Consider the following 288358-nt stretch of genomic DNA (forward strand, 5'->3'; position numbering starts at 1 on the left):
CAAGTATCAAAAACACAGAGCAATCTCTCTCCTTTTCGCTCTTGTTTCTAGCTGAGGGGTCCTATCTCTTCCCTTGCCCTTACTCTAGGCACTTACTGGAGCCAAATTCAATTCATTAACCCAGCAGACAGCTATCAGCAGCCTTTTTTCCGCAAGCGTGCTGCACCTGGATATGAGTGATTCAATGAGGAACAGAGCAAGCCACAGCACAGCAACTTGCAGACGCAGCCTGTATGACAGAGGGAAAGACCTGACAGGGCAATAGAGTCTTCCCCTTGTTAAGGGGGTTGGCTGTTAAATTGTCTCAATCTTTCTTTCAAATCTGAAAGCACAGACTTAGTAAGAGGGAAGCAGCTACACAATTCGGCAAGAGAGCTGGAGTGCACTTACAGCTCACCACAGCGCCATCATTTGATGTACTTGTCACACAAAAACTCCTTTCATTCACCTAAACACCAAATCTGGTTAACCTCTCTAAGAGGTCATGATATGTGCAGGAATACCAACTTGAGCACACGTTTAACTGGAGTCAGCAGGCAATGCAGACTTCTCCTGATTTTCAAGTGTGTGCACACAAACATTTAACACCTTTGAGCACAAGACAATAAATGCTCCAGAGTTGATAATTACTGCAGCCAGAGCAGAAAAAAAGCTGTATACAGAGCACTGCAAAAAGTCCTTGATGCCAAAGTTCATGGGTTTTTGTTTCCAATCCTTGTTAACCCGACCAACAAGAAAATCTGAAATATTACAGTCTAGAGACCAGAAGCGCTTACACCCTACATATCAGATCATACCTCAGACCTGTTCAAAGATGTTCAGCATAATTACAGTTGATCATCTCTTTTCCATTTTTTGTAAATAAGAACTTTCCAATAAGCAGCAGAATACCTAGTTTTCACACTTCAAGAGTTCTTGTTCTATAAATAAAACAGGATAAAGCTTTCAAAGATGCTAATAGTGTTCACTTAGGTTCCATGTTTCGTGAAGTCTTCCTGTTAGACTCTTCCCGTAACATTTACTCCACTAATGGTTTATCAGATGTCCACACACTATTAGATCTTGGCTACAATAACAGCAATTTCAGAACTAAGTTTTAAAAAGAAGATACCAAATACAACTTACATTAATTTCAGAAAGTTTATTGCACCAAATGCCGCAAAGAAATAGACCAAAATGATAGCATACATAAACCACTATAAGAAAAAAAAGCCATGTAGTTTGACACTGGTATTCAGTCATTCCAAAAAAAGCCTATGGTCTCCAAACATGCAATAGCAACACACTTTTTCTACTATGGAAAAACTGCTATGTATGTCAAAGTAGCCTACTTGACCTAATGAGGAAAAAAAGTCTAGAATATATTTAACAGTACAGACTCAATTTTGATTTGGGTCCTTTTAACTGAAGTAGAAGTCACACTTGAGGGATAAGTGACCATTTTGTGTAAACATTATACATATAACAGTTTGGTGTGTCTAAAAAAGGGGGTTTGACTTCAAGAGTAAAGATGCATATAGAAGGGAGCAGGGAGGGTCAGTCTATAACTCTGGAGGATGCCTTTCAAAGTGTGGATAAGAGAATTGGTGTCTAGTACTTTCTTTTGAGCAGAAGAAAGTTGTATACACTAGTTTAGAGAGTACCTACTTAAATTAAAATATTTAGAACTGGGTATTGTTTGGGGTTAAAGAATGCATTTAGATTAAGTACTACAATTTAGTTCATTCCTCCCCTCTGTGTATAAAGGTTTATCCTTGCCTGAAAAAAAAGTATACATTCTTTAAATCGCACTGTGTAAACTGCAATGTGGGATTTTGGAAAGACTGTGCACTCCCACTTAACCAAGAAAGTGTGTATTTAAGTTTACAAAACCCTATATAATACTGATAAACCCAACTTTGGAATATTTGAAAATTAAGCTACATTATCAATTCTAAACATATCTGTACATTCATATCACTTTTCATTCTATTAAAAACAGAAACATGCTCTAAAATCATCTAAGAACACATTTGTAAATATTTACTGCCCTGTCATGCCACACTAATTTACATAAACAGCAAGATGCTACCAAAAACAAGTTAAAGACTTAGAGTCAAAAAAAGCCCTAGAAGGTGGAATCCTGTCAACTGAGGTAGTACATTTGGTAGAGGGGAAAATATGTATTTAACTTTCTTTAGTCTAAAGCCTTTTAAAGGTAATAAATAGCTATCATTTTGGATTTTCTTTCTCCCAAAACTAAAACTGTGAGAACAGGGTAGTTCATTGTGTAATTTCCGAAGAGCAGCAAAATGTTAGAGAAAGCAGCAAGAACTATACAGTTTTAGCCTAGGCTGAAGAAAATCCAAGTGCTTTTGACTACTGGCTCACATGCCACCCCTAGGTTAATTTGATGTCTTGTCTAAAGCATCATTTTTTTGTGGTTTTTTTTTGTTTTGTTTTTTTTTAATAGTTGGTGTAGTGAAATTGGGTGTTACTGATCACGTTATTACTCTTGAAATCACTGAATGATGGTTGATCTTTGACTTCCTTAGTACACTCCATGACAGCAAAAGCACACGTTAGCACATATGTCTTTGAAGAATAGTCAGAATCTGTTCAGATAAAACCCCAACTAATACTTTAAGAGAACTGGAATTGACTTAATGAACTCAACTACAATTTAAGAGTGACATGAAATAGAGAAAGTACATAAGGACTTCTATATACACTTAGGGAAACAGTTAATCCTCCTACACATTCTCCATCACAGGGATAGTTTAGAAATATGTAACTTGCTCTATGCTTCTTTCTTTGTCTTAACCTTGTGGAATAGAGAGCTAACAGCTATATGCAGAGGTAAGTTTATTTCCCAGTAGATAGAAGAATTCAGACCAAAGGTATGAAAAGTTTGCTTACCTATAAGCAGTAGGAAAAAATCTGAACCACAGAGATTTTTGCCTTTTTAGGCAGAATACTAGGGACAAGTATGAAAATGTGATAAAAGAAACATCTGGAATGTTAGGTCAAACCCAGTATAAAAAGGAACAACTTTAGAAGATTGTAACAGAAGATTAAATATCCCTTCACTTGGAAACAACCTCTCTCTACAGTAGGTCAGTCTACCTATTTCCCTCAAAAAGCAACACAAGGTTAACCAAGACCCCATCACATTTAAACAACTCACAATGTGCACATCTCATTGTTTCAAATCATTGAAAATTTACTGTAGAAAAGTCCAAACATCAAGGTAGTAGGAAATAAAAACACTTTTATTAAAAGCTTGTCCCTTCAGTGTTAAAAATCTGTAATCACCAATGAGGAGAACTCACAACCAGTGACCTGGAGTTTCTTATTAGAATTCACTATTCCCAAGCAATTGTGTTGCTAGTAATTTGCTTGCAAGGTGACAATTTCAGACACCTCATTCCTGCTGGCTCACAACAGAATGGTCCAACATTGAGTTTTCCATTTCCTTAAGAATGTTTGGTTTAGATCCTTTGTTCTTTCATGTCTGGTCCACAGTTTCATATCCAGCTTAACAGTGCTTTAAGCAATAAAAGTAATTTCTTTTTTTACATTCATGTTATCAACCACATGAAAACGGTAAAATACAAAATTTTAGTTTGCTTTCTAGAAACATAGGAGGCCAGTATCAACTAGTGGAGAAGTAGTGTCTGGTCTCAGAGTAGTTAACCTATTGAGGAAAGGCACCCGGACGATAGTTCAAGATTCCTGTAGCATCAAAAAGGGAAACTGCAAACATTCATAGTGATATCAAGTATTGGGGTTTGCCCCCTACATTTCATTTTAGTTCAGACAATGTTCCTCTTTCCTTCCTACTGAGAGGGACAACAAGTACCTGAAAAAAAGTAATACTTTTGCTGAAGGTTTGGTGGCGGATTGTTTGTAGTCTTTTATTTCTCTGATAAGATTGTCTTCAGTTTGTGCCAACAGCTTGGTGCACGTGCGCACAGACACGCACTAACAGCACTGGTATCATGCAGAAGTTTGTCAAATTCATACTCCTTGGAGATAGTAACACGTGATGACAAGACACAGGTTTAGTTCCCAGGACTACAGTCAGATAGAAACTCAAAAGTTACTGAAGTTGCATCAGCAACAAATGTAAACTTGTAGCAGAAATTCCATAAGGCTTTCCCACAAAATCCCTGTCTCAGAAGTCCATTCCATTTCTAAGCATGGGCTCATTTGAATGCCTCCTCACTGAAACAGAAGCAGCCACAGCGTTCTTAAGCTCTTGTCCTTAAAGGGAAAAGTCACATCACCTCATGCACACCTTCATTCCCATATAACATTTGGCTGCTGAACTCAGGTTTCTTATTCCAAGCCCATCCCTTTTACTATAGAAAATCATGCATATCCTCTGCAAGAAAATCACGTTCCATCTAAACCACTTGTGTACAGGAACACTATATACATAGTTTACAGCTCCTCCTCCTCGCAGCAATGAAACATACACCACACCACACTCACAAGCATAGTATTACAAAATCCGTTCTAACCCACTTGTTCTTTTAACTGTTACTTCACGGTTTTGAGCAGCGTTGTGGATGGCAGCTTCTGATCTGCCACATAGTGTTACCCTTTGTCCTTAGAATAAAAATAAAATGCAAGGATGCAGTCACTTTAAGTCAGAAGTGAGATTGTAAGAAAAACCTGAATGCCTTTTACATTATGTAAACTGAAGTCCTCCGATAAAACATCTGGTTGAAATCAGAATCGGAAGGTGGTAGAATGTAAAGTCAACACTTGCTTTCCTCAGTGTTCCCCTTTTACCAGTGCTTGGCAACTCTGTTCTTCATTCAACATTCCCACTTTCTTTATTTTACTTTAAGGGAATGACAATCCTGAGTTTTTAATTTATAAGAGTATTTGAGCAACGTATGGGGAATGAGTACTTGCTATAGCAGCCAACAAAGGCAAGTCATTGGATTCAATCCTAGAAATTGGAAAAAAAAAGAAAAGAGACAGACTTTTAAATGTACAGTCACCTTCACAAAAGAGAAACACAAAAAGATGTTTTTAATTTACTTTAAAGAAATTGGAAGTGTCTTGCTATAACAGTGTTGTTTAACTATTATTGATTGCTATTACTCATAACATACTAGGAAAGGTAGGTAACAAGGTCTAAAACCAAGAAGTATGCTACTATTTAACTCAAAAGATAGCAGTACCACATTTTGTGGTATATAATCTTCTGTAGTTTAAACAACCATTTATTTATTTGTTAAACCATAAGCCTTAGCTCGTAGTCTTACGTAGGCACCAATAAACCCGGTTTAAGAAAGCACTAAACATCAGCTTATGGAAGACTGATTATTTCATGTTTTGAATATAACTGTGTTCACCATACAGTAGCACTTTCTTTCATAAAATGACCAAGATCTGAAGTTATTAATTATTCTACAATAACAATACTAGTAATGTCTCTCAAATGTAATGCTCATCTTCCAGCCATTTCCAATGTAAAGCTACTCAGAGGGCATGACATATGTGTATATTTATGTGTATTTATACACATATGCACACACACCAAGAAAAGTGCTTATATCGGGGTTTCACTATTTACAGGTACATTTCTCAATATTAAATCTTGAACAGTCTAGATAAAGATACATTGAGTTTCACCTACAGCAAGTGCTAAAAATCATCTTCTTGGGAATGTGTATTAACTTCTTTCCCTTCTCCCCCCCTTGCTGTCAGCAGGTGCATCCCTAAAGGTTGCACGCTAATCAAGTACTATTATTAGAAGACAGCTTCCAACCAGGACACCTGTCTATTTTCTTAAAACTGCTTTTTGAGAACCTCTCTTCCCTCAAGATACACCTGCATGACCTAACCTTCCAAAAATTCTCAAGTATTCACTGAGATGAATTTTTCACTAAGGAGATGGAGACAGAAAGAACACATATGAATGCGTGGATAACCTCCTAATGACCAAAATGCAAACTTTCTTCATTCTGAATATTTAAGAATGACAAGTGATTTGTTCTTGCTCTCAAACTGTGTCTCCTAATTTCCAGATGGCTCAGTAGAACATAATTTTACACTTTATGAAGCACAAAAAAGAGTGCTAAATACAAAGAAAAAAGCAAGTCCCTGGAAGAAAAGATACAAACACTCAGAAACTGAAAAGTTTTGCTACTGTTTAAGACAGATATCTGCAATACTCACCCCAATACAATTCCTAGTTCTTTTACGTGCACTCTTGTATGTCCTCGCAGATATTCTGACAGCATTTTGCTTTTGAGATACATCTCTTGTAGTCTATCTTCAAGATGCATTATACACTGTAAATACAGACCAAAAACCACAGAACAGCTTTAGCAATTGCATGCAAATTTCACAGAAATGTAGCCATACTATTTTAGCTTCTAATCTTAGCTGGAACATGTTCAAGACTAGCTCTCCACCCCAAAATTCTGAAGAGGCAATTGGTTACAGCTGTGCTAGCAACATTACGAAGTTACACTACGTTCTCAAAGAAGACTCCCTTCAAAGAACCACGGCATTCCAGCTTTCTTGGGCAGGTTTGTTGCACAAACTGCACATCCATTTCCCAATTATATCAGCCACAGTGTTTCTGCCGACTTACATAGTTATAACTAGGTTCAAAGACACTCAAGACATCTTATTAAGAATCAAACCAGAATAGTTGGACCGAGATGTCTTTGTTATAAGTCAGTACCATTTTTATCTTTTTATCTTGCTCATCATAAAATTAGAGCTCTTTTGCTTACTACTTTACTGGAGAAGCTAGATTACAAATCCTTTTCAGGTATTTGTTTTTATTAGTCCTAGGTACTTTTAGTTTAAAATGTTTTAAACATTTGATGCTGTTTGCAAAAGGTAATAGTTCAAGTTGAAATACCAATTTAATCGCTCCCCTTTCCTTTCAGCAGTAGCATGCTAGAAATGCAAGTTATTTTTAAATACAGTCATGTGGTATACGGTAATTTCTCATACACCAAATGCAGGAAAGTAGATGAACCTTAGCTTTGAAGAGACAGGGATTTTTTTGGTAAGACAAGGTGAGTAGGTAGGATGTCATATCAGGTATTTTGCTCTAGGACAAAAGGTACATTCCATTTGATATATTCCTTTTTTCCACAGAGATGACCACTTCAAAAAAGTTAAATTAGTTCAGCTCTCCAAACTCCAGGAGATGAAAGCAGGAAGCACATGCAGAACCTCACATTATCAAGTGTATAATCATCCAGCAGGCGCAGACAGCAATCAGAAACAGAGTAGCAGCAAATAGCTTCAGGCCATCGTCTTTTCAACTTGAATAAAAACCATAAGTATTAGAAATGAGATCCTGTGAAACCAGCTTTCCTAATTAAAAAATAATGAGGAAAAAAACACATTCCTGCTGATAGGTGGCCTACCATGTATTTTTCTGATGGTCTGGAGCAAGACAAAGATTTTTTTTTTTAAAAGATTCTCTGAGCTTATATTCTTAATTAAGGAAGATACAGAATCATTTTTAAAAACATGCTACACAGAAGTAGAATGAGACAACATCCAAGTTGGAAAGGCAAAAGCTTTTGAGAGCTGTTTGACCTATTTGTTTTCACTCAAGTCATTATAATCGCAATATCCCAATTCTTGCTGAAAGAGAAACATTCACAAAAAGCCTTTGAGCACTTTCTCACAAAGTAGTAGTTCAATAAATTCGAATTCCCATATACATGCTAAAGGATTATAAATTTGGGGTTTTTTTAACCCAAGTTGCGAAGGAGCAAGTAAGGAAGAATCCAACATTATTCTAAATTACAGATCCTTACATAAGATTATCTACTCCTCCTGAACACCAGTAAAGAATTTTTAAGAGAATCTTTAATTTAAAGAGAATCTTCCTCATAAGCTCAGTGCATTAATGTATTTTGTTAAAAAGGTCCACTTTAAGTTTTGGGTTTTTTTATGTTAGCTTCCTCCACAGTTTTTCTCACTGACTAAATGAAAAAAAAAAAAGTCAAGTAACTTCTAAAATTAGAAAAGTTGCTTAAAATTAGTTTAAAAGTGCAGGTAAGACTTTGGACATTGCTGACATGCAGTAGTTACACTCATCTCTTCCCTATAACTCTGGCACACTGCAAAGCTCTCTGCAGTGAACAGTCTGAAGTGCCACAAGATAGGTATCACCACTTGCCTTTCATCCCGTTTCAAGCTGAGTTTTGTTTTTTGTTGTACAACAAAAAAAAACAGATTATTCAAGTGAACAGTAACTGCATGTAAAAAAATGTACACTTAATAAAGGAAGCTTCAAACATACTGCATTATGTTCATCTCTGATGGGTATTTAGTACACATTTTTGTAAAAATTTAAATCAATAGAACCACTACAATAAAAAGTCACACTTCTCCCCCTAGAGTTTAGTGGAATACTTGACTTTCATGCACCTGTTTCTGTTTTACCAGAAAGCTGTAAAATCCTCCAACATAAGGACCAAAGTGTCCCTAAAGCGGATTATAGAAAATTTACAAACTACTAGCACTGTCACTTCACTGTTCCTTTTTGTAAGAAAAAGGAAATTAAAAATCCTGAGAAAGATTCCCCCTCCAAAATCCCCCCACAAAACACACAAATCAAGGCATACACAAAAATCAAGGCAACATTGAAAAGAACACTTCAGTTGAACTATTCAGTTTAGAAATGCCAGAATTTAAGCTGCTACTGTGCAAGCGTTAGGATATAATTTTATCTGAAATTGCATATTTTTAAATGTCCAGAATCCACAGACATTGACAAAAATATGTCATTAACATATTTTGCCTAGCCCTTGACTTAGTGTAACCGATACCACTATTTTTATCTAAAACAGTGCCAACTAATAATATTTCCAGCTGTTACTGTTTAGCTTTATCCTCCTCTTCCATTTCCCACAAAAGTCATTACACGGGTCTCCTATAAAGTTTCTCAAAGCTACCCGCTAAAAGACAAATCAACCCTGTTAATTGAAAAAGGGGCGACTACCAGAAAAAATACCCTATCTTTCCTCCTCTACAATTATGCATTAAAACTTGTACTATAATTACTGCTGTCAGACTTGCAGGTAGTTTTCTTGTAATCAGCAAAAACAGTATTACCAATTTGCTCTGATGAACGCCACTACTAATGAGAACAGGAAAGGATGCTGTGGGATAGGGAGTATGGGCTATCACAAATTAACATTCCTGCTGTAACCCACACATCCACAAGCATTTTCAAGTTTCAGTCTCCTCCCATCAAGCTTATAGAGACATTGGCAAAACTATCCGAGACAGCAGTTGCTGACAGCGTTGGCTGAAATATGCCTAAAACAGAAGGGTCAAGTAAACACACAAAGGCACAATTATCCGGGGAGGAGAAAGAAGAGGCATCCACTGCGTGGGGCTAGATAGAAGGCCTAAGAATATAAAGTTGCACGCTAGAAACAGGCCTGGGCAGACAGAAAGTTCAGCAGAGTAGAGGTGTATAGAAGTTATATAAACAAAAAAAGTTAAAGCTAAATTTAAGAACCCTAGTCAAACATGAGGACCATGCTAAAACTGCCTAAGTAATTTCAATTTTAGGGTATGCATTTTGGAGTAGTTAACTCTAATCTGATCTTAGATGCAAATTATAGATAAAACAGTATCTATTATTGGACTGCAGCACATATTCTTTTAAACATGTTATACCAGCTCTGCATTATTTCAGGTATTAGCTCATTGGTACAGCAATGCAGCATACAAAACTATCTGCTAAGATAAGCAATTTTTCATTAGCTTCAGTCTTCAGTAAAGAAATACTTACAAAGTCAGCCGGGACGTTGAGTTTGTAAAGCTGTAAAATAGACTGCAATAAACTGGATACTTGACTGGAAACCAAAACATCCTTGCCTAACTTCATGTTGTCCATCATCTTTCTCTGGCTCGTAGCTACTTGTACGTTCCATCTATCTGTGTCTGCAATAATGCAGACAGCTTCTGCAATGGGCTCATCCAGCACCGGATGCTGCAACAGACAGAATAAAAACATTGTGACACTTTCATATACATTTCCACAACTAAAAAGGTTCCACTTCTATTCGTACTAAGTCAGGGAATAAGAAAGTGATCCAGTTAATGTTTTTGTCCAGTAGGAAACCAAAGGCATCTCAAAAATAAGAAGGAATACCAACTTCAGTGACAGAGTTTACATTCAGTAATATTGGGTCAAGTCAAGTCTTAAGTGCCAATTTGATCAAGGCATTTGATTTTGTTTAATTAGAGCTTCAAAATCACTACTTTAATATTTTTTTCTTCAAGTATTTGGCAGCCTTCCCTGAAAAAATAATTTTCTTCCAAAATGAAGAGAAATAATTATATTGATTGGTGAAAATACATTTAAAGTTTCAGAGACATGCGAGGGATTTCACTATGCACAATCAAGGCAGGGTATGCATGAAGAGACAGTAGCATATTAGACCAATCTGATGTTGTTTAAAAGAAGTTATATACACATCACTGTTTCGGACAGTACATCAACTCATTTCACCAGGATGATTCTTAATTGCCATAGCGAAGTTGTTGACAATTAGTATGCAATTTTAGATGTTTATCTAGTAAGGTCACACAGTTATTTTAGTGAAAGTTCAGTTATAAGTTAATTATATAATTTAGGAGTACCTAAAGTAGAGTAAGAACATGACAATATTCTTAGATACAGACAACTACTTTCTGTAGTAATTTCTGCTACAGCCTTCTGTAATGTAGACCTCCATAAGACTTCATCTCACTTCATCTTAGTGAGAACACATGCCACTAAGAAGCAAAATAAGCCATTTCAACTTGCATATTATTTTATGAAATTAGATAATTGTCTGCTATTGTGACTGAAGACAAGCAGTTTGAGATTTTTTTTTCCTTGTTTGTAACTTCAAGTTGCAATTTTCCTTGTGTTTATCTTTGAAGAGAAAACTTAAGACAGCATAAAGGAAAGCATATGTGATTCTTCTATGAACAGGAATTGCACATAATGAATTAAGGGCTTATACTTTTCCAGAAGGAAGATTTCTGGTGTGGCCGTTAAGAACAGGCAAGTAGAAAGAAACACAACCTTTTCAAAGGACCTGGTTAAGAAGATTTTAGTAATACCACAACTCCTACTATAACTCAGAATAATACTTTAACTCACATGCACTGCATGAAGTAGGTCTGCTAGTAGACACTGCTTGAGTTTTTCATCATTATTTATTCCATGTAGCACTAGATCAGGTACATACGTATGACAGTAACCACCTAGAAGTGATCTTCCAAAATTTTTCACATATTGACTGCTGATTGTATTTGACCTGAAATACAGAAATACAAAGCAGGTAAGATTCTTTTTTGACAGACTGCATTCAGATTTTAAGGGAATGCTGTGTTTGGTTTATCACCCCTGCTTAAGCATCAGCAAGCTGCACACGTGCTTGTAAAGCTCAGAAGCTTTCAAACAGGACACCCCTATTTATTTCAAATCTGTCTTTGATTTGTCAAATACAAAGTTATCAGTTTAAGCAAAGATGACGTTTTGCCTGCCCTTAGATGTTCTGTCCACACACCTATATCAAATGTTTCAGGCAGTTTACGTAAAAAGATCTGACCACTTTGTTAGACATTTGAAGAACACCTTTGTCACAAAACTACCTAAACCTGCCTCATCTTGATTTTCTTTCTGCCAAGTATTTTTTACAAGAATGCTAACCACATCAATGTCTGTTATGGATTCATTTGCAACAAACTTAGTCAAGATCCTAGAGGATTTCAGACTTAAAACTCCACACATTTCTAAAAGTAGCAACAGCTTTTGACTCCATTTAGTTCTAAATCTATACTTTCTTACCTTGGTAAAGGAAGTTCCACCTCTGCAAACTCTTCAAGTTGTTTGTTGACACTACTATGATGCACTTCATCAGTGTAAGGGATACAGCAATCACCTTCTTCATCACTGGCTCCAAGAGCGCTGTCTGAACTCTCATTCCTTGGAATGTCCCCTTCAACTCTAAAGGGGATTTTCCTTCCAGCATCCCCATAGGGGACATCTTTAGCGCCTACTTTAGAGGGATCCCGTTTGACATCAGAACCTGCTTCTACACAGCCAGGGGAATAGCTGTCCAGATTGCCAGTACATAAAGACATCGTTTCTTTCAAGCTTGGCAATTTTACAGTTTCAATGTTATCCGTGGGCAAAAGTGGTTTACTAGATACTGTGTTCACTAAATTAATTTCAGTTCCTTTATTTTCCATATGTTGGTTAAGCATAGTGTCATTCCCCTCACAAGGTGGGACTTGTGCATAAAATCCACTGTGTTTACTGAAGGGTACAGAGGCAGCTTCACAACCTTCTTTTTGAGTCTGGGGAGAATCCACAGTCAGATTTGTGGAACTTGAAGCACAATGTATCACCTCTGGATTTTTTCTGAAAGCCTTCAGATTTTCTTCCATTTCCCTTCTGTGAGTTTCTAAATCTGACTCTGGTGACGTAGAACTTCCAATCTGAAAGGTGACCTTTTCTAAGTGTGAACTCCTGTGGCCAGACCTTTCAGGACAAGGTAAGGCAGACGACCTACTAGACAACTGCTTTTCTACTTTTCTCTCATTCTGGTTCTTAGTCTTCTTTATAGCCGTTAAATCCTCCAATTTAGATGGCTCTTCAAAGTGGTCAGATCTGATTCCTGTATCAGTGACAGTTCTTTTCCTACCATCAGCTGCTCCTTTGTGGAAACTGCTAGTTGGACAGTCAACAGATGCTTCGGAGTTCTGACTGCCTTTTCCTACTGCTTCTCTCTTTTCTTCTAAGGAGGCTGGGACAGTACGAGTGCTTTCTGGGTCATGTGCCCACTCTATAGTACTATTGTTCTTACTTCCATCGCTCTTTGGAGGTAGGATTGGTGGCACAAGGGCAGGCTCATTTTTAACAGTAACAACCACATAATCCGACTCCTCTATCTCTCCTTTTTCTAGTACAGTTGTGATCTTGCTTCCATTTAGCACTTGCTCTCCTTCCCCCGCCTTCTCACTCCATGTCAGATGATTTTCCTGCAGCTCAGAGCAGCGAATGAAGTAAGTTAGAACGTAGAGCAAGCGCTGCACCAACTCCTTATGTTTTCCAACAATAACAGTTCGAGTCAATCTAACTGGAGAGCCTATGGCACCATAGAGATCACCTAGATAGGAAAACAAATTTCACATTTGGTTGCAATATAAGATACACTGTTTAAATTCAACACATTTTGAAATATCACTTACTACAGACACACATCAGACAGTAAGTTTTTCATAGCAAGTTCATAAAACTTTAAAATAAAAAATAAAAGAAGTCCCTTACCACTTCTTACACCTGCTTGTGCCAGGTTTTGGTGGGTTTTTGGGAGGGATTAGTCACTAATACTTAGTTTTTTTCTGTTCAAAGCCACTAAGGTTTTTATTTATATTATGCTTACAAGACTTGGAAATTGACACAATAGGTGGTAAAGAGAATATGGATCTAAGCTTAGAAGCCAGCTATATTATTTTCTTTCTTGTTGTTTTTTTTTTTTTTTGACTTTTTTTTATAATCTGTTTAATTATGATCACTTTTTCTGTTAAACAGAAATTTTCACACAGATAAAATCTAAATTATATTTTCCAGGACCAAGATATCAAAAAAGCAAAAGGGATTCCATGATCAGCTTAGTAAATAAGGTTCTGAAAATAAAACTGGCATGTAACTAATTTATCAGGCACTTTCATGTACTTGGGAGTCAGCCCCACTAACTTGAGCATTTATGTTTGGCGGAGTGTTCACTACTAAAAATACAAGTACCACGTGATAGGTAGGTACTACAATATAATCTGAGTCCCACCAAGAACCGCTTATTTGCTACCTCATTTATCCTGAAGAAATGTTTTAACAGAACCAAAGGTCATATCCTACTTTCAACACATTTGTTTGGGAGAGTGGTAACTATCTTCCAGCTGCCTATAATCCTCTATCAGCTGAAGGGTTTCTACTCCAAGGTTCTGGTAGAAGTAAACATAGATAGCTAACAAGGGAACATTTACACGCTCTACCAGACCTAGGTGGGTTATTTCAAGAATAATGTCTATTAGGAGGTTGAGTTAACCCAGCTGTCTTTACCTGATACCCATTAGAGAACACCCACTATATACCTTTGACCAAACTGTGGCCACTATTACCAGCAGATGGGAGACAACCACCAAAAAGCTCATTTTCTCTAAGCACCATAAGTGTTCACCTCGAAAGTAGGCTTCTCTGGCTTGAGACTTTATCAACTACCTGCTAATCTACCAGATTGCTTTAGGTGTTAAATCCTTGCTTAGGGATGCTCAAATACTGCCACCAGGATTTTGCACTACACCTTAAGAAGCAACGCTAAGTTATAATCAGTTTCAGGAAAGTTTCTACCAAGGGCAAAGAAACCTCTAGTTTCAATATGAGGAGCAGCCAAAAAAAAACCCCTAAATTTCACATTCATGCCAGTCTCCTCTTTGCCATACAGAGCATAAAAGGAAGAAGGCTCCTAGACACATTCCTGCAAAATAAGGATCAATGAGACAGTGAGTGAGAACAGTGGAATTACTATCTCCCCTGCTAAGATCTGCTACCAGGTGATGCCAGCACTGCATTGGGGAGGCTGCTGTGTGGTGGCATCAGAGTCCTGTCTTCCCCTAGTTAAGAACAAACACCTCTGTAGTTTAACATTCCAGCAAAATCATTCCTCAGTAATAGAAAGCAGGCTTCAGGCTACTCAAATGGAATTAACCTCAATGCTTGGTGTGCCACAAGGGCTAGCATTTTGGAGAGGAAATGGAAAGATCTTTCTACTTTCAAGTTGAGCATAGTTGCTATGGAAATCAGATTCAGGCTTCATGTTCATTTGCACAACTGACTTTTATATAAAGCCATTACTAATAAGACAGTACAAAGTCAAAGTCTTGGTCTTCAGGACCTACTGTTAAGGCCAGTAGATTGAAGCTGATGTCTAACTGATGCTATCATGCCTTCCTGATAGCGGTACTTATAGCTGTATCAGTATGTAATTGTAATTTATATGTAATATGTCTGAACATAGTTCTGAAGGTGGGAAGACAGGTACGTTAGAATCCGTTCCTTAATAAAAAGTCATTTCCATTTCAAGGCACTAAGTCACATGAGTCTTTCCAAAGAAAGAAACGAATAAAATGTAAAAAATCTGTGACTTTCTAAAGAAAGAGACCAGCAGAGGGCAACCTCTTACTTTCACGATCAGTTACTGTAACCACCTAATAATGGCTTTTGGACTTTTTAAGAACAAAACCAAACTACAAAACATTTTGAGCTCAGGCACTTGCAGCTTGGCTAGGCAAATTCTGGTAGCAACATACAGCCTGGGAAGACATGAAGAGAAACAGATTCTTGATCAGTCCCACCAGTGGTGCCTCCTGAGAGAAACCACAAGAGTTACTGCCTACCTTATGCGTCATTTTTATATCCCCGGGCCTAGCTACGTCCTGAGCAAGCTTCTATTTTCCCCCCTCCAAGTCCAATCCATTACTTCTCTGCATAATGTTTTAAAGAGATCCTAAACCAGGAAACGCTTTACTACAACTACATTGCCAAGGCAGCAATTCTTGGTTTCATAGATTTCTAAGAACAAACACAATCACAACCAGCAGCACAGTGAAAGTCACATTATTGCTTTAGTGTGCATCTATGTTATATGGCAGTATAGTATATCAGTTAAAGTCAAGGCTGATCTGATGTCAGACCCACAGCTGATGCCAATAAGCGGAGGAACTTTCAAGGAAAGAAACAGAACACTCAGGCTATGCATACACTGCTCCAAATGCTCTGTTAAACCAGATGCAAGGCATCTGTTGGTAACTGCCCCAGCTTACAGCAAGGCAAATCAGCAAATGTGATCTGGATCACCAGTAGCTCTTAGACAAAAGGAGTGGATGCAGGAAGATGCTAGCTGTAGAGAAGTCTGAAGCTTTCCATTTCCTACTGACCAAGCTGTGCCCAGAGAGGGTTATATGGATGGGATTTTGCCAGCATGTTCACATCCTGTGATGTGCGCTTCTCAGAGAAGGCCTTTATGGGAGGATGGTCAACCGGCATTACTGTTGGGACCCAAGCCAGATGATATGTCAGCACCGCAGTTAACAAAGCAGCAAAGAACCTAGAAAAAAAGAATATGACCAAAGTATCATCAGCAAAAGAATATCCCATTAAATGTTCTAATATACCCACATGCACTGGGAAGCAGCCAAGCCTTTTTTTAAGAAAAAGGGCGTGGGGGAAGCTTACTGATTTTTGTTGATCTGTTCTATTAGAAACGTAAATTCTTTAAGAAAACGCTGGCATAGCTGATTCTTTTCTAGGGTGCTGGACATCATATTAAGCCACACAGGCTCTGCAATTCTTGGAACAGAATACAGGTTCCAGATGGTAACCCTGCACAAAGAAAATTCCCAAAAAGTAAGTGTTAATAGGCACGTTTCCATCTTGCAAATACAAGTAGCCCGTTTCCCCTTCTATTGTCCATAGCTTTTTATTTATTTGGTTTTTTTGAAAGATCTAAGAGACTAAACAAACCATAATAGTTTTCCGGATACAGTAATTACTAGTGCCCCAGAAACCTGGTCTGTTTAACTCATTGTACCAGTAACTTGGTGTCTTCATATGAATTACACTTGTTTTCCCTCTCTTGCATTCTCCTGTGTATTTGTATTCAGAGAAACAATTCAGTAATCATTTTGAGGGGGAACAGAACCCATTCTATTCACTGCAGTGATTTGATTCCACAGTCCAGACATTACAGAAACTCAACCCTACGAAAGCCTCGTCTCTCTCTCCTGGGCTGCCTTTCTTGGCCTCTGGCCATTCCTTCCTCTCTCTGGTACCAAAGAAGTGAGCCTCTGACAGCAGCTTTCTTGTCAGTTACACTGTTTGGCATCCATGACTAGAAGCAGACTAATCATCTACCCAAATACAACCACCAATCCTCTGGTTTGCACAGGCATCAGCAGAAGCCAACTCTTGATAAGATCATAAAGATTTTAATTGACAATCCCAGGTACAGGTGAGTGCAATAGAACTACGCTACGCTTACTCTCATTTCGAAAATGGCTGAGCTAGGTCTGTTAAAGTTTTGTAAAAATATTTACTTAATACCCAATACAGAAAATTCATTCACACTAAGTTACAAGACCCTCCTTCCAGCTCCTTGTAAATGGAAGTCACAAATCTTTAGATGGGCATGGGAAGAGCTCTCCTTGTAATACAAAATTTCACCAACTCACCTGAATTCTCCCAGGGCATCCATGACACGGCTGATATAAACCTGCACTCTTTGGCTGGATTCTGCTATTTTTCTACATGATATCATGGCCTTGATTAAAAGACACAAACAAGCTTTTTAAAGGATTCACATTTTTCATTTTTTCAAGGTTTCTTAACACAAAATAATGACGATCTAACTCCAGTGCTATACAGCCACTCAGGACAGCAACAGTTGCCAACCTCCCACCACCTCATGAGAGACCAATCCCTAAGACTGAACATGGGGAGAGAGAACATTTTTGAGAGAGTAAGGAGAAGACATCAACAGATATTTGTCTCTTTTAGTGATTGCATGAAAGGATATAAACCATCTCCACAGTCTCCAGGGAGTCAAGAAACCCTCAATAAAATACAAAAACCATCCTTAGAATAAAACTCTCCATTCTTCTGACTAGAAAGGAAACCACACCTTTTTTAGCAAATCCTGAATACCTACACTGGGCTCAGGCTCAAGATTACATATGTACAGAGGGAAGGAAGCTTGAAACCACGCATCTTCTCCCACTCTTCATCTATCAGATTCTAGATTACTTCACTCCATTTGACACTTATTCTTCCACATTAAGCCAAACTAATATTCTGTACCTTTTCTATCGCATACTTCAGCTTGTTCATGTGAGATTCAAAAAGAGGAAAGTGAGAGAAAAAGAAATCCTGGAAGTTTCTCTGTGCTTCTTCTTTTTCAGGCAGAGAAAAGATTATGCTGATTGCAATTTTTTTCCTCCGAACCATTGCAGGATTGGAGCTGCAGCTTTCATCAGCCATACTAAACATTTCTTCAGTGGACCTGTAAGATAGATTTATTAGGAGAGTGACCCGTGTACTGAGAGGTAATTCATCCTCCATCCAATTCTCTTTTAAGCTAGTTTGCTTAAAACATATTGCTTTTAAGCAACTTAGAAATTACAGGGGAGAAGGCTAAGAACACACAAGAAATAATATGGTAGAAGGTAATTATCCTTTAGGTCTACTTTGAATGACTACGTAAGACTTCGTTGTCACCTGTTTCTGAACAGAGGATATGCAATATTTTGATCGATAAGACTTACATTTCCTCAGTCAGGCAACCCCCAAAGAGGCCAGCTCCTAAACTAGCGTGAAGATTTTCCTCTGAAACAGAGCCACTACAAAATTTCTCCTTCTGGATTTATATTTCAGAAAAGGGAATAGAGATACACCACACCAAATCACTAGCAAATAAGTTAAAGGTAATTTCAGAGCTGTGAATGGCATCTAGCACTCAAGCTCCTGCCTAGGTGCTCAGCAGTAAGTTCGTGATTCTCTTCAATCTATACTGCTGTTCATGAGAGAAACTGGGAAACATCCTACCTATACTGTTCCAGCATCTTAAAATGGATGTTTTAAGGCACTTAACCATGGAAAATAAAACCTTCTATTTTAACTGAAGACAAAATGTCTCCATTTAGTAATTACTGTAAAAACACAATTTTAATGCCTACAAACGTGTGCCTAGCTCAAAGTTGGATATACATCAGTTTAAAATACTTCGTTTTCTGAACAAAAAAAGTAGCTATTTTACAAGCATTATTATTTCCCCAAGTTCTATTTATGAACTTGATAGTTCTGCCATATTTCTTTCAACAGTAATGCTGCTTTTCAGTATTACATACGGGTTGATACTGAGATCAATATTGCTCAATATCTTCAGTATCAGCCTGGCCTATGGATCAAAACACACTTTCAGCAAGTTTGCAGATGAAGATAAATGGGAGGAATATGATCAGTACACTGGAGGGCACTGTGTCGAGAGGCTGTGGAATCCCCATTCTTGGATATTTTCAAGACTCAGTTGGCCAAGCTCCACAGCAACCTGATCTAAATTCCAAACTAGCCCTTTGCACATCCAACTGATTTTGATGATCTCAGCCCAGCATAAGTTTCTTCTGTGATTATACAAAAGGGTGGCGATCCCTTCACCTTGTTTCTCCATAAATTCTTCCACCGCAGTGCTACATATTTATGTCACTGAATTTACAGAACTATTATTTTTTCCTTGCTTAAATTTTCCTCATGAATTTCAATAAAAAAAAGACATCTTTGAAAATTATATATAGCAAAATAGTACAGGTCAAATTTCTTTTGCAAGGAACTTCAACTGAAAAATTGTTTTTAAGCAACTTAGAAATTAGAGGGGAGAAGGCTAAGAACTCACAAGAAAAAGCCATTAGAATGCAAGTGGAGATATTCAGAGTAACAGCTCATACAGAAATAGTGTGATTTTCAAGTCTTTTTATAAGTTAAGACTGCAGTATCAGTGAATGGTACTTAAAAAGCTTGAAGGCTTTTCATATCAGAATTATCTGGAAATGGAGCTTGCAGCCTTTATGAACCACTATGAAGCAATTAACAAGAGGAAAGCCTGAATGCTAAGCATTCATTCTAAGTTCATTCTAAAAATAGTTTTACATTTTAATTGGTTTGACAAAGTTTCTCATCACAGAGGTAGAAGCCCAGAAATACAGGAGTAACTATACATAAAACCCTAGCAAAAAACAGTGTGTGGGAAAACAGAGTTCATAACAAAAACATAACCTCATTTGAACTTCAGGACCTTGCATGCACAGACAGAAGTTCCCAAGGAAGTTGGGAAAGGACAGTCAGCATCTCAGAAACATCACAAGCTTTGTACTGCTTCCCAGGAACAGAAATTGAAGAATTTAGGTCTGTGAGAGAACCCTTTTCAACAAAGCTGCTCATCTAGTTTGCCTGCCAATTGACTACATGGAGTTCCAACTAGACATCTAATTTTCTTTGAGCAATTGGCCTAAAGCATCAGTCACAGAGACTGTAGAATCTCGGCTGTACAAATAATAGTATTCAACCAGGACCTCACTGTTTCTCAAGAAAGTAATCAGAAAACAAGTATCTGAAGAGGCTTTTTGGCTTAAAAAGAATCCCAAATCAAGGGTAGTTCTAAATAGTAGAACTACTAACGTCCTGTTTGCATTATCTTTCTATAGCATAGATTCTCCAAAGTGGAATTAACACAGGCTACTCCCTGCAGCTCCAAAAGGCTACTTTCCAGTAAATGACTTGTTACTTTGTAACATTTTGAGGAACTTTATTTGTGAAACTTTCCTACTCCTTAAAGCAAAAGCGGGCTGAAATTACCTTTTTCACTTTAAATGTTTTAACTTTTTTCATGCGCTAATCCCAGCCTTATTTCTTTAAGGAACTACCCTAAAAAGTACTTCAATTTACTGAAAGCAAAATGTTTGCTAGCTTATTCTAAACTGCAAGCATGATTTAGAAAGCTTGACTGTTACATTACCACCACTGCATGATTCTTCATGTTAAAAATGATGTGGTAAGAATACCCAGGAAAAAGGTTTAAGTGTCGACAGTAGGGAAAGAAGTCTTTTCAAAAGTGTTTTGGTTTTTCTTCTTACTGACTACATATTTTAACTGACAACTTTATCTTAACTGAAAACAGCAAAGAGGGAGAGAAGCCAAACAGTAGGAATTCCTTGTAGCTCTCCCCTAATTTCATGCTATCCCTGTACGCAGGTACATATCCGCAGATAATCAAGAACCATTTGCTATAACATTTTGCAACTGACAAGGGAAGAATTTGCTTATTAGCTATGGAAAGTCTACTGCATTCCATGCTTTGTCATGCCATCGAGATACAAAAGCTAATAAAATTCCAAAACAGAAGCCAAGCTTTTTGATCACAGCTCTTTTTTTCAGTTCCTGTTTTGGCAGAAATCACACCAGGAACACCCTGTACTAGCCAAGAGAGCAGTCACAGGCTATTACTCCAAAATTTCAATAACTGCTCACAAGTCAGACTTCATCATATTATAACATAATTATAGCACCAGTGTTGTTACAGCCCCTTTTATCTCAACAGGATTCTCTGCTACTTTAAAAAAACCAATTTGCTTTTCAGAACTCGTCTTCAGACAGCCTATACATTCAATAAAAATATACTTTGAATCAGACTTTGCAGTTCAGTCAACCAAAACCTGATCTTTCTTCCTACTAGCAATCTTATATAACATGCACAGTTAGACTGAATTGAAAGTATTTAGTAACAGTACTTTTTAAAGAAAAGAGGCTTAAGCTGTTGTAAGCCAAACAGCAGTTGTAAGAAGAAAAATGTTGCACTCACCATCTTGGAATAATTCCATTCTCTAAACTGGTTGTCTGACTGCGGAGCCAGCGACGTTGATAGCTGCTAGAAGATGATGATGACGAGCTTGGAGATGGAAAAGGAGTAACCAGAAGACTGCTCAGAGATGCTATCAAGAAAGGAAGCAAACATACACTGAATTACATAAAGCATTAGTTAAATATCTTTCTATATAGTCTAACTAGAATCAAAACCCCACAAATATTGCTTTTGCTTGCTGATCTTTTTCACACAACATTTGCAACAGAAGAGAATTATTTTAATTAAATCTTGCCACCTGAGGACATTCTTTTCTTAAGGTAAGAGATTTCCCTACTACAACACACTAAAAGTCATCTTATTCTCATTAAAAGCATTCTGTCCTAAGAGGTGTTGCTGTCCCATTACAATAGACAGACTTCCTGGTCCCCTTTTGCTTTTCTGTGTAGAAGTGTTTTCTCTTCCCTTGCTTTAGTAAAGACTCCAGCCAGTTTCTTCTCCAAATTATATATAAATTGGTTAAGAACCCAGAAAACAATGACTGTAAACAAAGAATATCACTACAAATGTTGTTGCATAAAGGCTTGGGATAATAGCAGAAGTAAAATCGCTTAGCAGATCCAAAAACTGTGCTACTTGTGGATCATAAGGTGCCTGTATTTCAGGTGAATCACCAAAGAATTGTAACATATTACAGAATAATTACAGAAGCTGGCAAATAAGACAGATAGCAGATACCTGACCGAGCAATGCCACTGTCTCTGTCCTCATTTTGTCCTCTGCTAGGCATATCAACAGGTGTGCTGTGTGCTAAAACAAACAAATCAGATCATTACATAACTCATCATACTATTTGTCAGCATTTAAAAAAATGTTTAAGTTTAAAGGTCATAAAACAGCAAAGTTACATCCTGTACTGTTACTCCAAATAAGTAGTGTGGCGTGAGCAGAGGTGGCAGCAAAGAGTGTTTCCATACCGAGGATCATGTTACTAGAGGAATTTGGTTATTTGCCCCAATCTAAAAACATCTCTAAGAAGCTTAAAAATCTGAATGCAGTCTACATTATCAGAAATAAAATACGCTTTGAAAATGAGGCTGGCGGTGCCCCCATCTGTCACTCTTGACACTTCTTTGTGTGTTCAAGATTGTCATTTTACACAGGCTAACATTATAATGAAATAGTCAAATATGAGGTCCATTAAGTTTTTGATTCACTCCACAAGCACAGATTTACTATCCATAAAGCTTCACGGTAAGACCTATTCACAGAATCACAGAATCACAGAATCACAGAATCACAAGGTTGGAAAGGACCCATTGGATCATCGAGTCCAACCATTCCTAACACTCCCTAAACCATGTCCCTAAGCACTTCATCCACCCGTTCCTTAAACACCTCCAGGGAAGGCGACTCGACCACCTCCCTGGGCAGCCTGTTCCAGTACCCAATGACTCTTACTGTGAAGAATTTTTTTCTGATATCCAACCTGAACCTCCCCTGACGGAGCTTCAGGCCATTCCCTCTAGTCCTGTCCCCTGTCACTTGGGAGAAGAGGCCAGCTCCCTCCTCTCCACAACCTCCTTTCAGGTAGTTGTAGAGAGTAATAAGGTCTCCCCTCAGCCTCCTCTTCTCCAGGCTAAACAACCCCAGCTCTCTCAGCTGCTCCTCGTAAGACTTGTTCTCCAGCCCCCTCACCAGCTTCGTTGCTCTTCTCTGGACACACTCCAGAGCCTCAACATCCTTCTTGTGGTGAGGGGCCCAGACTATGTTGTATTACACTGAAGCATTAGTAGTGTAGAGTCACTCAAATTGTAGAGCATGCAAGATTTGCAAAGGCTGTGGAGAAACTGCATTGGAATTCCAGTTCATATTTTTACAATTAACAGAATAAATTAGGCCTAAGATCCACCCACCTGCATGGGTCATCAATACGCCTGTAAAAGGAGACTTTATGTAGTTTTAGGCTTTGAAAATTAAAGAAATTCATATTGTTAAAGAAAGAACCTTAAAGCCTCCCAGACTTAGCTCAAGAATTAATTTTGAATGTCTGCCAAATTACAAAGAAGTAGCAAGAGGTAAGAGAAGAAAAAGCTGTACACCAGCAAGACACCTGCACACCAGCAAGAAACCAGCTATAAGCCAGGAAACATAAGTTCTCTAAGAAACATAAGGGCTCATTTATTACTAAAAACGTCACAAAAAAATACTTTTAATATTCAACATAAGAATTGGAAATGAAATATGAACCAAAAGTAATTAATTTGGCTTTTTTTTTTTGGAAGAAAGAAGTTTAACTATAAGCCAGGTACATCTGTTGTCACTATTTTAGCCCTTTCTGTTTCCGGAGAGTAGTTATGTACATCCTGCAAGGATTCAGAAGGAGCTGGATTTGTGTGCGCATATGGATGGGTCACACTGTGGCTGGCATTCCACACAAACCTGCAAAGAAAGAAGCACTGCGGATGAGCCGGAGGGGACCTCCTTCAGACACACCCTGCAGCAGTTTGCTGCTACACAGCTGTAACACACCTAGGAAACAAAAGCAGTGTAGAGAAAATGCAATGAAAAAAAAAAAGAAAAGAAAAAAAAAAAAGGTGAGACACAGGACAAAAACAAATTAAATGAACAGATGGCCTCATGGTGTCAGAAAGACATAGAACCTAGAAATATTTACCTAAATTACTTCCACTGCGACAGGTTCCCAAACCATTCTGATTCGAGCTCAGCTTTCCCAGGCTGGGATCTTGGTTGATGTATTCAAAGCTATCTTGTAAACTAAAAAAAAGGGTTAAAGGGTAGTGTTTAAGGAAGTGATCAACGGGCATTACTATTGGCTTAAGAATTAGGCTCACTTTACAGAAAAATGGCAGCTGAAGATTAGCGTTACAATCAAACAAGTTTTCTGAAACTATAACGGAACAGGCATTTATTTTCTATATAAGCACCCTCTTTGAATTATTTTAAGTTTCTGTATGCCACGTTTGGGATTCGGTTTATTCACACTTGCTCATTTTTGAGACAAAGAAAAAGGGAACAGATCAGAAACAGTATATTCTGTCATTTTTTAAAAAAACAAAAGTAGAGTAGAGGGACAAAACGCCTCCTCAACGTATACCCCTTTTCATCATCCTCTGGTAGCAGAAAGAGAGAGGATTTGATTGTCCAAAGCACTTTATCTCTGAAGTTTATTGCATCCCCTAAACAAATTAGAAAGCAGAAAGTCAGAAAGATTTTGTTTTTAAAAAGCTTGAGTGGCCGGGTTGCGATTTATCAAGAGAATCCCTCTCCACAGCCACCATTCCTGATTTTCTGCTAGATTTTTCCACATCAGCTACAGCAAATTTAGAAGCAGTGACAGAAGGACTACAAAAGGAGAAAGGAGCAAAGACAGTTGCATTGGATGGGGAAGAAAACAAAAAAATCCTTACTTATTGTTGCTGCCACTGAAGCTTCCTACCCTGGCTGAGAAGACTTTACTTATCATCAGCTGTGGGGGAGAGCTGAAAGGATAAACAGTCATTACAGTGAGTCACCAATTCCAACTGCCTGACGAGACAGTGCATCACAGAAATGGACACTCACCGTATAAAGTGAATTTTCAAGGTGGAGCCTTTGTAACTCATTGCCACTGAGCCAAACATCATTTCTCCCAGCATGTTGACATCAGAGGCTGGTCTGGTGTACTAGACAGAAAACAAGATGGGTAAAGCAAAGTCAATAATAATTTAGCATACTGTTTCAATTTAATATAGTGCTACAGTGCTACATTTTGAATGAAGAATACAAGTAAGTTTTGCTTTGCCAGGACTAAAATCCTGTGTGGTTTATAACACACTGAGTGCAAGTACAAGAAGGTACAGTTGGAAGACTTATTTTGCTTGCTAGATAAGCATCGTTACCTGTGTTCCAGGGAGCCCTCCAAAGGCAAGAAAGATGAAAGAAAACTCACTGCAGCTCCAAAGAAATGGCTCTGTGCAGCAACATTGCCATATAACAGAGCATTTGGTGAAACCAGTAAGTGTCCACAAGATTTAGATTCTACAGTCTGGATCCCTGTGCATTAAACTCTCCTCCTAGTCCAAATGAGTAAGTTCTCCTTCTCCGCCCTTATAGGAAGCTTCTTGGAAACATTTTTGATTGGAAAATCATTTGTGAAGACTGTGTTTTTAAGCATAGTCAGACTGATTTCTTATCTTGTTTCAAAGATTAATCATCAGGAGCAAATATGGAGAGAAGTTCATTAATTCTAAAGGAAATCACTTGCCTTCTAGTTAAACACAAATTTTTTTCTACCTTAATCTTTACATGATTCAAATTACACTTTTCTAGATGAAACATTTATGCTTTTACTGAGAAACAGACAGACGTACTTAAAACATAGTTCTTTGAAAAATTTCACGTTATAGGAGGACAGACTAAATGAAGTCTTAATACACCAATTCTGAAGAAGCTGTTGAATGTGACCTGAGGCATAGGTAGACATCTTCTGAAACTAGATCAGAGAATGGTACAGTGCTTTTTATGACCTTCACAAATACTACCACTATTAAATATCTTTTGTAACTCTTTCCATGACAAGACCAAGATAGACCAAAATGTTAAGATGTACGCACGTTCTTACTCTACAACACTTTAAAGATACAGTAGGTGACTCAAGGTTCAGATTAATTTGCGACGTACTAGAAATACAACTAGTCATTCAGTGCACATAAGTTAAAGCTTTTACATAGAAACTTCTTCAGTAAAATGGATAAAAGCAAGAAAAGTAATAAACATTACCTGATATTTAGGTATCTGTTCTTTGATATGTTGCATACAGCTTGTTGAAGGACTATGGGTAGAAATATTGTTATTACCATTGCTTGCTTGGCAGTTCTTCACACAAGCCTTTACAGAGGCATCCTCTGCCATTTTCTGTGTCAAAACAGAGCAATGATAAAAAACATTAAAGCAAACATGAGAACTTCCATCTGTAAACATAACACATCAAGATTTTTCTTAAAATACAGGTAAGCAACAGAAATAAAAAACTCTTATGTGGTTCAAAAATTATGTATCGATTTTACAAGATTTTTTAAAAGACCAACATCAGAGAAAGCAAAAAACTATCTCATCATATCAGACAAGTTTTCATAGTATCACACACAGAGAAATCAGTCGAAGTTCTACTGAAAGATCACTTCCAATTGTTACGAATTGCTCTGCATAACATTTGCCAAAGTTTATGTACACAAAATCTCAGCTTATGAGTTGCTTACAAATTTCTGTAGTCATTCGCACAATCAACAACTCAAATTGTATATAACTTTTGTTCCCTGATTAACTGATTTCTTAAATAGAACTACAGCCAGCAAAAACAAGGGGTGAATAATGCATCACTTGGTAGAATTATCAGGTTATAAAATCTGTTTATCAAATGTGCAAAGGAGCTGTATTAGGAAAAGCTACCAAATGAATGCCTAAATCCAGATGACTAACTCAAAGTTTACTCTCAAGTCACTATGTTTAACGACACCTTACAACTGATCAAAAAGGTATATAGGAAGCCTTGGGAATATACCAATGACATTAATGCCATTCATATAGGCTTCATAGCTGCATTTAATCCATTGGGATTTGCTTAAGAGAGTTGTCTTGAACAAAACCTAACCAATTTGTATCAGCACAGTTTACCTCATTGGGAATGTGCATTGATCACTAATCAACTAATTTTCTTATTTTTAAAGTCAACAAGGTACATCTAGATAGTTTACAGAAAGGACAAGCAAGGAGGCAAAAATAATAATAACCTAGATGTTAGTAAAAAGCAACCATAGCCAAATTTACATCACATACCTTGGATTCAGCAAGGTGAGAAAGGAACCATAACAGGAAATTAAATGGAAATAAAACTAAAATCCAATATTTCACAAGAAAAAGAATGAGAGAACACATAGCATATTACAATGCAGTAACTGTAGCAAGTTTTAGAATAGTCAAGTCACAATGACAAGATGATGAAATGGGCAAAAAGAAAGATGAAAAAAAAATAGGTAGAGCAAGCCAAGAAAATTGGAGTAGATGATCTGTCACTTTTCTAAAGGTTGAGTTTAAACTACATTCATAGCACAGCTCCTTTACCAATTTAAAAATAATCCTAGTAGCATATTAAAAAGTGCAGTTTTTCCTGGTATAGTATTTAAGTGCTATTGCTAATCTAATCCCAATGGGACTGGGATTACGGGTTTTCGAAATGTGCCTACTGTTGGTAGTCATGCGTTTAATGAGCTATTAAAAAATGCCTAATAAATATGGTCTGATATACATTAGCTGCAGAAATAATTGAAGATTACATTGAGAACACTGAAAAGAAATGCAGTAAGTACATTAAACAGACAGATGGTTAAATGGAAGATAGATAAACTAGTTACCACAAATAAGTTTACTGCATGCTTTAAAGACAAACAACGTATTTGAATATTCAATGTGAATAAGCTTTACTGTATTTAAGGGTAATTGTACAGTATACACACTTTCTTAACTTCAGTTTAAACAGGACTAAGCTTCAGAGTAATTTTGCCTTAACTTCAAATAAAGTTTTAGGCTCTTTGTTTGATAACATACCAAACAGATGCAAATATTTAAGATCATTTTACACTTACATGTTGACAACACTCAAAGTACTTCGGCTTTTTTTAAAGGGTACCTAGATTAGCATCTGGCTAGGAAACAGATTACAGCCTGAGTCATGAGGGAGTTTGTAATCTGTCTTGTGTTACACAGAGTTTTTGATTGGACATCATGTAGTTAACTTCTAGTTTAAAGTATCCAAGCAAGTGGGATAATTTGACCATTTAAATGAAGCCAGAAATGCATTTCTTCCTCACATGCTCTGCCTTCTAAACCAACTTAGATACAAAGTAACAACCTTGAATGGGGATGGGGAAGAGAGCAAGCTTAAAGGACCAGTCTGAGCCATTTACCCTCTTAAGTAGATAATCAGTCACCAGCTGATGATGCACATCAGTCTTACAGATTTGGCACAATGGCGTATTTGCAGTGTGAGTGAAATAGAGACTGCTGTTTTATAAGCATCTTCATGAGTGATTTCTACAAGTCACAACTATTCCCATATCAGAATCATAGAATACTTTGGGTTGAAAGAGACTCTTTAAGGTCAGCTAGTGATACCTAGTGATTCTACAATAAACGATACCAGTCTGACAGGCTGGAGATCCTGATTGTAACAAAGGCTTCAAAACAAACAAACAAAAATCAAAATAACTCAATGTAGAGGAGAAACACAGCACTAGTAGAAAAAAACAAACAAACAAAAAAAACCAAACAAAAAAAAAACCCCAAACAACCACAAAACAGAAATTACTACTGTTTTACCTGTCTTAAAAATCACCAAAGTCTGCTCGAAGCATTACTTAGCGATTTGCGTGCCTGGAGAGCAGTACAAAGAATTTGCATCTTGACAGCACCTACCCTTGCTTCTATGTGGGTCACCAAAACTTACGTGGCCATATATTGCAATGTGTCAGTCTTACACAATACAGCATAGTTACCCGAAGTGGAATTGTTTTAATTGACATAGAGCCAAAAACTTCACTAATCCAAATGCTACAGGAAGACAAGCACATTTAGAGACATGCTAGATATCACTGGAACAATGGGACTGCACAACCAAAACTAACAACAAAAGAAAAGCAGTCCTGGTCAATATTAAAATGGCCAAGGAAATACTCAGTTTAAAGGGGTATCAATTGCTTGACTTGAAAGCAAAACCAGTCTAAGTTACTAAGTTTCAATACCATACTTATATTATCAATACTAAACATCAAGAGCATTCATAGGCTTTTTGCAATCTAACACATTCTCGTTATAGCTATCACAGGATTGAGAAGAAGTGAATGATCGCAAGTAAGATTAAGAAGTTAACTCTTATTGTATTAGAATTCTTGCTTTTGGGAAGGGAAACAAAAGAGCAGTAGATCAAAAGCAAAATTAGCATTTCCTACCTGAACCACAGCTTCATCACTTTTGCGGACTGCTTTGGAATCAAATAAGACCTGTCTGCCTCTCCTCTCACAGTCTTGGTAAACTATCAGGCGGATTTCATTCAAGTCAAACTCTGAAGAGGACCAGCTGCAGATTATAAACACAAGTTGTTAAAATAGCATGCTTACTTTGTAGGCTTATTTAAATGAAGAAACAGGTATCTGGCAAATGCATCTTTTACTCAGCATTCACAAGTATCGACTGTAATCGCAGAACTCCAGCCAAAAAAGGAACTCAAAGGAGCATCTAAGCCCAGCATTTCTGATACACAGGCAGGCACAGCCAGACGAATTTTCCTCAAAATTTTCCAAAAGCCCACATGTGACCTTGTCCTATCTACTCCAGGGCTTAACAACTCCAATTTACTCCCTTCTCTGTACAGTCTTGATCATCCTTATTGCAAGGAAGTGTACTATTTTGTGCAATTCCCTCAGTGGCAATACAGAACAATGGATTACCATCCTGTTTACTATAGCCTTTCACAAGTTCAAGGCTTACAAGCCTCCCTCATCCCTCTCTCCTCTAAACAACACAAACTCACTTTCTTTTGACCTATTCCTGTCAAAATAAGTTCCGATTTTTCTAAAGCATAGTTCTTGTAACTGAAAGACAAGGTTCGTGTTGCTCTGTTATTTTTCCCCTTTCTTTTCTGAGATATTTCAGGGTTTACAGAGCAAGCAGATTGATATTTGATCTCTGAATATGACCAAACTCAATTAGTAAATAAGACCAATACATCACTGCGATTCAACCTGAAGCAAAACAACTCTCAAGCCATAATCTGCCCGTTCCTCAGAGATACACCATGGCACATGACTTCCCTCTGTGGGCTACTTCAGGAGGCTGAGGAACACAATTTACCATGGCTGTGATGGCAAGAGACTATTTCCTAATTCCAAAGGGAGTCAGTCTACACATCAGAGCATGGAGGTTTGCTTGGCCTCAGGTTCAGCTACAGAAAATGTTTTTCATGTTATGTAGCTGAAAAACTGGAATTAATGGAAACAAACTACTGCTGCATAAAGCAGTGCCACACAGCACTGGTGCTCAGACATATTGCCTCATCCCTGACCTGGATGGACCGCATCTAGAGGGTAAGAGTACGACTGTTATAAATACTTGTTGGTTTAACAAATTGCGTAACAGATTTCAGTCAAGGCCACACTGATCTCCCACCCAAAAGGATGTTTCATTTAGGAATTTTCCCAAACTATGCCCTACAGAAAAGGAAGGTAAAGAATTCAGGGAAAAGCACTAAAACTCTATACAGCTCAGACAAGAACTTCTGAAGCTATTTCTTTTATTCCATACTGTGTTAGCAGCCATAAATCAATAGTGAGGAGAACACCATCAATCCCTGCTAGTCAGCAAGGTAACCATGGGCAACTACTTCAGGAGCACATTCCCTGCAAATTTAAAATAATTATAAGTAAAGCCACCTTAATTTCTTCTACGCAGTTAAGAGATCAGTGCCCCTTTCTATGTATCTAGAAAGAAAAATAAGCCTAAATAGGCACCTTTTTCAAAGCCAAAAGACCTCAGTTTGGAAGGTTTTATTATATTTCTAATACCTTGGGAAAGAATAAATTAGATACTTATCTCCACTGTAAGGTACTCTGATGGAAGTATACTTTATGTACATCGTATACGAGGGTCCACTACACAGCAAAGCCAGATCATGGAATAATTAAAGGCTGTTTTTCCACCATCAACAGTAATGAAACCTGTTGAACTGTTAGTAACATATTGCCTTCAAAATGCTAAGTGCCAGGAAGATTTCTTTTCAAGTCTCCCCTTTCAGAGGGAGTCACAGCATTAAGTTAACCTGCATAAATAAGACCAGATCTCATACCATTGTTGATAGTTGCCCAACAAAGATCCTGCTCACCTCATACAGACAGCTGCAGCTACACCATCTGTTTTAGAAGTATGTTACTACTTTCTCAGCCCACTGCTCGTGCCACAAATTACAAAAAAAATTACAAAATTCAGTTATACAGAATGCAAGAGAAGTCAGAGCCATCAACATACTTCATTCTAGCCTGCCGCATGAATCTGAAGCTCTTCAGTACCAGATACCAGATAACCTCTTCAGTTAGACTTATTTGCTTACATACTTTCTGCAACAGACAACACGTGAAGGAACTGCTTTTGTAAAAAGGCCACAGGTCTTTCCTCCAGGGCTGGCACAGCAAGATCCATAGTCAGACTACAAGACTGCAAGTCTAAACTGAGAAGGATTAATTTCAAGTACCGATTGAATCAATCCAGCCCTGTATCTGCCCACTGATGATAGAAGTATGGTCAATACCTGCATTGCATGAATTCAGGTTACATTACAAACAGGTGAGCTCTCATATTCTGCACTAAAGCAGACTTTGTTGTGTTGTGTCAACTTCTGTATAAATGTGAACTGGGTTTTTATAACAAACGCTGAAGTAGAAGCCAATTTAGCAGCCTGTTGAGGTGCCTTCCCCACACATCATGCTAGAATTAGAATGCTGCAGTCTTGCAGAGCTTCGAACAGATTCTAGTACTGGAAAGCAAAGCTAAGAAGTCACATAAAATCATACAGAGCTTTGTATGACTAATAGACTAAATCTAGGGAAGTAACTTCAGGTAATACTTCTTGCAGTACTAAGCAAACACCAAACTTCTGTTTTAATGAAATATTTGGTCTCAGGCTTTGATTTACCCAGAATGAAGATGCAGCTCCTACCCACTACAGAAGAGATCCATTCTACTAAAGCCTAATTGGATAAGATCAAGCATATCTATAGGCAAGCTATAAAGGCATATAAGCCCATAATCGTTACTTCCACATGGAATCTAGCATCAGGCACAAAATTAGTCACGTGACTGGGATGCTTTTCCCCATCACAAAAGCTGATGAGTAGATTGCTTACAGCACATCCACTCATTATTTAAGCCAGCTTACATAACACACAACCCCCAAAGCAGGGACAGTAGGAGCATTCAATTATTTCTTATAAGCAGAGTGTTGAAGAAGACAGACAGTACACAAACTCATCGGTCAGCTCAGTTTTCACATGCATAAAAACCAAAACCCCAAACCATTACTTAATCTCTGTATCAGCTTCTTGCTTATTTAGCAATGCTGAAAGGCATGCACTTTTTGTTTCTTCTTCACATAGTTTTTCAAAATTAGATAAGATTCTCTTGCACAAAATATCAGTTAATGAAAAAAAAAGAAACCGCCACATTTCTGCACTGTATATAGCTTAACATTCCTTTAGCTGGAGGGTTTGACTAAGAAGAACAACTTTTTCACTCTTTATCAGTTGTTTCTAAAAAGCAAGACCAAAATATCTGAAATACACAACAAACATTTTAGCCTGTTTTTTTCCTAAGGGCTCCTATGCTCACAGGCAACCTGTATATATACAGGTTCACCTTGACCAATTATTTGTTAATTCACTAATCAGTTTCAACCACCAAGTTTGAAGAAGGGATATGTGTTCCTAACCTCCAAAAATAAATAGTGAGGGAGGTAATACACTCCTCTTCTTCTCCTCCAAGCCCACAATACAAACTAACGTTAAATTTAAGGTGTCAAAAAAATCCTCATAATGCATTTGTAGGAGATACATAGAGAATAGGAAAAAAGATTCTTGAAGTGTTATGTGAAAAGCTTGCACCAGAGGTTGCACATTATTAGATTGAATTTTCTATTTTTCATCAACAATTCTGTAACAAAATTATTAATGCTTCTGCTTCAGGACTGAAAAGCAAACCCCCAATGCATTTACAAAAAACCATTATTTTCCAGCTGCACCATATTATGAGATTCTAACAGCCTCCCCCATGTCCAATTACAAGTACTGATGTTTAATTCATATCAAAAGTGCCCTTTTAGCTCTTCACCACCACTCCCAGCACTTTTCTACTTCATGTCTCAAGAATAACTTGTTTTCCTTATACTCATTTAGTAGAATCTGGACCCCTCACCACAAGAAGGATGTTGAGGCTCTGGAGCGTGTCCAGAGAAGAGCAACGAAGCTGGTGAAGAGGCTGGAGAACAAGTCATACGAGGAGCAGCTGAGAGAGCTGGGGTTGTTTAGCCTGGAGAAGAGGAGGCTGAGGGGAGACCTTATTACTCTCTACAACTACCTGAAAGGAGGTTGTGGAGAGGAAGGAGCTGGCCTCTTCTCCCAAGTGACAGGGGATAGGACAAGAGGGAATGGCCTGAAGCTCTGCCAGGGGAGGGTCAGGTTGGATATCAGAAAAAAATTCTTCACAGAAAGAGTCATTGGGTACTGGAACAGGCTGCCCAGGGAGGTGGTCGAGTCGCCTTCCCTGGAGGTGTTTAAGGAACGAGTGGATGAAGTGCTGAGGGAAATGGTTTAGGGAGTGTTAGGAATGGTTGGACTCGATGATCCAATGGGTCCTTTCCAACCTTGTGATTCTGTGAATCTACTATTGTTTCCTTTTTCTCCATTTGTCTGAAACAGATTACCCAACCACATCTAGGTACTGAAGGAACCTATGTGAAAGTTACATAACACGAGTATATCTGTATATATACCTACTGCTGAAAGTGTTACTTCTGGTAACAAAGCTACATAATCCCCAGGGTAAGCTTCCTATTTCTTATGAATGTTTAGCAAGAATAAGTGTGCTATGACCACTATTTTTGAGTAACAACTGTTGCTTCTTTCATTCCGCTAAAGAAAGGCTTCAATAATAAGCTTTGCTAAACACTAACTAAAATAACATTTGCCTAAGTCCTGTTTATACAAAAACTCTCATTCTCCTTATACAAGAAAAATCTTACATATTCAACTCCTATTTAAGAGCTACGTGAAAAATAGAATGATAAAAGAACCATGCTGAGGGGATAGATACTGCTAAGTGACTTGTAAAACAAATGCTTTTAAGAAAATGAACAAAATTATGAGAAGGGGAGAGGGTTCAGCCACCCAAGCATCAATGTACTTCAAAACAACAACGCAGGTTTCTGATAACTTTACAACTTAGAAAGGCAAAGAAATGAAGAGACTGACAGCTAAATTAAATGTGTCACTTTGGCTTAAAAACAATGCATTACACCCAGTCCTGCATATTCTTAAAAATTAGCCAAATTAAATTCATACAAGCTTGTGCGGATGTTCATATTTCAGGTTAAATGTGACTATTTTGACCAAACAATGTTTTCTTATTTGACCACAAAAATAAGAGCCCCACATAACCTTTCTCCCCTTTTTGTAACTACGTGACCCTTCCTGCTTCTCATGTCTGCTTTGGTAATTGCTAGCCTCTTCTGTAAAGTAACCAAATTCTCCACAGCAGCAGCTGTCTGTTCCAGCACTTGGAAGTTAATCAGAAACATAGCTGGAAAAAGGAAGGAAGAAAAAGGCAATGGAACCTCCACCTGTTGGTGGCAGCATGAGTTATATTAATTCACTTCATCCAGAGCTATATGCCTTTAGGAATGGGCAGAAAGAAAACGTTCTCTATACATTCTAAAAAGCCTTGAGACTGGTTAGAACATTAACTGAGTTTTCTTGTTCCCGAGTCAGTTTTCTGCCTGCTTAGTGAGCTGAACTAACTCCCTAAGGGATCCAGTTCCAGCACAAGGAGAATAAGACAAGAGCACGATGCTAGAAAGCAAAGGAGGAGGTAACATGATAACTCCCTTCAGCATCAGCAGTCTGTTTGAACAGCTCAGCTTATCTAGCTTCACCTTCAAAGGAAACTTTCCTGCATGCGGAAGATGCTGAACTAAACATAAACCTCAAGTCAAAAAAAAAAAAAAAAAAGAAAGAAAACCAAGCTGTGTATATTCATACAACATGAAAACCAGGTCTACTAAAGATACTAAAACACTACAGATATTTTTTTGTTGTTGAAAACAAGCCACAAGATTGGAACAGGTTACAAGATATCCTGGCAAGTTTTCTCCCCAGATCCCATATTAACCTATTAACCTTAAGTTTGCTTTATTTTCTCTTAAATTGGCATATAAGCTACTTTCTTTTGGCTTGTTCAACATTCCTTCCATTACAGACATGAGACACAGAGGCAAGATCTCTCTTGCTGGGGGAAAGCAGACTCATTGGTTTCTGGCAAAATGTCACAAAGTTGCCTCATTCTGCCCCAATTCAGAATTCTCAGTGAATACAGATCTCCAAATCTTGATCTTTACAAAGAAAGCTTTTGGTTCACCTTTAAAATCATCAGCATGTATGCAATAACTGAGGAGTCACCTATTAATCTATATTAAAAAACTACTTCAGCTGACCTTAAAATAGTTTTGAAAGCGACTAACCACACACTATTTCAGTGCAACAGCTATAGACTAGAGAAACAAGAAGGCTGAAATACATCTGTATACCTACATATCTATCTATATTTTCCTGCTTCTTAGATCAGCAATCCTGAATATATAATATTTTTTCTAACACCCTTGGGTGTTAGAATTTTGAAAAAGCTGCCCTGAACTGTATTTTCAACACAGGTACATAGCAATTGCGACTCAGACATTGAAGACATGCTGGTACGCATCTGAAAGAGACACCACAAAGAAGTCAAAGAAACACATTCATACTCCAGATTACTTTGATGTAATACTTGATGTAGAGGTCATTTACAAGTAAAGCGGAGTGTTTCCCTCTCATCCTTCCCCTCCTTCATAGCATTCTCTAATGTTTGCTCTGCACACTGTTACTACTTGACCCACTAACACAGGAGGAGGGAAGAAAAAAAAAAAGGAAACTAATTAGAAAACTAGAACAAGAAGGTAAGATTATTTAACCTTAACTGAAAAGAAAGGCAATTATCCCTCACGCCTCAGTCTGCACAAACATGTATCTCTACACATCAGAGTCAAAAAAGCAGATTCAGTTTCAAACAACAGGGAAAACTTTCTGGAGTATCAGTCACCATCATCAGTACTAATAAGCTTCTAATAGAATTGTTCCAATTATTTACAAAATAGCCTTCAAGGCACATGATTATAAATCTAATAGCAACTACAAATGTCCATTCTCTGTCAAAAATAACATATCAAAAAAAGTTCCATGCATACCTGTTTTGCAGCAGTCTAGTCAGTTTGCTCACACAGCTGATGCTTTTATTTCTCACAGATTTTCTAATCCTTTCATCCAATTTGTTGCAAGAGAGATTATTTCCAAGTGGCACATCGGTGCTGTTTCTTGCTCTTTCTATTTGTCCCCCTGTGCCATTTGTAGCTTTTGGTGTGCCCCCACACATTTTCTTTTGCTACAAATCCTCTGTAAGGCTCTCTCAAAGAAACTAAATACCCGCTGAAGAGATACAGCCTCAAGCCGATTTCTTTACTGTAGATCAACCATTAACGAAGGAAATTTACCATAAGCTTTCTTCCCTATACAGGAACACAGTCTGCTGAATTTCCTGTTAGGGGAAAAAAAGGTAAAAAGTTCTTCATATATTCTATAAGCCATTAATGCAGAACGACAGCTGCAGTTAATGCACTGCTGCAATTATTCCAAACAGAGGAGAAGGTATGAGTTTCAAAGCCATCGTAGACTTGCTCTTGCTGCTGCTAGAGTTTTTCCTACCAAGCTTGGTGCAAAGCTGTAGCAGATACAACAGCTAATATTGACTTTAACTATGTTTGTTTCCTGGTATGTGATTAGGTAGCTGGCAATTATGTAGTCACAAGACTGAACCATATGGCCTCTTAAAAAAAAAAAAAAGCATAGTTGCTTTTGTAGTGACTCGCCCTGAGTTGCAAGGTTGTGCTAACACGGGCTACAACACCCTGCTAATGGCTCTCATGTGAGCAAGTGTCATCTGACAACTCCTAGCAACCTCATACAGCTTAGGAGCAAGTAAGAATTTGTCGTCATTGCCATATGGTTATCAGTTAAAAAAAAATTACCAAGAAACGCACTAGGTATTTTACACTCAAATGCTTTTACTTTTAAGGACAAACAGAATTTAAATTTGGCCAAGAATCTATTTTGAAAAGCTTTGAAAGGGAAAACAACAACCAAAAAAAAGTTCGTCACAGACATCAAGTTGGTTGATGAGAACTTATAGTCACACACCTATTAAAACAATTTAAAGGCAGCACTGATGACAAAAATATCTAGTAATATACTTCTGACCAAGAAAATTTAAGTTTTTTTTTAAAAATGAAGGAACCTGATATTTTCTTCAGGCTAAGGCAATTCCACTGCAGAACAAAGCTCTCCTCTCTATTCCTGACTATAAAAGAAAAAGATTGTACAATTTGCTTATAATTTATGCCTTAGAGATTTCCCCTACTCTCTCAAAATATTAGACATTTTATAGGACAACAGCCATAGTGTTACTTTCAGATTAAAAAGGATAAAATAACTTCACCTGATGATCACCCAGAAATACAGCAGTGGAGTTAGAAGAGACAGTAAAATTTCAAAACCTAGTGATACATGCTACCTGCTCAATATCAGAGCACCCTTCTTAAAAGGATTTTGTAACATCAGTAAACCCCAACCTCTAAACACTAGACAAAAGTTAAGCAGAAAACTAGTGCAAGGTTAAGTTGGACAGCTTGCTTAGCTGTAGAGGGAAGCTGACAGCAATAAAAGCAGCTCAGTTTTGATTCCCAGAGTAGTGGCAAGTACTAGATCACAATCGCTCCTCCCAAGTGACAAAAACAAGAGAAAAGCTTTGGCCTGTTCTCAAGTTATTCAAATGTTCTAGGAGAGGACTCCTAGAACTCCTAGCCCTCACCTCATTGAGCAAGACTACACTAAACATCACTGTTTTGTCACCTTTGAAGTGAAAATAAAACAACCAAGAGATGGCCAAGCTCCTACACTTTGACTAAGACCACCTATTGATAGCCTTCCCTTCTGTCCTCTCTTGTCCACCAAAAAAAAAAAAGAAAAATCCAAACAGATTTCTGAAACATTCAGTTAAATGACAATAACACTGGATTCCCGTCAGACTGGAACTAGGAACTCCTGTAAGCTCACTAAATAGACATGCTTCACAACATCACCTCATCTATAGATGAAGTCATCTGCAGAATACTATAAATCCCAAAACACTCTGGGCAATTACCACAAAAAAAAAAAATCCACAGAATAGTTTCTGAACAAAAAAAAAAAGCAAACCCACACATGGAAAACACTGAGTACAAGAAGTCGGTAATATTGAACACGGAAGAAAGTGACATGCTCTGGAGATGTAATTCTCTGGGAAGCAGAGTTTAATCAGCTTTTCCAGCCTATGTGACAGTATGTCACCTGCTCTGTCCGAAGGTCGTTTCCCATACTTCACCTCCACTGTGAGACAATTGCCTAAATGATTTCAACTCAGGGTAATGCTTCAGCAAGAAAATTTGGGGTGGGAGAAAGAGGAGGTATATATGTAACGGTGGAGTTATCTAATTAAGAATAATTTTCCGTGTAAGTTACAGCTGTCCACTAAAACTTAAGCACTGTTTTCAAGTCTAACAGTGTATCTGCAGAACCCCCTGTAAGGTTTTATTTTCCAAACAACTTTTAGAAGCAGGCTTCTAAAAAGTGGAAGTGTAGGAAAACAGAAAACTGGAGTCATACCTGCTGTTTCAGTGAGCACTTGTTTTCGCAAAACCTACACTTAGCAAAATTGATACACAAAAATGCCTACGACTCAGACATTCAGGATGACTGCCAAAACATGTGTTTAAAGGTGAAGTGGAATCTATTTTGGATTGCTTAATGATGAATTTCCTCTTTTGGTCTGTTGAATAGCTTATGTAGAAGATGTAGGCTCCCTTCTTCCCTCACAACCCTATGTTGCTCCTCCTCTTTTTAAAACCTTGGATATAGAAGAGCTGTGTTGATGCCACACCACATTCTTTTTCCACAATGATTTAAGGTAGACCTAACATGGTAAAGAACTATTAACCTCAGATGAACCACCTTGTTCAAGCATGATACATAGTTACTAGTTTCATACAAGTTAGGCAGGATACATTGCAGATTAGTCACGCAACAAGCAAAGGAACATGTTATTTGCAGCACTTCTATCTCAGTTAAGGTCTTTCTATAGAAAGAGTTCTTATGGACAAAAATATTATATAGTCACCATATCAGATCACTGTAGAGACAGGTTGCTTTGTTTAAAGATAATACTATGTGAAAATCTGGATAAATTTGTTCACTGGAAAGCTAGAATTTCATAGACTCCCTGCTTAGGGAAGGAGAACATACTGGATTTTTTCAAGATTGGAAGCATTTTTCATTATCTTTGTCACTAGAAAGCAATACCATAAATATGCGATACCAATATGCCCCAAAAAATCACCACAAAAACCGCACACACTTGATAAAGGCTAATAGACCTGTATAAGTTCAAGTCACCATAAACTGTACGCATCAGCTTTCCACAAGCAGCAAGGACAGGCTATTAAACCAGTGTTTCACAACTCAGCCAACTTCTGTAAATTTGGATTCACTGTTTGTTGGCTTATCTACAAGCCAGAATTTTGGGAGCTAGATTTCATACAGTGTCTCAGTGATAATGTAAAAAAATCCAAGTAACTAACTGAACAAAAAAAACCAAAAACCCCAAAACCCCATGAGAACAATGTCCTCGAAGTAGTACTACAAACAGCACAGAGACAATGCTCTCAGTTGCTAGCTCCAGAAACGGAATCCTTCATTAGCAAAGAGGAAACCTCAAGACTTGTAATTGCATGGAAAAAGTGCATACATTACTTGTGTTTTACCATTAAGAAAAGTGTGTTTATTTTTGTTAAACTAGGACTTTCAACAAAGGTAAAATACGCATTAAAATTAGCACTCCAGATCTACCATCTAGTTTTTTTCCTCAGTACAGAAAGCCTTGCTTAGTCCTTAATCAACTTTCCCCCTTCCAGCCCATCTTCTTCCCTAACCCCCATAGCTTCTAACAGCTAAGAGAGCTCAGTTTACCTAAATTAAGTCAAATATTTTGCAGAAGTTTTTTTCAATCTTTATCATTAATAATCTTTATCAATTCAGAAAACTGAAGGTTTCCTTAGCAACTTAAAGATCTTTCTTTTTTTTTGTTGTTGTTTTGTAGGGTTTGGCTTTTTGGGGGCAAGGGGGCACATTGCAGTTTTGAAGGGGTTTTTTCTTTTTTTTTTTTTTAATTTCTCTCTTTCTTCTTTTCCATTTATCTTTTTAATGGCATCTCCAGTAATACATTTCCAGCTTTCACTAAAGCCAAACAGACTGAGCCAAACGGCAGCAGCAAGACAGGAGCAAGCAGTGCTTGGTCCAGCGTTTCTGTTGACCTTTGGGGCACAGGCCACCCGGCCAGCTGGGCCACCCCACCTCCTCTGGCACACACTGCTGGGGCTCAGCTAATGCATCATTCCCATGTCACTTGTTCCAGCAGCGCCATGTGACTGGGCCAGCATCCAGGAACACAGCTACTAAATACAGACACTGCCAAGGCACGTCTGAGAACTGCCTCTGCCAGAAAACAAGATGAATAGAAATCTCTTATCCTACCAGCTTTACTGCCTCTGCCATTGCCCACCTTCTCCCGAGCAGAAGGAAGTACTACACTTTGCACATCTGAAGGAGATTTTCGAGCAACAGCACAAGGCAGAATTTGGTATTTATAACACTGTACCATGTTGCATTTCAACATTGTATGAAAGTACTGACAGATCTCGGACCTTAATATCTCCTACGTAAATGAGAGCAGGCCAGCACAGACTTTACCACCACACCTTAAGACTAGTATCCTGAGGCATGGGTTTGGTTGCCTGCCTTTTCCTGTTCCTTCTCCTTCTTCTCTAAAATTCTATAAAGTTCTGTATGCTGCTTTCAAGCCTTTGTTCAAAGGAATAATTTTAGCATCTGAAAAATCATGACTAAGAAACAATATTTATTAGACATAAGTAAATACATATTAATGCCAGCTGATACAGAGATACGAACAATGTTTGACACCAAACATCCCCCTCTGTTTATTTCTAGACAGATGAAAAATACTCCTTTTGCTAAAACACAAGCACTTTCACTCAAAGTAACCGAAAACATCCACACACTAACAGAAACAGTTTCTTCATAAACTTCCTCCACTCCTGCTACGAAAAAGCTCCATTCTGAAGAGGGCTCTGTAAATTTCAGAGGATATAGCATTCTCTCTCTAACTTTATAACCAAATAAGTCTAGCATACCTTCTTCAGGAGTGCAGAAAGCATTGCAAATCTGCTCCTCATCCTTGTTCTGAACATGCACTCCCACCGCATAAGAGAATGCGCTCGAGCAGGTCTAGAGGCAAGCACTACCCAGCACTTCATTGCCCTTCTTCCAAGGGAAAAGGGTTCAGATGGGGTCAGATTCAACTAACCTAAAATTGCATATTCAGTAGTATGAATTCACAAAAACAAACAAACAACAAAACCAGTTACCTGGTTCTATGTGCATCCTCCCAAATTCATAACATACGAAACCAAAGATATCAGGTGTGGTGATCTAGCACTGCTGAGAGCTGAAAACAGCCCATGTTTCTTTGATCAGCTAATTTACAGTGGGCTTTCCAATATTATGTTAAACTGTTGTGAGAGCAAGATGTCTTTTAAAATAGGGATTGTAACTGAAAAGTTGGTCTGCAATAATCAGGAAGTGAATGAAGAAAAACTAAGCTTGTTGGATATTTATGAGAATTTACCAATTTATCCTAACAGCAAGGAGAGAGAAAACATCCACAAGAAGCCATGCTTGAGCGTCCAAAATCTGCTATATCATGAACAACAAAGTCCATTGCCTTTGTCTACATGAATGCCAGGAAATCCCGATTAAGATTGAATGAAGTGATAACAACAACGGATATAACATCAGCTCCGGCATTTTTCACCAGTTATAGCCAAAAATATGTTTTGTTCCTCTGTTGTTATGATATTTTGTCCATTCTATCCAAAACACTTTACTCAACCCTCCCTCATAAGCAGCGCATTAAAGGTAGCTTTCCAGTATCTAGCACTGAATCTTGAAGGCTTATGTGCATTTATGTTCAGGTTTCACTGGAAAGGGAAGGAGAATCCACATCTTATGACCCCATACAGAAGATCAGGGTAATTATATCACTCATACCATAATACCTTCTCAGTGAAAAACCTACACACAAAACCAAACAAACAAACCATAGTCGTGCAGCTGACAGGCAAGGGCAAACCTAACCTTGCTGCAAGACACTAGGCAAGAGAATTGCATTCCGTTTACCACCAATTGCGCAGGACTCTGAATGTCTAGTCATTAACTTATGAAATAGCTTCCTCCTTAAAGCAGGCCAACTGCTCTAAATACTCACATCAGATCCTAAATTTTTCTCAAAAATACTGGAATTCCATTAAACTTATAGGTTTATACAGCTAGGTTTATACATAATTATAGCCAAACACACCCAGTAGCATGTTAAGATACAGCTGCCAAGAAGCAGTCACTCTGTCAGTTATGAAAATGATGTCAAACAAAAAAATAGAAATCAGAGAAAGAGCCAGTTGCAACCTTGTCATGCAATAGGAAAATGCTTCACACATTGAAGATTCATAGAAACAAACTATAATTTCCAAAAGGTCCATCAACAAGCTTATGCAGTAATTACTTAGACAAATTAAAACATTTCTCAAGAGAAGGCAAGAATTGGTCAAGCTCCTTCAGTGCTCCCCAGTAAAACTTTGTGTCAGAAAGTCCTCTAAAACGGACTTGATTTTCTTCAGAGATTGAAGAAAGAGCCTTTGTAAAAACTACAGATTCAGGACAACTGAATTAAAGAAAAAAAAAACAACAAAAAAAACCAAAACAAACAAAAAAAACCCACAAAAAACCTCCAAAACTCTCACTTTCTTTTCTAGTCAAAAGAGGGCCCAAGGATACAACTCTAATGAAGTCTATATTCTACCCAACTTGCAGTGCCTTCAGTAATGCAAATCCACTGCTTCAGATTTCTAGTTCACCTGCCAGCACCACATTACAATACAAATATATACTTATTTTTTTAAACAGTAAACAAAGTTTAATTCAGAGGTTCAAGTTATCTTTAATGTTACACCCACGTATTTTTTTTCCTCTAAAACAAAGAAATCGGGCAGATGTAGTATCAACATATACACAGGTCCATTGAGTGGATCAGTTGTTTCAAAAAAAAAAAAAAAAAACCCTAAACCCACTTCCACTACAAAATAGTGTTCTCTTCTCATTTTCCTCTTAATTGCACACCTACCTCTGGCCCCATTATTTGGTCCAGTTATACAGAGGCATTTTTTACTTACCAAGCACCACCATAAAGTGCCAAATAGCAAAAGCTAGTTTTCAAATACACATTTTCCTAGTTCTACTGAAAAGCATTCCCAAATACATTCCTGTCCATAAGACTGCACATAAGAATTTCTGAACACAAAGATCTTCGTACTTGAAATTGTTTCTCAACTAAACTGTACTCTGACCTAGTCCACAGTGGCTGGCTGGCTGACATCCTTGAGTTTCCCAAATACTGAAGTAATCAGTTGTTATATACCCATTCTAGAAGTTTGAATCACATGTGAAATCATTTTAGTGTTTAGTAAGCATGCTTTATATCCATGGTCAGATGTCATAAATAATGCTTATAATCAGAGAGGGTTCATTTTTCTGACTCTAACTTGATGCGGTTTAGAAATTCTTTTAACAGTTGCTAAAGCAGAGGTTGGCACTCCTGAACCTGTTTCAACTGGCTGTCATGTGAGACCAACCTTCCTCCAGGCTAACAGCCAAGATCAAGAACTCTGATGCATGTCACCACAGTTGTCTGCCAAGCAAGCTGAAGTGGTTACCCATTCCCAGCTCTTTATTCCAACTTTCTCAACATAGCTGAGGACTAGAACATATAAACCCTCCATAACCATTTCTGCAGGAAGTCTGACAGCTTAACACAAACCACTGCAAGAGACTGTTATATCGCTGATCTTTACACAGCCATGACTGAGGAGGGCTCCAACACTCACTATTCTATCAACACTGCTGTGGATGTGACAGAAGTCCAGCAAATAATCAACATCAGCACAGCATGAGAGAATGTAATATCATCTTGTACCACTGCAGCCACCTGCCAAGACTGGAGCCTCACACACACAGCTTAACCCCGCTGCTGTACAGCTGGGCAAAGTGGTTTCTGCACCTAACTCACCTCTTTCCTTGTGCCTGCACTAGAGGTCACCAACTTTAATTTCCAGCATTTTAACAGGTTTCTGCCCAGCTTGTTTAACCAAATCACACATTGAAACAAGCCAAGACTTCAGGCACCACTGGGCTGTGACCAATGGCATGAGGTTTAACAAGGCCAAATGCTGGGTCCTGCACTTGGGGCACAACAACCCTATGCAGTGCTACAGACTGGGGGAAGAGTGGCTGGAAATCTGCACAGAGGAGAAGGACCTGGGAGTCTTGATTGACAGCTGACTGAACATGAGCCAGCAGTGTGCCCAGGTGGCCAAGAAGGCCAACGGCATCTTGGCCTGTATGAGAAATAGTGTGACTGGCAGGGAGGTTATTCTTCCCCTGTACTCGGCACTGGTGAGACCATACCCTGAATACTGTGTTCAGTTCTGGGCCCCTCGCTCCAAGAAGGATGGAAGGAGCCAAGAAGGCTCTGAAGCGTGTCCAGAGAAGACCAACAAAGCTGGTGAAGGGGCTGGAGAACAAGTCTTCGGAGGAGCGGCTGACGGAGCTGGGGTTGTTTAGCCTGGAGAAGAGGAGGCCGAGGGGAGACCTCATTGCTCTCTACAACTACCTGAAAGGAGGTTGCGGAGAGGAGGGAGCTGGCCTCTTCTCCCAAGTGACAGGGGACAGGACAAGGGGGAATGGCCTCAAGCTGCACCAGGGGAGGTTCAGGCTGGACATTAGAAAAAAAAAATGTGAAAAATAACAATAACATGTTTGTTCATCGAGAGTGGAAACTTGAATGCAGGAGGAACTATGTAAAGGCTAAACCATAAAATATGAAGGTAGACAAATACTGTAAAATAATAAAATGATTATATATGACATAAAGCTCTGCAGACTTAGCAGGAACTGACAACCACAAGGGAGAGGCCTATCACCCCACCTGCAAATTAGCATTACAGACTATAGTGAAAAAGGCCTGCTGGAGTGATTCGGAGCCTGAGTAAGGACCCCCTAGGGAGGCATGGAACAATAGCAGGAGACTGCGGATTAACTTGATAACGACCTGAAAGATACCTCGTGCAAGAAACCGAGTTCAAAGTACAGAAGTGAAGATAAGGAAAACGAAAAGGAGATCGCCACATGGACAATATCGACCTGCAGAATAATAGGAACTGAGAACTCGGACTTAGGTGTGAGCCGTTGGTGGAGCGCAGACCCCCCGGCTGCACCCAGCCCTGTTTGCTTGCTATCGCTTGCTGTAATTAATAAAATTGTGAATTGATCCTCAAAGGCTGAATCAATTATTCGCCTCCAACTTATAACAAAAATTTCACGGAAAGGGTCATTGGGCACTGGCAGAGGCTACCCAGGGAGGTGGTGGAGTCACTATCCCTGGAGGTATTTAAAAGATGGGTGGATGAGGTACTCAGGGGCATGGCTTAGTGGTTGATAGGAATGGTTGGACTCCATAATCCAGGAGGTCTTTTCCAACCTAGTGATTCTGCGAAAGGCAAGGAAGGGTAACAGAAGCAATCAAGTGATCAGCAATAGCTGATGAGCTCATGTGCCCACACAGAAAAAAATACACACAAAAATTTGTCTGAACATAAGCTAATTCCTTTGATCTGCATATTTAAAAAAGTTTCCATAACTGCCTTTTCCAGACAACTGAGAGCTTTAACATTACACTATACTAGATTCCATAAAATTAGTCACATTCAGTGAAAGAATATCAATTTAAGAATAACCTGTTTAGAACTACACATTCAACAGTTTGTAGATCAATCTCTCTGGGGTTTCCTCAAAAAAACCCACATTATGTATTCTGCTTAGATTTTCTGTACCCCTGAAGCTGTGCATTCACATACCCAGTCCCAAAGGTTGATCAATTTCAGGGGTTGGATAATACTCAAATTCAGAACTCAGTGCAAAGACTCTGCATGGAAATTCAGAGCATCAAGTTTATTCAAAGCACTGTGTTCTTTCACAAAAGTCAGTACACTTAAAGACAATAAAAGCTAAGAGCTACAATGAAGTCAAGAAGCTTCTTACAAAGTACTAGTCTCCAGATTTCTAATTGGAAAGCGCTAATATCAAATTGAGCCTATTAGCAGCTCTATTAGAAAGGTAAATAAATATTGTCAGATTGTTTACTTAATACAGCTGATTTCATTAGCACCTGTGCAATTCCACTGAGCCTCGTGGAGGAGAAAAGCTGAAGTGTAATTGCATCGAGGTGAGAACGTGCTGCAGAGAAAGCACCATACTGATTCAGTAATTACATCACATGCAGCTCAAGTTTCACTTCAGCACAGTCTAGGGAAGGAAAATCACGAGACAGTTAAGTGTGATGTTAAAACCTCACGCTCATTTACCAGCACAACTCTAAGAACCTCACTACCATCCAGGAAGCATGCTGACTGACTAAACAGATATTTTGGCTGTTGGTCATGTAAAAGCAACTGTACCTTCCCTAAATGTAGTGGGGGAAGCACAGGCACAGAAACTCCTAAGCCAGTCCTTTTGATGCCTTAGAAGAATGCTTTGTCTTGCAGTTTGTGCAGGAGCTGGTCTTGTGACCTCAATCTTGCATTTAAAAGCACGACATCGCTACAGTATTTGAGCCACAAATGCATACAAACAGGCCAAACAGAGTGAGGCAAGCAAGGTAGCAAGCACTGTTACGGTAAGAAGAAAAGACAACAGAGAAGAACCTGTGCCTGAGGATTAAGAAGCAGAGGCAAAGCACACACACAGAGGAGATAATTCACGACGGGCGAAGGTGAACAGCCACGCCTCTGCCTGTTATCAGATTAGTAATCTGACACTACCACAGGAAGTGAATGCAAAGGTGCAGACAGACACATCTGCTGTCTTCACAGTAGTACCGAATTCAAGTCCTCCTTTTCTTGCTTATTCTTTCTAGTAAGCCTGTTCACCACCACCCTACAGCACTGCTACTCCTCATCTTCTGCCTAACAAGTGTACTCACAGAAAATACTGATAATTAGGATATCAAAAGAGCATTCTTCTTACAACATTTCATCAAAATGGCATGCAAAATTTGCTGCTAATCAAGGTGTACTTAGTAGAAACAACTGTTGACAAATATAAACCACGAGACATGGCTCTAAAACTGAGTCTTCTCTTCAGAAACCATCCCTGAATGTCACTAAGGAGCAAAATAGATTAGAGATGAAATTACACAATTGTGTCAGAAGAAATACCTAAAGGAATAGGTATATCACCAAAGTCTGTAGCACACGTAGTCAGTAATAATCCAAAGACTTCTCTTTGCAAAAAAAAAGTCCTCAGCAGCTTCAATCTTACTGAAATGCCAGAAAAAAAATAATTGTTTCCTTAAAAGCAATTACTCCATTTTCTAGTCCCTCTGACTCGAGCTATTTTGTCACATCTGCTCTCTCTGGGCTTTCAGTCTTCTGTTACTCACTGTTCAGACCAAAGCTACAGCTAAAGGTATGCACCAGAAAATCCCACAGTGTCAAAGTACTATGACAAGAGGAATAACGATAACATTTTTGTGAAGCCTCTTTCATCTTCCTTTCCTCTCAGGTTTCAATAAAGCTCTTCTGGTACTTCAACTAATTTGACGTTAGAAAAGTTACGAAGTTTACTTAAGTTTACACAAAGCCAGCTTCTAATGGCAATAAAGCTCTGCATTGATTTTTAAAAAGGTTCTTTTTTCTTCAGCTTTCATGAATGTATATCCACATTTTTCAGTTCCAAGCAGCTCTGTTTTCTCACTCACATCAACCCATTTACATTAACAGACTAGTATTCCCCTACAGCATTAGCATCATTGCTTCAGATTGGAGTATATTCTCCTTGAAGTTCTGCTACCAACAACATAAGGCATGTCTAAGACTTTCTGTTGCTGCTACTTCACAAAACGCTTTCTCCTGAGCATAGTAGGTGGCAGAGTACTCACCTACCCAGTTTTGGACATGTAAACAGCAAAAGTACCCTAAAAATAAAGAACTGAACATCTGCTATCCAATTATGCATCAATTTAAGGGTCAGATGTGTAGGAAATGCACTACTAGCTAGTTAAGCCACATGAATAAGCTACTTGTAAATCAGAAATAAGATAACCTACTGGTAAAACCAATTTGATTATTCAGGCAAGTACTCACCTTTTCATGGAATTAAATTAAATAACCAAAGTACATTCACCCCTCACAGATCATCAGTAGCTTATGCATTTCTACATGGTTTTTAGCCATGTGCAAGAAAAAAAAAAAAAAAGAACGGGGTGTCTTCTTGCAACCTTAAGAGAGAGTGAGAGCAAAACTAGAGGAAACAGAGGTTATTCAGTGACAGAAGGCCTAGGGGATGGGAAATCCAAATAATTTAAAGAAGAATGGCCTTGGTTCCTGCAAAACTCAAAAGCAGGAGGACTTGGAGTTTGTTTGGTTTCCTTCAAAACAGCCCCAGGCTAGAAGCGTGGTTTCCATGTCAGAAGACCATACTTCAAATCACTTCTTCTCTAAGCTGTTTTCTTGAGTGAGACCACAATAAATCTTTCTGCAGAACTCACTCTTTAGTTCTTTCCTCTCATTACAGAGGAAAGTCTAATGCAAGAGCAGAAGTATAATAGTTCCTTAAAGTTCACCTTCAGCTGTACACCAGCATATGGGTACATCTCCCCGCTTGTTCAGGCCCTCCATGCCTGCCCACCTGCTCAGATCTGGTCCTGGGCTGCACTGCCCTTCCAAAAAGTACATAAAATAGTGATTTTCAAATGCTTTTTGAAGATGTAGCGAGATGTTTAATGATATTTCTATGTATGAAAAGTATGTGGGTGCTCAGTACTGTTATTGCTGTGTGGATGTCTCCAAAGCTGCAAGAAGCTCAAGACAAACTGAATAAGGCTTACAAGAATTTACTGGGGAATGTTTCATTTTAACAAAGATATAACAAACTGACATGCAAGCAGACTCAAAGCTCAGTACTGCTTTCTTTCCTTTTTCAGAAGGTGGAACGTTGCCAGGCTGGTAATAAATGCTCTGAAATAATGCTTAGTGAGTAGGATCTCACCAAGCTTTTCAGTGCTATGACCAAAGGAATTACTAGTATCAGCTGCCAAACAAATGATCTCATATACCAAAGCTAACAAACTGTTACCAGATAGATATCCTGCAGTTACAACATGACATCCGCTCCATTATAGACATCAGAAGGAGCAGCTGATACTTAAAGCTGAAGAAACAGCCTGTTTGCAAGTTTCAGGCACAGCTGAAATAACAACCTTTTTTTTTTTTTTACACAGAGAATCCACACAAAACATAATTATTCCGTTTTACAATATTCTTTCACTAAACATACTAGTATCAAAAAAATTTCATCAGAGATTGCAGTGCAGAACAGCAGTCTTCCAAAAATTCCAAGGCTTTTCCTTTTGTTCTTGCATCCCTGGATATAGGTAGTTCATCAGGAAAAAAAAATTAACATAACACACTATCAAAGACTGAAATTAGCATAAAACCTTAGCACTCAGTTTAAGGATAACCTCATTCTTTCATGTTGAAAAGTACAGAAAAAGCACTGATGTGAAATCCCATTCTAGAATCAGGTAAATACAATTACAGAGGAACTGCTACAAATTTAAGTACAATGAAGTTATCCGCAACCCATATACATTTCCTTAAGGCCATACCCCAATACATTAATCAAATATACACTCAGGACTTGAAACACTCTAGTGTCAAAAACACAAAATACTCTGCCTAATCCCTAAAATTTAAAATTCATGGGGAGTAGGATGCTTGGCTTTTGCAGTAACAGCTACCATTCTGCTGAGCACAAGACACTGGTAGCACTCAAAAGGTCTGTACAAAATACTCTAAATCAATCTTGTAAGGAAAGTAACATTTGATAAGGAAATAAGAAATATTAAGGGAATTTAGCCACATAAATACACATTTCTCACACACAAAGTAATTAGGATTTCCTCAGAGTGTTGCAGGCTAAAAAGGAATATATTGAACTACAGTCACCCAAATGCATCTCTTGAAAGAGTGTGTGTATACATGCGAGTTTGTATATATACACAGATTTTTATGTAAGCATATACAGAATCACATATATAGATTTTTTAGTTAAGGGAAGCACAAAGCGGTAGTAATAGAAACCAGAAGCTAAAGATCTGTGTATAAAACCGCTTTGAACAAATACAATATTATGTCACTAATTCCCTTTTCTCTGCAGCTGGTGTCCAATTACTGTTTTTAAAAAAGAATTAAGATATTCTACAATTTTTTAACTACTACCATTCTACCACTTCACATTTCCATTATTCCAAAGGGAGGTGCAGGACAGTAGAAAAGTCCTACTATGCTAATAGCTCTGCATTAACATCTTGCACCTCATGTTTACTTTCTCCTCGCCCAACAAGAAAGGGTTGTGTTTACATGAACGTGTAGGACCAGATCCACAGACTGAATTAAATGCTGCTAAGGCCTCAACACCCACACTAAACATGTTCTAGGGTTTTACTTTTGACCAGCTGTAGGCTGGTCCTAGGGACTGAATGTCCATTAGTGACAGGAGCACACTTCTAATTTCATTCAGTCCAAGAGGAACCGAGTTTATGCACCAAAGCCACTTGGCTACGTGAGCCAAAGTGCAGTAAGTGAAGATAATTGAGAGGTTTTCTTTAAAAGAGTACTCCTGATCCAAATTAAGATGTTAATGATCATGCACCCAAGAAACCATTTCCTGTGGCTCCACATTCAGCTACAGGCACCAGCTCTTTTTCTCTTTGAGGCTGTGCCAGCTCATCCTGGTAAGCAGCATGGACCTGGTAGCTTGCTGCTCTTTTCACAGCAAAAGAGAGGAAGCAGCAGTGATATTTTGTCACATTTTAGCTCCCATTAAAGGGGAGCAGAACAACAGTACACACACAGGCAGTACTTGATTACAGGCAAATCTTAAGCCTGGCTGAGGGCCTTCCGCAACAGAACTTCTCTTGGTGTTCCCTAGAAGACTAGAAAAATAGAAAGCTTCCTAATGGTGAATTTGAAACAAAGTTGTCACATTAAGTTAATCTGAGAATGTATTATCTAATACACAGATTTTTGGTGATTCTACTATTGCTTTGGGTGAGGAGGGTGCGTGAATACATTCAAGCTTTTGAGATACTCATAACAACTCACAGTCTAGGGATACAGATTGTTATTGGTCTCACAGGACCACTTAAGACAGCTAAACGCAGCAATACGTACTGAAAGCAGAGAAACCTTGCTAATGAAAACACAAAGTGGGAATAAAAATACCTAAAATGCTTGAAAATATAGGCTTGCCATCAGAAAAGAAAGTGATCCCACCACTTTGCCTCTAACGTTTAGCAGCAGCATATAGTCAATGCAGAGGCTACCAAAAGGCTGTCCTCCCTTTTACTTATACCCAACCACGTATCTCCAAACAAATTACCACTCAGCAGAAAACCTTTTGAAAAATGTTGTTAGTAGAGCTTCTAAGAGCCAATAATTACATTCCTGCACATCATCAAAAGATCACTGGAAAGAGCGAAAAAGCACTGTAGCACTGTTAAAAAGTCTTAAGGAAGAACCTTAGTGCAATATTAACAGGCAAAAAGACCCTCCATGTGCAAAATGCTTCAAATAACTTCATTAATTTTGTCTGCAAAAAACTATCAGACTACAAAAGAATGGGGGAAAGCAGGTGACAAAAAAAAGAGTGATAAGTACTTACAATAATATTTTAATGGTAACAATTTTTGTTTGAAGAGCCACATCATTTAAATGCTATTGAAGCAGAAAACTGAGTGTAGAATATCTGACCTAAGGAACACGAAGGAGAAGAAAACAATGGAAGCCTTAACCTCACAAAATACTCCAGATGGAGCAATCTTACTCATTTTGATGGTGGACATGCTGTGCAAGGAAAGAATCTACCTTCACGGAGATCCTTGATGAATCAAATATTGAAAGCAGAACTAATAACAATGGTCTCTAATACAGAATACTTGGCAAGATTTCAAGCCCAAGGCAAAATAACGCTACCTGGGAATTGCCACTCACTTTAAATATAGAAAATATATTTATTTTCTTTCAAAATAAAGGAGATACTTAATTTGTGAGGTGAATAAGTACTACAAGAAGTAACTATTAAGTACAGTATATAGACTTTACAGCTTCCTGAAATTCACTAACCCTTCTCCAATATGACTGTAGCACCAATACCGTGTCCTACTATTTTCAAAAGAATTGCATTAGAACCCAAATATCCTAATGCCATTTTGATGTTACTCTGTTTTTCACCATGATCTTGTAACTTCGGCCATGCACAGGGCCATGGCCCGCACAGCCAGCCTTTGAAACCAGAATCGTAGAAACATAGAATAGTTTGGGTTGGAAGGGACCCCAAAGATCATCCAGTTCCACCCCCCCTGCCACCTCCCACTGGATCAGGCTACCCAAGGCCCCATCCAACCTGGCCTTGAACACCTCCAGGGATGGGGCAGCCACAGCTTCCCTGGGCAACCTGTGCGAGCGCCTCACCACTCTCATGGTGAAGAAGTTCCTCCTTATGTCTAGTCTAAATCTGCCCCTCTCTAGTTTATACCCCTTCCCCCTCATCCCATCACTACAAGCCTTTATGAACAGTCCCTCCCCAACCTTCCTCCAGGTCCCCCTCAAGTACCGGAAAGCTGCCACAGTATCTCCTCAGATCCTTCTCCTTTCCAGGCCGAACAACACCAATTCTCTCAGCCTGTCCTTGTATGAGAGATGCTCCAGCCCTCTGATCATCTTTGTAGCCCTCCTCTGGACCCATTCCAACAGTTCCATATCCTTCTTATGTTGAGGATTCCAGAACTGGACACAACACTCCAGATGAGGTCTCAATGGCTCCATGATTGTGATCTTTCACATTTGGCACTATGGCACTTTATGAATGGAGATAATTTCCACCCCTCTCCCTTATCATTCTTAGTTTCAGTGGTGAAAGCCCAGGTTCCAATTCAATCCTGTATGTTATTCGATCACAAGACTAGTCAACTCAGGACAAACAAAAAAAGACACAGAGCTTACCGGACACCCATGTGACAGTCACTCTGCTCACCGGGACCAGCTGGTCTTGTGAGCAGAACAGATGCCCAAAGTAACAAAGCTTCAAACCACCAGCCTGAGCAAAACGCTGCTCCAAATGATTTAGAGAACGGTAATAATTCAACATCAGATAGAGATTATATTCAAGCCCTGAAGCAGCAATAACTACTAAATCTAACCTTCTAAGGATTTGCCATACTTGTGAAGAAAGTACAGTGAAAGGTCCCTGATGCTCAGGGGGTCACCAAACTGTGCACATGTATTTAGGTCATACAATCATAGAATACTTTGGGTTGGAAGGGACTTTAAAGATCATCTAGTTCCAACTCCCCTGCCATGGATCAGGCTGCCCAAGGCCCCATTCAACATGGCCTTGAACACCTCCAGGGATGGGGCAGCCACGGCTTCCCTGGGCAACCTGTGCCAGTGCCTCACCACTGTCATGGTGAAAAAATTCTTCCTTACGTCTAGTCTAAATCTGCCCCTCTCCAGTTTATACCCATTCCCCCTCGTCCTATCACCACAAACCTTTGTAAAAAGTCACAACCATTAATCCATTATTAATTTTTTTTAGTCTTCCTGCGCTGGTGAGACCCGAGCACGAGTTCTCGCAGCAGACTGGGGAAGGCCCGGCACCTCCCCCCGCGGCTGCCCCACGGCTCCCCAGACCCCTTCCCACTCGGACACAAAAAGCCTGAGGGACTTAATGAGAGGGAAAGGCGGGGAAGGAGCCCCCCGACCCGTCTCCCCCCTCCGCCGCTCACCTGAAGGCGGGCCCGTCCCCCGGGGTGCGGCCGTGCGGCCCCGCCGCGCCGCCGCCCCTTTTGTTGAAGAGCTTCTGGAGCAGGGTCGGGGCCATGCTGCCGCCCCCCCCGCCTCTCGCACCGGCTCAGCGGGCGGCGAGCGGCGGCGGCAGCATCCTTTCTCCCCCTTCCCCCTCTCCTCCCCACACGCCGCAGCTAAAGGACACGACGGCCCCTCCTGGCGGCCGCTCAGCGCGGGGCGCCCGCGCGACTGAAGGCGGAGGGGGGGGGGCAGGCACGCGCCGCACCACGCCCCTCCGCTGCTCCCCATTGGCTGCGGGAAGCACCGCCCCCGGCCGAGGCCGCGCCCACCTGGCACGTGGTCACGGGCGGTGGCGGTGGTGGTGGCGGGGAGGGGAGGGGAGGTTAGAGGGGGCGCGCGCCCTCACGGCGGGGTGGGTGGCACGTGCTCGCTCGCCCGTCCCCCGCACGTAGCTGATGCGTAATTTGTATTAATTATAGTGGTAACACGCGTATTAATAGCGTTTATTTTATGTCAGAGGGAGAGCCATGACAAGTGGTGTCCCTCGGGGGTCCATAATGGAACGGGGGCTGTTTAACATCTTCATCAATGATATAGATGGTGAGATCGAGCGCACCCTCAGTTTGCAGTTGACACCAAGCTGAGTGGTGAGGTGGTCACACCACAAGGGCAGGATGTCATCCAGAGGGACCTGGACACGCTGAAGTGGGCGTGTGAGAAACTCATGAGGTTCAACAAGGCCAAGTGCAAGGTCCTACACCTGGGCCAGGGAATCCCCGTTTTTCAGTACACGATAGGGGACGATGTGCTTAAGAGCAGCCCTGCAGAGAAGGACTCGGGGGTGCTGGTCGATGAGAAGCTCAACATGAGCCGGCAGTGTGCGCTCGCAGCCCAGAAGGCCAATGGTATCCTGGGCTGCATCAATAGAAGTGTGGCCAGCAGGGTGAGGGAGGTGACTCTGCCCTTCTATTCCTCTCTTGTGAGACCTCATCTGGAGTATTGTGTCCAGTTCTGGAATCCTCCACATAAGAAGGATATAGAGCTGTTGGATGGGTCTGGAGGAGGGCTACAAAGATGATTGGAGGGCTGGAGCACCTCTGCTATGAGGACAAGCTGAGAGATTTGGGCCTGTTCAGCCTGGAGAAGAGAAGGCTCTGAGGAGATCTTATAGCGACCCTCCAGTACCTGAAGGGGCTACAGGAAAGCTGGGGAGGGACTGTTCACAGAGGCTTGTGGTGATAGCATGAGGGGCAAAGGATATATACCGGAGAGGAACAAATTTACACTAGACATAAGGAAGAATTTCTTCACCATGAGAGTGGTGAGACACTAGCACAGGTTGCCCAGGGAAGCTGGGGATGTCCCATCCCTGGAAGTGATTAAGGCCAGGTTGGATGAGCCTTGAACAGCCTGATCTAGTGGGAGGTGTCCCTGCCCATGGCAGGGGGGTTAGAACTGGATGATCTATGGAGTCCCTTCCAACTCAAACTGTTTTATGACTATGATTTTACAGGACAGATTAACGATCTGGATGAGGGGATCGAGTTGCAGCCTTGGCACTCAGTGGACTCAAGCTGCCCCAGGGGAGGTTCAGACTGGACACGAGGAAAAAAAATTTTCACAGAGAAGGGTCATTGGGCACTGGAACAGGATTGAGTCACCATCCCTGGAGATATTTAAAAGACTAGTAGACGAGGTACTTAAGGACATGGTTTAGTGCAGATAGGAATGATTGCACTCAATGATCTAAGAAATCTTTTCCAACCTAGTGATTCTATGATTGGCAAGTTTGCAGATGACACTAAGCTGGGAGGAAGTGTTGATCTGCTGGAGGGCAGGGAGGCTCTACAGAGGGATCTGGACAGGCTGGATCGATGGGCTGAGGCCAAGAGGATACGTTTTAATAAAGTCAAGTGCAGCGTCCTGCACCTGGGACACAACAGTCCTGTGCAGCTCTACAGGCTTGGGGAAGAGTGGCTGGAAACCCGCCTGGCAGAGAAAGAACAGGGGGTGTTGGTCGACAGCCAATTGAACATGACCCAACAGAGTGCTCAGATGGCCAGAAAAGCCAATGGCATCTTGGCTTGTATCAGAAATAGTGTGGCCAGCAGGACCAGGGAAGTGATTCTGCCCTATAGTCAGCACTGGTGAGGCTGCACCTTGAATACTGTGTTCAGTTTTGGGTCACAGAATCACAGAATCACCAGGTTGGAAAGGACCCACTGGATCATCGAGTCCAGCCATTCCTAACACTCCCTAAACCATGTCCCTAAGCACTTCACGAGGGTCCCTCATTACAAGAAAGACATTGAGGTCCTAGAGCACACCCAGAGAAGAGTGATGACACTGGTGAAGAGGCTGGAGAACAAGTCTTACGAGGAGCAGCTGAGGGAACTAGGGTTGTTCAGCCTGGAGGAGAGGAGGCTGAGGGGAGACTTTATTGCTCTCTCCAACTACCTGAACGGAGGTTGTAGAGAGGTGGGTGTTGGTCTCTTGTGATAGGTGATAGGACAATAGGGAATGGCCTCAAGCTGTGTCAGGGGAAGTTTAGATTGTACATTAGGAAAAATTTCTTCACAGAAAGGGTTATCAGGCACTGGAACAGGCTGCCCAGGGAGGTGGTTGAGTCACCATCCCTGGAGGTGTTTAAAAGGCAGGTAGATGAGGTGTTTGGGGATATGATTTAATAATGGACAGTTATGGTTGGAGTTGATGATCTCAAAGGTCTTTTCCAACCTAATTATTCTATGATTCTATAGCTATATGTGTGCATACATATAAACATACATACGTACATATGCATCCCCTGTACATGCACACACATAGATTATGTATTTGTGATTTACGGCAATGTTTTTGCTTGCCAGCCACCTTTGTCAGGTGGGGCCATTCCCCAGTTTGGGCTGCTGGCAAAGCACCATGGTCACAGCCACCCCAGCATCCCCTCTTCCCTCATGGCAGCCAAGCTTGTGGCCTGGCAGAAGTCTGTTTGTTTTTTGGGAAACTCTCACCCCTCATTTTGCTCCATGCACAAATTCCAGTCACCAGTCCAGGAAGGTGTTAATCTGTCTTTTTTTCTAGTTCTGGTCTCTGTAACACAGAGACCCTTGGTGTAGATATGTAGAAGTACTGTGATTCTCTTCAAGAATATGAACTTTGACAAGGCAAGTGAGGACATTTTTGCAGAAAAGTAGTTCTGCTGAGACAGTGCCTATTTGCATTAATTTCTCTTTAATTGATCTACTTCATTGACAAAAAAATTAGAGAAGGAGGCCATTTGGATTTTCCATTTGCTTTTTTCATATGGGGAGAGGGGTGTTTGTGCAGTTTTGCCCATCAGCAGGATGACACCACTGTGCACCCACAAGAGAACACAACTTCGAGTGCTCCTTTCTAACCAGCAAGGTAGCTGCATAATATGCTGCAGCTAAGGAGAAAAAAAAAAAAAAAAAAAAAAAAAAAAGACAAAAAGAAGAGCTTCCTGCTCTTTTCAGGAAACCTGGAGATGAGACATGGAGAATGGTTGTCACTACAATAGTTGTAATGGATCATTTCAATAGTTGACTGAGGTGGGGGGCGTGCTGGTGCTTCAGATGGTGCTTCAGAGCCAGCCTTTCAGAGGCTGGAGAGGCTAATTTCTCTTTAAAATATCAAGAGATGACTGTCTACTGGCCTGATAGTCTGATCACCTGTGCTCGCTGTAATACCAGACTGTAATGCTCAGCTGGCCCTGTCTGGAGGTCTGTTCTCAGAAAGGATCACCGTTTTGAAGGCTCCCAACCACTTTACCCATGACACTGAATACCCAACATGTATCTTTCAGTTTGGATGTTTACTGCTTTTGATTCTTTACTTTCACCATCATCACCAAATGCCCCTGGTCATTAAGCTCAATCAAAGCTGAAGGACAGAAAACTAAGGGGATACTGATGACAGCACACTGAAGGGAAGGGAATAGCAGGGTGTGGCTGGAAAAGATGAAAGACACCACAGTTGACATAGTAATCATTGTGAATGACAATCTGGGCATACAGCTTCAAAAATAAGCACCGGACTGTATTTCTCACATAAGAGTTTCGAGAAACTTGAAGTTGCAAATACCATGGCTGCAACTCCATGGCTACATCAGCATTAGCAAGTAGTATTGACCAGTGGCGGCAGAATCGTAGACTAAATGAGTTGTCTTACACAGCCCGATGTCCACATCACAAACATTTTACTTGTTTGTAAAATATATTTTTTTGTACAATCTGTTCCTGTCAGCAGAATGACTCCCGGTAGTAGGAGCACACTGAATGTGTATCTGAAAAACATCTGATTTAGTTTCATCCAAAACCAATCCACTATGTATGCTCAGATGCCACTCCAAAATGTGAAGAAAGACAAAGATAGTGAGGACAACTGGGATACCCACTTCAAAAATGCACCTGGTCTGAGCAAAAATGGCAGTGTAAATGTACCCTACAAGCTGGCTGATGGTCAGTGCAAAATCAGTTCTCAATATTTTCTGTTCACGTGTGTGACAGTCACTATGGTCTGAGATTGATAACAAAACATTAGGAGACTAGTGATCTGAAGGTTATTTCTGAAAAAAATAATGCAGAAAACACAGCAGAACCAGCAAAGGACTATGAAATAAATTTCACAGTCAGTACACACTGTCCCATCCCAAACAGAATTTGGCTATAGAGAACACCTGGCAAAGCAAATGCAGTGATTTTTCACTAACTCAAGAATGCAAAATATGAGCAGATGTAAAGAAAAAAGCTATACCATCTGTCAGGCAAAGACCATTTGCAGGAAGATAGTGTTTCTACATCCCTCAGTCTTCTAGGAAATAAAATTGTGGCAAGTAAGAATCAAACCCTTATTTGTAATACTGTAAGGGTCAGACTCTTTATGTGCAGAGAAAGACAATGTAATTGATGAAACAACAGTCAGAAAAGGAGACAGGTTCTTAATGTAAAACTATATGGGACTTTGTTAGAAAGTTGTCAATACATAACAAGGATCATTCAAATCATGGAATAGCTGAATGCTTGGGTAAGTATTTCTGTGTTTCATAGAGCATAACTTTCCCTGAAGGTTCTCTCCTGAAACCGTAGGAACTAGGTTTTATAGCCTAGACAGACTGGGTTAAAAGGCAAGTTTCCTAAGTTACCCTTTGTCTCCCTGTCACTTAGACCTGGATGAAACTTTTGAGTTCTGTTACAAGTGCTTCCTTTCTATTCCTCTCAGTTCTGAACACACAAGTACAAAATGCTTCTAAGCCTTTCTTGTCAGAACTAGGCTTTGGAGCCAGAGGCCAAAACAAGTAAACTCCAAAGATTTAACAAAAAGTTGGTTAATCCAGGATGCTTGTTAATGACTCACTGCTTAGTGTGGTGACACATACTTCGTAAATTACCTGAATGCACCTAAATCTTGCTACACTTTGCAATGCATCAGCAACATTTTGGATTCTGTAAAATAAATAAAATCTTATTTTTGTTGCCACTTCAAACATGCCAAGTAAAATATGGTATCAAAAAATGTCTAGAATTATTCTCTGTTCATATACTTATTATTACTATTTAACACGTTAAGCCTAAATTACTCCACAAAGAATGTTAAAATCTATTATGAAATGTATTCTACTTTGCAAGCAGGAGCAGAAACCAACAGAAATGGAGAGCTTGGGATTGCAGCCCCCTGCAAACCAGTTTTCTCAGCCTCCACCAAATGGAGCATTACACAGCTTGCCCTGTTGCTGCAGCAACTTTTCCCAGGCCCAGAACAGTGCCACAAAGGTGCTGCCTTAACAGAGACAAGTAGTTTCACTGTCTTTTTACATAGAAGACACAGTCAGTTGAAATCTAACTCTGTAAAAATTACTGGGAAGTACTGATGTATGTACTGAAACATTTTATTTTCAACTTTCAAGTTTATTAGAGAGAAGGCCAGATAGGGGACATCTTCTTTCAATCACCACAATATAAATATCAAGTAATACAGTGAGAACTGGGATTGTCTGAAACCAATAGATATTTACAATCCTCTGAAATCACTACTGTTACATATTTATATTGTCAAACTTCCTAAAGCAAAAGGATGCTACGTTTTCCTCCAGAAGTGCCTGAAGATATACGTACCTGTGAATGTTGAAACCCTTGTTTAGAACCAGGTTTGGTTCCTCTCTACAACGGAGTTATTAGCATTTGTAGATTGTACTGCTAAGCCTCCTGCCAAGGACACCATCCAAAGCCTAGCTGGAAATCCTTGTGCCCCAGATTTTCAACAGTGAAATCCCTTGTGGGACTTACTATTTGCTGGTTGCACTCGTCTTTAAATCCATGCTGATGTAGTTCACCTTGGACTTCATCCTCCCCACATTAGATGCAGACCAAAAAGGTTTTCTACATAATAAAGAATACAGTCATCATAACTGATATTTTATTAGCTTTCGGTGACAACTAGAATAATTAGCATTATACATTTAGGTGAAATTGTAGTAATATATAGGACATATATTTGTATCAAAAGTGAGGGCAGGAATTCAGCAACAAAACTGACATCTCACATCAGCACTGTGGCAAGTGGCCAGAAGTGACTAGCACTTCAGGCATCTCCTCGCAAGCCATAGTTTGGACTATTAATCACAAGACGCAGGCACTCCCTGCCATGACTTCTTATGGCCCTGGGGGTCCTAAATGCAACTCCGCTTATTTGCCTCTAAAACATGTTCTAAGCAGATATAAAACATATAGCTAAAAAGTCTGCTTATTTTTGCTTCGGTCTTAGCTAAACGATTTCTTCTTAGAGATCCACATATCTGAAAATTAGTGATGAGTAAATGCATGACTTTTCTTTCAATTTCTGTCATGCTCTGTGTAGACAATTTCCTTTTCAAAACATCCTGAGACAAGAACATATGGTTCTTTCATTGTTTAACATTGCATTTTAATTCAGCTTAGAGGAATCAGCTCAGAGTCAATAACCACTCAGTATGGGGTTAATCTGGGGCCTCTTTATTCCGCTTTATGTAGAAAAAGATTTGGTGAAGATGGGGAACAACATGCCTGCTGCTGAGAGAACAAATTTGTTTTTCTCTCTTGTCTGATGTCTCTTGCATGAAGATGACACACTTGATGTGCAAAGTCACATGGGAACCGCACATGACGCAACCTGTGTGTCACACGGCACAAGAAAGGCTCAGTGTTTACTCTATTTCACAGCAATCAGTGAAAACATCCTTACCAAGACTGCTACCAAAATTCTGCATATTGGAAGCTTCTTAATAGCTGTTTCACCAGCTGAAAAGCCGGTGAGGGATGTTTCAGTTGCTTGTCAGGTGGATCCCATCAATACTCCCATCAATACTCCACTGGGCTGTATTCTGAAGCTACAATTCAATACAGTGAAAGCCCCCCAAACATACAATTACTCCTACACAAACCAAAATGTTTTTAATATCTTTAGAGAATGCAGTTCTGCACTGAGCCAAAGCACTCACCTTCTGGTGGAATGAAACTGTTTAAGCTTCTGTTTTCTTCATGGCGTCAATACAGATTTGGAGGTGAAAAAATCAGAAAGAAAATCAAAGAAAAAGCAAAAAATCCTAGTGTGAATGTGTACATACTTGTCCATCTTACACAATCAGCAACAATTATAAACTTTATTTTACAGTTTATTCTTTCATGAATACTATTTGACAGGCTAGAATGATTACAAAATGAATTTTCTTATTGTGTCTTCCATCAGAGGACAAGTTTAGGATAATATATGCATTTCTAAATGATAGCTTCCATAGTCAGGGCGGGAAGAAAAGGTGGAAATGAAGATTTTGTAACTGGCTGCACATAGATGATCCACATCCTTTGCTCTGACTGATTTTTTAGCTCAGTTAGGCTGGAGTATCATGCTTCAGCAAGTCTGATGTACTTGGTGGAAGGGATCTCCAACACACATTTATCTAATGATAATACTCAAACTTATTTTTTTTGGTAGCCAAAGCTGTATGTATAGAAAAATAAAAATCTGAATTAAAGCATCTAACAGACAATTCAATTATAGTGGCTATTTTCAATGCGCTGCTTTACAAGTATTTGTTACGTAAACTATTGGAAGTGTCTAAATATAGAGGTATTTTAGCAATAGGGAATATTTTTAAATTACAAGATCACAAAGCATTAGAGGATCACAAAAGCAATTTGACTGCTTGAAAACAGATTTTAGAGGATTTTACAAAGTAAGTCTGACTTTGAAAGAGATTATTTATCTATGAATGTATCATACAACTTAATGTATTAATTTGAACATAAAATTACTCAGTAAATTCTTGTCAAAGTCAGACTATACTTGTTTTTTACAACCTGCGAATCACTATAAATTAATATGTACAGTAATTATGCTACTGCAGTGCTTGGGGGATATATATTCAACTCACATATTTTCCAGAACCTCCTTCTGACACTAAGAAAGTTGCTCAATTTTTCTCTTGTTCAGCTCACATCTCCAAATTAGCATGGGGATTGCCTCTTTATTTGTACTTCTAAAGTAACTTGCACACAGACACTTCCAAAAAACTACTGTAATATGAAATACTAATCTAGCATCTAGACTATTCCAGCTTGGCCAGGAAAAAAAACCTGCAGGGACTGTCTAAGTCTGCTCCTGGAAGAATGAATCACTACTTCTTCCTGAGAGGAAGCTGCCAGTAGCTCTTGCGGGGGACACACATACGCCAACGAAACACACTTTACTCTTATGTCTGCTATAGAAATCTCTTCTAGACTGTACTCACTTGGCTAGCAACTGCCTCACTGAGATCACTTCTCCTACGCCACCGCACGTCACCTATGCTAAGCGTAAGCGTAATGGTAAAAATATCTCAAGCCAGTGACCATGACCAGATGCCTGGTGTCTTACAGATGACTCAAAGCTCTGGTGGCCTTTGACACAGTGGAGCATGCGAAATCCCTGAAACAGCTGCATAACCTGGCTCAGAGAGAGAAATGCCTTAGTGTGGTTCCAAGGATTCCTCACTAAGTGTTCCCAGATGGCAGCAACAGCTTTTCCTCCTGTTAAGGGTTCCCAGATGCAATATACCACAGCACTTGGTACTGATCACCTCTTCTGTCCAACATCTGTATGGAGGCTGTGGGAATGATCACGATGTTGTATATGGACTGCAGTGCTATTAATATCAATGCTACTTTATCTTTTCTTTCAGTCTGGGAATTACAACTGCCCTTTGACACATCATATATTGAGAGCATACTGAGAAAGAGATTAAAACCAGCTTGACAAAGCTCAAGTCCAAACGTATAAAGATGACATGAATTAGAAGAGAAAGCCCTTGGAGGATGTAATGAATAAAAGATGAATGTGGTGGTTTCTGGGATGGATTAAAGAAGTCCAAGAATTGAGAGGCTCATTTTGATCATCAAGTTTTCAAGAGTTGGAGCCCAGCACTGTTCTGCCCCTTCTGCTTTTACCTCAACACACACCTAGCTTTCACGATGCCTGTGAGCACTGCATGTGGCCACGCAGACCCTTCATCTGCCTGGGAATCCTGCACCCTAAGAATTCCCAGCAAGGTTTGTTGATGGTTTTCACATCCCTTGGTCAACACAAGTGGCTGAAAGAGATTGTTTCCCTTGGAGCAATTATTGTGATATTCATGCTCTGGGAAGGAATACTTTTTGTTTTCAGACCCTAAGATGAGTGGAGCTACCCAGTGCTTATGTGGTGACAGTCACTTTTGACAATTTGCCTGTATTTCTGTGGTCACGGATTTTCACAAAGCCTGCATTTTTCTCATGGAGCATAAAACCAGGCAAAATAAAAAAAAAATAAATCCCTCTCTTTACCAGGCTTTCTCTGTGTGTATATATCAAATCATAGAATGGTTTGGGTTGGAAGAAACCTTAAAGCCAGTTCCAACCCCCGTGCCATGGGCAGAGACACCTCCCACTGGATCAGGCTGCCCAAGGCCCCATCCAACCTGGCCTGGAACACCTCCAGGGATGGGGCAGCCACAGCTTCCCTGGGCAACCTGTGCCAGTGCCTCATCACTCTCACGGTGAAGAAACTCTTCCAAATGTCTAATCTAAATCTTCCCCCTCTCCATTTTCGAGCCATTCCCCCTCGTCACTACGTTGTGAACAGCCCTTCCCCAGCCTCCTCACAGGCCCCTTCTTCTTTCAAGGAAGAAACCTATTTTCCTGACAGATCGGCCTCCACCCACGCCAGGCTGCTCGGCGCCCAGGCAGACCTTTCCCCTTTCCTCTGCGCAGCACAGAGCTCCCCGCCTTCCCCTTCCCTTCGCCCGCGGAGCGCTGCGAAGGGACACCGCAGAGGCGTCCCGCGCGGACACATGGCCGCGCTCCTCCGCCATTGACCCGCTCCGCCGCCTCCCCACCCCTCACACAGCGGCGCGCGCCGCCCCCGCCCCGCGGCCCCCGCCTTCCCTCCGCGTCCGGGCGAGCCGCCATTGGCCGGGGCCTCTGTTCCTCCCCCCAGCGGCGCGCGCCGCCGCTGACCCGCAGCCGCTGCCTCCCCCCGCCCTCCTCCCGCGTCCCCGCGCGCCCCCGCACGCCGCCATTGACCCTCGGCGGTGGGAGGAGCGCGCGGAGCCGCGGCAGGAGGCCGGGCGAGGCGGAGCAGTCGGCGGCAGCTGCGAGATGTCGAACCCTTCCCCTCTCGCCCGGCCCGGCAACCCCAGCAACCCCCGCACCTTTTTCGATGTGGACATCGGCGGCGAGCGAGGTGGGGCGGGAGCGCGGGGAGCGGGGCCGGGCCGAGGGCTCCCCTCTGGGCCTCGGGGGCGGAGAGGGAGGCGGTGTGGCCGGCGGGGAGCGCGCGGGGAGCGGGGCCGCACAGCGGCATCAGGGAGTCCTGCGACACCGCCCCAGCGCGGGGCCCGGGGCGATCCCCGATGTCAGTACGGGATGGGGGATGATGTGACTGAGAGCTGCCCTGCAGAGAAGGACTTGGGGTGCTGGTCGGTGAGAAGCTCGACATGAGCCGGCAGTGTGAGCTCACAGCCAACCATGTCCTGGGCTGCATCAAAAGAAGCGTGACCAGCAGGTCGAGGGAAGGCATTTTGGCCTTCTGTTCCTCTCTTGTGAGACCTCATCTGGAGTCCTATGTGCAGTGCTGGAATCCTCAACGTGAGAAGCATATGGAGCTGTTGGAACGGGTGCAGAGGAGAGCCACAAAGATGATTGAAGGGCTGGAGCACCTCCCGTGGAAGGACAGGTTGAGAGAGTTGGGCTTGTTCAGCCTGGAGAAGTCTCCGAGGAGACCTTATAGCGACCTTCCAGTACCTGAAGGGGCTACAAGAAAGCTCGTGAGGGACTGTTCACAGAGGCTTGTGGTGATAGCGCTAGGGGGAATGGCTTTAAATTAGAGAGGGGCAGATTTAAACTAGACACTAGGAAGAAATTTTTCCCTATAAGGGTGGTGAAGCACTGGCACAGGTTTCCCAGGGAAGTTGTGTCTGCCCCATCCTTGGAGGTGTTTAAGGCCAGGTTGGATGGGGCCTTGAGCAGCCTGATCTAGTGGGAGGTGTCCCTGCCCATGGCAGGGGGGTTAGAACTGGATGATCTATGGAGTCCCTTCCAACTCAAACCGTTCTTTGATTCTATGATAAGTGCAGCAGACTGGCAGAGGGCGTCTCACGGCACAGGTCCCCACCATGCTGCCTCCACGTGCTGCTGATGAGCCGAGCTTGGGCAGGACCCGAGCAAGCCTCTTGTCAGGCTGTGACCTGTGGATGGCTGCACATCCCCTATGTCCTGAGGACCTGGGGCAGCGTGCCAGCCCTTGCTGGCCTTGGGTGTGCCAGACAGCTATGGCCTGCAGAGGCAAAAGTTCAGGCAAACCAGCAGTCCCAGCCGTTCTCTTGGCATCGCCAGTGTTGCCAGAGGTCATTAGAAAATCTGGGCAAACGGTCAAAATGGAAATAAGAAAGCAACCACATGGAAGCTGGGGGAATAGTTGAAAGTGTAGGTTTTCAGAATTTGTATGGGTGAAGATGAATGCTGCTATTTTATCAACATGTTGCCTCTTGTTAATCATTCTGCTACAAGAAGGAATAAAAGAAGAAACTGTTAGATGATCTGCCTTTTATTGACATTCTGTTGTCTGATTTGTTTTCATTCCTGTGTTAATTAGAATAAATATATTTACATTTAGCTTCCTGTAGAGTGATGTTGGGTAATTGACTGTGAGGCTGATGAGAAAACAGGAGCATCAACTGATGGTGGCTGCTAGGAGTGAGAAGAAGCTCTCTGAGAAGCCAGTTTGTGAAGGGACGAGAATTTGACACAGAATCTATTTATCGATTGTTACAGGATATGTTAACTACACTGGTTTCACTTCCTCTAGTTAAAACGCGGACATTTTTTGATTTAATTATTGCTTGTAACCGTAAATAGCCATAATTCCTGTGCATGTAAAGTATTACTATGTCTTAGTAAATTTGGGTTTTAAGAGAATGAGGAGCAGTGTTAGTGTACGTGTTTAGCATAAACTTTGTGATAAAATAAAAATCTTCATAAAACCAGTTCTTTTAATTGTATCTGGTTTTGATTGAATGAGCTACATATGTATGTTAGAGTAGACATAAAATAAGTATACATGTTAATATATATAATTTGACTTTAATATATCTGTGTATGATTCCTTACACATTCTTTTGGCAGAAAATGCATTAGGCATTTTTGGTAGATTTTGGTAGAATCTTTCTCATTATTCTTGATAGTGAAATTCGTTGTTGGTAATAACCTTGCTAAAAACCTAATAAAATTGCCAGTGAATGCCATGAAACAACCCCAAAATGTAAATTTAACAGTAATTAAAGAAAAAGTCAACTCTGAAACATTAACTTCCTTTGCCCTGTAATGCCAAGGATGGGACTTAAAAATATGTCTCATTCTCTCTTTCTCTTTTCAGTTGGACGCATTGTCTTTGAATTATTTGCTGACATTGTCCCTAAAACTGCTGAAAATTTCCGTGCGTTATGTACAGGAGAGAAAGGAACAGGGCCTACCACTGGAAAACCTCTTCATTATAAAGGATGTCCCTTCCACAGAAGTAAGTTCTACAAAATCCTGTTTTCCTGTTGGTTAAAGAAGTATTTGAAATAATGTCAAATAATATTTTGGAGCACTTATTTAAGAATTAACTGGACTGAAAGTAGGTTTTTGACTTTTTGATCCCTCTAATGGCTAGATATTCTTACCACGCATTAACAATAGTAAATTACAAATTTACTAGTAAGTTAGTAGCAGTGAAACTAGTTTACTCTGAGTTGTGAATAAGTTGAAATGAATTGCAGGTAAAGGATTAAATATCAAGTGATGTTCACTTAACTGAAAAGTACTTAGGGGACACTTGATAAATAAAAGATTTTTTTTTTGTTGTTTTATTTAGGTGCAGGTGATGGCGACAGGGATTGCTGAGTTGTTTTTCAATATCGCATCTGAATTGTTTTTCTTTGTGCCTTTCCTGCCTTGCTGCTATATTTCATAATTATTCTGTTTTACAGTTATTAAGCAGTTTATGGTGCAAGGTGGAGATTTTTCAAACCAAAATGGCACAGGTGGAGAAAGTATATATGGTGAAAAATTTGAAGATGAAAACTTTCATTATAAGGTACTGTATTGAAAATACTGATTTTATTCAGTCTTTGACATTTCAGCGATTTTCATTTTTCTTCAAGTTCAGAATTAGCACTCTTTAGCTCAAGGTTAGGGTATTTTTTAGCAATGGAAAGAAAGCAGCAAAAAAGCCCTAAAACAGCTTGTCTGTAAAGTCTTTGTTGAACACAAAACAAGTACGAGTATATAAAAACCAAGGTTAGCCTCATTAAAACAAAGACAATCATAGTTTAAATTTTCATTTAATTGCACTTTCAGAAATTCATTTGAAATAATACTTTAGTTCTCATCGAAGCAGGGATATTATTTTTAAAAAGTAGCAAATTTTGTCAGCCTGAAGCTTATACAGTATGTTAGCATTAAATGGATGTTATGCTTTTTTGTTTCAATATACCGGTAACATTCATAAGATTAGGTGCGAGAAATACCCATCTTAAGAAATGAGGAATCTGTGGTAGATTACAGGGTTAATCCAAAGGAAAATTTAAAAGAGAGTTATCTTCAGTGATAAGAGAAGTGAAGGGCTGTTTACAAATGTCTTTTGCCACCCAAAATGCTGGAAAAATGTGCTGTGAAAAGAGCAAGTTTTCGAATATGCATAAATCTCGATTTGAGGATGTCATTTTAAGAGACGCTGGCTTTGGTAGCAGAAATTCTTCCACCTCCTATTACCTATTCCCACTTCTCTATCAGAGCTCACTATTTCATTCTTGGCAACGATTACTGAAGTCCCACAAGCAGTTTTGCCAGCCCAGCTGTGGGAAGAAAGGAGGGAGCTGTGCTGCAAGAGTAGGAAATTCTAAAATTGTTGTTGTCCTCAAAATCAGCATCTGGTGACACCAGGAAGACTGCAGGTGCATGTGCTTTGCACACACAACTTAACAAGTGCAGTTTCTGAACAACAGTTTTCTCAGGCTGTGTGTTGTGTCTTCTCTGGTTTCTTCTGCAAAGGCATAACTTTCAACTGTTGATTACTGTTCTTCAGGCTTCTTTATTGTCATCAAAATCAAATGCATATCTCCTGGGTCTGTCTTTTGACATAAGATCAATTTAATTTTTATGCTTTTGAAGGAGAAATGTTTGACTTCTGTATTTTTGAGTAATTTTTTAAGCATTTAAGTTCTACCGTTCTTCAAAAATGGGTATCACAGAGAGGGAAGAAGTTTGCTTTTCACTGTACTATACAGCAGGTCTATGTACCTTAAGCCTACAATTTATACAGTATTTGAAGATCTTGAAGTTTAAGTGTTACCTACACTGTGACTATTTTTTGGCTAGCAGACTTAGCTGTTCTGCAGAAAAGTGGCAACTGTAATTTTTCTGAGTGCTCATCTGTGTTCTCAGCTATATGTAAAGGGCTATGTGGCTGGAAAAAATCCCCTGTGCTTGAACTATCGGTAATTGCATTTCAAACCTAGATAGGAGTACTACTTGGAAACAACAAAAATAATATGTTCTGCAAGTACTCCTCAGCCAGGATGCCCACTGCTGTAGGTATAACAACTCTCAGCATTGGCATTAACCGTTTTCATACTGTGTTATTATGTGATAACATATAGAGTCACAGAATCATTTAAATTGGAAAAGACCTTTAAGATTATCAAGTCCAACGTTAATCTAACACTGCAGAGTTCACTATAAACTGTATTAGTAAGCGCCAGGTGTGTACATCTTTTAAATACTTGCAGTGATGGTGACTCAACCACTTCCCTGGGCAGCCTGTTCCAATGCCTGACAACCTTTTCTGTGAAGAAATATTTTCTAATATCCAATCTGAACTTCCCCTGGTGCAGCTTAAGGCCATTTCCTCTCATCCTATTGCTTGTTACTTGGGAGAAGAGACTGACACCAGCTTCACTACAACCACCTTTCAGGTCGTAGTAGAGGGCAATAAGGTCGCCCCTCAGCCTCTTTCTCTCCGGGCTAAACAACCCCAGTTCTCTCAGCCACTCCTCATAAAACTTGTGCTCCAACCCCTTCACCAGCTTCCTTGCTCTTCTCTGCACACACTCTGGCACCTCAATGTCCTTCTTGTAGTGAGGGGCCCAAAACTGAGCAAAGTATTTGAGGTGTGGCTTCACCAATGCTGAGTACAGGCGCACAATCACTTCCCAAGTCCTGCTGGCCACATTGTTTCTGATACAAGCCAGGATTCTACTGGCTGTCTTGACCACCTGGGCACGCTGCTGGCTCATATTCAGCCGGCTGTTGAACAATACCAGCAGGTCCTTTCTCACTGGGCAACTTATCAGCCATTCTTCCCCAAGGCTCTAGCTTTGCTTGGGGTTGTTGTGACCCAAGTGGATGAATGGCTCCTCCACCACACCACTGACTAAAAAACTTAGAGGCATTGTTGTCCTGTGGCTAAAACAGAGCCCTGTGACTGCAGTTGTGCTTGCCTACAACGGCTATTTTAGGAAAAGAAAATATGGCAGTCCTCTGCTAATGAGGCATCAGAGTCTACTACCAAGTTCAGGGTAATAACTGGAAATGTAGCTCCAGCATTCATCATGGAATCAATGGAAGCAAGGGGATTTGAACTAGATGATCTCTTAAATCCATTCCAGCCCAAACCATTCTGTGGTTCTGAAGTCTGACACTTGTTATGGTGGTGGTCATAGCACTGCTGCTTAATGTTCTGCATTGGTTCTTGTCACAGAATCTTTAGCTCCCTGAAGATGGCGACTTTGTGTTACTGTTAGTTTTTTTTTGTTGTACTGTCAGGTGAGACCTGGAGGTAGTTATGAATGGAATGCAAAAGATCCCCATTTCTGTACTTCTCTGACTGCTCATCTGTAGCAAAAGTTGTCAGTGTGCCAGGGATGAGTTGAAGAACTCACTTGGATCTTCCATAGAGTCTGGGAGCTCAATGCCCATCATGTGTTGGCAAAGTGTGTTTGGATTTTAGTGTGAGTTAAAATGCCTCTGCTACATAGAAATTCACAGGGTTTGTACTTAATCTAGCACTCTTGCAAAGTGTTCTCAAAGCATTGCCTCAGACAACAGTGAATTGTTTTGGTTAACACTGGAAGACACTGGAGCTACCTGTTGTTCTTCTGTTCGTATGGTTGCCTGATAATTGCAGTAAACTGCTAGACTTTGTCAGTAGTCAACTTACCATGTCAGACCAATTACACTGCCCTTTTTTTGGTGTCACTTCCACAGCTGTTCCAAATTGTGGAACATCAAGCTTACACAGTCCTCAAAGTAGTGTTGTTACTGTGGCATAGTTTTGCCAGCCTTGAATCTGATCTTTTCCTGACTTTTTTTGCTTGCTTTATGAGTTACAAAATGAGAAGCAGAGACTATCACAGGAAAGATGCCTTATCTGTCTGCAGTGTTTCTTACTTATAGCACGAAAATGCTTGATTGACAACAGTTCTGTTTATAAATAGGGACTGTCACAATAGGACTAATGTTGAGACTTGGTCCCAAACAAAATGGGGTTGTGTGGAAATGAGAAGATCACAGCCATGAGACTGCTGATCCTAACTTTACAACTTGACCTCCAAATGTTTACAAACAAAAGGTAAACATACAGGGGAAAGGCAACACCAGAGCCTATTGTTCCTTGGCTCATTGTTTACAAACCATTGCTGTCTAGCATTAGTTATAATTGGAAAAAGAAAGAAGTAAGATTTACAGGTCTTATTCTACCTCTTGGGCAGTGAATCAGTGACCAGCCTCAAATGCTGTTTGCTGATCTCTCCAATAGGGGAACTCCTGATTAACGTGTTTGGCAGCAACTACAATGCAAAGTGTCAGATGTTTGTTTTGGAGGCTGCATTCCTGCAGGTTTGGTACCAGATACCTTCTCTTGCTGTGGAAAACAGGCTTCCTCTCTGTTATTTGCCATCTCCAATTCCCAGGATGAGTTTCAAGCTAAGAAGAGACAAAATTATGTTGGCTAGGTACAGTTTTAGCTCTTGGTTGTACAACCTTTTCCTGCAGTTCCTGAAACAAATACTGGTTGAAATATTCAGATTCATTGTGCCGTATGACTGGATGAACACCTCAGGCAAGGGTTTCTCCCTGCCATCTTGGAAATCCAAACACTGTGTGGGAAAACAATTTTCAGAACAACAGTAGTAGAGACTATAGGAATGAACCAGATGCTTGAATACAGCTGTTTCAGACTTGACTCAAACTTATCAACCTCCTGTTGAGCTCTGAGGTGTTCCACACAGCAAGTTCTGCTTCCGTCTCCTTTGTGCTGTCATACATCTTCCCCCACCATCCAGTATCAAGTCTCTTATAAACCGAGGAAACAAGATAAACAGTATCTTCTCATGTTGAGCTGTTAAATCAATTTTGGTTAGTTCGTGACTTGGCAGCGTGAGCCAAAATAATCAGATGGTTAAAAATACCAACAGAATAAAAACTAGCACTCTAGGAAAGTGAAGGAGTTAAAAGAATCTACCAACCTCTAAGTAATAAAACCACAATCCCCTAAACCTCATACTTCTACAACATAATTAGTGTGATTGTCCCTTGTAAAATACATACCCGTCTTGACAGTGTAACATTAAAGCTGGTTTAAATGATGGCCAGTGATCTTGAACAATCCAGTGAGGAACTTCACAGATCTCTTGGGTGATCTGTCTGAACTCAAGAGCTCTGCAGGGGATTGAGTATGCAAGAAGCAGACAGGTGTCACAGCATTGAGTCACACGTGGCTCTGCTTGCTAGACTGCTAGTGGCGAGTAAAGATGCAGAGCTGGGCCTCTGCCTTCTTCAGTCATGGTAGGTAAAATTAGTTGCCACTGTATGTAGCTCTCTGGTTGTCATTATGTCTATCCTTGTTATATCTATTAATAGCCTTACAGAATCTTGTGTATGGTTTTATAACAGATCTTTTATATGTTGGTTGTGATTTTTTTTTTTTTCCTCCCAATGCAGCATGATAAACCAGGGCTGCTGAGCATGGCAAATGCAGGACCTGGTACTAATGGTTCTCAGTTCTTTGTTACAACGGTACCTACTCCTCACCTGGATGGGAAACATGTGGTGTTTGGCCAAGTGATCAAAGGAATGGGTGTAGTTAAAATATTAGAAAATGTTGAAGTAAAAGGAGAGAATCCTGCTAAGGTGAGTAAAATCCAAAGCTCTCAGGGATGATTTTTATTCTTGCATTATATGATGTATATTAATTTCTTCTAAATGCTTGGTGTAATGTTTAGAACTATTAAATGTTAACCAGTAGTTTTTACTAACAGTGTTAATTTCTATTTTACTGTTTAAGAGGCTTTTGTTCTTTTGCTGTAAATTTCCCCTGCACAAAGAATTGATTTATTGTTAACACAGCTGCGAGGGTGGAAGCCTTTATCAGGGTGAAAGTAGAAATGCCCATCTAGAAGTGTAGAATGAGTGACAAAGTTAAAAGATCAAATTCACAGCCCTACCTAAAAGTGATATGTAATTCTTACGAGTTTTATGTCAGAAGTTGGTATATTTCTGGAAAAGCAATCAGTGTGTAGGTCATGTCACTTTGCGGTTAATAATAATACCTCTGTAACTTCAAAAGACTTGGCAGTTTGAGAAGGAGCCATCTTCTCTAACGTAGTAAGTAGAACTTCGATGTTATGTGTTTTGCTGCAGCTCAGCTTGCTGCCAGTTCCTCTTCCAGCCCCTCTGTGAATCGTGGGTCTGGTGTTCTTGGAATGCTGCTTCTCTGAAGGCAACACTTTCTGTGATAAAAGCCTTTTGATGATGATAAGCTAATGATGTAGTGGGTTTCTGAAATCAACGCACCCAAACAACAGATGAAGAAGCATTTTTACTGAATTTCAAAGAGCGGTCAAAGTTGTGGCATTTTTTTTTTAAATTGTTTTAATAAGCAATACTACTGTTTACACTTTATTTTTTCAGTTGTGCGTCATTGCAGAATGTGGAGAGCTAAAGGAAGGAGATGACTGGGGAGTTGTTCCCCAAGATGGATCTGGAGACGCTCATCCAGATTTTCCTGAAGATTCAGATATAGACTTGAAAGATGTACGTATTTTTCTTTTAAAGTATTTTACAGAATGCAAGACTTGTGTTTGTGTTGCCTGTGATGATGTTTACTAAGCCTTTTTTTCTTAAGAATCAATGAATGTCCTGATTCAATTTTAGGAAAGAATGCTGTTGGAGGAGATTGCTATCTCTTCTTTTTCAGTGCTAAATGCAGTTGATTTTCTCCCCAGTAACTAAACCCAGAATTACTTACTCTTCTTACACTTACTTTTTTCTGTTGTTTTTACTTTTTGTGCTGTAGTGACAATTTGCAATTACTACAACTGCATCCTGCAGATGACTAACAATATCGTACCTACACACTTCTTCTGTGCAACTTTTTAAGTATCCACCCTTAAAAAGATTTTGCCTCACCTAGTAGAAATAATAAAGGGTCAACCTTTTTAAAATATATAGTTACTACATCAGAGGTAGTTGTTCTCAGTTCCCAGTAGTTGTTTGCTTTTCAAGTTGTTCAAACTGGAGGAAGAACTGTTGTTGAGTCAGGGAGCAGAGTGGTGAAAGTAGCTCTTCTGCAGGTTTTTACTTTATCACGAAAGTGATATAGACAAACTGTACAAATGGAATGGTGTTCTGTGAGAGGGGAGGAAAGGCGGTTGCATGTGTAGATTCCAAATACAGAATTGGAAGTAGAATAGTAAAAAAACGTTAACAGGTAGGAACCAGAAACTTCTTGTATCTGGCTATTGAGAAGCACTTCAGCTTGTGAAAATGTTTTTGGATAGCATTTGCTGTGGTTCAGAACTGAACTTGTCAGGTGCCAGCCTCCTTTGAACTTATTTACAGAAACTATAGAAACCATGGTGACATTGGTCTCGGGCTGTGATCAGTTTTTTTCAGGATCACTAGTTCTAGTAGGGTGGACGTGTAAACAGGTAGTATTGCAAATGGCAATATATACATTTGACAGTGCTTAAGATGACTGTGGTATAGACAGCAGTAATTATAAACTGTTCATTTCCACTGGAAAGGTAACTTAACACTTCTAATGTATGCCATTCTTGAAATAGAAATTGTGGACTGCATAAAGACAGTTGTTCTTCTCCTTCCATAGATGTTTTAAATGTTTCGAGAGACGGAGAGTTGTGTTGATGTGACTTACAGTTTGAAACCCTGCAAGTTCAGCTAACTAATACCACTTTGAGAAGCAGAAGACAAAATTTTCTCAGGAATAAGGCAATCTTGCTTGAATACTTTGTTAATGTGTCTTCTTTCCTATGAATAATGGTCAACACCTTTATAAATAGCTCTGTGTGGATAGCAGCATTTAGGGGAAGGACTTGAACTGCTACGTTCTTGTCCTTTATACTGTAGGATACTCATTAGGAATTTAAACTTTCATATCATTGTGTTACATAAAGTAGAGAAAATTATAGGGAGTGGCTTGAAGCTAGTATTTGTCTAAAATTGGGGTATTTTTATTCTGAGATTTTATAATAATGTTTGAAAGAGGATGAACATGAGATCTTAGTGCTAAATATTAAGTAAATCAAGGCTTCTTTCATAAGTACATTCATACTGTATATTTTCCATCTATTTTATTAGGTTGACAAGATTGTGGCTATAGCAGAAGACATAAAGAATATAGGAAATACTTTCTTCAAATCGCAAAATTGGGCAGTGGCAGCTAAAAAGTATAGTAAAAGTTTACGGTAAGGCTATCCTATCATCATTCAGTCAGGTAGATCCTGTAACCCAAATTAATGCTTGTCTCAAGCAGTGCTGTGTGCATTTAAAAAGTGCCTGTTGCTGTGCTCTTTTCTTTTTTTTTTTTTTTTTTTTCTTTTTAAATAAAGAGCCTTCTGAGTCTGGAAAATATCTGGTTGAATTTTAGCTACTTATTCAAGTAGGTCTTCTCATTGCTAGGTAAGAGCTGTAGTCAGGAGGTATTGTTTAGAACTGACTAAATGCAGCTTTTTTTGTACTCTTGCTGTGTTGGTAGACAACTGGGAAGAAAAGTACGGTAATATACATGATAGTTAATGGACCGGAAAGGAGAGAGATACTTTTTCTCTGATTTCTAAAATATAGTGGGTTTGGGGAATTGTAAGTTCACGACAGAGAACCCCCCAAATATGACACTGCACTTAATTCGTTATTCCATTTTTCTGAGGCTCTTTACCATCATCTTGACTCCATGTATAACTCAGACTTACCTTCAAAATCATCATCTTTCTGCTTTTGTTTCCATACTGATTTTTATTTCTCCTACTTTTTACTTTATGTATATGAGCTTCTAGTAAATTTTGTGGGTTTTTTTGTTTTTTGTTTTGTTTTTTAAGTTACATTGACCTTTAATTCTACTTGATCACTGGTTACCTAGCAGTAATTTAAGAAATAATTTAAGTAATTTAAGAAAAAGAATTCAGGCATATTTAATACTTCAATTGAGATTCCAACTGACTGTGTTTCAAACAATTTACATCTTAATGAAGTATAAAAATGAATCCTTTACCTAGAGATACTAACCCAAGGTACAGCATTTCCTGCTGCCCTCAAAAAGCCTATCATAGACCGACAGAAACACCAAAGTACATAGAATATGTAAATCTTTTGGGTCATACAGAAAAAAAAGGCTGGAATGAATCTTTAAGGAACTTTGTGTTGTATCTGTCCATTTCTTTCCCCATTCTTTGGTAAATATAAGGTATATTTATGCTATCCCTTACAATTAATTGTCTTGCTCACTTTTAAGCACACTCAAAGAAGGCTCTTCCAGTCTGAGTAGACAGCTTCTATTGAGTGCTTGCTTGTCCTTGTGGATGGAAAGGATAGATACTTTTCTGGACTAAACAAATCTGATCATTCCAGCTCTTTATAGGTCATACTTGTGGACACGTCCTGTTATATCTTAAAATCTAATAGTTTAAGTAATGCGGTGTACTTTGGCTGTCACTTCCCCAGAACTGATAGCAATAAAATAGCTCTTACCAGGGTATTTCGCATGTCTTATGTACAACTGACTTAGCAAACCAGCTGACAAAGTTGTTTTTTTCTTTTTACCAACAGTAACCATTATAATCTTCTATTTTTTTCTTGTCTTATTGCTGCTTAGCCAGGTTTTAAAAAATTATTTTTTATGTGAGAATCGGCACATTTTTGTCAAAAAAATACATTCGTTCCTGTTGTCTCCCTCGATATTCATCTTACTGATTTCTTTGACTCGGAAGCTCTAATTTTTTTTGCAGAATTGTTGCTGTCTTTCATGTTTTGGTGTGATTTATAAATATGACAGGTGTATTCTGTTTGTTTTGGAGATCACACAGTTTGATATTAGAAGTCTTGTTTGCTTTTTACCCTTTTCTCTCTCTCCTGGTTCTCATCTTTTGCATGATGCCCAGCAAGTGGAAAAAACAATGTCTTAATTTACGTTTTAAGTATTGCTTATTTTTGTGGTCCAAAGTTGTATACAAACTGTGCAGCACTCAAAATATAGGGCATGCAAAGGCACTGATCTGCAAAGACGGTATTAATCATGGCATACTTAAAATGTGAATGTATGCGAGCACAAATTTTATTTTTAAAACAAAAATCACAAAAATTCTATCGAGTAGGCTGTTAGAAGAGATAGAACTTTTATATCCACAGCAGACCTTTGCCACTTGAAACAAAAAACCGACAGCATTAGCACACTGCAAACTAATAAGAATGAGGTACAGTTTGTCTATCAGTTTGCCTGTGAAACAGGTGCAGTAAGTGATGTGGCTTAGTCCTGAACCGGTGTTGAAGTTTAGGAACAGTAAGTCATGAAGGAAGACAGTGGAAAGAAGGTGGAGATACTAATGCTTATAAACCACTCTCCTTTACAGAGTAAATTCAGAGTTTAGCCGTTAATGCCTAAACTTATTAAAATATTACTGAGGGAGATGAAGAGTAGATGTGGCCTCCCATGAATGTGGAAGGTGCAGTGGAAGTGTTGACTTTTTGCTACTGATAAGCAACATGTTTTTTTTCAGAATAAACAGTCATTGAGAGAAATTCCAGTGGTTTCACACCGTTTAGAATAGTGCATTTGTCAAAGAAAAAGAATATTGTTAGTACAGTGGAGGGATAGGAGTTACAGGAAAGCATTTGCCAGTGAATTAATCTTTTTTTGTCAGGGTAGGTGTTATATATTTAGTTTAATAAACATTTGTATTAGTGGAATTGAAGCTGCTTTCAAAAATATCAGTTTGGAGAGGCCAGTTTACACACATCTGTGGAAAGATACCTAAGGGCAGAACACAGTAGAAGTTGCAACACTAATACATGTTCTTTGTAAATGTGTTTTTCTGCAGGTATGTAGAAGCTTCTGAAGCAGTGGCAGAGGAGGCAGACAAACCAAAGTTAAAGACTGTTGCTTTGACCTGTGCTTTAAACATTGGCGCTTGTAAACTAAAGCTATCAGACTGGCAGGGGGCCATTGAAAGTTGTTCAGAGGTAAATTTAATGTTTCTTATTTTGATTAACAATTGGAGACAAACTACAAAGCTTCTATTAAGAGTCTTTTGACAAGCTTATAATTTGAAAGTAAAGAAAGTAGAAGGCTGATTGTGAAGTTATTACTAACTTTACAGTATGTGGCTTTTTAAAAAGATTTTGAAATTGAAATGACTGATTAGAAACAAGCGAAAGAGGGCTGTTGCTTTCTGCCAGGAAAAAACACTCACTGCCATTGACAGTTTAGTTTCCTAAAAGCATAACTAGATTTTATATTATGAAGAGTTGAACTGTCTTCAGTGAAAGAAGAATACTTTTCTATGGAAGACATTTTACTTGCTTTTAAGTTTGATAGTCTTGAAGTGACTTTTCTATCTAAAGCCTTTTCAGGTAGGCTAAGTGGTGAGATGACACCAGGGGATAGGAAGGAAGAATGAAGGAAAGAAATAAATATGGAACTACTGAAAAATAATAGACTTAAAAGAAAGGAACAGTGACAGACATACTGACAGAATTTAGTTCATTTAAAGGAAACTTTAAAAAATTCAGTAAAACCCTGCAATTTGGAAGGAAACAGTAAAGAATGCTCTTATCTGTTAGTAGAGGATCCCAAGCAGCATCTCCTGGGACTTCATGCTGAAGGCAGTAGCCTTGGCTAATCTGTGTAAAGAGTCTTTAGAGACCTGGCCTGCTTTATAGCCTACTGGTGGCATTATCACCAGGAAACTTTTCATAAGCCTATACTCAGAATGGGCAAATGGGGAATGAGGAAAGAAGTGGAAAAAACCTGTGTAGTGTGATATCTGTTATCTAGAAAATGGTAGGAACTGAAACAGCATTGAAGTATTACAGGCAGAAATTATTAATCATAATATTTGCCATTGTGGAACACACATCTCCTGCCCAAAACTATATTCCTTAAAATAATTACATCTTCTACTGACAAAAAAGAGGTTCGTTTTGAGCACCGGTTTTATCTCTGGGAAGAGGGAGCCTGGGCTGGTGGGTGCTGAAGCACAGTGATGTTGTTATTAGGTAAAAACTGCTTCACAGAGAAAATGGTATGGGCTGGCACATTGTGTTGATGTTAACTCGCTGTTCACTCTTGCAAAGTGGCATTTTCTGACTGAGGGTAAGGAAATGTCTAGATCTAGCTGAGCCTTGTCTTGCTGTGCCGGGTTAGAACATGTTCTATAACCACCTCTCTGTCTCTTCTCTCCCACGCTTGAGTTTCTGAGCTGTAGGGTTAGTCTTGGATCTTTTTTTGCATCAGACACACACACACAGAGGTTCCATGTTATGCTTATGTATACTCATCCTTCACGAAAGACCACTTCCAGTACAGTGGTACTCAAACTGATGAGCTGTTCAGTGTGCTGCAGTATAGCACTCCTTTTTGTACAGTTCATGTTTTGACAGCTTACCCTCAAACCAGCTGGGAAGATTGTCTGCTGGTGTGAATTGGGTGATTTGCAGAGATGAGAGGCTGTGAAGTATATGAAATTTTAATGTGATAATGCTATTACATTTACAGGCTCTTAAAATAGATCCAGCAAATACTAAAGCTCTCTACAGACGGGCTCAAGGATGGCAGGGAATAAAGGATCTTGATGAAGCATTGGTAATGATCACAATATTTCATTTTTTTAAAAAAGAAATTAAACATTTAATGAAAACATTAATTTATATTTCTCTTTCATTTAAGGCTGATCTTAAAAAGGCTCATGAAATAGCCCCTGAAGACAAAGGTAAAATAATGCTGTTTCTTTTATAAATTCTTCACCTTTTTCTCAAGAATGCAACAGGGTAACCAGGGTGGTATTAAGGAGGAAACCAGACTAGCGTGATGCCTAAAACGCTGGCTTCTAACAGCTTAAACACTGATGTATTGAGCGCAGAGCACAGTGAAGTGAAAAATCTGGTTTTATACAGCATGATTCTTCTGTTGCACTGGGCAGCTTGCTTATGTAGGTCAAAAGGCTGCCTCTTGAAGCATCTCACAGGGGATTTATTAACTTCCTTAATTTCCTGGTCTAATTGGGTAAGATTTTGAGCTTATAAGCATAATATTGGTGTCAACGCAGAATTTGCTACACCCTCCTCTACGTGGTTATGGTACCAGGTGTAACAAGGGGACAGGGTTTTTTGCTGCTAATGGAAGATTAAATACAGTTCTATTAAATTAAATAACATAGATGAATTGAAGCAGTCTGACCTGGTCTTCACATATGAGGAGAGCTGATATAAAGCGCTAAGTGTAACTATATTGTGGACTTCCTTTTCCTGCAGCTATCCAGACGGAAACACTCAAAATCAAGCAGAAGATAAAAGCCCAAAAGGAGAAAGAGAAGGCAGCTTAAGCTAAAATGTTTGCTTGATAGTCTCTCCTAAACTTTTAAATCTATGCACTAATTCATGCAAAAGGTTAAATGAAGCTGCTTCTTTTATTTGCCTTGTACTGCAGTTTTCAGTGTTTACAACTCAAAAAAGTCTAATAATAAAGACAAACTGCTAAAAGGTGAAGTGGTTTTCTTTTCTTTTTTAAGCTGTAATAACTATGTTTTGCAAGTCAGGCTTATTTCTGTTGTATACATCAGCTAGTGTTTCCTAAGAAGCTTTTTTTCACATCAAGACAACCAAGGCAGTTTCTGTTAAGAGTCTTTACTGGAAAAAGCCTGATTTCTTGTAAGGAACGAAAGTGGGGGGTGGACATACAATGATACAACACTTCTTTGTTTTAAACTGCTTTACAGGTTGTATTGCAGTTGCGCTCCTTGTTATCATCGGGGGAAAAAAAAAGTCTTATATATTTTACATCAAATTTATACTTAACACTTAAAAGCCGTGACAATTGCCTATACTGATACATTTTCCCTACTGCAAGGTAGGATTACATATGGTAAATCACTCCAGATAGAGAAAGAAAATACTTCTGTTTAAGGGTAAGTACTAAATTCTTCCACCACACCCACGATTCTGGATATGGCTGCTGTTATTACTGAACTTCAGCAATAAATCAAAGATCCCAAGTTCTTTTGTCAGTCCTGAGAAGAACTTTCTTCTGCCTGCTACACAACTCCTGTAAAGGAGTCCTATGTAAATAAGGCTAAGGTTTAACCAGAAGGCACCAAATTTCCATTTAATGCAAGTCATACCTACAATTCAGAATAGTGTGTTAAGTCTCAAACTCACTCACATTCAAGTCAGTGCTGTACCTTAATTACACTGCAGCATAACATACTCCAACTTAATTGTTGGTGATCAGTAGTCACTGAATAGATTTCCCATCAGTTTACATTCCATTATAAGCTGGTCCTCCTCCACCTTCAGGCACTACCCAGTTAATGTTCTGACTTGGGTCTTTAATATCACAGGTTTTGCAGTGGACACAGTTCTGAGCATTTATCTGCAGTCTGGATCCTTCTCCTGTTTCCAGAGGAATATATTCATAAACTCCTGCAAAGAAGAAAAGAGAGCTATCACTTCACTGAACACTTTCCCCCTGCATGTAAGCTCTACCTACTTACCAGCAAGTATAACAAGGGAAATACATTAGTAGTGTGATTCAGCTGCCAAGTTCTCCCATGTTTACTAATTATCTTGTCATGAAAGTACCATTTAATATATAAAACATATTAGGACCTGCACTTGAACCTTCTTCTAGGAGGAGGATTGGGATAGAATGCTTGAAGTAAATAGCAGGCCAGATGGAATCTTCCTGAAGTATTCTTCAGTCCTTCATCTTGCAAAAACAGCTCAGACATTTTTATTACCTACCTGCTGGACAAAATCTTTGTTCCGGTCCATCGAATACAGCCAGATTCCTGCTCACAGGGATGCTGTCATCTTTAAGAGTTAAATGAGCGGGCTGGTCGTGTTCATGGTTTGTACCACTTAAAGCCACAGACGACAGGAGGTCAAAACTGATTTTTCCATCAGGCTTTGGGTATTCAATAGGTGTGCAATCTTTGGCTGGCTTGAGCTGAGCAAAATCTGGTCCTAAACATATTTTTAATAAATAAGTTTCAGTACAGAATTCCTGTAATTCATAGTTACTCAAGAACAATTTCATTAAGCTATTTTAACTTCCCTTGTCATCAGAATGAAATATTTCACAAAAGATAGCCTTTTTCATGAAACAAAGAAACATGCTAAGTAGAACAGTATTTTACTGTCTTCATTTACATTAAATGCTGGGTAACATAAAAAGGTCTGCATCCCTGCCTTATCATCGATTTCTTTTCTATACTTCAAGCCTCACCCCTTGACCAGATGTGCTCTAGCTTCTACTAAGATCAGGAAAGACTGACATATATACTAAATGTCTTCTTTAATGAGATATTGAAATTACCTGGATGTTTTAATGTCCATGGTTCCATTCCTCTCAGTAGCCAATAAAATATACCCGTGTAAATCATTCCTCCGTACACACCAAGTATGGTATGGCAGGATGGACGGATATTTCTAACCGCGTACAGCTCTTTCCAGACCCAGGACTTTTTCAGGTTCTCTTCATACTCTTGCACATCAAGTCCTAAGGCAGTACATTACTTGTTAGGTACCTACAGTGCATAAAGACTATCCTTGAAATAAAAAATCCTGAATAAAAGCAATTATTAGCAAGGTGGCAAAATGAGAATTTCAGAATACGTAGTAAACTAGAAATATACTAAACAATGTTTTTCAGCATCTTGAAAAGATCTATTTTTGTTGGCAGCTATCAGCAGGTATCTACTGCTCCTTTGTAGCCTCCTAAAAGGAGTTATAGAGGGGTGGATGTTGGTCTTTTCTTCCAAGTGCTAGGTGACAGGACAGGAGGGAATGGCCTAAAGCTGCATCGGGGGAAGTTCAGATTGGACATAAGGAAAAATTTCTTCACAGAAAGTGTTATCAAGCACTGGCAGAGGCTGCCCAGGGAAGTGGTTGAGTCCCCATCCCTGGAGATGTTTAAAAGACAAGGTTGATGGAGTTGATGATCTTGAAGGTCTTTTCCAACCTAATGATTCTATGAAATGATCCACAAAAGCAGCACTGAATTGCCTTAAACCTCAGCAAAATCTAAATGGCCACACAGCTGTACTGGCACCTCTATGGGAAAACAGCTACTTGTTCGTAGAATCTGAGAACTGACCAGGAGAGTTACTTCTGATCCAGGACACAGGTTTGTAATTTTAACCTTATAAAGGAAAAGCTTTTGAACTTGACAACAAACACTCGGATTTCAGTAACTATGACTATGGCCTAATGGATGATGCCAGTGCTAGACAATATTTTTTTCTCCCTTTGTAGCAGCAAGTTAATGAGATATGTTTGGCCACAACTGTTTGTTTTACTAACAAATTTCCTGCAATGTAGCTAAAGCCAAGTAATCTTAGGGGAAAAAAGTGTTTCCTTCAAATGAAAATTTTCTGAGAGCGTGCCCTTCACTGTTCTCCATTAATATTATATAGGAACAGATATTCTAAATAATAAGGTTTAAGCCTTGTCTCTACATGAAAACATGCTTCACTCCATACTTTCTGTCTCGCATCAGGCTGTGAGAAAAGCTCATTATGCACAGAGAAGAAAGTGGGCTGTAATATTCTATGCAAAACTGGAAGCAGCACATAAAACCTGTCCATAACCAAACAAGAGTGGCACGCTACCCAGTAAGAGTGTTCATCGTTTCAGATGGCTTCTAAGCATTTTAACCTGTTACACTAGTTGATGGATTAATCTCTCAGTGTACCCTCTGTGGCAACACGTATTGCATGTTTCAGCTTAACAACAGCTCATTAGGACTGAATCCACCACTGCAGAGAAGAGATTTCTAAAACAATAACCATGTGGCACCTGGCTACAGTGTCCATCTCCAGAACGGCTGAAATTCTGATTGGGTTCTCTCTCTGTACAGTCTCTGTTATCACATTTAATGAAAAAAAACAAGGCTAAGTAAATCGCTACAATGTGGTCAGGATCAGGTGATCACTTCAATGTGCTTGCATTACATATAAAAGAAAACACATGTAGTTTCAAACTGAGAAGACTATAAAATTAAAGACAGAAAAAGAGGAATGAAGGAAAAACTATCCTAACAACAGTGAAGATGAAACTTCACTCACCCTGTTTTGCTTACATTTACTGTTCCTTTATTTTTTTCTTTCTGATTCTGCAGTCTTTCAGTAACACTTTTTGAACCATAAAGCACTAATTTTTAACTTATTTGTAGGAACAAAATATATACTATTCTTCATTACTTATACAAGAATTGTAAGCTTACCATTCCTATGCTTGTTAGAGGCATATTTTTGTTCAGTACGATCAATACTTAAGAATAACTAAGCAAGACTTTATTAATTTCTTGCTTTCTTAAATAATTTGACAGCGTAAATAGTAAATAAAAAATAGATACCTTTTAAACCACCATACTAATTTCATGATTTATTTGCATTTCCAGCTAATTCCTTCAGACACATTTAGTTACTGGTAAGCTGTTGGTGATTCTATTTGAGCATAGGGTAAATAACAAACCTAAGTACAATGATCTTACCTATTGTCTTTGATTGGAGATTTTCATTGACTAATTGGCTAAAGATGGCTTCTGAAGCCAGCATTCCACTTTTCATTGCGGTATGTGTCCCTTTGATCTTAGGAACATTCATGAGTCCAGGACTGCAACCAATTAATAATCCACCTGGGAAGGTGAGCTTAGGTATTGACTGAAGAAGAAACAGAAAGAAAAGTGGTTAGTTTGTTTTTGAAAGTGAAAATAACATTCTGGAAATGAAACTGGGAAGAGGCTTGAGTGTTCTGTACATTTTTAGACTTGCATATGTGCTACCAAAAAAATACTCTACTTAATGAAGGAATTCTAGCATAGTGAGTGAGTGAGAATACATACACTGTACTGGGGTCAAGTATAAAATAACATTTGGACATTTTCCTTATATCCTCTCCTGTTGCTTTATCTGCAACAAAGCTGTGGTAATATCACCCACCAATACTATTTCTTCCCTTTTTTCTCTAAAAAGTTAATTAATTAAATAACAACAACAAAAAAAGGACCTTTGTGTTCCCATTTTCCACCTAGTATGTTGTATGCATCTCATCTCACAGTTTATTACTCAGTGCTTTCTTCCACAAATCGTTCCTATGAAACTGCACAGTGCCCTCCTCATCCCTTCCTGGGTCCCACTTATTTTACAAGTTGCTCAGCAGCCAACAAACACATTTTTGGTGCAAACTCATTGTTTTACTCCTATTCTGTAAAAGCATAGTGTCACCAAGTACAGACAATATCACAGCTAGATAATTTGCAATCAGTATTAATACATTATGTTACATGCCTATATCAGAATAAGGAACACCTCAACTATTAAGAGAGTTGGTCTTACCCTCATCCAATGAGATTAAGATTTTAGACAGGGAACAGTTCCAAAATGCAGGTTGTCTACAGCACTTTGAGCAGAGAGCCATGATCAAGTCCTAGGTGTGAAATTGCTGAAGGTAGGTTATGAGCATAGCCTTCCTCTGACAGTGTTTAGTACTGAGCAGTGCTTGTCAATTTAGCATCCTGCTTTTATTAAAAGCAGTCTGAAAGAACTGGTTTTTAATAACCTAAATAATTTGACCTCAAGCAAGCAAAAAACATCAAGAAGTATCCCTTGGAATTCAAGATAGTATCACAGCATAGTTTGGGTTGGAAGGGACCTTAAAAGATCTAGTTCCAACCCCCCTGCCATGGGCAGGGACACCTCCCACTAGATCAGGCTGCCCAAGGCCCCATCCAACCTGGCCTTGAACACCTCCAGGGATGGGGCTTAGATTGATGGTAACCTTATACACATATTTGATGCAATACTGTCACCAAAATGAAAACTGGAGCTACAGATTGACTTACATAAGAAAATATTCCTGGATTCCAGTGATACAAATGACTCAGACTGCTACAGTTATTAATCAAAACAACACATGTAAAAGAATGAAGATTTTTAAGATTTGCTCCAAGCGACTCATCAAAAAAGCTTTTTCTCTAATTGAAAGCATGTATTAAAAAAAGCTATTTAAAAGTGTGACTTCATGATTACTAGACAATTCTATCCACAGGAAATTAAAACAAACAATCCCCATCCTTTTATACTAGGAACAGTGCAAAGTAAGTGACAGGTTGTTTGAAGTCCAGCAAGAAGTCCCAAGATTAGGCAGAGATGCACAAGAGCTGTAGTCCTACTGTCTGTGTAAGTTAGCACAATGTCTGTAAGTGACTTAAAAAAATACCATGTTCTTTCAGCCATATGTTTCAAGCAGTATAAGGAGTATGCAACTGAAGTCACAATCTGGCTACTTCATAAAAGCCAGAAATTCAGTAATGACAATCTGTGACAGGCACATTTATCTGTGTTAATATATAATGGGCTGACAATGGATTCTGAAATAAACTCGTAGCACAGCCGTGTTACAACATGGTATGACATATTTCCACTCCAGAGTGGACAAATTAATTGACCTGCAGGCTGATTAAATGTGTATCATGCGCATAATCTAGAAGTTGGCCCAGGAACCCACATGACTCAGTCTCAGGCATGCACACTGGTGTCAAAGGCTGACTCCATAAGACTGTGACAAGAGTTATGCTGCTGCTGAAATTTTACTTGTACTGCAAATACTTCAGGAAGCTGCATTTATACCAAATAGGTTGAAAATGGAAAGACAAAGTAGCCAGATAGTAAAGCGCAATGGCCTCAGACACAGGCTCTGGATCCTGAACACTCAGGCTTGTTTTAAGTTCCAGACTGAAAGGACTATCTAGAAGATGAGTCTGGAAGCCTGGGACACATAGCTGTGTCCCGTGTTTCAAGATTCCCACATGAGAAACTAGCAGTTTGAAAGGACTTTAGCTGTTAAATATATATTCCAGACTATTTCTCCTGCAAGCCGTTCCAACACTTTCAACTGACTTTAAGCCTTGATTAATACATTTTTAAAATTTCACCTTTTAGATTCTTAAGGGAGCAAAATGAATGAGGAATTCCTCCTCCCAACAAAGCCCAAATTCAAAGTTGTGCATGAAAAATACCAAAGGTATCCACACTTTACGAGATGAAGAATTCTGTCTGCCAAGCTACATAACAATTTCAACACTGTCACTGACTTTAGGGTCAAGTATTGGAAAGAAGTTCCCTCTCCTAGGATAAACAAGTAATTTGGAAAATAGGCCCTTCTCCTGCCCCAAACCCACAAAACCAGCAGGTAAGTGGTGCTACCCTCTCTCTTCCCCAGGGTTCCAGGCACAAAAAAAGAATTATCTGCAGCTTCTTTGTTGCTGAACACAGTCGATATATCTCTACTTCATATCAACACAGTTAATACAAAGTCTACTTCATATTTCATTTAGAAAGTAAGGTGACCATGCCAGAAGTTTTTTAGTAGGACAGAACCCAAGTCCAGCAAATCTCAGCAGCCAGCATCCACCAAGATAATAAAGCTCTTCTGTCTGGCACCACTTTTGGCCTTATTCATTTTTGTCACAGTTCAGTTGTTTCCCCGATAGCATGCAACCTAGAGCACTAAAAATGTGGCTATGGAGAACTCAAAGTAAAAAACTTCAGGAAGAATTTACCTGGAAACCACCTTCATTCAATGCTCTGGCACCATAAGCAATCCTTGTTCCACCCTCCAAAGTAGGCTGTACACTAGGATGGTGCTTCCACCTCTGAAACTCCCTAAATGGATTCAAATAGGGATTTTGATAATCTAAACCAACCTTGGAAAAAAAGAAATGCAACATTAATTAAAATAAAGTATGATATTTCAACAAGAGTTCAAAAAGAAAGCAATCGTGTATACCACATCTCTTTAACCTATTTTATAATAAGCCAACCCCAGAAGCAAATAAATTCTACTAACAGTATAGTATAAACAAATCTGAGAATTTGCTGCTGTACGACCATTCTCTGCTCAACCTGAAGCATGGAAAACATTTAACTACATTGTAACCTCCTTCCATCTATCCCTAAAATAAAACAATGAAATAAAATTAAGCATTGTTTAATGGGCTGAATAAGCAAGAAAATTCATTTTAAATTTCTGTTTCAAAACCTCTTGGCCCTAGAAAAGCTGGAAAGAGAGGTAAACAATTATTTCTAGATAGTTATGTCCATATGCTCATATAGTTTAAACAGTTCTTTACATAGTTTACCAGAGTCAATTCTCACTTCCAATTAAGTGAGCTGTTGAAATAAAGCCCAGGGGAACAATGATGAAATTAGAAAACAAGGGAAAAAGACTTCACTAATTGGCTGGAAGGCTACTATTCTTATCTTATGCATTTGAAAACTTGTCCAAAGATACACTCTGCATCTCCCATCTTCAGCATACTCTCAGCAGGACTTACGCTGTCGAATTTTCTCTTTTGAGAAAGAGATTATTTCTGGTTCCTGTAAGTTTCATTTGAGACAAATAAAATATATCAAGTCAGTAACAAAAAGTACCTTGGTTTATCTGGCAGCTCACTATTTTTAGAGTACTGCTTGTGTCTACTTTCCTTGGTAGATATAGTTAATGATCAAATTTCAAAATAAATGCAAGGTATTCTTACTACAAGAATCAGCTCAAACTGACCGAAGTGTAAAGTTCAAAGACCAATTCTTGTATTTTCACACAAAAAACCTTATTTACTCCTATCTGAACAACAACAAACAAGCACAAAAAACCCAATTTCACTTACCACAAATCCAAGAGCAACTAAAGGTTCAGCCTCATTTAAGTGATAAAGAAAGGATCCTCCATATGTATGCCTGTCTAAAGGCCAGCCTACAGTATGTTCTACTCTCCCTGGTTTCCATTTCTTTTCATCAATAGTCCATAACTGAAATGAAGATGACAAAAAAATTACTTTCTATTGCAAAGTAATGGCCATTCAATAACATAATAAAAGACAATGACACAACAAAATACAGAAGAAAATTAATTTACTGCTATAAGCAATGCACACATTCAAACAGTAAAATACCAGCTAATCAATACACATTTTCTTTGGATTATCATCTAAGACTTTCCTAATACTTTTCTTCCTTCAGATGTTGTGCATCAGAAAATGTGACTGAGACTTCAGCACTATACCAAAAATTTTCATTCAGTCGTAAGTTCCTTTATGTCAGTGACTTTGATAAAATATTTTATTTCTGCTAAGGAATGCAATGTTTACATTGACTCTTTTCCTTAAAACCTTTATTTTTTTAATACGAATCATTGCAATTTCCTCACAAGTTTTTTCCAAGGTCAGGCTTAACAATATGCCTGATTTAAATATTTGCTGTCAAACACGTTGTCTTCTCTGTGTTTTCTCCTACACATCTTGTGTACTCATCTGACCTGTGATGGACTCACAGAAGCACCTTCATGTTTCCACCAGTGAGTCAATTTTCTGCTCATTTCACAAAATGTTTCTTCAGCATGGAGTTATGCACCAAGTGCAGCCTAACGCCAGAAAAGCAGCTGAGCACCATTAGATCAGCTCAAGCGTGGAGAGTACATATACACTAATGTTTCAGTTTAGGTTAAGGAGAACATCTTTGAGCAAGAATCCCAGTTCCTCCCACTCACTGTGCCTTAAGTTCACATTGTACACCAGCCACGGAAGGCATGAACAGGATTCCTTTCATATGAAACTAAACTGTAAGACGGGCTCCAGAAGCCCATCTAAAGTATTCCAGTCACGAAAGGGCATTCAGTCCATGGGACTAGATCAGAGCTAGTCCAAAGTAAAAATAAACCTGAAATATGCATAGTATAGATATCAGCTCATCAGCACCAAATGTACTATTTGCTAAAGCAGACTCATCTGGAACCAAAAGAACTCTACAGCAAAACCCTGCTTTAACCACAATTTAAGTATTACAAATAGTAATGAAGACTATATCAGGCACAGGGACATTTACAGAGTGGTTATTCTCTACAGAAGTGCAAACTAATCACTTAACAAGTAATTTGTAGCTGGAAGCACATGCCTGAAGTAATAAATAAAAAATATTTTGTAGTGAAACTCTAAACTCTGAACATATTCTAAACAATACAGCTCTTTTTAACAAATGATACATCCCGAGTATAAACTATTTTAAAAAGAAAACCTGATCCCCAGCCCAATTTTATAAGATAAGTGAACGGATTTTTGAGGAAAACAAAAGTTTATGCATAAAGTGTTTCAAAAACAATGACTCATCTGGAACAGCTCTTGTCTCTCTAATTAATTCACAGAAAACCCCTAAAAAGCATTTCCTCCCTTCCTCAGATATTAAAACCCTTAAAACAAGGCAGTATGAATCTCCCTCTCATTTAGTAAAAGCAGTGAAAACATTTTACAAAAATGAACATAATTTGAATTCAAATTAAGACATTAACAGAGTGGATTCACAGGTGCCTCTAGCTATAACACAGATATAAGAGAAGAAGCAGCTGAAATGAAACAGTCACAATATTCAGGGAGCATTTTCTCTGATCAGCTTCAGAGTAGCAAAGATTTTGAAGTCTGGAAGCGTAACTCAAACTCTATCAATCTAATGTCTTACACAAATTAGCTTGAAAGAAAATAGAAACTACCTTATAATTTCACAGTATTTTCCTTAATTGTTAAAATTATGCAGGTGATACCTCTTTCAGTCCAATGCCATAGCTCTGGGGTTGACATTTCTCCCTCAGATTGTATTTTTTGAACAGCTGTTTGGCTAGATGTCCATGACAACCTTCAGCGAAGACTGTGACTTTAGCATGGAGCTCCAAGCCTCTTTCAAAGGTAGCCTGCAAAAATAAAGCATTTCACCAGCATTTAGATCTGTGCACTATTTTGTGGTGCTGCCCAGAACCTACAAACCACTGCAAGCTATGGCTTTAGTGTAGTTGTCTTTTCCATCTAACTATGATGCACCCTGGCAAACCTTGTAAAAGGTTTCCAGTGGAGCAACACTAAAGTGAATCGCCTCTCGTTACTGAAAAAAAGAATCTTTTCCAGATCAGAGAATACTCGCGACACATCCACTCAATCACATGGTGCAAAGGAACCCTGATAGAAGAATCTTAACCTATAGCTTTACACTTTAATTTTTGTTCATGAAGTCACATTAGAATAAAACATTCTCCCCAACACACACAGACAAAGAACAGAGGCTAGACAGAAACACCAGATCAGAAAAATCCACATCATCCCTGGCCTCAAAAGAACCTACCACTTCAGAATAAAGTTACTGTAGTATTACACCAATCTCACGTGTTAAAACATACAGTAAAATTAACCTAATATTAAGTAGCATTATAAAAAAAAAAATCTCATTAAAAATGCCAACTAGACTGAGAGCAATAAATCTATGAGCATGTCACCTGCATACGTGAGTGCACTGGATGAGAATATTACTATATTACATTTACAATGTAAGAATACAAGATTCTAAATAAATATAATCTTGCAGGGAAAAAGCTCAAATTTCTAAAAAAGAAGAAAAAAAAAGCTTGATTTGGATCAAAGTTTAATATTGTCCAATTTGAAGTAGATTTATATAAAATAGATCAGTTAACCATCACTCCACATTGTAAATATCAAATTCATGAATCTGAAACACTTCAGTAATGTGAAAAAATTGCATTTCACAGTTAACAACCTTCTCCAGCATCTACACATAAATAAATGTGCAACTTTTTACTATCTATTTTTACCACTGGCATTTTTGCTTGATTGGCGCTGACTGCAAGGTGAAACCCTATTCATTAACCACAGTCTATTTGATTAGGCTCTGTATAAACACATTGAAGATATTCTTGCTTGAAGGTTACACAAAGTACATTTATTTAACTGAATCTTTTACATTGCAGGTAGCATCAGCTGACCTAAATGACTGCTAAAACACTTGAATACTCAAAAAGTTTGCAGTAGTGTCACACTAATAATGTACGTAAAAGAAGGTAAAGAGTGCTTTCTTACAGAAGAAACAAAAAAAAGAAAAATCTAGGTTTTGAGGATGATTAAGAAAAATAAATATATCCTACTTCCTTCCCATTTTAAAACCAAATCAAAGGCCCAGCTAACCTATAGCACCCCAGGGGGTCGTATTCATTACTTGCGCCTCCTACTGGGGAAAACGCACACCTGAACCCAAAGGCATCCCTATCCCCTACAGAGGACAGGTAACATCCTACTGGAAAAATACATTAGTTTTCCGTGCCACCACGTCCTCCTTCACTGTCTTAAAACACTTCTTAAAATGAGTCTTTTTTTCTCTCATCTCCTGTCTACCATGAGAATAATAGCCCACACTTTTAAGTGAAAGTAAATACTACTTCAAAACTCTAGGTTAGTAAGAAATTTCATCGAAAAAAAGTAGATCTTGAAACCCCTCCCCTTGGACCTAGAATTTCTGTAGCCAGAAAAATCTGAGTTAAAGTTGTTCTGAGTTATTCTGAGGTGCCAAACTATCCTTACACATTGCACAGGGAAGTGATGCGCTTAGCACTGGTTCTGGATTCCATTAAAAGTCAGCCAAAGCTGGACACTTCGGGAGGGGAGTCACAGATACAGAAACATAACCAACCAGCAAAAATGCATAAAGATCCAGTATGGACCTTGCCCTGACAAGGCAGACAGACTGTCAACAAATGTTACTGCATTTGTAAATATCAAAGAAAACTAACTGGCCAGAAACACAATCACAAGTTGCTAGTACCAGCCTGACAACAGCTTTCCACTTCACCTTCCTACCTTTTTTTTCCAGGAGTTCCTTGAATTTTCTCCTTTGTTTCCTGAATTCACACATGCCAAAGCACCCTTACAGTATTTCCAAGTTACTCTCAAATAAACCTTTCTGTGAAGTCTTTTTCTACTAATCTCTGAACTTGTTTACGACATTCTGAAACCAGAGCTTTCACAGGCCACCAATCCATTTTATATAAGTTTATATACAGAGAGAGAAGACAGGTACTGAATGTAAAACTTTTCCTTAGGCTGCAGTAAGACTAACAGCAGTAGAAGCAGATATATCACAATTTCCACAATTAGACCCCCAGTTACGTGGAAGACAGATACTTACTTTAGGTGCTCCATCCTTCTGAATGCCTACATCATTAGTTGCTATCCCTTTCACGCTACCATCTTCATGAAAAAGAACCTTTGGAAATATTTAAACGAACAATCATTCTCATTTCAATCCATTCATAAAAATTTCAAATGCAGAACTTCTAAGTACTAAGTGTTTAATGATAAACTGCAGAATTCTGAATTTATTGACATACTGTATGATCCAACCGCACTTTGCTGGATCTGGGCCAAGAAATATAGCCACTGAAACAGAGCTTTCACAATACGCTTCTTTCAAGAGGAATGTTGTGAATGTAGAAATAAATTGGGAGTGGAGTAAAGGGGGTTCCAAAAGACACCTTTCATAGGCATACTGATGTTGTTATTACCTCAGCTGCTGCATAGCCTGGGTAAATCTCAACGCCCAAAGCTTCTGCTTGTTCACCAAGCCAACTCACAAAGTGGCCCAGACGTACTATGTAATTTCCATGATTAACCATTGGAAGTCCTAGGCAAAAAAGACACATACATAAACATAGAGCACTAAACAAAATAACAGAAGTTGTACACATCAGATGCCGCATTTTCTTCTACAACTGCTATCTTCACAGTAATTCCATGTGTTATCACAGCCATGATCTACAAGTATCCTGTAAATGGAAGCTATTTAAATTCTACATACTCTTGCTGTACTACATTGAATCAAATAGTCTCATTCAGGAAAAAGTTGAAAAAGACACTGAGAAAGATGACTATCCAGCACTTCACCAAACATTACCTGGAAGAATAGGCACTGGAATTCTATATTTCTTTGTTAAAATTCCAAACTTGTCTTCAGTTACAGGAGTATTAAGTGGAGCCTAAATAAAAAAAAAAAAAAAAAAAAAAAGAAAAGAAAACAGAGACATTACTGACAGTTACGTTTTTCTATCCAATCCAACAAAAACAACAAATTAAATAAAATCAAACAATGGGACGGGCAGTCAATTAAAAGTTCAATAAAGCACTTTTGTAGGAATGGATGATAGGACAGAAGATGCACCAGACATACTGTGTACAAGCAATAAGACTACTTTATAAAACAGCAAAGGCCTGAGCATATCTGTGTAGACTTAAAAATTTTGCATTGTCAAACTAGAGGAAACAGACTACAAAGATGGTGGGGGGTTTGTTTTGTTAGATCAACATATTTTGAAAAGGCATTAAGTACCAGTGGTACCAAGGTACACCAGAATGAATCAGATATGGAGTTCATTACAAGCTAGCAATTAATTGCAGTGTTTATATGCTTGTACATACCCCCCGTTCCTTCCAGTCTGGAAAGAGTTCTTCTAAGGACCTTGGCTCAAGACAAGCACCAGAGAGTGTATGTGCACCAATCTGAGATGCCTTTTCCACCAGACAAACACGAATTTCTTTGCTATGCTCAGCAGCTAACTGTTTGAGTCGAATAGCTGCAGAAAGACCTGCAGGGCCTGCTCCAACAATGACAACATCAGCTTCCTCTGCAAATCTTTCCATGTTTACCCCTTTAATAGAAAAAAAAATAATAACATAAACCAATCTCCAATTTCCTCCATCTTGTCTCTCACTAAACTTTGCTCTGTGATACAGGTTAGTGGGTATCCCAGGAGTATTACTTTGCATAAGAGGCCAAATATTCAACAGAATCCTCACTTCAGTACTTGGAAGGAGAACGTTTGCATCCCAATATAAAATTAGCTCTTTTTAAGTTGTAACGAGATATACCATAAAAAACACATACTCAATCTCCATGCACAGTAAGTAAGTATAATTTTAGACTGATAAACTTAAGAGTCCAGTTGGCTAGCTGTATCAAAGATACTCAATGAAATCCAAGGTAAGGGAGAGAATGAGAGGAGAGAGACCCTTCGTTAGAACACGTGACTTTATTTTAGACTAATTAACCAGTTTCTGTTCTGCAATTGAAGTCATTAATGCTGATGAATGTAGAGACTGGAATACCCAGAGATACCCATTAATCACATTTTCTCTCAAACTCTTATGGCAAGAAAAAGTGAAAAAGACTGAACAGATACACACCTAATAGAATTAAATCTTGTTGCAACAGTCACTAACGCAAAAACTGCTTATATATTTTCTTTAAATAACTAGGATCAAGTTTAACCTGATCCCCTTTTATAGCACTAACAATATTCATTATGAGATAAGAACCATAAATTTCATTTGGAATATCAGTACTGTATTCAAGAGTACAGAATTTCTATAGAAAGAAAAAACAGCAACACATTTTAGTGTCTTTAAAACTGAGCAATAATAATAACACCACCACCAACAATAATAATAATCAACCCCACGCTTTTAAGGAATACATTTTTTGTTTACCTTCCCATCGTTTGTCTTTGTCCCGAGGGTGAATTGTATAATGTGTAGTTATGCGAGGCACAGGGGAAGTAGAGGCACATCTTGCAATATGCAGTGACGGAAGGCACTCTCTTTTTATCAACTTCAGAGCATGAAAGCACTGCCGTGCTGTAAAAATAAGAAAGATGTTTGCCAAATCATAGTTTTTCAACTTTTCAGAGAAAGAAGTGGCACAACAAATATGACAGCTCCTCACCTCAAAGGCTACCGGGTGATGTGAAGATAAGGAACCATAAACACAGATATTTAATTTTTCAAGTTAGGAATGTGCTGTATAATTTTAATAATGTTTCACCAGAAAAAAGCCCAGTAAAAACAGAGTAAAGAGCTTCTCCTGTAATTGTTCTCCATATAATGCCACTGGCCAGCCAATTCTGACAGCTGAAATTAACAGGATATCATGTGTGTACACAGGTGAAACGCATTTCAAGTTGCTATTTAATTTTGAACTTCAAAAGATTTATTTCAGACATCAATTAAAGTGACCAAACAACCACAGAGATAGGACATGCAAGCTCATCTCTTCTGATGTCTCAACATATGTTGAGGCACACAGTTTGGGCTACTGATACTAGACGCCTAAAGTAAATGTCACGGTCTGCAATAGAAGCACAGACTTAAACCCAACCATTCTAGCTTTGGCTGAAGTAACAGAAGATGTCTTTGCTGCAGATATATTAATTGTTGCAAGAACAAATCAGAATTTCTTTTTAAACAGATGGACCAAATGAAAGTTTAAAATCATCAAAATGGGACTCTGTTCAGAAGGGCTATTGCATGTTGTGTTCTTGTTCTAATTTTCCTCTTCCACAAATAAATTATGAAGATATGTGCTATTTGTTCTCAGAAAACTAGTATGGTTAGCATCAGGACTAGTTACAGTTAAAAGGTCTGTAAATTAACGCACCTTGACAGGTATTTTTCCTTTCTTTAAGGACCCCCTTTTCTCCAATTTCAGGAGTCAAAGAGAATACTGTATTTAAAGCACGGTACTTTGCAAAACTACATAAGTAAAATCACCAACATCCTTGACTGAAATGTTGTGTTGAGAATGGTGATGGGCAAGGCCAGCACAAACATACTCCATTATAACTCTGCAGAGCAACAGTCAGGATACTGGTCTCTACAGGCAGGGTAGTATTATCTATGTGGGTTTCTTAACAGCAATTTTGTACTTAACCAACATAACATAAAAGCTCTTATCACACCACCTCATGACTCTTAATTATCCTTCACCTGCAACAGGCAGGATTTGAGAACAAGCAGTGTATTTTATAAACATAAGAACAACTATATCTACGCTTACATACTAAAACGTGACACTAAAATTTTATTTTTGAGATACATCTATTCCAGCAGAACAGACAGTACTACGTATTACACAGCAGAGTAAACAAACGCTAATTATTTCACACCCATGCAAAAGAAGTGACGTTCAGCTTGGAATATGGCTGATCACAAAGGCAGGTCCAACCACTGGTCAGACATTCATCCCAGCGTCACCAGGAATGTGACGGGACGCACTGGCATGAAGGGTTACAAGCAACCTCCAAGGGGAAACTTTACCCTCCCGTCTCTCCTGCTGTCAGCACGTTGTCTCTACAATCATACCATCGTTAAAGGCATGCACACCATTCACAGAATCATAGAATAGTTTGGGTTGGAAGGGACCATAGAGATCACCCAGTTCCAACCCCCCCTGCCATGGGCAGGGACACGTCCACTAGATCAGGCTGCCCAAGGCCCCATCCAACCTGGCCTTGAACACCTCTACGGATGGGGCATCCACAACTTTCCTGGGCAGCCTGTGCCAGTGCCTCACCACTATCATTGGGAAGAATGTCTTCCTAACGTCTAATCTAAATCTTCCCCCTTACAATCTAAACCCATTCCCCCTCATCCTGTCACTACATGCCCTTGTAAACAGTTCCTCCCCAGCTTTCTCGTAGCTCCTTCAGGTACTGGAAGGTCACTATCAAGATCTCCTCAGAGCCTTCTCTTTTCCAGGCTGAACAAACCCAACTCTCTCAGCCTGTCCTCCTATGGGAGGTGCTCCAGCCCTCCAATCATCTTTGTAGCTCTCCTCCAGACCCATTCCAACAGCTCCACATCCTTCTTATGTTGAGGACTCCGGAACTGGACACAATACTCCAGATGAGGTCTCACAAGAGAGGAACAGAGGGGCAGAATCACCTCCCTCACCCTGCTGGCCACGCTTCTTTTGATGCAGCCCAGGACACCGTTGGTTTCTGGGCTGCGAGCGCACACTGCCAGCTCATGTTGAGCTTCTCATCGACCAGCACCCTTAAGTCCTTCTCTGCAGGGCTGCTCTCAACCACATCATTCCCCATCCTGCATTGATTTCGGGGACGCCTCGGCCCACGTGCAGGACCTTGCACTTGGCCTTGTTGAACCTCATGAGGCTCACACACTTCTCCAGCCTGTCCAGCTCCCTTCGGATGACACCCCGTCCTTGCACCGCTCAGCCTGGAGTCACTGACACCACCCCCCTCCTTCACCCCTCAACGCAAGCAGCGCCCGGCGCCGCCCTCCCCTTCCGAGACACCCTCCCCGCCCCCGCCGTCCCGTCCCGTCGCGACCTTCGCTCTCCTTCCGCGCCAGCCGCCGATCCGGCCCCGGCCCCGGCGCCCCGGTTCGCCCCGCCGCCTCACCTGGGCCGAAGGACGGGCAACATGACGAGAGCATCGCGCCGACGCTCGGCTCCCCCCGCGCTCCCCAGGAGCCCCGGACCCCGCCGGCCGCGCCTGCGCACGCGCTGCCAGCCCCGCCCCGCGCGCGGAACTACAGCTCCCAGAGTGCCCCGCACCGAGACCCGTCCCAGCTTCCCTCGCGGAGCGGCGGGGTGCGCACCGGTTCCCTCGTCTAACATTTAAACGGGAGACGCTGGGAGAAAACGGCGCGGCGGAGTGAGCCCCCTCCCACCTCCCCTCGCGGGGCCGGGCTGCCTGCGGTGAGGCGGCGCGGATGGCGGCCGTAGAGGTGCCGCGGCTGAAAAGACTACAACTCCCGGCGTGCACTGCTGCACCAGCGCCTCAGCCGCACGCGCCGTGGGCGGGGCTCGGTGCGCGGTGAGCCTGTCGGGCGGGGCTCAGGGCCAGAGGGGCTGGGCACGAGGTGGGCGGGGCTTAGCACAGGATAGGCGGGGCTCGCCATGGATTGGCCGGGTGTCCAAGCTCGATGGGCAGGTCTCCAAGCTCGATGGGCGGGGCTCGGCACCCAGCGAGCGGGAATCAGAGTGGGTGGGGCTTAGCGCACGGCGGCGGGGCTCAGGGCGGGCCGTGCCGCGCGGGCCATGGCCGAGGCGGGCTCGCTCCCTCCCGCCGCGCTGACCAGAGTCTCTCCGGGCACCTCTCCCCGCAGGCCCCGGCGCAGGAGCGAGGGCTCGCAGCCCACGGGCGGCACGCGGGAGCAGCTGGAGGCGGTGGAGACGCAGATCGGCGACGTAAGTGCAGGCGGTGCGGAGAGGGGGTTGGGGGGTTGTCGGGGCCGCCTCACGGGCCCGGGCGACCCGAAGGTCTCTGCCGCCCTTGCAGGCCGCCTGCTCGCTGTCTAAGCTGCTGGAGGCGACGTGGGCCGTGTCGGCGCAGGTGGAGGAGCTCGCCAGCAAGTGCTCGGAGAACGCTCGGTTCCTGAGGGCGTGGCGGGACCTGCTCCGGGAGGGGTACGAATCACTCAAACCCAGCGGCTGAGCCCCCCGCGCCTTTACGCGGATTTGTGCTCTCCCTCATCGTCCTCAGGAACGCCGACCCGCCTGGATGTTGTCGTGTAAGTCACCGAGCGAAATAACTTTTGTTTCGGGGCATCAGGCGTGACTCAGACGCGGCAGCTCGGCAGACCTCACGCGTGAAATAATCGCCCTGGTGTGGTGGGTGTGTGGGAAACCTCTAGGGCTGGTGAGGAAGTGATGTCCTGCCAGGAGGCATCTTCAGCCCGCCTTTTAAAGAGCTGTCGCCAGCGGAAACCCTGCCAGCTCCAGAGAAACTCGCTGAACTAACTAGTTTGTCTATATGCACTCTTTTTTTCTTCATGTTGAGGATAGAGACGGCAACTTGCAGTTTATTTACGAACTTCAGATAAGTCCCACATCCCAAGCCTTACTATTTTTAGCGATATTGTGATATATTTCCATAGAACTGCGGGAGGGGGTTGCAAGATGTTTGATTCATGCAAACAGTTTTACCATATCTTTTGTTGTAATAAACAAAGAATTTTACCCTATCTTTTGCTGTAATAAAGTGCCTTATGATGGACTATGTATCACTGTATGGTAGGAGTTTAACAGCATTATTTACTGATAGGATGGTCTATTTTGATTTGTAAGTAAAAGCTTCTCTGAAATGCATTCTCCCATCTCTCAGGAAGCACGTTAGAGCTTTCCAAGTATTTGCTCCTATTTTAGGTCTTTGCCTTAAGCAGTTACTGGTTAGTCTGGCTAGAGCTTACTGTTAACGGAACCTTTGATCTGAAAGATTGCTAATCCGTAATAAAGAGCTGTTCTGAAACTCCTCTACCTTTCCCAGAGCAATGTGATAGAAGCAACATTGAAATGCAATGGGAGGCTGCAGGAGAACATGGCCATACCATGATTTATTATTCAGCCTTATTTTTACTGGTAGCACAACTTTTTAAAAGACATACTGTAGTTTTCTTATCAAAACAATAAAGATATTACCAAAAAAAATCTGAAGTAATGAATATTCTTGTGTTTCGCATCGAAACAAAAGTGACATTGAAAATATCCCTAATCAACTTAAGTAAAAAACAGAAGTAATGGTAAGGACAGACATCCTTGCCTAGCAGTTGTAGTCATTGAGAAGGCTTAGCCTCTCAGCATATGCAAGTTCTATTAAATTGAGTTTTAATTGCCCCACCTAAAGGCAGTCCATGTGGCAGGATGTCACTTAGCTGTTTTTGATCCCGCACCCTAAAATGTTGCTAAGCAACTTGGAAAAGAAGTCGTTTTGTTCAGCAGATAAATTTTTATTTTAATAAACCATAGACTAGTGGAAACAAGATGCTTAACAATCTTCTATTTCAATCCAAAATTCTGTAAACAATTGAAGTGTGAGTCACACTTTTTTTCAATTCTACTTCTTACGCCATTAAGAAGTTAAGTGCAAACACTGGAAGTATCTTTTAACTTCATTTTAAAAAGCTTCAAATCATTAATGCAAAAGACATTTCTTTTATCTTTGTGGGCTTATAGGCCATTGAACTGCGAGCATGGTACCAAGACAACTAGTTGTAATAATTGGAAATGGTAGTATAATGGAAAAGATTCTCTTCAGTAAGTACATATGAAGGAACTGCCTCTAGAGGATTATTTCAAATGGGATATTTTTTTTTACCCTTGTAATGCTGGGAAGTAAAATAATGCCCCCAAAAGTGCTGAATGGCTGTGGTTCTTTAATTATTTTCACTGTAATGTATCCAGTCAGATACACAAGGTGACTAAAATGCAGATGTCATGACACCGATTAAGTATGAGAGTTTTCTATTTGGCCATCTCCCATTATTCCATGTACAGAGACAGATATCTCAATACTGAAATTTGTTGAAGTCTGCAAGCTGTGGGGACCTAACTGTGGTGCCCTTCAAGAAACGGGAAAGGAGCAGCATCAAGATGTTGGTATGCTCAATCCAATCTTTCCAGGGAAGGATGTTCTTCTGAAGGGAGAACTTCAACCAGCTATAGCTGGGGGACACTCAGTTGAGATAAAACCCTCCTTCCTTCCCTCCCGTTTTCTCCTTCCTCCCGTTTTCTCCTTCCTTCCTTTTTCTCCTTGCCTTTTTCTCTTTCTTTCCTTCCTTCCTTTATTCTTCCTTCCTTTCTTTCACTCTTTCTTCCGTTCTGAATTAGAACAATCATTACAATTTAAGGATTGATTTATATGAGAAAGATAGTTGGTAAATTTTTAAATCTTCACTTGTTTGGCTTTCACAAATAAAATAAACTGGTCAGTTTATGAAATTCAAATATTTTTCTTAGGGCTGTTACTCCCTAAAGCTTTTCAGAGCTGATGTAGCCTAAATAGAGCCAGTCAGAAATTTTGGGGAGAAAAATTCTTTATAAGTAAACGGATAAGCTCTTAAAGAAATTCAGCTGTTGAAATGGGGAATTTTTTAAAAACAAATTTAATGAAAGTAACTTCCCCCCCCCCCCCAAAGACAGATGGTTTTGAAACAATCTGTTTTGGAGATGAAATGTTTTAAATGACAATTCTTTTTTTTTTTTGCCACACTCCTGGCTTCTGAGGGAAAAACCCAAACACCTGACTTCTCATTCTGATCTAGGACGACTTGATAAAATATCTGGTACCATTGTGAGATGGTAAAATCATTCTTATGTCAGTTCTACCTGCAAATAGACATACTGCTCCCTTTTCTTCCTGCTTTGGTTCACGTGAGCCCAGGTGCCATACCTGTCTCCTTTTCCTCATTGCTGTAAAGCAGTAAGCCCACAGATGTGAAGCTAACAGTGCAGATGTCACTGTGAAGATTCAAAATGTATTTATGTGTATGAATTTAGTCTTGTTGACTGTGTTGTCACTGAAGCGTCAGAAGAGTCTGTACAAAGCACAGGCTTCGTTAGCTTTGGCGTGTTTTCATGCATTGGCCACATCTCTACCCAAATGAATGATGGACCGTACGTTTTCTGACTGCCTTTACCTTTTTTGGATCTTCTTTGTCTGTAATTATGCCAAACCTGATGAATCATTTCTTTGAAAGGTCGTGTAGTCAAAGTGTAGAGAAGAGGATTCAAAGCACTATTTATTGGCAGTATAAAAATCACCACCCAAGAAGTTATGGTACCTTAGGGAGGGAAAAAGAAAGGAAGCTGTAATATGTATTCCAGCATTTGTACGCATTAATTAATACAAGCACTCGATGACTGTGCAGCACAGCTTCCTGTTGAGAGGGGTGGTCATGCATGCTCACGTGGAAAGAGGTACTTTTTCTTCTCACTGTTGTGCTTACACTGCCCTCTTACCTCCATCTGTTTCCAGTACTCCCTGCAAAGCCTGACATTTTCTACTCTCCTAGTAGCTCCATTTATCCCCCTTCCTTTTCTGAACCACAGCTCCCAGTTTACCCTGACACGCTTCTTGTTCTGGCTGCACCCTATTTCCTTGCCTCAATACACTCTTTGTCTCTGCTTTGCTCCCTGTCTCTTCCTTCATGTGATCTGTTTCCCATCCCTTTCCCGTGGCTAGTGACATCCAATCCTAAGGATATCCTCCTACGAAGCAATCTCCAGTCCCCATGTCCCCTCAAAGGCTTCTTTTTTCCTCTGCACCAGGACTTCTGCATTCTTCCCTCAACAAAAGATATTGTACACATTCTCATTATCTCCTTCTTGCCCTGTGAGGTAAGAGTTTCCATGTTCACACCATCTTCCTTTCTGAAGACTTCCTGCTCTCCTGTCGAGATAGTAATCTGTGTGCGTTTTTACAGCATCCCTTTCTCACTTTTACTGTTTGGGAGATAATTTATCTGTTACCTGAGGGGCAGGTGAAGGGACAGGATTAAAGTGCTGAAAGATGTTAGTGGGTGCACTCCATTGCGCTGTTTTATTTATAAAACAATTATAAACGGTTCCAAGCAGTACAGAAAGCTTTATTTGCTCTCCCTTCCCCCACCTCGGGGTTTACGACTTTGTTGCGATATCAATACATTCCTATTGATGCCTGTAACGGTATTCTGCAGTTTTGGAAACAAGCAGTAGTTCAGAAGCTGTCACAGTGTATCCCCAAAGAAACAGAAATACTCTCAAATGGGGTTTAAAACTTCTGTAAACTTTGACAACTCTTTGCAATGTCTTTAATTTTATGAAAAGAGTAATTACTGTTTGATCTGGTTTATCTAATGCAGAACATTCATTTGCTGAACTCAAGATGACTCTGCGGTTCAGCAAGATTCCTTCAAGTTTTCTTGACTCAGAGTACATCTGCTTCTACTTTTCACAGTATTTTGTTTAAGATTTCTTATGTAGTTTGATGACTTCAGCAAGAAGCATTATAGAAAATTTAAAATAGCTTAAATTATTTGATATAATCAGCATAACTTCCAGATATTTGAAACATAAATAAAAACTTTGAAAAGGTGACTCCCAACACTCCTGGTCAGCATATCAAAGTCTCTGAGCTAAAATGTTTTCTCGCCAATGTTCTATTGTGACGTTGAGTCTGAATCCACTATTGCTGATGGAACTGTTCATGTCCACATGTTCTTTCCAAGAGGGTTTACAAGCCCTACATAAAGAAGCTCTTTTTTCTGCCATGTACTGGTATTGCAAAGAGAAGGAAAAAAATAAGGTGAAATTATTAATCTTTTAGGTTATGCTATTTTTACATGGGAATATATTCATACCATGAAGAAGATAAGCAGAGCTTTATGTAACTTCATCTTTTGAACTGTAAGTACCAGCTTATATAAGAAATTTTTTTCAGATTAACAATTATATTATTAAATCAATGTAAAAACCACTGTATTGCCCTGAGCCATATTTAGGCAACAGAACTAGTAAAAGCCATTAGATGAGAAAAGCCAATGCAATTCTGCCTTTGCTTTCAAATACATTTTGTATGTTTTATAGATATTCTATGGAGACAGATGAATTATTTGAAATTTGGGGTTTTTTTTGACACAAAGGTAACTAATGTTTGGTGATGATACTAAGATAGTTCAATGGTAAAACTATATAGTTCATTATATTTTGTATATATATAGATAATAAAGTTCGTTACAGTAATATAGTTCAATATATGAAACTCTTTCTTTGGAATTAGTAACAACACTTCATACAAACACAGTTGAAACACAAAAGAAAGGACGTACCTGGTATTTCTACTTGAAGTAAAGAGAGGAGTTTCAAAATAAAAATGGGTATCCAACATAGTGCATCAGTAAATACGATGAAGAAAAAACGTTTAGCAAGGATCATCTCTTTTTTAATATGATTCCTAATTTCAGTAGCCGTAATAGCTGTTTGGTGAACACTGTAGAACATACTCCCATAGGAAAACACAATGATGATAAAAGCTGCCAAGTTTACACCTGTTTAAGAAGTTAAAATTAATCATAATTTAACAGCATAATGACAAATCCACATCACCTATTTTCAGGCTGGGTATTAAAGTAAAATTATTTCACCTAAACTCTTAGTTGCTATTTTACCTCAAAAGGGGCTTTTAGCAAAATCATCATAAAAGTCCCCAAACTCTCAAATACTCTCTAAAATCAAGGAACTCATAGAAAAATAAAGCATCGTAAGAGTCCCAAATTGTGTAATACTCGGGAGCCCTTATTAAAAATCATAAAGGCCCAAACTTTGTGCAATCAAAATCTTACACAAGTTATTACAATGAGAAGGAAGACAAATGATTGGTAGTGATCGATCACGAGTTAACAGTAACAGCTTGTAAAGGCAATGTGTCTAATCATTACTGTAAGACAAAAAGTCAGTGGTTAAAAGAAATACATCGCCAATTGCTTTAATGTCATCCAAATCCGCAGTCGCGGGGGGGCTCTCTTTATCGCAGTGTGGATTTGGAGAGGCAATTGGGAAATCATGTGGTCCATCCACCTGTGACTGATGTCTCCCAGCCCTCGCTGCAAGGGGCTTAGCTTTTATACCATCAAACAAATTGCATCACCCCAAAAAGTGGAGTCTGGCCCTGGCTGCTTACTGACCGACCCCTCCCCCCCCCCCCCTCCCTAGAATGTGGCCAAGGTCCCAGGAGAGGAGAGGAGTAAGCAGCTGGATATTTCTTATCTTTAAGCTCGGGAGCTGTAGAAACACAACATTCCTGTCGAGCTCCTCTCTCTTTCACACAGCACAATTCTACTGATAATGAAACACTTCCTCACACTCCTACGTATTAGAAATTGCACAGTACAACTCTTATTGATGGTAATGATGTGGAAAGCTGCAGACTGAGGAACTCACATAGCAATGGAATAAAAACCATCCATGGGTCATACATATCATTTCAGGCCTGTCGATCAGGCCCTGTCACTTCAGTCCCATAGAATTAAATGGCTAGAAAATCTGGGTTTGTCTTCACCTGAACACTGACTTTTTGCCTCTGTTCAAGTATTTGTTTCATGCATTGACATCTGACAAATGGCAGTCACTGGATCCAAAGTAAGTAGTTCTCTACTTATCAATTGCTCTACAAAGTCTGTTCATTCACAAACTTAGTTGTCATTAGTTTCTTTCCAGTTTTTCAGCCCTTCATGCATTTTAAAGTTATGTAAGTATCTATCTGGTACAGTAAAATATTCAGGCTGGAGAAAGTCTTAGAGTGCTTACTAGAGCATTTAAATACAAGGTGTGAACATCACAGCAAATCTATCTTAGGTGTCTGAAAATTAAGTTGATTTGCAGCTCTAATTGTATATAATGAAGAAATGCAGCTTACCTAAAAAAATGACAACAGAATAAATCTGACTTCCTGAACTTTCTGATTGTTCTGAGTGAAGAGGAAAACAGACGCCGTTGGTGCCATAGTAGTTCCTGAAAAATTCTTTATTGCTCAGTGGGATAAACGCAACAGCAAACCCAATTATCCAGATAAGAACCAAAATGGAAATTGTCCTGCGTTTTCTGGGCTTCAAACACCTAAAAGGATAAACTATGCAGATGTATTTTTCCAAAGTCAGGTAAGTCAACAGTAAGACTGACACCTCTGTAGACACAATAGCCAGCGATCCCACCAATTGACAATGAATACTGTCCATCCACAACTGAGCGTGCTTGTTGTATTCTCCACGATACTTAAGATCAAAAGCTCCAATCACAAATAAATATATTCCCATCAGACAGTCAGCACCTGTGGGCACAGTGCTTAACATCATTATTTGCACATCTGAATTTCCTATTCTCTCTGTATATGTATATTGTAAATCAGACATACACACATATACAGGAGTACCTACTTGTAAATCAGCTAATACATAGATATGAAATCAATGTTATGGTTGGAATAGTATTGTGAATTACAATTAAGGCAGTATAATTTAAAAAAAAATAATAAAAATTTGGACAGGCAGCCTCTGCTTCATTTTGTTTCCAATCTGGTTTTTCAAAGCTCAGACAAAATTGTTTTGCAAGTAGAAAAAGATGTGGCTTCGTTTAGTGCAAGAAATAGTCTTGCAGCTCTTTTTCAATTAGGTTTTATTCTTTTGATGTTGACATTTAGCTTAAGATAATTTGGTTTGAGCAGAGTATCTGCTGGATTCAAAGTTTAGGGTTGTTCCCCTTATGCTAGTTCAAACCTGACATGCATGGTCTTCTAGGACTGGTAAAGGAAGAACTGCTATTGATACAGAGCTGAAGGCTTCTCAGCTATTTTTGCTGGATGTTTTGTGTAGTATTTATATTGTTCCCATGGAAACAACAAAGTTTCGAAATCACTGACATGCTGTAATTAGAAAAATCACAATCATTTTATACGCTGTTGACAATTAGCTTTCAAAATGCAACTAATTGCAATTGCGAAATACATATGGACTCCTGTATTGAGACAGGGTACAGAAGATTGCAGTGACTGCTATGCCAGATAGTTAATCCATAAACTTGTCTTGCTTTTAGGACTAAAATAAAACCCCCTAATTCAGAATATTTGGGAGCTGGGGGGTATTGATTTCCTACATTTGCATCAATAACCTTTTGCTTATGTAAAAAATAGAATAACTATCTTGAACGCAATATTTATGTGCAAACTGGCAGAAGTGCTCACCAAGCCACTTTCCATCATTTATCAGCAGTCCTGGCTAACCGGGGAGGTCCCAGCTGTCTGGAGATCAGCAAATGTGATGCCCATCTACGAGAAGGGCTGGAAGGAGGATCCAGGGAACTACATGTCAGCCAGACCTCAGTGCCAGGGAAGGTTATGGAGCAAACTGCTGTTTACTCAAAAATAAGTAGTAAAATTGAGGTTTATAGGTCTTTGAAAAATTTGGAATTTTATTTCTTCTTGCTGAAGAAAGTGGAAACTTGACACAATACCTGCAGCATTAAAATTGAATGTGAAACCTTTGGAATTTATCTGCTGCCAAAGGCAGCATTCAAAAAGACCTCCTAGTGCATAAGGTACAGCATTTTGTAATGTCTTTTGCAACAGCACATAAGTTCAGTTAATCCAGTGCTGGAAAGACATCACTGTATTATAACAACAAATATCATGCATGCTATGAGCAAACTAAACCAATATTCTTTTACACATGCAGTACTCACAGCAGAGAGACATTATTGAGATGGCGTGAAGCTTATTCTCTGATCTGATGTAAGGCCTCATGCAGATAACAAAAATATTTCCAAAGCAGGTGATGGCAGATACAACCCAGACAAAAACCCTTTGTATGATGCTTGCTAAAAGATTCTCAAGAGATGAAATCCCATCAGTATTGGGCTTACAGCTGCGCACATGGGGGGCATATCCACAGTACTGGAATTTCTTAAAATATCTAGTTGTGAGAAAGAAAAACAGGTAAGAGATGGTTCTAGTTTGGTTGCTAGAATATCAAAACTCTCTAGTAACTACTCAGAAAACATACTCTGAAAGAAGAATAATTAATTAAAAGCTGTTGAGATTTGTCAACTTCTCACATGCTGCTTTTCATAAACTTTTGTTTTCACTTGTCCAGTGTTCTGTAAGTTGTAAAATTCATACCAAATAAAGCAAACTGGAATAATCTACTTACATGTGGGAAAGGTTTCTCAGAGGTCTGAACATTCTTCTCTGGATGTTTGCAATTTCAATGCCCTCCAAGCTGCTGTAAAAAAATATACTGTCAGTAAAAGGCCATAGAAACTTACTAGCAAAAGCACAAGCTTCATGAGCATTTAATTGTGCTTCTGTGATTATAGGAAACTGGAGATGAACTTTAACTGCATCTAATCTGTCATCTGTTTGAAGCTTGAATGGAAAGTCTGTAAAGCTAAAGTGGAATAAAATAAATTGCAGTTAATTCTAATTAACTTGTTGTTCTTCTTCCAAAATCACAAAGGAGGCTCTTTAGTGCTCTCAGTAGTGCAATCTCTGATTATTGTGCTGCCCTTACCAAGTATTGTTCCACTGATGTTCTTTCACCATCTCTGGGAAAACAATTACTTGTTCCAATAGCAATATTTTACATATCCCTTCTGCCTTTTATCCCAGGGATTGCTTTGCTAGACAAATAAAATGTTGCACGAACTCAGTCTTCGTTGTGTCAAGAGCAGCAGGAAGCTGGGGCACAGAACACGGCATGTAAAGGGAAACACTGAATTCCTTGTGACACAGATTTGTTCTTATTTTAGTTTTTTTCTTATTTTTTCTTATTTTTTTTTCTTATTTTAGGTTCTTATTTTAGGTTTCTTTTGGTTTTTTTTAATATATATTGAAAGCAGCTCTTTTATTTCCCCTACTGTGTTATATCAGTAAAAGTATAACTGTGTAAGAAGCCCTTTCAGAACTTCAGTTTCTGTATTCTTCCAGTCCATTCCATCCACTGGTTAGATGTGCAACCAGTCAGAGGTCTTTCACTCTCCTTTTGAGAAGCCTTATTTGAATTCACTGTTCCATACTTTAAATGCAATATTCATGTGAGTTCTGAGCACATTTAGGCAAGAGTGGAGAAAAGTAACAGTCCTACTGGTTAGATGCTGTGGGCTGGTGGGTGGTTTTACTAGGAGACAAGAAAGAAAACTGAATATGGAAGTGTGTTAGCACTGCAATGAATCTTACTTTCTTACTATTTTCCTTACTATTTCAAACTGCCAAAGAGAGAACTGGTGTTCTACAAACAGCTGAAATATACACTTTCCTGTAGATCTATCTCAAAATTGAAGAACTTTTTGACTTAAAAACATGGAAGACCTCGATCACTAAATTACATGAGTTCTTTGATGTGAAACAGTGAATAAGGTATATGCTGTAGCCTAACTGTTATGGAGGTAACAAATTATTCTTTTCTGTGCTCAGCTGCTAGTTTTTATGAAACTTGCATAGATTTAGTAATTCCAGGTTGTTAGTTATTAACCAAATTCAGCTGAATTTGGTCATTGGATTCCAAATCACCGTGAGGAAGCTGAAATTATCAACAAAGACACGTGCGTTGCTGCCTACATCTCAGGAGTCAAATCATAAATACTCACCATGCTCTTCCCCAAGGAAATATATCTTTTTGGATCTATTTTTAGTAGAAGCTTTAGTAATAGGACAAGGGTTAATGGCTTTAAACTAAAAGGGAGTATATTTAGACTAGATATAACGAGATTTTTTTTTACAATGGTGAAACTTTGGAACAGGTTACCCACAGAGGTGGTTGATAGCCCATCCCTGGAAACATTTAAGGTCAAGTTGGATGGGACTCTGAGCAACCTGATCTAGTTAAAGATATCTTTGCTTGTTGGAGAGGGGTGGGACTAGATGACCTTTAAGTATCCCTTCTAACCTGCGCTGTGCTATGGTTCTATGATTGTGAAATGATGACCAACAAGAGCCAATGCTGTATTCTACCAAGCTGGTTATTGCAGATATGCAGTGGCCTGTGAAGATGTACTTAAATCTATCTATGGATAATTTCAGCTTTGGCACTGCACTATTGCACAGTTTTAGGAAAAGCTCTGCTGTCAGAATTCAAGTTAGAGCTGCTGGATTAGTACACCCATGAAAACTCCCCCTAAACTCTTCAATGTTATTTTTAAAGGTCCCACATCCCTCTGAGATGGCAGATGAATCATACTTGTTTTATATTATTCTTTTCATAATGATAGCAGTAAATTCTGTAAGAATGGAAATATTTACCCAAACTTCTACGTATACCAAATTCCTTTACAATTCCCAACTTTTTATACCTTAACGATACCTGCCCATGGCATTAATAGCCCCAATTGGACATTGTACAACCCTTCAGCCCTGTGAACAATTTGCGTAAAGTCAAATGAGGGTTGCGTTAATCTTCTTCTGTAACAGCAGAAAAGACAGTGTCTTTCTCTATCTTAATTTGTGATCTCTTTTTGTTGGAAGAATTTCCATTTAGAAACTGGCATTTTCAAGAAGGAAATTTTGCATATTGCTAGTAATTATTTTCCAGGCTTTAATTGTTGAAGATCATAAACATAACTATGAACCATTTCAAGGGCAGTTTCTTACAAAACACATTCTGGATCATGTCTTTCTGAAGGAGATGTGCATAATCACAAAGAAAATATAGCTAAAATATAAAAATTTGACACTTACAGGGATTTGAGTTTAGTTATAAAATCAAACTGGTCTATTTGTATTTTCTTGATGGGGTTGTAAGAAAGGTTCCTGTAAATACAACATAAACATAAGTAACGTTGTACATCTTCCTTACAGCTTCTTCTAGAAGTAAAGTCAAACCACATAACCCATTTTCTTTTCCCGTCCTGTAAGAAGGATTTGTACAATCACTAGTTCCAGCTGCAAATGGTAACATTCAGTTAATGTTATTCAGTTTGCTAAGCCAGTGGAAAGAGCAGTCGGATGCTTCGCAAGTGTGCTGTTGCCATAGACAAAAGCACACGTGTGGCACAACTGCCTTCTCCCACATGATGCTTAAAGGTTTTGACTATAGAAATATTTAGTTATTAAACTTCCCAGACTTGTCTTTCAAGTAAAAGAACCTAGCTGAACTGCATGCATTTAGAAATAAATTACAATTGATTTTGATAGTTGCTAAAATCTATTTTTTGTAATTATTCATATAGGTTCAAGGGACGAAGGCAGTGGAATGTAAAAATTGACATTAGCATTAGATGCTCTACTCTGTGCAAGACTGTTTGTAGGTACATCCCCTTTTTCTTCTCTCTATAACTTTTCCTTATGTTTTCATCTTGATATTGTGACTAAAATGTGCAAACTCAATAAATGCGGTTGCATTTGTACGCATTGTACACACGTGTACAGTGTATTTTGATGGATCCCAAGGATGCTGGAAACACACAAAAATAAGTCATTTCACTTAGTACCTCCTCTCCTCCAGAGTGGTTTTCAATTTTGTAACTAAGCGTCTCTTTCAGATTGTGTAAGAATGCGACTTTCCAGAAACAGCGTTTGAGATATTAGCTTATATATGCATCATGGAAAAAAAAAGACAATCTTTCTGGTTTTATAATACCTTATGCTTATGCATCTGTATGATGCTCTTATGTGCTTATAATTTATTTTTAGAGCCACATCTCAATATTACATTAAACATTCCCATCACATTATTCATTTCTCACAATATAGCTAGCATAACTCATTTTGTATATATTAAAAAGATCTAGAAAAAGGTAGAATTTAAACTTGCTTTCTTTTGGGAAGTGGAGGCAAAAATACGCATATTTTACAAAGCCATGTTGTGCAGAATTACATTTGTGTAAGTATTGTTAAGGTAGAGCTTAAATGATGCATACAGAAAAAGGTGCTCTTTTCTTTCCCAGCAGTCATGACTGAAAGCATCATATCAAATGAATAATATACAGATAATAGTAATAGTAATAATAATAATAATAATAATAATAATAATAATAATAAAGGATCCTTACAGTTGGGAAAGCTCCTTTAGGTCCTTAAATATATACGCAGGAAGGGATTCAATCTTGTTGCTAGACAAATCTCTGCAGAAACAGCCACAGGTAGAATACAGTAAGTTCTTACTAGGCTTAGCAATTTTACTGAGCAGTTTTGCAATTACAAAACATAGTTTTAAATGGTTTGCTAAATAAGATATTCTTTATTGCACAGGTTATCAGAAACCTGGACTGTAAAAAAAATGCTGTTAAAACAAGGTGTTTAGCTAGACTTATAAGATCTCCCTTTGTCTAGTTAGTTCAGATATGCCATTAGATACATAATTTATTATTATTTTATTTACAGCAAAAAGAAAACAACGTTCTCTTAACTTGGGTTACAGAAGCTTGGAAATAAATTAAACATATTGTGTTTTGTGATGGGAATTCTTTCACGTAGGCTAAACAGCACATTCTTATTTCTAGTCCTTAATTATCTCTACCTTGCTCCTTATTTTCACTAAACATAAATCATAATAAATGTGAACAGAGGAGTAAAGGTCTCGGTCTGAGGGAAACCGGCAAACTGGTCTTAAAGACACTGAAGGCATGCACATTCATGCACTGTGGTGATGTAAGATTAATAAATAGTATCCTGTTCAGGGAACATAATGATCTTGTGAGCAAAACTCCCAGTATTATTTATACAGAGTAGGTACTTAATCTACTATCTCTTCGCTGTTAAATATATAGAAGAAAACCTCAGGATGAGTGCTATCTTCAGAGCATGTTATATGAAAACGAATTAATGATAAATGATATTTGCAATATATATTATAAAACATTGTGACTTGTATAAGTGAAAGATTTACTCACAGTTCATCTAACATCTGGAGAGAAGAAAAGCTGTTTTCATTTAAAGAGCTGATTTTATTTTGTCTTATCACCCTGAAAGAATAAAATAAACTTATGTTGCTGCTTCTTAACATCTGTATGTTTTTTGAGAAAACATTTTATGAGCTTTAAAAATTCTCTTTTCTCTGCATCTTCAAATACTTACCCAATTCAGTTAACAAGGTAATCAGATCTAGAAGTTTACAATTTTACCATTTGATAAATAAGTTTTGTGGCCTATACACACATGTATTTGTACATATATACATACACGTACATATATATGCACACATATATTTGCATATATGTATATATCTATATAAATACACATACATATACACATATTTGTGTCTATATATATACCCCACCACCTCTACCACTATAGGAGGCTGGCGTAAGTTGACTGAGGGCTGGAGAGAGATTAAGTGGGATGGAAGGCTTGTGACCTCACCACATTTCGGACACAGGCACATGGCTGTGCAACTCATATTTCACCTGCCCCGAGTCTGCTCCTTAAATGAACAAGGATTTTAAAAGCAAAGAGAAAGCCAAGAGTATGGGTACTGCAAAAGAGTTAAAAATTGAAAGTGGCAGGTACCATGGAGCCTACTAATCAATCAAGAAGTGGAAGGGATTTTCTGAAGATAATTACATCATCACTGGAGAAACGTTGGGTAAGATTCTAGAAATAATGAACCAGCCAAACCACCAGCCAATCAACCTCTAACATGAAGAATCAAGCTATGCATTTTGTATGTTTGCTGCTTTTAAATAGAATTTTGCCTCCTTTTCCAAGCAAAATGTTAGAATGAAAACGTATAAATATTAATATCTGCCACAATTACTTCAGTAAAATTTAGTTGCATATATCAATGCTGAACTTTGCTATAAATGTAAACAGTGGTTATTCTGTATGGCTATGGTTTAAAACCAAGATACTCATGAACTATATATCAGCTCTAATGAATCTCTTGGCTGTTCAGCACAAGCACATCTCACTCTGGCTAGCTAGCATGTTCTATTACTTACAGTACAGTTAGGGTGTTGCAAGAGATGAAAGTGAAGTTTCCTACATGATGGATATGGTTGCCTTCAAAGTCTCTGGTGTATAAAAACAAAACATCGATCACTGAAATAAATTCAGGTAGTTATTCTAAGGTAATCAAAGAAAAATAGCACTGGAACTTCATAATTGCACGTGAAAGAGTAGCGACCAGACATGGAATATTTCTGCACACTTAATTGATGACTTTAGATTGTTAACCCTGCAGTGGCCCAGCAGGCATTCTGTAAAATCCAGCACCCCCTTAGAAGAAGTGGTGTATAAGTGCCATACAAACACAATAAAATAGCATTTTTCTAGTGAAATAAGGCAGACTTACAGCCAGTTTAGTCTTGGCATGTATTGGCACAGAGGTTTATCAGGCAAACGAGCAAGAGAATTATTCATCATCTCTCTGAAAAAAAGAGAAACAGTTCAGCTGACTACATTTGCCAAAAGCTAAAGAACAGAAGTCAGATGTCTTATATTTGTACTTTTGAAAAAAAGGCACTCAGAGCTTGTTTTATTTCTCATAGTCTTGAAGGCAGTGTTATTTTCTTAAACTTCCACACATTCTCCCTGTGGCACCCTGCAGAGCAGTATTTTATCCTTAACTTCTTAATTACTATGTAAAGGAAAGATGTTCACTTCAATGCTACTTAAATAAAAAACAGCAAGTCAATACAAATACTAGATTTTGACTACTTGGTCACAACATCTAACTTCTGTGGGTGATGGAGGAAGTGAGATGTGGAGGGAAGTTTCCCACCAGACTGTAGGGGAAGAAGGCCTCTCATCTTTGGTGCTGAAAATGGCAATGGCAGATTCCGGACAGGGATTTGGGGAGGGAGGCTGGGCTACTGCCAGTGGGCAGGACCTTTGTGACCCTTGCCTGCACTGTGGAAGGACAACTGGCACCCACTGCTACAGATGCTGTGTCCTCGCTCTCTCAGTGATGCTGTGTTTTTACCAGTTTTCCCACCCATGTCCCTATATTTCCCAGACACCATGTCCCTACAATTCCACAGCCCAAATCCTCCTACTCCAGCGTGTTTTGCCTGGGGATAAGGAAAAGCTGCAGGTGTGTTGCCAGCACCCCGTGGTGAGCAAGCACAGTTGTCATGAAGAGGTTTTTATATATACATATGCCTTTTATGTTCTGTTCTTTTAAATAACACTTTTGATTCTTATTCAATACTTACAGGAGAATGAGTGACTTGAGTCCATAAAATGTTAATGGAGAGATCCGATGTATCCTATTATTTTCAATTATCCTATAAATGACAAGTATCCGTCAGATTGATAATTGACTACAGTCTTAAATTGAACAGATGATGAAAAGTAACATGCTTTGAAGTGTATTTTTTCAAATGTCCATTCAAACTACGTAAAAAATTAAAGCACTACTTAGCAGGTCAGGGCATACATAAACCCAATTTCCTTTCAGAATTATATAATTAAAAAAAAATGACTAAGAGGAATTAATTGCTTTCAACTTAATGTTTTCTTTTGAGCTTTTAAAATTCTTTGATCAAGACTCTTTGAATGGATTCTCTGTGAAAACAAGCAGCACCATGTAACAGTATTCTGTGGCAATCCAGCTATTCCAAATGCAGAGAAAAATGTTAGGCATGATATTAGTTGCTTATTCTTAATAACTTTATGGAGTCAAAATCATATTTCATTATCATCTGTCTGAAAAGCAGTAATAAACCAGTATTTCAAATTATGACAGTCATTTTGTCTGGGATAGTTCATGCACTATTTACAGGGACAGATGTGCCCAAAACATTATCTTTCTACCGCTTCATAGTAATCTGAGTTAATTTGTAACAAGCAATTACTACTGAAAGTTATTTAGTATTGTAAAAGGCGTCAGTCATTGGAACCATTAAGGCCCAAGAACTAAGTTCTGCTCTCACCAAGGTCAATTGGATTTGCACCTTTCACAGTGCAATCAGAGTTCCTTAGCTGTTATCTAGTACAGGGTGTTGCTATGCACAAAATTGAAAACAATTCTAATATTTCTCTGTCTTGCTTTAATTATTCCTCAAAAAAATAAACATACAAATGAAAAAACAACATACAGCCATTCAAGTCTGTGGAGATCTTCAAAGACGCCAGGCTTCAAACTGGTTATCTTGTTGTTACTTAGGTATCTAAAATAAGAGCAACAAAACAGAAATTAATGGAACTATTAATTAGCATCACATGCATGAGAATTAGTTTTAAGATTTTTTTCCCTTGATAATTTATCAGAATACCATTAATTAATTTCATAATTCTAATCTGTTTTTATAGTAATATTCCTGTCCTTTATATAGTTAGGTGGGACTCTGTAGTGGGGACTTTGAGAACAATTATGTAGAAAGTTCTGTCTTTACAAGAAAACTGAATATTTTCACATTGTCATATTTCAGCCCCTTGCCAATTTCCTTCTGTGGAGCGATTTTTTCCATAAATGTTCCCAGGATCCCATTGAGTCTTTGTTAAGGACGTTAGTCTAAATATAGATACCAGAATAACGGAAAAAGAAATGCTGAGAAATGAAGGGGGAGGGGATACTATAAATGGTCTGAGAAGGTAATAACAGCAGCTGTAATAACAGATAATCAACCACACTTGTGTGATGGAAAAATAAGAAGCATAACACTCTAAAATTTTGCTTTTAAAAACATTGCAGAAACAAAAACCTGAACCAAACAATGCAATTTGTGTGTCAGCTCTTTCACTGAGCATTGTCCTTAGAAGTCAGAAACACCTCTCAAAAAGCTGCTGCAAAATAATAGTTAAAAAAGAAAGTTATTTTCATTACCAGTACTGGTTTGTTTGCTTCTGTAAGCCAAAATGCAACATTAAAAAGCTTTCCCCCATGGCAAGCTCTCACTTCTGTTTTGCTCATTTTTCATTCTCTGACTTTTTGCAGGGTAACTCTCCTACTATCCCCTTCTTCCGCTCTGAGGACTTGGGGGCTAGGAATGAAGTACACAGCTCACTTGTATTTTCAAACTATTGTCCTGTTGGATAAACTTGTACAATCCAATTATTGAGTTAAAGATTTGGACCATTTTGCAACTTCCTAACGTGAAATCAATAAGGCCACCCATAGTGACTCCTGAGCATCAATCTTGCTTTTTACTTCAACAGTTGAAAAGCAATACTTACAGCTTTGTCAGGTTGTATAAGCCTTTGAAAGCACGTTCAGATACAGATCTGATTTTATTATTCTGAAGATACCTTAGAAGACACAAACCCAACAACAATTATTTCTCTAAACATGCAAAGTCGAAGCAAGCATAAGTAACCAATTAAAATTATCAACTAAACTGAACGCACGTGATATTTAAAAAGAAGCTTTCAAACTGTTACACCTTAAATTTGACAATAACAATTTCACAACTATAGCTGCAATGACTGCAAAGGTGTTTTAAAAGAAATATAACCTCCTCCCCAGCAGAATTACAAAATTCATTCAAAGGTACACTTGGTTTGCCTGACATGAACAACAAAGTTGTTGTTTGGGACCTCCTGTTTTAGGTCGTAGCCTTGCAGTTCTCGCCTGTGTGACCTGATCTTTACATGTAGCCAGAACCCTGCTACAAGCAAAATATTGCATTGAAAATGTCAAAATTACAATGTATTTTAAACTTTTCTGTTTATAGTATCAAAGGATTTTGAAAATGCTGCATTTTTAAGATAATATAATAAAAATGCAAACCAAATCTTACTAATCTTCTGTAAAATAAAGAACACATTATTTCTTTCTGTTTTTCATCTACTTTGATGAATTAATGAGTTAAAAATACTATGTGGCAAACAATAAATAATAATTTTAAAGCATTACAGTGTTATTCTCTGAGTAATATTTAGATACAAATCCTTTTAATTAAATTAGAGTTAACAAAGCATCCAGATGCATTTCTGTTAAAAAGCAATAAGAAATCTGACACTGGCTTTTTCGAAATGGATTTGTGTCCACACATTGCTCAAGAGCTTCCTGAAATGTACAGTTCAATCAGAAAGATGTGAAATTACTACTAGAAACAAATATTTTGTACAGGCAGATAGGGATGTAGTTCTTTTAATGAAAACCTATCTTTACGTTCATACTGGCACTTAACTTCATGAACACATGATGGTGCTGCAGTACAGCACAGTTTCCATAAAAGTTACACTCCAGTAAGTATTTCAGAAATGTTAAGTGCCTTGAACCACTGACATGGGAGCCTCGCTCTAGACTTTTGCATTTAATTCTTAATTTCACTAATTCTATATGTAGCAAACTCGTCAAAGGTGATAATTTTTAAGCAACATATACATTACACATCGTAAAACATAACACTGTATTGTTTCCATAATATTTTGACTAGTTGAGGCATTACTAGGTTGATACCAGGCAGAATTAGGAGTAAAACTAAGCACCATGTGAATGAACTTTGCATGAAAATGGGAAACCTAAGTTCCCAAACATGTTTTTCAGATTAAGTAGAATAAGTTACTTTAGTTTATTTTGGCATGTTACTTGTATCATAAATGTAACTCTCTCCAGACAAGATGAGAACGTAGCATTTTTCTGGTGTAAAAGAGTCAATATAAAAAAATTAAATATGTAGAAATTTTGGTTTTGCAAAAAGAGACATGTCAAATCAAGCTATATGAGCCAAACAGGTTACACAATCTGATGAGGTACTGAAGAGTAAGACAAAACAGAATTTTGGGTATAAACTGAGGGTTGTCACTTACAAGATCTGAGTGTGTATATGCGAAAGGAAGAGAATGAATACTTAAGGCACTAAAAAGATATTTTAAGTTGAAGCACTCCCTTACAGGTTTTTAAGGTCTTGGTATTTCTTGAAAATGTCAGCAGAAAGTTTCCTTAGCAGATTCCTCTGAAGCGACCTGTAGGAATGAATGAACACTGTGAAACTACTCTCCAGCTTCCTACAGTGCTGTTGGTTTTGTTATTCAGTAAAACTAGCTTTCACACTGTTAAATAAAAAAAGCAACATAAACCCACTATGCTACCTCTGTTTTCCTGAATACTCATACCTGTTTACACGGTGAGCTAAATCCTTTCTCATTAGAAAAATATTCTTCCACATCCCCAGAGCAAATGAAAAATAACAGTTGAATCAAAAGCTTGTAAAGATTTGAGTATAAACTGAACCAATGGATTTATTTCAAACCTCAAATGCATATAAAGATTATTTCCCAGTGTGTGTGTCCCTATGTCCTCATCCCCACTGGGCACCAACTGAAGTGTCCTGTCAAGAACAAAAATCATTCAGGGCATGGTTAGATTAGGAGAGAGTCTAGCCAGGAACCTGAACCAACTCGCTACTTTTTCTAAAGCTAGAGCTGGGCCATTATTTTTGAAGTCCTTCTTGACCCTGAGCCAACAGCCAGTTTAAATATTCACAGAACAGAATAGTCATAGAATAGTTTGGGTTAGAAGTGACCTTAAAGATCGTCTAGTTCCAACCGCCCTGCAATGGGCAGGGACACGTCCCACCGGATCAGCCTGCCCAAGGCTCCATCTAGTATATTTTATAGTGACATTAATCATAGGATCATAGAATTGTTTGGTTGGAAAAGACCTTTGAGATCATCGAGTCTGACCGTCCCTGTCCACTACTGAACCATCCCTGAGAACCTCGTCTGCCTTTCTTTTTAAACAGCTCCAGGGATGGTGACTCCACCACTGCCCTGGGCAGCTGTTCCAGTGCCTGAGAACCCTTTTGGTGAAGGAATTTTTCCTAACATCCAATCTAAACCTCCCCTGGCACAACTTGAGGCCATTTCCTCTCATCCTATCACTTCTTAATTGGAAGAAGAGCCCAGCAGCCACTTCACCACAACCTCTTTTCCAGGACCTGCAGAGAGCGATGAGGTTTCCCCTCAGCCTCCTCTTCTCCAGGCTAAATAGCCTCAGGTCTCTCAGCTGCCTCTCATAAGATTTGTGCTCCAGACCCTTCCCCAGCTCTGTTCCCTTCTACAGATGCACTCCAGCCCCTCAACATCTTATTAGTTTTGAAGTATTGTGGTATTCAAACACGGACCCAACAAGGATAACCTCAACCGCCCTTCACGCAAGCTGGTACCAAACAGAAAGATCTGTATCCCTGTTCCACAGGGAGATCCTTAGCTGGGGGTATGTGATGCTGCCCTCTGCTCTCCACATAGAAAATGGCCCCTCAAATGTGAAGTGCAAACTAAAAGCAGTATCAAACATTCCCCCATCTCCTCAAAAAGTTTGGCTTGGTTTATACCATCTTATCTGTAAGATGAGAGCCCAGATTAAATCCTTTTAAATAATTGTGTATTCAGAGACATCAAATGAGAATAAAAAAGATTTACTTAGGTAAGTAGTTCCACCAAGTTCAAAGTTATTGACTTTGTCGGCAGGAATATGGACTATGGACTATGGAATATTGGCAGGATCATAGAAGAATAAAAAGATCCTAAGCACTGTGTATTAAAATGAAACATTTCTTTCAAAGATTTATTTAGATTTCCTGAAAGTGTTGCTAGCTCAAGTCACTATTTCAAACATTAAATGATCACTTCACATAGAGTTTTTTATTTCCTTCTCTCTCCTATTGTGCAGGAAAAATCTGCACTTAAGACATTAAAAGACTTGTAAACTGTAAGACACCACGCTTTCACAAGCAGGGGCCAAGACAATCAGAATTATAAGGCTGTAGTTGTGAAAAGTTTGTAGGTTTGGTAGTCAAACCCAAACAGAGCAAGAGACCACTTGTCCGCTCTACTTACATTATGGTTATGTTTGAAGAGACGGATGGGACAGCACGCAATTTGGCAGCATCACAGAAGATCTCCAGCCCTTGACAGGTACACTCTGCTGGCACAGCACCAGCCACTGTGTCAAAAAGTGAACGCGGTTGTGGCAAAATTTGGGATGGGTGGCGTGATGGTATGGGGAGAAAAGAAATACGGTGTAAAAGAACAGTGATCACAGACAGACATATCCAGCTGTGTTAAACAGAAATTAAGGTGCACATTTTTACATAACTGGTTTAGACTTGGTAACACCCTAACAATAAATGTAAAAAGGAAAAAAAATTACGTTGTCTCCTGACCTCTGTGAGAGCTCTTGAGCTTTATGCTTGTTATAAAGGAACCTGGCACAGTAGCAGTTTTCAAATTTTTTTTTGTGGCTCTTTTTTAAATTATTCAGTCCTCTTACATTTACTAGAATGAACACAAATCCATCCAACTGAAAACAGGATGAAAACAGATCAAGAAGTCTTTGCCTCCTTTCTGCCCATCTCTATTCTTTAAGTTAGTGCTCACTGTAGACACCAGAGTTGGAAAATCTATACAAAGGGATGAGTACACAGAGAAGTGGAGGAGGTTTGCAAGAATCACTTGATGTACCCAGGAGTGAATTTGGAGGAATGTTGCCCTCATTTCACACTGAAAGATGCATGTTCATGGTCTTTCTAGCTATATTAATACATTCAGACAAACATTTATATTGCCTTCCTAATTGGCATGTTTGACACAGAAAACTAATCATCCTTGGTGCAACTGAAATTAGGTTCAGTGCATTTGTTTGTCTGAGATATTAATTCTGTTTTACTATAAACAAAACTGCACTGTATTTCTTTCTGATAGGCATATTTGCTAAATATTTCTTTCTAGGAATCATCAATAATATTTATACAAATAATGTCTGTAATTACTTACAGCACTCAAGTGTCTTTGTCTGAAATGCATACAGAGATTTCAGTTTATTGTATTTGTCCTTCGTATGTTTATCGAATTGCAGAGACCATCCATTGTTGTCTTCTAAGAAAAGAAAATACAAATAAAAGACACATTAGAACAGAAATTTAGTTGCATCGGCTTCTTTGCCTCAGTTTTCATCTCATTAGTATGAGTTTCCAGAATATTAGATGACCTTACCTTTATGCAGTTGCCTAATCACAGGTATGTACAGAGATTATCAGCTGCATAGAAGGTACAATAAGCAGTTCCTACAACAACAATATTTTCTGACAGTTGTTCCAAGAAAGTATAACCTTTCACTTCAGAATTTTTTGTATACATAAGAGTCTAAAAATGAGAGGCAACCATATTTTCCCACCTCCTCAGACATGCAGGTTTGTCACTTTGTCCAGCAAAGCTTAAATGATTACCACGACTTTGACTACTTCTTTCAGAGGGCTCTCGCATGATCACAACCTATAGTTTCTTTCCTGAAAAATCTATATAAGGGCAGAATGAACACTGATTTACAACAGAACGGATGATGCGGTGTAACATGTTCAAGTCAGTATGTTTAAGTTCATCTTAATACGCATCTTCTTAAACAAGGCATTATTCCATATTATTTGGTCACTGTGCATAGATGCACTCGAACAGAGTGGTATGACCGTAAATGCAAAAATGGAAGAGTAGATCTTTCAGTTCCTTCCACAAATGGGCATTTCCAGATACAATGGTGCTGGAAATAACTACAAAACTGTTTCTCTGAAGTTTGCTGTATATCTGACAACTGTAAATTAACTGTTCAAGTAACTACTTGCAAAACAGGGCATGCATATATGTAACCAAAAAAAACCCCAGACCTCTCTTCAGCTTTCACAACATCCACATTCTTTTAGTTTAAAGCTTCTCAAGTAATGACTACACATCAGTATCAGAAATGCTCCTTAGGATGGCACTTACTGCCTGGTGAGTCAAAGCATCAGTGGTAGTTCAAAGCATTACTTTGCATTGATACCTACTGTCAAACAGGATTTATATGAGAACTCCAAGGACGTCTCTGCTTTGCTAGTCATTACGGTCTTAGTTTCACTTTTATGATATGCCGGCAACAGCCTTCCTTCTGCTTCTTTCACATGGTAATAATTTAGTTATACTCAAATACCATTCTTTGTGAATATTTCTCTATAAACCTTCACATTCAAGTAAGCTTTACTACTGTATCTATTGGCTTCAAACTAGGCAGGGAGACATAAAATATATTTACTTCTTTACAGCTTTTCCTGTTCTGAAATAGTGTCTCATTTACCATGTCACATTACAACTCAGTTGTTTTCTCGGCTAGGTAGGGAAAACTGCCTTGAAAGCATCTCCTAAAGCCTCCTATGCAGTGGCAGCAGATGGAGCTATTCTGACAGGTGCCTGCCTCTTCGCTGCCTAAACTGAACAGCTCTGCTAGACACGCTGATTAATAGATATTACTAAAGAATAAATAGCTTCAGGCAAACTATCATTTATGTAGCTAGTCGTTTGTTATATGTAAATTGAAGAGATAAAAGATTCAAACCAAACCAAAATCTTTGTCTTCAGATGTTGCTCCATAAAGAGAAAACACAGACTTGGAAAGTGCCTTCTTAACTAAAAAATTAATGTGAATTCATTTATGCACTGCTATCTAAAGAAGGCATTTTAGTACATTTTACTAACTTCCTCAAGAGCACCTAATGTCCCCATATCCATTAGCAGTTTTGCCAAGGTTAGGTCGTTAAGCTGATATCCAGAAGCAGCCTAATGAATTTTGGAGAAAATGAAAGGAGTTTGCAAACCTGCTTAAATACTGCCCCTCTCTGGTTGAAATATTCAGTAGAATTTCAGTCTTAGGACTACCTGCAACATGGAATCCATAACTGGTGAAGCGATGAGAACAGAACCTTTGTCAAGTGGTGAGTGCCTTATAAACCCGCTGTCTTTTAGCTAGGGCTGTAATGAGGTTTTTCCCTATTGCTGTTCCCAAATACTTAACTGAAACACACCCATTGACTTTCATTTGCAAGATGGGACCTAGCAACTGGGAACTGAAGAAACCAGCAGGGATACAATGTACATAAAGGAGGTGAGATTTAAGAAGGAATGAGTGTTTCATTTCATTTTTAAACAGAAAGTTGTAAAGATTATTAAAAATGAGATTATCCTTGGAGTATAAGCACAACAAATAAACTTTTTTTTTTTCTGTGAGGAATACAGTTTCAAAATATTTTTGGACTTCCTAGTTCTTAATTACATTCATGGTAAGTGTTGTACAACTAACCACTTAGCTGCAGATTCTGAATACAGCCATAAATTCTAACCTTCCTGTAAGCCAATAAATGTATAATTTTTCTGTATTTCTGTGCTTCTGACACTAAAGAGTGGATAGAGGAGATTTTATTCCACTTTTTAGTATTTTTAAAGTGCTTTGCCATTTGACAAATCATGTACAAGGGGTGACCACTTCAGTTCACATCTGGACAGAAAATACATGAGCAGTGCCTCCTACACTAATGGTAACAACGGAGCGTTTTACTACAAAGGGATAGTTCACCAGTGTTTTCAAAGAAGTGAGGAGGCCATAAAAGAGAAGCAGGGGGAAGAGGCCCAGAGAAGGGAGAAGATTATTTTATACTGGAAGCATTCCCCTTGTCTGGAGTTTCTGGTCAGTTCAATCAAAATAACAAGCTTTTCTCATAGCATTGATTTTCCTGTCTTTTGCTATAAATACAAAGTTATTCAAAGTTTTTTGACCTTCAGAAACATTTGCTTTGGGTCAAGTTTTGTGCCCAAGCTTGGGACAGTCTTTAGTTTATACAAACTGTTTTGTCAAATCCCAGAAGAACGTATTGTGCAAATAACTATATTTAGTACAACCATTTGATGAAGGACTCAACGCCAGAACTGCAAATCACTTTGTGATCGTTTAGAGTTTGTATGGTAGGTTTGTGACCTGTTTACCTCTGTCGAGACGAGGTTCTCCAAACACTTTAAGAAATGACTAGCAATACTACTGGTACTGAAATTCCAAATCTATCATTTAGGGGAGTACAGCTCAGATGAGAAATTGGTTTTTTTCTGAGCTATATCTAAAATAGATTATGCTGGCTGCACTCTGTAAAAAATGAGATCTGAGAAAACAAGGCATCAGCAAATCTTTCCCTGTGTGGCATAAGTGAAAGAAATAATTGTAAACCGGACTGATCTAACTACAGCTTAATGAATTGTTCCTTACTACAATTTGTCAATTATCATCTCTGATGGGAACAGAATGAGAAAGAGTACGTTAATCCTAATAAGCTACAGTTTTGAATAATAAGTTCAGTGGCAAGTCCAAGAAAATATCAGCCTTGCTCAACTAAAGACATATCTCTTGTTTAGTATGGAGCTTAGGAACGCTGCATTAGCTACATGACTTTCCCATTCTCTCAGCCATGTCTTCATGGTTTATTATACAGAGAAATACTATCAGTTAAATGCATAAGCACTGCTGCCTGATATTTGAAAGCAACAGCGTGTCACACTTCGATTTTGCCTTTGCTGTTGGTGGTCGTAACCTGTGGACAAGTTTCTTTCTGCTGGTTGTTCAAAATACTTACTCTTGCTATAAGAAAGGACTTCAGGATTTTCACAAAGATATATTTTGCTACAACAAGAAAATCCTGTATCTTCCAGACAAGAAGCAATTCCTTTTGAAATGTCTACAGATTAAGGAATACAATTGCTCTTTTCTAGAGTGTTGGGGCATACTGGCACAATCTAAGGGTTTACAGTAAGACCAAAACCACATTGAGATTTTACAAAGAGGAATGTTGCAGTGCCTGGAGCATTTGACTCTGTGAATGAATTCCACAACCCCAGTTTAAAATTTCAGGTGACAGGGCCTGATTGAGAGGCCTAAAACAATGTAGGTGACCCATGGATAATTTGTTTTGCATTGCTATATGTATTCTTAAATTGTAACTTCTCACATTGCTTTTATCAGTAGGATTGTGCTGTGCTATTCTTAATATACAGAGAGTGAGAAAAAGCATTTCAGTTGGCATTATCAGTAGAATTGGGCTGTGCCGCCTTAATTGTATCTTCTCCAGCATACACGGTACAAGAAAAAAACCATCAACACCCTGGGTGACCTATCAGTGCAAGTATGAACAATGTGTGAAAGGAGAACTATGCGGGAGTGCTGCACCTCAGCAGGCCCCTTAGCTTAAAGATGAGAGATATCCACTTGCTCCTTATCTCCTCTCTTGAGGCCTTGGCCACACTGCAGGGGCTGGGGACAACAAGTAGGTGAGACCAGATATCCCTCATTTTTAGAATAATGTAAGTTGTTTATTTAACGACATAAAAGCTGGACCCTTTTGCAGAGACTTTTTGAGCCCCCACCTACGAGTAGATGCACTGCATAGGACCCCCAGCTGTCCTGTCTTCACTGCAAAAGGGCAGGTCTTTATGATAAAGATAGGGCAATTGGTGATGTACCTTTCTTAATTACTATACTTATTTTCTTGTAGTAAAGTTTAGATGCATTGCCTTTAAAGCTGTTATTGCTAACTGGTTGTTAATTGCTACTAATCATTTTTTACCTGTCTTGTTGTAATAAGTTAAGTAGAACTCGATTTCACAGAGTATTTGAGAGCTTGGGCTTTCATGCTGATTGCACTTCGTGTTTAGCACCTTGTAGTAAAACCTTACTCAAGTGTTAAAAAGGGAGAACCTCTAAACTGGACACCTACCAGACAACGCAAAGCTAATTTACCACACACGAGACTGGGTGTTACTGTACATTGACTGCTCTTTGTAGCTGTTGATTACTTTAATGTGACAATGCAATCATAGAATCAGTTCAAACAAGGTTTACATTTCCCTGGATAAGCTCTGGATATGCAAGTTTATTCTTGAGTTTAAAACAACATAATTAAACCGGTGTAACTTTTAAGAGAATAGGCAGGGTAAATTTTGAAAAAATAAACATCTCAATATTGCAGCTGTATTCCCGTAAAACACTCAAATAGGAGAGTTTTCTAATTTATATAACAATACTTTTGATCTATATAGATTGATCCAATTTTCTATTCAGTGTTTCTTTAAGTACTTACAATTTTTTTAAAAATAAATGTGACAGAATAAATTAACAGAAGCTAATAACATGAATACCTCTATAAAACCTTGTGTTATTTCAAAGTTCCCTTAACATTAAGCCACTACTGTGGAGACCAGAAGAGACAAAAGTCTAGTGAAATGTAGAATTTAAGCTTAGTTATCAACAATATTTAAAGATCTCAATCACTAAATTGATTAAAATCCTGCAGAACTTTAGCAAAGCTATTCTATTTACTGATACTTTGACATCAGTGTAAACCTTGTTATTTCTTTGCTATATATTGGGGATGAATGGCAGTGACAGTGAGACCAAAATTTGGTCATATATAACTGCATGTATGAAAGATTTCCATGTGAAGCTTGAAAATCTGATCTTTTGTCAAGTATTTGTTACATTCTGAGCATGCTGCTGACTTCCAACTGTTTTCTTTTTGCTTAATAAACAGAATCTACTATCTAGGGCTCAAAACTTAATGGAGCGTCATACATTTAAATTTCACATTTTAAGTATGAGGGAAAAAATGCCAGGAAAAGATAAGATTAACCATAGCATTATTTATTAGTAGCATTAATTTTAAACATAAAATCGTCAAGCTCTTTTGCAATGATCTGAGGCAAAAATGGGAAATACAGACTCTGAAAATCCTCATCTCTTATGAGCAAACTTGTCATATTAAAACATATCTTTTTTTTAGATGCTTTGAAACATCCAACAGAAATTCAGATTCCTGCTATGAAAATCTAGAAGATGATGTAGTGAATCTATAGAACTGCAATATTTCTCTGCAAGTTTATAGACCTTCAAAGAAACACATACAAAACCAGCTTGGCATCTAGATTGTTCATATTTCTATCCTTTGAAGTTTATAGGCCCTTTTTAAAAGAAAGGTAGTATATTGTAGCATTTAATAAGGCAAGCCAGCCAACTGGTGACTGCATGGCACACAGTAACAGAAGAGAGCTGTGCTTTCAGAGGTAAATAGGTAGAAGACTTCAAACAGCAGCTTCCTGCCCCAGTTCTTTCAGAAACCTGTCTGTGATTTCCAGCCTATGAGCGAGACAGAGCTTAATGAACATCTATAAGCGAGCTTTACAGCTGGGGACCTGAATATTGCCTTTTGTTCAGAGATCTCTTGGGCCTGGGAGCAACACAATGTTAAATACATTTAACCAGCGAAGAACTCCTCCAGAGAGTCAGAAACATCTTAAATTAAATCTGCATGCCTGTTCTTGCTTCACTGGACTGGAAAAATGTGGCTATGACACTGTAATTAAAAAGCAAATGCAGACATACTACAATCATTGCTTAACTGCCAAAAAAAACAGTTTTGCAGAACTATCAGTAAAGCTGTCCAGAAGCCAAATTGCTAAACACTGAGAAAACTTGTGCTCTCAAAATAGCTAATGCTACTTTGTTCCATTAACTACTGCATAATTAACGACTATGTTTGTGAAAAAAAGATAAAATGAAACATCCTAGCATGGTATTCTTTCTATTCCCCTTTTATTATGGCAAGTAAGTACAGTGGTAGTCAAATATGTAACACTAGTCACTGTTTATTTAATGCCCCACTTGTGGTGCAACAATCCAGTCTCCAGTGGTGCAAGTGATTAGCCCCAATGCATGTGATTTTGGGTTTGAAATTAGTAAGAATTCTGCAGTGTTGGCAATAACAATTCTTACGCAAAATTACATATTATTCTAAATATGACTTATACCCGTGTTATTGGCACGTAATTATTTGCTCTAGAGATTTACTAGTAATAAGTTAAGAATCTATTTCAACAAACAGCTCTGAGATGTAGCATAAAAACTATTCAGTACTGTGAAATGACAGTAACTCTAATTTTAAACAAAGCTTGAACCATACCTACTCAATTCCCAATTAAGTTTAAGAAAAGAAGAATTAAGGCGTTTATTTATGAGAGTTATATATCACAGACTACATGGCTAATCTTGTATTATGTATCTTCTGTTTCTGTGACATTGCAGGAGTTCACAGCCTAGATTTCTTCATCTCATCTAGGAGTGTGAGGAAAAAAAAATCACTGCTTGCACCGTGCTTCTGAACAGTACTGGCTAGCACTTCACTAACATTTTTTTTTGAAACATATGAGGTTTTCATTACTTTCCTAATTTAGGTAAGTTGTGATTCTTTGCTCACTGAAGACAGTGGGAGCCTTCCCAGTTATTTTAGTGAAGTCAGTCCAGGTCAGTTCTCACCAGGCTCAGTCTTGCTTCATAACACAAGTTGTGGTCAAAAGCGCAGGTGGTATGACTGAAGACTTTATATTGGTCTGATTGTTTGCATTTTAAATTAGAACAGAGCGTCATAAATCAAATAACCACACAGATTTTGACTGCATGTTTAGGTATTAACAAAAAGGAATGGAAGTTAGAAAAAGTGTTTTAATCTGAAAGCAGGACTATTTATAAAGAAATGAGTGCACCTGTACCTTACATCCAAAGGATTTCCAGAACCTCTAACTACAGGATGCTGACATACAGTACTAAATATATCAGAGATAAAGCAGTAGGTCTTAATCTTAAACTTCAAGACATCACAAAATAAGCTTTCAAGTCATCCAGGTAGGATATTAAGTCCAGAGTTTCCCATCAAAGAAGAAAAGCTCTGAACTATTGAGATCTGATTATGTTTCTATAGTTCTCTATTTACAATTTTATACCAAACTAAATCTAAGAGCTGGTGGGTGGTTTTGGAATAAGAAACCTGAGGTAAGTTACACTGTGATTTACTGGAAGGTTTTTCCCCAAGAACTGGCATCATATTAGTTCTACAGCTAATTCACTGTTACGGTGAAATAACCATGCTGACTATCCAGCAGAATGGCTGGACCACGAGCATCAATTGAAACAAAGGAAAACCAAATACTGATTCTCTTAATGATTTACAGTGTAACTACATTAAAAATTTTTACAGCATTTTGTAATTAGCATGATATGACTACAAATTGATAACGGACCCAGTGATGTATCTAGAAGAGATAATTACACAAAAGTTGTTAGACTGATAACAACAGTCTGCTGTCACTACACGTAATAGTAGGAATATTTTAATCAGAGGAATTTGACCATTATCTAGGACAAAAGTTTGCTCATACAACCCTCAAAGCAGAGGGCATATTGGAGAACTTTAAAAAAATGTTAAGTGCTTATGTGTAAGTTTAAAAATGTAAATACTTAATAAGGGAGCAGATTAAGGATTTTTTTCTTCTAAGGCTACTTAGAGAGTTGATATTTTGAAAAAACCCAAAGATCTATAGATGATTAGTGGCAACATTACTTGTCTCCTGTCCAAATTTATAGAATACATTTATGTTATAACTTTTTGTATGTTTTTGCAATTTTGCACACATCAGAATTGTTCATCTAAACAAACGTGCACGTTAAGATAAAGAAAACAAGTGGAGTTAGTGAAAAGTTAAATTACAAACACTACTGTTCTGTTAATTTCGTTTTGCATTATTCAACAGCTGTTTTTATCAACTGTCATTACCTTTAATTTTTTTGTTTGTTTGTTTTGTTTATCAGTGTCCCTGTCAAAGTGGAGATTGTAATACGCTTCTTTCTGTGAATTTGTACTTGGGAATATGTACTGGCCACTCCTACTATGTTGGGCTTCAACAGGTTTTGTCTAGATATTGTTTAAAATGAGTAAACAGTAGTGTTACAGCAGTAGTGTCTTCAATATAGGAAATACTCTTTACTCTACTTGTTCTAGGAGCAATTCCCATGCCCACACTGCCATAGCATTAGGTGGGCAGAATTTGTGATTATTCCTAGTATTTGTCCTTCCTACTCATGTTTAAAAAAGCAATGAAGTAAACAAATGTTCTAACCTCCCATATGTAAACATCTAGTAGCTACAGAATAAAATCTTACAGCTATAAATAAATAAAAGCTCTTCCTTTGAAAATTAGGCTGAAGACATTACATTTGAAATCAAATGTGGTGTCAGTAGGAAATAGCACTATCAAAACCGCTCTGCTTTGCCAACTCGAATTTTAATCAAACTTGCACACTGAAGGGTGCCGAAATTGCTTTATTTTTTAACACATTTTGAGGGTTGCTAACAGATACAAAAATAGCTCCAAGTGAAACATGCTATATAGGCTAAACTGTTTGACATGACTCATGGTCTTTTTAAGAACTTAGTGTTTCAGTAAGGATGAGCATGGGACAGCAGGGAAAAAATTACTTCTCAAACCTAAAAAAGGAAGTCCTCAACCCATAAACTTTTATGGGAAAGTCTGAAATGGTAAATTAATAACTTTTATTTTATCATCTCATATTTATGACTAATTGCAGAGACACCCACTTCTAATTGATGGACAATGTTTTCAAGTTCAAAAGGTAAGATTTTTCATGCACATTTAGATTATCTAGTGATAGTTCCAAACAAGCTTCTCATCACCTTGGGCATGACGTATTGCTAGCTTCGTCCTGTTATTGCTGTTTACCATATTGACTCAACCTCTTCTCCATCAGGATATAACACACAGTGTTTTATTGGTTTTGAAAACCCAACTGGGTGGGAAAGGCATGTGTATTTTCAAAGATAAGTGGCTTCACTCTACTGTGACATATTGTCTACAATTCATCCCTTTCCAGAAGCAGCAGAAATGCTGAAGCTGAACTGACCAGCAGGATGTCCACACTCTGAGGTGAGGGACTAGCATGGCAGTCTGAGACATAAATTGTCTTCCCAGCTCTGCCTATGTTCCTAATTTCAAGTAATTTTGCTTCTCCAGGTCTTAGTTTTATATTTATTATACTATTTGGACATGGAAAGCATGGTGGAAGTGAAAGAGGAAGCAAATATGAGGAAGGCACCATGAAGCCAATCTTTACATGTCTGAGTTGGATATGAACAGCAATTGCAGCACTTCTGAAAATAAATCTCTCCGTGAGGATTTGGTTGAATTTCAAATATTTATAACCATGTTTTGCCATTACTGGGGATGCAGTGTATGAAACAGAATTAATATTGCAAATCTGCTCAAAGTTTACAACAATAATCAGTACACATAATTACGACAACAATCTGTATAGGAATTAAACAAGAACTCTACTCATTAACGTAGGAAATGGCCAGAGTTGCTGCAAGATTCTTGGGATGGATAGTGGCAGTATTTTCAGAGGCATGTCGGTCTGTTTTGTACTCATGCCCTTTGCTTTTTGTTTCAAGGGTGTTTAAAGACTTTTACAAAGTAACTCTCTTGTGTGCTTTTTATGCTAGTTGCTTCTCTGCCTGTTTAATTTTCTGATGTTTCCCAAAACAGCTATTTCAGTAATTGCAATTGCTGTTAATATTCAGCACACTTCGGGGCTTATATTAAACAGCTAGATTTTGGATTTCCTTATGTTCACAGTACTTGGTTTGGTTTTGTTTGGGTTTTGGGGGGTTGGTTTGTTTGTTTTTTCCCCCCAAACAACAGTAATACAGCTTTCAAAAGGTGTGTGTTTTGGTTTTTGGTGTTTGTTTGTTTTTCCTTTTCTTCTTCATCAATATTGTCCTTTTCATCACAGAAAGAACTACTGTTCATGACAGATTTTTCTTTGTGTTTCCCCATGTTATAATACTGGTATGTACACAAGATACATGCAGGTCTTCACTATTATATTTTCCTGTAGGCTTAAGATAGTGCTTTATCATTACTGAAGAAATGCCCAGTGAAGCACTACTTTAGCTAGCTGTGGTTGAGATACATGCATTAAAAAAAAAAGTATTTTTGAATCCCTTTAAGGGACTACACAGATTTTTTCCCCTCCCCACACTTGTTGGGCTGAATATTGTAAACTGGCCACCTCAATGCTGTTATTCAAACTTATGCGAGATTGAAGTGTGCAAGAATTTAAAAGTTGATCTACTTTCCTTGGAGTGCCTTGTGGATAAGATCAAAATTTCCAGTGGTGCTGCATAAAACAACTACTGCACTGTAATAATCTCATTTTGAATTGCTTTTCTGTAACAAGTAGCAATGACTTCAACTGAAAATTAGTTGCAAATTTAAAACACAGGTAGAAGGAAACAGATATAATTGCTGGCATAAGGCAGGCATGCTGAAGTGGTCCTGGGAAAAAGCAGCAGAAAAAATAGCTGGACAGTTTTGTCGTCCTGGGAGTTAATCAATGAAGATTATATTCTTGGCTTTTAAATGAGATGCATAGTCACAAAACAGAGCTATGTCTTAAAGATCCTCACGCTTACTACTATAGTGTAGGGGCACTGGAGAAAATCTCGTTGGGATGGTCATACTTTCAGGCAAGGAAGCAACTCTTCCTTTATTCAAACAGCAAAGTTTGACTGCAACACCAGTTCTTGAGACAACATTATTGCTGAGTATGACCTTGACGTATTATACCAGGCATGTGGTTCTAAATGAGAACAAAGGGTCAAGATATGAGAAAACCACTAATAGCATAGTTTTCCCAGTAGGTGAATACAATGACTCTTCATCTCTTGTAATTTAGGCTTTCAGAAATTGAGGCTAATTCTTTCTTGAGTTACTATACCCAGAAAAGGATTCAGTATCACAGCTGAATTTTCTTGCAGGCTGTTCTGTCTTGTACATCTCATCTTGAAACTGTGTATATCCTAATTGCCATTTGAACAAGCTGTACATTTTAGCAAGTTGTATGATAGGCTTCCTGGTACTATACAGAAATGAAACATGGATAAACCAACAGCTTGCAGTGCTTGCACTTCTTAAACGTAAGAGAGCACCACTGTCAGCAGTCCCTGACACTGTAGAGCAAGATAATTGCAGAAGACTAATAGACAATTTTCTTCAGGATTGTGATTACTAGCAGTAGCAAATATATTTATGGCACTAGCCATATCTGACAAAAAAAAAGTTTTTTATGACAAAAAAACTAAAAAATCTGCAGATCCATTAGACGGGATTAGAATTAAAAGTGCTTTCAAATGAAGTTAGATGTTGAAATTCGATAGACATAAGAATAAAATACTACACATATGTACAAAAATCAGCTTCATGCTTACAAAATGAGAACAACTATTTTCAAACCTCATTGACTTTGCTGGCAATACTTGTGAAAAATACCTGTAACATACTTTGTATGAAATTTCTTTTAGAAAATTTCTTTCTGCACATATACCTTGGAAGTATTTTGCATTTTAATCCTTTCCCCTCAACCCCCAGCTCTGATGGAACTGTGCCTGGCTGGGAGAGGCAGACTGTTCACCGGCGTGGCCACAGGGAACTGGAGACGGCGTGTAGGGTGCCACGCATCTGGCTGCGGTCCATGGCTACAGGCAAGCTACTAAGGAACAAGAAGTCTAGTTTCCTCACCAACAATGGATCAGTAGCTCTGAAATGATCCAGGCTGTTAGTAAGCTGACAATACCAGCAAATAAACCATGCTAGGGGTGATTTTCTCTCCCTGTGGTCAGAGCTCACAGCCAAATGGCCAAGCTGTCTTCTCACAAAACATACAGAGGCCTTTCCCAGACTGTCCCAGGTCTGTACCACCCTCTGAGCTGTGTCCAGATCAGAGAGATGATGCTCAGCACAGACTAAACTTGTGCTAGCATTATGCTCACAAATAAGTAGCATGGGCAGCAAGGTGCAAGTGCAAAGCCCATGCCTTATTCTACACAATTTGCATCTAGGGTAAGGCCTACAAACCAAGCCAAGTTTATAGCTACCGTCCCGTGAGGCCAGGAATGACAAGGATCACAACAGCAGGTAGCAGTGGCCTGACAACGTGTATTCCCTCAGACTTTGCCATTTCCAAGCCTCGAAGCCTGGTAGCTGCGCAGCTTGTACAGCACACTCACACAGTCACAGTTTTTCTCCTGAGTAAAGACATAAAAGATTTCTGGAAAAACTAAATATTCTTCTAAACTACATTTCCCAACCAACTTCAAAGGTCATATTAAGCTTAACATAAACTCTATTAATGCATACCTCTACCTTTACTCAACAGAAATCATTGCCAGGTTGCATCCATCCAGTAGTGCACATCAAAATGACATGTGTAAAGAAATTCAAAACAGGGGTAAAATTGGATAAACTGATACCATACACAAACAAAAACGTGGTCCTTTCTTCCTAGCAGAACCAATACCTGCTGTATCCTCTGCATTTAACTTTCTTACTGCTAACATTTTGCAACTCTGCTTAGTGTGGGCAGTGCCTGGATTTCAGTAACTGCAGATGCTAGATACAAATAAAAGTCTCAGCCACCTACCACAGTTGTCTTCGTCAGCCCAATTCCCACAGTCATCCTCACCATTACAGTGAAGTTGTTGGGGTAAACACTTTGTGATATTGCCACACGGAAAGTAGCCCAGGGGGCACCCGACCCCAATTCCAGAAACATGATCTTCCAAAGAGTCACAAATAGCTAAATAGAAACAAAAAGAATACGCTTACTTTCAGATACACTCTTGATGTTTAGAGATAATTGAGGTTATGTTTGTATAAACATTCATTTGCACTTGAATAGGACTATCAAGTGATAAATACGCATTAGTTCATTGGACACGCAATTACAATAGTATATCAAGTACTTGTTAACTTGGCAAGAAATAGATCATCAGCTAATTAAAATTTGCTTCGGTATAAAGTAACCAGGTAATTCCTCCCCACGCATCCTAAGAATAAGATAAAAATGCTAATCGCACAAGACAAATTACCTACAACAGCTGTTTAAAAGGATTATTTCTCTTTGCACTAGAAATTAACTTATTATAGCAATATACCAGATAAGCTATGCAGATACGGATTATATTAATTTGTGCTGAAATTTTAGACCCAGAGAGATAAGTCCTCTTCATACAAAGTCAGAAATATTTTTTAAAAATTTATTCTAATTTCAAAGCAATTACTAGAAGTAAACCAATCAAGGATCAAATAACAAGGAAAGAAAGATCAAATCTCTGATGCAGTTTTGCTGAAGAATGAGTAAAATGACAGAAAGGAGACATTATGAATCCTTTGGAAGAGCTGTCAGCCTTGTCAAAAAAATTCAGAGATATTGTTCAGAATCTATCAGTCCGAGCTTCAGATACACAGACACTGTTCTGCTAAGCCCATGCTTTATAGGAAGAATACAGGGATTTCATTCTGAGCAGTGCTTAGGGAGAAGGGAGAGGGACACTTATGAGAGACAGCCAGAGCAGATGGAGGACTCTACCTGCCCCTGTTCCTCAGCTCTGTGTACTACAGCAGCTTCTGTTACCAACATTTGCAGATGCCTGATGCCTCACCCATGCCTCCAGCACCCCGAGGGACAAATTCTGCCACTTCCACTTTGTCCAGGGTAAGTGCAACTGATCTGCCGCTTTTTTAATGGATTGCAGAGTGCCAGCTCACATTTCTTGTCATACAAGACCAACCTCTTCCCAAAAGCATATGATGGAGAGGTTTTTAAATTACTCTAGAATGTGATTTGTTCAGTCTCCAATACAACAGAAATGGAGAAAGGCATCATCGGCACAGAGCATTGTCTAGTGCTTTTCATGCTCCCAAAGTTTCAGTAAGCCCACCCAGTGAAGTACCATTCTGCAAGGGCTTGCTAATTTATTTTTTGAAGTACTTTCAAAAAGTAATATCACTCCCTTGTTATAGCGTTTGACTTAGTGGATGCTGTTACAAGAAAAAAAAAAACCCAATACAATTTATATTTTAAATTTCATTGCTATCTTGGAGCACTTGAAATACTCTATACTAACTTCATTAACTGTGATGCGATGCTTGTTCAGATACTAAATTGCCACTTTTGAAATGAAGCTATTTTTCATAGGACAGAGTATAAACTTTTTACCAACTTTCTCAGATTAACAAAGGATAAGTTATGACACACATCTGACTTTTGTGCTCATTTTTCTCCTGGGCTAAGGGAATCACCTGAAATTGAATCAAGTACTTCAGATTCATAAGGAATTTCTTCTGAAAGAACTTTCACATGTTATAAACCTTTGGCAATGTTTATGACTGTGAAAAATTGATATGTATGAGCAGTATCAGGAGGAAACAAAGAGAAATATTGTGTTATTCCCATATGCACAGAATTACCTTTACAGTCAGAAGCATCCTGCATAGAAAGTCATGTATTCCAGCTACCAAACACCATACTATTTTGAAAAGTTGTTTTGCTTTTATCCACAACAGTATCACCTATGCAATCGCTCAAAGAGACTTTTGCCTTAAGCTCCTGCCCCTCCTACGTATAGGCACCAAAAATAAAGTTATGTTCTACACCCAGGGTGAATTCAGTCTTGCATGTTGTTCAGAAATCTCTCTGCTACTCTGTGTTTATGTTCAGAACATTATGTTTAACCTGTTCCACCTAAAAACAGGGAGCAAAACATCTTATGCAGGCATAGCATTAAGCAAACAGAATGCGTTGTACTCAGTGCCCGAAGTCTCACATTGTGAAAAGAAATCACAGGCAACTGAGTCACCCTTCAGTGAGGCTTGTCACAATATAAGCAACTACCAAAACACCTGGTAAATGATAACAATATGGAAAAATTGAACTTAATTTTTAAAAACAAACCCAGACACCGAACAATCCCTTCCATTTTACCAGGCCTTTTTCCGTATGTGCTGGAGACATATTCAGACTGAGCTGAACTTTGTGCTTAAAAGGGTGGATTTCTGTGTAGTTTAAATTTCAGGTTATGGCATTTATCATCTTGTAGTACCATTCAATGGATTTTCACAGCATTTTCAAAAAATGATCATTAATTAGTCAAATAGTATTAATCCCTGAACTAATTAATGAACTAATTAATGAATTTACTGTCACAGTCTGGATATCATTCTTTGTGAAAGTGTACATAATCCCTCATGTGTTTAATGTTCTGAATTCTCTGTAAATTTATAGCCTTGATGATATTTGTTGCGAATCTCTGTATTACTCGTTTCGTGCTATGTTGGATTGCCCTGTCATGTAAATATCTGTCTGCAAAAGACGATAATAAAGCATCAACACTTAACAACTTCATCCTCGTCCAGTCATTGAAAGCATTGGTCTTTGTCCATTGACTGGTTAATATCACTTTGTTTATGTAAAAATGGAGAGAAGTTAGAACTCTGCAGATTATAGAAGATTTATAAATGGGAAAACCCACAACCCTCTGAGGAAATATTTGCCAAAGCTGACAAACGTAGCCAGGAAACAAGACAGTAAAATCCATTGTAAAATACTAGATAATATTGAGATTATTCTCTTTTGGATTACAGCCATTAAAATGGTGTCTTTTATGTGAGGAAAATGGATAAAGACTGCAACAACAGCAATAAAACATTATTCTTCTCATTTTGCAAAACCAAACTTTACTGACACTGGAGCTTATCATGCCAAGATAAAGATCTATTGTGCTATCTTTGTGATGCAGAATTAAAGGTGTTGACTTTTCTACTTTTTATTGATTTTCCACTGTAAAATATAATTGAGCCACTTTCACAATTTCTTGTTTCATTGTTTATTCTTTTAGCAGCTAACCCTCCTGATATAATAGCTCTAAAAAATATTGATTAATGGTTAATTCATCACATCATGTCACTGGCTGTTTCATATTGGTGTTAAATAAAAAAATATTTTGTACTTCTATTAATCCATAGGTTATGTCTCTGGCCTGTGTGCGTTATCAAGCTTCAAAGTTACTTTTATTGTTTTATAGGTTTTCATTCACAGCTCGTCCAAGACAGAACATCTCAGCTTTGCTTCTTACTACCAAATTAACATTATAAAAGAGTGAGTATCCCTATAGTACAAAAGAAGTGCCATCATCAAATTATATAAACAATGAATTTGAGCCCTAATATGGCTTGATTAATATAAATTATTTGTGTTTTATGAGTAAATTTGGGCCAATATTATTATCTTACACAGCTAACAGAAAAAACCCTGATGTTCTTCAGACATATGGCAAATGTAGACTGATAGATAAAGGAACTATAGAAATGTCTAAACTGTTTATAAAGATTTCAGCTACAAATGTAGAAAGTAGAGAAAATGTGGAACTCAGGACAGATTTGTTGAGGTCTCAGTTGTGAAGATGAACAGTATAAATCTGTGACAGACTTGATTATGTCAGAAGTTTTGCTTTTATGGATACTCCAAGTATAAAACCTCTTCTTTGTATACCTCATACAGAAAATTATCTCCTGCTCTTCCAGTGATGTACAGATAATTTCACACATTTATTTCACACGTACTGTACCAGCAAAATTTTATTTTCTCATAATGATCAGAGTAAATTTTCAATATTTCTAGAACAAATAGAAAACAAATAGTTGAAGTGGTATCAGTACACATATAAAACCACAAACAAGCATCTTTCTGATAAGACATTTGCCCTCTCAATACAGAATAACGTTTGATCCGGTGGTACATGTTCACAATTCTGCAGATTAAACATTTCTGACTATTCATGTACTTAGGATCCTTGTTTGTACCCCAGTTCTTCTAAAACTTCCAAAAATAAAAGAAGAGTTCATGGCACACACCTTTTAAGCTTCTCCAGACCTGCTTTGAGACACCTATTGCTAAAGCAGACATCTGTGATCTTTCCTCTAACTTGAAGAAAGTGGATAACACTTTTCCTGCTAGTGTTTAAAAATTAAGATTACATCACCACTGCTTTCCTTTTTTTAAAGGAATAAGCAAGAGCTGGGTTGTCATTTTTTCCTTTTTTTGAATAGATGCAGAAACACTGGGGAAAGAACACGGCAGGCCCTCTTCAAATTCTTATAAAATGAAATCAAAAGAGGGAACATATTTGGGAAAGCCAAGGACAAGGTATTCCCAGAAGAACATGTCTTTCATCCTGACTGAAGAGATTCATGAAGCATTCTTTGAAAAATGGCACAAAATTTTGTAAACAGAGATTGGGTCACAAATGCTGTTTGAAAAAACAAATAAGGGCCATGTACTCTAGAAAAACATGAACTTAAGAAGCTGCTTCTAGCTTCCATAAAACACGGGAATATGACTCTATAGTGGGAACAATACAGTATTGAATAGACTGAGTCATAAGCTAACTAATCATAGCAGCATTACTCATCACTTGGTACTTGCTGTCCACACCAGCCTCAACTATATTGCACGCAGATTTAGATAATGGCATATCATAATATCAGGAAAACATTTTTGTGTTTTCAAAAATTCGAATCACATGAAGACAACTGTCTTGAGTCCAAAATGACTCTCAAATACCATCAGCCAAATTGGCTAACATGTTTTTCTTCACTGTGATTAAGTTATCAGTTTTAAAGTACTGAGCCTGAGGAAATCCAACCATTTTTTAAAAGGATTCCCTACCCTAGATGGCAAGGACCAAGGAATGATCACAGTCCTAAAGAATGTACCCTATACTTACTATGGTGGAAATTTATTTTACCTACAAAAGCCCAAGTTTTTCAGAGACTAAAGCAAATTTATCAAACAGTGTGATTTTTCCCGTACTCCCATAACTTTCTTTAATGGCTGTACTTCTAGTCAGAGTGGGAAATGGGCTAGAGTAAGAGAAGACTGAAAATTTTCATTTGAAATGCTTATTTTGAAACAGAAGGTTTTCTTCAATTAAAATGGGACTCAACAAAGGGAATATTAAAGTTGAAATCGATTTTGCCCATTTTTTGTGCTAGCCTGAATACTTCAAGATGACAGTAGATTAAAAAATTCCTCTTCCGTTGACAGTTATTTGAAGGGCATGTGAACTGGCTCTGAAAAACCTTTAGCGTAATAGAAAGGAGGAGTCCTCATAAGCCAGCGGCCTTTATTTTCAAAGAAAAATCAGAATAAGACTATAAATTGAGGTTATAACTGTGAAATTCTTTAACCTAAAAGACAGTTAATTAATGGTTGGCAAAGAATAGTAGTGACAAGTGATTGACCAACTCTGGTCAGAAGCATTTGAATCACCAAATGGCAGAAAGAAAAAAAGATATGACATCTCAAAAAATCTTATTTAAAAAAAAAATGTTGTCTGAATTTGTCTATTTCAATAATACCTAGAATCAAATGTTGTTTAGTTCAGTCTTAAGTTAATTTTCCTGGTGTTGTTCTGTATTATTCATCTTCTTCCCACTAAAGAAAGGATTTTTTGAGCAATTTATGATAAACTATAATGAAGTTAGTCCAATGTATTTCAGGATAAAAATATGAATTTAGTACGCTTAATTTATTGTGGCTTTATCGGGGGGAATGTGATATTTTTTCAGCATGTAAAACTCTCCTATGCCTGATACTTCTTTTTGAAAGTGCTTTCTAGTAAGTTCTGTGAATATGTAATAGGAATCGCATACTAGTAAAATTTTTCCATAAATAACATATTGAATATAGATTTTTTCATTCAGGTAAAAGAAACTCTTTATGCACTTGAACTTTAATGCTGTTAATATACACACTTGGAGTAATCCCTCGGGCAAAACAGACCTCGCTCTACTGGTAGTAGATACTTTAGCATTAATCCTTGTGGCAAAGCATGAGTGGCTTAAAAGATTTAAACATCTGTACAGGATCCTCACAGGAATATGATTGAACAGTTAACACTACAATGCCTTTTGAGCAATTTGCTCCTCTTCTCCTCTGCCAATTGTTCAGCTCTGATGTCTATAGCACTTTCTAAATAACGTATGACTCATGTTTGTAATTTTACATTCTATTTGGTACAAGTGACACAGTGCCATTTATTCAAAATGCCAAATAATTGCAACTGTTTCGTGTCTAAAATGCTAGCAATTTTTTATATTTTGGCTGTTGCTCTTGCAACCAGAATTATATTTTCTGTTTTACTGCACAGCATTTATCTTTAGTAGGCCATATCAGATGTAATTCCAGCAATATGCATTTCTTGAACCAGACAAGTTTATGACTGACTAAATAAAAGTTTTGCTTTTGGTAAGCATAATATAGTGGGAAGGATGTTAGCACAAAAGGTGCATATGTTACGACTGCCTACATCACATGCCAATCTGGTCACTATCTTGGATTTAACTTTCATGTGGTACCTTTATTTCTTGCTGTGAGTTTCACAATGCTTTCATTTCAGGTGCATTTTCCAAAGCAGATTTGTACTGTCTTGTGGAAAATATAGACTCCAATCTCATAGCAACATTACTATAGTTAGTTATGAGTTATGCCACAGATAATTCAGTCTAATTAATCCAGCTATAGTGCTGGAAGATCCTCTTTGTGTAACTGCCAGATAAATCTGCTCCAGGGCCAGCAACTGCCAGCAGAGCAATTCAGACTGGTCATGTGGCACCTTGCCAGAGGATTTGGCTCTTATACCTTTTATTAATTTGCCTTTTTGTTCTGCTTACAAAGGACTTGGAATAAAATGGTTCCGTAGTACAGAAAGAGATGACATTTTCTTAAAAAGCCACAATATATATATTGTATGAGTATAAGAAATTTTATCCAGGAACTCAAATTTTGTAGAACATTCTCAGAGGATAAGGGTTCAGCACAATGTCTAACAAAGACACAAATTAATGAGCAAAGCCAAACATTTCTGTCACTTCCTTTCCCCGTTTCTTTGTCTCCTCAAATATACAGAATTTAAATGATGTCTAACTTTTATTTCTGTTTAGAAATAAGATCGCTCTCTGAATTCGGACATGACTTCCAACAGAAAATATGTTATAGTAGTCTGTCTTTTGCCCTAGGGTTGTTTTGCATTGGCATAACTCCTTTGGTTTCAATATTTTTTTCACGCAGGAGCAATATCAAGTCTAAAGCTGGACACATGAAACACTAGGGTTTTGTTTGGGTGGCCTTAGATATAAAACAAAAATGAAAGCTTTGAAGTAAATGTGTTAAATACTCTGTTCTACACAGGACCATGTCACCTGAGAGGCCCAGAAAAGGTGATGGCTAGCCATCAAAATAAAGAAAAACCCCTGCCAAGAGCTGATTCTTCCTCACAACCACTAAAGAGTGAGCTTGGGCTGACTCTTTCAAGCCCCAGAGATAAAAGAAATCTGTTTCAAATAAGTTTTTTTTTGTCCTTTGAAACGCTGCCTCTGTAGGAGCTAATGATATGAAGACAGGTATATAAAAAAAAAATCTCTGAAGCTTCATGCTAGGAATGATAATTTTGATGTTTTGTGATCCCAGGAAAAAAGTTTATTATTTAGCACAGTTTGCCATGTATCTTACATTTTTTTCCTATATCTGATATGCTCAATAGTAAGATAATGAAATTTTAGGTTTTTTGGGTTTTGTTTTTTTTTTTCAAATCTGAGAAATCACATAATTTAAAGTGTACTTTGGCCAAGAGGATCAAGAACAGGTTGTTATCACTAAATTACTGTCCCTCAAATAGCAGTCGTTCACCTCTTTAGGATAACCAGCATCTGATTTTAAATACATTATTATAGTAATTACAGATTACTGTAAAGATGTTCACTTTAGACGTGTTGCTTTGTACAAGTTAATCCAGTCAGCCAGATGTAAAGTAAGCAAGAGCAAAATATTGATTAGTGAAAACTAAATTATTTATATTAAAAATCAACAGATTTTAGTAATACATCTCTTAAGTTTCCATAAAGAAAAGGCAAATTTAAGTGACTTTTATAACACAACACTATGTACAAGAGAGGAGTTCTTGTACATGTGCACTCATACGTGGAAGTAAGAAGAAATCCAGGATTATGAGACAGAAAGTACTTGCACAAAGTTGGAAGAGAAAATTGCAATGAAAAAGGGAATGAAATTAGAAAGTCAATGAACAGGGAAATTACTTGTTGATTTTTGAACTGTATGATGTTCAGAGACTACATTATTTGTAAATGTGTGGAATAGCAAAGAATTAAATGACTATCCTTAACTTCTCCTCTTAACAGAAAAAAATCTAAAAGATCATAACACTTTGCCTAATTTTTCTTAGGTCAATAAGGGCAAAACTGTCTTCTTCTCTTCTATTTTTTTTTCCCCCCTTGCCCCTCCTCCAGTGAAAATTTGTATCACTTTGTAGTAAATTCTTTCATACCAACTTTGGTATGTTCTTGGTAGAATGAACATCTTGCAGCATTGATGATATCAAATTCGATTTGGGCCCACAGACTGAGGAAAAGAACCTGAGAGGGGGAGTGGGAGATTGTATTTTCTTTTTCTCCATCTTCTTTTGCTCTTTAGTCTCTCATTTTGCTACAAGGTCAGCTGAATTAAGCAAGCTGCACATCATGCCACAGTTTCAGTCACAATATTTTTCCCCTTCTCCCAAGTAACACAATCTTAAATAAATCTCTGCACAATACTCTCAGGCAAGATTTTTCTCTCTAGGATTCCAGATAGAGAAATGGAAAAAAGTATTTTGGGAGCCTTACACAAAGTATTTGAAATGTGAAGCATAATTTGTGTTTTTCATTTATTGTGCCTTTATTAAAGGCTAAAAGGTTTTTAATGATAGTTCTTGCAATGGTACTAAGCCAGCCTAACTTAAATTGAAGCTCTAAAGCATACTTAAGATTACTTTTATAACAATAAAAATATATCATTTCTTGGTGAGCCTGAGACAGGATTATCTGATACATTTTATTTCTTCACATACTTTTGTTACTAAGAACCATTCGTAACTATTAAGAATTTAAATTTAATATAGAACTACAAGTTCAGATTTGGGAGGTTGCTGCACACTATAAATCTACGAGATTCCACCTACTTGAAGTGTTATAAAAAAGGAATCCTTTGTGTTGCTCTGTTTTGAAGTAAAATAATTTGAAAGTATTTTAGAGAGCTCAGGGGATTATATTGTGAAAAATCAATTTGAAGACACTGTGCTTAAATAAATGCATTATTATCGGATTCTGACTCATGAATATTTAGTTCAATTTAAAAACCACAAGTTTTCCAATCTCTATTATATTTTACTATGATTAAGAACAACTCACTGCTGAAAACTGTGACACCCCAGTTAAAATACCATAAAATAGAAATTATCTCAACCTAACAGGACTTCTGACTTTCTTAAGCTGGATAATTTTAGCTGGTTGAACCATGATGAGAGACAATTGTCTTATTTTTAGTTTTGCAAGTTATATAAAAACATGCATGCAAGATTAAGATTTCTAGATTTTAAGATGAAAACTTTCAGATCTTGTAGAATTACATAAAGAGGCACTGCATTGGCAGCACATTGGTGTAAGTTATATAGATACTAATTTTTCCCAACCAATTCAGAAAAGATAACAAGAAACTACATTCAGAATTTTGTCTCAATTTTAGATGCAGTTTGGCTAAACAATACATTTGCATGGATTACTGATGGATTTCACCTCCACATAGTCTATAGCTGCCCCTTCTCTTCCTTTCAACCCCACTCCAGCTAAATCAACACATGACGATGCCTGTTTCTGACATTCTGTTTTCTCATTGTCAACACAAATGAAAGCCTGTTCTGAGAAACATAGCTTAAATTAGAGTGGTAGCTTCACAATCCATCTCTAGCGTGGCATAAGAGGCAGGACACAGGGCTGGGAAGAGGAGAGGCTTGCTCCAACAGCAATCTGCTGCATCACCCTGGTCCTGCAACACCTTTCTGTTGGGTCTCTGTTCACCCCATATCTCATTTGCTGACTCAAACCATGAGATTTCTCAGGGTGAGGCATGCTGAAGAGTGCCAAAAAAAAATATAGCTCCAGTTTCAGCAGCGATTGTAAGCAGCTGTTGGAATAGTTGCACCATGACATCAGAACACAGCTGTCTGTTACCGGACATCAACATCTGGCAATGTTTTTTTTAATAGACTGAATAAGGTGGTTATATCAGGATAACATTTGTGACTTACAAGTCATATCCCAGTACTTCAAACAATTTTTAATGTAACCGATTTCATTGCGGTCCTGGAGTGTGCCCAGTGAAGAGCAACGAAGCTGGTGAAGCGGCTGGAGAAAAAGTCTTATGAGGAGCACCTGAAGGAACTGGGGATGTTTATCCTGGAGTAGAGGAGGCTGAAGGGAGACCTTATTGCTCTCTACAACTGCCTGAAAGGAGATCATAAAGAGGTGCGTGTTGGTCTCTTCTCCCAAGCGACAGGTGATAGAACAAGAGGGAATGGCCTCAAGTTGAACCACAGGAGGTTCAAATTAGACATTAGGAAAAATTTCTTCACAGAAAGGGTTATTGGGCACTGGAACAAGCTGCCCACAGAAGCAGCTGAGTCACCATCCCTGGAGGTGTTTAAAAGACTGGTAGATGAGATGCTTAGGAAAATAATTTAGTAGTGGACAGGTATGGTTGGACTTGATGATCTCAAAGGTCTTTTCCAACCCAGTAATTCTATGATTAGCAAAATTAAATCTTCTGTAATTTGGTATTATTTAAAAATATCTGTTAAATTCTCCAAAGCTATACATCCACAGATACAAACCCTATTTCTCTGGGCAAGAAACCAAATTGGTTAGAAGATGATGTGAAGGAAATGAATATGTAAATTAAAGATTTAAAAAGAAAAAAACAAGAAAATAAAATCAAATAGTGATAAAACCAAAAAATGTGTAAGTACGTATGCTAGAGAAATAAATGGAAGGAAGAAACTGGTTGTGTTCTCTCAGCTTGAGAATGAAAATCTGTACTGAAGATACAGTAGCATTTCTAAGTGAAAATATTTTCAAAACAGCCATAGGAGGAATTTGAAAGTAATTATTTTAAACTAGCATTATTTTACAACAGGTTTTGAAATATGAAAAGAACTAGAGGCTTGCAGTGTTATTTGTATACAAGAAAAGAATTACAGTTTCTGAAAAATCAGTGTCTATAGTTCCTAGGTGAAACAATATAACAGTTAATTCACATGCCTTCACATGGATTTGAAGACCAGGAAACAACCTCAGGAAGAGTGCTTTCATGGTAGATAGGCCTTCTTGAATAAACCTGTAAAAATGCTGATCATCTTTGTTGACTGCATTACTATTAACTTCTTCAGACTAATCAAGGCAGCTGACCCACAATTACATGGCTTGAAAATCCATTAACCTAGCTTCTTTTTTTCTCCATACAGTGCAAACTTTGGCTTTTAACTATGTTGTGGCCAGATTTTAAGTTTTATGAAGGGATGCTCTTCTTGGTAGCTGATTCTGAAGAGGAGCTTGTCTATTGCTCTCTCATCTATTTTACCGTATAGTGAAACAGGAAACATTATATATATTTCTATGTAAAACCAACAACAAAGCCTTTCTAAGCACTCTTCCTTTTTTCCCACGTCAAACACAGCATGGACAATCAAGTTTGTGATGGAAAGCAGACTCTTCTCCCAAGTCTAGCAATTGCTTTTATTTTCTCTGCAGAACAGAGGAGAAAGGAATAATATTGACCTGCTTTGACAGGCCTATGCACATCTTCAAGCCTCAGTCTGGCTGTACATCCTTAACCATTCTTAGTGCCGTAGTGGCAGTTGCTTTCCTCTGGAGGAGCGTACTTTACTCAGAATAAACATTTTGATCAAACAAAGCCTTGGGATTGCTACAGGGTATGCCGATGGAACACAGTGACCTGTGGTACAGAGTACTGGGTAATTTAACGTCCTCTCTGGATAAATTCTGCTAAGTGATCTCACTTATACTAGTCACACAGGACCAATATAGGGCTGTCCCTCCTCACTGCCCTCATGCTCTTCCACTGACATCATTTCTATGGGGACAACTTGCCCTCCCAGGGCCAGTTTTCCCCCACAGGCCACAGTGAGTGGCTCCAGACTCATGTTTTTTAACATCAGCCATTCCTCCAGGTACCTGTATCTTGCACTGTCACACAAGTCATCTGCATGCTGGATGCCTCAAGAGCAATGAGGACAACACAGCAGGTAGTGAGCACAATATTGTGCATTACTTCTTTGAATACACAAAGTCACTTCATTATATCATACATGGTTTTCTAGTCTCATCTATCACACCATTTCCAAACAGTTTATTGTTTTTCCTTATGATAGGAACCATTCACACACATCAGTTATTAGCAGTGCACATTCAAAATCCCTCATATATCTTTAAATATCAGACATTTCTGCAAATGCACCTCCAAATAATACTACAGGCATTTCACCTACACTTCGATGAGTTTTTAAGGGATCACTGACATCCTGCTGCTTAAGTCTATTATTTAACCACTTAGAAGTTACTTAGTTTGGTCATACAGCCTCAATAATCGGACTTTCCAATTTTAAGTCCTGATGGATTACAGTTTAGAATATGGCATAATTGCTCAGATGGAGAGCTGAGACATTAACATATGTATGGACAGTGGTTTTTAACTAATTTTAGGTTCCTACTTTCAGAATCAGCTTCATAGATTACTTAAAAAAGAGCTTTTAGAGATATCAGTGGCAGCTGTGAAATGAAACTGCTGCAGCAGGATGATCAAGCAAAAAAAAAAAATTAGAAACCCTGCCACATAATTATTATCCATTTATGAAGCATTCAGAGCATCATTGTCTGAGGGAAGAAACAGGAACTGAAATCAGTTTTCCACAGCAGAGTTCAGTTGCCTCCCTCACATGGCTGTCATTTTGTAATCCCCAGACTCATTCACATTTTATCTCTATCTTCTACAGCAATTGAATAAGAAGTTACGTAGGCAACCTAGTTCACTATATGATTCTGATTAATTTTTTGGCATTTGAGAGGGTGGGGTGATCCAGTACCCTTAATTATCAGCCTCTCAGGAGAGGTGTTACACACCAAGATGAGACATTTTGCAAGGGGACAGTAAGCAACAGGACAATCTTGAACTTCTTTCTATCTTTGTAGCACAGTGCTCATCTAAGCAAGCACAGGTCCTTTCTTCCGTGCAGTCACATCTTTTCCTCACCCTGGTTGCTTACCTCACTTCTATCCTTTCTTGTCTAAGTACTACCAGCTTCCCATCCTGTTGTCTCCTCCTGTCCACATAGAGTTCTAGTTCTGGTCTCATCATCATCTGAATTTATTCTTCAGACAACCTCCTCTCTCTGGGAACTCCTTGTTCTTCTCCTTTAATTAATTCACTGTTTCCTGCTGACTCCCTCTCACACATCCTCTTCCTCAATCTCTGTTCTCTCAGACTAATAGCCTTTCTGATCCATTTTCCCTTTCTGTGCAGTGTTAACCTTTTCTCTCACCTCTTTGCTCCCTTCTCCCACCTTCCTCTCCCTTTAGCCTCTACTTTCAGTCTCCTTGCTCAGTCCTTCTCAACACATTTTCACCTTCCTCTTTTTCAGACACAACCACAACAATTCCCTAATCCCCTCAGGTTCCTACAGCTCCCTGCCTTGAACGTCTCCCTTCAAAGTCTGATTCGATAGCTTCAAATATGTCACCATTAGGAAAGACTAGACAAGATTACTGGTAACAGTTCCTCTCTTGAGTTTCACACTGGTCTCACCATTCCAGGAACATCCATTAGATAAAGCTAATTTTTACACTACTGCAACTAGGCTTGAAAAGGCACATTACCTCTAGTGGGATGACTTGTCAGAGGCCCTTTCAAACACAGTGATTTTGTAGAGGAATGCTGCAGAAGCCCTTATTTGTTTAAGAAAATGCATTGCTTAAAACAAGGTTCACAGAATCTTTCAACACAGGCAAAGTACCAAATCATCACTTTCTCAAAAAATTAAAAATATTTTGGTAAAGCTTCGTTTGTCTTCTTGCTCAAGGTGAAAAAGAAGCCCACATGGCACATAAAATTTCAGTGCAAATAGTTCAAGTCTGGTAGAGTTGCTATATTCATTCAAGACAGGTTTGCAAGCTGGGTAGCTACTAGTGCTATTAATAGAGACGTTCTAGCAGCTTTGCTCACACAACAATTGCAAGCAGACCAGGTTAGACCACAATGGTCTAACAAAGATACACATTATTCTTCTAAACACAGGGAAGTCAGTCAGATTAATGTTCAAGTTAAATGAAAGCAAAGAGAATTTAACAAAAAAAAATTATAATTACATGATAATTACTTGAACTTCTGCAAAAATGAAGGGATTTTACTTTCCTATTTACAGATCTGGAAGGGATCTCAAAATCTTTTACAAACTATGTAAACAAGAGCAGTATACTTCACAGTCGTAAACTTGCACTTCTCCAAATGATTTGGGATGCTCTCTTTCCCACATTTGATGGAAAGCATTTGGTACAAGAGATCTTGGCCTTGAAAACAGCTGTCATATGCATGGAGCTCCAGAAGGGCTAAAATGTTTCAGATGGTTTTAAGAATGTTTTCCTTGGGATTTTGAAGTGAGAGTAAGGGAGGTGAAAAGATATGTGAGGGGAAGAACAGAAAGAGGAACAGAAGAGAAGGGGAAGTGGAGGCACAAGCAGGAATAGGCTTTGAAAAGTTCAGGTAGGAGGACAGAACGTGAAGGGTTAAAATAGTAAGCATTGCAATTGTTTTCCACAAGGAGCTTGCCAAATTCTTTTTGGAGTTCACTTTGAATAGTTTCAGATAGTAATGTTCTTCTGTTTTTCTTAATGACTGATGAAGGAATTGTTTGAGAATCTGTCACTAAGCCAAAGTCTAGGAGGATTAAATAATTTTTGTCGCAAGGACGCTAGCTGAAGTGACTCTGCAGGCACAAATGTGCACTATTGCTGTTGCAGCCATTACAGCTGGTTATTTTACTTAGACAGAAGATGTGGCAGCAGCCAGTGCAATGCTGCCACATGCCCAAGAGACCTGCTAGCTTCACAAATGTGTTGAGCCACCCAGGCAGGTGTTTGTCCTGGCCATCCAATGCTGCCAGTTCCATAAATGGAGTCTGAAATGTACCTTTCTCCATGCTACAACTGATATTGTTGTGCTGATGAAAGCCATGGCATGGATGCTGCTTTGTTTTTAAAGAAAACTTCTGAGAGTTGTTGATGCATAAGAGGCTTGATTATTTGGATTATTTTGATTATTTGGATTTTGGAAGGAAAGCTTTTTGTGTAAAAGAAGATTTAATGAAATATCTTAAGGAATAGAGCAAAATAAAACAGCGGTTGGAATGACTTGTGTGCAACTTTAGCTGTTGAACGCAAAGCTAAGCAGACATAAAGTGAATTGATATGGATGGGTCAGGCAAGAGTACTTTTTGTAGGACATACATTTCTCATTTTACTTTTTAAAGAATGAGGAGCATCTGTGGGCTGTAGAAATTAAAAAAAAAAACCAAACCCAACAGAACTTTAGCACTGAAGTTCTAGCAGTTCACAAACCATAAATTCAGTTTCTAAGCACAATTATACTTTAACAGTGTTTGTTTTAATATCAGTCAGCCTAAAGGCTTGGGCAAAGTTTAAATCTATAGTGTGGATGAAATCAGCCAACTTCTAAATGTGGTTGCAATCCAGATGGCCAGCTAAAACTCTGAAAGGCAGTGAAACTATCAACTGTGCACTGAGAGAGGTTAGAAGTGGCACTAAAATGGCACTCATTTTGGTGCAAAATAGAACGCTAATAGGTGGCAGAGACTCCAGGCACGCACATGCTTTAATCTATGAGTGCACTGCTTTTGCCTAACAAGTCTAGATGATCTCTGTGGTTTTCTTAGAAGTGTTGTAATATGCTGTATATGATGAGCCAATAAATACCTTAAAAAGTAATAGCCCGAACTATAATACGAGAAGGCCCGTAGTCATTCACAGTCCTCATCTGCTATCATATTTTGAAATATGCCTTAATATATTTTAACGTTCCATATATTCCACAGCTGAGACTAATTTAACCCAGAAGAAATTATGCAAATAATAATTTGCACGGCTTGCATGAATGTTTCAACATCTTACTGCTCTTATATAGAAAGCAGTAATGTGACAGGCTTATTTGTTTGGAATCTTCTAACTTTGATTCCGCATATCTTGAAGTACTATGTTTAAATATTGTATTACTGCTCATGGATAACAGGGATGCATATGAAGCTCATAGGCTTGATAATATCTTATTATCGTACTCTGCTTAATTCCAAATACATTAATATCACTATTTTTTCATGCTTGTAGCTCACATATTATGTATTCCTCCAAAGCATAATAGAACTGCTTAGAGTTTTTCCACAGATTTCAGTAAGCTTTGCAACCATAAAAACACTGTAAGTGGAGCTTTATTTCCCAAGCTCCTAACATGGGCAATATCCCTTACAAATCTGATGTTACACAGCACAGTACGCACGAGTAAACAACAAAAAAAAAAGGTTTAATTTAAAAGCAGGAAACAGAGCAAGCTATTATTCAAGGTAGCAGAATTAAACCTTCTACTCCTACTAGTTTAACGAGGCAGTTGATACTGCAATAGGTAACTATTTCATCTACAAAATGTATAAAACATTATTTCAGTATTGATGTAGTACATCAAAAAAAATTTCTAGTGTAAAAATTACAGCTAAAGAAAATTACATGCATTAGGAAAACCCTACATATGGATCAGTATCAGCAGCTTCACAGTGACAGCTTCACCTGAGTCGAAAGCAGCACTCAGAAACAGGGTACTCAAATGGAATGAAGAGAACATTATGAAAGTAAGCAGAGGGTCAGGTGTAATTCCTATCACACTGAAGGGATTTGCACCTGAAGGAAATCTTAAATTTAATTCAGTTCCCATCTTGTATGATATATTGCATATCATGCTGAATCAGTGGGCAGAAATTCCAGTTACCTGAAAAATTCCTGTTACAGCCTACTTTTTGAGAGCTACCAATAAAAGTAACACTGCTCAGTATCACTGCAAACTACTGAACTGAGTCTAAAATGTGGATTTTGAGGCGTCTGAAATAACTCAGTTCTACATGTACCTTCATTAAATATTTACAGCAAGTATTTATGCAATGCTTAAGCGGTTTCTTATTTTTTAATTTCAGCTCATAACTATTAATAGTAACTCTTAAAGCATTAAGAAAAGAAATATTGATCCTTACACGTAGCTAGCAGCCTTGAGAGACTGCATTACACTTTGATTTTGTCAAGGAATAATTGACATGAAGAACTGTAAAATAACACTGAGATATAACAGTTTTTTTTAAAAAACATCCACTATCAGCTCTCTTTGCAATGTTCAAAACAAAGAAAAAAGCCAGATACACTTACCCTTGGTACCAATAAGCAAGAACATATAGAAGCAGCTGTCGGATATCATATCTGTCCTTCAGCAATTCAATGAATAAAGTCAACGAACGTTGACCCTTAAATTGCACTCCAGCCAGTGCACTGCTTATACGATCAGCTTCTGACAGTCTTCAGCAGTGCACGAAGCAAGCTCCCTTGTCTCCCCTGCCTTCCTGCCTTCCTCCCGTACTCTGCTTTGTGCTTGGTCTCCCTCTCTCCCAGCTCTCTGGCACACACACATGCAGACACTAAAGTTTCTAGGAGCACATTGGCTCCTTAGGCTCTCCTTTACAGGATGGGGTCTGCGCTGTGACAGGCGAAGGCTGGGATGTACATGGACATGGGTCTGCCCCAAGAAAACTGCTGCTGCACAAAACACAGCCAAGTCCAGAGAATCGTCATCAATAATCCAATTTTTTTTTTCCTTAAGTCACAATATTGTGAGAAGCCTGAAAAGTACAGTTTTATTTAGGCAAATCTGTTTGAAACTAAACATTTGCTATAGTTTAGATGAAACCTGGTGGTTTCTCAAATAAGGGGAAGTGAAATTTATAAACAGAGTCACTCACTGAAATACAGAAAAATGCACAATGTAATTTATTTCCAATAACAACATGTCACTATTTCTTACACATTAACCATTCTTCATGACTAATGTTAAAGACAACAATCTGAAAGAGCAAAGAGGGATGTTCAGAAATATAAACTATATGGGAATAAAATTTTCACAGACTCTCTCCTTATACTTTGAGACATTCTTATCTGGCTGTTGACTTTACTATTACAAGTAGATCATGGTATACTCAATCACATATACTGTTACACAGTTAATGATCTTTTTTTACAATGCGAAATTTAACACTCATCAGCACAGCAAGACATATTTCAAAATGGGTTGGTCAGTTGAGATGAACTCAAGACAAGGAGTAAAATTTTATCTGCCCTCAAAGAGGTTTAGATTTTCAATTTTTGTTTTAAAACAGGCTTGATAGATTCAACAGCTTGCCAGGATGACAAGGGTCAAGGAGCACTGGTAACGTGTCAGCAGCTACATCAGGTATCTAAGGAAGAAAGCCTCTCACACTGAGGAAATGCACTATGCATGGACGCATAGATGAAGCAATGAATACAAAGAATTGGAAAAATCTATGTCATAGTCAAAAGCAAAACCTACTTGTTACTATGGTAAATTTGCCTGTAAAATAGATATTATGAACTGTCACTCTCTTGATTTCTAATATAAATCAATACAAAATATAATAAAGGTTAAATCAAATGGTTCTTATCTATGGAGGCCCCTGAAAGTCTGTTGGTATCCACTGTACCAACACCTGTACTAGGCAGTGTCCAGGCAAAAATGGATTAAATGGAGTTAGGGACCTATGAAAGATTTATTTTATAAGGTGAGGACTATTATTCAAGAATTAATCTAACATCTATATACTGTAAATCTAATACCTGAGCTGAAAAGGGCTTCCAAGGTGGGAGAATAAGAGGAAGAAACCGAATCAAGAGTGCAAAAATAAGAGAAATATAAACCAAAATCTCTACCTCTTTAAATGCAGGATGAGACAGAACTGATTTTCTAGAGAAAGTTTTTTTTTCTAGTATAGTGTTTTATGTGGCTTTCTGCTTCTGACTTAGTCACCTCTATTTGAGATGTGTGGGAACCATATAAGTTTTTGGAATACACTATTGTCATCTGATAACACAATAAAACAGCTAAGCTGTTTCTTCAAAAAGTAGTCTGACCTGCTAAAAAACCTCAAGATTTTCTATCTCAGGGTAAACAAGGAAACCCCCAAAATGTGGTAGATACTACCCACACAGATTTTCTGAAGCTCTGCCACAATGGGAGTTAGCGCTTTCCAGCCTTCCTGTTTTTCAGGGACCTTTAGCAAGGATGTTCATTAAAGTCAATTTTGCTGTGAACACTATCTCTGTGGAAAATCCAATGCGATATTCCTCTTCTAAATTTCTTATACATTCATAATAAGCACACATGAAGCAGCAGCACTTTCCAGCCCATTCTCTCAGTACAATAATATTTAACCCAGGAAGCCAGTATTGCAAACACGCACACTGATGAACTCTGGAATGCAGAGCAGAAAAAGGAGGAGAGGCAAGATTATTATTAGAACAAAATATGAAATAGGACATTACAAGCTTCTGAAAAATAGTTTTGGCTCCCATTACTTGAAAGCATTTTAACTTCTCTGAAGAATCACTTCTGTACACTAGAAAGGCATTAAGTAGTCTCCTCCTGTCTAAAACTTAAAAAGCTATAACATTTTGCTGTTTTAGAAGGCTTTTCAAGAAAACAATAGTCTTCATATGCTAATTACTTACAAAGCAAAGAAATAACACATCTGAATTATATCTGTGCTTCAAACCACTTTGAGAAGATTTTAAATCTCATTTGTATGGTCAGCATCTTCTTGCATTTCTAGTTACAACTATTCTACAACTGAAGTTAAATAAAAACAAAGGAAAATTATGGTTTGGATCATGACGCAGTTGTACCTCTGAGTTCCAAGAAACAAGCAGGTTAAACTGAATTCTCTGGAACAAAAAGGTGCCAATTGTCTTCTTTGCTGTTTACTGACAAATGCTCACAGTTTGACTTTCTGTCTTTACGGTTTTCTGACACCAGTCTAAGAAGTTGGTCCAAAATTGCAGTTTTAACACTGTATGAACCTAACTGTCAGATCTGTGGGGAAAAACCCCCGGTTCCAAACATTCCAACAACATTGTACCACCAGCACCACAAACAGAAGACATTAATGAACTGTTTCTCTAAATCCAAATAATTATGGCTATTATTTCTGAGAAGAAATGTTTCTCGTACAAAGTGTTAGAAGTAAAATTGAGCAAACAGGGCTTAGAATTAAATAATGGTGATTGTGAGACACTTTCAGATAAGCATTGCTAGTGAAGTTCTTGTACGTTGTAGCGTTTTTTTCTGTAATTTACATTAGGTACTACATAGAAACATAGAAGTTTCTACAATCCTACAAGTAAACAAATCACAGTTGTACACATCATCATCATCGTAACTGTCATCATTAAAAATATAAAAAAGCTAAGCTGTAAATAATTGCTACTGTGGAAATAAATCAGAAAACCTTTTTGGCTTGAAGAAAAATGTTTACTTACCCACAGGCTGCAGCTGCTCCCTTGGAGGTTAACAAATATTTCACTTTGAACTCTGACTCTACCACACTCAGTGTTACAGCTGATAAGCTTCAAGCAGATTCTTAACAGGTGGGAGCAAATATATATCGAAGTTTTAGTCTACATGGGGCAGGTAGATGCATGCAAACTCTACTTATGCTGCTCCAAACACTAAGTAGTATGGGTCTCAGAGATACTCGTTTTCCTGGTGTGAGAAGTGTCCTTGATTTAATTACGCATAGTTTGAAGGATGCTTTATTCATGTACCAAATCAAAGACCCACAAAACAATAGATATGGCAATGATGACTTTAGAACTAAAACTTGCTCATTAAGCTAAGAACATTTTCAGCTGAAAATACTGACTAGATTGTCAGCTGGTTTGCTGACCTAGTGAAATACAAGAAGTGCAAAATGAAGTGCTAAAGGGAAAATGAGGCTGATCTTGCCATCCATGGTCACAAAGGCCACATTGTTCATATCTAGAAACAGTACGCCAAGATGTAAAACTCTTTCTTTTTCAACCATTTGATGGCCAGACTTTAGGTTTTGTGTCATAGCAATATGAATAATTAATGTACAGAGAAGGCTTCAGAACATAGCATTTAAAATACAAATCCTACAGTCTGAAGATTTAACTGTGCAAAGGAACATGATTAGCTTAATTATAGTTAATTTACATTGCTTTCAAAGCTCCATCAATACACTTTGTGGGCAGTGTAACTGAGAATAAGACATTTATATTTTACAGGGCAATTGTTACCTTGGGGGATATATTCCTTATTTAACACTTACATCCAGGATCCCTCAGTTCAGAGCAAAGCAAACTAAAGGACTTCCCTCATTTTCCCCAGATTTCTCCAGATGTCTCTTTCAGCTGAGTGTTTTGACTAAATCAAATAAAATCTCACCAGCGTCCCTGACTCAAAGCTGCCACTGGAATGCAGAAAGTACCTCTGTTTAAAAATAACTAAACATATAAGCTTGGCCTATGATATCTTTTCCTACTTACCCATTTTCAGTCTGTTGATTGATTAAAGATTGTAACAGTATTTCTATGATTCTGTATTATTACAAGTATGATGTTAGTGGCTTTGGTAAGTCACTATAATATTTAGGAATGTTACAGGAATTGTATATGAATTCCTGCTTTTTCAATTTCATTCTTTCTCCATGTGATTGCTGTCATATTTGGGGAGTTGGAATTTTTTTTTTTACAGCACCTAAGCTTCTAGAAGAAAAGGCAAACTTCCCAGATAGAAATAGCTGAATGTGCAATATAAGAAGGTGTGAAGTTCATAACATGTTCATCAGTGATATATTTACATATTTTAATATGAGATGGTACCAAACATACGATCATTGACAAAGAAGTCATACTTCTATAGAATGAACTCTAAAAAGATGCAGTTGCTAAAGTTTTGAGGAGGCAACCTGTTTGGATAACTCAGCTATGAGAGCCCTTGCATTAGAGAATTATCAAATTCAACTTTAAAGTCAGAGAGAAATAGATGTGTGGTATCAGAATAGTCATACTGTTGGGCTGTCTACCAATCACCTGGATTAAGAAATTATCCTTAGTGCACTCCAAGAGCCTGCTGGACTGCTTACTCATCCATAGATTCACATGTGAACCCACAACATTCCCAGCAAGGTATAAGCTGAATTGAGGAAATATTTAAATGAGATTCAAGAGAAGGAACAGCCAATTAGACATGTAGGATAAACTCATGATAAAGTGGAAATAAGAATTAAAAAAAAAAGAACAAAACCAAAAATCCCCAAAACTCATGAGAAGTGAGAGGAAGAGGAGCGTGATTACAACATGAGGAAGCAGGGCTTACTAAAGGGCAAATGTATAATATGAGGAGACACTATTAGAAGAAGGAAATCAAGAATACATTTGAGAGTTTATTTGTAAGTCTATTCGTCCCCAAAGTTTGCCACTGCACTGCTGTGAAGAAAATAAACTCTGTAAAATGAACCCCTCTTTGGTGAAGTAGGTATGATTTTATGTAATACCTTAATTTACAATTCAAATTTTGTATTTCTGCAACAGCCTACAGAAAACAGAGATGAAAGCAGAAGGGAGATGTGAAATATAGAAATGCATAGGTCATTTCTATATAACTACAAGTGACTGGTAAAATAGCATTCTCCTAATGTCAGTAAATACCCAGGACCTATACTCATTGGACCTTTGAGTCTATTGTTTGAAGTGCTTTTTGGATTTGTTGTTTTACACAGATATACATTAGATGCAATCAGCAAAGAAAGTACAACTTTTACCTGTATCTAATACTGCAGCTTTTGAGAAGTGTGAAACGAAAATTTCTTGCCTAACCTAGGAAAGATGTTGGTTTGGGAACAGCTGATAGCCTGTGGTGAAGGAGCTTATATTAAGAGATTTTTTTTTATTTATATGAGCTTTTCTACCTTTCCTTCAACTAAATTGTGCATGAAAATATCAATATTTCTATAAGCAGCTTGAGACAAAATGAAGAATTGATTTCAATATTAATCATACAGTTCTAAAGCACTGGGAGGGATACCAGTGGAGAAAACATTTTCAAAGTAACTGGGCAGAATGCATAGTGAAGCCATAGGAAATTATGACCTCCAGCTTTTTCTTGTTTGTTTTCTGATTTTCACTTGAAATATAGCTGAAACTGCTAGGTCTGCAAGACTGAGTGACTGTTTTACAAAATAAACATTTAATGTAAAAATATTTGGTATTTTCCCCAAGTGTTTGTCTGACTAACATTATAAATATCTGTTTTCCCCTTGATGATATTTTTTACTCATTATCTTGAATGTTCTAATACCATTAAGAATATGAAGTATAATCTTAACAGATAGTGCGATAACTTTAAACAATACATTTAAACTGTTTTTGTATTTCATCCCAAGATTATTTCCATGCTAATTCCAGAAAATATCCTTGTGGTAGAAACGATAAGACAAAAATCTTAGGCAAGTGCCTGAATCACTAGCATTCTAGTAGCATGCTATGTCTTGTGCTCTCTTTATAGCTCAGTCTGGGATTATATTTTGTTCAGGACTGTAACTTCAGTAAACGAAACAGCTCATCCTCTTCCCCTTGATACCTTGTACTCTCCTGTAATATATGAGAGAATTGAATAAGATCTTCTGCTTTAAATGTTGGGCTATAACATGAAAGGAGGCAATACAATCAGTACAGGTTGGTGCAGACACAACTTATGTTGAAGGAAGCAGCAGGGTCCATCATTATGCTTTGTATGGAAGCTGACTCTATTGTGGTGTATAGGTGTGCTCTGAAATTAAGTCTTCAGAGGACTCAGGCAGATGAATGCCTAGTTCTTATATCACGTTGAAGTAAAGTGAAATAAAACTTACAGGTGCTTTAACCTGAAGCTAATCGTGTCTCCAGTGGCCTGGAAGCAGTGATCTAGCGATGAATTATACTTGCATATATGCTAAGTGATTTAAAAAATCTGATGTTCTTTCTAGCTTCAGCCCTTATTGCTTGCTTAAAAGATGTGGTACATTTCTACACGTTTTGATCTTGCACAATTTAATGTATGGTTTTCAATTACCTACCTGTCTACTCACCTGGTTTTATCTTTAGGCCTCTGAGGAAGTACAGATTAATACCTATTATTCCTTTTTTTGACTTTGCAATTCCCCAAAATGTTAAAACAAATAAATAGGAAATGATGGGTAGAAATCTAAGAAGTAACAAGTATTGTATTTCTGATCTATGCATATTTTATCCATGTATCATTTAAAAGCCTGGTAGCAGTGCTGGCGCCTTCCAGATCTGTATTTCTCTATCAATATGTAAGACTCTTCCATTATTTATTATGACAGATTAACTGATAACTATGTGCTGAAATAGTTTTCTCATAAATGATTAAATTCCAGTAATGTAGAGTATAAATCCGAAACCCTCAGCAGAAGCCGTTCATTGTAAACGTTGTTCACATTCAGCGCAGCTAGAGGTGTACTAGCACTCTTCCAGAACAAGGTGGGAAATTTACATCTTTTTTTAAAAACTATTTGTAACCTGTGATTTAAAAATGTGATAGGAATCCATAAAAACATACACTTTGTTTTAAAATCAGATAGCTAGTTTTTAACAGTGCTGCAAGTGAGAACTGTAAAACTAGTCAAGCTTTCTACGTGCCTTTCCAAGGCCACAGTGCAACAATACTTATCCTGGCTAATGTAAAGCTGGCTTAGATGAATCTGTGCAATTTACAGCAGCTCCTTCAGCTGTCACATAGGTTACTGTCTGCATTTTATCAATTCTACTAACGCATTTTGTCACAGCTGACGTCATATCCCTGCCATCACTGAAGACCCACAGTGCCCAAATATTTGCCACTGCAGCCTTTTGGAATTTAGAGCCATGTGAAACACATTGGGAAATGAAGGCAGGTGAAAATGACACCCCCTGAGGCAGGGACCCTCCTGATGTGGCCATCAGGAAACGCTGGGGAGAGAGGAGTGCTTATAGGCCATCCTGGCCCAGGTCTGGAGCAAGCAGTGCTTGCTACCCTGAATCTCTCTTGAAATAGTTTTTTTGCACATCAATTTTGCACGTATTTCTTTATGAAACACCATTAGACAAAAAGCATCTATGTTTTTATGCCTTTCTCTAACCACCCACTAACCGGGGCCTTGACCTACACTCAAACCTTGTTTTCTTGCAAATCCTGCAGTACTGAAGATGTTGAGACCAGAATCGCTGCGTCAGGGAGAAAGGGGTGCTTCTTTATGTCAGGAAGCAGTTGGGAATGTGCTGTCCGACATGGGACCAGCCTGGACATGGGGATGCCAGGTTCCCCAACCTTCCCCTCTCATGAAAACTTTGACCTTTAACAGCTTCTTACAGTGTCATCTCTCTCAGCCAGCAGTTTTTCACCTTGTGTCCAGCAGTCTTGTGTCCTGGTCTGGTAGCACGGACTGGTCACGGCTCTGTGCATTTTCCTTCAGCCCAGATGCTTTACTCAGCAGACACTCAACTTGCTGTGGAGCTTGATGGTGTCTGCAGTTCCAAAGAGATTAGGCAAAGTCAAGGGCAACGCCTAAGCAGGGCTCTATGCCTTGACTCACCTCATCCAGCAGTTCTGGATGAGGGGACTTTTAAGCACGATATACTGTACTCCTGTGCGTTGCCCAAATACCATCTCTCTGTTTTCTGCGTGTAGTATACACAATGCCTAGCTATCAGGTTAGTGGTTAATTTTTTGAGGTAAGTGGCACAATAGTTTTCATTTTTCTTTTACCTGCATCAGCAAAATGCAAATCAATATCTTATTAGTATCTGCTGATCCAGACGAAAAGGTTTCTTTTTTTTCTAAATATGGTTATTACAACATGTTTAAGAAGCACGAGCACAGTTCCTGCATATCAACAGTTCCCTCCTCTGAGGCTGAAAAGGCTGCAGGATATGCTTCATACTGTCCTCTAATTACAAATTCACCTAACCTAAGAAAGTTGTAATTCGGAAAAAGATAGAAACAACAAAGACGAGAGAATAACACTTTCTCACTTGTCAAAAGACACATTTCCGAGGGAAGGCTTTTACACAGATCTTCTCGTGTGAAGATTAATTTATTCTTACCCTACCTTTACTATTAAATCCTTCCATTATTCTACTTCTTTTTAGAAACTAAGTAGTATAGCATCAAAATTCTTGTAAATGCCTGAGGGACTAGATTGCCAAACATTGAATACATTTTAGAAAGTTCTTGGTAGCCATTGAAAATTTAAGGGTTTTGTGTGTGTGCATAAGGCACAGGAATCAGGGAAGAGAAATTCAGTAGATCGTTAGCAGTTATTTTCAAGTTTTCAGAATCTGTTCACATGAACGAAAAGTTCAAGACATTAAGTGAGATATCTGCTCTTTCTGTTTCTGTGGAACCCCTTTCGTTGTCAAGGGCTACAGGTCAAATCTGTTCTAGGACATCTCATCATCAAGCAAGATGTAAGTTTGAGTAATTTTTACTAAAAGAACTCAAACCACAAGACTTTTCTAGAGATTTTCTTAGTGGATAGCAGGCTTCAAAAAGCAGACTTCATAAATCAGAGATTTCTTAGGTGAACTCTTTTAGGATACTGATCTAAAAGGAAAAAAAAAAAGCCAAAGAAATCTGGCAGCTCCTTAGAGATGCAGTATTTAGCATAAAAAGTCAAAAGATACTGTACTTGGAGGAGAAAGGAGAGTAATAAAAAAATCAGCTGGATTTGATCAGTAACTTTTTGTGATGCTCTAAAGCAAGATGGGACTGTACTGGAAATGGAAACAAAATCAGATTGTTGAAGATGAGTACAACGGTATAGCTCAGGCATGCTGGCCAAAATCAGATAACCAAAAGGACAAAATGAGGCTCAACTAACAAGGGACATAAAGAAGTAAAATAAATTGTTGGACACATAATTTAAAAAGAAAGGACAGGGTTGTGACTGTGCTTACTGATAAATGTATTGTGAAGGCTATGCAGTGTAATTGCATTTTAGAGCGTTCAATGCTCTTTATCTTGATGTTTTCACTCAAAAGTTCAAGGTGATCAAGCATGAGAGCAAAAAAAAGGGGCAAAAAAGTAAAGAACATTTTGAGGTATATGTAAATAAGTCAAATATAATATCCTTCTACTGTCCTGGTCCAATGATATTCACCCTAAAGTGCTTTGAATGTCTGCCTAAGTCAATTAAATAGGTTAATGGTTATCTTTGCAAACAGGCAAGTGCATGAATACTTGACCTACTTTCCTGATGGTTTGTATAAATTAAAATTTATGGGAGTTAAAAACTAGGAAAATATGCTGAGAACATACTAAAAAAAAATAGTAGAAGAGCTTTAGTGAGTCATTCTCTATAGTTTATCAAAATAGAGATCAAAAGGTAACTTGATTATGGTATACAATCACTTTCCTGCAGAGTCACTTCTGCTGGGTACTAATGGGCTTTTACTGTAACAAAGAAAGATGTAATATGAAGCAGCAGTTAAGAGCCGAAAGCCAGACAAGTGTAAACAAGAAATAATGCATGGCTTTCTCGTAATAAGAATAATTAATTGGTGGAATAAATGACCACAGGAAGCACTAGATAAACCATGCTTTAGTCAACACATATATAATTTGGGCTCACTTGGGGAAAATGTCTGTAGAATTATGTGTACTATATTGGCTCTTCCCTACATCTATTGTTTGTGGACTTAAAACCTGTGAAATTCTTCCCATTTATCCATGTAGCCAAAACGAACATAAGAACACTTTTTCATTTGAGCCCATGATGCCATGCAGGAGTCCTAGATTACATCTCAGAATAGAGAATATACATTTATTACTTATTAGCTGATCAGAGTTCGACTATTTTCCATGTAAGAATAATTTATTTGGATTATAATGGCATTATAAAAGGCTGAAATGTAATTTGTCAAGTACAAATATATAGTTGTGTCATGGCAGGTACTGTAACATGGAACCCTATTCATGTGCTGATGCTGTGTAGATGGCACTGAGATTCTGGAAATGCTATTTATTTCCAAGCATGAAAACAATAATACTGCCCCAAAGAACACCATGGTTTTTTGTGTGGACTTTGAAAGTCCTTTTCATCAGAAGTCCAACCCAATATACAAAACTGCAAGTTTCATAATACAACAAGCTAAAGTTTAGTATAGTTCATATAACACCTTAGTGGGTATTGTTACTCAATAGTTGAAAAAAAGTTGTCAATTAAAAGCGTGAACAAGAGATGAAGAAAAGATAGGGCACCTTCAGGTGTGAATGTGTAATTTCTTTGGAGCCAGCAGGCAAGGCCCATGTAAAAATAGAACTAACAACTTTAGTGTAGTCAATAGAGATATTGAAAGCTTGCTTTGAACTTTGAAGCAGAATTTGTGCTGATAGGAGCTCTGACAATACCTATTAACCAGACCTGAGGTAGCAAGAAGTCTCTTTCTGTTTGAATACCCCTCAAAGACTTAAATACAAAGATTGTGCTATGACACCATGATGAAGGAGTTACTAACCACTGCTAAAGGCAGAGCTTGTGACTTCCAGGGAGTGGTTTCTTCCCTTGGAAACAGTCAACAGATACTGGTTTTTTTTCAGCAAATCTCCTGAGTATTGCAGTTTTTCCAAAGATGAACTCGTGGCAACATGCAGACCAGTCGGGTTTTGCCTTTCCTCTTTGGCAGAGGTTCTTGGGAATGAGACCAAAGGAAGTCCAAGCAATCAAGTGGCACTTAATTCATGGGTTTTATGTTTGCTTTTTCTCTCTCCCTACTTTGGCAGGTGCTATTTGCAGAATATTTAGTTGCTTAGTAAGCTGGCAAAGCTGTTTTTACTTGAACACAGCACTAATAATGGTCAGCAGGTTTGAAAAAAAATTGTACGATAGAGGAACTAATTTATTTGTCTCCAGTGTTGCATATAACCCTTTATAAATGCTTACTGGCATGTAAGAGATATTGCAGCCTCCCATTCCCTTATTCTCCTGGTGTACTAGTCTTATCTCTGTTCAAAACCATTAGCATTTCCTTAGGACAAAGATAGATCAAGCACTATGTAAAGAAGAATCAAGTGATGTTTTTCTGTCAGCCTCTGTGTTCTCATTTTTTTTCAGTCTTCATTTTAATTGTGTGTAATTTTAAAAAGCCAGTAAATTTGGGGTTATAAAAATACTTTTTGTATGCCTATATATTGGGAAATGGAAAAATTTAATAGAATTCTGTGTTAGTAGTAACCTCTCTTTCAATTTATTTGAAAGGAAGCAGAATGCTACAGTTTTGACAAAACACTATATTAAACTAACAAGCAGTTTCAAACAATCAATGCAAGCCAATTAAATGTGACTCCATGTTTCCAAACTAACAAGCAGAGAGCTACTTTTAAATTGAAATTTTATTCAGCAAAGACAAAAGCCAATGCATTCTATAATACTAACCAGGTACTGTATGCCCCATACAGATAAGCAGTTCACTCTTTGTGGGGGCATAAAAAATACGATCAGCAGGCACTTTAAAGCTCTGAAGTATATTAGTACAATGTGCTCAGCCATATTTAAAAGTTGTTAAAATGGCACGTGACATGGTAGTTGATCATTCAAAATCTCCAGGTGTGGCATGGACAGTGGTTGTTTGCTGCATCTCTCATTTCCTTTACCACCCAGAGACATGAAAACTGTTTTACTATATTGGACAACAATTTCCTGGGCTCACTTTTGTTGGGAACAGGGACACTGTGGAAGATGCAGCATGCCACAAGCATACAGCAAACATTTGCCAGTACTTGTATGCTAGGTTTCCTCTGACTTCTGTTGTCATGCGCTATTCAGTGGTTTTCGTGAGTGCAGTGAACTTTCCATGACATCTGCATGAAGCTCCTCTTGCATTCACTACATTTGTTGGTCCCATTAGTGGGAACGTTCGGTCAGTCAATGCATGCCATCTTAAGCAGGTCCAGGTCTTCCCCCTCATAGTAGGAATCTAAAAACTGTTGCAGGCAGTGCAACAGGCCCACACATAGTTCTGAGACTACTAAACCTCGTGCAGTTTCCTGGCTGAGTATATGTTGTGGGCCACAGATGGTGAATAAGTGTTCCTGATTGTAAGATGATAGGACAGCCATTAGGCTCTTCCTGCTAAAGAAGTACCAGTTTACACATGGAGTTAAAGTAGAAATCACTACATTCAGCATTACTTCATATACTTCATGTTGGCATCCTTACTGACCACTCAGTTTGTAAATTCTCCTAGCAACAGTCATAGCGCTTCAATCACAAGGCACTTTTGAAGGGATCTAAGGCTCTGACCCAGCACACCAATAGTATAAAAAACCTCTTCACAAGTAATACCTATGTAGCTCTACCACAATTTCGTTAAGGCCATCAGGGTAAACTCATCTGTCCTGTAACAATTCAGAGAGCAATATCTAGAAGGCCTCGTAACAGTACTGCAGACACTAAATGTGAAATTGAGTTATACAACCCCGACCAGACTCTAAATCTGGATTTTTCTGAAGTAAAGACTGACTATAGAGATCTGTGATAGGGTACTTAGAGTTACCTTCTATATATGCTCTTCTAGAAGCTCTAGACAGTCATTATAAAATACCAGAGACTGCTAAAAAGCTTAAAGTAAAATTTAACTATATTGATATTTTTTTCTCATGCTCACCAAACACTGTTGTTAACACCACACATTAAGTCTTCCAGGCTGCTTTCAATTTGGCTGGAGTTAATGTGTTTGATGAAAACAACTGTCTTGGAATACCTATGATGATTCATCCTTTTTTTTTCTTCTCTCTGACTATGGCCTCCTTTCTTACATGCCAGATGTATTTTCCTGAAGAAAGAACTCCTGTTTAGCAAGTATTATACATTTCAATTTTCTTGTGTTGGAAATTATACGAGCTTCTGCCTCGAACTACCTTTAAATCAAGCATATTGCTTGAAAATAATCAACTGAATTATCTTGAAAGTTATTTTATAAATATACATTCAGTAGTATAACTTATTTTATTTTGGGGTTTAAAATATTTGGGTGCACACAATTATTTTAACAGCAAGTAATAGAAGAAGGTAAGAATAACAATGTTTTGGTTTATATTTTCTTTTTGAGAATAATTGGCTGCTAGGGCCATATAATTTCACCTGCTTCCAACTGAATCAATTTTCTGATTGCACCTGTGTGTTTTCATCCTCTCAGTGAGAAAGTCTGCAGTCATTAATTTTTTAAAAAAGTATAAAAAATAACGTTCAAGTTTATATAGTGCACTTAAGTCTCTACATTTTGATAAAAGCAACATAATTTTTATTTAATGTTGTTCCTCAGAACTCTTTGTATTTCAAATATTATTTTGATTCTCATTTAAACTTGCAGAGAAAGTAGCAGTGAAGAGTAAGGGAAACACATGCTTAGTTACCCTGAAATCTGCAGCTTTACATTATACATGGGATTGTACACAATCATATTTTCATGTTACGTAGCCACTTTTCTTGTTCTATTTCTATCTGTTAGTCATGATAGCTATATATTAAATTTAGAAAATGACAAAATAACAGTGATGTAATATAATTCACAGAGGAAAAATGCTATCATCCTCAGAGTACATCCAAGCATAAAAGTTTAGTTAACATCAAGATACCACTTGCTAGTGAATGTATTATGCTATTGTGGCTATACTAGTGCTAGCAGATGTCAAGAGAGATTTTTAATGAGTAATCCCATTGTGTTCTTATTTATTTCTTACATGAGCTTATGTGCATGAAGACTTATTGGGGGGTTCATGGCTGAAGACACACACAGGTGCTAATAGTGAAAATAACATTTTTTTGGGGGAAAAAACCAAACCACAAAGGAAAAAGAAGAGAGAAAGGGAAAACTGCCCAGTGGCTACCCATGAGAAGATGCAGCAGAGTCTTCCAGACTGATGTCCCCCTTTCGGTGTCCTCTGCAGTTCAACATGTTCCCACATGAGACTTTTCTCACAATAACACACAGTGTCTGCTAGGACCCACTCAAATGCCACTCTGATGAAATGGAAGTGTTTTATATTAGTTTGGTGTTCAGTTTCCTGTTGAGTCCCCACATCTAAACTAAGAGTAGGAGAAAGCAGGGGGAAGGGAGGAGTGACTCTCACACCAGTGACAGTTGCTTCCCATGAGAATCCATCATCACAATGGCATTTAGGTTTGTTTGAAACAATATTAGGGTCTGTAGGTGAAAATTGCCATGAGCTGCTGTGACTTAGCTGAGAAAATTTTTAGCTTAAAGAACTGCAATGAGTTCTCTGGAGATTCTGGAGGTTTGATTTTTCTTCTTACTTTCTCTTTTTTTTGTAGAACATACAATTTAAGTACAAGAGAGAGATGAATGAAGATTACATCTTGTGCAATACTCATCCCATGAGGAAAGTTAAACGACTTTGATCCTGCTATCAGATTTGGCAGCATGAAATTCTATCTATTACATAGATGGGAAATAATAGAAACTGCAGAACTGGAAAACGGATTTGTATTGCACTCTTATTTAAAAAGCCCAGCACTCGCCTAGGAAGACATTTTCCTTAGCAAATTCATTCTAAACCTGAAGAAATGCCATCAAGAAAAATCACCATGCTGTCTCTCTGCAGGTATGCCAGGCAAGTCAACACTGGTAGAAATGAGCAATCAGAACTTATCGATCCATTTACCACTTTTCCAGACTTAATAGACTAAGACTTAAATAGCTAAACATACTCTGGTTCTGGCATAGATGTGAAATAAACCTTCATTTTGTTTTGCCGTCTTTCTAGAATTACAGCCTTTCAGTATTGTAAGGAGTAAATGAATTTCCCTTTAGTTTAATTTTCTTACCAAATGTTGTAGTAATCATTATCTAAGGGAAGCAATAGAAGACTCATTGGTACAGGAACTTTGGAGATCAGTGTTATGAATTCGGGAAACGTTTTTTATTGTATTATTGCAATACGATAGCATGTGCGTAGTCATGATGTGCAAGACTATTTAAAAAGAGTACTCCATGCCCTTCAATGAGATCTTTTTTTAATACCTCCAGGAACGGTGACTCAACCACTTCCCTGGGCAGCCTGTTCCAGTGCTGGACAACTCTTTCTACAATATCCAGTCTAAACCTCCCCTGGCACAATCTGAGGCCATTTCCTCTCATCTTAGCATTTGTTATTTGAAAGAAGAAACCAGCATCCACCTCACCACCACCTCCTTTTAGGTAGTTGTAGAGAGATCTCCCCTCAATCTCCTTTTCTCCAAATGAAACAACTTCAGTTCCATCAGCTGCTCCCCATAAGACTTGTGCTCCAGACCCCTCACCAGTCTAATTTCCCTTCTTTGCACATGCTCCTGGACCCCAATATCTTACTTGTAATGAGGGGCTTAAAATGGAACACAGTATACAAGGTGTGGCCTCACCAGTGCCGAGTACAGTGAGATGATCACTTCCTGAGTCCTGCTGGCCACATAATTTCTGACACAAGCTAGGATGCCACTGGCTGTCTTGACCACCTGGGCACACCGTTCGCTCACGTTGGCAGTTGTCCAGTACTCCTAGGCCCTTTTCCACTGGGCATCTTTCCAGTCATTCATCCCTGAGCCTGTAGCACTGCATGGGGTTGTTTTGGCTGAAGTGCTGGATACTTAACCTTGTTAAACCCCATACAACTGACCTCAGCCCATTGATCTGGCATGTCCAGATCCCTATGTAGAGTCCTCTTACACCCAAGCAGATGAACACTTACGCCCAATTTGGCATCTTCTGCAAACTTACTGAGGGCTCACTAAATCCGCTTGTCCAAATCATTGATTAAGATACTAAGCAGAACCAGCCTCAAAAGAATCCTGAGGAACACCACTTGTGACCAGCCACCAACTTGATTTAACTCCATTCATCACCACTCCTTGGGCCTGGTGATCTAGCCAGCTGTTTAAACCACAAAGAATATGCCTGTCCAAGCCATGAGCAGACAGTTTCTTCAGCAGAACGCTACGGGAAATGATGGCAAAAGCTTTACTAAAGTCTAGGTAAATAACATCCACAGCCTTTACCTCATCCATTAAGTGGATCACCAGTTCTTTAATTCCATTACCATCTCAAGAAAGAAATAGTGCTGTTATGCTTTTTTTCCTTTTATTGTTACTGATATCTATCTTTTTTATACAATATTTACAGAAAATCCTATTCCTTTTCCATTCCTAAAATTTTCAGTACTTGTGGTAAAGTAGATTGAGTATTAAAACCTCTATCTCTTCTTTTAACGATAGCTTTGAGTATCAGTCCATGCTACTAAGCTAACAGAATTTCTTTAGTCTGGATGATGAGGTTAACATCTACAACAGTAAACCTACACTAAGGGTTGTTTACATATTTCTAGTATTACAGAGTTCTAAAATAAAGACAGTATTCTTATGCTTAGTTAAAATTGTATGTTAAATAGCAGCAACATATCTTTGCCTTGACATGCAAGCAATAAAATTATCTCAGAACACTTAGGAAGCATGAAACAGGATGCAAAAATCCCAAATCCATGTAGGACTTCAATGCAAAGCTAGGGCATTAAAAAGCAAGGCCTTTTAAAACCACTTTTTGCACCCTTTTTGTGTACATTGACATATAAGTAAAGCCATTGGGGAAGATTAATTATGTTAGCAACTCTCAGACAGGAAAAGGACTGAAAGAACTATTTTCTAATCAGTATCTCCTTCAGTGCAGCCCTGTTGTTACTTAGAATAAGGTTTCTGTTGTATTGTCTGGACAATTGCTGTATTAAGTCATTGGTTTAGTAGTTATCTTCCAGTTTTAGATCTTTAATAAGTGTTTATTGGACAATGTCTGGTGTCAGAATATACTTTAAAGAGGGCAACTTCTGGTAATAGAGATGAGTTAAAATTAAAGATCATGAACCATAAGTACTGAGCATCTGAAAATCACGCTCTTTGTAGTTGTTTGAATATTGTTAAATTGAAAGTAATTACGTTAATTTTGATTGACTTTTCTATATTGTCTTTGACTGATATCTTAATAATAATTGTTGCTTTGTGCCGTGGCTTAGCCCTCCTCCTGGCTTGGTTGGCAGCTAAATTCAGGCAGCTGTCATATAGTTTCACTATGGTTGGAAACTAAAAATAAAACAGCTTTAATGAAACAATAATAATAAAAAGGGAAATAATATTAATAACAAAATAAAATGTATACAAATATAAAAAAATCAACTTTCCTGCCACTGACTATACATCACCACTGATGCCGCAGAGCAAACACATAGAAAGATGCTGGCCTGGACTCAGCAAAAGAGGAAAGCTGGATTCATGGATGCATGGATTTGGGATTAAGAGATAAGTATAAGCAATGGCCTTTCTGCATACTAATGCTGTGTTACTTTGCTGATAATCATAAATTTTAAGTGTTATCACTTCTAGAGACAGACAGTGTCTGAAGAACACATAGTTAACTTTCAGAAAATTAAATTACTCAAAGGAGGCTTAGCTGAAACACTGGAAAATTGGTTCTGCTTTAGCTCAAACCAGAACACTTTGCAGTGTTTGATTTTGGCTCTGGTAGATAGCTACAGTTATCACCTAACATTCGAGGTATTAACGTAAGTACATCCTCAAGAAGTCTTTTTTCCTGTAACGCTACTCAGCTACAGTGGGCTGAATAGGGAGTAGTGATATGGATTCGTAATAAGATTATGGTTGTTGCTGTCACGATGGCAAGTGAAATGGAGTTAAGAAAGTCAACTTCCCACTCTACTCCGTAAAACCTTCTGTGAACTGCATAGTGGGAGGACAGGAGGTAACTTGCATTTTGCAGAACAGCCACTGGGATCAGTGAACAAAATCATCAACCTCAAAGCCTTCTTCTTATGGCTGATGGCCACACCAACCGTCTTTCCATCATCTTCTTAGGGAAATGGAAATTTAACCTATGTTTCAGAATCCTGTTCAAAGATACTCAAAGATTTACATCTTGCTAGGCAAATTTATATACTGTAGAAGATAAGTGCTCTTGGATATATGAAGCAATATAATAATGTAATATAGTTTCTTTATAAGTGATTAGAATAAAAGCAGTGTACCTTTTCAAAAGGAGTAGCTTTTCGCGCACCCCTACACAATGGCACCGACAGATGTTGGTGAGGGACCCAGTGGTAGCTGTGAAAACAACATTCGTAAAGTTACTTTATTTAACTGAGGTGCTGCTGTTTCTTCCCCATACTTCACTTAGCAAATAGCAATGCTGGCCTTTTCCAGAAGATGGAATCTTGTCCTACTGAAAGAATGCTCACAATTATCTCAAATTAGTTATTTGTACTAACAATAGGGATGTTCTTACTAGATAGTTTGTTTCATTTTGTTTGCAGACAAAATATCTTAAAAGTTTATGAAACTGGTAGTGAGAAAAGGTAAAAACCCAGTACCTAAACATTGCTTCAAAAGGAAAGATCACTGATTTCCTATATCCTGACTCAAGCATGGGTATGTTTGCATATAGATGCTATAAGATCAAAGCTTATTATCTTAACAGATGAACAGGAAGATTTCTGGTTTGAACTTGTGAACTACACATCTCTAAGTTAATCCTGTTCTTGATTTTGCCAGATCTCAAAGTATATTCTGTTTATGTAATAATTTCACTTATATAAAGACAAATAAGATGAAGGTAATTGATTTACACAGAAATTTTAATTTCGGATGTTCCTTTGATTCATTCCACTCAAGTAGCACATGAAAAATATACAGATCCCACAGTGCTATAGAATGCGTTAATATATCAATGAAAGCAAAGAGAACAGAAATAAATAGATCAATCATTTGAGCAGCCAGACTTGTAAAACTCTTCTGGAATATATTTTCTTTGCATCATAACCTTGTCACTAAACCATTCACAGATTTTCAGTCCTCAGAGTTTTTCTTATAACTAACATGAAGTTCAGCCAGAAACAGTAAAGCTCTTTCCACTTGCACATCCAAGAAATTCTATTTAATGTTTCTGAACTTCTTCTGACTAAGTCAAGGGACCAAAGCCAGACAAGTTAAAAATCCACATCCTTTCCATTTTCTGCCTGAATTTCTAGCTACCTGCTTGAGGTTTCTTGCATGCATGAGTCTCATTTAATACTGTTCATAAGTCTTCTCTTTTATTCCTTCTGGGGAAACACCATCCATTTCAGTGCATATTAACATATCTTAATTAGTGCAAACTTCCCTTAAAACAATGAAATTCCTTTCTTAATTAGTAACGGCATACTTAACAGGATTATCTTACAGAGACACCTTTTCTTATTTTTGTAGCTTGTTCCTTTTTTGCTTTCCATAGTATTTCCTCTGTTGATAACAGACCTGTTTTCTGTTTTCCTTCTCACCTACAGAAATGCAGTAGCACCTTATCAGTCTTTAGCTGAACAGGACTCATCTTTGTCTTCAGTGACATATTCCTCTGCCACACCAGTCATGTAGAAAGTACTTTTCAGGCAACGATCTTTTTCTGTCTACAGATAAGCCTTAAAAAACCTTTAAATTTTCAAACTTTATTTTCCCTTCTCCTTTGTTCTTACTTCCAGAGGAAAAAACAAACATTTTTTTTGCCAGTTTCTTGTATATCACACAAGCATCTGTATTGCTCTAAAACTGGTACCAGGTGGTTCATGATCCTGGGAGAGTAAAAAACTTTCACCTTGCAACCAACATAGAGTTTGCTTATGCACTGAAACGATAAAGAGCCTCAGTTATGGTAATTGATTATAGACAGTAAGATGCCTACGAGTCTGTGAAATGAACCAAGAAATTGTAGCATGAGATTCAGGTGTGCTGATAATAATTTGAATGTCATTTAACACTTTTAAGTGTTTTGGTTTTTAATAGAATAGAGGTAGTGGTGTTAGGTGATGAAGAATTCTGATGTACAAAGATAGTTACGATTTTCGCTTTATTTTGGTGGAAGAGTGAACAGAATACCAAGGACCTCAGCTGAAAATATTCAAGTATTTTAAAGGCCCTCTTGGAATGAAAAATTCATCTGAATTAACTTAGTTGATTCTAGAGAAAATGTATAGTCTTACTTTGAAGAATTATACTACAACCTTAATGATCGCTATATTATGATTAGGACATAAATGATATAGCATTTTTCTCTCCCAGTATTCACTTTCCTTCAACCTCTGAATCTAGCCTGTCTGCACTTAACAGTATGTCTTCACTAATAAAGATAGAGGGTTGCAATGAACATTTACCTGAAAATACTTTTGCATAATGTATATTCTCATGTTTACTTCATTCCTTAAGTCCTGAATTCTTCAAATACTATAGAATTGTTCGTGTGTTTGTAGTTAGGTATATGGTCTCATATATGGGGCTACGCATAATACTGTGATTTCAAGTTGTAAAACAAGGTTAAGAAAATACACATATCTCAGCATTCGTCTACATATCAAACATTAGTATTATATTATTTGCATATATTTCCTTATATCATTCAATTACTTTTACCATAGGTAATAGTCACTAAGCAATAGATGTAATTCATCGACTCCCCCAAAGTAGATTTCAGGTCACATATTGGCTTTATGCAAGGTGGGCTTTGAAGATAACAATTTAATTTTCTCTTCCTTTTCTCTTGACCCCACTGAAAAGATTGGAAATCCTAGCATTAGAAAACATGTACTTCAGCAGATGCATTTTAGAACAATGATTTAAAATGTAGGGTAACACTAGTGCAGTAGGAATAAATGGATTTAGAATCTATACTTTTTGTCACCCCCTCCAAATTACAGAATTTTAGAAGTGGGATTTATGCATATAAAAATCAATATTCACTCCCAAATTCACCCTAGTTGCCAAGGTAAAATTAAAAGCACTTTCTAACAAACTGTCTTCCTCCTTGTAGGATGTATAAGGGTGAATAACAAGGGTCCAGAATATTATTTAACTATTCTTAGAACATATTGATCTTTGTAGCACCCAGTGAGCATTCTCAGGAGGGGTAGAAACTAATAAAATGGTATGAAAGTGTGGCCTCCATAAACAAAACCTTCTGCTGTGTCTATTTACTGTGTGTCTGCTAACCTTAAAAAGGATGAGAGGGAGGGAGGGAGGAAGGGAAGGAGGGAGAAAGCAAAAAGACCAGGCAGAGGTGTCATTTGGCCAACTTGCAATTTATAATGTCAGCAAGCAAGCTTTGAATGGAGCATTGGCATCAACATGATAAATAAGATTTGTCTCCTATTGCCTTTTAATACCAACTCTCAAAATCTAACAGACTCACAGGTTAATAATTGGCTAACAAAATAGTAGATTATGAAGACTTATACATATCTGGCATGTACAAGATATCTAGTGAGCAATGTTTAATAAAACCATTTATTATAATTCTGTGCTTTGGATCAAACGTGTTTTTTTCATGAGGGACTAATTTTCCCTTTATTCAGCTCCATCTCACTCCCATATGCTGGAGCACAGAGTGTACTTCTTTCCTTTCCTATAGTTCTCAGAGTATTTATAGGAATAGTACACTTTACCATTGAAACCTGTTTTCCCTTCCCATCCCTCCTCTTCTCCTTATTCTAGTCCAGTGTGTTTTAATCTATTTTACTTCTTCCTGTAACCTTCTTCCAGATCTTTACATATTCTCCTCTGCCGTCCCCTTTTTCTTCAGAAGGAGCATTTCTTGTATGGTAGAAAAATAGTAATACTCTTATAGATGGTGCTGCTCAGAGTTCCTCTTGTGCAGAGTGCCGATCCAAATAATTCAGATTCAGTTACACAGAAAAACTATGAGCATGATCAGGAGGTTGGAAAACCCGTCTTAGGAGAAAAAGGCAAAAACCAGCTTGTTTCTTGGATTCATAAACAAAAGGCAGAAAGAAGCTGGAGTTAAAAGTCCTCATGGGGTACTGGGAAGGTGTGAAAGACCTGTTCAAGCCAGCAGACCACACTAGCATGCAAACACATGGTTAACAAATGATATGGAAGAATTTAAATAGAAATAATACAATAGAACAGCTTTCCAATTAAGTATCAATGTTGAAAGAAAAGTGATTTTAAGATGAAAACTGGTATGTGATAGATTTTATGATATAGCTATCTGCACAATCAGGAATCTTGGTTAGATAACCAAAAACCTTCCTCCTAGGTCAGTGGTCCTGAACATAGGAAATCTGCAGCAGACTGCAAATACTTACAAAACAATTAGTTTTTTTCAAGGTTTTCCTTCTAGGTGTTCTTTTAATCTGTTGTACTAGAGCAGTATTTCAAAAGAAAATTAATTAAAAATGTATACAAGACATAAGGCTTGAAGATTAAGGGGACACGGAAATTTGCGTAGTCTATCTTTTAGATGTAACTGCTTAACAGTGTTCCCTTTGGACTGCTTATACAACATGAAAATATATAACACTGCAGTTAATAAGAGGGAAATGGTATGCATCTTGAAATAATATTATAAAAGGGAATGCAGGAATGTAGTTACTTGGCAATAGCCACATTCAAACAGTAAGAACTATAGGCTACATTCTATTATTGTCATAAGGACTATAATAACATACTACTTAAAATAGTATAAAAAGAAAAATAAAGAATTTCTTAAAGGTGGTTTCCAGCTATACAGCATGATATTTTTATTTTCTTTGAGGATACTCCTGCTGACTTTCATGAGATTTTGAGTCCACGAACACACACTGACTGAAGTTAATTTGCTTCTGGCATTCTCTACTTATGAATTAAAAAAATTCTCCCTAAGAGTTTTTTTATGAAATGTCATCAAAATCTGAAAGCAAAGGGGAGGCTGCCCTCATGTCTCATTGCCTGATCCAGCTGAGTTATTACAGCAACTGTTGAAATAGGTGTGTGCTCATAATTCTGTAGATGTGAACTGATAGGGAGCTTTTCTATTAAGAGTAGAAAAATACTATTCAGACTAGAAGACAAGACATACCATTTTACCTCTGACTACAAAATGAAAAGGAGTTGAACACTTACAGCAGAACAATGACATAGTCTTGGCGACGGCAGAAATAAGCTGTTAGTTCCCTATTACACCAAAGTTCTTCAAAGGTACTTGTGATAAAAGGATAAAATTATTCTCAGGTTTTCTATAACACATATCTCAGGTGCGTATGACTTCATTTTTTAAGCCGCACTTAGCTGCAGGGAAAGATTCTTCATATTACTGCAATCTTTGTGAAGTCCCAGGATAAAGCTAATGTGAAAAGTTAAGGTAAGTGTGGTAGAGAGATCTCTTTTATATGTTTTTCATGTATAATCTGAATATTCAGATATAATCATGACCATAAATAAACTCTCGCATAAAATTCCAAGAAAGCTTTTCCAAACTTGCTTTTCTGGATGAATATATGGAAATAAAGAATGTTTTATTTACTCTTTTTAAAATCCAGCATCCACCTGTATGCAAAAGTACTCCAAGGCAGAAAAGAAAAAAAATCCCTCCACACTCACTAAATCACACTCGTAACACCTTTAAGAGTGTTAAAGTTGAATTATTTGGGTACTGACTTTAGATAAATAGATATTGAAATTAATTCCTATAAATAGATGTGCCACAATATTTCATGCTAATAACCCAGAGCTGAATCTATTTTCTTTGTGCATATCTAAGCCTATTTAAGAATTTAAATTTATATACATAGATTAACAGAATATTTGAAAGGGATTTTTATCTAGGCTTTATGAACCTCTGCTACTTGATGTGCCTTTGCTTTGATGGTTTTGGAACTGGAGTGATTAGCCCATTTCTATCTACCCATTAAAAGGTTGTAGACATGATTTTAATATCTTTTCTCATTTGCTTTTGCAGGGACTTAGAACTGCTGCTTGTCTCTTCTAAGATAATTCACTGTAAAATCAAGTTAAAAGAGGAGTAAAATCAAATTACACAAATTTTTTCTAATGATAACAGAATGCCGTTTGAAAAAATGACTAGGAAGTTGACATGTAGGAATTGTCAGTTAAAACACCTGTGTGCAGTTTATGAGTTCTAGTTGAGGATACTAAACTGTTAGGTAATTGAAAACATTATTTATTAATGCCTATCAAGCCAAATATTTGTTGTCACATCTCTTTCAGCCCAAGTTAAAATAAAGGTTACCAAGGCTCTGGCATCAGGGATTAGTAAAATCTGTCTAGTTTGCGCTGACTTTAGAAAACAGTGCTATTTCCTTGGAAACAGGACAAAGAGAACACCTGCAAATTCAAGATTTCAGAGCTTATTATTTCAAGGCTCTCAAGTTTTGAGATACTTGTAAAGATGTTATTCGCAAGTGATAGGGAGGGAATGAAAGAGTTTCACAATAGAAGTGTGTAAAACCGGGCAAGAGACAGACCGAGCTGCAGAAGGGAGTCACTGTGGGCTTACAGGTAGGAAAGGAGACTCCTGATGACTGACCAGTCTCAAATGGTTAGAACTGATAAGGGAAATAATACAGGAATACACACAGATATTTTGTGTTTCTTTAGAGTGTTTTCATAGTGAATAAGGAATGATTAATTTTAATCCCTCAAAAGTTACTCACATAATTTTCATAAATAAAATTATTAAATTATCCTCAAAGCCTAACAGTAAATCATTTATTTGCTTTGTTCTTGACATGTAGATATACAACTGACTAATAATCCTGAGTGCCCATAACGTGACAGCACTGGGAAATAGTGTGCTCATGAGACTGTGAGGCGTGATCTTTGGAATATACAGCAGGATGGTATCTGCACCCACAGTTTTATGATGCAGTAATGTCGAGGAGCAGAAGGAAATCTAAGCTCAGGATACATCCCTAAATAAAGAAAAAGTCCAAAAGCTTAGCCTGGCCTTTATAGCATAAAGAAAACCAGAGGCTATTATAATTATAGGATAAGAAACCTGGGACATTTTCTTTTTCAGCTCTCTTTTGTTTTTAGTAACTTGATCACAGCATCACAGACCGAACACCAGTTCAGATTTACACTTTTAATAGCCATTTTTCCTTCCACTACTCAGAGTTAAAGTACTCAGAAATCACACATTCAAAAAAAAAGGGCCAAACTGATTTTAATATGAAGCCTGAAGTTTTTATGTTTCACTTCCAGTTTCTGTATTCTTAAGTAATCCTCACTTTACATTTCACACTTTTCACTCAACACTTACAAGCTTCAAGATAAAAATAAAGAGTCAACAAAAGTGGAGGACTATATATATTTTAGTTGAAAATAATTGCAGTTACAGAATGGCTCTTTGAACGGATCATAAAAGTTTAGCTTATGGAGTCTTTGTTTTAGGATAGATTGTAACTGAAAAGAAGGGAAAACTTCATATTCTAGCTATATACCTGTAAATGACAAATGGATCTCAGTCCCAAAGAAAATAATATTTAAGTGGGACAATGGCTTTTTTCTCCCACAACCATCCACAGAGCAAGCCAACTGCACTCAGAGAAACCAGCTAGTTTGTTCTAAAGAACAAAGCTAGTTGTGCAAACTCATAAGCACAAGGAAGTTTGACTGTAGTTTTCTTGAGATGATTCTCTGCACAACATTGTATTTAAGAAGCAGATTTTTAACATTCTTTTTCACCCCCCCTTCTGAGATTGCTTCAGAACTCTTCCCTCACAATGTGGAAGCAATTGGCTAGCATGAAAAAACCCAGCATACTTACATTAAGACTTGTGATCTTCAAATTAATCCAAGTTTCATGCAAAAATTATTTACATCTTTTATTGAATGACAAATAAAAATAGATACTGACAAGATGAGAGTAGTGAGCATTTTATGGCAGCGTATGACAACATAGTATTTTCAAGTTAAGGAGAAAACATGGCATTTGAAACACATAATGCATTTCTCATAAGATATAGAATTGTTTTGTATGATTTCTAGTTAAGCAGAAGTGGAAACCCAAGTCTGGAGAAAGCAATTCGAATTATTTCTTATGGAGAACAAAAGGAGCCTATATAAGCATTAGTTAAAAAAAATAGAAGAGAGAGAAAAGGAAGACAAACACAACAGATACAAGTGTTGTGTATGTTGCTGTAAAAGGAGGAGTAGTAAATAGAGAGATTTGAACAAGACCTTTCCAAGATTAGTTCTTCTACAATATCTCTTGCATTACTTTTAATTTGCCAGCTATGAGATTATCTGCAGTGATAAATGAAAAGAACATGATATCTGCCCCTGTAACTTAGGATAAATCTCCTGTAAATCTGCACTTTTGTCTAGGACTGGTATTAGTCTTTGGGTATTAATTTAGGGGTGTCACATTTGAAGTAGTAAAAACACCTCAGGCAAATGGCTAAAACACATAGATGAATCTGCTCATACAAAGAGGTTGTAAAGCCGGTTAGCAAGTCCATAACAAACCAGTGAGTCATTTGACACTGTGCCAGGTGAGCAGGATGGCTTTGAGTTATTGGAGGAGTTGACCTTCCTTGCTGCTGTAGAAATTGCCCAGTCACTTTTAACAATAACACGATTGTCTGGCCCTGATTTTGTAACATACCTGTCACTGTAGTCTCTAGCTATTTGCCATATTTATTAGTTCTACTGTAAAGAACACTGCCCTTGTATAAAGCTAGGGATCAAGCTGTCTTCTTGAGCCATAACATTCGTTGAGTAATTGCTTCAGAAGATTTTCATCTTCATACAATATACTGATTCGGCTGTTTACCCAATGGCACGTCAAAACATGCTGAGCAGTGTGTGATTTGCTAGAAATAGCAAATCCTTTTTGGAGGTACCTTTTTCGGTGAACTCTTTCAGATCCTTGCATAACTGTTGAATTAAACAAAAATAGCGTCATATTTCATCCATTTCAAGAATGAGAGGGAGCTATATAAATGTATTTATGCAGCACATTGCTTTTGAAGAAACTATGCTAATACTCATAATAAAAACAGTGCATTATATAATAATGCACAATATCGTGTAGCAACTCTGTTTTCACCAATTAATCGCAATAAAAGAGCTACTTATTTTCCAGTGGAAGGAAATTCCTTGTTTTATTTCAAAACACAGGATAGGCAATGGGTACAAGAATTACGTTTTTCAGTCTTAAATAAGTGAACTATGTAATGTTAGAAGTGCAATAAAACTCCGAGCATCATTCTTGGAAGCAGGACATTAACACTACATATATACTCACAGCCCTTCTCTCTGAGGGAAGAAAGAGGAGGTTTGGGGCAACAAGATAAATCCCCATCAAAGGTAAAACTGTCCTCATTAACTGTAATGTAGTTCAGACCAGACCTTAACATTCCAGGGTAAAGCAGGCTAAAAATGTGTATTCACTTTTTCCAGGAAACAGTCCTCTGTGCTAAAACCCCATAAAACAATTTTGAAACAAAGCAGATGACATAACTTCTGTGGTTTGAGATTCTTGAAATTTTAGTGGTGGTGGTCTGAGATGATGTTTGACAAAGTACAAGAAAAAATGCTGTCCTCTTATTCTGTTAAAAGAATGGAAAGTTATAAGCCAGGACATTAAATGCAAGAATTTTTATGGGGTTATTTTAGTTATTTAATCACCAGTCCCACGAAATTGGTAAAGGTAACATTAAATTGCCTGGACTTACTTCAGTATCAGATCCAGAATATTGAGTGTGAAACTTAGAATTAAGTAGCTTGAGCAAAAAGTTACTCATTGATGAGTGATGAAGGCAAACAAGATGAACTGTTTCCATTCTTGCTTTCTAGTTTCACTGAGGGAAGAAATACATTTTCCACAAAGAGGAAAATTTCTTTAAACTTTAACTAAAGCAGAAATGCAGGTGAAGTTCAAAGTATTTAAGCTTTCCTTTTTTCCCTTTTTAAAAAACCTGGACTACGTAAAGATTCAGTTACAGTTTTATTTGAAGGACTTTGAGCAGTTGAGAATGAGTATTTTGGATTAACCTAACAACTGTAGTTTTTCAATTCCATGAAATTAAGCATGTTGCTCTTCAGTTGAATATAAGTCTGAATTTTTTAATATAAGTTACAATCATGCCAGGAACAACGAATACGTAATGTTACAATATTATTGCTTCAGCTAGGATATCAAAATTTACAGCTGATTTGGTACAAATCCCTATAGAAAAATAAATGAGGTGAGGAGAGCGGTTGTCAGGGAAGACTGAGGCAAAAAAGTTGTTGAGTACCTCAGCCTTCTCCTTGCCTGTTGATGTCACCATTTTCATTCACCAGGCGAGTACACTTTCTTTAACTTTCCTTTTCTGACTAACATACATGTAGAAGCCCTTCTTGCTATTCTTTGCTTCCCTAGCCGAGTTCAGCTCCAGCTGTGCCTTTGCCTTCCTGACCTCATCCCTACACAACTGGGCAGCATCCCTATACTCTTCCCAGGTTCCCTGTCCCTGCTTGCACTGCCCGTGCAGTTCCCTCTTGCTCTGCACTTCGACCAGCAGGTCTCAACTCAGTCTCATTGGTGTCTTCCCTTCCCTGCTTTATTTCCTACATCTGGGGATTGAGTGCTCTTGCACTCTTATTTCTGTATGTATTATGGCTTAATGAAGTCTCATATCTCCTCCTTCCTGCCACGGAAGGGGGCCAAGTGGAAAGATCCATCTCAAACTCATCAAGATCAATGCAACTGTAGCTACACCCTGTTTGTAGCAAGAATTTATAAGATTATCATAGAAAATTATAAAAGCAAGTCAAAAGATTTGTATGAAGTTACTGTATATGTCTCATCCTAAAGGAAAGAAAATGTGATTTGCCCTTAGACATCCCATGGGAAGGAGGGTAGTTCACCTACTTACCATTCTTAGCACTTGAATTACAAGAGAGATGTATGTTCAGAGAGCAAACAGGAAAGAAGATGACCAATGGTGACTGATAACTTGGACAGACAGTCCAAAAATAGGAAGAGCAAGCCAACAGAGACAGGATGCTATGCTTCAGAAGGAGGCAGGAGCACAGATGAAGGGTGGGGAGATAACTGACTAGGATCTGTAGGGCAGAAAATAGTTTTGGTGTTATAGCGAACCAAAAAATCTAAAGCAGATAAGTTGTTGCAAATAAAGTAAATCTCAACATGAAACTCTGATGTACATTAATAAGCACGCGAGACAGAACTTATTCTTTTACCCTATTTGATACTGGTGGGACCTCACTGGGCATCCAGTTTGAAATATGTTCTTAAAGAAAAGAACGGATAGAGTCCAGAAGAAGAGTCAGAATGATGAGAGTTTACAAAATAAGAAGACAGTTTATTTTCTTTGGATAAAAGAGGACAGATTCTTGGAAAAGAATTATTTGGATGAGGGAAGAAGTATTTGTTGTTAGCTCTTCAGAAATGAAAAGCAGAAAAGGTCAAAATGTTGGAGTGCTGTTAGTGCTGTCAGATCACACACAGCAGTGTGGTAGGGAAGAATCAGCAGCCAATGCTATCTTAAAAGGTAAGAATCAGAAAACACGCCTGGTGCCTCCTCCACAGAGACACTCAACATGAAGAGGCTTTAACAGATTTTTTTCTTTTTTTGATTTTTTCTTTTACTTCTACAGTAACTGAAGCTGCAGGAAACAAAAGACTGTTGGTAATAGGGACAACTCCCATGTGTACTGCATCCACAACTGTCAGAGGGGAAGAGTGGGCATCACGCAGATGCCTGCATCACTTGTGGGCAGGCCCAACAGCTGCCAGAATTCGGCCAACATAACTCCTGAGCTCCTCTTTGGTACGGTTTGGGTTTTTTTCTGGCATACAGAGGTGTTAGCACAGCTGTAATAAGCTCTTAAGCGCCTAGACTGCGAGTAATTAATTTCATACTATATTTACCTAGAATGATTTGGCAGAAGTCCAAGCTGCACCTTCAATTGTGGTGCCAGGAAAAAGTCCTAATCTGAAGACCTTCCGGTGGTGGCTGTGGGAGAGCGGCTGGAATGGAGAAAGACTAGAAGGATTAGTCACTGAAATTCTTATCTCCTGCTATTTGCCCCAATAACTATGCATTTATTATCTCTTGTGAGAACTGAAAATTTGTCTTCATGAATTCTTTATAGCTTACAATTCTTTTCTTGTGCCGCAGAGCAAAATTCCCATAGAGGATCTAGAAGACCTAAGTCAAGATGAAGGTCCAGCCATGATAGTTCACAGGACTAAGCATAATTTAGTATAATTCTTGTAAATGTAGAGTCATTAATTACAAATTTAAGTCAGTGTAACCAGCCACTGTACATCCAATTTCTGTTATTTAGATACTGATTTTCAATTCAACAGTTAGATGAATGCTTTCTCCTATCAAGCCTATTGTGAATAAAAATACAAATTCACAAACCTGTCTTTTTTTGTCTGCTGGAACTCTAAATCTTACTTAAAGCAGTCAAAAGATCCAATTTACAAGCAGCAGCTGTGACAATGAGGAAAACCAATCATTTCTACAATAAATTCTCTGTAACATTCTTGTAATAGGAATATAAATTGAAATAGATGACAGAAAAAAACCCAGCCAATAAAAAGTCTAATTCTAGAACTTGACTGTATTTATCACATACCAAAAATTAAAGGGTAGGTTTATCAATAGCCAAAACATACACAGTCCTTAAAGAAGTCTTTTGCCCGGAGGATGAGAAAATATCATTTTCCATTTTACATGATGCTTGTCCTTTGAGAGATTTTTCCCTTCATCACAAAGCAACATGTACTAGTTACATCAGCCATTCCTCAGCAATGTGGCTTTGGTACATTATATGACAGAGTTCAACAGGGCTCACAAGATCTTTAAGACAGATTGGGAAGTTTGTTTCTTCTAGTATAAGCTGTAGGGAAAACAGAGATGCTAATAGCCTGAGCTAGAATTTGGCCATGACACCGTGGACTATAATTAAACATGTTTTGATTCTTTTTGGAGTTATTCTTAAGGAAAAATATTTACAACACATTTTGACTTATTAAGAAACAAGACCAAATAACTGGTTACATTCAGTTTCAGATCTTTCCCCCCATCCAGCATCCCTTAAGATGTATCATTTTGAGTGTACTTGAATTTATAAAAATATGTTAAACATCAAAAAGCCATTTTGCATAGCCATACTGTCCCTTCAGGTATGTTTTCTATGCCTTGATAATTCTCATAGAGTCACTCCACTTCAGACACCGTAAGAGGTTCATCTTTTATGGAGTCATAGCTCAGCTTTGGAAAAAAAATCAAAACAGAAAGTACCTGTGTTCAATTTTCTAACTTTGCTTCAGGTCATTTCACTCCCTCCCCTGTAAGACTGACAACCCTCCTCCCAGGATAGCTTCTTCCTGTGATCACTGTTTTGCAGAAGTTCTATTGTCCTTGTTGAATTACAGCCTTAGGACAGGGAAATACCTGTTTTTCCTCTACTCATCTTCCAGAGAGCTGCTTAGTGCCCTCCTCAAATTCTCTCAGATCAGACAACTTGTTCAGATTATTGAGTCCAGTTTAGGACTGCTAATCTTTTGTTATCCACTTCTCAGTTTGCACGCCCCACCAAAAGTTCACTTAGATTGTAAAGACAAAATTTAAAATATTAACCTGAAAATACATCTGCCTTTCTGGGCAATAATATTAACGCAATATCAGTGCAAGCAGGGAAGGGCTATTGGGACAGTTAGCAGAAGGCATATACAGTCTTTCTATATAAGAGGACAGAAAAGAAGCTGGGATAATTTAGCATAGAAAAAAATGAAGGCCAATGGGGAATAAATTTAACCCTTCTATATATATTTGCTTAGTTAAACACTAAAGAAGGGAAAGAACTATAAACCAGTACTGGCTGAAGTATAAATGAGCCTTTGCTGGTCGTGTGTAAATCTGGGACAGATATAAGAAAGAAGTTTCTAACCATGCCGGAAAAACAAGTTGTGGAATTCTCTGGCTGTTAGAAATGGCAGCAATGAGAAAACTAATTATTGTCAAGATGTACTTGTTAGACGTCTGGAAGTGATAATACCACATCTCCGCATGTGACAAGAGGGCAGTTGAAAACGCCAGTCTAAACCTATGAAGCCGCTTTATTACTAACAGTGCTTGAAAGAGAAATGAAGTCTTTCATGTAATCTATCCCATACACAATATCTGAAAAGTGTCTGATGTTGTACAGTACATAGGTGCCCATTGTAAATATTGCTTATCTCTAACTATAAGAGAAACAATGAGCAAGAATAATTTTGGCCTAGAAAACAAAAATGTGGTGTCTACCCTCAAGACCAATGTATTATGCTCACTCAGACATGCAGTTTGGTCTTTGGCAGTCTGAATCCAACGTCTTTAAGCAGTCACAAACCTCTGCAGCACATTTGAATTCAGCCACCAAAAATGTGTTCTTTGGCCTGAAGAAATGAACAGTCTCTTTGTGTTTATAAACGGAGATTTGTACCACCATCTTCACAACAACAATGATACAACCTGGAAACGTCATGCATATCTCCAAAGCAAAAAGTAGTATTTGTTGGTTTCCAAATGATGACTGTTCTGATGTTCTTCATAAGATCGTCTTAAAATTCAGAGGCATGACTTTCTGAATCAGGCTTAACCCTGCTCTCGCTTCTGAAGTAATCTTAGTGACTATATTCATGCTGCTTCCAAAATTCTCTTTGTCCTCTCACTGTAGAACCATTGCTTCCCAGACCAACATCAAATCTCATTACCAACTTTTTTGAAATAAATTTACTGGTATCCTTTTCATGTTTTTTTCCCACAGGAGAATGAAAGCGATCTTCCTCCAGGATTAGTTTCTCACATGTACAAAACCTAACTTGCCTGATAAGCTTTCACAGCCAAATAGGTATATTGATATTCATAGCAATATGTCATTAAAGCCAACAAGAGGAGAGGATGCCAGCCATTCCTGATCAGGAGGATGCAAGAGGACCTTTTATATATACATATAAGAATAAAAAGAACAAACCATCATCTTGCTTAACAGGTGCTGGCTTAGGGTAATAAAGAAAAGCTGACGGTACTACAGGATGTGCTGTTTCTATCCTGTGGGTGAAGTGTATGGAAGACTATAATTTCTATCAATTTGATACATTTTAAATGCACTTAATATAAAACAGGAATAAATTACTAAGTGGTGTCAGGTTTTGCTCTGAAAGAACATATTCCTTTGAAGGACGAATAATGTCTAATGAAAATGTCAGCCAAAAAGCTGCAAAACATCAAAGACTAAAATGCTTTTAATAGTTTAATAAAAGAAACAGTTACACAGTGTAGAGGGAAAACAACTTTTGTTTAGCCTAACTAATTTCCTTGGGAGTCAGGATTGGCCTTAGATCTATTGTTACATTATACAGAATGTATGCATTTTAATTAAGTGTTTCTTTGATACATCTAATATGTAGGACAGATCATTACTGTATCAAATGGACATACTGCCCTAGGATGTACAATCCTTCAAAAAATTAATCCAATCCAGCCCAACTTTGACAAGGGTCAGGTCATTTAAGCAATAAATCTGGTTTCCATCACAAAGTGTATTATGTGGAAAACCCTCTTTCTATTTAAATGTCTTCATTGTCAGCCACATAGTGGCCTGCAGCCAAAACCTCATTCTCTTTCGGCTTGGCTTGGGATTGGCTTGGACTGCAGAAGCACCAACTGATCTGTAGGGATCGAGTGAATGAAAGCAGGCTACAAAGTATAGCAAGAACATGTTTTACAAAGCAGATTAAAGTGTGTAATCAGAACACGATTAACAAGGTCTTTCACTAAATTTGTATTTGCCATTAAGGAAGTCTCTTCCAATCATTTAATTGTAGATTAGAAAGTGATAAAAACCTGCAGGAGAACACAGAGGTTAGATCTTCACTTCTACAAACCACCTTCTCCAAATTTTCATGGTTTTGGGGCATGGGAATCATGTAGACTTAGAGCAGCACAAAAGAAATTAGCAGAAAGAAAATAATTAAAAAGTAAACTTAAAAAAATATCGAAATAAATAGTCTCCAGACTTTTCAATACAACAGCAAGTGTGCATATTGCAAATCAGAAGTCCCTCAGCATTTTTTGCTGCAGAAATTTGAAATCAACTTTTTGAAATAATCAGCCAGATTTTTAAAATACTTTTTAATTTTGGGGCCCTATATCCAAAATCTGTGAAACATACTGATTTTCCGTGTTCAGCACTCGGAAAAGCTACAGTAACTACATTAATCTACTGGAAAGAGAAATCTGTGAGTAATTCTCGGGAATTTTGTTGTAAACCTTGAAAAATTCTTCATTTCCCTCTGTCCCTAAGTTATAGGTTGAATATTACATCTTGAACGTCTTTAGCTTGCAATTTCCAGATGCAAATCCACCCTGAGGATTTCTGAGCAAGTTTTGAAAATCACTCCTTTTAATGTCTCAGAAAAGAGCCAGACAAGGCTGCTATGAAGAGAAATGATATGTTTTGAAAACAGATTTCTACCTGTAATGATCCAATTAATTTTCCTAGCCCAGTGAGATGGCAGGAATGGGGTGGTATTATAACCTTTGAATATACTCTACCATTAAGCTGCCAAGTGTCCTCCCATGCAGAACTTACTCACACAGCTTGGCAACTCAGAAAACAATTTCGCTGGTGCTTGCCTGTTGCTGGGCATACACAGAAGTGTATTTTCCAGTGGTAGAGGAGCTCACTGTCTGCCGTACTGCAGCAGCTCAATAAAAAGCTGAATATTGGTCATATTCTTCACACCCAGTTACAATTCCCCTTATGCGAAAGGTAATGTATTATTTAAACTAATGTGCTTACTGCACAAAGACACAATATCCAAACATTTAAAAAACACAAAACTATTTGCTTTGTTATTTTGCTTTATCCCCAGGTATTTGACATTTTTCTTTCTTTTTATTTAGCTATGCTTCCCGTTCTTATTTTGCAAGTGACTAACCTTTCAGAACTCTAGGGAACAGATTGTTTGCTTCTGTTTACAAGGGAGAGAATAAACAAGAAATAAGATAAAGATATATTCCTCATTGCTTTATTCTTTGTTTTTGCTTCCCTTATTCCTTAGCAGTTCAACATTTGCTATATTCTCAGACTTTTAGGCTATATTTTTTTAAACTCTTCTGCCATAGTTCTTCATGTCTAGCTAGATACAAAATCACTTGCTAGCAACAGTAATGTGCTTGCAGAGTGCTATTTGACCAAAACATTTCATGCAGATTGCCCCTTCCCTGCATCATAAAATCTCTCCACAGAAGAATCCAAGAGTTTTTGATTTGTAAAGTGCTAACTAGTGAAGGTGTAAATCATTTACAGCAAATTCAAGCCTACTATAAAGCAGTTACCTTTCAGAGATGCCTTTAAAATTGCACATAGACTGAAAAGTGGTTTTCTACAACATATGTTACAGATCACAAACTATTCTTTTCTCTAGCAATTAATTCATTATCTACATACTGGCGGATGGTATACCAGAAGATTGTTTATTCTGTTTGTTGAGTTTTCGCTCAGTTTAGAAGACTCCTAAGAAGGCAGGCAGTCAGCACACACAGTCACTGCTATGCAATCGTCTTCCAGTTCTGGTTTGTGGAGACCCTTTGATGTGATCCTATCACTGAATTGTAGCTGTCCTTAGCTTTAGAATGGGCTTCTTGAAGCTGGTCATCAAATGACCTGAACTGGGTTGGGATCAGAGCAGCCTTGAGCCAGCCCTCAGATCAAAGAAAGAAAATTAAAATTTGTAATTTCTCTCCTCTGTGAATCTGAATGATAGTCTGTTATTGATCTACCAAAAATGAAAATTCACTTGCAAAACGTAAAATTATATAATCTCAGAAAAAACCCAAACATCAAGCTAGTTTCTAGGTACTGCAAGGCCTCCTTCAGAAGATTTAGGTTTTACTGTTGTGTTTGCAAAAATTAATTTATCCTCTGCAGCCAAACCCCTGAGACCAATAATGCTGCATCATTTTTTGTTGACGTTCACAGAAATCGGGAATCAAGGTTTACCACATTATATTTTATGTGGCTCATCAGATTAACAAGCACTACGAAAACCGCACAGAAAACAGAATGTCCTATAATTTGGATGCCTTCATCCCTCTCCCCCTTTTAGTTATTTAGGCATGATATCTCCTAGAAGTCTCAGTCTAAGGCAATATTGTGTTTTCCTTTTATTAAATGATACATATCAACAGCTGTTTAAAACAGTCTTGCTCTCTTCTCAGGGTAGAAAACATGTTCTGGAAAACTCTGACCCAACAGAAGCCCAAGTTTACTCTCAACCTACTTTTTAGATCTTATACACCGGGGTGAGCTGGACTGATCTAGCACTGTTGCAAATAATGAAGTCATGCTGATTTATACTAAGAATCTGGATGACTATACTAATTTTATTGCTCTTAGTCCATTTTATAACATATATGCTTTTGAATTTCTTTATATTTTACCCTTTCAATTAAAATTCTTTACTTCTACTTACTGCTGACACATAATCACATTGTGATTATAGTTACATATTTTGCTGTTTAAATGTAAAAAATATGGAAACCAATCATGCTTCTCCATTGCCAAGAGACAGAGAATAGACATCAGCAATTTACAGTATGAAAAATGAAACCCTAGATTATTAAAAAAACCAAAAACAAACACAAAACACCTGCAAAACTACCAACCAAACAGAAGATATTTACAAGGCAACATCAGTGCTGGTTTTCTGCAGCAGACTTAATCCTGCATTAGCTTCAGGTTTGTTTAAAACGGGGGGATATTTTATGCTGTATTATTGTAATTCATTTGTGTATTTATCACGTTACAGTTTGTTGGGCTATATATTTTGAAAATACGCTCAGCTTCATTTATGTAGGCACTCAGATTTCTACCTCAGGAACACCAGAAAAAGTCACAAAAAAACCATGGAGAAAGCAGACACATAAAACCCAAACATTCAGGAAAAGTATATGCCAACCTAGGCTTCCAGAAAATGACAGAAAGAAAATCTTCATGCAAAGCACTGAAGAAATCATGATGGTGGGAGATGCAATTTCAGGAGTTTTGAAGAAGGAATTATTCCCTCCGGGAAAGGATGGAAGATATATCAAACATTATCAATTTCTGTTCAAGGCAAGGCTCATTTCTTTGATCTGCTGCTTCAACACTGTCACTCTATACTAGAGCAGGACTAATCAAAGGGGAGGAGGCTAAAAGGCTTTTAGTCTTTCTATGGTCCCTCCTTTCCACGCCCTTTGTCCACTGGATTACACTTTCTTGACTTTTATGCTGCAAAGGCATAAAAAAAACACAGGAAGAAAAGATGTGTTTGCTCCACTATTGCATGACTAAGTGAAGGACGTCACCATAAAAAAACCAAGGAGAAAGTTGGTAAAGGAAAACCTTGTGTCCCCCCAAAAACCAAACCACCATCAACAACAAAATCCATAAAAGGAAACACCCAAACCCAGAACTCCTAAACACAAAACACTAAACTCCATGTTTTTCTTCCCTTACAGGAGGAGGTACATTAAGTTTCATTTTCACTCTTATCTTGTAGTACAGTGGTGTCAATATTCTCCCCTCTGCTATAACAAACAGTGGCATACCTGTCCTCTTGAAGCAGAAGGGGCTAGCTTAAACTTATTTAAAATAATGCATTTGTTAGTTAAGTAACTGTCAAAATACATTTACTAGGTAAACTCTGGGGTTCAGGGTTTTTGCTTTGTTTTGTTTTTTTTTTACATTCATGATTTTACATCATTGTTATTTTCTCAGAAAATCCCTAAATAACAGTCTTCTCCAGCTCTGAGAACAGAAAAGCGATCAATAATCTAGCTCTGTGGTAAGAATAAGGCTTGCATTAAGCTGTTCATCTCTTGAAACAAAAGTTTTTGTTGGTGTCACACCAAGGACAAAGAGAAGACCAAAGTATTTAATACTCTTCCAGAGTCCGACTAATACATTTTTATCCTACTTCATCAGTGGTGTTTTGGCAACAAGGAAGATATCTTTTCCGTAGGAATAATCTTGTGAAACAGTTATACCCTTATGGCATCACTTGTGATTCAAATGTGGTGCAAATATCACTGGATATGTTCCAGCATTAGGTAAGATATAGGTAAAGATTGTGTTCTTCTTGAATAACGGTTTTGTTTAGCATATAGTTATGATAAAATGTGAAAGTATGCTTTGGTTGAGTACCTGTATGGCTTGAACAATCCTTCTTTGGATCTTTACCTGGTAAGCATTTCGCTGATAAAGAACTTATTTTCTCATTATATATGCTATTTTAAAATTTGCATCTTTCTTATTTCCTTTATTGAAAACCAGAACGTGCATACAAGCAATGCTTTCCTGGCAACTCATCTAAAGGATGTGTAATTGAACTACAAAGTGCTTATCAAGAGTCCCCCATAATGTAGCTGAGAGCTTACAGGTAAAGGTAAACAAAAGCAGATGTGAAAAAGATCTGACAAAATTTGCTCTGTTGTCTGTTGCAATATTCATACTGTAAGGATAATTAAACTAGTTAGTAGAAATTTAACTGGAGTTCCAGACCTCTATTTTGTTGCATGGCCTTTTGGATTTTTCCCATTCTTTTCAATAGGAATTGAGGATCTGGAAAGGTGAAAAAAGCCTTGAGAAGTGTGAAAGAAATGTGTTCTAATTTTACATAAGAGAAGTGAAGAATAACTTCACATAGCTCAAGGAGTTGCAGGAGTCCTGAACTAGAAAAACAATTATTATCAAGGTCTGGGTCAGGAACAGTACTGGGCAAAGTCTGCCTTGGTTTTCCACTTTATATTAGTTAGCTAAGCACCATTATTGGACACTGAAATATGTAGAATTAAAGGTCTATTTTGACTAAGTTGAAATCTGTCAAAGTGACCTAAATCTTCCACTCTTAAAAGCATTGGAGTTTCACCACTTACTACAGCAAAAAGCAAGATATATCCATATCACTAAGATCTCTAGCAGACCTCCAAGTTTCTAGAAGTACTTTAGATACACATTTGACATGGGGAAGAGTAGACTTCTGATTTATTTCTGTGCCAAAGCTGAACATAAAATTCTGGGAGAAGAAAAGATATCAGTGATACTATTTTTTTTTTTGCAGGAACAAAGACCCTTTTACTAACCACAATACGAGGAGAACACGTTATTGAATGATGTTAAGCGTAACACATTCTTCACATAGAGAAAACGTAGCACAGAAGAAGAGCATGCTCTAAGTAGCATTTTGTTAGCAACTGAATATTTATTACACTTATCTCGGAAAAGTACAAGGTGGCCTTTTAAGAAGCACTTTTATAAAGCCTATACTCTGGAGTACATTCTTGAAAAATTGAAGTACCCTCTCCTGTGTATATTTTTAGTAGAAGCAACTTGAATTACTTCAAAATTATTAGAAAGGCTGCTAGTGGTTTAAAACAATTCTCATACTTAATATGCCTTAAGCAATGCAGAATTCTTAAATAATAATACCTTTATGTACAGCTTTACAAAGGCAGGTATTAACACAAACTGTTTACTTTTCCCCTTCCTTTATCTGTAGTGAATTACAGAGCAAGTGCACATTGCTTGTGTTGTCTATAGAACTGGACCTTTATGTCAGGATTTAGTGGGAAGGGAATGAGGCTGTACAGTCTGTATCTGTCAACCTTAATGAAGGTCTATACTAAAACATTTGGCATCAGAAAGTATATAAATAGCTCGGCAAGAGAGCAAGATATTATCAGATTGGTTTTGGCTAAGGAATCTTAGATTCATATTAACATTTGTTACGGTCTGGGAATGCAAGAAGTAGAATATAAAAAAAGTTTATGCTATATATTTTTATTTGTATAGTACTACTATAGTCTTCTGTCTGAAGTGTTACCAATAGAGTTTAGAAAGGACAAAAAGATCTTCCTGATATTGGGTTTTATCTACATGTATAAATATAGAGCATAGCAACAGCTTCATCCAAGCCATTATTCCAGTCAGTTTGCAGGGATGGAAGTAGTGATGTTTTTTTCCTCTTAGTCATTCAAAATATAGTCTTAGAGCAAAAGTTGTTTGTTGGAACAGTACACCACAGAAGGCTGAGGTATGACCAGCACTCTTGACAGTCAGTTCTCATATTCCTGGGCTTTCATCCAAAGAGGAGATGCTTTGAAGTATTCCTTTGTAACACATTTGTCTTGGTCACCAACAGAACAGAATGCACCTTCATTCTGTATAAACATGGTAAACTTGTTTACTCATTTGATAACAGAAAGAGGAACAGAATGAAAATGCTTTTGCAAAGGAAATAGCTGACTGATTGTCTGGCTGGGTAAATTAAACAATGGAAGAGGAAGCCTGTGGTTACCCTCATAGCCAATGTTTACACCCTGGCTGTGTTGGTATCAGTAATTCTATTGTAAGTGTTTAAAAACCTTGAGAGATGCTTAACTCCAATTGGCAAGACTCAGATGTTTTTATGTAGTTTAATAGACACAAGTCCAATACATGGGTGAAAATAAGTGATTTTATAAATAAAATTTAAATTTAATTTTTTCCTATTTATTCAGAGTTTGCTTTACTCACAATTTTATGCAGGACTTCTAATGTTTTACTTGTCACCGTTCGTTTTGACAAGAATATATAGCCGAAACTAGGTGGTCTTTCAGATGAAACACAGCAATTAATTGTTCTATAAATCATCCTGTATCGTACTACAGCAACTAAAAAGATTAATAAAAGCTGTCTAAACACTGTATAGTGTTGATCTCTTATCTTACAAATATCTTTTCTAGGCAAAAATCATCCTTTTATCCTGAATCAAAAAGTAGTTAACAACTAGTAGTTTCTTTCAGTTGAGCTTAACTTCTGTACTATCAAGTGTTTCCTGAGTGCTAGAACAGCTTCTAGCCGAGGTCTATGGGGTGCTACTCTAAGGATAATAAATATATAATTAAAATGCACAAGAAAAATTTATCATCCAGCCCCTAGAAAAAACAATTCTTATGTGACCCTTATTATACTTCTCCATTCTAGCTTTTGATTTTTAAACAAAAATGCCCATTTAAACTGTAAAAATAAAAAGAGTAGATGTTAAAAGTAAGGTCTAATACTGCCATCTGTTAAGCATCGCTGTGCTTTGCTTACTTAATGGATCCCACTTACATAGGTCTTATTGTTGCAGTAAAAATCCGTATGTAACATTAGAGGTCACCTTCTCATAGTCAGCTTCAACTTCTTTCCACACTGATGCTGCCTGAATTCCCTCTACATCCTAGAGATCTGATTCTTGTGCCACAAGAAAATTAAAATATAAAAATTTCAATTACACCTGATGTATAGCAACTTCCAGTGCCTGGAGGACCTACAAGAAAGCTGGGGAGGGACTTTCTACAAAGGATTGTAGTGATAGGACTAAGGGCAATGGGTATGAACTGAAGAGGGGCAGATTTAGGATAGACATAAGGAGGAATTTCTTCACTATGACAGTGGTGAGACACTGGCACAGGTTGCTCAGGGAAGCTGGGGATGCCCCATCCCTGGAGGTGTTCAAGGCCAGGTTGGATGGGGCCTTGGGCAGCCTGATCCAGTGGGAGGTGTCTCTGCCCACAGCAGGGGGGGTTGGAACTGGATGATCTTTAAGGTCCCTTCCAACCCAAACTATTCTATGATTCTATAGCACTCCAATAGAAGTGAAAGAAGATTAGGGCACTTTGTCACTCATCCCCCAATCAACTTCAGAAAGCTGAACACTTTCACAGAAGAGATTTTTAAGCAATCTTAGAGAATGGTATTTATCAGGCATGTTAAATTCCTTTCAAAAAAGAATGCTACCAAGTCACCATGCTCTGTGATCATCCAAATCAATACTTAATTAAATTATACCATTAACCTGTCAAGATCATACTTATTTCTCTGGGGACAGTACCAGCTATTTTAGAACAAGACAGAAGAAATCTTTCTATAAGCAATTAAATAACCCACTTCCAAAAGACTTCCCAAGTAACATCCAAGGTTTATATACACAATCTTGTGCATCTGCTCAAATTATTTGATAATTTGGTCTCAGTATTCACAAAAAGCTGTTAATTTTTAAAATCCAGATTTCCTACTACTCATGATTGAAAATACATGATGCAACAGAAGGCAAAGAAATGAAATGAAGGCACTATATTAAGAAAATATTGTGACAAGTCACACATTGGTTATGCCTGTTAGCTGTCATATAGCACTAATTTTCCCGTTTCTTTAAAATTGTGAAAGAGCTTTCTGTAAAAAAAAAGAATATGTTGTATGACATGTGTCCCTGTATATAAGCAGCAAAAAACTGACAATGAAAATTTGTTTGATAACTTCTGTTTAATTTATCCTTGTCATAGTCTGTCCTTTTTGAGCCAAGCTTTTCTTCCATTAGCAGAATCAAGAGCTTCAAGAATCAGAGTGGCTTTGCAATTAATAATTACTAGCTGATTCTCTGCTGCAAAAATATAAGGCATTTTTCATTTATTTAAATTTTTTTGTGTGTTTTTAGGGAAACATCATATCTATGAAACAGTCATTCCTTTCCCAACGTAAGCAGCCTGAATACTAAAAGCATTCTAAATTTGTATCTTGAAAGATTTAATTTCTTCTTAAAGAAACAGTAGGAAATCAGTCATGGGATTCAGTACTTTCTTGTTTATTATAGGTATGCATCAAAGAGCTTTCAGGTTCTTTGCAATATGTATGTGAAATACAGGAGGCTCCCAGCAGGATTTAGACATGATATTACAACTGAATACCTCAGTCTTCCAACCAGGCAAAAAGAATAGCAAAACATAATCCAAATCACCCATATTATCTTCTAAATAATACCTACCAGTCAGCAGATGGCTTGTGCAATTTCCAGGAGCTGAAACTGGGCAACCTGTTTTAATAGGTATTTGTGAATAACAATTTTTTTTGAGTGCAGCATTAGTCTATAAATAAAAGCCTTAAGATGGAAGTCTTGTGTTTGTCAGGTGCCTTATTTATAAGTAGTAGCCTAATGGGCTCTACAGGTGGATGAGAATCTAATTAACTCTTTTCCAGCTGGCAATGGAGTCTATTTCTCTCATATGTTCACATGAGGGTTCATTTCTCTCATAAGGAGCAGCTGTTTTAATAAATGATCAATTTAAATAATTTCGTGGCTCTTAGAATGACCAATCTTCCACCACTAATGTCATACATTTGTAGTACAATGCTTATTGAAAACTTGCACATAGAAACATTTTTAAATAGACTATATTTGTACAAAGAAAATGTGCTTTGCTATTGCTGTACTTAGCTTGTGAGACTTTCCTCATTCATAGTCTCTTGCAGTGATCATAATTCAAAAGCAGTTACCTCGTAGCATATTGCTGTGGAAAATGGTATGAGGTTATTTCATGAAAATAGGGAGCAGCTGAAAGCTGACTTTTTATAAAGGAGGTCATCAAGCTGAAAATAAAAGAAGCCTGTTATTTAGTTAAAGCATCAGATAAAATTGTTTTTAAAAAAAAGATGGTAAAGGGAATGAAAGTACTTTGTAAATGCCTTTCTGAAACGGACACATGCTTTTTAACAGTTGCTTTAGCCAAACTCAAAGTTTAGAACTTGGTTCTTTTAAAAATAATAAACTGATAGTATCTCTTTAAAACAGTAGAACGATCATGAGAGGCAAAAAAGGAGCAAGCATTAGTAGAAATTCCCCTGTTCAAAACAAATTAATTAAGGAAATGGTCATATTGGTAATGGACATCAAATTGAACGTACTTTGCTAATGAGAATTGAATAGAGCTATCTAACCAAAGAATTTTCAGAGTTCCCTGAAAAAAATTCAGTGCAAATTTTTTTTTTAAAACATCTAAGTTATTAGCTCTGAAAGAGAAAAAAAAAAAAAACCCTCACGGGGAAAGGCAGCACACATTGTCCTGCCTCTGTGTCTCACCCCTCTGCTGTTAGTTTGATCTTTGATCTGTTGACTGAATTGCAGTCCAAGTAAATTGCAGATTTGTGGCACTCAGTGGTAATTACTATGTAGAGACTTGCCAGCTCGATGTGAACTGTGACCAGTAACTCATTCACATCAGACACAGAGCAGCTGCCAGGTAATAATAATGTTCAGCCACTTTCAAGCTGATATGTAACTGAAGCCAATCATCTGGAGGTTCAGCCTTGCAGATCCCAGATGATATACTTTTAATGTACTTTTGATTAAAATTCGTATTTCCCAAATCTTATATGTCGTTCATTTCATCTTTTACCTAAAAGTAATGACTAATATACTTAATGCTTGAGCAGTGCTGAAATGCATAGGATGTGTGATTAAATACGCATTTGAAGATTAATTAACTTCCTTTGAGTAACCAGATTGTGACTTAACAGTCTACAACATTATCTTTAGTAGAGTGATAAGACTTTTTCAAAGCCAACTTTGTTTCAAAGCATGAAGGAAAAGAAGCTAATCCTGCTGATACAATCTCTTTGACAGAAATCTCTTTTAAAGAAACAGATTTTAAAATACAACCATGAATATAAATAACAACAACAATGTTAGTAGGCAACCACCACAAATAAAAATTCTGTAAACTAAGCTGAGGACACGAAATATAAAAAAGGAAAAGTGAAAACATGCCTCTTGCTTAACAAGCTCACAATGGAGCACATTGTTCTATCTACAAAGATTTTTTTTAAGGTTGAGAAATAGTATGCATTTGGATTCTTGAATGTTCTCAATTTCATTAGTGCATTACCACGTGAGGATAATTGGGTATTGCAGTAGCAAAACATTCTTGGTCCAAATGAAAGTGTATCAAAGAAACCACACTTTACCGATGTGGTAAATAGGTTATGTGAGCTTTCCTAAGAAAAATGTAGTTTTGCTGGTCTAACTTGTTAATTGTAAGGACTTTGGATGACATAATTAAATTCAACAAGGACTACATAATTTTGCACCCCTCAGCAGTCTAAGGCTGCTCTATTAACTTGTCAGTAAAGGAGAAGTGTTAAACGAATGCAGGTTGCAGTGACTGGGAAAAGTACACGTACCAACATTTGCTTTTGAATTATAAAAAACAAGGAGAAGAAAGAAGGAAAAAGGACATGGGATGATCCCAAAGTCTCAGAATGCTATGGAAATCACTCGTTTCTGGGATTTTTTTCTAAACACATATGAAGATTTCATTCAGAATTCTTTTCTTTCCATACCTACTGCTTTTCATATCAGAAATTGTACAGTAAACAACATTAACTGCAAAAAGCAAAAGATGTTATACTGCTAAAAGGTGTGACCATTTATTTGTTTTCCAATGAATGCTATTTAAAATCAGATTGTTTTGTTTATCTATAACTAAATAGTGCCATCCCTTAATCCAGTCAATGAGACTTCACATATGGTTCATTTGAGGTCCTCTCGTTGAGTTGACGACCAGCACGCTGTTAGCACACCGCCTGGACCTTCTAGGGAAGAAAAGGTGGAGATACCTAGAGCTTTATGAGAGCTTTGAACTTCAGAGGCTAAAAAATCAAAACTGGTACCATCAGAACCAAAGGCCTGGAAAAATGCTCAAAAAAGAGAGGAGGGAAAAACGCAGTGGCAGAACAGAATCGAAGTTCATCTTTGAGATGTATTGCTAAAGTAGAGGATAACCCTCTACTTTCTATAATAAAAATAAAAAAATATTTTTGTTGCAAATGAACTCATAAGAGTTCCGAGTTGCGAATTTCCCTCATATTCATGAGAAGTAACACAAAGATGTTGTCTGAGATGTATTTTTGGTATTTTGGTGGTTTTGCTTCCTGTATTCATTTTCAAAATTAAATTAAAATGTTTATTAAATATTTATTTCTTCAATCTAATTTCAAACAACTTTCAAGTAATCAAAGGAAAGAAATGATGTTGACATGCAGAAGAATAAAACACGGATGACTGGTATTTATAGAGAGCAAGTCAGTAATTTCTTTGGTGAACCACAACAATACAGTTATGTCACTGTGATAACCACAAGGAAACACTGAAACTGACCATCAGGAAACACAGGGCACACTGAGGCTTGACCTTTTCTAAGTGGATGCTCTGAGAAGTGTTCCCAGCTGCCTGTTCCCAGGCCAACGTCCCTTTCTGTCCCCATCCACAGAAATACAGTTGTATTAAATAATGCAAGAACTGCAAATACAGGCTTTTGATATGTTTCACATTTTTCTACTTTTTTTTTTTTTTTCCCTCCCTCAGGTTGCTTCAGAGGATGAAGATAAAATGATTAGGAGGTCCCTAATCTCACGTGCTGGTGAGACACCTAGCAGTCCTAGGTGGTACAAGGGCTGGCCAGGTCAAATCTGCATCTTCTAGCAATTACATCTAGCACTCTGTCTATGACTTCTCATGTTCTCTGGTTTCTTTCTCTCATTTTGAAAACCTCTAAAATATTTAAGCAGACCTATGGTACAAGGGAAGTGTATAGATTCCTTTATTTTTCCTTTTTGTCAAACACACACACACACACATGCACTGCTTTATTGCATTATATAAAAAATGAGCAATCCTGTTATTACTGCTAAATTCTTCTGCTTCATAGCTGCTTGGCATCTCTCTGTTTTTTTCCCCCTCCTCTTTTTCATTCCTTATAACAGTGTTCCTTGCTGTATCCATGCATCTTTTGCTCCCTTTTCATCCCTCTAATTTTGTTCTTTGTTTATATAACATCTCTATTGGCACTAGCAATCCTTGCTCCCTCCTTCTACTCTTACACTTTCATCCATGATGTTTATTCTTCCTGTTCTTACTTCCTCTCTTACTCTCATGTCTGCCTTTCTCTTCAGCACTTTCCCCCTTTCTCCTGCTTCTCACGAACTGTTCCATCTCTGTCTTCTGGAATTAGGTTATACTTAAGTCTCAAGTATAGCCTAAAACCAGACCATATTCTAAAAATGAAGACATATCACACAGGTACCTAATTAATAGTCATTAATGGACATTAATATTCATCTTTCTCTTTTTCTCTGAGAAGGCCTTAGTTTTCAAGATCAGTAGTTTGATGTTTGTAAAATGTTGGAGTGTAATTTCTTTATGAACAGAACGTCATATTTAACATAGAGGATTTACACAAAGTTTTCCCTGAAAATCAAGAGTATCGGTCTGTAATCTCAAGCACTACATCTTGCACAAGTATAGGAAAGTCTGAAATATTTATCCTGCAAATTTACCTTCCCAGTATGCTATGGTTCTCTGTGCAATGATAAAATAAACTATTTTCCCTTATTACAATCTGAGTAAAATTAAATATCAAGTCCTTTAGTCTAGGATGTACCACAAGCAGTTTGATTAAACTGCCAATTCTAGTGGCAGCATTTGAATCACAGAATCACCAGCTTGGAAAAGACCTCTTGGATAGAGTCCAACCATTCCTATCAAGCTAAAACATATAAATTTCCTAACTAAAAATAAATTATAACAGTGGTGAGCAATATCTTTCTTTGGTTGATGTTTGAAATGGTAGGATGTGTCTAGGTAGTCTCTTGAAAATAGCCATGTTACATGTGTCTATATAGTGGAAGAAGAGACCCAAGGACAAGAATTTAAGAATTACCATGCCATTTGGGGCTTAATTCCACATCATTCGAGTTTAAAAATCTTTATGGAAGGATGCATAAAAGAGGGCAAATCGGGAATTACTTTGAAAGGATTCACCATTTCTTCCTAAACAGAAAATTCTAAGCTATTTAAAGAGAACAACTCTTAGGACCAAGGATACTCACCCAGAGAAATAACATTCATAGGCCACTAGAAATAATCAAGTCAGCAACCTGCTTGAGAAAGAAACTCTCCCAGACAGGGCACAATAACCTACTTAGAAAGTTCTCTATATTGCTGACACCTGATCGATACACAACAGGTCCCACTTACACCTCTGCTCCAGAGATGGAAGAGTACACAGCATGTCATACTGTTCTTTGTACCTTCTACTCCAACATTATAAATAACATTAGCTACAAATCATTGTGTGACACAATATGGAATTTGAACAGATAAGTATCAGACTTTTAAGTATGCACTTAAAATTCTAGGCTTGAATTATTTTCCACATTAATTTTGTAAGGAATTTGTTTTAACTTATTATGTGGGAGAAGCTGTCCTATTATTTTATTAGAAATGTTTTAGAGATCTAAAAAACCCTAACTCAACATTTCTACAGCTCCAATTCATAAGCTTCTCAATTTCAGCTTAACGTTGGACTTAATTTTATCACTCACCTTATAACAGAAAACTAAAATCTAAGAAAACTCTGAGAAAGGGAGCTTTCTAAAACGCTCAAAACCAATGAGAAAACTCTACTATCTTTATGACACAAACATTAAGAACAGGAAAAGGAACATTACTGCACTGATGATTCTTTAATTACCAAAATAAAATTTTACTCTAATATTTGTCTTTATCAGTTTAGGAACTCTATTTTATTCCTAATGATCCATAGTGCATCTAGATACACTGTTTCTGAAAAAAACACAACCATGTTTTGAGAGAGAAACATAATGGGCTAGGAGAGAAAGATGATTGTGTTTATTACTTGCCTAGTGTAATGGAGGCATACTTGTTTTTGCCACTTACCTTCCTGATGATATTAATCCAGCCAAGGCTTGTGCAGGTTTGTTTTTTGTTTGTTTGTTTGTTCTATATTTGGATTTAAAAAAAAAATATTATAAGCATGCCAGCATTTCTATTTATTATGCATGGATTCAACTAAATGTCTCGAAACCTCAGTTCCCTGTGTTTGTACTGAATTTATCCTTACTCTTCAATTTTCAAATTATAATTATCTCAGCAGTTGCACTTCCTGCAAGTTTCACTTTAACAATGTAGAGCCTTCCCAGAGGAATATGTGATTTTGTAGCTGGCAACGAATCACTCTGTAGATCTACAAATATTGTTGAGATGTTAATTTGCCCCTGAACACAAGGTGTAACAGAATCCCAGCCGAATTCAAACCACCACAAAACAACAGGGCTGGAACTGCATGGTTGAAACTCAAAGTCTTCAGAATTTTGCATGCTCGATGGCAAATTCGCATACTCATGTAACTGTATCACATATAATATTGCTGATTTACTAATGGAATAGAGAAGGTATACTATTAGAGTTCAGACAAGTTATTCTTTTTTCAAGGAATTACATTCATTACCCTTTTCTTTTCTGTGGATACTATATTTTGTAGCTGTAAACTTATTCCAACTCTGACATATAGTGTATTTAAGGCAGAAAGCATATTTTTTGTTAGTTAAATTCAGTAAGATTTCCTGTCTAGAACTGGAATTGATAATGTACATAGTATCAAGACAAAGAAACCTTATTTCTGTAATTACAATTCAAAATTTAAGAGGCCAGTAAAGGTAAGTTGGTAGTTTCTAAGTTCAGGTGACAAGTCTCCCCTAAAAATTTGCAATTATTAAAATGAGTTTGATTGTTTGCTGGATTAAAAAAACATTGGATGTGATATCTCTCCTTAATTTCTTTTTTTTACTGGTGATCCCCTTTCCCCACCTCCAACTTCTACCAATGTGGCTCATCAGGCTCCTGATGTATAACCCCATCAACTTCTGCCTTGTGCCCTGGGAGATGGAAACTTCAAATTAGGGGTCTTCACAGGCATGAGAAACCTGCTGCACCAGTTTTTCCCCTGACATATTCGTCAGGAAAATCACAGACTTCAACGTTTTTGAAGCTCAGTATCTTGGCTGGCAGCAGCAAAGATGACTAGCTATGGTCCGTGAACTTCTGACAAGTCTGCAAATTCTCCTTGTGCTCCTGGTTGATTTTTTAGCCTGAGCAATCTGTCTGGTTGTGGCTTTTTGTTCTGCGTACACCACACTATAAAAACTGAGCATTATGCTATCTTTCTGGACAACACAATATCATCGTGTAACAAACTAGAACAGCCTATTTTTTAAGAAAGGCTTAGTTTTAATTATGAATAGCATTTATTCTCTGAATTAATTTCACTGGGCAAATTATCCTCATTTGCTTTTGACTATAGGGGCCAGAGTCTACAAAAATTCTGACCACACTGAGGTAAATAGAAACCCGTGGAGTGTGTGTGATGGTGGTGATGCAGAACTATCAGTGCCACAAGATGTTCCAAATACTATGTAAACCCAATATTGAATTACAAAGCATACTAGACTTCTGATTTCCAACATTTGGGTTTTTTTTTTCCCCATTTAGCTGTTTCTATTTATTTGACCTTCATAAGGTGGTTTTTAACCTTTCAAAACGTGCTTATAATTAATGTTTTAGCTCCAATATGTTAGAAAAAAACTATATATTGACTATAGATTTTGCTGGAAGCTGAAAGAAAGAATCAACCTGAAAATTTACTTTTAATTACTGTCTTAGAAATTCCTTGAATACATTTCTGAAATAAATGTCTAAATAAAGTGCAGTTCAGACAGACTGACTCATTGTGACATAAGCTACAGTAGAATGCTTAAAGCTTATGCAGCTGGAAGACCTTGAGTATATTCATCAAAGAACTATGCAGTGATTATGTCAGTGAATTATTTTTTAAATTCAAAGCCTAAAGAAATAATATCTATCTATATAACTAACTTCGACAAATTAAGCCTTCTATACAATTTAAGCCACAGCAATGAAACATTGTTTTATGTCACGTTAGAAAAGAATGTGACATGCCAGGAATTTCTTCTTTGTGTCAGGTTTAAGTAATCCTCTCCTCTGATATTCCATTTTAATGGAAAAGGCTGTACAAAGTTTTTTGAATTATTCATCCCTTCAAAATATACATTTTTAAAGTAAAAAAATCACATAAAAGCCATAAAATACTTGGCTTTCTGTGTTACTTCTGCCTTGCTATCCCATAGGTGAGGTATCTGGTCTGGTATTTTGATGGTTGTTGAGGGTACACAAGTTGAAGCAGCACAACAGCTCTGAATCATAAGGAACGGTCATCTTGCTTCTCAGAGCAGATGTGACTACTCATGATTTGCTTATCTGGTTATGAGTTTTCACAGCAGACAGAAAGGATCCTGGAACACTTTTCTACACAGAACCTTCCCAGCCCTGCAATGGATGAATGCAAAAGCTACCTTGTGCAGTTTGACTGATGAACTGGAAAACTCAACAGTTCATAAATTAACATCTGATTCTCCCAGCTTTAAATCATGTCAAAATCTGATGAGAGTTACAAATAAAATCATCAACAAAATAGCTACTGACCATCTTATTTTGGAAGACTGGCCTCACTTTTGGCTAATCACAAAAGACTGAAGATTATATATAAAAAACTTGTGAGTAAGACCCAATGTTTTATGTCTTTCATGAAAACAATGACATTGCTGCTGACTTCAGTGAGTACAGGACCTTGGAGGCGAGTCTGTGGTCATGGGATAGATCCCATGATAAAGGTATGGCTGAATAAAGTTTAAGGCCATTGCTTATAACTCAGATTACTGAATTTTAAGACCGATTACTTATCATTGATTACACTCAGATTACTGATTTGGATTACCAAGTCTTAAATCATGACTCAAAGCTAACAGTTTCTCCCCATTTGAATACAGCATTTTTAAAATTTATCTGTCAGAGACTGAGCTGTGGAAAAGAACACTGTTTAAAAAAAACCCTTTTATTTTGGTAACTCTGATATCAATATTTCACTATAATAGTGAAATAGAAACTAAAATTTGTTTCTCAAATCCTACCATATTAATCTTCAGGGTTTAAAGCAGTAATAATAATTACTTTTTATGTATCTAACATTACTCATCTTTCAGGCAGATTACTGTAAAAAGTGTACATCAAGCATTTTTTTTTCCTTTTATATTGCAGATGATGTCTTATTTACTTTTTATTATTAGTTTTGGAAACAACAGCAGTGACAATCATTGAGTATGCCTTGATGTTTAAGAACAGCACCAGCAGAAAGAGGATTCTTTTAAAAGCACATTCAACATCAGTAAGTTGGTATCCCTTTTTACATGGAGGAGGGATCATCTAAGAAGTTTGATCCTAAACCCAGAAGATGGGTGTGTCCCTGATTTGCAAAAGGTCAGGAGAAGTTTGAATCCATCTATGCAATTTTATATATCTTTTTCAAGTCTTCTTGCACAGTTATTCTATACCACAGCAGACAATTAAAACATTCCTTTAAGAAGAAATACGTAAGAAACATACTGTATTTCCCTTTGTAATAATAATTAGATAAATTATTCAAAGCAAATAATATCGGGATAACGATCTCTATTCCTTTTTCATAAATATATGTATATTTTGCAATAAAGTAATTTTTAACATCAGAAAAATCTGAAAAGTACAGAGCAATAAACTACTATTTAATTTTGAACGTGTATACAAGGAAGTCTTCTATGGTACTCCAAAAATTTAACTTCAGGTACTGTGTAAATGAAGAAATAAGGCATTGTGTCAAGTAAAATAAAAACCTAAGGGAGTGTCACCTAAGTGGGAAGATCTTTAAAAGAGAAGGAGGAAAAGAAGTTTTTGAAACATAGACCTATGGCATTTAATTTGTATCTCTTCCATTAATTGCTTTAAAACATAGAGTAGAGGAAAGTGATCTCTTCTCAAAGATGGCATCCCCAATTGCCTTGGCCTCTGAACATGTAATGGTTTAAATTTCCCCAGGAAACTTCTCCTAGTCCCTGAATGATATGATAATGCATATTTCATACAGTTTCCCCTTTGTCAGGGCTTATATTATGAGACTGCAGCTCTAAAATGCTGTTTCCTCAACAGATGATTTTGCAATACTTTCCTATTAAACTCTTAGTAGCTAAAGAAACAACACTGTACTTCACAAGCCCTGTTCACACCTAAGTTAAATAATACTCTCACATTTTTCCAGTGCATTTTTGTTGTCCTAAACAACAAAAAACTAACAAAAGATTAGCTCATGGTATAACTGAAGTTAGGGTGAAGATGAATGGAGGTGAAAATCAGAAACAGGTATGTTTAAAGCACACTCCCGACAGGAATGCATTTGTTCTTCTCGTAATTGCTTATTTTCCATTAATGAGAACCTGCTGAAGTTAAGGTTTTTCACTGTAAGAGCACTTGTAACTTACACATACTTGAAAAGTCATATTTTGTATGGAACTAAATAATCTTAGTTATTGAACTGGAAAATCCTGCAGAGGAACACATCTGGGAAACTGTGACTTCAAAAAGTTTTGAAGCAAGAGCCAGCAGCTCAGTGTATATTCTTCTTGAGATGACATTTTTGAATGAGAAAGTATGTGTTAAATCTTAGCAGTTAGACACTAAAAATCAAAGCAAATCTGCTGAAAGGACATGGCATAAAATGCCTTCAATGTAACTTGTATCTTATGACTAATTCCAAAATCTAATGTTTTGATAGATTAATATTCCAGTATTAGTATATTTTCACTTTATCCAAGCAGGAAAATTCAGGCAGAATTGACCTAGCTGCTAATATTAATCGTTCAGTCCTCAGAACAGGTAGATCAAGAATCAAGAGATAAATTGTGTTGATTATAAAATAGGCACAGTAACTAACATCTGTCACTGTATTGTCTTTTCTCCATGATTGTTTTCTGTTATTTCCTTTAATTTAAGAATCAAGAAAATCTATTCTAGTAAGGAAAATAACAATCAATGTTGAAGATTATTTCACTTCAGGTTTTACACAGCACACTCAGTACAAGAAAGAAAACAAAACAACTGGAAACCAGAAAATTTACTCTGACACATTAAATCCCAAAACATTACTGACCAGTACCAGCAATCTGATACCCCAATGGAAAATTTAATTTTTTGTCTGAAAGAGCTTTTAATTACTTAATTACATTTTTCTTGTGTATAACTAGTACAGTATATAACTATTATAGTATTACTATAACATGGCCATGACACTGTATTGCTACTTATACAGTGATGACATAGTAAAATAAAATCCACTTTTCTAAGATTTTCAATCTCCTACTGTTTGATGACACTTTTTTTGAATGGCACTTTTCAAGTTGTAGCAGTATTCTGGAATAAGGTAAACATAGAAATTTTCTTAGCTTAATAAATCAGGGTTTATTTTGACATATAATGAAAACAACTATCTATATTTATATTGAGGTTTAGGCAGTTTGGTAGCTTAGGTACCTCTTGGTAGCACAGATTTCCTCATAGCTTTATCATGGATCCTTTAATAGTGATATCCTCAGATTGTTTCTCTTTTGTTAAAATGTCTTATTGTCAGTCATCAGTAAATGTAATCTCATTTTTAGTTTTATAAATGAATAACTAATGCAGTAAGGCACAAGGCCTAACTCTCACTATGCAACAATGAGAAATTAAAGCTTAGAATGCATTCAACAAATATCTGATAAGATATGAAAGCAGTTATGAACCAATTCTTCTATTATTGCATATGATGCTATTTCTGGTGCTGGTGTTTTATATCGAAGAAATTTCAATTTGCAGAAACTTGTTCATTAAAATGGACAACTAAGATCTGCACATTCTTTTTATTGCTTGCTTTATAATTCTGTTTTAATTTTCAATAAAAGTTTCTACGCTAGTTCTTCGAAAAGGCTGGTTTTGCCATTGATCTAATCACAGTCAGAGCAAGATCATACTGTCCTGGCCAAAAATCCAAAAATTGTTATTCTTTAACTCTCTTTCTATGTTAAAACAAGTAGGAATTACATCAAAACTAGTCTTTGGGTTGTTTACTTAGGATATGATGTTAAGGACTCTTTGGGAATTAGGATACTAAAGTATTACTCACTTTCTAAAGTTTAATTTAACTCCTTTTTGGTCTTTGAAAATTACATAGCTATTATAAAATTTAGTAATATTAAAAATACCCCTTTATGTCTTTCAGCAAACATAGGAGTCATAATTGTTATATGGAAATCGCTGCCTCAGCACCAAACTGCCATCATGTTAGACAGGCAAACAAAAGATGCAGAGCGAATCAAATCGGAAGATAAATTAATGAAGCGAGGAATGAGTGAGTTAACCAGTCCTCCAGCTTCATCACATTTGGAGGGATAGGAAACTATAATCCTCTTTCACATTGAGACACTAAAAAACTCTGTATTTATCAGGTCTTCCTCTATTGCCTTCGTTGCATTCTGTCACAGATTAGCCCTGACCTGGCTAATTTCGGCAGCTAAAACCGTGCAGTTGCACTCTCAATTCCATTCTCCTCACCCCCAGGGAAAGGAAAATGAGAGGAAAAAGACTTGTGGGTTGGAAACTAAAACTACAGCTTTTAATGAAATTATAATAACAAGGATGATGAAAATAATAAAATACATACAGCTATATGAGATTGCAAGCCCAGCCCACCCCTCAATGACTATACGTCACCACAAATGCTGCAGAGCAGACATGAGGGAATGCGTCCATGGCTAGAAGGGAGCTGGATTCAGCAACTGGATTCAGGAGCCCACGGATCTGGGATCAGGAGCAATCAGACAGACGAGGTCCTCACTGGACATCGGCAATTGCAGAAGAGGGCAAGACCCTCATGATCTCTCAGTTTTATACCAAGTACAATGTGTACCGGATGGAATAGTCTTCTGGTCAGTTTAGGGTCTCCTGTCCTGTCCGCCCCCCCTTAAAGGTGCGGCCCTTTTTTGCCAGCTGGAGGATGCCCCTGGTTACTATAGGAGCAAGTATAAACATTGGCCTTTCTGCAAACCAATGCCCTGCATTATCAATTCCAGAGAGGAACAGTGTCTCAAAACCATGCAGTTCAGTATGCCAGATTCACACTGATTTGCTGAAAGTCCCCTGAACTCAGGTAATGAGAAACTGTTATGCTAACCTCATTACTTTTTAACTTTATTACTACCACGCACTGCAAAGACGCTCACCTTCCTCTTAGTTTGTTTTGCCATCTGTACCATTCCTGCCTGTCTCCTGTATCTTAATTAAAAGCTCATTATTCTTCTCCTGGAAGTCCTTCATAAATGTTCTGCTTATATTTCTCATCACAGTATTTCTACTAGCTTGTCCACGATTACAAATTTAGACAGAATTTGAAGAAAAAATACATTTACCCCTAATCAAAAGGGCTCCCCGCCTGCACCATGAGATCACACAAGGAGAAATGTCTTTGCTGTGCAGTAAGCAGCAGGTCAGAAGCCACAGCAGATGCAATGTAAACAGCGTAACCTTTAATAGGCACCGTACAGTTTGAATTATACACACCTGTAAGAAACAGCCTCTGGTTGTGTGAGGGTCTGTGTTAGAATTAATACTTAAGAGGTTTTAGTAAAATTATGACTTTTAATTCACTGGTTTTTGTCCCTGCCCATGGCAGGGGGTTGGAACTAGATCTTTAAGGTCCCTTCCAACCCTAACTATTCTATGATTTTAAATTATAAAGTATAAGTTCTAGTTTAAGCACTGCATGCCAGTACTACCCATGATATTTACGCTGCTGAGAGCATTCTAATAACAAGAATTGTTAAAAATTACACTGCAAGAGTACTTATACACTTAATCTAGCCATGGAATTTATATGAGCATCTTAATGAAGTGAATATCAAGTGTTCTATGCATGCAGTAGAATAGGTGAAGCCTGTAAATGCCAGACTCTTGAGTGATCATAGCTGGACCTAAAATGTTTCTATCAGGAAATACCTCCTTCTGCAAATCAGGTGGCTTAAGGGCTTAAGTCAGAGGTTCCACTCAGATCACTTCTCATGACTGGTACTCAGAAATGGCCTCATCTTCTGTTAATTGCTTCAGAATCTATTTATAATACTAAAGTATGCTACCTCTTCTGAATATAAGTTTCAAAATGCAAGTAATGCCTTGTTTGAAAAAGTCACCATATTCAATCTTTTAAACCTCATCTCTAGGAACTTTGTTGTGTGTTCAATTGTCCTTGCATCACAACCCAGTGACTAACCATTCTTAATTCTTGTACTCCATTATTATTAAAGTTATTTTCACATTTTGTTTCTGTAATGCAAGTTAAGGAGTCCTGTTCTGCTTAAATAAGGCATTATTCTGTACAAGGGAAGATTATGTTGTTTTTTTATGACTTTAAAAATCCATTATATATCTATTTCTGGAATCAGTGAACTGAAACTGTACAGTGGCAAAGGGATGTTTCTCCATTTGCTGTCTAATAACTTCTAACATGCTAGCATTTTTTCAAATGCTGCTACTCACTGAGTTGAGTTTTTCAGATAGCTACTTGCAACAATATCCAGATCTTAATTATAAGCATAAAATTTAGAATATATCCTTATATGCCTATACATACACATACCAATGTTTACGCTTTTAGTGTCACTGTATTTTGCAGATACACACAACTCAGCCACTTGGCTCTGTGACAGTTTTTGCAATGCTTACATGGCAGCCTTAAAATTTGATATTCAGAATTGTTTTCCATCAGCAAGTTGTCACTAATGTAAAACCCAATGCTTCTAGCACCAGTTATGAAGACACAAATTAATTTAAGACAGAGGTGAATAGTTTTGCTGAAGTGGTCTCTTCCTTTAAAATTTTCAGAAGCAATTTCATGGCGTAGCAGTCCTTTATGCATTCCAGCTACAGAGAAATCCATTTGCTGGAGTTCAAACACGTTGTTTTGGACCTCTCTCATAAAAGAAACATAAGAGGTCTCCAAATACTGGTCAGGGCATATTTCATGGAGGGTTAGGGAATGGATATTTTCTTGCATTTTCAGCTCCAGTTATTATACTGACATATTATGAAGACTTAAAACTGAAAAAAACCACCAAACTTTACACATCAAATCCTTAAACAGCCCTAACCACAAAGAGCAGAGAATATTTAATACACAATGTCTAAGGCATAGCTGATAAAGGACAAATCATACAAAAAACCATGCTTACAGCAGCCAAGATTTTGAATTTCTAGTGAACTCAAGATGCTATCTATAATGGCAAGGAAACTGGGCAAAGTAGGACAGGCAGCAAACAAATCTGCAAGCTTAGCAAGGCATAGTAAATCCATAGATGTTTGCAAATTGTTTTTCTTCATGTAAGAATATAAGCAAAACCAACTCACCAAAGGAAAACAAAAAGAAAAAAGGGGTTTTAAGACACAGCATTTCTATCACAACAATCTGATAAAAAGTAGCAGGGACATACTCTTCTCAATGTGCCAGGCTGAGGTGCCATTCATTCTTCCCAGAATTTCCTCAGGTGACCTTTTCACAGAGCAGCAAGTCAATGTAGCTGGTTTTTTTTGCCCATAAGTACATAGGAATCACAATCCTATCCACTGGTTTTGCTACAAGGTGTCTGCTAGCAGAAAACAGTTGTGTAGTGGCAGCATCTTAAATTGACATGACCCACATAATGAGAAACACAAGCGAAATCCTGATTCAATAGTATAAGTCTATTTACTGGATCAGTCTGCCTTGATGGTACCACCATTTCCCTCAAACAAAGGAGATGCAGAGAATGCACCAAGATTGGAAATTGCAAAATAAAAGCAATTTCAAACAAAAACCGTGATCTGCTATACAATAGAACGGCTTGATATCACCAAAACTATAAGACTGTACATGCCTTGTACATAGTTCGGCTTACCCTCCTTTTTGTGAAATTCACTATTGATTATTGAATGGATTGGTGCTCGCTAAGTTATGAAAGAGAATATATCAGGCTCTAAACTGTAAGGATAATCAGTGGAGAAGGAAAAAAGGCAAGCATTTTACTTCAACATCTGCAAAGTTGGAAGAACACAAGAAGAAAGTTTTATGATGACTATCCTCTGGAAAGCCAAGAAAATATTAATACAATGCATGTTGCAGGAGTCACAAGTTGCAAGTGCAAGATATATCTTGTTGTTTGTATTACAAACATTACATAATACGAAATGTCACCAACGTTTAAAAATATTCAAATGAGAACATTTTTTAATCACATACAGAGTTAGCTAGAAATAGCTTTTGCATGGATTTATGAACTAAATTTCAACTTCACTTAAAAATGCTAGACATAAACATATGAAGCAGAATTTGAAGATGAGGTTATGCATACTCCCTCCAAGTACATTTGGATGACTTGCAACAAGCTAACAGTCTAAACTATTTCCTTTGAACTTGACGAGCACAGTGTGCCTCCAGGAGCACAAACCATGATATTGTTTTATACATCAAGTTCCAACCTTACAATTGTACACAAAATCAACTGCAAAATGAACTACAGCACTTGATGTGAAATATTACTATCCAGTTAAAGCACCAGTTCAGCCCTTCTCCTAAGCTGGATTTGTGAAGAGCCTGTGACCTCTGCATTCCTAGAGCTCTTCCTTGGCTAGGATCGAAGCTCACATGTTTAAATACAGATGGGGAGCAGCTATCATTCTGCAACTTTGGAACAAGTGCTCCTCCCTCCAGTCTCCATCTGCAACCAATAAAAAGGAAAAATGACTTATCAGTTAGAGTCATTCTTCCCTCCTCACCCTTTCCTTTCTTTGGCTTTGGGAACAGTATGGTTTTGTCTCCCAATTCTGCAGGAAATGATTTTAGAAGATCCACAGCATGAAATATGGCATGGGAAATAACTAATGTATCTCTTAAGTGTAACATATTTCATTACTGCTGTATTAGTTCCTATATAATAACAAAACCTAAGCTCCTTAGGAGTTACTGACACAACTGAAAATGCACAGTGGCCTCAAACTGCCTGAATAACTGATACTAGCAGGACTAATGCAGGTTCTGTTTCCTTTGAGTCTTATTTGTTCTCTCAGGTTAGACTCTCAAATGGGCCCTTTGATGCTCCAAGAGGCATAAGAATTGCGAAGTGTTTACTTTAAAGACAAAATATATTTTAGATTCTTTTAAAAAGTATAAGAACCATCACTTCAGCTGTATCATCTGAAATACTTCATAGTCACTATCTATCAGCATTTTATGCAGCTAAAGAGGAATCTGTCAGTCATTCAGTAATTATGGAACACAGTATTAAACTTCAGTCTGCTGAAGTCTTTCTATTTGAAAGCAAGGTCAAAAGTTTTAAAAAAAAGACACTAATTGCTAGCATGCATTGTCTTGGATGGCATTTTATTTTCATGCCAAATGCAAGAAAGCTCAAGGATCGGGCCAGACTGTTGAACTAGCACTTAATCAATTTTGAATATTAGTTGAAAATGAAAATTATTATATAAATGAAATATAAAAATGTACCTAGGTATTAAAAAAATACCAGTTTTCACTGTTTACATTTGAAGACATAGGAACTAATGTATTTAAATTAGTAATAATTGTTATTTGGAAAGTAAGAATATGAAGGAATAAAAATCTGGAAGAAAGGCAGTAAATCTCAGAAAATTAATTGATAATAAAATATGGAAAGGAATAAACAGGTAGGAAATCTAAAAAGATGACATGGGCTTTCCTCATTCTGAACACTGCACAAAAATCCTACTTGGAAACTCCAAGTTTACCTGTATTTTAAAGACTACTTTGCATCCAATCATTACTAGAGAAAAATCCTTGAAGCAAGCTCATATGTAGTCTTAGAAATTATTAAATAGGCACAAACAAATATTTAAAAGTATAATTTTCTCCTAGAAATGTGATACTTCCACCTTGGTCCTATTTTTGTTTTTTTTTCGTTCAGTTATATACATAAAAAAAAAATATTAACTCACCCTACATCACTCCTCCACAAAAGGCAAGAAGAATTAGAAATATGCTGTGTTAATTCTTACACTGATACACAAACATGCTGACATAAACAGAGCCATTATAATTTAAATTAGCTGTAGAATTTTCTCCTATTAAACTCAGTTGTTGCCAGACTCTAGTATAAACAGCTCCATGAACAGATATCTGTTAATCCAGCATTTTAACATGAAGGAAATACCAGTGTTACTTCAAACTCAAAAACTGAAGAACAAGAAAATCTCAGAAATGAGTGGCATACTTATCCAATATATTCCAAGTGAATAGAATAAGAAAATATTTCAGAATAAATACATATTTAAACCATAAATCCTGATGAATTACCACGAGGGATTTTTCCACAGAAAAGAGCTGCAAGAGATGGTTTGGTTTTTTTTTTGCTGATGACAAGACAAATCCAATAGGATATCTATTAGGATGCTAAGAAAGCATTTAATAAAGATCATGCCCAAGCCTTTGCAAACAAAAATTTTAATTAATGCCCTAGCAGTCAGCAATTAAGTTTGTACATCCAATAACTTTACAATATAGAGTAGAGAACTGCATCAAACTACATACGCTTGCATGGCAACCACTACGGTCAGAATCTCATTTTTTTATTTTTTTTTTGGTTTGTTTCAGAAAGCCAATGATCTGGCACAGAAACCAGGAAACGTAGAGGTGCTCCTGTCCTGGAAGATTCAACTGGTCCTTGTAATCACATCCAGCAGATGGGGGCTGGGTCCACACCAGACATTAGCCTAATAGAATCCCTCAAGAGAGATAGTAGAAACTTGAGATAACATTAACAAAGACTCTTCAGTTAAAGCAAACTGAAACATGTAGTAATGGTTTAAATGTAAACCATAAATGTAAGCGCATCTCACTCACCTGCTAAGGTATAAGCCAGATTCATTTTTTGGAACAACCATGAGTCAGAGCCAATCCCCTAGTGAGGGATGCGTCGGTGTAGCAGTTTCAGGTCCCATTGCCCATTTTGATTTTTCTTAAAACCGCAACAAATAACAAACGCAGCAAGCAAAACAGTCTGAACTGAGGCTGTAAAACCAGGAACTGCCAGGACAATTTTTTCTTCTGCTTGCTAAGCTGTCATAACGTTTCCACTACAGCACCAGCAACCAGCTTGTCCTGTCACTAAAAGTTAAGGGCTAAAAATCTGAAAAAACCAAACTGCATTCACTCAGGATACTCACAGCACTAAACAAAATAAAGCTTCAGGGTACTGCAGTAGTAGACCAGGCCTATGGCACTTCACTGTAGTGAAGGAAGGAAACACGTGGCCAAATTTAGGGGTAAAGCACGTCCCACAGTAATTTGGCTTGAATAATCCTGCTTGTTCATTTCTTGCACAGCTGGAGTGCAGATTATCAAGCACAGCTGGTGCAGGCCAACCAGCAATTGCATGACAGCTTCTCTGCGTTGACTCTTCAGTGAGCACTGTGGTTTTCCCAGCTGCAGAAGATGACAAGAAAACACTAAACCTCATGACACCTTCATGCAGCTTTATCTGCTCCCCTGGTCCTTTTTCCTCCCAGAGTTTTGCTGTGTTAAAATAGCGTTCTTGGTTTTCAGAGCTCATTTTCTTAATTATGCCATACATTCTCACATCTCTTGAATGTCTGACCTTTGTATCTGCATGCTCCTGTTCTCCCCTGAAGGTGCCCTAGGGATGTCCGGGGCCTGAAAGACCTGTTGTGCAACATGGATCTCACACGCTCCTTAAATGCTAGTTCTAGCCTGGAAGCAGTGGTGTCTGCAGGCTAGTTCACTGTCCAAGCCCACACAGAAATGGTTCTTCTCACATTTTTCCCTACTGAGGCATTAGTAGTTCACTTAACATGAAGTAGCGAAGAGATACCTCATTGAATAGTGTAGACTATACTTGCAGACTTTAAGCAAATGTAGAAGGTGACCTACAAGTAGTAGTAAACTAAACCGATGATCCTTCCTCAGCACTTGCATTGCTGCATTGAAGTGGACTGATGGTGTAATAACACCATCTTTATAAATACTGTATTGTAATTATTTTAGCAAAATAGTGAGTTACAAGTCTAGTTGTCAGTAACTGTAGAAATAAGAGATAATATGCCACTATTCAGCAATGACATTATAAACTGAAGTGCCCACCACCCTTGTTCCCTTCAGCATTACTTGAAAAAATTACAGTCATGTTAACACAACTGCAAACACTGACACAAGAACTAATACTGACTGGGAAAGAACTGATGTATTAAAGCATATCTGTAAAGCAGAGGAATCTAAGAACACCATATTTTTGTTTTGACAATTTTTTGTTTATCAGTAATTTTCTGGCATGGGCTATATTCCAGGAATATAGAAGTTCTTGTGATCCTTAAGAAGGATGGGAACATATCCAGGGAAATTATAAATGCCCAATTTAATTCAAGTTATTTCAAAACCATGTGTGAGTCAATAGAAGAATGGCTAGGTAACTAACAGTCAAGAATCTGTCAAGAAATTGTGTCTGACTTGAATACTGGGAAAGAAAGCTGTCCAGTTTTCTTTCCACTACCAGGTATTACTGTGGTATACATCATGTATCTTGGCTTGAACAGTTGTATCAGATGTTACATAAAAGTTGGGAGAATGCAATCTAAATAAAACCATTGTAGGACAGAGGAAAACTGTACTCGAAAGGATAATCAATTGTTCCATGTCAGAGTGAAAAGAAGGATTGCAATAGGTTCCAAAAAGTAAAGGTCAGTATCATGCAATATTTTCATAAATTATTTACAATAATTAGAGGGTATGTTTATTAAACTAGTGGATGTCATCTTGCTGGAAAACGCTGCCAACTTGTTGGAGGGGAGTGTTAACATACAGACTAATATTAGAGAAATGCCTTAAGTGGGTAAAAACGTGTCAAGACAACAAGTCTGACACTTGGGTAGGAATAAACAATATGGGATGGAAAAAAGTGGCTAAGTAGGAGTTCTAAGATCAAATCTAACAAATAGTAGACAAAAAAGGGTGGAAGGGAGAAAGAAGAAATTACAATTGCCATCTGAACGTGTTAACAATATCAAGCTGTGATAGCAAAAGTGACATACTATAATGACTAAACACGAATAGAGCTTGTAAATGGTGTAAAAAAAATCAAAATTCTACTGCTGCTTTTCTTATCCTGACTGCCATGTCTACATTTTCTAGACAGATGTCCACTTAGTCCAGGAAAGAGCGGGAAAAATGATCAGCAAATTACAAACAAGGGAAGACTGCAGAAGCTGGGTTTATCTAACATTCTGAAGAAAAGACTAAGCAAAGGCTCAGACAGCATGCTTTGTACGTATAAAGGTTAGCTGCCATGAGTAAGAAAATAAACAGTTCTCCAGGTTAGTGGTGGTCACAGAACAATGGACATAACATACTTCATAGGGAACTTCCTTTGGATATTAGGGCTTTCTAGCAGGACAGATAGAAGATGTTTAATTTACCTAAAAATGTTACGAAACCTAACTTTTATTAATTTTTTTTCAAGAAACAAGTAGACAACAACTGTCAGAAATGATTTACACATAGATGACCTTGCTATGAGTAGAACAGGATTGGGTTGTTTTAGCATAATGCTTCATGCTATTGCCAAACATAATTCATATGATCTGAATATGCTACATAGAAAAGTAAGTATTCAGAAAATGCCCCAAATTATTTGGGAACAAACTTTGAACCATGTATTTGGCTCATATTGCAATACCACAAGTAACAGAAATGTAATGTTGACTTGCATAAGTTCCATCCAACTTTAATAAAAAACCCAACCTTCCCCAACTATTCGAATCCTGGTCATGATTTCTAAGTAATGTTCTTGCAACTTAACAAAGAGTTTATAAGGAAACAGCAGTAATTTATTTTACAGCAACCCTTTTTTCTGTATTTCCTTCAAAATTCTGAAGATAAAATTTTAATGTAAACTGATGACTTTATAGACTTATGTTTCTAAATAAAATTATGATTCACAACTTCATGTGTATCAGTTCCATAAAGAATATCCTAAGACATTTTATATTCAAGTCAGTAAGACAGAGCGTTATAATAAAATAAATCAGCTTACAAATGCATGCAGTATCACAGACGAGGAATTAAAACCTTTTAGCCACCATTACAATAGTGGACTGCAATTTACAATGACATAAAGTTTAGTATCAGAAGCAGAAAACAAATAACTACAAACTCACTTAGCTTTATTTAACGAAGTCCTTTGATATTCTTACTGTTCCAAGAAATGCAGAAATAAACTTTTCCAGGTTTTCTTTCATGCCAAATGGGAAAATTTAGCAGAGGTTTTCTTTTTCACTTGTCTGAAGCAAGGTAGGGTAAATGTTGGACATATATTCTGAAAATTATTATGTATTGCTATATACCAATACTGCTTTTCTGATTATACTAAACAGTAGCACCATCTACTGGTCCAGAAGATCCTTTCAAACTTTAGAAAAAGCTGTGGAGAGTGATCCAGCCAAAATGATACAAAATGCTACGGAGAGTAACGCGTAGTTTCTCAGGCCCTGGACAGGCAAAGGAGAAGAAAAAGAAAAATAACATTTTGTCATAATAGACACCAACAAAAAAGAAATAAATAACTAGGGTTTAATTTTACGACAAAATTAATAAATCCTTTATGTGAAATGGTAATTTTTACACAATTTTTTTAATATAGTGTTTGTAACCTATTTGCTTCTCAAAACAGTTTAATATAAGTAATTGATAGCACAGACAGTAAAATATTCAAAAATTAGCAATTTTTAAAAGCACTTTTAAAGGACTTTGACTATTTTCAGATTATTTTTAACCAATAAGCACTTACGCAGAGACTATTCTAAAATGTATGAAAAGGATGGAAGATTTGGTGAGTCACAAAGATTTGGATAATGAACATGATGGTCTTCTGGTGTGGTGCAATATTAATCCGCAGTGGGAGAGAAAGAAAACTTCCAGTTCCTGATCCAAGGATGCCTAGCACATTTTACACTGTCACCGAAAGTATTGGGAAAGGTGATCTCCAATGGCAAATTAGGTATCTATGGATCCTGGAGAGATTAGCTAAGGGAACCTGAGGATTACACTGCTAGCATTCAATGCTTCAAATTCCACTAGAAAAGTAGTTTCTGCCATATATGGTAACATTCAGTAAATAAGTCTGTTGTAGGCAATCACTGCCATTTCACTTTAGGAATCTCTATATTACACTGTAATTAGCAACTAAACTCTGTCTTATTTTTTGTTCCGTTGGTGAATCTGACCCTAAAAGATGAGTCTACTTGTCTACGTGATTATTAGGATAATTGCTCATTCCCCTGCACCCACTTAAAGCACTGGCTCAAATAAAGATTATTTTCAGGCTCTGCTTGGTTGGCATCCTGCCTCCTGGCCCTGCTACAGTCTTCATTTACTCCCACTGCTGCATATACAATTATGGAATTCAAATCTTCATTCCTGTAAGAATTATTCACAGTTTTCCATCTTTCCTGGAAAACTTAGTATTGCATGATAGGACTTTCCGCTTCATTATGCAATAACTGTAAGGGGGCAAAAACCTAACAGATACAGTTGTATATCAAGTCATGCTGTTCTTAGGGTTAGAGACAAGGAAGATAGACTAGGTAAGAGACTTAATAAGATTACCTTGATTTCTTTAAATACAAGGACTCCCCACATCGCAGCAACAAGGCCGGGACCCTAAAGAACAAGATTCATGTACATTACAGCATTTCATTAAAATGTGCCACCTTGTCATTATTGTTCTCAGGGTGGTTGAATTTTGTCTGGATAACAAATTTAGGCCTTTCTATTCCTTAAAATTACAGCACTCATTGCAAAAGCATAAACACAACTGAAATCTTTATGAAGTAATACACAATAAAGTCTTCAAGAAGGACTAAAGAGGCAAGAGACTGTTTTTCTCAGAGACGCCACAATTTATTTCTAAATTACACTGTGGAGTCTGCACGGGCTGTTTACATTCTTTTAGTAGGCTCCAAGTAATATACCTTACTTCAGTCCAAACTACAGTTCACAATGTTATCACATTTCAGAGGACTGTTCAGGTTTATTGGCAGCTACCATGGATATTCCTAACATTTCCTTTATTAGCATGAGTAACTAGTTGGACAAAGTTTGATTTTATCCCTCAGTATGATATCAAGAGAATGGAACATAAATGTGTTTCCTGTACAACAGGCATCTGGACACAACACAAAGCCAGACAGACAGATAGGTCAGGAAAAACTACTGATTATCTGTGTTGTTGTCGTACAGATTTCCTAGCTAACAGCAAGAAGTGATACACAACGATAATTTCCAGCCACTCTTGGAAATATAGTTTTTCTCCTGTGGGAGTAATGACCTGAATTTTCATGACTGATGAGAAAATATGATCTGAATATGAAGCAAAAGCTGGCTCTGTTAATGCTTTCCATTAGAGCTGCTCTCAGAAACACCTGACAGATGTTTGGACAGTGATCTTCCTCTCTCCATCTTCAGTACAGCTGGTAGGACACAGATTTAGGCCAGCAGGAAACAGTGTCTCATGCTGAGTGTATCCGCGGGTGCTGTTTCCCAGTGATATTGCCCACTATTATTTGAATAACAGCTAAGGTGTTATTTCACTTTCTAGACAATGTATGCTGCAAGAGGAATGCATTTTAAAAATGAAAAAAATTGTTTCTGTCCTAAATTCTTGCTAGGATTAAGGAAAGCAGCAGTTGTGAACCTGTGGTCCAGATAGGCAGTTTCTCGTCAGTGCTGTCCTTAAATTTTTTCATTTTGTGATTTCATATCCTTGCCCTTTAGGCATACTGATAACTAAGTTATTAAAGATGCTTTCCATTAATCCTTCAATTTCTAATTAGAATGATCCCAAGTCTTTTCTTTCATTGTATACTGCAGACTTTATTCTGATTTACTGCATCTTGAGGCAAAGCTTAATCCCTATTAATGTTGTTTCATTAGTCTGCTTCCAAAAAACAGCTGTTCAGCAGAACTTTATTTTTGGTATTTATGAACTCTCATTTTCCAGAAGTTATCCACTTCTGCAACACCATCTTGTAGATTGGCAAGGGAGTAAAGGCATGATTTATTTTTACCTAGTGAAGAAACTTACATAGTTTCTGGAAATTAATAGTGCTTTAAAGGTAAAGCATCAGAAATAAAAATAAAACAGAAAAAAACAGCTGAACTATTTCTCCCTCATTTGCATAAGGATATTATTTTCAGCAATACATAATCTGTCCTGTGTGTTCAAGAAAAAATACCTGACTTAATTAAGCAAAATGACTGCTGGAGGATAAAAATCACAAAGAAAAACACACAGAACAAAATGTACTTGCTGGGATGAAAGCATAAAACATTTCTCTTCTTAATCACTTCAGTTTACTATTTAATATTGACATAGCTCTGGTTTTTATATAACCTGAAGCTTTGGCTTTTATATAACCTGAAGACTCACACTTTCAGTTCTTTATTTTTTTATCATTAGCATGGACCAAGATGGTGCTTGTCACAGTCATGTACCTTCCTAAAAAACTACAGGTTAGCACAGACAAGCAGAGGAAGAGGCAACGTATACTCTTGATTAAAATGCTCTAGACACATCATCATTTCAACTAAGTTTCACAAATGCAGGAAAAAAAATGCATCACTTCTAATTCTAGTCACAGATTTTATTTTTTTATATACTTACTGCAGTAATTATTGGAAAGCTGACGACAGCACTGAGATAGTGATTGGCTATGAACCAGCAGCAATTGGCTATTGCCCAAAGCACACCAGAAACAAACCCTAGAAAAATAAACCCAAATAAAAAACATACACAGCAAGGTACAGACAGCAGTTTGGGAAACATTTATAGTATAATACAGAAATTGCATGTGTGCATTTTAGTATGTTAACTACTTCAACAAGCTGGCTCAGATAACCTAAACCAAAGCTCAAAGGATAAAATCAGCTACTCCAACTAAAGAAGCAAATTAATTAAAGTTCACAATTTTCTGGGCAATGTGCTCTCTACTCTGGCAGAGTTAGTTTTTGAAAATCTGCCACATGCAATGTCACTTTGTTCTAATTTCAGATTAGAACAAAATTTATCATTGTATCCTTATCTTAATTAATTAACCTAATAGGAATGATCTTTCAAAAAAAGACAAATAGTCAAATGAAGAGATTTGAAAGGCAAACTGTAATTCCTACACAAAGCTCAAACTAATCACTTCAAAATGGTCAGAAGTAGCAACTAAAATTAACTGCTAATTTAAAAAAGTCATACCTGGCAATATAGCTTGGGGATAAACATTAGGCTTATTTTTCCTGACTGCACAGTAGATCAAAAAGTAAACAGTACTTGTAAGAAATATCCCACTGAAGTGTGCAAAAACATAATCTAAATCTGAAAGAGAAATTACAAAATTGTATTAGTATGAAACATCAGTTATTAATTTTAACTAAATTTATTCCACTGATAAAAACACATAGATAAAAACAGATCTAAGCACTATTGCTAACAAGTCAAATGCAATTCTGATTGTGATGAACACAGCTGCCAGTCTGACTGTGGATGGCGTTGGTCAATCACAGATATATTAAACTTTAATTTACTGCTGTGTTGAACCCAGCATTTATCACAAGCTTTTATTCATTTTTGTGAGTCACTATTTTCAGAAATCTATTAATTGTTAAACTACTGAATTAATTTAGTAAAAATTCAAGAAAATTCTCAGGTGAGACTACAAAATTGGGGTTGGGATTTTACATAATTACATTCTCTCCTGATCATCTACATTCGTATGCCTGTATTCAGCCTTGTTTCTTTTCTGTACATTTAAGGATAAGACAACTGCATCATGTAAGCTAAACACGGCACAGTTTTGTCCTTTTTTATCTTGAAGAATGTATCACAATTTTGATCACTATAGTTTTTAACAATAATAAATCCTTTACGGACTTATTATGTCTCTAATGAGAATATTTCCAACACTGCTAAGCAGAGGCATGTAGAAAGGTGATCTCTGTCTCCTTGGAGTTGTAAAGCCTGAATGGGAAAAGCAGCTACAGCAAAGATAACATCTATTTTGCCTAGCTAGGGAATATATAAGTTGCAGTAGTCAAGAGGGACTGTACGTGGCAATTTCTTAATGGCAACATTACGCAGTCTCAGCAATACATTGCTCTTAAGTTGCTACTGGTATTACCTAATAGACTATATACTAAATCTTAAGGAACATGTTTTTAGGGAAATGTTGTTTGAAATTGGTGATTAGGCTTATGTTAAAAGGTTTAAATTTAAAAAAAATATTAAGTTTTTAATTACTTATGTTGTTGTCAATCATTTCTGCCTATAAATTATGATCAACTTTCTCCTCTTCCTTTACTGGTGTACTAATTTGGCAATTGGTACAGCTTGTGTCCTTGTTTACCTCATGTTCCAGGAATATGAAATTTGTATTTTGAAAGTGCTAGCTATGTTTCATAAGGCATTAAATAAGATGAGTTATGAATGGTATTCTCCAGGCTGTTTCTTACTGTTCTTTTAATGGTGTAATTCACCTCTGGGAAAAAGGGAGTGCTGGTACTGTGATTATGACAACACATGACATAGTGCAGAACTGATAAGTTGTCACAGTATCTTTCCAGGCATATCAAGACTTTCACCCTATGTCTTTACAAAAGCAGGACATCACAAGATACTGACGAAATTAATTAGCCTTTACCAAATTGACTTGCGCCTGTGTATATGGTCTCATTTGCTCTTCCATGGTCCTTGATGTAGAGTACTGGTACAAAACTGGAACCGTAGAGTATTCCAGCTACTACTGCCAAGCTACATCCTCTTTAAAATCAGAAAAAAATAGAGCAAATAGCCTAAGGTTAATTAGGGAAGTAGTCAATACACTTAAGACAAGCCCAGCATTGCAGTTAAAGTCCGTATATCAAATAAAATTGCTAACAACACTACGAAAATAACACATTTTAGCATACTTTTATTTCTAGTGCAGAAACTGTTCAATTCAGTAACTTAGTTTTCCTGTAGTTTGTAGACAAGTAACACAGACAATTCCTGCCTCAAGAGCCTGCAGTCTAGATTAATGACAAGACATAACAACTAACTAGGGTTTTCTAAAAGCAGAGTTAGGAGAACACAAACAAAAATATAGTTAAAATGCTCCCACCCTCAGCTTCACTGTGGTGATCTACATATTCTTTGCGATCATTCCCAGTTTCATTGCCTCTATGGTCCCCTTCTCCGCTTCCATATCACCATGTTCTTGGCTGTCTCCACTCCCCATGCTGGTCCCTTGCTAGCTGCTGCGTCGACCTTGGAGCACTTCTGTCTCCTTGCTTACTACCACATCTTCTCCGGATGTATGCACTTGGAAACCATATCTGGAAGCATGTCATTAGTATAGGCTCCTTCTATGCTGGAGTGCTAATCAACCAGGTGATAAAAAAACCCCAGTTCTGTAATTACTTAGTTGCTATTGTTATTTACTTTGCAAATGTTGTTCTTTTGTAGTAGTAACTAGTACCTAATTGGTAAAGTAAAGCACACTGAACAGTGTGAAGGAAATAATCTAATTAGTAGAGCAGCTATTCATACACATATATGTACGCTATAATAGTACTTCAAAAACTATTATGTGTTAGAGCATGACTGTACTAGGAAAACCACAAGACACAAATTCTGCTCCGACACCATGTTCAACTACTTTCTCTGGCTACTTGGCCTGTAACAGTAAAACAACTGTTAATAACTTACATGAGTCTCTTTTTTGCTGGAGCAAGTCTGTTCACCCATAAGTCATCAGAGGTATCTTCAGAAACATTAATAGACTGTAAAAAACCAAGATTTCTTGCTCAAGTTTAGGTTTGCTTGTTTTTTTTTTTTTTTTTTAATCTCAAACATTGTATTAAACAGAACCGTTTTGCTCTAATAAGATACAAAAAAAATAGAAGGAGGAACAAAAGGAATTTACAGAAATACTACGAAGAAATGAGAATTTAGAAAAAACCAAAAAGCCTAATAACTGCATCTACTTACCTCAAAGCTTACAGGTATGTGTTTGGATATGGATTTTGGGTTTACTACACAATAGAGGACTTACTAATATTTTTTTTAAATCTGCATGCAGGCAGATCTGACTTTCAAACTTCATCCTTCTTTAAAAGTGATGAATGATTTAATCTATAGATTTTATTTCTGATTGCCTTTCATTGATAGCTCTGCTGTTACTATGAGAATATCAGTGTATTTGCAAACAGGGAAATTAAAACCCCCATTTGCAGCATAAAGAAACTGCAGCATCCCTTTATTCTAGTCCTGCAATCAGACTGCCTTCTGCGATTTGCTCTGGTGGACTGGAACCTCTAGTGATCACTGAACAACTAGAAAACTCTGAAGGGCTCTCTGTTCAGGTAGCAACTGGGTTTTGATGCATCACTGACCTACAACAGTAACGTACAATGGTAGCAGGAGCCTACTGTTCTCCAGCTTTTGTTCCATACTTTGGGCTTCTAAAGGAGTAACAGCCAATTCTGCACCTGTCCTTGTCCTCCAACATGGTCTACAGCTGATGCTGAGAATCAGCGACTCCTGACAGTCTCTCGCCTCTGTAACGGGGCACAAACCTGGTGGGTAAGGGTTAAACACCCTGTTGCCTTTCATTCAAGCACCCTCCTAGTTTTGTAGTTAAGCTTCCACTTCTCAGAGAGAAAAGTAATACACTGTATCTTTTAAGTAACTTCCCTCATAATCAAAAAGGACATTTAAGCTATTTAAAGCCGATAATACAAACAGAACACTTAGGAAAACCTTATCTGTTGCTCACATTCAACTGGATATACAAGACCTACAAAGTAAATACAAGCAATGCATATTTATGTAGTTTTATGTAGTTTACCACAAATCCGAGCAAATCTGGTTAACATCAAGCAATTTTTTGTTTTTAAATGGATATGTACTTTCACTGTTGTAAAAGAACAACTATAGAGTACTTACACTTTCTCTTAGTAAAGGTGTGCTCTCTAATGAAGATGAAGAACGCTGGACCTCAGGTTTTATAGCAAGAAATATGACAGCACTAAAAAGAGAAATATACAGCAATAAATACTGTGTCAGTTCATAAGGACATAACATTTAGTGTCCAGCGACAGAAATTGTACTTGATTGCATATTACTTTATTTAATTATTGACCTGGAGTCACTTAAATATATTTTTAAAATGCAGTTGCTTTTATCAGTCTTAATAAACAACAAGCGAAAGTAAGCAAATAAATTAGTCTTTGTATCACTTCATAGATGTCCTATGTAATGGGATTGAAATATCTCCTGTTTACAGGATGCAATTACAACCACATGCTAGGCTTTAGTTAACAGCGCCATTTGTACTAAACCACACATAAAACCAAATATCTGCATGAAAATTCTATACAGGATGACTTAAACCTGCACAGAATTGGCTCTGTCCTCAAGGAAAAATATTACTTTTTAGTCTTCTATCACATGTGAATGAGGAAATACTGCTCCTACAGGGCCTCATGCATATTCAGAAGGAGAAGTGGTATTGGTCAGTGTTGCTTGAGTGCACTAAGTGAATAAAAAGAAGAAGAAAAGGGTGACATTACCACTTTTACAGCCAGTAAATCAGGTAAATATGTGTAATCATAACTGGCGGGATCTGCTTTTATTTTTAAGCAAAATGATTTAGGAATTCCTTCTCATAGTTTAAACAAAACATCTCCATTTGAAAGATTATTCATCTCCTGCTGAAGGAATAAGGGGACAGATCTAAAAGGATGTCAGCTTCCTCCAGAGCAACTAGGCAAACATGCACAGGTTCCACACAGGAGGCTAAAATAAAATACATGCTTCTGAGCTTTGCAGAGCAATGTACACAGGCTTTGTGTAGTCTGCCACGAAAACATGTTCAGTCTCAATCATCTTCCCTGCCGATCACTTCTCCATGGTATCTCAGAAATAGGCAGGAAGCAGGTCATAGCCTGAATGAATTTGTCAGGCAGGAATAGAAGTATTGCTACTATTTTGTGAGTATCTCACAAAATCACATACAATATGCAATGGTAATGCATAAAAAGCTGAGAACTCTCAGGAAAGGGGAAAAGCAAAAGCAAAATTCATTAATCTAAAGCAGTAGCACTCTCCTAGCAACAAGACTGGTTCCATGTTCTTAACGCCCTCCTTTCCGAAACGTATTCTATTCATCTGCTGCTTACCATGCTTATGGCAAGCCTCCTGCACCATTATGTTCCTAGAAAGAACTTGCAAGAACGCTGATACATAATGAAGACCCTCTTTCCTCTGTGTTTTGACCAAAATGTGGACTCAGACAAATAACAAAAAATAAAAGCAGAAGTCCATCTGAAGATCCCAGAGGAAGCCACTATTTGGGAGTTGTTTTAAGTGTGGCTTAAGAGTTACAAGACAGGGAACTATTGAGGACAAAAGATAATGCAAAGCCACTGGCTCTTCACGGACGCTGAAAGATCTGAGAAGGGGTCCTGTGACATACTCTGCAGCTAAGGGAAAGATTTGGTACCCTTGACTCAGTGAAGTGAGATCAGAAATTTCACAGAGGTTTTCTTACCAAGATTCTTCTAGTGAGTTTTCCCTCTCTCACAAAATTTGGAGAAGTGAATCATTTGAATAACCTGGCTAAGGAGACAATTAATGCATCACTGCTTTGCCTTGAACATGTACACCAGCATAAAAATATATTTCTGTATTTATGAATAACTATTTCACTACTGGATATCATCTATGTTTCTGTTCTGAAACACAACACGAACCAGCTAGGTGTGGATAATTCAAGAATTCTAAAGTAAATCAGTTTGAAAAAAATACTTCACTACATTTGCCCTCTATAGTGATAAGGTTCTTGTGGTTATTAAATAAAGATTTTACATTACAGAAATTTATTATAAGAACAAATTTTTACCTTAATAGTGAAAGTCCAGCTCCAATATAATTTAAGATTGGTCTTGACACCTCTTCTGGGTCAATTCCAAACCAACCAAACCTGGAATATTTAACCAATTTCACTTAGCTGCACTGACTGCATACAAATAGTCAAATCATAGCCTAGTCTTGGAAATCTTTACTCATGCAAATAACTCTGCTTAAGTTTATATTTGCCATCTTGGATCAGTGCTTCCATTGGCTTGCAAAAAGCTACGTCTCCTTTGCAAAAATAATTTTAAACTAATTTGATTCACATTGAGTTTTTAAGTTAAATTATTTTACCAGCCCACAGCATAGAAGGTACGAGAAATACAAACAGTGTAACAGTTTTACATTACATTATTTATTCACTCAATTATGTTAAAAAACATCACTGGGCATTCTTCTCCCTATTGAGACAAAAGAAACACAAACTCATAAAATAATTTCCCTGACTACCCTCCACTGAAAGGACAAGAGATCTTATGTATATGATAAATCCTCTTTATCGGTGATAGCATTTGCACTGCAGTTACTAAAGAGGAGTTGGCAACATTAATTATGTATTACTTAAGACTTAAACGTTCTCACCTTGAACTTGCCCAACCTGTCAGCAAATTAAAAGAAGCCCATATCAAAAGACCAAGAGCTAAGCCAATGGTTTTAACAATAGGGACAACTGTAACATTGCCTGAAATACAAAAAACATAAAATTAAAATAAGTTAAAAACTAGACTGTGATCTTGCATATTTTTGCTTTAGATTCTGTGATGCCAAGATTTTAGATTCAGAATGCCAAGAAATTTAGGGAACTACAAACTGGTAGCCAATAGTGGTTTTAAAAATAAATATATTAAGCATAGACTTTTCCTCAATACCATTTTAAAAGTTATTTTTGTGTGAATTTGCTGCATATAAAATAAGCATAATAAAATAATCTTTGTTCTAAGGGTAAAGCTCCATTAATACGAAGACTAAAAAAACCAAATGACTACCAAATAACTGCTACCTTATATATGGAAACATTTTTATCAAATTTTTTTACAAAGAGTTAGGATTACTTTGTGTTTCAAGAAATACAATCTCTTTACTCATACCTGTAGCCCACAAGAAACCCCCAACCATAGCCAGAGGCCAAAATCGGGGGCAATTTTGAATTAAATTGACCACCAAAGAAATTATCCATATGGAGGCGCAGAGAATCCATTGGAAGAACATGCCTATGGAAAAATCAAATCAGAGAACTTGTAGAACACTGCATGCGTCAATCCCTTAACATACAATGTTTTAGATAAAACACTACAGAAAAAAAAGAAAGGTTACCACTTCTTTTGTGAATTTCAGGGAATCATGTCACAATATATTTAAAAGATGTACTTTAGGGTGAGGCAGTGTAACTCTGTTGATGTTTTCCTGACTGTGTATTCTGTATACAGGACTGCAAAAGACACTTTGCTGGGCAGTTAGTAGAAGCCCTGATTCTCAAACACATGACAATTTTGACAGGCTTCTGACAAACAGAAGATTCAGGTACTACAAAATTCTCCCACCACCGTAGCAGCAGCTGACACAGATCACTGCACAGGACAAAACTCCTTCAAAGCTCAGGGATAAGGCTTTTCCTCTAATCCAGGACACTGAGGATGATAAAAGAGTTTGGACAGATCTCTGCTACCCTGTGTATTCACTAAGGGTCAACTAGGCAGATCAACTAGCTTTATGCTAGCTGAGCTCAGACTTTCGCTGTAAAGTCCGGCCTTGTCTTGTTAGGACCAGATGTAGCACAAAGAAGAGAGAGACGTTATATCCAGCCTGTAATACAGACACTCTTATTGCAGTAACACAATGGCAGTTTTATTAATCTAGGGATTGAGTAATAGACTATGCTTCATATAAATGTGCAACTACGATATGAATCTAGTAGAGTAAAGTGATAAAATTCCAAGTAGGAAACAGAAGTGACTGCTTCCACTTACTGAGCCATCACACTAAAGCAGTAAAATTTCATTTTTTGAGGGTTTTTGTGTTAGGTCCAAAATTGAAAACAATATACTGAAGTCCAGTAACTTTTACAGGATAAATAACATTAGATTTGAGAATTTGAGAATCCCCACAAGGGTAAAAGAAAGGACATTTCACTTTCCCTAGTTAAATGTTCATGAAATATAGATTATCACCGCTAAAGCGCAAAACAACTCCTACAAAGGGTCTTTCAAAGATTTGCTACATCCTGAACCTATACAGTATTGATTTATTGTGGGGGTCCACAGTGGGCTGAGGACCCCTGCTTAATGCACCCAGAAGGAGATCATGGGACGGGAAGTGGGTAGATAATATAGGACCATGCATGAAAGTAGTACCATCCATTCACAGATTGTTTATGTATAAACTAATCCAATCATGCGGAGACGCGTGTGTTAATCAAGGGTATAAGAGGCACGTGTAAGACCAAGCGCGGGCCGGCCAGCCATGTAACTTCAACAAAGAAACTTGCTTCCACATCACCATGTCGTGTCTCAACAGCGACAATTTATAACCTAACTATAGCAAAAAAAATTAAAACATGCTCCATGCATCAAGTCTGTGATGATATTTATAACTCTAGCTACAGAAACTCTAGTATTTGCTGGTAAAATATTATTCCTACTAGCAAAACCCCCAGAACCAACAAAAAAATACAAATAACTTTACCATCACCAGTATCAAATTTCTTAACAGGCACAAAGTTCGTTCCAAACAGAAGGACAGCTACTGCGGAAGAGGTAAAGCCAATAGCTAGATCTGTTCCATTGCTGATGTTAAAGGTACTGTATGTTTTCTCGATGCTCATTTTCGTTCTGAAGGTGCCTCTTTTTTGCAGAGTTTTTTACTGCAGGTCCTGACAGACTCTGAAACCAGAGAATGGAATTAAAGGTGTGGAGTATTAAATAATACCAGCTGGTTCAGAAACCTGAAACTAAAAAGGACCCTGCTTATTAATCTCTCAAAAGCTGGAAAGAACCATAAAGAATACTGTAGAATCCCATGAAAAACTGCCATTAAGCACAAATGAAGTGTAATGTAAGAACAGATGCACAAAAAATTACTATTGCATGTTTCATAATCAGCTTCACCAAAAAACAAGTCTGAAAACATACAACATCATGAATGTAGAGACGCACTCAAATGTTATGAAAACTTTGACCTGTGAAGTCTCTGGTAAGCCTTGACACTTTATGGAGATGCTCTATCAGAATATTCCTTATTCTTGTAGGCAAACTGGAGTGACACTGGACTATGTGAAAAAGCAGGAGTTAAGCAAAATCTTAATTGGCAGAAAAAGATAAAGCCATTACAGTCCCACTGCCTAGAAGCCAAGGACAGGCACAGTAAATCTATACATGTTACAGTGGGATACATACAGGATCGTAAGGTAACTACTGGAATTGCTCAAGCTGATAAAAAAAATGAATAAATGTTCATTATTCTGGTGGGAGAAGCCGTCTCTAAGGTTTCTTCGTTCATTTCACATAACTACAATAAGAATGGCGAAAATTGTTTTTCACCGCATAACACCTTCCTTTTTTTTTTTTCCAGAGATTCCTCTTGATTTATAGCACCACATCTACACTTTATATATGTACTATGACTTCAGCAGAAAAAGTGTCTCTGAGGACAACTAAAATAACATGATCTTTATATACATAATCTTAAAACCACAACTGAAAACCTACACATTAGAAAGGCATTTGGAAATTTAACTTAAAATGGCAATGGGATATTTAATACACTAAGAGTATAAGGGGGCTCATTTATAGTGATATGCATCCAATCCTGGTGAAGCAATGTTATTTATACTGAATCAAACGACAGCCTAATGCAGTTTGATATCTCCCAGTGTAGGTGGACTAGCTAATGCCTAGTGAAAAAAAGCTGAAATAGGATGGTGGAAATTTTGCAAAGTCTTGTAAGAGGTGCTGTGACTACACTCTGCACAAAAGGAAGAGCTGAGCTGCTGCACGTTCTTTTATCTTATTTTACCCTCCAGTGTTACCTTCTCTGGATCCCTTAGATTACTTAGAACTGCGTCTGCTGAAGTTGTACTTTTATCTACAGCTTCAGCAGGGCCATCAGTGTTGGCTGAAATTAATTATTTGCATTAGCAGGTGAAAAGTTCAATCCCACAAGTGCTATAACCATTTAGTTTCTATCATTTTTTTCTCCTTGAAAGATGTTAGTATAATTTTAACATGAATACTTTGAAAAAACACAGATGACATTAAGAAGACACACTATGAAAATACAATGGCACAGGTATTTCCATTTGTTTTATTATATTTTCTCCTTTACTTTTCATCTTTTTTGCCTACCTAGAGGATAAACCCCAAGAAGTTTTCACTCTATTTAAGACTCTTCAATAAAGTGTGTTTTGCCCGAGACCTGTAGACACTGCACAGTTCTGTGCACTTAGCGCCAGATTTGACTAAACTTAAGATCCAAGATTAATTCCATTTTAATGCCTTCAAGAGAAAGCTCAAACAGACGAGGCCTGGAACAACTTGCCCTAACTTCAATGACAGAAATGCTTTAAGCAGGATATTGAACTAGATGACCTCCAGAGGCCTCTTCCAAGCTAAGTTATTCTACAGATGTATAATCCAATATCAAGAGCAAATAATGAACTGGCACAGAGCACTAGCTGACTTATAACCTCTTGCACATGCTTGCACATCAGAGTTTCAGAGGATTCACTAAAGGCCCCTCCCCTATAACCCCAGGTATTGCCAAGCTGACTTGCAGCATACATGCCTTCAAAGGTTTAAAGGTACCAACTGCCAAAACAGAAGCATTTGCTGAAGCTGCTAAGATATTAGAACATAGCGCTTGCATCTGAAACCCAAGCAGAGACAACTGGAATTTTTGCTGTTATTGAAGGGTTTTTCTTACTAGGTAGCACTTGCTGAAGGGCACACCAGAGTTCCCAAGCTACAGAGGAAATATAATGGCATTTTCTTGGCATTCATTGTCCTTACCCTAGTAACTTCACCGGTTTACCTCACTGGAAGGTTGTGCTCGGCATTTTCACTATTTCCTCAAAAGTACACCACCATTTTCTTCCTTCAGACAGAGACACAACAAATTATGATGCTCACTTAATGCAATAGCAGCACATTGCTACAGTCTCCCCAGACAGGCATGAGATCAAGAATCCTGCCCTTGAGAGCTTCCATCTCAGGGCGGATCCACACTGTTGTCAAAATCCCATATAAACTGTTTGCACCAATTGAATGGGTACTTTTAGAGGTGGCATGCCACAATGATTGTTCATTTGCATGTTCCTCCTATCAAGTACTCGCCCTTAGGGTGGATAATTTCATCCCTATTTTAGGAGACTCATGTTAGTCCCATTGATTGTTTATTTGCATGTTTCTCCTATCAAGTACTTGCCCTTAGGGTGGATAATTTCATCCCTATTTTAGGAGACTCATGTTAGTCCCCAGCTGACTCAGAGCAATATCCTCAGGTGACACCGTAACCCCTTAACTAGCTGCCAGAGAAACATCTCACGGCTTCCCTAAAATGACTGCTTTTGACAGATGTTCTTCGGGCAATATTTTCAGTGAGCTGTATCGCGCAAGAAGGAAAAATGGGCAGCTGAGCCCCTGACATATAGAATAGTTTGGGTTGGAAGGGACCTTAAAGATTGTCTAGTTCCAACCCCCCCTGCCACGGGCAGGGACATCTCCCACCAGTCCAGGCTGCCCAAGGCCCCATCCAACCTGGCCTTGAACACCTCCAGGGATGGGGCAGCCACAGCTTCCCTGGGCAACCTGTGCCACTGCCTCACCACTTTCATCGGGAAGAATTTCTTCATGTCTAGTCTAAATCTGCCCCTGTCCAATGTATAGTTATTATGATCAGGTGACCCGCAACCCCTTAACTAGCTGCCAGAGAAACATTTCATGCCTTCCCTAATACAACTGCTTTTGAAAGACATTTTTTGGGCAATATTTTCAGTGACCAGTATTGCGCAAAAAGGAAAAATGGACAGCTGAGCTCTCGATACACGTGGATGTTGCTCCTGCTTTTGATGCCAATAGGCCTGGGCTTCCACCCTGGAAGTGTTGAAGGCCAGGTTGGATGGGGCCTTGAGTGGCCTAGTCTGGTGGGAGGTGTCCCTGCCCATGGCAGGGGGGCTGGAATTAGACGACCTTTAAGGCCCCTTCCAACCCAACTCATTCCTATTCTTCTCTATTCCTCTCTTGTGAGACCTCATCTGGAGTATTGTGTCCAGTTCCAGAATGCTCAACACAAGAAGGATACGGAACTGTTGGAATGGGTCCAGAGGACGGCTACAAAGATTATCAGAGGGCTGGAGCACCTCTGCAATGAGGACAGGCTGAGAGTTGGGGTTATCAAGCCTGGAGAAGAGAAGGCTCTGAGGCGATCTTATAGCGACCTTCCAGTACCTGAAGGGGCTACAGGAAAGCTGGAGAGGGACTGTTTCCAAAGGCCTGTGGTGATAGGGCGAGGGGCAAAGGGTATGAACTGGAGAGGGGCTGATTTAGACTGGACATAAGGAAGAAATTCTTCCCGATGAGAGTGATGAGACACTGGCACAGGTTGCCCAGGGAAGGTGTGGCTGCCCCATCCCCGGAAGTGTTCAAGGCCATGTTGGATGGGCCTTGGGCAGCCTGATCCAGTGGGAGGTGTCCCTGCCCATGGCAGGGGGTTGGAACTGGATGATCTTTAAGGTTCCTTCCAACTCAAACCATTCCATGATCCTATGTTTCTGCGATTCTAGAGCGCACTCCCAGACCCGGGGCAGCCCGGCTGCTCGGCGGCGCCTCGAGAAAGCACAGCAGGACCCCCGGACGTCTTTCTTTCCTCTGCGGGGCGGCGGCCGGGGCTGGGCCCATACCGGCCCCCCCCCCGCCACCCCGCGCCATGCTCACCACCCGCCGCTCCGGCCGCTCGCACCGCCCCGTCCCCGCTTCCTCCCCCCGTGGAGGGCGGAGCGCGGAGGACGCAGCACGTCGGGCGGAGCGCGGGCGGCGGACGGCGCGGGGCGGAGCGCGAAGGGCGGAGCTGAGCCGAGCCGGGGGGGGGGGGGGGGGAGCTGAGCCGAGCCGGGGAGGGGCCCTCCCACCCACTTTGCTCCGGGGCCGCGGCTCGGAGCGGGGGGGGCAGCGGGCTGTCCCTGGGGAAACACGAAGAGACGAAGTAAATTGAAACTCGGACACGTGGTGTAAATTTTGGGGTTGACCTATGCAGGGACAAGAGGAGGGGTAAGGGATGGAGATTGGATATTAGGAAGAAAAACTTTTACTGTGAGGGTGGTGAGGTCCCGGCACAGGTTGCCCAGAGACTTCATGGATGCCCCGTCCCTGGAGGCATTCAAGGCCAGGATGGATGAGGCTTTGAGCAACCAGTGGGATGCCCCTGCCCATGGCACGGGGGGGTGGAATTACATGGTCTTTAAGGTCCCTTCCAGCCCAAACCATTCTATGACTATGTTAGGAGTTGGACTCAATGATCCTCGTGAGTTCCTTCCAACTCTGGTCATTCTGTGATTCTGTAAATTTAGGTAATTGCAGCGTGATAAAAGCCCTGTTACCCTTCCTGGTCTTTAAATGGCTGCTGCTGAGGCTGTATTTTATAGAATCATAGAATCGTGTCCTGAGTAGGAAGGGACCTGCAAAGATCATTGAGTCCAACTGCTGTCCTTGCATAGGACGACCCCAACTTTCACAACATGAGCTGGCAATGTGCACTCGCAGCCCAGACCAACCATGTCAAGGGCTGCATCAAGAGAAGTGTGGCCAGCAGGTCAAGGGAGGGGGTTCTGCCCCTCTACTCTGCTCTCATGAGACCCCACCTGGAGTGCTGTGTCCAGTTCTGGAATCCCCAATGTAAGAGGGGTATGAACTGTTGGAGCGGATCCATAGAAGGCTATGAAGATCATCAGAGGGCTGGAGCATCTCCCAGCATCTGAGGACAGGCTGAGAGACTTGGGGTTGTTCAGTCTGGAGAAAAGAAGGCTCCAAGGAGACCTTATAGCAACCTTCCAGTAGCTGAAGGGGCTACAAGAAAGCTGGGGAGGGACTGTTTACAAGGGCATGTAGTGATAAAATGAAGAATGGGTATAAACTGGAGAGGAGCAGATTTAGACTAGACGTAAGGAGGAATTTCTTCACTATGAGAGTGGTGAGGCAGTGGCATAGATGCCCAGGGAAGTTGTGGCTGCCCCATCCCTGGAGGTGTTCAAGGCCAGGTTGGATGGGGCCTTGGGCAGCCTGATCTAGTGGGAAGTATCCCTGCTCATGGCAGAGGGCTTGGAACTGGATGATCTTTAAAGTCCTTTCCAACCCAAACCGTTCTATGAATGTTATATGCTGCTGTTGTTACCATGCTACCCATGGAATAAAAGGCACCCTGCTTTCGGGCCGCAGGGCTGTGGGCATGATATGAAGGCAGGAGAGGAACGGGTGGCCTTGTGGTGACTCCTCTCTCCCTCCTGAGGCTGGCATCTTAGGGTGTCAGGGACATTTCAAGGTCCTGCTGCTACCCTGTGGGTGCCCAGCAAGGCAGGGGAAGCTCCCTGCCAAGTCAGGGCAGCTGTTACATGGCTGTTTTCCTAAACACAGAAATGGTCACCTCTTGCTCTGGGAAATGCTGGTGGTTTTTTGACAACCAAAACTGGGGGGGGAAGTTTTGCACAATGTCCAGAAGAGATTTTTCAGATTTCCCTGTAAGGATTTAACTCAGATGAGTTAAAGCACAGACTATTAGTCAGCATGTTTAGTAACAAAGCAAACATTTCTCTCTGTCCTCTTGGAGTACAGTTTCCAGATGGCAGCATAAACTGATCTCCTTACATACACAGCAGAAGCCTTCTAAAGTCATGCTTCATATTTTGCAAATCACATCTGCATTACTCATACTAAGGACATATGGTTTTTCTCCAAAGAGTGAGTTCTTAGTCTCTCGAAGTAAAGAAAGCTAGGAATGGACCATTTATGAATCACTTTAATGTGTCTGTCTGCGTGACAGTTAGAGACATGAACTGCAGAAAGTCTCTGTAGAAACAGTTTAGTGGTAGTGCATCCAAGAGGAATATCCCATATCATAATCACAAATGTAGCCTGGAAATAAAATGGCTTTTTATTCTAAAGGCAGTGTAATTCTGCATGTTACATTTAGTGAGAGAGAAAGAAAGAAAGTGTTACAAAAAATGTTAATCTTTTACATTCAAGTGCCTGCACATAGAAAGCACGGACACATACAATAAGAAGCCTGGCCTGAAACTGCGTCCTTTCAAGTTTCCAGGGCCAAAGAGAGGTGTTGAGCTTTGGCTTCAGAAGAATCTTGATATTGAACAAGATGTTTTCCAAAAATCCTGCCTCTGGTTTCATTTGGAAGAATGTATCTCAGAGGAGCCATCAGCCATCACTTCTAATTGTTGTCTCTATCACACTTGAACCGATACTTATCGGTTCCTCACTGTTTAAATCTGTTCCTCACTGTTTCTTGAAACCTCCTCTTCTGGAGCATTGTTTTTCTTGTTAACTCAGCAGTTGAACGGTCACTGATGGTACAGTGAAACACCTCAAATGTGGACAGATTCTGATTCATTGATTTGTGCCTTTTGGTTTAATTGAAACCATAGGTTGTTGGAGATGAAAAGTACATGGGAAAGAAGTCCATGAATGCACAGTGTTTACTAAAATGGAAAAAGGCAACATTAATATCTCAAATTTCAGAGCCTTCTAGGAATATGACAAGTAACCACTGAAAGAGTGTCTTTTGCTGCAAAATGCTCTGTGGAACAGCATAGACAATATTTTGTTCTTTGCTGAATCATAGCAACTTCTGCAGTCATAACTACAGTGGGAAGAACCAAACTGAAACATCTTGGAAAACTATATATAAAAAAATCTTTAAATCCCATTTCTCTTAAAAATTAAGTGACTGAATGGAGCAAGAAGGAGGAGTTAGATGAAGAAATAGGAGATATATTGCTTTAAAATACAAAACTGATACTTGTAAAAATTGATACCAAATCTGGCATTTTGGAGAGAAACATATTAGCTGCTAGGTAGTTTTGTTTGTAGTAATAATAATATTGTATCATTATGTGTTTTTCACTGTGTTTTTCTTTAGTTGTTCAACTGTAGTACTTGCTATCCCAAAAGGCTGTACTTAGTCTAGATTAAAGAAGGAAGAAGATCACCTACAAAGGAAATTGTAAAAAAGAAGCAATAATTCAGATAAATAATAATGCATGTAAGAAGGAAGAAGCTGTGTGCCTGGTAGGATTAAGAAGGTTGCAAAGGTGAAAAGCTATAAAAGGATGCATAGGAGAAATGGTTGGTGTGTACAGGAGGCTCTGAGAACTTTCTGATGAATTACTGTTTTTTTGTTACTTTGTAAAAAATGGGTTTCTGTTGCCTTCCCATCTTCAGAAGTCTGAAAATGGAGCAGAGCATTTAAGTAACTGTATCATGCTCTTTGTGGTTGCCAGCACATGAGTCAAGATGCAGGAGCTTGTGACTGGTGGTCATTGGCTCAGTCTACTCATCTCCTGCAAGTTGGCCAGAGACTGTCTACTAGGAAGGCTGGTGGCAGTGCTGGCCACTGGCTACTTTAGTCTGTAGCTTGTAGAGCACCATCAACAGCACCCTGTGTGACAGTTTCCTTCCTGCAGTTTCAAGTTGATCTGATTTGTTTTACAAGTGTAAGTATAGGTGGAGGTGAATTCCAGTAGTTAAAAAGAGGAAGAAAGTAATTGTAAATCTGCAATTCAGCCATCCATTTACATTTTCAAACTGTATCTAGGAATGTCAAGGACTAGAAAATACTTCTGAAATTCTTCTTTTCCATTCATTGCTGTTCTCCAATATTAGTTCTGATGTTCCTGTGTTCCTAAAGTTAGGAATGGATAACACTAGCTACAAAATATAGGTATATAAAGAAATGACATAAGAAGTTGAGTTTGATGGATGCAAATGGCAGTATCACAGTATAATTTAGAGCAATGAATAAATACAGAATCTAACTAACATTACAGGCTAAATATAGGTGGGCTAAGTGCAATAACCTAGGCCAGAATTTGGTTAGACAACTAATGTTGTTCAGTCTATTCTTTCATAGAATTGGTCTTGAATGTTTTCTGACTGCAGAGGAAGTACCCTTTCAGCTCAGTAATGCCCTTTAATGAGGGTATAAAATTAGAGGTAAATATCTACTAAATTAACAAGATATTGAATCCTGTTTTGTCAGTTTCCTTCCACCATCCATTCCAAAGAACGTTTGAAGAATGAATTCTTTTTTCTGAACGTGAACTATGAAGGAAATGTTATGGCTTATCATCACATCCAGAAAGCCTCAAAACCCCCTCAGTTGTCAACATTGTACATCACTGCGTACACCACATTTTAATTCTAGGTTACATAGGAAATGACAAGTGAAGAAAAATTCTCCATATCCTCTTGTAATTTCCTCCAGATGATCTTTAGAGTTTTAGTAGGAATAGTATATAGGTTCCAAAATTTTAAATTAAGAGAGATGTCATATCAAAGGAAAGCTCTTGATAACTGGAATGGACTGTGTTTTTGTACTGCTATATTGTAACGGACAGGTCATGGTACTGTCCACATGCAAGAAGTGAGCATTTGAAAACAACTTTCGCAGTATGATGTAATTCGAACTCACACAACTCTGCGCCATTATCAATATAAAGTAAAAAAAACCACTAAAAAATATCAGAGACACTTGGAAGACATATAGCAGAGTAAAAGCTTCATGATGAATTATGTGATGTCAAAATCAGTAGTAAGTCAAAACAGAATCCAGGAGGTGTAATTCTTTTTCTTTTTTTCATTATTTCTCCTTGAAAGGGGGAGCCTTTGGGTATGTGTAAATACACACTGTGGGTGAAATTCTGCTCTCGGGCTGCAATGCCCAGTTACCCTTATTTACCCTGGTTTTAGCTGTATAACTGCTGATATTTTGCACTCACTTTGCACTGGTGTTAGGTAAGATATAGGAGGCTGTTCTTACTGTGAGCCATGTACACTGTCTGTTGGTCAAATGGGCTGCAAATCTAGTAGCTCTCACTAATGACCCTTCGTCTTTCAGAGGGATTGTCAAGCATATAAGGCTGATTTAATGTCCATCTCTGGCAACTCCTTTAAAATATCAAAAATGTTAAGCAGCAGTAGCCACATCTTTACAGACTTTATTGATACAGTTGTCTGGAGCATTTTGAATTAATCCTTTTTCTTTGGGCTATATACTTGGAGCCAACTTTAAACTAATAAAAAAAAAGAGAGAAGGACTTCAGTGGTCAGTGAGATACTCTCCAAGAACTCAGATTTGGAAAAAAGCAGGCGATATGAATGCTCTTTTCCTGGTGATGGGCAGAGATGATGAAATCTTAACTCAATAGTACACTTTTAGACAAAAAGTAAAGTGATGGTCAGTGAAAAAATTAATTCACAATGTTTTATAAATTCAGTTTGGATCCATCTGAAATGTAAATCAATTCTTTAATTATCTATTCTCCTTAGTGTTAATTATGGATAAGAGAATATCTCCTTTAGCTTGAATTACAGCAAACATACATGTTTATTATTTTGTGCTTAGACCAGGCAAGGAATCAGAAGTCAGAGCTTTGCCAGTCTCTCACTGCTTAACTCTGCACAAACCCTTAACTTCTCTCTGCCTCAGCTTTTCCATCTGTATAGTCACTATGCTATGCCTTATTTTGGAAAGGACTAGGAAACACTCCTAAGCTGTTTAATAGCATGTTAATAGCATTTAAAAAGCTATTGTCTGTTTTTTGTTTCTCATCGAAGGAACATAGGATTACCAAAAATTCTAAAATTCAAGGGGCAGGGGGGTTATTTAATTTTTTTTTTTATAAAATCCCAAACATGGAAAATGGGAATTTCTTCAGTACATTTGCATGCAGTGCACTAGAGGGCCCTCAGGAGTTAGAAATGGATGGAATGCACTTTTGGAAGGCTCAACTTCTCAGGACTTTTCATTACAGTATTTAAAATGAGAAGTTGCTGGTTTGTTCTTTTGGTGTTTTTTTTTTTTTTTTTTTTTTTTTTTTAATAATGTGAGGTTCATGTAAGTTTATAGCAGTTCATATGCAAACCACCTCTCAGTACAGTTAGCTTCCAGGCAGGATTTAGCTTGCAATGAAATACCTAAATTTGAACCACACTTAAAATTGAAATATGTGCTATGTGCTAGAATACTTAGAGAACGTCAGCTTTTACTAACTTACTTTTATTAACCTAAGGAGTTTACCAGAACGAAGGCTGTGTCAAGCTGAATAGGTAAGAGATTTTATATTTTTACAGCAGTATGTATACAATGTGCACTTATTCCATCTTTGTTTCCTTGAAAGGATTTATAAGCCACTGTCATCTTACTTGAAAAGCTATGGCTAGATCCTATTTATGTCTTCAAGAGAGAAGAGAATTAAGCATCTTTCATCCTTAATGCGTGTTTATGAATATGAACTATATTCATATTTAACTGGGGGAATCTGGCACTACTAATGTACTTTCCTATTAGTGAGCATGTGCATATTTAACTGCTACAATTACTGGCACTTAATATTGTATAATTTACAGCACTTCCATAACACGAAGCTTAGTGAAATATGTATCTCATAAGAAAAAGATGCTAGCATACAGCTAGCTGAGATTGCAAATGGAACCTATATGTCATGGTTTTGGTGTTTAATTTATACTGTCATGAAAAAGTGAAAGATGTATCCTGAAAAATTTCTAGGTTGTCTCATACAGAACTTCTGTCTTTTAAAAATATTGAACCACAGATGCCATATGTGAGTAATGAAGTGAAGTGTTACTGCTCTTTTCTTTTTGCAGTTTGCAAAGGAGATACTTCAGATATTTTAGACTACAAGTCAGTAAACTTTGCTTACGTAGCTGGCTCCATTCATTCTGTGAAGCCAATCACCACCCTGCGGTGGCTGATAAGAATTTAACAGCTTGAGAAGGTGGAGTGTCAGCATCCTTAGTGCTTAATACATTCCCAGGCATATCAGTAAGTTCTGCCCATCACCCATGCTGGAAGCTGTTTGGAAAAGAAGAAATAGAAACTGGGGAAGGGAAACGATGCATCATCATCCTGGCTGGAACGTACAGAAGACTTCATGCAGTTTTCATCATGTGGATTCACTAGAGAAATGACCACCTTTGATCAGCAAAGTAAAATCAAAAACTTGTTTATTTGCTGCCTGTGCCCCCCACGGGTGCTAAGGCTCTGGACTTGCAGGCGCCCAAGGACAAGAAGGAATCTGCTAGTGGGCATTGCGTGTGTGATCTACCTGGGATTCCTCATCAGTCAGGTGGGTCACGTTTTACCCCAGCACAAAGGAGGACACCGAAAGATTAGCTCCAGAAGTCTCCAAGATGCAGCCCAAACTCCTTTTCTGGGCATCCCACTGGATGGCACCCTGTCACCACCCAATTTCCAAGAGCCCCACCGTGGTGGCAATGGGACCCTGCTGCCACCCAATGTCGTTTACATCACCCTGCGGTCCAAGCGCAGTAAGCCTGCCAATATCAGAGGCACGGTGAAGCCAAAGCGCAGGAAGAAACATGCAACCCCTTTGTCATATGAGCAGCACTTTCAAAAAACCGCTTTTATGGGTCGTGAAGAGGCCTTCGCCCAACAGCTGGGGCGGGCAATGGGAGCAGCAATATCTCTGGAGGCAAGAAAGCACCAACTGAATGAACGCAGGAATAAAGAAATGGCAGTCAGGGAGAGGGCTAACCGGAGACCTGGGGGAATTTTTGGAGGAATTCAAGCACAGCCCCAGCCTGGGGAAAGCAATATAAGGATTTACAGTGAGAGTTCTCCCTCTTGGCTGAGTAAAGATGACATCCAAAATATGCGCATGCTGGCAGATTCTCAGATAGAGAGCATCCAAGAAGTACCTTCTCACAAAGCAGTCCTGGCAATATTTGTGAGGGGTACAAGCGCTACAGGAACTCCTTGTAACCATGGGCACTGTGGCATTGTCAAAAGACCCCTTGACATGAGTGAGGTATTTGCCTTTCATTTGGACAGGATCTTGGGGCTGAACAGGAGCTTACCTTCAGTAAGCAGAAGATCGGAATTCTTCCAAGGTAACATATTCCCATGGTTTTCAGCTTGCAGATGGGGTGCTGAGGTTGCCTTTCTCCTCCTGTGTTAACCATAGGGCAGCGGCCACTCCTGTGAGGCTGAGAACTAACCCTGTTGTTACAGGGAGGTAAAGCTGGTGTCTGTAATTCTGCAGTGCAATTATCTTTTTTGAAGGATGCAGTATCCCAAAGCTTATATCAAATACCATTGAGCTGCTGAGGGCAGTAATGATTTCTCTTCCACAAGTCTGGAATGAGAAAAAACACGAATCATCCATAGATCACATGACGTACAGACTGTCTGAAATGAAAATGGTGAAAGAAATTCCAGAACATCCTGTGATTTGATGGGTGGTTTTGATGTTTTTCTTTTTATTTAAGTTTTCTCATCTTTTAGATTTGACTTTCATAAAAATGTTGTTGAAAATGAGCACAAGAATTCACCTCTCAAACAGACGGTGGGAGAGGGGCTTTGTATTTAGTCAGATAACCTCCTCGGAGAGGCAGGGAAACTTCCTGCAGAAACTTGGTGCTGCTTTAATTGTACTAGTACCTGTGGGAACTGAAAAACTAATAAATGCTTTGTTAATTAGGAAAACCCAAACAAACTTACATTTCAGTGAATCCTGCTGTATATTTTGAGGTCCATTGCACACATCGAGGTATTATGATGACAAAGAAATATACACGGTAAATGTCTCAATATGCCTGTTACATGATTAGTACAAAAGGTTCAGTTAAAATTTTGATTTTTATTCTTTAGTGACATTAAAGATAGATTTCAGACATGTAATGTGAGTTAGAAGTAAGTCAATTTCTAACATTGCTGTCTTGTTAAATATGTCTTCAGCCTAACTGCTATTTTTGTACAGTCACAAATCATAGTCCAAAAGGACCACGTTGCATTTTAATGAATCATTGCTAAAGTGGCTAGCTATATTTTTGCTGTTCCTCTCTTGCTGCTGAAATTAGCTTGTACAAAATATTTTTATAACAGTCTGCATTTCTTAAAAAAAGAAGCAGTGCAAGAATGGCTTTCCGAAGTCTGACAGCAGGAAGAAGACCCAGCAATCTCTGATTTCTTCCTGCTTTGTAAACTTTCCTTTTGTCTGCCTGTACAACAATGTGAATGAATCTCGAGGAATAACAGTTTGGAGGCTTCTGAATATTATTCATTCTTGAAGGGCATGGAAGATACATTATGTCTAGTTTATTTTTAGGAACAATATTTATTGCTATAGAGCTGTCATGAAGCATTAAGGTAGTTTGGTTGGAGGAGCTCTGCACAGTGTGTCTGTGGATTTGACAGACTACAAGCCTCTGAACAGTGCTATTAGGCTAATTGTGCGTTGTGTTGCTCATTATCTGTCACCTTACAGTATGTTTTGGTCTGTCTGGGACAGAGACTGTCATTCTGCCGTCTTTAATTTTCTTTTCCTTGTAGCTGGCTATGTTCCTGTAGCAAGAAGAATGTTGCTAGGTGATGAGAAGAGGAATAATATTGTTTTGGTCTCACTTCATTTTTTCCAGCTAAAGGGTGAACAGAGCATTTGGAACAGTTACTGTACCTTGTCTCTCTCCATTTCTTTAGTTTGGAAATATGCCAGAGCTGAGATGCCTAATATCTACTTGAGTTCATTACTATTTGCATTCTTGTGTTTGGCACAATCTGGAAAATGTCTGTGTTGAGAAAAATGTGCAAAAATATCTTTTTGAAAATAATATAAAACATTAGTGAGCTCATTACTATAACCTATATATATTTAAGCTAAAATTAGGGGGGGCACTGTAAAGCTTTTTACAGAGTGGCTTGTTTGAATCATGGTTATTCATATGGGAAAGCAGACAGTGCAGGATTAGAGACTGTTCATGTATGTATGAATGTACACAGTTTCTGGGCTGATATATCTCTGCACGACACATCCCTTTAGCTTGCCTCATTTGTGATGTGATCCAACAAGACATGTTTGATGTAGCATTAAAATCTTAAAAAATGGGCTTTTCAAAACTGTCATTCATTTTGTCAAAAGCAGTTTAAAAAAAATGCTTAGTAAATCCCTGTACGGGTTCCATTTCCCCTATTCCCACAAATCCCCCACTATTTTTTAAAAGTCTAGCAAAATACGGTGTGCGGGTCCTCCGTCTACTGCCCTTGCCTTTCCTAGCTAATTACAAACCCTTTTAGGAGTTGACTGTACTTTTTTTTATGGTTTATCTTATTTTTCTATCGTGGAAAAATCAGGTATGATAGTTCTTTCGCTCATATTTTTGTGATGAATTGACTAAACACCTTGGGGAGTACAGGTGGACAAGGCTCTTTTGAATTCAGTCTTACAGGGTAAAATATGACAATTCTGGGCATACACAAGCAGTCACTCATTACCCTTTTTGCTACTTACAAAGCCTGAAAAATGTTGAGAACTCCAAAAATCCACTAAACAAAGAAGAATAAGCCTATAAATTGACAAGAAATAATCATAAAACTGTGCATATTATGGAGCAAATGGAAGCTGACCCTTGTGTGTCTGAGTTTTGAGATAGTCACATTGATACTATGGGACTGAGAATCTTCGTTATTTTATCACCCCAAGGAACAGGAAACACGTAAGTGGCCTTACTTGGTGTTACAGACCTACTGTTATTAATCTGCCCAAGAAGCTAAGTAAAATGACTGCATGTATTGCCTCTAGCTCAGCAGCAACATTTGCAGGGTGGAATGGTGGGCTTGAGCTACCACTGCATAATGTGAGCTGGAGCAGGATTGCTTCTGTGTTGCAGCTGACAGCTGTAGGGATAGGACTCTGGCTCTTTGGATCGTAGTAAGAAGATAGCTCTTTACTCAGCTTTTGGTACAAAATATGCAGCTATTGCTATGCAGTTTCATTGTGCCACTGGCTGACGGCCTGAACTACTGCATGCTGATAACCAGCCCTTTTCCTCCATGGTTTTCTGGTATTGTAAGTGTGGCTAAAAGTGTTTTATCCTTTGCTGAGAAGAATAAGTACAGGCGTGCTCGAATCAGTTGGGCTTTTTTAAGCTAAAGATTGAACCTACTATTTGCTCGGAAACACTTCTTTTCCTAAAATGTGGGAGAAAGTCTTCCTCTGAGTAACACCTTTCATGGTTGGTTTAGTGCAAATAGATGAATGGCGTGTGATAGATAGCTCCATTGGTTATACTTGTCATTTTGCTTTACTGGTCTCTATATGATGATAAATGGAGCCATGGCTTTTTCCATGTCATACCCTGCACTATCAGCTTGCCCTTACCCATCCCACCAAAAGTTATGAAAAAGCAGGCAAAGATATTATGAATCAATAATGTCAGGGCAGAGAAAAAGAAGAACTTAAGGCTGCCTTACGCATTCAGAAAGCTCTGAAATGCTTCATTTTATCTGTCCTGCTTTCTATCAACCCAAACAACTTACACCGTAGTGTTGTACCTCTCAGAGGCATACCAGTGGGCATATTTCCAATATTTTGTTGGGTAGAGAAGTTCATGTATAAGTGGTAATGCAGTCCATATTCTAGAAAGCAACTGATACACATTTCATGCATTCCTTAATTCTGACATCTGGATGATGCAGAACAGAAACTTTGTAAATAAGATGCGAAGAGAAGAAAGGAAAAATAAATGGCCTATCTTCTCTCTGCTTTCTGGTTCTGTCTCTTGTATTTCCCCTCAGAACTTAATCTTAAGCTCTAAAATTCAAGTAATGCTCTGCATGTTAGTCTGTCTCATCTTTCACACTAAATTACTGCCTCCTCCTCATATGTGGGCAACTAAACTGTTTCATTCAAATGTGGAAAACCGTATTGTTTTACAGTGAACAGTGAGGAATTTGACGAAGGGTTTTGGCTACCTCATGAAAGATTTGCTCTTTTTAGTGATGCTTGCATGGGTGTGGTTGAAAATATTTTCTTTCGAGGAAGTTAGAAAAAATGCGGTAGCTACAAGTTAGAGCACAAGATGGAATAGTAACATTTGCAAGAGCAGTTTTGTGGTTAAGCAGTATATGGACTATTTTTGAAATGATGTGATGTGTAGATGTCTAAGATGATGCCTCTGTTGAAGAAGCCGTGCAGTGATACATTACTTAACCACACATGAAGAAGTTTAGTTTAGTTTCATCAGGCTGTTGGTGTTTTGACTAGATGATCTCCACAGGCCCCTTCCAACCTTGACTATTCTGTGATTCTGTGATTCTGTGATTCATCTGTATTAGCTTAAGATATCCTGAGCCAGTAGCTCCTAAGGGCCTAAGAAAGTTTTAGAAATATTTTGATGTTTAAAAATCGATGCAAATTACTAGGAAGCTGGTTCTAATGCAAGTTTTGAAAAATCTTTCCCATACAACTTTGTAGATCAACTTTAGATAGTCAAGTATTTATATTGATTTAAAATGGCAGATAAAAAAAATTAATCTGCTTTGGGCACGATTCAATACAGTGCAGCAGCAGCAACAATAAAGCAGTAGGTCTTTGTGGTTATATATAAAGCTGATTAGGAAAGAAGCACATGTGAAATACACTGGGCTTATTCTGAAGCCTGCTTAACCTCCTCAGTTTTGGCTGTATCAAGCTGAAAGCTCTGATTCTTAGCCAGGCCTTACTTTTCACCATTCAGTTAGCTTCAGCCCCTCTCTTGAGGTTTGAATCAGAAGAGCTCCACTGATTTCAGTGGGTTCGTGCCAATTCATGCAGCTATGAATCAGAATCCTTATCTGCTTTAGTTCAGCATCTTCATGTTTTTCCTGCAAATGTCAAAAATTTGAGTCACTGTGCTTTACTGAATCTCCTGCTTCATATTCCTGTAATTCAGTTTATATTACAGAGTTGAATGATTTTATTTTGGCTCATCTTTTTTGCTCCCATTTCCTCTGAAATGCAAACATTTCCTGTATTTAGCCTTGGTCTTTTAAAAATGCTTTTGTATCTTAATGGAAACTGGCAAGATATTATTAATATTTTTCAAGTATTTATATTACTATTGTTTATCATGTCTCTTTTGGGTAGACAGGAGATGTTTTGTTAGGCGACTGCTTATGTATTTGGTCTGTGGAAGAATTCATGAATAGTTACATAAACTGTTATTGGAGATATAAAAATAATAGATCAGACTTAGTCCTGGAGAAAGCTGTCCTTTTTTTGTGACAATTCCCAATGCTTATATAGACTTTCTTTAATAGGTTTGGAAAAGAGGCTTAGCCAATAGTTGACTTGTCTTGGCTAAAGTCATCTACAGTGTAGGTGATGGAGCCAGAGCAAGACAGACGGAGAAATGTCTAGAATCTCCCAAATTGATTTCCTAAATACTTACTCAGACACCTCAGTGGGAGAAGCCTGGTTTTCAAGAGTGCTTAGTGCTTTTTTTTCAGTGGGGGAAAGACCATGGAACATAGTGCTGATAAAGGTAGTGTTGACCCTAGTGAAAGAGAGAGATTGATGTTCCTAAAGGAAGGACACTTTCTATATTCCTAAGGAAACATTGGGCAACTAGGAGGGAAGTTAAAGAGGTGGTAGAAATGCTTGGGAAGATCTAACTTGTATATGCAAGCCATGGCAGAGAGAAGATTGAGTACATTCTAGTTTTGTAGAGGACTGTTTTTCTCTTGGGCTTGATTGTGTAGGGGGCCCATTGCTTTATTGGCAAATATGAGATGATTCATTCCTAAGTATGGGAAAGGATAATTTCTTATCTGTTGTTTTACATCAGTCAGCATCCTTTGGACAAGCGGCTTTTTGGTTCAGCTTTATGGAGATCTGTTTTTAGCAATTCTTGCTGCTTACAGACGGAACATTCACGTTAACAGATTTTACCTTGCTGTTGGCACTGATATCTGTGTTCTATGTGCTATTTGTTGTGTGATTAGCCTCTGGAGAAGGTGCCATGGATCTCGTTGATTTCATGCAAGTTTCTGAAAGCTTCTTTTCAGATCCATCTCTGGCCCCACGGGCATGCGGAAGACAAAGAGACAGTTTAGACTGCATTTAACTATGTGATAAATTGTTCAGTAGTGTGGGGTTTAGGTTCATTGACCTTCAAAATGAACAGATAAATAAATTTTAAAGCATTATATGTATTCCAATGCTTGCTATTCAGTAAATAGCAGCTTTGTGGTTAAATGGTCCTTCTTCTCTGTACTGAGACATATTTTACTCTTTTGTCTATACCCAACTATATAAAGGATTGCTTTGTTCTAGGATTTATACAAGTCACAGTCAGTGCTGGGTATTTGACAGTTTAAGGCAGCAGCAGCATTGCGTCAGCAATGAAAAAGAGTTCCACTTTCATAAGGTAGATATGCCTGTTACTTGATATTGGGTGAAATATATTTATCAATTCGTATACAGGGAAAGCTAATTTTAAACTCTTTGCTAAGTTTTCCTCCTATTGAGAATTCTGAAAACTTGAATTCACCAAAGATAAGGCCCTTGCCTTAATTTCAGGGAAGAGCAGAATATTCTTTACACAGAAGAATTAAAGAATTTGGTCAAAATGGCTGCTATACAAAATAATTCTCTTGTTATACCCCGGTAAAAAAAATTACTTGTCAAGCTGTTTATTCACACTAAATTCACCTTCTCTAGTATTCTCATATATCATTTCAAAGCTGTGAAATCATATGCTATCAGCTTAAAATACTAAAGATTACAAAATAAACCCTCTTTGAGTATTGGATTTATAGTGTTTCTATGTGCATTATGCTGAAAAAATACTTCGACACGAGTTTTCAGCTCTTGTGAATCATCATCAGTTCAGTGGAATCAGCGGGAAATTAAATTGTTACTTCACAGTGGCATTATAGACTTTTAATCTACTTTTAAATAGTCTGGTGAAGTATATGATTTTGTACATTATTCTGTTGCTTCCAACAGAGAAAACCTTCCATACACAGGCAGCGTTTATAATGTCTGTGCTTCTTCCATTCCTGCGGTGGGTGGTTTTATACATGGAATAAGACCACATTAACCAAAGGATGTCAAGTTATTATTCCCTGGATATTTTTCCTGCCACATCTGTAAAATGGTATAATTATTGATGCTTAGGCAATGTCTAAAGAGCAGTCTTGTAAGTCTGACTGTATTGCCCTATACTGATGAACTGTTTCTCATTTTTCAGATGGTCAAGCCTGTCCTGTTATTCTCTGGGATTCTTCACTGAGTCCAACAGATAATAATACCCATTCTTCAGTGAGATTAACCTGGGGAAAATATCAGCAGCTGTTGAAACAGAAATGCTGGCAGAATGGTAAAGTTCCCAAAGCTGAGTGGGGCTGTACTGAAATCCATCATTATGAGTGGTCCAAGATGGCACTGTTTGATTTTCTTCTACAGGTAAAACATTTACTGAATGCAACTATCTGCCTCAAAAGCAATGTGAGCACACTTGGGGCTCCTAGAAAAGTAATTTTCATTTCCTTCTTTTTTTTTTTTAAATGGGAAAGGGATATATTTGCACAGTTTGAGTTGTTTCTGGTTGTTTCTTATGATTAAAATATCCATAACACAACTTATAATCAGGGAAAGAAATCAGAAACTTAGATGACTCATTTTCTGAAAGAGGAAGCAAAGGATTTGGTCTTGAGGCATCTTGATTTACTGTACCTTGAGGCAGGCATACCGTTTCTCCTTGACACCTTGTTTTTCCAAACAGTTCTTGAACGTGTTCACAGCTGTAAACCACTGTTTTTTGCTTTGTGGTCCTTCCTGCACGTCCCCAGCCCCTGGGGGTGATTTAAGTGGTTTTAGTCAACTGAAATCTGGATCAAAATAACAATTGCAATGTTTTGTTTTCCTTCTTTTTAAAAATCTAGCTGGGATCCAGTAAGGAAAGAGCAGCAGCTGATGAATGATATGTCTGCTGTTCCTCAGTCAGGTATTACACATAATCATTAGCTCTCCAAATAATACCAAATTAGGGCTTTGCCCAGTGGTGTCATAATGTGACTACAGATACAGCAGTTATGTAGTAGAATATTAATACATTCTCTGTATTAATAAGGACTGAACTGAATCACCTGGATGGAGCTAATTTTATGGCTTCCTGAAATATGGAGCTATTTTCAATTGTCCTTGCCTGCCAGACAAGTCTGGGTGACTGAGCCTCCTGTAGCACTTACCTGTTTATTTAAAACTGCAGCAAGCACTAGTTTTATGCACTCTGTGTGGTTGATCATATAATAAAGCTTTTCATAGAGCTACATTTATTGAAATATAAAACCCATGACTTGGCTTATACATAGCCTATCTTTGTCCTTCTTGGTCCTGTTCTAGGATGAATGGGTGCTTTCAAAGTTTTTTGAGTTACGTTTTTACAGACTTGTTATGTTAAACATAGCATTTGATTCTTCTAATAAAAATAGACACTTGTCATATAACTCCATCTTTAGTCCCACTATAAGTAAGTAATTCTTAGAAACTGGTATAAAGTCATACGTGGATTATTCTGATGCTAAACATAGTAATACCCCTATAGGAATAGTATAGCTTGTGTCATAGTATACGTTTTCATGCCTTCTTGTTGAACAGTTTGAAAATTCTCTTAAGTTCGGTGTGATTTCTAACTTTAAGGTCTCCCAAGGCAAGTTTTTATTCTTCATGATAGAACTTCTACTATCCAGAAGGAGAAGTCGGTTAAAAAAAGATATACCAGGATTGAATTGTACATGAAATAAAGAAACAAATTACTCTTATAATAGTAATGGGTATCAGAGTGATTTGTACTTCCTTGAGACAAGAATGTGAATATTAGAAAGTAAGTGAAAGTTAGTTTGTCTTATGGTTCTTAAAGAGTAAAATTTTATCTGGATGCTGTGAGACATAACTTTAAAGTTTATCAGGAATAGGACATGAAGAGTCTAAAACAAAAAAATCCAAGGGTTCTGAGTTAAAAAAAAAAATCTATGCTTCATGAGTCATTCAGAAATAATGATGAAATGTATTCTCTATTGAACATACTTCCCTCAGAAGAATGGGTTTGGTGCCCATGGCAGATGTTCCTAATAAGTGGTTTCAAATGCTATATAACATAGGAGCAGTCTGAAAAATGCTTATCGCCGACCTTCAGTTGCCCTCTGCAAGAAATCAAGTAAAATAAGGACATTAACTGTAACATGACTTCTTTAATTTGGGGAGTTTGGATCTCTTGTGTACATAAATATATGGTGAAAACCAATATTAAACTACTAAGGTTGCAGCATCATTCCAGAATGTCCCATCATTCTATCCTAATACTGGAATGATGCAAGATACAATGAAGAAGCTGTCCATAAGAGCATGATCTCCGCCTGTATTTAACCAGTTTAATGAAGTGTGATGCAGATGAGTTAGGGCTATACATCAAGGAAGTCTGGTGGAAGGCCTCTGCTTCATTTTATTGGGAATGCCTTTGGATGATTTGAATGAGAGATCCCATAAACTAGAACACTGCAAGCAAGAGGAGCTCTAGTGCTTGCAGATGCTGAATGCTGCTCATGAAAGGAGGAAGAAATCTATTCCTTTCCTCAGGATTTTACAGTTCAAAACAAACACTGCCTCCAAGACCAGTGGCAATGGTACTTTGTACAGCAATTCAGGAGCATCAGGTAACAGGGCAAGCAGCAGATACACCACCACCCATCCCCAGTAGAGCTCAGAGGAGGGCTGAGGTGCCAGCCTGAGCTTAGACGGGGCTCCTGGGCCCACAGGCGGAGGGAGTATGTGTGGAGATCCCAAGGGAGCTGCTCAAAGCAATTAAGCCCTATTTGTGCATTCAGGGCTCTGGCAATGTTGTGTATTTACTCCCATCTAGTCAACAGGGACAGAAACACTTTCAAGGAGTGATTTATCCTTCCTCTATTAGATGGTTATCCTAAAATGGCATTCTTTGCTCTGCGGGCGCCTTGTTCTTGCCATTGTTTTTGAAAAGGAACGTAAACTACTAAGTCGGAAGAGATGCTTAACATTTATGCCACTGGTTAGACCAGACGTATTCCTTACAGCTAAGTTCTGTGCAATAAATAAGTGAGGATTTGCATGGGAATAAATAGCCTCAACTGTCATGTCATTAAAGTATATACCATTGTGCAACTCAGGGATGCTGCTCTGTGACTATAAATGCACTCTTCTTGTATTTTGTAGATTCTGATGGTTTGCAGTGACCCTTACTAATATTTTCAATTATTTTGCATTCTATTACTCTAATAGGTCCCACAAAATGGACACCCTCTGTGTGTGTCAGGCTGTGCTGTTTCTATTGTTCTCCAGCAGAGCAAATGTAAAAAATCCTACAACCTTCCAGAAAAAAAAAAAAAAGAATTGTATTCAGCATCTTGTTATTCCAGTTACACAGTGTTTTTTTTTCCATTATTTTCAAAGAATTTTCTACTGACATAAAAAATCACGGCTATAAGATGGATAAAATATGCATTCTGAGAAATTGATTGTAACAGTGCATGAAGGGACCAGGTCTTCACTGCCATTTCACTACTGACCTTAGTCATACTTCTGAGCTTCCTGTCACCTGTGTTAGTGAATGTCTTACACTGACACTTTGCCCCAAATACTTTTATATTGTTTCCACTTGGCACTCTGCTGTACTTTCTTTTAGATCTATAATCGACTGGACAGAAACTGTTGTGGATTCAAACCTCTCAAGGAGGATTCCTGCATGCAGCAAGGACTGAAGCTGAAATGTGGCGATCAGGATGCTGTTGACCTAACACACATAGTTCAGAGAAGGCATGACCAAAGGCACTTGGTCTTTATAAATAATAAGGGTTTCTTTGACAGAAACGAGGACAATCTTGACTTCAAAATACTGCAAGGAATCAATGAGTAAGTTTTAAGTTAGTAATTCTGTAAAAAGATTGATAATTTCTTCCAAATTTGAGCATGAGACACTAAGTTACTGGAATAGATATCATCTGCAAATGTATGAGTAATCCCACTACTTTAAAAGATACAATTAACATGCATGTGATTAGGCATGCATGAACTTCCTTTGCTGAGTCACAGTCTATATTCATCGAATTGATTGCTAAACCACAACATAAATTTTGCAATTCAGAGTGATGGTAAAGCTGATGAATTTCTTTGTGCTTTTTCAGATTCCCTGAATCTGCAGTTTCAGTGCTGAGGAGCCAGCGCTTACGTGAGAAGCTGCTTCAGTCTTTGTTCCTTGACAAAATATACTGGGAGAGCCAAGGAGGCAGAAAAGGAATTGAAAAACTTATTGATGTAATAGAAAGGAGGTCCAAAATTCTTCTTACTTATATAAATGCACATGGAGCCAGAGTGTTGCCCATGAATGAATGAAGCCGTCTTCTTTCTATGTGAGAGACAGTCCTTAAAAAAAATCTGTGAGGCAAAAACTGACAGTAAAATTGACTTAGTTCATAGGCTTATTTAATTTTATTTTTCCAAACTTTCAAGTTAATTTTTAAATAAAATTTTTTTATGGTTTAAAAGCAACGTTTAATTTAAACAATGTCATCTGCAGCTCAACACAGTTCAGTCTCTCCTACATCATTAAATTAAGTGAAATTAAATGAAAAAGAACCAAATGGTACAATAAATAATGTAGTAATAGGTAGGTACCATGAACACTTCTTCTGTTAAAGTGAAAATTAGCAACAGGATTATTCCGCACAATAGCCTGGATTACTCTTGCTTCTCTCATTCAGGTCAGTAAAAATTTTATTGCAAATTTAAATGGGAACAGAGATTTGTAAGTGCTTAATATATTGGTGAAAACTGTCATCACGTCTACCTGCTGAAACGTATCTAGTAGAGGAAATTGTTATTTTGATTATGAATACTAAAATGTTGACATTTCCAAAGGCTTATTTAGTTTTATTTTATTTTTATCTTTTGAAATCTGAGAACTAAATGCAGCTCTTATAAATGCAGAGATGTTTGCCCTGGACACAAGGGAACTTTAAAAATGGAGTGAGGAGAACATGGCTTTAATAATAATAATTATTAAGTTGACAAATAGAGCTTTTACCTGTCCAATATGGAGTACAGTTTGTCATGAGTTACTCATCACAATGTTCTGTTTTCCGTACAGATTGTTTTGATATGTGTGTGGATGATCTGATATTTTTTGTCTATTGATTAACTGGGTGTTAGTCACAGAATTGTCCTTTATTATCACTATTTTAAAAAAGAAATTCAGCTTTAGCTTTGTGTCAATATGCTGCTAAATAAGCATACACATTTTGTTATTGCAACATTCTTAATTTAGTCTATTATCAAAAAGTAGACCTAGTAATGACATGAGTGTTGTTAAATTCAGCACAGAAAATGTTTGTGCCGTGTGCTTAGCTCTAGACAGCAATTCAGGCTTTGTTTTTCCAGTAAGATTGAACACTGGGGGGTGATGATTCTAGCTGGAGACTTGCCTCAAGTATACCCACAGGTAAGGTTGTTGAGAAGGTTGGATGTGCACTTTGGATTCTTAGCCTTCGTCTGCTCTACAAATAAAATATTGACTGATACAGTCTATAGCAACATATACCTTCTACCTGTCTAGTCAAGAAGAATCTTACTATCTTTCTAGAGAAATATCTACTATCTTCTTGCCATGAGATAAAGGCAAGAGTTGAATACTTTTATAGCTGCTCTTTTCTTTATGTATGGTAAAAAAATATAGAGTGTAAAATAATAATATAGGGGTTTTAAAATATTTTTCAAAGTGCTCATGTAATGGTATTAATGAGAAATTAAAATGTTTTGCCTTGATGTTAATGTGGATAGTGAATTTAATGTTTGAAAAAATTACAATTCCGAGATAAAACAGATTTTCTTTCTTAGTGTCAGAACCGCTATTAACAATAATTGCATTACTAGAAGAAATAGATCTCATTATAGGCAGAATTAAAGATACTCAGTAAAATTTTAAAAGCTCGGTCGCCTAAATAAATTTGTAAAAACTTCCTAGAACTTCATTGTTGCCTTGAAAGGACACATTTTAGAGTGCCTTGGACTTTTTAATAACACCAAAGTAGAATAATATTTAGATATTTAGACTTCCATAGAAAGTACAAGGAGAAGGATAGGTGTATCTCCTTGTGCTTTCCAGAATGGATCAGACAGGAACATAAAGGCACTGCCTTCTTGGAACTGCTGCAGAGACCAGTAAGTCCAGAGCAAATTGCCAAGGCAGATTGAGCCGTGCCATTGTTTCACACATTACACTTTCCAAGGGCAAATAAATAGTTCTTTCTCTAAAAGTCTGAATATAGGTCTAGGACAAGGCCTTCTGCATCCTTGTTCTCACATTACAATGGTGCCTTAGCATTGCACTACGCGTATCTGGAGGCCTTGATTTCTGTGCTGTGTTAACATGTCATATTTCTTATGCATACAAAACCTCTAAGACTATAAGTCTTCAGGGAAGTCAGGAGAGGCTTTGTGAGACTGGACAGTGGGACTGGATTGTAAATTGCTTCTAATTCTCTAATGTTGATAACAAATTCTCCTTAATGTTTGTCCTGTTGCTGTGGAGCTTGGTACTTGAATCCAGTGTTGTTAATAATACAAAGTATGGTTGCGACAGTGCCTGTGAGTATATACTAGACAAGTTCTATTTTTTTTCACAAAAATGAAGAATTATGTACTTTTTGAGTGCATTTGTATAAATACTCCAGTAAAAAATACAAAAGAAGAACTTTGCAGAGCTTGTTTATTCACTGCTACTGGTTTCAAGATATCAGCTCTCCCTTCAGTAGCAGTTGTAAAGTTTACTGGGAAACCCGTCCACTTCCTTTTAAAACAGCATGATGTTGGACTGATGTTCTCGCACTGCAGCCTAAAGAATATTAACTAGAAACATCAGCGTGTTATCAATATTATTCTCATCCTAAATCCAAAACACAACACTATACCAGCTAGTAGGAAGAAAATTAGCTTTATCCCAGCTGACTCCAGGGCAAATATATATAATAGGAAAAAAACCTGAAGAAGCCTTACTCTACCTGTGGTGATGATGGACAGAGAGCCAAGAAACTGTGTTTCAGTCATTTTTGTTGGGCTGTCTTCCATTATGGGCATATGAGATCAGGCAAAGATTCATGCTGCACAGTACTCGGAAGGGTGTAACCCACGGCAACAGTCCAAAACCCCGTGGGTAGGAAAAGACGATTATGTCATTCTTGTATCTGCCTGAAAGCCAGAACCACATGGAATGGAATTACCAAGAAAGTCCAGAGAGGTTGCTGATTTCATAACCTTGGAAAACAGAGCTTAAAATTAGAAGTACAGGCACAGATGCCTTAAAATTCCTCAGGACCCTGCCAGCAAGTTAATAATCTTAAATGTTTCAGAAGCTGAGGACATGAAAAGTTTTGTGAAGGACTGGAAAGCAGTTTCCTTCTTTTTTTTTGTATGTCTGTATTCTGTAATGAACTATATTAAAAGAACATAAATTTGGTGGTTTCAAAAAAAGCAAGTACAGATTTAGAGTACTTTAAGCGACAAGATTCCAGTAGCAATTCTGGGAACACTTTTGTGCATGTGTGTATATGCAAACACAAACATACATGTATATGTATACCTTGGCTTATTTCTATAAAATGGTCGATTTGGCTAATAAAAAATGTTTATACAATTTGCTATTTACATGTAGAATTGTATTTATGAGCATAAGTCCAATTTGGAGTGTACTCAAGCTGAAGTTTAAACAAAACATTATTATGGATGAAACTTTTGTTCTCAAAGGATTAACTCTCCCCTTGCTGACACATTGATCTTAAAAGTTTCATACTTAACATTGCAGAGAAAAACAGCAATATGTTTTATCTGAGCTAAACTGCCAGAGCGATATCAACTCAGAAGATTTTATTAAGTCCTCTGTTAGATATTGAATTTGCAGTTTCTTTTTGAATTTGTGCATTTTGAAAATCATTTTTTTTGTCCTTTTATTAGGAATGGTAAAGTGTTATCACAAGTAATGAACTGTTTGAATCTCTGCTGCTGTTGTGAAATAACATTCAGGAATATACAAAATAATACTTTCATCAGATTTTCAGTTCAGATCTCTAAGTTACAATAACAAAACCATAATACATATTAATGTAATGTGTGGGTCATTAGGTACTGTTTAGTAAGAACTATGGCCTTGAAACTGATTCTTCAGAGAAATAATCCAAAACAGATTATGAAGCTCTTCCTGTGGAAACATTTTCTAGCTGTTTACTCACGAGACTTATAAATCATTCTTACTAAGCTGACTCACGGTAGCTGTGAACCTTCCAGTTACTGCAGCATTAGTATTTACTGCCTTCTATAGCCATTCTGACGATGCCTGCTTACACAAACATTAAGCAGAAAAGGCCATGTCCATTTCTGATACCAGAACAAAAGTATTGGTCAATGACTGGTAAACCTTATAACACACCATGAGCAAGTACAGGAATAGGAGAAAGACCCTGAACTCTATGTGGAATAGAGACTTACACAGAATTAAAGTAGCGCAAGAACTTTTGGTCACTAAAGGTTTTTTCCAGGAGACTAATAGGAAACACAAAGATATTGCAACATTTTTAAACATTCTCTTTCCCACACAGAGTAATTTGATTTGTTTTATTAAAAGGTTATTTATTTTTGTACATTACTTCATACTTTAGGCTAAATTATTTCAGATACCTTTGTGTAAATTCATTACAATTCCTCTTAATTATCCCATTTCCAAATAAAACAGTTTAAGACAGTTAGGTTAATACACATTCTTAGAGATTGGAGAACTGAACTCTGAAGTCAAAATGAGACCATAGGAGAGATGAAAATGGTACTAAGATTGTTTGCACGTTTTTCTGGCAGGCTAATAGTGAAGGACTCTAGAAGAACCTCAGGAAACTAAGCAAGTAAAACCTGGCAGGTGAGCTTCAGTATGGATTAATGTAAAGGCCATCCTCTGTTGCTATTTAAAACCTTGGAGAGGTTTTAAATCTTGGACTGTGTGTGCACCCTGGTCTCCATATCTCAAGAAGATCTGAAGTTAGAGTCCCTAAAAGGAAGAGCAACTGGAGTGATCCAGGTGCTGAAACAGCTATCTTGTAAAGAGAGTTTTCCTTAGTTTGTAGATGAGAAAGCTGGAGTGGCTGGTAATTTAGGTTTACAAATTCATGATGATGGATTAGGTGAATGTAGAAAGTGCTGTTCAGCAAATCCTGCAATACCAGAGGTGTAGAGCACCCAGTGAAACTAGTTTCTCTTTTAAGCAGATAAAAGAATGTTCTTCACACAGCAGAGATTGAGCTTTTGGAACTTGCTGCCATGAAGGACTGTGAAAACTAAGTATCAGGACGTTCAATAGAGGTTGGACAAATTCAAGGACAGCAGCTTTATGTACGGTCTTTATAAGAATTAGGCAAGTTTTCATCCTCTAACATTCCTAATACAACAGTTCTGGATTCTGGGGAATATAGGCAAAAAGGTCCACAGACACTGTCTCAGTGCTACTGAGACAGTGGTCTGAGTGCTACTCAGTGCTACTGAGCCTGAGTTGAGCTACATGTTGTCCTGCTGGGCTAGGTGTGACCTAGAAGTGAATTCTATGTATTCTTATAGTTGAAGGCTGTTCAACCAGCTGCAATGCTGTAAGCTGTTCAAGATTTTTTCCTATTTATAAGAATATATAAAATTATCTTTCTTTGCAAGGATAGGCATGCTTGAGTTGATGCGACTCTGCTGTGTCTTTGATGAAAGAAAAGAGAACAAGCAGATGGCAAACTTCTAATGCCTTAGGATGATTTTCCAAAAGCATGTCCATGGATTTTGTTGTTTTGAAAAGGGTGAAATGCACACAAAATGCAGATTTCCCTCCACCCCTCACCCCATGATGCCTCGTTCTATCTGTATTTAACACTTGATATAGCAATGCCATTATTTAACTTAATCAGATCTTGAAATAGGTGGCTGACTTTCTGTAAAAATTAGTTTAGTTTCAGTAGTTATTTCATTTTTAGCCTTCTGCAGCACATTTACTTCTTATTTAATCATTTGTTTTTAGCATTCACTGTTCAGGAACATTATCTGTATTTCCTTCAGTGGAAAAGATGGCATGGCATTCCATGGAGGCCTGTTAAGCTGCACGAGCCTGCCTTATCGGTGGTATTCTTCAGCTAGATATGTGAAACACTTTGAGATTTGGATGGAATTTATTAACTGCTATGGAAAATAGCACAAGTGTGAAAGCCAGCCTTATGAAGTGTGAGAACCATGTCTGACATATGGTAAAAGCTGGCAGTCCAGCAAGCTGCTCTGTTCTGGGAATTCTGAAACAAGAGCAGATCATACATCTTAATTTTCAGATATGTGTAGATATATCACATACCTAAGACAAAGTCTTTTCTGGTCACCTCATTTTTTCCTACCTAGGTCTCCTGAAAAAGAAATACATGGTCACAAAGTTTAATTGAGAAGTGACTGAAGCATACTCTGAAGCAGCTGTGTGTTGTTGCAGTAAACATGGAGGAACTGGTGATACCCAAACAGAAGGTAGAGATGCTTGAAAAAAGCATCGTGGTGAAGGAATATTAAAGGATTTGTACTGTTAAGTATGACAACATGTAGCCTTAAAATGTCACTGTGTGAGGAATACATCTGGGGAATTTTATCTTAGGATGCTCAAGCCCACGTGGCTGTAACTTCCCTCCCCAAACTCCCATTCACTCATTCTTCTTCCTCTTTTCATGATCACATGGACATCACAGCTCACACTGACCTGTCACATGAATGTTACTGAACCTATACAACTCTCTCATTTTTAAAACCCAGGATACTCCTAAATCTTGCTGATTCTTTCCACTTAATAGGTTTAACCTTTCCATGTAATAGGTTAAACCTTTACTACTTCTGGGGCTGAGCCACTTAATTGAAACACTCCCAGCAGTACATTTGCAAGTTTTATTTTGTGTCTGATCCTTACAAGATAAAAGTTTCTTTTACAGCTGATAAATACTTATTTGTTTTTCTCTCTGTGATCTCCAATGATGTGAAGCACTGGTAGCAGCCACCTCTCAGATTTCAAACACAAACTTTTTTTCTTACCAGAACTTTTTATTTCATATAATATTCCTGTTATAGCAGGTATCACTGCTACTATCCAGAATTGTGGTTGCAGCTTGGTTACATAAATGCCTGGAGAGAATTTGCTAATTTCTTTCATGTGTATCATTATTGGAGTGTGTTTAGCTGAATTTTTCAGAAGAAGGGCACAGGTGTGAGATAGATTGTGATGAGAAATTCCAGAAGCCAAAGTGTGTTTGTTTTTTCTTTTCTTTTTGAAGAATCTTGGGTGAGAGAATGTGAGACCTGTTGTCACATGGGTAATCCACAAATTACTGCTGGCCCTGTCTTGACTGATCACTGTTATGGAGGGCCTCAGTTAGCTTATGCATTCTGCTGTGGGTTCCTTTTGCAGTCATTCAGTCCCTGTTGCATTTAAAACTAGGAGACTTCCATTGCAGGGCTGTTAAATTTGTAGGTTAAAAGGGAAAGGTAAATAAAAAATGCCTATTACATACACTAAAATTGCAATGTGTTGTTTCCTTAATAATCAGACTTGAAAAAGCTGTATTATGAGATGCTGTAGTTCAGTTCCAGTGCTCCTCTGCCTTTTTCTGGCCCTTTGCAGAGACTCAGTGCACTACCTGAGCAGTGGCTTTCTAAAGTTGCTTTCTATTTGAGATATAGAGCTCTTTCTGTCCAGCTGCTGGAGTCACTGCACTTGGGAATGCAGCTGGGGCCTGGGCTGATTCACAGGATTTATACCCCATTGGGTAGTGCTTATAGTACTTGCTGCTAGAAAGAGTGCAAAATACCATCAGCGTGCACTTCTAGTCACACTTGAATGCTTGCTTGGCTGTATCAGCATGAGCTAAGCCAATAAGGCAACTCATGCAACAGAAGCGTTGATGTATTCTGAGAGCCACAAAAGGTCGAAGAACAAAGGAGATTAAATCCCCATTAAAATCCCAGCTTTCCACTTCATTTTGCTTTGTGCACTTGTATGTCTAAACTTGAACTTGAAATGCTAATTTGCAAGTAGCTATAATGTGCAAACACAGCTTTTGTCAACTTGTTAGTGTTCGTGTTCTGAAGCAAGAGATCTGAAAGGCAAAGAACAACAGATTAAAGCTTATGCAGTGACAACACCGTACTGGGAAAGAATTCTTACCCTTTATCACGGTCTTATCTGAGTGATAATCTGCATGACCATGGAGCGCTGACATGTATTTTTTGTTACACTGTTGCCTTAGTGCTAAGATTTCTTTGAGTTTTTGCTCTCAGCTTTACCACCCAATGTAGATATACTCGAGCATTCACAATTGCTGCCTTTCCTGCTAAGCAAACAGAACTTACATGTGTTTCAGTACTATTGGCACCCTGCCTTTCACATATAATTTAGGGTCAAATTTTCAGACTATTCTGTTTCCCTGGCTTAAAGTATAGGTAATAAAGTAATTAGCAAAGAAAATAAATCATTATTCCTCTTCGGTGGGGGAGAAGCCCTGCCAAAAAGCGTGTAAATATACCTTGTAAAGAGAGACTGCAAATCATCAGAGAAAAGGAATGCTTCCTAAATGTATCTCTGCAAATGTGTTCTGATATTAATTCAGTTTTACAAGAACAACTTGTAGAGCTCAAAATCATGGCTATTCTGCTGTTTATGGATTGTTTATGGAATGTTTAAGAGAAGTAAGAGAATTTCCTCAAACAAGAGGAAGCTGCTACTCTTCCTGCTGCTAAAGGATGACAACAGCCTGCATTTTGGATGTTTTTCACTGTGAGATCTGCATAGAGGCAGGCCACACTTTCTCATGTAGGTGGGTCTGGTCTACTGTCCCCTAGACTCGGGTGGCCACTCCAGCAGCCTCAAGTCTTGGAGCTACTATAGGATTGTGTTTATGGTTAGTTTTTGCTAGATTTAGTAGTTTCCTCGATCCTCCTTCTGTCCCTTCTTGTAGACAGGTGTCACATTTGCTGACTTCCAGACAACTGGGACCTCCTCATACCATTTAACTGAAGAGGATTTCAATTCAAGTGTTTTTCAACCCATGAGGGTGCTGTAACCATTAGGATCCTTTGGAAAACTACCACATTGGCCAAGTTGATAGCTGGTTATTCCCAATGGAAATAGGTGATTTCCTCCAGCCTTTGTGTAGGTATCCAGCTTTCAACATTTTATTCTGGCTAGGAGATTGCCAGATACAGCCCTGGGCATGATTTCACAAAAATGGAAACTTTGAATTATCCGCATTATCTCGTAATGTGTTCCTAATGGGATTCTGATTCTCATTTATACTAGTGTTTTTCAATAGAGGCTTCTTTACACTAACTTTAGTATAAGGGTCTTTAGCACATTTAATGACTCTGAAATATATTCTATACTTGCTAAAATAAGTAATAACTTTTCAGAAGCACAGTAAATAACAGTGATAGATTGGACATGATGTGACACATCTTTCCATTAATTCCAGATCCAAAATCTACCCTCAGAGACATCCTGTGAATGCTCTCTGAGAGTCTTGCAAGAACACAAGCAAATGAAAACCTTTTACTCCATCCACACATGAAGTTTGCACCTGTAGTTAGTCTTGTATTAACTATAACAAACCATCCAGGTGTTATTCCACACATATTGCAAATGCAATACAGAGTTGTTTTTAATTTAAAACAGTTTAACAGCCTCCTCTGTAGAACAATGTGTTAGATTGGGAATTGTTACTGTGGGTCATGAGAAAAGACATTAGTGCTTTCCTTTCTGGCAAATCATTTGCCCTTGCATTAATACTAATATATTATTTAATGAATTTTTGTCTGAGGAAAGCTCCCTACTTGTTCAAGTTTTGCAATCAAGTTTGACAGCTGCTGATTTATACATGCTACATTTTATATAATGCTGAAGTTTTGTGGTGTGTAGCAATGTGCATCAAGTATGGCAAAATATTTTTGTCAGGAAAAAAAAAATCCTTATGTCATTTCAGCTCAGAATACATTTCCAGCTGAGACAGGATGTCTAAACTGCTTGGATGCTGTCATATTATCTAAAGGTCATGCCTCCTTTCAAATCTGGTAGAACATTCCCTGAAGACCTAAAGGCAGCAGTTCCAGGGAATAAAGTAACTGTTGGCTCAGGCTCATGATAAAAAGATACAGAACATCGTGAAGTTTGCTCCAAATAGAGAATCAAAGCTGAAACCCAAAGTTTGAAATGCAGCAGACTGAGTCTATAATAATGGTAAAGATGGATGAATGAAACAGATTTAGAAACTAGGCAGTTATCTTGGGTAAAGCTCAGTTTTCTGTGGGCAAGTTTTCTTATGAGACACAGATGTGAAACTTTTTGAACATTTAACAATTTTCAGAGTGGTCAAATGGATCTGAAAAATAAAAGATTTTTGTTATGAAATCCACACTGACAATGTGTGGCCAAACTTCTTTTAATCATAATATGGGAGTTATTTTTGCCCAGCACAACAGAGGAAAAGAGTAGCAAAGACAGAAGTGAGCATTAACTCCAATGTTGCCTCCTCATAATACCTCATATCCGCTAGGCTCATCCATATAGTTTGCAGAATTCTCTGTCATTGAAGACATACTCTTAGATGCCACATCAAATTAATTAATTAGTTACAAAATGATGCAAACAGTTCTTAAAATGGGCATTCATTACTTACCATTTTACATATATTTTAGCAAAAGTATGGCTCACTGAAACAGCTGAATTCCCTTTGACTTTATGAGGATATTATACTTTCTAAACTTATTAGAAAATTTCACACAAACCTGATGTTCTTATTGAGAAATATTTCCTAAAGTAATATGAGTTGTGGCTGACTTGGGATCTGATTGCAGTTTTGAACCACTCAGTTGAGTGATGATAATAGCCCCGTGTATGACAATAAAGTTTCAAATCAGCTTTAAAACAATTACCACAGGATGTCCAGGTGAATATCTGCAATTTCTGAAGCTGCAATCCAATTAGACAGCTTTAATAAATTAAACAACAATTAATTTAATTAATTAAACAATAATTTACAATTATTTTATAAAAATATGAAAATATTTCAATTTGTTCTCTAAGAGATGTGAAGCAGTTATTAATTTTCTGCAAAGAGCATTAATATTTAATTGTGACTCAGAGCCAAGTTCTGGAATGGGTGAGGCTTGCCATCTCCTGTCTTGGATATGGATGATTGTCAAACGAAGTCCCCAGGGGCCCAGAATGTTGTTAATGAAGCCCTTTGTGCTTCCACTGGCTCCTGTTAACACACATTTCCCTTTTATCTCCTACTTTTCTGTGGGTTTCTTCTTCTGTATTTCTATGGGCAGCTGCTTTCTTGTAATGATTATTTTTTATTGTAGCTCTGGGAGCAGATAAAAGTGTGTTTCGGGAGTTAGCAATAGCAGTGTTAAGGCCTAGCATGAGAGTCACAGGCATTTTGTCTGTCAGATGGTTTATTTATGGTTACACATAAGTACATCCTTTTAAATGGGCCTGTTTCCTGGAGCTTTGATATAGTTCAGGAATTCAAATATACAAAATTTCTCACACATTCAAAACATTTCAGCTACATAAAAGAACTTCTATGAAAAATAATGGACTGAGAAACTAGAGCATTCTAAAAATTACATGTAATCAGATGTTTTTTATTTGAATTTTGGAAACACTCCTTAACTTTGAAGCAATCAAACTCGGATTAGTTTATATGTAGAGCTTGTCTGAGATATAGCTTTTACACATCTGTTGTTCCATGGCATTTTCTTTCAGCCCAAAAGTAGGATGCAAGCAGTTAAAAAGAATGATTGAATGTTTATACAAAATGTTGGAAGAAAGATATTACTATATTGTAGGAATTTGGAAATGGGTATTTGGCTAATGTACAAGTGCTCAGGTCTCTCTTCCACTTCTGGTGCCCTGTATATCTCCATGCAGATAGCGAGAGCACAGATGAGTAAGTGTAGTTAAGTGTCTATTTCTTACAACTATAATTGGGGTAGCAGTATCTTTACTTATTTGTCTATTTACTTCGATTCACAGTTGGTAAAATGATGGGTTTTGCTTGATGTATGGACCTGTGATAAGAATAACTGCATCAAAAACTGCAACAAAGGCACCACTGAATTATGATTGATGGGAGTTGTGCAGGTGAAATCTTTCCTATTTTTTCTTAAAAGCTGTTGTCTATTTCTGTAGCTTTGTTCAAAAATCAAGATGCTTAGTACACTAAAGGGAGCTACACATCACATATTTCTTTCTATATTCTAATCAAATGTTTTGTTAGCTTTTTCTTCTAAATTCCTTAATCCTGATTTGATCACATATTCTATAAATAGACAGCTGGTAAGGGGTTGAAATACATATAACTTTGAGGATGAAATTAGTGTCCTTAAAAATCAAATGTTTAATAGACATACCTCAAAAGCAATTGCTCAAAAGACAGAAGTAAAATCCAAAATAGAGCAATACTTTGAAAACAGACTTTAGGGAAGAAAGCAAAGGGAATGGAAGGGGAGCACAAAGAGGAAGGGGAATAAAAGGAGAAGGGAAGAGGAAGGCATCGCTAAACCCCCAGAAAATCAAAAATCCCAAAGGACATAGATAACTATAGTAGTAGGGTTAATTTTGTTTATTTTTCTATAAATCAGCCATGCAGAACTCACTATTTCAACTGTCCAAACAAGCTTTATAAATACTTTCAAGTTGACTTCAATGAAAACAAAAAATCAGAACAAAAACATTAAATAAAATTAGATAAATCCTTAAATGTCTTTTACCTACTCAACAAAGGGAGACTGTTTCTAAAAGTAATACTCGGTATAGAATAAAACTCTTACACAAGATGAGCACTGCAGCCTTGCTTCTGTTCTAGCATTTGCAAAAAGCAGTGTGATGATGCTGCAAGCTTAGCCTTACATCCCAGAAAACCATGCAAACAGGATTTTTAGTAGTTCTCCAACATGAAACTAGAGAATATTAGGAAATCCTGTGTCTGTTTTGTGTACTAATGTGTAATTGTTGTCATAGAAAACCTTCAGAAGTTTCTGGGAATCTGAATGGGTGACAGTCATGCAATGGATTGTAAGTAACAGCATTTTTGAGGCTTCCTTTGCTTTACCAAGTACTTTTTCAACAAAGTTTTTGTGCTGAACTTTGAGACTATAAATTAATTAGCTTTTCTAACAAAGTGAGCTTTTTTATGTTTCCTCCAGATCGGGTCAGGGAAAGCTCAATTGTTTCTATTTTCAGGATAATACTGGCAATTTTTATGGACAGGGACAAAACCTCACCAGAATCTATTAAAGAAAAAAAGGCTGCTTTGTGCAAACCCAGCTGCTGGGAACTGTGCCAGCACATCTCCTATAGGAATTAATCTTGATTTGGGAGGAGAGTGGGGTCTAAATTACCGTAAGACACAATTTTCCATTTCTGAGGCTTGCTTAGTACACAAGACTGTCTTAATGGAGCATGGCAAGTCCAGTCAGCCACTGGATAATGAATACCATAAAGCACCTCCTTGAAAACTTTTGCTCACTTTAACAGAAGAGATCAGTAAAGCTTCTCCTGAGCCTCTTCTGGAAAGTAAAGGAGGCACTCAGTGCAAGACTTTGTAAGTCTGCTGAACAATTCAGTGTAAATAAAAGAGACATTGTGGGACAATGAGTGTTCAGTTATGAGAAAAACAATGCCAGAGCTAAAAGCTTCATGCAGAAGGATGTTCGAACCATCTGTGTAACCATCCAGCTACACAGGAAATGGGAAACCACTGCCTTTTTTAGGATGAGGATGATGTAAGGGATTGTTTATCCAGGCTGGGCTTCTTGTCATAGACTTAGCTCAAAAATGGTACCAAGCAGCAAAGATAAGAGCAAGATTAAGAGTATCTCAACACAACCCAGCTGAATGCATTGTGTTGAAAGGCAGGTCCCCATTACTATCCATAGAAAAAGAACTGCTTTCCTGAGAATGGGAAAGCACTGAGGAGGAAGACTGGAAGATTAGATTGTCCCTAGCCATTTATCTCGGGGGCTTGTGGAAGTGAAGGCAAGGTGGCAGCTGAGGCTGACCACAAAGGAAAGTACTGTGCCCACATTCCTAGCCATGAGGCACAAAGTGGGTCCAGTGAAACTGAGTTAAACCAACAATGTGGTGGCAAGTCCACATAGTCACAAGGAAAGTGCAAGGCCAGACACAATGTATATACAATATAACTTACGTGCAAAAATAAAACCATAGAATCATAGAATAGTTTGGGTTGGAAAGGACCTTAAAGATCATCTAGTTTCAACCCCTCCTCCCTCCCTGCCATGGGCAGGGACACCTCCCCCTAGACCAGGCTGCTCAAGGCCCCATCCAACCTGGCCTTGAAAACCTCCAGGGATGGGGCAGCCACAGCTTCCCCAGGCAACCTTTGCCAGTGCCTCACCTCTCACATCATGAAGAAATTCCTCCTTAGGTCTAAAATCTGCCCCTCTCCAGTTTATACCCATGGCCCCTAGTCCTATCACTACATGCCCTTGTAAACAGTCCCTCCCCAGCTTTCTTGTAGCCCCTTCAGGTACTGGAAGGTCGCTATAAGGTTTCTTTGGAGGCTTCTCTTCTCCAGGCTGAACAACCCCAATTCTCTCAGCCTGTCCTCGTATGCGAGGTGCTCCAGCCCTCGGATCATCTTTGTAGCCTACTCTGGACCCATTCCAACAGCTGCAAAACCTTCCTGTGTTGAGGATTCCAGAACTGTACACAGGACTCCAGATGAGGCCTCACAAGAGAGGATATCTCAGTCAAGGTAAAATTTTCTCCAGTAGAAGGTAGTTTAGTGAGGGAGAACATGAAAACATGTAAGTTTCTCCTGGGACATGACAGTAGAATGAAGGGGTTCTAAGTTTTCCAGTGGAAGAATGGAAGGGATTCTCAGGGTGTGTGCACTGGGGCAAGAGCAGGTACAGCAGCTTGTGTTTGGCAGTCATGGCTGCCTATGGACTTGTAGGTCCTTTAAGGCAAATTGGAGGTGCAAATTTTTTTAAGGCAAAGGAGTTAGAGGCAAAGCATTTTATTCCTTCCTAGCCTTTCAGTTGAGCCTCATTGTCTCAATCTCCGCTTCCTCTCCAGCTGCCCTGTATAAAGTGGTTTTCTTCCCATGCCCTGGCGCGGCAGGGATGGGATGTGGGACTGAGGTAATGCTAAAGCCAGAAGAAGCCAGAAAAATACCAGAAGAATCTGTAATTAAAAGGCTTCTAAGGTGAAGTCATGTTCTTGCTATAGAAAGATTTTTCAGTCACAACAATGAGCAAATAGCAAAGAGCATAATGATTTAAATACACTAAATGTCTGAAGTGTGAACAGCACACTAAGGAAAATCATAACCTATGTTTAATGATCATAATAAATGTTTCACATAATCCTTATAGAGATGGCTCATTCTTGATTAGAAGTTTGAATGAATTATATATTAATTCAGAACCTTTGTATGTTCTTTGAAAATGCAGAAATGCATGATTTTTTTCACTTCTGCATGCCACTTTTCACATCAAGATAGTGTTTGTCTGAAAAAAAAATCCAGACAAACTGTAAAAAGATTTTGCAAGTTCTCCGTTGTTTCAAACGGTTCTTCATTTTCTGCATCTTTTGAACCGTTTAGATTTCACTGGTCTCTACCTGATACAATCTCATGGGTTTCTTGCCAGCAGATAAACTTTAATGAAGATTTTAATCTTTTTTCTTCAAATCTTCTCAGATAGCTCATCTGCCACTGGATGGCATCACTAGCTGGCTTGGCACTCAGGCCTGCAACTTTGTGGGTAAATTCAGCTTTGCAATTCTTCAGTGCAGCTTCTGTAGGAGCTCTCTGCCACTCACACCTAAGAGTTTCGTACAAGCTCTCGTACAATGCCTGGAGTCTCAAAACACCCTTTGCTCTGCGATGTGCTTTTTAATTGCAATGTTGCCACGTATGCAGCCGTTCATAATACTACCAGCAAATGTTGTGACCATAGTGGCTCTGTTTGTGGATGTTACTATTATAGTAGCCTTCGATTCTCTCACACACCAAATGCAAACATTGTCTTCTTTTTAAAGATCTTTTATGGACTATTCCTATGACAAATTATATCATGTGTTAGTGCCAAAACCAACAGGCTCTGACCGGTCCATAGTGCCAGGCTCATTGCCAGACTAGAAATGGCGTCACTAGCATTTTGCTATTGTTTTCACTGAGGCTTGCCTCTTTTATAGGCCCATAGAAAGCCCTAATTTTGTACTGTACAAGAAGGTCAAATATATTTGACACTTAGGAGGATATACAGAAAGATCAAGGCCCAGTGTTGCAAAAAAATGGCTGGATCAGTGGATTCAATCTTCTACCAGTTGGAAGAGGTTGCACACCCAGCAGTAAATCTTCACAGAATAAAACAGAACGACAGCGATTTTCTGCTGTAAGGCTGATTTAGAAACACTGGAAGTGGAAGTTAACTTTTTGAGTAACAAATAGGGCTTTTAGTATTACCACAGAGATATGGAGTATACAATTACCAACTTGTGTTTTGATTTTTAAATCTAACTAGAGAAATGGAGTGAATTAAAATGGAAAAGACACACCAAGCAGATAGAATACAGTACCTAATATGCATTAAAACCTGGATGGAATGCAAAAAGATAAATTAACCTACTTTTTTAAGATTAATGGATACCATTTGTAACTTTTAAGAATATTCCCACAGTTTGTGATAAATGTATAGCTAAATCTCCAAGATACAGTTATCAGTCTTTTGCTCTGCACTCAATGTGAAATGACCAGTGACAGAATTTGCTCTTTATGTTTTATTAAGCAGTCCCCAGACATCAGGGTTCTGAGACGAAAAACATTTGAAGAAGTGACTTGCAAGCTTAATTGCTTAATTTTGCAAACAAAGTGTAAAAGTTAAGATCTCTTTGGTACTACAGTGATACGTTGGGATTAAAGATCATTATACCCCAGGAAAAATTTTGCAAATAAGACAACAGCAGCATTGTTTCAAGCAAAGTGAAAAGGTGATTGAGATTTATAATGTTAACTTGTTCTTATGATGCCTTGGTATTTTGCTGCATGTGTAGGAGGATTTGCAAAATGGATCAACAACAGACCATATGGCAGAGCCTTGACCAGAGCTGAATGAACCATTGAGAACATTCCTTTGAATAATAGCTTTCTAATACATCATGAAACTCAGTAAACATTATTTGCTGAATGCATTTGACACACTATCTGATTCTGGACGGACTAAATTCTGAAACACAGCTACAATGTGACCAGCAATTTTAAATAAATGTGCCAGAAAGGTTATCCTACACATATTAATCAACAAGCTGAGCCTGGTGTCAGATTGTGGCTGAGTGCTTTGGCAAGCACCAATGAAGCACCATTTTCTGTGGGAAAAATCCCCATAATCATTACATACTGCAGGTACTACTTCATACCTTCCTGCTCACCATGTCAAATTCTCCTATGTTTCTTTGTGTTCCTTGTCCATGTCAGTGTTTGAATTCACTCATATGCACTAATCTTTTTTTTTTTTTCCTGTGTTTTAAACCCTGTAGCATCTAATGGCAATGAGTTTCACTGGTTATCAGTTCATGGAAATTTTTAAGTGTGCAATCTTTTAAAGAATGTTATTTCCTCAGTCTTCTGTGAGCTGCGAGTAAGAATTTGTACCTGACAGGCACCACTTATTGCATTTTTCTTTGCAACGTGTCTTAGAATAAATAGTTCTGATTTTCTTCCTGCCCTTTCTTACCGTCTTGATTTTGGACATGTTAAAGTCAGAGTGGCTATATACTGTTCCTGTCAAGAAAGCATGAAGACTAGGAGTGCAGTGGGAGAAATGTGTCAGCTTTAAGCATGCAGAGGGATTGCAAGGAGCATTTGCTATATCAGTAACGCTGGATTCAGATGTTTAAAACTCATGACTTTGTCAATGGAAATGAGTTTAGATGAAGAACAGTGAATTAAAAAATATGACAAATAAACATTAGTTTCTTTCTTGTGACCTCCTGTTTTCTGTGCCCCAACAACTGTGTGTATTTCATTTTTTCAAGCCTTTTTTTTTCCTAGCCAAAAGATCTAGAAATATGCTTTGAAAAGAGGAAAAAAAAAGTCTCCCTTCCCTGAGATTCTGTTGTTGGTCAGCAAGTTGGGAAACACCATCCAAAAGGGCAAAACTAATACTGAAACTGTAAGCTCTGGCAACATCATTGCTGCATATGATTGATAAATTTGCATTTTCTTCTGAAATGTAATGTACTGAAATGTCAGTGTTCTCATGGCACTTGTTCTGGGGCCAGAGAGGGAGCACTGGGCCAGGGGTTTTAATGGCAGCATTGAGATAGTCGGCGCAGCTGTTGTACAGAAGAGCGAAAAGAAAAATTTCCATCAAATTTCTGCTGTGTGGGGTGCAAGTGGGAACATTTAAACCTTGTGTTCAACTCCCAGATGCACAAACCACATGTGTGAGCTGACACACAGGGAAGTATTGTTCATCAGTTAAAAATTGGCATCAATTACTTCCTCCCTTTGGGCCAAATGGGGAACCATATTGTGACTCCCTAGCTGCTGTGGCAACAAAATTGCATACTGCCCTGCACCGAAGAATTAATTATTAGTCCAAAGGGAAGAACTATGCAATACACAGAAATCTGGAGTATGAAATGCAATTGGATGAGGCGGGTAGCAGGAGGCATACATACATGTATTATTTCAAACTGTGTCATATTAAGGGAATCAGTCCATGTGGCACTGCCATACACATTTGTCTTACCCTTCTTTTTTTTCCTGTTATTTAATAAATATTGGAAAAAATACAGAATAAAATTAAAAGCTTCAACTAGAGAAGAGAACTGTTGATGTTTACAAGACCACAGCTGGACTGTGGTCAGAGCAGTCACTTTGTCTTTGCTGATGTTATTTCCCAGGCTAACTCCCCCATGTAAACTACAGCTGTGAGCAGGTGGCGGTGCTTGTTCATGTGTGCTCCAAGTAGGGGAATGGCCTCTCTTTGTATCTTGTGCATTTTTTATGTTCAGTTTAAAAACATAATTTACAGTGGCATGCAGATGCAAATAAGAATTTCAAAGATTAAAGCAAAATACTTAGTCCAAAACTGTGCTATAATTGATATTTAAACATACTTTACAATTACATACATCTTTAGAAAAGAGGTCAGATTAGGTGAATACATTAGCTGATTTCTTCTTCTTCAGATGAAAATACTTTTTTATATTGTTTTAATTGGAAAAATGTCAAGCCTCTCCCCTGTTGCTACATTTTGTTCCTCCATGGAGAACTGACTTGATTGTCCTCCAAACATTGTTTCCTATTCTTCACAGAGAGGAAATGTTTGTTCCTTGTTCCTAATAATCAGACATACTGTAATGACTTGTTCACAGCGAAGAAAAAAATACAGGAAAGTTAAAACTGATGATTAACATTTTCTTTCTGTTGAAATTTTAAAAGCAGTAAAGCAGTGGCTGGTCTAGTGAACTATGTATAATACATTGAAAAGCATGGATGAGCTAAGGATGTATATTAAATGTATAGGAAGAGTACACAGGGATAATTTTTTTGCCAGAGAAAATGGAGAGAAAATTTTTTTTCTTGTGACTCATTGCGTGTGAATATTTTATATGCATTCCATGCTCATTCAAGCAGGCATGAATATTTGGTGCCTGTAAAAAGGATGCAAAATATGAAAGGCCATTACATCAATGCTACTCACTTAATTACTTTATTTTGGTTTTAATAGAATGATCACAATGTGTCATTCAGCTAGTAGTTTAATATGTTCCAGCAGATAGTTTAAACTGCTGCTTAGGCAAGATTTGTCAGGGCAGTGGTTTCAGGATGTTCCTGAAGCCATAGCTATTCCCTGTGCATCAGGTCTAGGAAAACTAAGGTTTTACCTGCAAGAGAAAGTTTGTCAGTTAAGTTAGTGTAATTACCATTGGAGCCGAGGTGCACAGCTGTGCATACTTAAAATCCTCTTCAAATAACATAGAGTAAGCCCAAACAAAATATGGCAGTTAAATCCACTAGGCACATGGTTTTCCTGCCCTAATTTTTGACATGAAGTCATAGCATAACTTATACTGAAAAAACTTTGCCCACACAGGCAAGACCAAATGTTGTATTTTAACTTTTCTACCTCCATGAATAGATTCAAGGCATGAAAATTCTGAGATAACCAAGTTATTTGTTTTCAAATTAAAATACACATATCAATACCTAAAGCCTTCAGTGACCTATGTTTGTTCACAATGTGCTTACTTCAGCATGGATTAATTTTTGTGGTGCAAATAGTGGGGTGCTGAGTTGGTGGGATATCTCAGCATTGATTCCCCATCTTGGAGCATACTTTTGAGTCATGGGAAACAATAAATGCATATGAATCTCTACCATTCTCATTCTACTCAACTCCTTATTTTCTACTGTTAATATTCAAATGGAACAGTGCTGCTCCCAGGGGAAAAAAATCTTTTTTTCTGAATCTCATTCCACTTCTAGTTGCTCACGTGGAATATTAATTTCTGTTTTCTGCTTCGGGTTTAGAGTATGATTTGTTGCTATCCCAGAAAAAAACAGCTCATTAGGTGGTACTAGGGCATAGGGATTTGAGGGATTTTTTTTCACAAATTCAGGGATGACAGATGTAGAGTGAAGTGCAATCCTATTCTTAAAAATCCTTGTTCTGAGAATTCATTCCTTAGTTTTTCCTTTTGAAAACTATAAGGCAAATGAGGAGGCAATTTATATGTGCTTTATGTTCTTCCCAGATGTTTCTATTCAGTAATTTATTGTTAATTCTCAAATGTGATGGATTTGTAATGGTTGATCTAAACTAAGATATAAAATAAACATAATAAATTAAAAGGTAAATTATGATTGGAAGCAATGAAAACAGCAATGAGAAGAAAGCAAAGTCAAATCTCTGGAGGAGATAGTTTTTTAAGGATTACGTATATATATATATAGCAAAAAAAGCATTATGTTCATGTGAAGTGAAGAAAAAGTCTAAATCTGAGGAAGAATGAAAAGTCAAACTGAGTTTGCAGAATGCAATGGCTGCTACAAAATATAGTTGCAAATCTTTTCTGAGGTGCTTATATCAGAATTACAGCTGATAGAACAGGGAGTCTGTGTTTGTCCATGTTAATCTACTTCCCCTAAATTTAATTCAGTGTACTACCGTAGATATAAGACATTGAGAAGATGGAAAAGTTTCAGGAAGAAGCAACAAAACTGAGTGGAGGGGTAGCATGTAAAGCAAGAGAAAGAAAAAAGAAAAAAACCATTCCAGAGCAGCATTCCTTTTTGAAGCATAGTGGGTATAAGATTACTGGTCATAGCCTATGAACTCTGGGGGACAGTAAATCTATATGCTTGTAAGAATATAACTAGGAACAATAGGATTGCACCAATGGCGATTGTGGAGCACATAATAAACAAAATACCTGACAATGAAAATCAATGTATCTTATGTTATGGCATATGTCACCACTTTAGCTTAGTATGTGACAGAAACTAGTCCCAGCACTGGCCCCTGCCAAGTGCCAAGGCTGTGCCCGGGAGCTAATTCACATTATTTCCAGGCTCCAACAGAGTGGGAAGCTGGGACTCAGCTCTCAGATCCCATGACTTCTGTGTCCAGGTGGAGGCAGGTGGCACCACTGGCCCAATGCCACTCCCCTGCCTTCTTCAAGCGTAGGATCCCCATGCAGGAAACTTGTGTTTAGATCAAGAATTTGTGTAGAGAAGGACAGGGGGCAGCAATTCAGTTTGGTGGATGTTTAGTAACTATTGCGTTATTAGATCTCATCTCTAGATAGTACAGAAGAGGAGGGAGAATAGGCACTATTTTTCTTTTTGAGTAGGTTCATGGTCAAACACAGAGTCAGAAGGGGCTATAGATGCTGCTGAGGCTGTGGGCAATATTTGTGCAAATGATGCAGATTATGTGAGCAAAAAGTAAACCCTAAATTTTCATAAAACAGGTCTAAATCAGTCACAGAGACGATGGAGGTACTATGTATATATTCCATGTCTTGCTGCTATGATTCTATAATAAGAACATAGAGGATTTTACACATCAATATTTGTGAATTATTACATGTTTCAAGATTACTTCAAGATATGAGAACACCTAAAAGAAAGCTAGCTGTAATGTGAGACATCGTGTAGATGAACTGACCGTAGAGTTGGATGTGTTTCGAGTCTAAAGGAAAACAGCAACTTAAGTCATAAAAGCAGTAATTAGGATGAGGAGGGCAGAAACATTTAAGAGTCAGGTGAATTGCAAATGCGTGACTAGTATTAAACCAGCAACATTTCAGCCTGAGCTGAAATAATCATGTGAAATTTTTGCAATGTTTTCTCATATTAAAAAGGTGATTTCTTGTGTAAGCAGCTGTGAATGTCTGAAATCCCTGCTAAGTCACAAGAAATAATTAGATCAGTTGACTCAGATGCAAGAGTACTATTATTCACTGACTGGGATTATTTGTGACACTGGAAAGGTCTGAATTTTACAGGTTTATGGGGCTGAAAATGAGACTGTCTTACAAGATTCCACAGCCCTAAAAATTACAAGTAATGGGTCTGAATCTGGTGATAAATTGCAAAGTGAGAAGTCGGTAATTAACTAGTACACATATCCTATTCCTTTAGGATTTTTATTCCTCTATGCTTCCATGTGACTTGTGTTCACCTCAGCAGGGAGCCCTAAATCATGGTGTTCGTGTGTTTACAGCAGCGCGACCCTTGATTCAGTGGCCATTGTTAACTCCTCCCTGGCTGCTACACATCACGCACGTGCAGGAGATGCAACAGTTGTGAAGTCAAGCTGGCAGAGAACAAAGCCTAAAGGCTCACAAGACTTTGCATAGCTCCCAATTCTCACATCAATGATGTGCTTCTGTGTCTTTTCAGTAGCTCCTGCCAGCTTCAGCTCTGTCTCACTGTGAAGCAGTCCTTTACCACACTCACTTCCCGTTTTGTTGTCCTTCGTCTTCTCTTCTGTGCCCAGCTAGCAGATACAAGCTGCTGAAAGGTTAGATGTACCTATGTAGGATGGGCTCTTCGGGAAACTGTGGCCTGGATGCTGCCTTTCCCTCAAGAAGGTTGTAAATCACTGACATTTGGAAAACTGAAGAATATACCAAGACTATTTTAGATATTACTGGTTTCTACACTTTTCCCCTAAGTATCCAGTACTGGCTGGTGAAGTTGTAGATTTACATGAGAAGGATGTATTTTATGGATCAGTAAGGCAGTTTTTAAAGGGAATATATTTTAAGGAACTTCTGAAATGATAGTGACTCCCTGTAATAGTTGATTGGAAAACGTAGTTGTCTTCTAAAGAAGTTTTTAAGGGACTACTGTTATAAGACTGAATTCGGCAAACATTTGCTATATTTCTGTATACCCACTCAGATATCTTTATTTCAGATTTTGCATATGTGGTCTATGGCTGATGGATATTTTTTCCACTTTCTCTTGTAAGAATTATCTATGTCATAATGAATGAACAGGCTTAGAAGAAACAGAAATATTTCACTTTTTTTTTCTGTAAGATCATACATTTACTTATCAGACACATTTCTTGGATTGAAACACATATCATTGTAGTAACTTCAAATTTATCTAATGAACAAATTTTTCTGTGATTCATTGAAAGGTGCTCTGTGAAGTTGTAATAGAAACTTTTCCTTGGCAGTAAGAATAAAAAAAGAATATTCTTTTGACCTTAAATCATTGCCCAATTCATATAGAAGTATAAAATTCAACCTGTATATGTAGGTCATTGCTGATTCTACCTGCCTGTCTGCTGACAATTTATTTCATGCCCATGCAATGCAGATGAGTGCTTTTCCCAGAATCTGTTGTGGACTAAAGAACAAAAAATAATGAATTGTCTGTTGTGTATGCCAAAGAAAACTACAGGAATACCAGTAGCCCCACGAAGAGGTGAAAGGGGCAGAAGTGACACACAAACTAAGTGATGTCATTGTAATAATTTGCTTCTGATTAAAGGGCTACTTGTTATAACTGATCATTTACTAGAGATTCAAACAAGTGGCTATCAGAGGATGCTTCACTAAAACTGCAGTGATGAGGTTTTTGAAGACAAATGTGCATGATTTTACCTACCCTACCCCAGCTGCTGGAAAATTAATGCCAGTGCTAATGAAGAAAAAAAATCTCTTGGGGTATTAAGAAGCTGCAGAGTTGTAAATGTATTTTATGTTTACTCTCTATAGAGGAAAGAATCTAGATGCTTTTTCTGTCACTATAGTTTTAAGATATTTGGATTTGTAAGTCCATAGGTTCTGAATAAAAATATCTAAAATAACTCCCACTCATTAAGAAAAAAATTACTGTGTAAACCAGAGTTGGAATCTCATGGTTTATTTCACTACATGCACAAGTACCCGAATATATTTCAGTCTTTTTCATAGGCAGGCTTCATAACATCCTCTGATGGTTCTTTAAGCAGTTTGAAGTCATTGTTTTAGAAGTGCAATGGTTGGTGGGAATGTATTGCAAAACATCATTTAAAGCAACAAAATCAAGCTTAAAAAAAGCAATAAAAATTACTCATCAACATCAAATATATGTTGAGGAAAAAAAGAAAATTTAAAATCAGAATTTTCTTAATTACGTATGTTCTTGCTGTAAGCCTGGATGTTTGGGAAATATCTTGCATGACTGTGTTTTTTTTGTCATGATCGTATATACATTTCTTAAAAAACAGGGGCCTCAATTAGTCTCCTAAATTCTTTTCAGGCACCTAGCTACATGGCTTCTTTCTCTTTTTCTCTAAGTGCTTTACAGCTCCCACCAACCCTCCTTTCATTTGTTCCCTTGAATTTAAAAGTTTCTCTATTTATCCATATTTGAAAGATCTGACCTCTTAAATTAGAACACTAAATATAGTTTATGAGTTCATTCATAACTGGGCATTAAAAATGAACAAAAGAGGAAAGCTGGCTCAGCTTCATGTCCACACCCAGAAGAAAACATTATATACTAATTATTACAAAGAAGCATTTAAGACTATATTAAGAAGGAATTGAAATTGCTCAAGAGCAAACGTTCAAACACTGTTAACCCTTTACAATTATGAAGACACAGGTTTTCTTAATAAATTTTGGGTAGGTGCAGAAATCACAAGGAATCTTCATAACCTCAGAACAGTTTCAAAAATCCTGATATCAAGTGATGTTTTGCAGAAGTGAAATGTCTTCTGGTCAAACTATGAACTGAATGGTTATGTAGAAAACACAAAAGCTTTGTTAGTTGCTACAATTAAAATAGCTGGAGAATTACAACAGTAGCATTTGTGTTTAGCTGTGTTTTTTCAAAGCTGTTAACTAAAAGCTTACTGCAGTCTTCTGGCATACATAAAAAGGAGACTCTATTAAGTCAGTATGTCTATTTCCCTTCTAATTCTGGATTCTTTCATGGAAAATACTAGTATTTGCTGAAGTCATCAACTGACTGCAAATTAGAATTCTGTCTTATAAATACTTCTCTTTAAATTCACTACTATAAATGCTGGAGAAAAGATAGTCTTCTCAAGTAAACCAAGTGTTATCTAATGCAGTAAAGGGCATTTTGAAATTCAACCGCATTGAACTATGAAATCTTGCATTTGGTTGAGAAAGGTGATAAAGTCTTTCATTTGAAGATGGCAAGGACATTTTATGGTATTGAAACTCTTCTTAACAGGCAGAGGACTCTATAGTGATATAATATGAAGTGTCTTGTGGCTTACTCTGTGGGTTGCTGGACCAGAATAAGTAGTCTGAATTGTTAGGGAAGATTCAACATTTTGAACTCGCATTTTTTGGTGGGAAAGAAGTTGGGAATTTTATTCAGACATAGAAAGGGGAAGCATTAAGACAATAAGATTTTCTTAAACAGAATTTTTAGTACTTTTTGAAAGCAAAAGCTGAACTTGGAAGACCTACGGGATAACAAAAACTTCAGTTCCCATAAGCTAACATGAATTCCAAGTCATGTCTCAAAGCCAGATCTTATGCTTGAAGTCTAAGGTTGACATGGAAGCTAACTTTGTTCAGATATCCAAAATACCTTGCACTTGAGATATGACTATGCTGAAGATATGATACTTGCGGTGAACAAAAGGATTTGGTGCTGGACTGGATGGTAGATGCTAGAGATGGGACTCTGCCCTGACTGCAGTGGAAATAGCTCCAGGCAGAGAAGTCCCAGAAGAAAGCAAGAAGAACCACCTGCTACCTCAAAGTCTATACATGCCTGTAAAGAAGCCTGGAGGGATGGGGGAAAAAAAAGCTAACTTGGTTATCCAAAATATTGCAGGATTTAGTACCTCTTGCCTGTTTTGTGAGGAGTTTCTCCCTCATTCAGTTCTGCATGTAACTGAACAAAGTAGCTACTTCCCTGGCTCTGTTCCCATGAATAGCAGGTTATTTTTGTTACCCTGAGCTGTTCCTTTACAAAAGTAGAAATAGCTTTTAACATTAGTAAATATTTTTAGAGCAGGTCAAGAGAGGAGTCAGTGATTTTACAGACACTTGTTAGTGGTTTCTTATCTAGATCCACTCTTGCCATATGCTTCCTATCTTTCTTATTTGCTTTATAAAAATGCTTAACCATTTCTATTTTCATCCTGATGCAACCTCCAGGTAATCTGCAAGAAGAAAGGCAAAATTATGCCATTTTTGAAGAATGACTAGGGAGTGCCAATTTCAAGTTGAGAACGACCCTTTGTCTTCTATGTTTTGATCAGAGGACACAGTGTACGAGATAAAACATTATGATGCTTTCAGAGGGAGATCGGGTGTCTCTTTCCATTGGTTTTTATCAGGTTAAAATCACAAGAATAATGTTTATATAAGATTTGAGCTGCTTGCAGTATGTGAAAGGAATGATCTGTGCACAAAGCACACTTCAGAGTATCACTCCCAGCTATGAGAAAATGAAGATGGTGGGAGGAATAGGAATTTGCCGAATATCTGTTAAATCTGTAATGAATTCAGTAAAGCAGTTTTTGAGTTACATTGGTTCACATGAGCCCAGACGTTAGCATGAACTCACTGTTTCTCATCCTTCTCTCTCCATCTTGCAAAGTACACTGTTTAACTCCAGATAACTGACTAAATAAAACTTTTTTCATTTTTCATGTGCTTGTTTGTGCATTTCATTTGCTGTATGTGCTACATTGTTTGATTTACTATACCATAATGATTTTTAAGATAATTTCCACTCAAACAAGGAGGATCTAGACTTCTGTGACACATACCAAGGTAGGATTACTTTCATTTTACTTGTTTTTTCATAATTAAAGATAGATCCAATGTGGAAAGAGACAGTGAAATCAAGGCACTGAATTCTTGTCTCTGGCTCACATATATTAGAAATAATTTGATTGAATTAATTATAGTTATGCCATTTTCATAGAATTATACAATCATAGAGTCATAGAATAGTTAGGGTTGGAAGGGACCCCAAAGATCATCTAGTTCCAACACCCCTGCCATGGGCAGGGACATCCCACTGGATCAGGCTGCCCAAGGCCCCATCCAACCTGGCCTTGAACACCTCCAGGGATGGGGCAGCCACACCTCCCTGGGCAACCTGTTCCAATGTCTCATCACTCTCGCAGTGAAGAAATTCTTCCTAATGCCTAGTCTAAATCTGCCCCTCTCCAGTCTATACCCATTCTCCCTCATCCTATCACCACAAGCCTTTATGAATAGCCCCTCCCCAGCTTTCTTGTAGGCCCCTTTCAGGTATTGGAAGGTCGCTAAAAGATCTCCTTGGAGCCTTCTCTTCTCCAGGCTGAACAGGCCCAACTCTCTCAGCCTGTCCTCATATGGAAGAAGCTCCAGTCCTCCAATTATCTTTGTGGCTCTCCTTTGGACCTGTTCCAACAGCTCCATATGCTTCTTACAATGAGGATTCCAGAACTGGGCACAGTACTCCAGATGAGGTCTCACAAGAGAGGAATAGAGGGGCAGAATCACTTCCCTCGACCTGCTGGCCATACTTCATTTGAAGCAGTCCAGAATACGGTTGGCTTTCCGTGCTGCGAGCGCACACTGCCTGCTCATGCCTGGTGCTTCTCATCGACCAGCACCCCCAAGACCCTCTCTGCAGTGCTGCTCACAATCACATCATCTCCCATGATGTACTGAAAACAGGGATTGCCCCGACCCAGGTGTAGGACCTAACACTTTGCCTTGTTGAACCACATGAGGTTCTCACAAGTCCCACTTCTCCAGTCTGTCCAGGTCCCTCTGGATGACTTCCCGTCCTTCTGGTGTGGCAACTACACCACTCGGCTTGGTGTCATCTGCAAACTTGCTGAGGGTGCATTCAATCTCGCTGTCAATATCATTGATTAAGATATTAAACAGCACCGGTCCCAGTATGGACCTCTGAGGGACATCATTTGTCACGGATCTCCATGTGGACTTTGAGGCATTGACCATCACTCTTTGAATATGACTATCCAGCCAGTTTCTTATCCACCGCACCGTCCATACACCAAATCCATATCTCTCCAATTTAGAGAGAAGGATGTTGTGAGGGACTGTGTCAAGGGCTTTACAGAAGTCTAGATAGATCACATGCATTGGTTTACCCATGTCCGCTGCTGCAGTTACCCTATCATAGAAAGCCACCAAGTTGGTCATACAGCATTTGCCCCTGGTGAAGTCATGCTGGCTGCCATTAAATCACCTCCATGTCCTCCATGTGCTTTAGCACAGCTTCTAGGGGGATCTGTTCAATGATCTTCCCAGGCACAGACGTGAGGGTGACAGGTTGGTAGTTCTCAGGGTCATCTTTTCTATGCTTTTTAAAAATGGGCACAACATTACCCTTCTTCCAGTCACCAGGGACTTCTCCTGACTGCCATGACTTTTCAAATATCATAGAGAATGTCTTGGCAATCACATCTGCCAATTCCCTCAGGACTCTGGGATGCATCTCATCAGGTCCCACAGACTTATATGTGTTCAGGTTCCTCAGATGGTCATGAACCCGATCCTCCTCTACTGTGGGAAGGGGTTTACACCCCTGGTCACCAGCTTGCTGTCCCATGACCCAAGAGAGGTGAGGAGAACAGTTATCAGTGAAGACTGATGCAAAAAGGTTGTTAAGTACCTCAGCCTTCTCCTCATCTGTTGAGATGTGGTCACCATTTCCAAACATCAGTGGGGATACGTTCTCTTTGACCTTCCTCTTTTGATTGACGTGCCTGTAAAAGCCCTTCTTATTAGTCTTTACTTCCCTTGCCAAGTTCAGCTCCAGCTGCACCTTGGCCTTCCTGACTTCATCCCTACCCAACCAGGCAGCATCTCTACACACATCCCAGGTTCCCTGTCCCTGCTTGCACTGCCTGTGCAGTTCCTTCTTCTTCTTGAGTTTAACCAGCAGGTCTCAACTCAGCCATGCCGATCTCTTCCCTTTCCAGCCTGATTTTCTACATATGGGGACTGAGCGCTCTTGTGCTTTATAGAAAGCTTCCTTAAATATTTTCCAGCTCTGTTCCACTCCCTTGTCTCAGAGGACCATGTCCCAGGGGGTCTTATTGAGTAATTCCTTGAAGAGCTGGAAGTCTGCTTTCCTGAAATTTGGTGTCCTGACTGTACTCCTCACCTGTCCCATATCCCTCTGGGCCTTGAACTCCACCATATAGGTATTGGTGACCATAAAGTGCAGTATTGCATCTCCTCGGGTGGGGGTCTCTATCAGCTGGACTAAGATATTATCCTCAATGCACTCCAGGAGTCTCTTGGATTGCCTACAGCTTATCGTGCTACTTTTCCAGCATATGTCAAGGTGGTTGAAGTCCCCGAGCAGGATGAGAGCTAGCAAATGTGAAGCGTCTTGTAGCTGAAGGAAGAAGACTTCATTAGTTGTCTCTCCTTGATTGAGTGGCCTGTAGTATACATCAACCACAAGGTTCCTATTGGTTCTTCCGTCTTTACTTTTGACCCGCAAGCTTTCAACCTGTTTGTGGCTACTGTTCAATGACAGCTCTTCACATTCTATCCCTTTCCTGAGATACAGGGCAACACGTCCACCTCTTCTTCCTGGTCTGTTCCTTCTGAACAGCCTGTAGCCATTGATAGCCACATTCCAGTCATGGGATTCGTACCACCATGTGTCTGTGATGGCAACTAGATCACAGCTTTCTAGTAGCATGGTAGCTTCCAGCTTGTCCTCCTTGTTACCCAAGCTTCGTGCATTAGTGTAAAGGCACTTCAGCTGGGCTGCCGGTTGCATCACCTTCCCAGTGGACACTTTATTACCTATAAGGTGTTTTAGAGAAGTATCCTCCCTAACACCTGATCCCTGACACCCGTCCTTCCATTGCTTGTTACAGGCTAGCTTGATGTTGTCCCCCTTGCCCTTATCTAGTTTAAAACCCTATCTACAAGCCCTGCAAGTTCCTGGGTAAAGACCCTCCTCTCCCTCTGAGAAAGGTGGTTCCCATCTGAAGCCTGTAATCCTGGTGCCATGTAGGCCATCTCATTATCAAAACCCCCAAAGTTATTGTGGTGACACCAGCCACGGAGCCATGTTTTAATAGACTGGACCCGTCTGAGCTGTTCATAATGTTGCAGGTTCGGTATATAGGTGGTGGACTTTGGCAAAGGATTTTTCAGCAGATGCATATTCCTTCATGAAGGTTAAAAGCAGCTATCTTTGACAGAGGTTTTTGACAAAAGGAGTGGACCCTTCTCCCTGATAGTCACGTAAAGACGCACCACAAAAGAATGCTAGAAAAGACAGTTCCAATACAGACAAAATAAATAAATAAAGACCAGAAATTTATTGTGCAATTTAACACTACTGTCATATTTGGACGTGTGGTGGGTAAAAATGACATTTTTGAAACTCCTATCAAAAGTTCACCTTGAAAATACAGATCAAAGACAAATATCAGTCCCGTCTGATCTCATTTCAGTGTTCTCTTTCCTGTGCATGTGTCCATCAGAATGTCTAATTGTTTTTTTTAATTAGTTTAATATTTACTTGATTGCTGCTAAATTCTTTGATCTATTTTTATTAGACTCACAAGAAGACTTCAAAATATCTGACAAGCAGGCACAGAGAGAAGCAATGTGTTTCTGCTCTGCTTTTTGTTGTTTTCATTTGGTTGTCAGGGACCCTGTGTCTAGAGAATAAATGATATAAGATATGAGGTAGTATTATAAAATGGTGGCTAATATTCAGTTCACATTCACTTTTCGAATTAGCATGAAATATCTTATTTGTGTACTGAAAAAACCTTTATCTACTACCTCAACCGTACCATTATAGTCCACATGCATCTTTCTCTTAAAGCTTTGGTTCAGTTACTGCCATGAATAGTTTTTAATAGAATCCCTTTTGCACTTGCACCTCCCTTTCTTGTTGCTTCTAGCATGTCCTTATTCCTCAAACTTCTCTGGGCAGGAGTCTTAGATATTCACCTTTTATGCCAGAGACTTGTTCATGCTCTAAAAGGCCATTCTTCCAATATTAATTTCTTTGTGATAATCAACTGATATTTACATGAAGGTCTGGTGTAGTCATGGTATGCATTTTTCTCTTCTTCGGTTGTGAGACAATAGATGAAGCTGGAATAAACACTGAAAACTAATGTGTATGAACTTCTGTTATGACAGTGCTTTATGTCAGACACAGCACTGCATTCACCCTCATGACATGCTGGCCCAGTTTTAGTTGACTATTCAAGACTTACTCCCAAGTCCAGTCTAAAACAGCACTGTAAGATGTATTATAAATATATCCACAGTGCACAAGTCTGCTTAAAACTTTTGAGGATCTCTAGTAAACCTGTGCATTTGGGCCCCCAGACTTGATTGAAATGTCTTGAAGCAGGTCCAGGGAGGTTATTCTCCCTCTGTACTTGGCACTGGTGAGACTGCACCTCGAATACTGTGTTCAGTTCTGGGCCCCTCACCACAAGAAGGATGTTGAGGCTCTGGAGTGTGTCCAAAGAAGAGCAACAAAGCTGCTGAAGGGGCTGGAGAACAAGTCTTATGAGGAGCGGCTGAGAGAGCTGGAGTTGTTTAGTCTGGAGAAGAGGAGGCTGAGGGGAGACCTTATTGCTCTCTACAACTACCTGAAAGGAGGTTGTGGAGAGGAGGGAGCTGGCCTAGTCTCCCAAGTGACAGGGGACAGAACAAGGGGGAATGGCCTCAAGCTGCACCAGGGGAGGTTCAGATTGGACATTAGGAAAAAAACTTTAGCAGAAAGGGTCACTGGGCACTGGCAGAGGCTGCCCAGGGAGGTGGTTGAGTCATATTCCATGGAGATGTTTAAGGGACGGGTGGATGAGGTGCTGAGGGGTATGGTTTAGGAAGTGTTAGGAATGGTTGGACTCGATGATCCAGTAGGTCCTTTCCAACCTGGTGATTCTACGATTCTATAAAGCAATAGATAGAGCTCTGTGAATGGGACTTGGATGGCAATGAAATGGTGCTGCACTTCCTCTGTTCTACTTCATTAGTAGATTTCAAGTTAATGCCTGACTGATAAAGCCAGAGCTGCCCTGTGGCTGGAAATAAAACTTTTGGCACATAACGAAATATAACCTTAAAAGAAAAAAGTTTAAAAATACTTTTATGTGAAGACTGGAGGCACAACCCTCTGCTAAAATCTCTCATAGTCTCAGAAAAGTTATTGGGACAAAAGCAGTAGAGCACAATGACATTCACTTAACATTTCTAACATAGATAGTTACTGCTAATGTTGTTGGAGATCTCCTGCACTGAAACTGTGCCTCAGTAGCAAACAACTAAAGGTTAACATGACAGTTTGTTTAAAAAAGAACAGTAGGACTATTCTTAAATTTCTAAAACAACATGTGCAGGGAACACCGCCTTTAACTCTCAGTTGATCTTATGGGAAAAGTCTTGAGGCCTCACACATGTTTTTGCTTTCCCAGCTTGCCCAAGCAAACCTTGTGTGGCCTAGAGTTCATTTTGCCATCCATAAAAACAGAGATACCACTTCAGTAAGTCAGATCCCCTCTGGAATTTATGAAAAACAACAACTCAGCGTTCTTCTCTCAAAATGAATGAGAAATCTGGGGTCTTGCACCTTCTGGGGATTATGTCTGTGATTTGTCATCTGTTCCTTTCTGTTACTTCTTACCCAAATCCTTGCTAATGTAACTTTATAGATCTGCGTGTAGACCTCCTGTTCTCCTCCCCCAAGAAAGCTCCTAAGCATGGAAGATTCTTTTCTAATGGTCTCCAAACCCATGTACAATTGCAGAGACCCTATGGTAGCTGGAAGGATTTCTGCCTGCCTTTTTCCCTGTGCCTCAGGCTTCAGGTCTTGTGCAGTGCAGAACTGTTTAATCGCTGCTGTGTGTTGATACTGGTCCTTTCCACAGGACTAAGGCTTTTGTGACTTCTTGAGATTTACTTTTGTTTCAAGATTTTTTTAAAACATACATCAGTTTTTGGCTCTTCATACGTCTCCCTTCAAATAGCTGATTTTAGAAAAAACACAGAAAAGAAGCGTACTGCGTTTGACAATAAATGCTAGCTATGTATGTTGCTAATTATGCTAGTTGAAGCCAGATTTGGCACAAGTACTCAA

At 38.1% G+C, this 288358-nt stretch overlaps 7 protein-coding genes across 18 annotated transcripts; 3 read left to right on the forward strand and 4 right to left on the reverse strand.

Moving 5' to 3' along the window:
• Positions 1-1128: 1128 nt before the first annotated feature.
• FNIP2 (folliculin interacting protein 2) lies at positions 1129-54697 on the reverse strand. Of its 4 annotated transcripts, none has more exons than XM_054064989.1 (18): positions 54477-54697; positions 29459-29585; positions 26235-26369; positions 25038-25138; positions 24884-24955; positions 24130-24230; positions 23895-23984; positions 22191-22262; positions 21453-21582; positions 17903-18104; positions 17278-17366; positions 16283-16429; positions 15985-16154; positions 11834-13157; positions 11144-11300; positions 9782-9982; positions 6178-6293; positions 1129-4942 (listed from the first exon to the last, which is right to left on the reverse strand). In XM_054064989.1, the coding sequence occupies exons 1-18, from the start codon at positions 54569-54571 to the stop codon at positions 4864-4866; spliced, it is 3408 nt and encodes a 1135-aa protein (XP_053920964.1). In that variant the 5' UTR covers positions 54572-54697; the 3' UTR covers positions 1129-4863. The 4 variants fall into 4 exon arrangements, with proteins under 4 accessions (XP_053920964.1, XP_009556753.2, XP_053920965.1 ...); XM_009558458.2 differs by lacking the exon at positions 54477-54697 and adding an exon at positions 36547-37107; XM_054064990.1 differs by lacking the exon at positions 23895-23984 and having other exon boundaries at positions 54477-54696.
• A 10353-nt stretch (positions 54698-65050) lies between these two features.
• Positions 65051-81168, forward strand: PPID (peptidylprolyl isomerase D). Its single transcript, XM_054064893.1, has 10 exons — positions 65051-65247; positions 67438-67578; positions 68033-68139; positions 73044-73232; positions 74013-74135; positions 75702-75808; positions 78434-78575; positions 80110-80196; positions 80281-80323; positions 80865-81168. Exons 1-10 carry the CDS (start codon positions 65163-65165, stop codon positions 80933-80935), a joined length of 1095 nt encoding a protein of 364 aa, XP_053920868.1. The 5' UTR covers positions 65051-65162; the 3' UTR covers positions 80936-81168.
• Positions 81169-81405: 237 nt separating this feature from the next.
• Positions 81406-98826, reverse strand: ETFDH (electron transfer flavoprotein dehydrogenase). Its single transcript, XM_054064894.1, has 13 exons — positions 98691-98826; positions 95980-96126; positions 94912-95141; positions 94391-94472; positions 94002-94120; positions 93626-93703; positions 91203-91349; positions 89281-89421; positions 88174-88317; positions 85105-85273; positions 82927-83109; positions 82353-82574; positions 81406-82031 (listed from the first exon to the last, which is right to left on the reverse strand). Exons 1-13 carry the CDS (start codon positions 98722-98724, stop codon positions 81868-81870), a joined length of 1860 nt encoding a protein of 619 aa, XP_053920869.1. The 5' UTR covers positions 98725-98826; the 3' UTR covers positions 81406-81867.
• Positions 98827-99268: 442 nt separating this feature from the next.
• On the forward strand, positions 99269-101583 carry C4H4orf46 (chromosome 4 C4orf46 homolog). The gene is made up of 2 exons (XM_054065817.1): positions 99269-99481; positions 99573-101583. The coding sequence occupies exons 1-2, from the start codon at positions 99332-99334 to the stop codon at positions 99726-99728; spliced, it is 306 nt and encodes a 101-aa protein (XP_053921792.1). The 5' UTR covers positions 99269-99331; the 3' UTR covers positions 99729-101583.
• A 959-nt stretch (positions 101584-102542) lies between these two features.
• Positions 102543-153733, reverse strand: RXFP1 (relaxin family peptide receptor 1). Of its 6 annotated transcripts, none has more exons than XM_009558456.2 (18): positions 153381-153733; positions 135583-135738; positions 122193-122294; positions 121257-121362; positions 119310-119381; positions 117648-117719; positions 116570-116641; positions 115685-115756; positions 114823-114897; positions 114470-114541; positions 113423-113494; positions 112583-112654; positions 111270-111341; positions 108748-108816; positions 108281-108510; positions 106464-106874; positions 104878-105096; positions 102543-102852 (listed from the first exon to the last, which is right to left on the reverse strand). In XM_009558456.2, the coding sequence occupies exons 1-18, from the start codon at positions 153427-153429 to the stop codon at positions 102551-102553; spliced, it is 2295 nt and encodes a 764-aa protein (XP_009556751.2). In that variant the 5' UTR covers positions 153430-153733; the 3' UTR covers positions 102543-102550. The 6 variants fall into 6 exon arrangements, with proteins under 6 accessions (XP_009556751.2, XP_053921786.1, XP_053921788.1 ...); XM_054065811.1 differs by having other exon boundaries at positions 108748-108819; XM_054065814.1 differs by lacking the exon at positions 102543-102852 and adding an exon at positions 103349-104323 and having other exon boundaries at positions 108748-108819.
• A 55956-nt stretch (positions 153734-209689) lies between these two features.
• TMEM144 (transmembrane protein 144) lies at positions 209690-243958 on the reverse strand. 4 transcript variants are annotated; one of them, XR_008449620.1, is made up of 13 exons: positions 235510-235570; positions 231266-231462; positions 229672-229794; positions 229166-229265; positions 228573-228653; positions 226616-226697; positions 225377-225450; positions 224331-224449; positions 222890-223009; positions 222308-222405; positions 220252-220305; positions 214575-219134; positions 209690-213322 (listed from the first exon to the last, which is right to left on the reverse strand). XR_008449620.1 is itself a non-coding variant. In XM_054065106.1 (12 exons), exons 2-12 carry the CDS (start codon positions 231402-231404, stop codon positions 219051-219053), a joined length of 1074 nt encoding a protein of 357 aa, XP_053921081.1. In that variant the 5' UTR covers positions 231405-231462; positions 243697-243958; the 3' UTR covers positions 209690-219050. The 4 variants fall into 4 exon arrangements, 3 of the variants coding, with proteins under 3 accessions (XP_053921081.1, XP_053921079.1, XP_053921080.1); XM_054065106.1 differs by lacking the exon at positions 235510-235570 and adding an exon at positions 243697-243958 and having other exon boundaries at positions 209690-219134; XM_054065104.1 differs by having other exon boundaries at positions 209690-219134.
• Positions 241715-258264, forward strand: GASK1B (golgi associated kinase 1B). The gene is made up of 5 exons (XM_009558454.2): positions 241715-241905; positions 242464-243729; positions 250849-251063; positions 254317-254543; positions 254816-258264. The coding sequence occupies exons 2-5, from the start codon at positions 242751-242753 to the stop codon at positions 255021-255023; spliced, it is 1629 nt and encodes a 542-aa protein (XP_009556749.2). The 5' UTR covers positions 241715-241905; positions 242464-242750; the 3' UTR covers positions 255024-258264.
• Positions 258265-288358: the final 30094 nt, after the last annotated feature.

Source organism: Cuculus canorus, chromosome 4 (genome assembly GCF_017976375.1).
Source record: "Cuculus canorus isolate bCucCan1 chromosome 4, bCucCan1.pri, whole genome shotgun sequence".
Classification (NCBI taxonomy): Eukaryota; Metazoa; Chordata; class Aves; order Cuculiformes; family Cuculidae; genus Cuculus; species Cuculus canorus.

Excerpts from the sequence above, each read along its gene's own strand:
- C4H4orf46 (XM_054065817.1), top strand. The coding sequence starts at position 99,332 with ATGGCCGAGGCGGGCTCGCTCCCTCCCGCCGCGCTGACCAGAGTCTCT. Across the intron at positions 99,482-99,572 it reads TGGAGACGCAGATCGGCGAC|GCCGCCTGCTCGCTGTCTAA; the intron begins GTAAGTGCAGGC and ends CCGCCCTTGCAG.
- PPID (XM_054064893.1), top strand. The coding sequence starts at position 65,163 with ATGTCGAACCCTTCCCCTCTCGCCCGGCCCGGCAACCCCAGCAACCCC. Across the intron at positions 73,233-74,012 it reads AAGGAGAGAATCCTGCTAAG|TTGTGCGTCATTGCAGAATG; the intron begins GTGAGTAAAATC and ends TTATTTTTTCAG. Across the intron at positions 78,576-80,109 it reads CCATTGAAAGTTGTTCAGAG|GCTCTTAAAATAGATCCAGC; the intron begins GTAAATTTAATG and ends TTACATTTACAG.
- ETFDH (XM_054064894.1), bottom strand. The coding sequence starts at position 98,724 with ATGCTCTCGTCATGTTGCCCGTCCTTCGGCCCAG. Across the intron at positions 94,121-94,390 it reads TCCAGTGCCTATTCTTCCAG|GACTTCCAATGGTTAATCAT; the intron begins GTAATGTTTGGT and ends TTTTTTGCCTAG. Across the intron at positions 89,422-91,202 it reads ATGGCATTGGACTGAAAGAG|TTATGGACTATTGATGAAAA; the intron begins GTATCACCTGCA and ends TCTTCATTTCAG.
- GASK1B (XM_009558454.2), top strand. The coding sequence starts at position 242,751 with ATGCAGTTTTCATCATGTGGATTCACTAGAGAAATGACCACCTTTGAT. Across the intron at positions 251,064-254,316 it reads TGTTTGATTTTCTTCTACAG|ATCTATAATCGACTGGACAG; the intron begins GTAAAACATTTA and ends ACTTTCTTTTAG. Across the intron at positions 254,544-254,815 it reads ATACTGCAAGGAATCAATGA|ATTCCCTGAATCTGCAGTTT; the intron begins GTAAGTTTTAAG and ends GTGCTTTTTCAG.
- TMEM144 (XM_054065106.1), bottom strand. The coding sequence starts at position 231,404 with ATGAGCATCGAGAAAACATACAGTACCTTTAACATCAGCAATGGAACA. Across the intron at positions 226,698-228,572 it reads GCTGGACTTTCACTATTAAG|TGCTGTCATATTTCTTGCTA; the intron begins GTAAAAATTTGT and ends TTCTCTTTTTAG. Across the intron at positions 225,451-226,615 it reads CACCTTTACTAAGAGAAAGT|TCTATTAATGTTTCTGAAGA; the intron begins GTAAGTACTCTA and ends GGTTTTTTACAG.
- RXFP1 (XM_054065811.1), bottom strand. The coding sequence starts at position 153,429 with ATGATATCCGACAGCTGCTTCTATATGTTCTTGCTTATTGGTACCAAG. Across the intron at positions 121,363-122,192 it reads GACAAAGACACTTGAGTGCT|TGGCTGGTGCTGTGCCAGCA; the intron begins GTAAGTAATTAC and ends TTTTTGACACAG. Across the intron at positions 114,542-114,822 it reads ATGCCAAGACTAAACTGGCT|AGACTTTGAAGGCAACCATA; the intron begins GTAAGTCTGCCT and ends TTTATACACCAG.
- FNIP2 (XM_009558458.2), bottom strand. The coding sequence starts at position 36,731 with ATGTGTGGGGGCACACCAAAAGCTACAAATGGCACAGGGGGACAAATA. Across the intron at positions 17,367-17,902 it reads TGAAGTATGCGATAGAAAAG|GCCATGATATCATGTAGAAA; the intron begins GTACAGAATATT and ends CTTTTAATCAAG. Across the intron at positions 6,294-9,781 it reads TCAACGTCCCGGCTGACTTT|TGTATAATGCATCTTGAAGA; the intron begins GTAAGTATTTCT and ends CTGTATTTACAG.